We start from the raw sequence: 256,002 nt of genomic DNA on the forward strand, positions 1-256,002 counted from the left end.
GTCCATGGGTGTGTTGAATCATAAATATGAATGCCTAATCACTGAGCAAACACTATTCGGATACAGTGCATAACTCGCTCATTCCCATAAACATCCAGTCATATTTAAGCTCATTCATGCAGCATGAATGTCCATGAGGGTGTATAATTATCAATGAGGACACCTAGTCAATGGGAAAAAGGAAAGACAAACTTCTCTGTTAAAGCTTTCTTATATATGCTGACACCTTGTCTAACTGGATTCCAGTCAAATGGATACAAATGTCACTATAATGTATTTCATAGGTGTCATTATAGGCATAGGATGACTGAAATAATGAGTAACAGCACTTTATTCCCTGTATTTCCATAAATATACTATCAAATTGATGAAAAATAAGGTTTAGTGGAAGTATTTGATTGTGGTGAGTTATCAGTGTGGACACTTAAATACAGTGTCTTATCCCAACAGTCCTAGTTAAATACATTCATGTTAATGCAGACACAGGTTGGATGTTTGTGTATAAAGTGAACTACTATAGGCAAATACAGTCATTCTGATACAGAGACAGCTGCATGCGGGTGAGTGTTGGGTATTACAAGTTTTTATTTATCATAACTTACTTATCAAAAATCCCACTTCCATACTACATACTAACTATGTGTGTATGTATATGTATAGCCAATACTAATTCTCATAGTATACTGTTTAAACAGTATACCAAAAGTCTATGTACTTAAGTTATTTTCTTTGTTATCAACGACAGAGCAGTTCATTTCCTCCTTGTCCGCCATAACGCAGGAATGTTCACCATTTCAACAATGACCGGCTGTAGAGATGGCCTGATTAAATAAAAATTACATTTAAAAAAAGTTGCTGGTCCAATGAACGCTGGAGATTTTTTTCCGAATCAGTACAACATCCAGGTATTTTTGACCTACTGCAGATTTTGCTTTTGTTTGCATAATGCATACAACAGTTCGGTAACAATACAGCTATAGTCTGGCACATAAACCCCCCCTCAAACCACAACTTGTCTTCTTTACGCTTCAGTTTTTGTACAAATTAAGCAAACAAGACATAACTCATTAATTTGCTCCGTTTCCCCTCTATTTCCAGTGCTTTTCCAGTTAAGCTAAGCTAACCGGTTGATGGCTGTCACCTTATATTCAACAAACAGATATGATAGAGGTATCTCTCAGCAAGAAAGCAAACAAGATCCAAATGAGAATTTACATTCCATTCCATTTACATTCACATCAACTTCCATTTAAAACAGACACAAATGGGAGTATAGGAGACTTCTACAGTGGTATTATACCATAATGTTAAAGGTTACGATAAATTCTACTGTCTCCCACTGGAAAAAATTGTCTCAGATTAAGAGAATTGCTGCATCAAAACCAAACATCGCAATAAAACACTGACAAAACAACCAAGCAAATTAGTCACAAAGACATTTACTCTGTTAAAAGCTACATAAATATCTCTAAGCATATACACATAGAACATGAATTACCTTCAAATAAAAAATTTTTTTTAAGCAAGATGTATGGTTGTGTGTTAAAAACAAAACTAAATATATAATAAAAAGCAGTCTGGCATATGAAAGAGAACTTTCTAAGTGCTTCAAAACAAGGGCATCAGTTGTGCTGCAATTACTATTTACTAATTGAGGGACTGATCCCTACATAGTTCCTTGTCATAATCCCCTCAAAGGATTGACATTAGAAGTGAACACGGGAAGCCAAGGGCCTATAGTGATCCCTGCATTCCCATCAGCTTCCACTCACAATAGTGCCAGTCCTGAAATTAAATGTCAGGATTCACCACGTACCGTCTCCACTGAGGTAAAATAGTGGAATGTGCTACACTGTTGCTCTTTAACCTCTGTATAATACTCTGTATTGGTTTGTTAAAGACTTTCTGAAGGCTGATTTTTGATAGCTGATTTTCGTAATTGTGTTATGCACATCTAAATGTGACATTGTTTATTTTCTTTTATTAGTTTATTTGCCAGAAGCGTTGAAATTAACACATTGTGCCCTGAAGTGAATGAAGCACTATTGTTCTTTGTTAAGAGAGTATAACTCCTGTTAGGCTTTGTCTAGAGACTATAACAATTAAAGATTCAAATTTGTCAATGCTTCCTCCAGACTTTATTCCCTGAAGAAGCATTGACACTAGACCTTGATAGTATACAAGAACCGTGTCCCAAATTAGTTTCTTGTTCACTCATTTACTAAGCCATATATATCAGTGGCTCCCAACCTTGGGGTCGGGACTCCATCAACGGGTGCCAAGATAAATCTGAGGGGTCACAAAACCATTAAACTAATGTGAAATACTGAATACTTTAACATCTTCAGACCTTAAATAATCCTTCAAATGAAACCGTCTGAGAAGAAATATTCATTTACTGGTTGAACTACTTAAAACATGTGTCCACACTAATACAATAACCTGTAATGTGGTGTCAGATGTGGGGTCACAAGTGAAATAAGGTCGGGAACCACTGCCCTATACAACAGACACTCAATAATTTAATCTACAGTGAGCAATAAATAGAGATTTTGACACTTATAATGTGGACAAGCTTAGACTGCGAACAAGGTATGACACACTGCTGTCTTCAATCCCAGAGTGTCGTTACTTGTCCTCGATGAATATACACTTAGACAAGTCAAACTCAACAGACTTCCTGATTCAGTCCTTTGATCTAGAACGGGTTCTCAGCTTCCTATCCCACAAAGCTGACAAGGTGCTCCACCTCATTCTTGTCCGAAACTGTGCCGCAGACATCCTAACGATCACACTTTTATACATGTCTGACCACTATTTCGTTCAGTTCACGGTATTCCTATAGGAACAGCCCTCTGTTCCAGCATCTTATGTCTCGCACCGCCACAACCTCTGCAAACTCCGCAACCTCTGCAACCTGTCTTCCACTCACTTTGCCTCAGCGGTAGCATCCGCTCTACCTCCTCTCAACACATTTTCCTCACTCGAGGTCAATGAAGCCACACAGTCTCTGTGCTCCACACTGAACTCATGTCTGGACAGCCTGTGTCCCCTATCCACCAAGCCCACTCGCCAGTCCCACTTGTGGCTGACTGATACCATCCGTGGGCTGCGCACCGATCTCAGAGCCTCTGAAAGAAAATGGTGAGAAACCATACCGACCTTGAAGGCTACGAAATATTCACATCCTTCTTCTCAACCAGCATCAGTACTGCCAAAACTGCGATTTATAATGACAGAATTATAGTGATGACCCACTGACTGAGGGAAATTATTTTCCATTTTTAAATCGCTACTAAATCCTCCGCCGCCTCCACCACCCACCAAGCTGTCTGCCGATACCTTTGCCTCCTTCTTCACAGGCTATGTGGCTGTTATAACTAGCCAGTTCTCTAAATCACTCAGAATCAACCGGTCTACTCCAGCTCCCATTCTGTGAGCATAACATAGGGCAACCTACCATGTAGCAGTCCTTATACATGTCTATCACGGGCAATGGCGCAAAAGGCTCGACACCAAGCCTAAAATGTAGCATTCCTCCACTGAAACGGCTCTGTTGTCTGTGACAGAAGCACTAAGGTCAGCTAAATTTGCAGCCTTGTCCTTGTTTCTTATCCTGCTTGACCTATCAGCTGCCTTTGACACAGTCAATCACAGGATACTATGAGAAGCCGCCTACTTCAAAATTGAACACTTTGCTTGCACATACATACCTACTGTCATGCAAATACATACATACTCACCTTGCACATAAACTACTATATACTGTCATGCATAATTATGTATGTGCGTATGTATGTATGTGCGAGAAAGAGTATGTATATATGTTCGAAGGGTGGGATCCTTAGTACAGTGTTTAACACTCATGCATTTGGTGTGGGAGACCCAGGTTTGAGTCCCACTCCCACTGCATTGCTCTTCATGCAGCAGGTCCGGAGATTAAATCCCTTGTCAGGAAAACTTTTTTTAGTTTTTTGGGGGTATAAAACTGACTGCCAAATGAGTCAATGTACATGGAAGATGAAAGTTCTTGCCCATTTGATAAGTAGGTGAAACGATGTTAGCTATCTAACTATGCTTCTTATTCCTGTGTGATTGTCACAAATTAGGAATGTTGTTCAGTGTCTGGTCACAGGTCGTGCTGTCTGTCAGCCTCTCAGCTCCACAAGAGCTGCTGCTGACAGGCGGCTGCTTCTACAAGCAGTGTTCTCATGACTTCTGTGCAGGATAAAATTGTCTACAAAACTCTGGTTTAGTTTGAAATAAATCCTTAATTCTCTGCATTCTCTGTTATTTTGCTCTTCTCAGACGTGCAGTCACAACAATCAGCTGTTTCCTGATTTTCATGCAGTCCAATAAGTTCTCTATGTATAGTATAGGTTGAACCACACATATTGTATTGCATTGTATTGTCCTGTATACATGTATATATGTGTGTGTGTGTGTGTGTGTGTGTGTGTGTGTGTGTGTGTGCGTGTGTGTGTGTGCGTGTGTGCGCAGAGCAACTGACATGGCTGTCAACTTGGCCCAGGCCCAGGAAGCCACATTCAAACATTCACAGCTGTTGCGACTGTCCTCTGTGGCAATCCTGACATACTTTCATTCTGAAATACACACTCACATTTAATTCGGATTCCATTATGGGCTAACTATCATGTTGGTTATATGGAGGAAGAGCGGGAACTGCTGAATGTTAGAAAGTGTTGGTTCCTCACGTCTCTGTCTCATTACAATTCCTTTGATGAGTTCATCACGTCAGGGTTGGCTAATGAGTTTGAAAGGCAAGTGTCTGCTTTACTCAGGGTTTGCTGACAGCATTAAAAGCCCTGTGAGCCCTCTGCGGTGATGTCTTATATGTGGAGTGGTCTTGTCAAGGTTTGACAGCCCTGCACGATAGAACGATAAAAGTCATGCCAAATACACTTTCTGTTATGAGCTAATCAATATGAAACTGATCAATAATTTAGTTGTCATTTCAGCTGGTCTGAAGGCTTTTTTGAAAACCCCTCTTCTCTTTTGTCCTGTGTGTGTGTCTGGGTACATTATTAATATGTGTAACAATCTCTTTATCCCTGCCACCTGCTATTTGTTGCTCTATTCTTTCATTGCTTTTGTTTGTTTTTTGTCACATCTTTCTGCCCTTTGTTGTTTTCCATGATTGGATGCTCTTGCATGCAACATGTCCTCCACATCCTATTATTATTGGTTATTGGTTATCAAATTATTCACAAAACTTAAGTTGCCATGTATCTTTTTAACATTCTCTACTGACTACAGTCTCATTTGACTAGACATGGTTGATCCTCAATGCATATCTGGAATGTGTTTGTCTTAGTCCAGAGAAGTGGTTAGGTCTCTTTGACACATTGCAATCTAGAGCCCTTGATTGCAGTATACCAAGCAATCCCATGGAAATAATCTAGGATTATCCTGATGCAATGCTTATCCCCAACATCTCTGAAATGGATTTTCCCAAGACATCAACAAGCACATGGCTGCAGACTGCATAGACTGCAAGCCTGTCATCTGTGATGCCATTTTGTCCATATGTGAGAGTGAGATCTCAGAGGATTGCTTTATGCCAATATGGCCCCAGATGATTTCCCCTGTCTTTCATGATCAGAGGGAATGGGCAGTGGCACTGCGCCAGTCACCATGGCATATCATTATGTCCATGTATGAGACCTCAGAGGGTTGTCTGCCAAGGGGCACACGCTGTGGGTAGTGGGTATCTTAATCACAAAGACTTAACACAAATCTAACTTCTGCCAGCTTCCCTCAAATACTGGACCATGTCAGGCATTGCCAGTCAACACATCAGTTGCTAGGCAGGGCTCAAGGAGTGCAATACTTGAATCTGGTGTTTCTGGCTTTATGTTCTCATTGTTTGGGTTTCTACATACCCCACTACTGTGTGTGTAAAGTAATAATGATCAACCATTTTTATTTCTTTCCTTTTCTTCTGATCGTATTTAAGTGATAACCCCTCCATTTGCCAAAAACTTGTCTTGCATACTTGATGAAGGTAAAAATTTATATGGACTATGCATGACTATTGTTTGGCATCATTCTCAAACAAAGAAATGTGCAGTATGTTATCCTACATAGTGACAATACTTATGTGTGGGATCATTTAGGCTCCACAGAGGCCTAACTTTAAATCTCTTTCACAATTAAAATGTAACAGAATAAATAATAGAAATCTAAATTGACATGTGACAGATGAAACATTTAGAAATCCATCATATTTAAACATGCTTTAAAGCCACACAGAAGTAATACATAACTATCTGTAGTGGACTTCTAAAACTTGTCATTAGTACAAAATCATGTTGGGAGAAAAAATATCAAGGTGATAAAACTAGTATCTATGGCAGGAGATGCAGGGCATGTCTGTATTATACAGTATTTGACTGTGTGCATTAAAGCCTGTATCGCTAGAGAATTACAGTAAAGCTTTAACACAGAAATAAGTTTGAGAAGTGAGTGATGAATACACATAAAGAACGTGCAAATTTGCTAAAGCATAGTGCAGCTGGGTGTAAAGTGTGAAGCTGCTTCTGCTTGAGGGATCGTGTACCTCACACAGTCTGTGTTTTACATGAAAAAAAGACACTACCACTCTGAGCTGTATGAAAATCACATTCAATATATACTAGTTACACTCCAGAGAGACTCAAAGTGTTTAAATGAGCCACGGAAATGTCCAATTTTCTTTTGTCCAACTCTTAAGAGAGGTGAAGCAAATCATCTATCTATCTATCTATGTCTAGTACAAGCAGACAGTATGACCAAGTCCATGACATGTCAGAGTTGAGTGACCAGTGGGAACAGATGGACCGGGTTTAGAGGGGGCCCTGAGGAACTCTTGCAGTGTCTCCATCCCTCACAGTGTTACGTTGTCCTGGCAGTCATGTGGGATTTGTTCAGTGTGCGTCATTACTTCCATGCGGAGTAAAGGGGTGTTGATAGGGATGTAAGCCCACCTGATTCCCTACAGTACCAAATGTCTGACCTGTATTGGTTCTGTCAGAGTGATTGGTGTTGTCTGCTACCTCTCACGAACCTGTTTGCGATGGGCCTTTTACAATCACACTGAGAGTATCGGGCCTCTCTGCCTGACACAGATGAGCTCTGGAACCCAGCCCAGGTAGCGGATGATGTAGGCTAGCCACAGGCTATCGATGAGCAGCTCTTACTCCCAGTTCCCTCCTTTCATGCTTTCCATTTTTTCCTCCCTCCCTCTCTCCTACACACTCCTCCCTCCAAGTCTCCTAGGCATTCTGCACCTGTCCCTGCACCAAAAATACCCAGGGATGCCAGCAACCCTGCAATCTGTCACCTCCAGGGCCTTACTGACATTTTTAATCAGAAAGTGATAGGATCACTGGTATAGATTATATTTACCCCCTTAGCAAACACACTCCCCATACTCAAGGCTTACCCAGGAGTGTGATTTGTGGGGATCATTGTTGTGAGAGTAGTACACACTGGTTTTGGAGATAGGTAACAAAAACAGGAGCTGTGTTTCCATCTGAAGGCTTTTTGTCTCTGCACAGTCCGTGGGGTAGACGCAGCTTTGTGGTTACCAAGACAGAAATACATCAAAGGATACATTTGATGAAGTCCAATTATTGCAGTGTCTGGATTAAAAGCCAATATGTAAAACACACTTTGGACTTCCCCACCCTTTCATGCTTTCTTAGTCTCACACCAAGGGGCATAATGATTTCTCCACAACAAAGAGAAGCTGTTTATGGGTAATGCTGTGAACGCAACACAACAAACACAGCATATTAGCACATTTAATAAACATAGATTTTATGCTTAATCAGTCTCCAGCATTGTTCATGTGAATAACTCACTTAGAGTTCCTTATGAAGTCTGATGAGAAATGTTTTGTTCATACCTAACATACTGTATCTAGCTGTGCCAAAAAGTTTGTTACATCCCATTGGCAGTTTTTAAAAATGTGTGCTGAAGGCAAATTTCCCTGGCCCTCACTATAAAACATTTCTTTTGTATCACGGGATGCTGCAGCCTCGGGAAAAATAACAAAGAATCTCTTGAGCAAGGTAGTCTAAATAAATCCCAAATGGAAAATGCATCTTGTTTTTTTTACCTCAGCAATGATAATGGATAATTAATGCAAGAGTGAACAGGAGAAATGTCCTATATAGTCATTGTCAGGACCCAGCTGAGGAGAAGACTCACACACAGGCAGATGTTACCCTTAGGCAAATGATCTACAATAGAATTTTTCTCTCCTCCCCCATCTTACCATGGACAATGGGAGGCAAAATTATAAAATCATCTCTGGATATGTAAAAGGAACAGTGTGCACATTCATTAGTGCAGCTGTGAGCTGTTGAGGCAGGCAGGTGAACAGGGCAAGTAATCAAATAAGAAGTTCAAAAATCCACCAACCCCACCAGAGAGATAAGCTGCGCTCCTCAGTCGAACTTAGCTGCTGTATAATTAAGGGTTATGGAGTGTCTCTCATCTCACTATTTTCTATTGCTCTTTGTCAGAGGCAGCCTATATAGTCTGCTGTGGCTGTGTCCCATTTCCCAGATAAAAAACGCCTGGGTAAGGGAATGGCTGCCATCTCCTCTATGGTTGAATAATGGTGTGATGCCCTTGCTGCGCAGCCCCTTGGGGATTATGTTTCAACAGTAACCTGCCAGAGTAAAGGTTGTGGCAGTAATTAAAACCAAATATTTAAGAGTTGGCCAGCAGTCCGACGTTGAATTTTCAGATCAATGTGGGCCAAGCCCAAGGACCTTGTTGCCTGCCCAGGGCTCCATGTGCCCCACAGAGAAAGTCAAACAGATTGAGTCAGCTCAACTGCTGGCTAACTCACTGATCTGTAAGGCTGCATGCCTGCTGGGACCTCTTGTTACAGAGCTGTATTCTTTTTCTCAATGTTTACTATGAAGAAGAATGGGATGCACTGCTGACAGCTCTGAGTACTGAGCATTTCCACTGCGCTGAGTTAAAAACATCCAGCTAAAGAGCATTGTACTTCAAATGGATTCTTCCCAGCAACATCAGGAGAATTTCCTCATGCATCTCTTAATATACTGTCTAAAAACACTTCTTGTGTTGCATCTAGCCTAAGGCTAAATAGGCCTACATGTTAGAACTATCTTGACTGTCCCTACCTAACCCTGACATTTGGAAAACTGACATTTGACATATCACTTTGTGTTTCATGTGGCAATGTGTGTGTTCTAACCTCATTCATCACTCATTCACACTAGACAAAAAACAAGACACACAAGATCCAGGTCTGCATCTGTAGTTCCATACCTCACTGTGTTTACACATATAAATATCTTAACATGGCAGACAGTGCAGAGGAAATGGTGGAGTTTTATTTGATGTGTCTTTGGTCACATTCTGTAAATGTAATACAGCAACATTTACCGCATGATTACAGTAATTACACAATAGTTTTACAGTAACTGTATATTAATCATAGAGTTATTATTAATGCATGTGTTGTTCCAGCATGAAAAAGTCAGGACCAAAGTAAAGGCCATGGCATGCTCAAAAAGAACTAGTTTGTGTGACAAGTCTAAAGAATTTCATAGCTGTTCCCGAACGGCAACACTCGAAGGCAGGGTGAAAAGAGGGGGGCTGAGATGGGATAATTGTTCAAATATGGGGTCAAAGGCACACAGTCCTTGCTGGAAGGCGTTCATGGTGTTGCACTTGGTTGTTCACATGAAAAGTGAAAGAAAAAGTTGTGTAACAAGAGAGCTTGAGAGAGAAGTTCAAACCCTGGCTCCTTTCTCACTGCCCCGAAGCTGGCAATTGCTGCTAAAATGGACAAGAATGTCGGATTTGGAAAGTTACAGAAATTGTCATAAACAACCCGACCAATTCTGACATCATAAAAATGTAGGGAGAGGAGTTTTTAGGCGCTGTCTGACCATCCGACAAGCACTTCTGTTGTAGTGTGCTGGCATCCAAGGTTTTTTTATGACCGTCAAAATCAGCTATTACCGTGTGTTATCTTGTGTAATGATGAATATTGTGAAAAACAGCCAATGGGAACCTCTGTGTCTGAAAAGTGAAGCCAATGCCCTAAACCTGCATTCTTTCAACCAGCAGGGTGTGGGTACACTGGTTGCAAAAAGAAGTCCAATTTCATTAGATGTAATGGCAAAATGACCCTACTTCCCACAAATCATTACACTGTATGCCACATCTCTCCCTCTCTGACCCCATAGTTCGTCTGCCTCTTCATGGTTGACTGTACAATAAAGGAAAAAATGTCCAAAATAATTTAAAAAAAAAACAGCATCCAATGACACTTCAATACCTTTAGGGTAACACTAATGCAAGTTTGAATTGAATTGGTCTTTTGATTCACTCACCTTACAGTCAAAAATAATTCAGAAACCAAATCACAGGACGACTGCCAAGTCAACTCCCTGGCAGCCTTCTCCTGGAGGCAGTTAGTAGGCTGGTAGATAACATCCTTTGAGGATCATCACATCCTCTCTACTATTTCTTCAAGACTCATCCCTTAGGCCAAAAACTTAAGACAACAACAACTGAATCTTCAGTTCATCTTCAATCATTTATGCCCTCTGCAGTCACAACACCTACAAGTGAAAAATAGTTACAGCAAACCAGAAGTAACACGTTTTGTTGCACATTATTTGTACGACGTAACAAATAATGTTTGTTGTGCTAATTGTGTATGGTTTGTCCACTGGCAACCCATACAGGTTTTTTGATGTCAATTAAACAATTGTTGACAATGTGTTAACAAGATTCTTGATGAAAAAATATTGATTTTTACAACTGAAATGCATGTGGGTAGGGCATGAAAAGAGACTCCTCAAGTGATTGGTTTCCTGCATTTATTTGCTTCTCCAGAAGACAATATAACCCATTAATTGCCTTCTGGTCTTTTTCTGCTCCTTCACTTCCTCAGCAATGCAAAACAGCACTCTTATAATGCATATAGATACATTAATTTGACATTACATTATGTAGCCAGCTCAGTGTGCACGTTACAAGCCGAAATTGACAGTAAAACATTTAACCCACACAGCTCTCCAAAACCATGAAACCAGGAAGTTTAGTAAAGCACATACTAACAAATTTCATACACTTTCAAAAATGCATATGGGGGATGGGGGGGCTATGCCCCAGTAGAGGTGGTATTAACAGTAAGCAATATGCATTAAAGGTTACAACATAAATTGTTAAATTTCCAAAGATAACTATAAAATATCCACATAAATTTGCCACAACGTACCCTCTGTCATGCTCTTGGGTTTTTGTGTGGTATTTTTCTGTTATTTTGTTAATGTCCATTCCTGTTTTACTCTTTGTCTCTGTGTTCTTGCTTAGTTTATCATTGGTTCCTTGTTCTCTGTTGTATTTGGTTTCACATGTTCTTGTGTATTGTCACTAGCTTTACTTCCTGTTCTATTTTGTAGTGTTCAGTTTTGTGTGTTTTTGTCTAGCTTTGTTTCCTGTCTGCTTGATTGCTTATGTGTTCCACGTGTGTTAATTGCCCTGCCTGTGTATATATTGCCCTCAGTTCTATTCAGTCCTTGTGGTGTCATCATCTTATGTTGGGTGTTCTACCTCATGCTCTTTTTTCCTGGATTTTTGGATTATTCCCTTGTGTTGGATTTAACCTGTGTTTAGACTTTGTACTCTGCCTTGTTGGAATTACCCTTTTGTTTGGACTCTCACCTTGAGATAAGTAGTAAGCCTGTTTTGTTTGGTTGAAATAAATCTTTATTTGAACTACAACCTCCTCGTCAGTGCATTTTGGATCCACACTCCTGTTTCCCTGTCGTTATACTCAGCCTACCTGATACCTTCAGCAATCCAAAACGGCATTGCAAGGGGCAGACAGGGCACTACGGAAACTTAAGAGGTACAAAAGAGTTAATCTCTATAAAAAGATTACTGCATCTGAATGCAGAATTTGTAGGCAAGGGGCAAGATTTTGGTATTGGAAGTGTTCTGGTTTCAGTTTGTAGTCCGAGTAGAACTGAAGAATCACGTTTGAGTGGGATTTGGTTGCATGCAGGTAAACAGTCCATGTAGAGAGCAAGAGTCGGCTATTGTCCGACAACGATTTAGCTTTACATAAATTTTGGAAACATCAAATGTATAAAAGGAGTGGATGTAGTCACCATGATGTCAGCCATTGGTTTGTGGACTAACATTTTGAATCCTCGAGGTTGGCATTTTGGCAGTCGCCGTCTTGATTTTATTTTATTTTTTTTTGATTAATTTACTAAATGAACATGATGCTACGTTAAAGAAAACTAACGGTTGAGATCATAAACTCATTAGGAAAGTGTTTAGGGTGGTAATAAATCGAATGGGAAGTAGGGTCATTTTGCCGTTATATCTAATGCAATTGGACTTCTTTTTGCAACCAGTGGACCCACACCCTGCTGGTTGAAAGAATGCAGGTTGCATTGGCTTCACTTTTCAAACACAGAGGTTCCCACTTACATGGAAGTTTGGGTTCCAAGATTGCAGAAGAGGTCATGTGTTGCAAGCTGATTTCCACAGGAAACAATAATAAAACTACAGGTAAAAAAAGATTGAAGAATTGGAAATGATGATAAAGTGCATTTTTTACTCTTTTTCCACAGGAATGTCTGTAGTTTTTGTGTGGAGTCAACATGGATGTGCTGTTAGAAGAACAAATACTGTTGGTCTTGACATCATAAAAATGATTATTTAAAGCTGATGCAGGGAAGCGGGTGTAGGAGTGGATTTGTGGAGAAATTGTAAACAATTACAACTCCTTTGTTGTGGAGTGCCTTTTGATTCTTCTGTGTTCAAAGTCTTCCCACTAAAGGAAATCCATACACATGCTGGCTGGATGTTGAAACACAATGGCCTGTACATATTTGCTTCATAATTAACGTAAACAACAACAGTTACAATTATAGCTTTATGATTTTGCCCAACTAGTCTTTTGATTACAATTCATGTCAATAGCTACAGTAACTGTTTGATCATATCACAGTTCGTTACTCTTTAAGAAAAAACAGATCATACTGTAATTTTTGATTTATTAGCACCAGTGAAAGGTATTAATTACTTTTTTTTATGTTCAAAGCTTTGTGGCTGGTTTTTGCTTCAACTATTTGATGGCTTGCCCTGATGTTAAATATTACAGCCATATGTCATCTGTTTTTCTTCCATTTGGTGTGTTTACCAGAGAGCCAGGATCACAACTCCTGCAATTTCATTCATCTACATTTTGCAGGAGAGAGCCTGCCTAGGAGGTCTGCTCCCCACCTTTGCTGCATACAGTTGTGGCGAAGCACTGCTTTCCCTGAGTCATCTTACTGTTTGCCAAAATTGTTTTGAGGGCAACTAAAGGGCTCTCTCTTTGGCTTCCTACCACACCACAGCTTTTGCTTCTTCTGCCATAGAGGTAGCAGTTCTAAAGACTGAGTGACACTCAGCCCATTTATAAACTTAAAACAGTCCCTTTTTTAAATGCACAAAGGGCAGTCATAATGCTACAGCCAAACACCCACTATCAATTCCTCTGCCAGAGAAGCCCATTCAGCTACTGTTGAATAGGACACACTGAGCAGTTCTCAGTCAAACCATTTCTATAGTCAGTCCAATCAGCAACATTACTATGTTAGCCATAGCATTGAGGACCATGAAGTGAAACAAAAGTAACACTGCTACATCTTTACTTAATGTTATCTGAGATTATTGTAACACCACATTTAGAAAGGTACAATAAATGCAAATCAACATTAGGTATGTGCCGGTCCAGCAAAAATTATGCCGGCTAATGTTTACTCAACTCACTTCTGTGAGACGCAACTCCAGACAGAAACACTTGGCTAGGGAAGGGTTGGTTGCCCTATACTGTGTAGATGTCCATTAGCTGTGATCAGCTGGGAGGAGCCAGACTGACCTGATTTAATTGGAAAAAAAAGGAACATCTTTTCCACAGTTCTAGGGTCAAGGCTCAATTTTGCCCAAAGGTCATATGACAACACCAATAAAGCAAAGCAGAGAGTTCAGCAGTGCACCAGGACTGATCAGAGGGGCACTTAGGGGGGGTACTTACTGGGGAACAAGGGCTGTATACAAAGTGTCACGACCTTGGATTTGAGTGTGGTGTTTTTCTGTTATCTTGTTAAATGTCCTTTCTGTTTTACCCATTGCCTCTGTGTTCTTGTTTAGGTTTTGTTAGTTGAGCATTGCTTCCTTGTTTTCTGTTGCATTTAGTTACATTTTTCCTTGTGTATTGTCTGTAGCTTTACTTCCTGTTTTGATGGTGATGGTGATTGGTGTTTTTGTCTAGCTTTGTTTCCTACGTTGATTCTTAATGCGTCTCACCTGTGTTTAATTGCCCTGTCTGCTTGTGTGTGTGGTGTGCCCCTGTATATATTAGCCTCAGTTGTGTTCAGTCCTTGTGGTGTCATCTTCGTATGTTGAGTGTTCTGCCTCGTGCGCTGTTTCTCTGGATTCTCTTGGCCTTTTGTTGGATTTTACCTGTGTTTGAACTCTATGTGACTGTTAGTATTCCAATAAACATGCAAACTGATCCAGCCTTGTTTAATGTCTGCATTTGATACCACACCTCTGCTTCCCTTCCGTTGCACTCAGCCTTCCTGATAGTATGACACCACCAAAAACTATGGACCAAGCAGATACTGTGGTGAATGAACTGGACCTTTTGCTTTTCGATTTAATGTGGTTAAAGGACGAATGGAGGAATGCTAACTGTGTTAAGTCCTGGCAAGCAGCCCTGTTGAAAGCACACCGGGAGGTAGTCTTCAAGCCCTGGCTGCGGGGTCAATTACCACCCGACACCTTGCCTGTTAGCCTCCAGCCAGTTAGCTACCGGCCAGCTTCCCGGCCTGCTAGCAACCAGCTAATCCAGCACTCCAGCAGCTAGCCACCTGCCTGTTTTCTGCCCGGCCAGCTCCACAATGATCCACCACTCCTATGTCGGAACCAGTCTGGCCATTCAGCCAGGGTCCCTTGGTGGTCACAGGAGTAGACATGGCCATCACGGCTGCCGAGGTCAGCAGCAGCCTCAACCAACCCTTGCCCCAGAGTCTCTACGGCCCAGCCCTACAGTATCACAGTTGGCTAACCCGCAAGAGCAAGAGTATTGCCCGGCGCCAGTGGGGTGGTTCTTATCCAGGCAGATTCTCAGTCAGCGGACCACCCAACACCAGCTCTGTTGGTGGTCCAGCTGACTTCTGCTCCTTGTACCCTGTCGGAGGACTGATCGACATCAGCGTGGGGGGGGTTGTGTCACGACTTTGGATTTGAGTGTGGTGTTTTTCTGTTATTTTGTTAAATGTCCTTTCTGTTTTACCCATTGCCTCTGTGTTCTTGTTTAGGGTTTGTTAACTGAGCATTGCTTCCTTGTTTTCTGTTGCATTTAGTTACATTTATCCTTGTGTATTGTCTGTAGCTTTACTTCCTTTTTTATTTTGTAATTTTGGTTATTGGTGTTTTCGTCTAGCTTTGTTTCCTGTCTACCTTGATTCTTAAAGTGTGTGTGTGTGTGTGTGTGTGTGTGTGTGTGTGTCTCAATTGTGTTCAGTCCTTGTGGTGTCATCTTATGTTGAGGGTTCTGCCTCATGCACTGTTTCTTTAGATTATTCGGATTACCTTGGCCTTTTGTTGGATTTTACCATTGTTTGGACTCGGTACTCTGCCTTTCTTGGACTTTACTCTTGAGTTTGGACTACCTTGCTTTTTGTTTGATCATCTCTGTAAGTGACTAGTAGTTAGTATAAATAATAAATAAAATAAATATAAATATATAAATAAATCTGCAGACTTATCCAGCCTCGTTTAATGTCTGCCTTTGGGTCCACACCTCTGTTTCCCTGCCGTTGCACTCAGCGTTCCTGAAACAAAGGCATTTGAATTGACCAAGGGCAAAAATAAACCATGGAATGCTTTAATTAAACAGGCACTCAAAAGGGTTTTAGCAAATATATAAAAAATACACAGCAGCTTTAAAGTAAGTAGCTTGTTTTCAGAGCATTGTGTACTGCATGAGCCTAATTTTGCTACATGACATTATTAACGTAAAATATAGGGCATTGTCAAAAATATGGGGCAATTAATTGGTTTGATTTTAGGTCTCTGAAAGCAGACCCAGATCTTAAAAAAAAAACAGGATGTATGGCTATTCAATTGGGGCGACACCAAGTAGAAATAATATAACCAAGGTGGTTTGAGATCCTTCAGGCTGCACCCGAGTCTCAGAAGAGCATTTGAAAGGATGATATAACTGTGCATCCATACAGCAAGCAACTTGATAAATTAGTCACTGGAGGTCCATTACTTTTCTATGAAAAGTCAAATCTCCGTACAATGACTGAATGAAAGTGCTGTTTATTTTAAAGAGAAAGGTAGTAAATGTATGATTAGATTGATACACTTTGCCTTTAAATTATACCCTTTGATAAAGACCACTGTAATTTGATAAACATCTTTACCATTCATCATAGTCAATATGCCATTTATATTATCATCCAGTGTTTTTCCACGTATTTAGAATTAGAAATCTGCCAAACCGGTCTATACACCCAATGTGTAAAGCCAGTCCAGGTGACAGTGAAGCATAAAATAATTAATGGGCTGACAAGCAACAAAATCTCTGCATATGTTAAATGTTTGTAGGATAAAGTTGTTCACACCTCTCTGTTATTCGTTGGCATCAATGCTGTTTGCTTGTTTCACAGTGCAGAAACTTTAGAACAATGTTTTAGGCAGCATCCAATTACAAACTAGTACTGCTGCGTATCCTGCAATTGCATGCAATTTAAAACTTGTAATTACAATATTGATTGGCCATTGGCCAGTAGCATGTCAATATTTTTGCTGGTGATGTGATTCAAAGTAGAGGGATGGTGTTGTTGATTCACTTGCTCTTGGTGGGTTTTGTGACCATCATTTTAATTTATGTAATTAATCGCATTCTTATTTGTGGCTAAAATGTTTTCGTACCATACACCAATTTACTTTTTTTGATATGTAACAGTTTATATTTGTGGACAATCAGACTTTTTTTCACATAGTACATATATTAGTATTTATATTTAAGGGATATACCTACAGTTTAGTATTAGAAAAGATTTAATTACTTTATTGTAAGTAGCCATTAGCAGGAGAGCGTTAGTTAGCATAGCAGTACCCAGGTAGTTTGTGCGATATTTCTGTATAATTTGTGTACCATGTAACACTAGAACATAAAATATTTCTAACTTTGCTTTTGGCTGTGTGCAGTCGTATGGCCACAGTACATCCAGTTTCCCAGCAGAATATAGACTGCAACATTAGTACATGCAAATGAAGTGAAAGTTTTATTGCTAATTGCTAACCCTGTTCATGTTGATTATTTCCTCTCTTACTGAACTGATAACCGCTATCTTCTATTAGAAAAATAATAAGGCTAGTGAGTTGTGGGATGGTTCTTGTGAATGCAAAGCCTGCACCAACTACATGTGGATATAAGTCAAGGGAAAGTTTATCGGCAGCTTATGTCACGCATGGTCGGTAATATGAAAACAGCATAATTTTGAAAAAACGCCTGGGACAGGAGCACATAGTGAACACAATAATAGCTTACATTTAAAGGAAAAGGCCTACAACCGCACCCTTTCAGACTTAAAAGCTTTATATAACATCACATGAAGATTACAGCAATAATATAAGACATGGCTACTTCATTTCCCATCAAGCAAGAGAAAATCCTTGTGCTTGATGTTTTTTTATACCCGACCAAAAATCTATCTTTGTAATATCAAATACTCACTATAAGCCGACTTGGAAGGTGGCTTTTAAATCTTCATAGTTTCTTCCTTCATAGAAGGTCATGTGTAATTCAAAATGTATTTCAATGATGACAGGTGTTAATGGCAAAAAAAATTTAACTTGGGAGCATCATGGTGGTCTAGTGGTTAAGATGCATACATTATAAATGTTCCCAATCCAGGTCCTGCTGGGGACATTTGCTGTATGTCATATATTTCTCTCTGACAGTTTCCTGTCTTCATCTCCACTTGTGACCTCTGTAATAATGTCAAACGTCAAAAGAATTGTCTTAAAAAAGTGAGTCCTCATATGACTGTGCCGCACATTTCCGTTTTCTGCTGTCCATATTGTCCACCCATATATTAAATGTGGCTAAATACATTGCTTTTATCTACATGTGCACGTCCAAAAGGCAATTTTTTAAAGAAGTTATTCAAATAAACCTGTCAAATAAGCCTCCTTTTCCTTACTTTCCACAAAAAAATGGTTTGGGCATTTCAATAGAAGCATTGCAAACCCGTGTAGAAATCCTCAAAAATTCTGTATTGTTTGAGGCACCGGGACAAGAGTTTTCTCTGTAGCCTATTGTTAACATACAGTAAACACACAACACAACACTGCTATACATAGTGTTATCATTGCATGAACGTGAAGGTGAAATTATGCTTGGTATTCAGTCAACCATTATTAGTGCTGAGAGCTCAGGACTGCAGCCAGATGATGACTAATGTGTGTTCTTTGACAGGTTGGAGAAAATGATTAATTGGGATTTGGTTTGTTGGCATCCAAGATTATTATGTTAACAAAGTCTGTTCACTGACACAAACTCTATGAAAGAGCAGAAACTCTAGCAGAACATGTGGAAGTACATTTACTATGTGCCTTCAAGAACCTTGCTGTAGTATTTCCAAAACAAAATCCTTGTAAATCAATACTTTTTCAGAGTTAATGATACCAAATGAGAAATCTGAAATATTGAATCATGTGGTCTTCTCATCCCTATAACGGTCAGATAAACACACCAATAAAAACAAATCTGAGATAAAACTCTCAAGGCCAGTTTCAAGAACTACAGCCGCCTCATAATCATCTAACTCCGAGAATAAACAGATATAAAATACTTTTCTGTACAGTACATTTGATTGTCTTGGCAAGACCCGCAATTACTCTCACCTCAGGGTAGCACTGTAGTTGCATTCTGGTCACTACATGCCCAGTCTGGGGGTATCAGGAAACAAGGGCAAATCAGTACCTCAGCCAATGACTCAACAGGAGGGGACATCATGGCCTGATGAGACCCGCTCCCTGGATAACCATTCATTTACTGGGCCATCACAGAAGCCTTGTACCCTTCACTTCCTCCACATTATCCCACGCTAGCAAGAAAACATTCTGAATGCTTTTCTTCTTATTTCCCCTTTTTATTGTGCACTTTGTGTGTGTCTGTTCTGCAACAAATTTAATGGTCGTTAGATTGCAGACTTGAAAGGAAGGGGCAGAGATTTGAGGCCACAGTGATTTTGAATAGAGAGCATGCCAGGAGTGTGTTGTGATTCATCCTAGGAAATCATACAGGCTTTGTGCAAGTGCTTGGCAGATTGGTGTCCCATTGGTCTTTTTTGTCCGATAATTTGCACACATACTGGGCCTAGAGGTGGAGCACAGGAATGATCTGCAGAAAGGACTTGCTTCATACGTGCAGCATGGGGGTACAGCCACTCTTCAGCCACTGATAAGCTCTTTATATCTTTCCAGTTTTATGTCCAACTTGACGTCGTACAATTTCCTGTTGCTGTTCAATGACTGGTGCAAGGCTAGGGTGGGAATAATGACACTTAATATACATCTAGTGATGGTGTGTTTTCAAACTACAACAGACTGTTGTGATGGCTACTGGAGGAACCAGAAATACTAGGATGAAGCAGGTATTTGGTAATTTGGTTTTAGCTCTGTTTTTGGTCTGCACCAACCTCTGACGGAAATAACTGACTCTTAAGCTGCTAAAGGCTCCACTGTGTTCACCAGCTAGTCACTAACTTTGAATGTCTGTCGTTTGGTGCTAGGCAGGTGGTGTATAGTGGGTTTCTCAGAATTTGTTTTGCTGAAAACAGCATTGTCTGGAAACAATGCTCATGAGAGCAGAGAGAATGAAACAATAAACAACAGTAAAGTTGTGGCCGTAAAACCAAAACAACGTATAAAAAGATGCTGAGGAGAGCCACAGAGTTGGAAGATAATTCTCTGTTGGCTCAACAGAGTACTGACAACACTTTACCATAACTGGTTTGTCTGTGTGTAGGGGTGATCAAAGTATCTTAGTTACGGTCAGTCATTAGTAGTGACATAGTAGTGAACATAATGATAAAAGTAAAAATAAAATGTGCACAAATGAATATTATTGTGAGTGTTTGTGCTTGTTTGTCTTGTACCATCACAGTGGTGACAGACATATGGCACTCTTGGAGTGCAGGCCTCATGGGCCCTCAGAGAAGCCTACAGGTCTGACACTGATATTTGAACATATTGTTTATCAGACACATATTGACATACTCAAATCAAATATATAAATACAACTAAACATTTACTTGGAGTAGGTTTTAACATTTTTATTGACGTTAGAACTAACCCAGACTCTTGTAGCCATGAACTAGCTTATCTTACATCTTACAGCTAAAACATTTGCACTAACAACTTGCATGACAGTTATCTACATAGATACACAATAAACATGATTTAAGTTGAAGAGTGAGTTTAACTACAAAGCAGGCAATGCTATTACAAAAATTAAGTTGAAAAAACTTTCTTATCTCAACATTATTGTTTACCTTCTATAATTTGCTATGCCTGCCTCAGGGTGCTACTTTACCCCATGTGGAATAAGGACTAAACAAAACATGTACAGATAACTTGTTCCTGGTTGGAGAAATTGGACATGTTACAACCATTCCTGCTCTCCCCTACATCATTTAAAGGTCCAGTGTGTAATATCTAGTGACAGAAATGCAATATACTATTCATAGCTATGTTTTCAGTGGTGTATATAAAACCGTACATTTAACTATGACCTGGATGACTGAGAACCTTCACAGATAAAGCCTTACATAATGAACCATTATGTTTTTAGTACCTTAGAATGAGCCATTTCTATCTACATCACTGCGGGTCCCCCCTTCCATGCACATGGTCGCCATGTTGCGTTGCCATGTTTCCACAGGAGCCCAAAACAGACAGTCAGCACTACAGAGCGCATTTCATCACTACATTCTTCTTCTTCTTCTTCTTGTAGAATTCTGACAGTGTACAGCACTATATAGCAGGGGTTGGCAGCAGAGCATTTCTTTTTAACCATTAGACGGTGGGTGAGAATATAAGGCATAATACTGGAACTAAATACTATGGTGTTTAGTTAGCTCATTTGGTAAAGTGAAGAACTCTCACCAAGAAGGTTACGTGTTTGATCCCATGTTGGGAGAATTTTATTTTTCTCTCTTCAACAAATTGATCATGAAGTGACTGTTTCACATGCTCACAATAAAGCATGTGTTGTAGTGTATGTGTTCCAGTGTTTGACACTTTTTCATTTCCCTAGTATATCCAGGCAGAGGACATTTAGGGGAATCACGTTTTCTGACGGCTATTTCAAAAGTGTGCAAGCAGGCTAAAGAGTCTCTTAATGCTGTTCAAGTAAAAGCTCTCAATTCAACTCGGAATAAAGCACTGTGGCAAAAAAAGTTCTCACGCTTTTATTTTGCAGGCAACACCACTAAAGAGGAAGTGATTATGTGTTGCTGTAATGACTGAAATCTATTTCAGCACGCTATCAAAGTATTTATTTATTAAAATTTTTTGCCGCTTTCAAAGCACCATAATCTGGCCGCGGGCAAGATAATCTTACTGCCGGGCAGTTTTGGCGAGCGTCCATGATCACAGAGAGAATTAATGTGTTTCCCTTGTAAATGTTTGTACAAACTTCATCTATTATTTGGTTTATAATGGACTGTGGTGCAGAAACAGTGACAATATTACACACTCTCGGCTTACATTTTCCATGTTATCTGTCATTGGCACAATAACATATGGTTTTACTGAATAATTAAATAAATAAAATTTCTTTATATATCTACCTAAAGAAACCTCATTTCTTGACTGGTTACTCTCTGCTGTCTGCTGTCCCTGTGTCAGCCAACGTAGCCATCCTATGGTCTTTGGGGGAGCGGTAGACTAGACAGTTGGTTGCAATTTGCAACCTCACCGCTAGATGCCACTAAATCTTACACACTTAACTTTTAAAGGGGGGTTATGTAGTGGTACTAGCGGTACGCTTTTTAGATTGCAATCAAGTGTGTGCTTGTACACGTGCCTGCCTTGTGATTTTACTCGCTCATGAACTTCACAGAAAGTGCTGGAAACTAATTTAAACTTCCACTGCAATGTTTTTCAGCTATCCGATCCGTGCTAACATTAGCTGCCTGCTCCTGCCTTGCATCACTATACGCTAGTATAAACAAATCCCTCCACATTTGCTTTGTACCGTTACATAATTTCTTGCAAGTTAAAATCAACATTTTGACATAATACCGGTGGTAAACAGGATATATAGGATATATAATATGGGTCGCGTTAGCTGGTGAAGTAATGTGGAAAGCCATACAACTAGTATTTTGCACTGGATAATGTTAGCAACTGCTTGGTGTGACCTGCAGAGCTAACATTGTCTAACTTGAACCAGCTGAAGCCCAACATCACAATATATTCACATGCTTTGCAGTAATGTTAGTTTACCTGTCCAATAGGATGAAAGCCATCTCTCTTTTACCCAAAACAAAGTGGAGGTCTCTCCGTGAATCAAGCCTTCCTGACTGCGGTTTCACCCAAAGTCAATCTGAATCTCACAGACAACCTGACAGAGTCCAGTGCATAAAACTTTGTTGTTGGTTTTTATCCATATGAGGAGTTTGTGTGCTGGGAGCCGGTTGTTTTTTGGTTTTAGCAGACTCCATCTCATTAGCTGCGATGTTGTTGCTGTGTGTACAGCAATGTTATGGCTGCTGCTGGCACCGTGTTTGTTTTGACTGTTCTATGATTTGTGTTAACATGTTAAGTAGTATGTGTGATCCCCCTCTGAGTATTGGCCGAGTTAAGACCACCTTAGTCCTGCCTTCTCCTCCGGTGTTCCTGATTGGAGTGGTGCCCAGCTACAACCGCCAATCCGTAGGCTGTGATCGGGCCCGCCTCCCCTTCAAAAAGCCCATCATCCTGCAGCGAGGGGCAGCTTCTCATCCCCATTGGGTAATTTACCTTTGTGCACCTTGTTGTAGCATGTCATTGATAGTGTGTGTGATTTACCTGTTAGCTTCTGCTAAAACCCACAACGCCTCAATAGCAAATAAGTGGTTTGTTTTGTATAGGCCTGTGGTTCATCTAGAGGAATGGGGCAAGGGACTAGTTCCAACACTGACACCGCTCTAATTCACGTAGTTTGTTCATGTTTAGATTCACTAGGTTCGGGGTGCTGCACTCCCTTTGTTCAGTTTTGATCTTATTTAGACAGAGAGGTTTTACTTTTACTTCTTTTGTTTTGTTACCCAGTAGTTAGTCCCTTGTTTAGGAGGGATCTCTTTTGGTTATATTGTTTTCATTTATTAACCCACCAGCCCATTTTACGTTTGTAGATTCTGTTGAAACTCTCTTCTGTAAATAAACAACTTCCTTTTTACCAAGAACATCTGGCTTATGTGTCTCTTTCCACCACACGAGCTGGGACGTAACAAGCACAGATTCAGAAAGCAAGAGGCTTGGGAACGCACATGCATGTAACAGCCAAGGGAGTTGTAAAATCCAACCTGGAGTCTTCACATAGGATAAGGCATACTGGCCGTCAGAGGTAACAGAAAAATGGATCAATTTTATGTGAGTTTAAAACCCCTTCACATAATAATAATAAAAAAAGTGATTAATTAAAAAGAAATTTAAAACTACATATAGCCCATTTAAGTAAATATATTAAGTTACGTTCTACCATTGCATTAAACAATTGATATCTTGTATATCTCAGTAAATTTAGGATGCTTGAATTACGCACTTGACGTTTTATAAAGTTATCTACATTGAATTGGACCAGCTCTGAATTTGACCAGTATGTGTGACAGTGACAAGAGACAGTAGGGGTCCTATGCTCTCGCCCTTGCTCCCTGCCATCGACTCGACAGAGAGAAGGGGGGCGAGTGAGTTCTGTTGCTAGGATACTGAGCATGGATCTTTAAAGGGAGCAAGAAGAATGCTGTGAAGTGAATGATTCTCCCCACAAACAAACCTGGCTTTCCAGGCATTGCAAATATGTCACTGATCAATGCCACCATCCACTTTAAAATGTGTGTCATCAGTGCTGCTGGTGGCCACGGCATTACCAGGTTCGTCTTAGGCAAGAGGAACAAATGATCCATAGAAATAAAGGAATTAATTTATAATTCAAAAGGCATCAGTGATATTGACACATAGGACCTATCAGAGGCACAATCATTAATTCTCCATTTTGTATTCTTTCATTGAATGCATTAAAAAAGCATTAAAGCATTTGTCTCGGTGCATCAAGCAACACCCTTTGTGCTGCAGCCAGGTGGTTGAAGTTCACGGCACTTTGTTAAAGTGACTTTTTCTTCCCATCAATCAACAGCACTACTGACCCTAAAACCCCACGCCGTAATTGCCTTCAGGATTAAAATGGATTGGAGCCTCCGCTGAAATCCCGCATGCATTTTCCATTAGTTTTCACGAGCAGGAAGTTTGCAGATGCAGGCTGAAAGTAGGGACGCAAGGAAAATCTTGGATTAGTTTTTTTCTCTTTTTCATCTTTATGAATATTCACAATCCTTGTAAGCCAGTGTAAATAAAGTAGTAAATGCGCATATAAGTTTTTTACCATGCAGTGCTTTTTACCATGAGAATATGGTGCAGTTATTTGCTTAGGTAAAAATGTGATTTGTGACAATGCAACATAATTTTTCACATGTATTTAATATTGTAATAGCCCCCTAGTACGAGATATCATCGTTTTAGGCTTTGTGTTGTCTGTGATGAGCAACAGATGTAATTATATCAAACATTAGATTACATATCATTAGATTACAGCTTGGTCCCTATTATGAATACAGAGAAGGTCAAATGACTCACTAGACTGCCTGTAACATGATTACAGTTGAGTCAATGCAGGATAATAATCCATGAAAGAAGAATTATGTTATCAAATACATATCACAAAGGCTGTGAGGTGTCGTTGTGTATGCTGTGAAAGTCAATTTAAGAGATGCACTATGAAAACAAGCAGTATCAAAACACAGTTCATTTGCATATTTATGACACAAAGAACCCTAAGAATATTGTTCACACAGTAATTGGGGCTGAGCTTACTTGGCCATAAATAGAACCGGAAATTACATGCAGCAACTAAACATGTTCCACCCTTATATTAATAAATGTTTACTCCCCTTCCTCAGCCAAGTGCATTGTTTATTTATTTTCTCTCTCTCGCACACGGAGTGTAAAGCAGGTCCTCGTGCAGCACTGGGGAGGCAATGCAACCTGCTCCCATTAGGAGACAATGATGTGCTGGGCTGTGTTCTCCTCCAGTGACTGCTGCAGTTAACCTTGTGTGTGTGTGTGTGTGTGTGTGTGTGTTCATTACAGGGAGGCTTTAGCATGTGCCCTCAATATATAGTTTACTGTGTATTTATCTGCCCTGAATGTAAGCAGCAATGTGTCTCTTACTATCCTGTCCATCTCTCCTCTGTCCTCTCAATCTGACTATTACCATCTCTTTGACTTAGACTACCCCCTCTTTTCTTGACATCTCCTTCAGCCACGCAGGATCGATAGATGTATGGAACAAGAAAGCAGTGCATTTCTACTGAAACGACAGCAAAGTGCATTCAAAAACTGCTTGTTAGTCAGATAACTGTGTGGCAGAATATCCAAGCTCTAAGATCTAAGCTTGATTTCAATACTCTCCACTGTGACTGATATTGCCTGATATTTGTTATTGAAATCAAATGATCACTTACCATGGCATGAGGCTTTCAAATAGACTGCCCTTCATAGGAAAGCATTTGCTTTAATCCCTCTCACCGAGAAGAGAAGATGTTTGATGTGGGTGTTGTGTCCAGCCAATCCTCCCTGGGCCACTGAAGTCATATCTGTAAAAGCTGCTTGATGAATAACGTTTATGTAAAGTCTGTCTGCCAGGCTTAAAACAGCCTGGTTTAGTGACCGGAACATGCATCAGACTTTCTGCACAAACTGCTCCTTGAATCATTCCCCAGTCTGACAGGAAACATGGAAATAAATGTTCTGCCTGTAATCACATAGCTTGGTCTGATTGCACTGTACTGTTATGGTGTGTTTTTGCTATTGTTTGTGCATAGTGGATGGGTGTGGTAAGGTGAAAGGAACAAGCTGAAAGAAGCAATTTGACACCGCTGTCAGTTAGCTTCATGCATATTGCTCCTGTGGGAAAAACTGAAACAATTTGTTTTTGTGTTATTGAGCGGGCGTCTGTAATGCCTCCATTTCTCTACTAGTTTGACAATGAAATTTGTGTGTGGCAGTTCAACAGCGGATTGCTGATCCAAGTTGTTTTCATCCATAAAGCAACATGCAGGACATTTTGAACCCAACAGGGTTTCATAATCAGCATTGTTTTGTTCTGCTATTGACCCTAATTCAGAGTTTCTCCACCTTCGCCTCATGACCCCACATGGGGTCGATTGATATGCAGGTGGGGAACTGGAATATTTCTAAGACTGATATATTGCTATACGACTGATGTACTTGTACTGGCTCTAGTTGTAGCGGTGTTTGTCAGGTGGTCTGTTGATTCACGACTTTGGTTCAGACTGACATACTGTATCTCAACCACTATTGGATGGAATGCCATTAAATTTTGTACAGACATTCATGGTCCCCAGAGGATGAACTGAAATAAATATTCAGCTTTATTTTGTCTTAAGTGGTAATTAGCATCACCGCACAGGTACTGGTACAGGTAAATGTATTTGTTTTAGGTTTAGGGGATTTAATTACCCCTGAGCCTGCTATACCAGCTACTCCAAAAGGCTGGAAAAGCCTTGTGTCAACAGCCATTCATGGTGCTCGATGTCAGCTTCAGTTCATTTAGGTTAACAAATAGATGCTTGACATACACTAACAAAAGTACTAAAAAGGGATGAGGGTCATCATACATGGTCTGTCACGGCATCAATGAAAAGTTGATCCGTGCATTCATCTGCAGCACGCCACTTTCAAGGATCCATATCTCCACTCTCATCCCCTTCCCTGGAAATTTAGACCTTCACATTTCAGTTTCTCTGAGCAATTTACGGACTTCCCACTGGCTTAAAAGTTGAGCTTCAAAGTTTATTTGTGACCTTGGAAACAGTGGTGGACAAAACAATCTCCCCTACAATTGACTGACAACTGGGCAAACTCCATCATTGTGATACAATCAAAATCTCCAGAACAGCTACTAAATGGACCTTGTTGCGAGATTGTTTTGTCATAAACAAACGTCATGTTTTACAGCCTACTGCATATCCCCACTTATTGACTGTGGAATAAGGTTTTGAAAACAAGTACAAGTTTTTATTATACAGTGGAAGTGAATGTTCCTATCAACCACCTGCAAATGCCAAAGATTGTCTCCAAAGTGACTCAAAGTAATGGGCTTTCCTTTCACATTTTGTACAAACAGCAACCAAAACAATGGCTGTGCTCACACCAGTCAATATATCATACAATGACACATAGGCATACTGTATAGGACAGTGCACCTATTAGTGTGTACCTAATGTGTCTAATCTATCATGGTGGACGTTCAATCGTTTCCTTTGCCGCTGTAGACACATCACCTTAGTTAGCCACCTTTTGTTCTCTTTTTTTTCCTTCCAGCTTTGACAGCAGCACGCATCTCTTTCAGTCATATTTGATCACAGTGGAGTTAGTGTGGCAGGTGCCAATTCCTGCTTTCCTAGAAATCCGAAAGGCAGGCAGGCAGCCAGGCAGGCCACAGTTATTTAATTGGAATAATGTATGAAATGAGTCAGAGTCGCAGACAGGGAGTGTTAACTCTCAGCTGTGTCAGCTTCGACAGAGATCAATGCACCTAACCTCAATTCAAGAAAACATTCTTTAATGGATCCCCTCGGGATCTGCGCAGAGCCTCCTCCCTTCCTCTAACTGATTTATTTATTTTAATCTTTTTTTTTTTGCCTTTTCGACTGTGGCACACACTTTTTAATTATCCGCCTGAGGATTACCAGGCCAGTGGGAGAGGATGATTTTTTATTCTGTCACACCAAACAATACAGTTTTTACAACGTTTCTTTTATTCAGGGTGCATACTCTCTTCTTCTTTATAAGGGTTGTATACTTAGTGTTTCACCTGACAGCATGTTAAGGTTACACTTTGATCCTCTGCTGCCTTGACATCATGTTTTAGCATAAAATTAGTGCTGAAAAATCACATGCCTTTTATGAGTAAATTCTAAAGCAATTCAGTACATTCTTGTATGGAGTGTGTGTCTTTAACTTGGAGCAAGGTGATTCCTTATCATGGGTTTCAAAATAACCATCATTGTGCTTTATATTCCATTTTCCTCTCTAACAATCACACACTTGTGCAAAACTGAAACAAAACCATACAACTGCAGCAGCTCTCATTTGGAAAACGAAAATGCTATTGTATTAGGTCTGCTGTTGGTTTAGTGCCTTCCACTTGCACTGAACTTGCAGCTGTTTTTCTCCAAGTTGTTGGTTGCATGGGAAGGCACTTAGGAAAAGGAACATCAGAAAACCTCAAGAGTTGAGTGACAAAATATTTGCAGATATGACACAATCTGATGTTCTGCTCGCTCACAGAGAAAAAATATGAGATAGGAACTGTACATCTCTACTTTTTGTCCTCTTGGGAGTTATTTATTTTTCAGAGGAGTGATTTACTGCCCAGTCAGAGAAAAGATCCCAAACAAATGCCTGGATTTGACAAATCTCCACTCCACATTGCATCAATACTCTTTTTTTTTCTTCTTTTATCTCTGGTGTCTTTGACCATCAACACATTTGAAGTGACAAGCCACAACTGACTGTCCATTCAGGAGCTGGTGTGTTTCTTTTATGCCTTCTTTCATTACCAAAGACACTGCAATGCTTTTAGGAGAGGAAAACAATTACAACACTTTTGACATTTACAACAATTAGATGCCTGTGACTGTCAGAGACTGAATGAAACTATATAATGGTCTGTCACATTTTATAAATTTCTTTGCAGATGTGCATACATTATGTCACCCTATTTGAAACATTGGATTGTAGCAATTCAGTTAATATAATTTGACACTTTAAACACAATATTTATGATGTGTCTTTCAGTTGGGTTGGATGTTTCCATTTAGTGTTTCTCAATAAAAAAACACAGCAAAACCAATCATCTGAATATTTTGAAACCTGTAATATGTACATCTACATTTCTTAAGGCGCAATAACAACAACAGTACAAAAACAAGGATTTTACAAGTTCAGTGCGTGATGCTGTGCAAAGTAGGTCTGTACCAAGTTGGTTGGTTTGTAAACTTGGGTCGAAGTAAAAGTCACATTGTGAGAACTTGTTCCTAAATTTTGATGCAGCCTGCCTTTGTTTGCTAAAGCTCCTAAAGAGTAACTTCGGTATTTTTCAATCTGGACCCTATTTTCCTGCAGTCGGCAGCTGCAAAACAGAACTGCAACATAATCCTTGCAGGCAATTGCGCCTAAAGTGCTTGTTTTTGCCACTGACAGGCACGGATTGTTATTACAAGTGTCTGACAACATTGTGGAAAGTATCCATAAAGAGATATACCTTTTTTTTATATACCTCGTCAAAGCCACCAGACTCCCTTGACAAAAATAGTAATTTTGCCTCTCTGGTCTATTGCTGCCTCAGTCAGTTAGTTTGTGTTATTGTGTGACTTTTGGTGTATGTAACCCTTTAAAAGTACAACACTACAAACAAACAACACAATAAAGAAACACAACAAAGTCACACAATACCACAAATTAACCGGCCGCGGCAGCGGTAGACCATCAACTCTCGTGTTCTGCGAGGTAAATTTACTGTTTTTATTAACATGTTACCGGCGCCAGACCTAGGGGGTATCTGGACCGGCAGCAAAGGTTACACAGGCTAGGAAGCACTGGGGAGCCACTGTGGATTGATAGAGAGAGGACCAAAGTTAGCGTCTTGCTCAGCCAGAGCTCATTTATTTCTGACTACAATAACATACAATCTCAGTCACATTATCTTCAGATTCCTGCTTAAAGTGCATGTTAAACTAATACAAACATTTCACATCATCATCATCATCATCTTACGGAAAAAAAGCTTCATCCTATTATAGCTGAACGATTTGGGAAAAAACTCTAATTGCGATTTTTGTGGAATCAATTACAATTTTTTTTTAATTTTAGCTGAAGTTCAATATGTACTGTCTGTTTTTGACGGAAGCCGCTTCAAGCAGCACAGATGAACCGGGCAGGAAGTCAGACACTGAACGCCAGAGAGAATCTAGTTGATTTTCAAAATGAAATACCCTGTGCAGACTCCCGATCGTATATAAACTATAAACACAGTTAAAACAAACAAAAAGAAAAACAATTTAACTACGTAGCCTACTTACCGATGGTAGAAGCACAAAAATCAAGGACGGCTGAACAAATGAACAAAATCTAAACAAGTCAGCAAAATCAGGCAGGCAAAACGTTATTCTGAAATATGGGACTTGTGTGGGTTTGGCTGGAGCCATGATCCCACGTTATCCTCCAGTTTTGTTTGTTGTTGTAAAATGTACACGCCCTGTGCTCGCTCTGATTGTGGAGTAGGACTGTAACAGGAGGCATATGGCGCTTGTAATTGGTTAGCAAGTCTGTCACTCAAAGATGACAAGGAATGAATTCTGCATGACTGTTTAAAACAGGTCATATGCGCAGTATAATTAACCTACATTTTAATCGCCGTCTTCAAGATTAGTGAATCGCGTTCTTTCACAATCGCAATTTCGATTTGAAAATGATTAATCCTTCAGCCCTAATCAAAATAATTAAAAAATATTCCAAATTGATCATCTCTTTATCATATGCTTTTTTTTGGTTAACTATCTGCTCTCAGTTGTACTGGACATAACTGTAGATAGGTAAAGTATGAGATTAAACACTCTCTCTTTGTTTTTGGTGTTCTTGATTGGTTGTCAGGTCAGAAGCAGTAGGCTTCTCTTGTCAGTCCACTCAGCGGTTGTTTGTTGAAGTGACAGTGTGTCCAGCCTTCTCTGAAGAACATGTGTTTGTGACAGTGAAGGTGTTCCTTCCACACTCAGAGGAAAGTTTGCTGATGCCAGTCTTTTGTGGTATAGGAGGACCAGCAGCATGCCCAGGCAGGAAATTTAGACACTCTTTTCCAGCCTGACAGCTGGACCCTCTGTATAAATCCATTAAACAACATGCTATATGAACATCTATTCTATCATGTTTCACTTCCTTGAATATGTCTGCTTGGTTCCTGTGACATTACCATCATTTAATATTGGAAACATCATCACATTACCACTGTGTTATTGCAAACCACAATGTATGGCTCACATTCATTGTTGCCACACGGTAAATAAATAAATATATAAATAAATATCATACATGATGTGATGTTTTCTATGTATTCATGCTCCAGTGTACAGGCAGTATACATCCTGACAGTTGGGCTGTGAGAAACAGATGTGACAAAGCCTTTCCTAGTTGCTCCTGCATGCATGGATCTCTTCCTGTCACTCCAGTCCCACATCATCCATTGGCCACAACATGCCATGCTGAGATGCACTGATCAAAAGCCTGAGCTGTCAACATAGCTTGACTTATCGTTCCTGTTTCCCCCTCTCATAGTGCCTGGTGAAAAATAAACCCACCCTCCAATCACTCCATCCTACTGCTTTTGTCTAATAATAATAGTAACAATAATAGTAATAACTAGAAAATAGAAAAGCTTCTGCTGTACTTTTGTTTTTTTTATGGTCTGACTTCAACCAAAAATAAATTAATATATTACTGTAATATACTGTTAATATATTACTGTACATAACTGAGAAGGTAGGGCGGCAGCACACCAGTCTCTTTACATTAGCTCAGCTCAGCATTATTAAATTCGAACTACAATACCCATAATTCTATTAGGTAACATCTCATTGCTTAAGTCAGATTCAGCCTATGCAGTACAACGCATAAATGGCTGCTTTGTCCTCAAAAATAGAGGAGTTGAACTTCTCTCACATCTACTGCAACACATGGCTGACTCTATTGTTGCTCTATTTGTGATTTTCTGAATACCTTGATTACACCAATCTTGCCAGCAGAGGTATCTGCCCTCTGCATATCCATATAGGACTTTTATTGTAATGCGACTGCACTTTTATTGTAATGCGACTGCACTTTCAGATTTTCAGCTTTTCTTTCTTCTTCTAACGTTTTTAAATCATACAGTAGGGATGGTTAAAGGAGAATGGAAGTGACATCATTCTGCAAAAAGTGTACAATTATCGCAACAAAATGAATCATTTAAGCAGAAGCCATATTTCAGTCTCTACAAAATACTGAAGTTTTACCTTGTAGCACAGCCCAGTATCCTTATGAATTATGTTCATACCACCTCATGATTTATGTGCAGTGCCAACATTCAGTGCCAAAGTAAGAAGTAGGGTGTCCTTTAGGTGGAAAGTGAGGGTGTGGAGGCGGTGGCCGTTAATCATATATATAGTTGCAATGCACAGATTTTTAAAGATTTTTTTAAACACTAGTATTGAACATTATCAAACAAAGTTGCTGAATGTTATCCAGGGTTTGGCAAAATCATCCAATATTATTCTACTTGTCTGGTGAGAGGGTTTCTGTAGAAAGGCCAAATAAATTGATTTAAGATCACCTCTAGACATGTTTTATGATGTAAAAAATACTCTACTTTGAAAGATAAATTGTGTTCTTTTTTCACAAAAAGTTCAATTACCTTTTTTAAAATGTGCTGTAATCATTACATCTACCCCTTGTCTCGCATTTAAAAATCCAGAATCAATGAATATCCAAATCAGAAGTGTACCTGCTGGACACAGGATGTCTCCTACCTCACTGAAAAGTCCATTTTTAGTGTGCGTACACTGGAGGCTTCGAGTTTCACATCAAATTTGTATAATTTGCATATTGGAGCACTATTGGTTTCCACACTTGTTTTGATTTCACAAACTCCTGCTTGTACATGAAAACCTTAAACTGAGATTTAAGGTGGGCATAGAAGGTGAATGTAAAACAGCCTTCTAGAGTCAAACACATCATTCTGCAATATGAAGGTCAAATATCGAAGTGAATTAACACATTTCTGAGTGGAGGGGCACTTCAGGGTCAGGAATTTAAGGGTACACAAATTTCTGTGTAATTCTTGGGGAAAACAAAAGAGATTGACAAGATAACTTTTTAAAAAAGCACTCAAATGTCTGGTTGTAACACGTTCTCACTCCCGACTCATCACATATTAACGCTTGGTCAAGGCCCTTTGGCATCGCCTTTTAACGACCTAGGTACCCCTTTTGCGTCAATTATTGATGTTTAGGGCTCTGCGGTCAAGGTAGCAACGCTTAGCAACAACAAATATACGACTTCCGGTACAATTAACAACAATAAATATGCAACATTCGGTTAGACTTTCAAAATAAAACGCTAGCATTTCGAAACATTGCCATTTTCAAACGGTACATTATTAAAGTCATGAAACGTTGCAGTTTGGTTAGGTTTAGGCTTCAGTTCAACAGGCAGACAGTTTCTACCCTGTTCCACTCTTACTGAAACCTTACTGTAGGATATAAGCAGTTTAAAGTATGTGCAGCATGGCTATATCCCTTTTAAGCAGTTTCCCATAAATACAAGGGGACTATGTACATTGTTAGCAACAAAGCAGTTGCAGTGTCTTCGTCTTGAAATGACACATTGTGAACATACTCTGTGCACAATGTATCATTTCAGTCATTTCAATGCATGACACATACACAAAAAAATATAGTGTTGTGTATTCATGCATCGAGCAGAAAGATGGACAGCAGTGTGTGCGCTGATACATTTCTGTTTCTGTCAAACATCTATTGCACTGCATGGCTCATTCATTAGGCTGCATTGTTTTGGCTTTCCACTTATATCAGCCTCCACAGAGCAAACCATTATGTATAACTCATTCTGATTATTTACTGTCTGAGGCCCCACGATGAACAAAGAAGCAGAGGCTTAAGAAGCGCCACGGGCCAGCAGATCATTTGTAGCTGTTCCTTCTCCTCTAATTGAAAAGCAATGAGAAGCATGAATAATATACACCCAGGACACCCAGGCACCTCATTGAATAAATTCACTTTACGGAGTTTCATATTAACACGTTTAAATATAGTTTGCATGCTGTAACTGAAGATGGAGAGGGGTTGTGAATAGTTTTGATAGCAGCACAGGAGATAAGTGAGAAGGACGATGCTTCCACAAGAGTCAACCTAAATTGAGATTGAGCACAGTGTTTGCTCTGTTTATTGTTGTGTGAGCAAGGTGAACTCGCACGGGAGGTCTCATCCAATGATGTGCCAAACAAATGCTTGGGCATAAAAGCGTAACAAAAAAACAACAAATACAGAGATCTACGTGAATGTGCTGCCCTTTGAAACACTGCGTGTGTGATGCATTTGGCTTATTAGCAGCATCAGTACCTTGATGCCTCTCATTACAACATCTGGAAAACTTGTCTAGACAGTTGTGCAGGATCATGGGGCAAAATGCCAGACCGTCTAGTCCATTTGTGCGTGCACGTTATTTTCAGTCATACCTAAAAACATTATCTATTGTGCTCTGTGCTTTACACTGGCTGGAGCTAAACCAATTATTATGGGTAACTATGAATTATACTGTCAGTCAGCAGCTTTCTGCCAGGTTCTACAGGTCAGCCCATCCTGGGGTTAAAGTACAGTAGAAGACAGCGAGTGAAAGAGTGTTGAAGTGCGATTAACTGCAAGGTGCTGTGGAGGAGCCGAGGTGAGGCCAAGAGGTCATTATTTTATTCACACATCCACCCTGAAATCATTAATGAGATCCTGACTCGGCAGGCTGTGGAATAACAAATAATAATACAAAGCATAAAATGGGGAGAGCAACAGCAAGCTTGGTGGTAACCGTCCATTTAATTACAGCTATCAGAGGAATAATTATAAGTCTATAAAACTGAAACCCGGTTTCTGCATTACTTATTATTACCGCTTATTACTTGTTATTCTCTATGAAGTTTACTATAAATGTTCCTATCAGAGTGAAGTGACCTGGCAACCATGATGCGAGCTGATCCATGAAGGAAAGGCATTTCATTGCATCAGTCTAACCCAGCACCTTCCTTTATGAAAGGAGTGTAGATATTCCCATGCCACAATGACTTGATCATCTGTCCAGCTGTTTCCTACCTGTTCAGTGAATATGGTAACACCTTATAATGATCAGTTATGCAGTAAATTATCTGGAAACTAATGGTCATTATTTCCTATACTGTATATTTAATAGTAAACTACTGTGGGAGAAATGTTTTGGTATGAAGTAGTGTTTAAGTTATGCAATGACATGATCATTAACCTGAGAGTCCTTCAGACTTGGCATGCTTTAAGCTGTGAGGCTTTGGATGATCACCTTCCTAACAAGCATGGATGAGAATGAGATCTGGCGTTGGCCGTCAGTCACCAACACTGTGTCTACCTCTCCCTTATGGCGTGATTTCTGAATAAAGCTGAGACAAGTGTATGGAGAGTTTTTGGTCAGATTGACGTTAAAATAATAAAAATAATTCTACTCATTAACAAGTCATTTACAGAGTTGTAAATGATCAATGTATTGTTAATATATTTAATTCTGTTGTCATTTATTCATCTGTAATTTTGTATTAATAACAGTCTCAGAGGTACAGTAAGGTCCAGTTGACTCCAGTTAATTTTAAGCTCTGTCACCGTCTACACCATATACCCTTGTTCTTCCGCTTAAGACTCTCGGTTTTGCGTTTCTAAATTATTGTCACAATTGACAGGCAAGACCGTACTATTCAAATGCACTTTGTTATGACTCAATCAGAACTCTGACTGAAAGAAAAAAATATTTTTAGTTCAAGCGTGACTGCAGCCTCACTCTTACACCAGAAAATGACATATTTACATGACATTGTGCTGCTTGAATAGTGTCTGATAAGGTCACATGTTCTGGTACAAGGAACAAGCTTTGTGGCTCATGGAGATAAAAACACTATGGATTATAATTTACTTTTTATTTATAAAGCAAGTCCATAGGAGATCCCAGGCACTTTGGGTGGAGGTGGGGAGTGGATATATATGGAACATTGAAACGACTGTATTATTTGTTTATATGTTTCACATTTGCAAACATACCCAACAAAACATTTGTTAATTATTTAGTCATTATAGATCATTTATGTGCATACACATATTAATAAATGCATAGTTACATGAGCAAAAGGTTATCATATTATTTATGTTTTTACCATTGTATGTAAATCATTTATTTTAATCATAACTGCATTCATTGAGGGAAATAAAAGTCCTTCGTGTTTTCTGAGCTTTGGCAGTACCCAGACTGAATGTACCTTAGTATCTATTGGAATCAAACTCTAAATTTTCCATATAAATGTTTTCACTGCCTGTGCACATAAATGTGGCTCACTACTGCGTCCGAAGAAGCAGAAACTTGAGAAAGATCTTGTAAATGTTTTCTTTCTTTCTTTTCAAATCATTTGAAGAGAAATGTCAAAACATTGTTTCTTTAAATAAACTCAACTAAAAGCTAACAGTGTGACCCTCCATTTCTATAATGAGAAACTCGCTCTGATCTGCCCGAGTTTTCTCCAGCAGGCTACAAGCAGTCGCAGCCCCTGAAGATAATTCCCCCGGTTTCAAACATTGTGCTGTAAACAGGTCCAAGTTTATTTCCTGTTAAGGTATTTGTTAATGTCAGCAGGTGGCAGGAAGTAAACCCTGACTCATGCTGTTTCTTAGCAACAGATATCAGTGAAATGGTCACCGGCAGGGTTTTGACTGATCACATAACGTTAATCCAGAGATCCTGTTTTCAAAATTATCAGGTCCTTCATTTTTACTTACATTATATCACGTTAAAAGCCAAATGATCATATTACTAAATTTATCACCTGACAAAGTAGTTGTCTTGATCTACTTTGGTCTACATGGTCTCCTGAATTTATACTGTAACCTTAATTTCACACCATCCCTGCCCTGTGTGTATATCTACACACAACTGACAATGTAGTTTTAATTTGATCACCCCAGCAGAACCACTTTCACTCAGAGACTTTGGCACTTTGCACTTTGCCATTTTCCATGTGTGGCTCCATGGGGAGCATTTGTCAAGACAGCCAATTTATCAGATAATAAAATAATGATAATGGTAATTAGATTAATTCTCCTGATAATGACCCGTGCACCTTGAATGCCGATTACCATGTAAACACAATCTCTGTGTGATATTCCAGGCTGATAGTGGTGTGCTAAAATCACCGTGCCACACATGTTTCCCAAGGTTTAATGAAATAATAACTTTGGCTGCTCAAGCATAGTCAACTTCTCCTTTTCATGCTATTGCACCACTAACAACAACTCTCCTGCCTGCTACGAAACATTAGCCATCAATTATGTTGTAATTAAGAAATAGCTAAGCATTGGCATCTACGACCACATGACAAATTCTCCACAGCTGACTGATTTCAGTGTTGAAAAGCAAATGCAAAACGGCTTTCAATTTGGAAAAGGGATGTAGGCTAACTGAGCTGACCTTAAAATGTGCGTTTATTCAAAATTAACAACAGAATGTGAAGCAGTGACTGTTTTCGTGAAGAGTTACACTTGCTAAATATGCAGCTATACTTCACCACAACACTGACTTCTGCAATCTAGTCTTAGCACAAACATTTATTTTTCATTTCATGGCAAATAAACAACATGAGTAGACTACAACTGACATAATATTTGTTGCTCTGTCAGCTTTTGTTTGTGTCTCACAGCTCTGGCCTAATACAGCAAAATATCAACCTGAACAATGTCTGTATGCAAATCCACATTAAAACAACACAGATTTCAAGTAGGGTAAGTGTTATAAAAGTTGACAGCAGGTTCACAAATGCACAGCCAGCTTGGGGAGTTGGTTTATCACCACTGGCCGCAGAAACGTCACGCCCTTGATGTCAGAGAGTGTGCTTCATCTGAAGCAAGCAGGTGCAGACCCGCTTCATCTCACACTGAGTTGTACCCTGGTCTAACTGCATTAGCTCAGCTGTTTATGTATTTAACGCCAGCTACACCTATACGCGCAGCAAGCCATGAATCACTGAGAGGACTTTTGGGTGGTATGAATCATTTAGATTGTTAAGCTTTCAAGAGGACAAAGTCATTTATCGTCAGTTCAAGGAAACACAGGCTGCTTAAGACACTTGTCAATGACGTGTTTGGAGAGAGCTCATAACAGGCTGTCAAGTGGAGATGAGATGTACGCCATGTACCAAGATGGTGCTAAAACCAACATCCTTTTGCTTATCTGTGCCATAAAGGGATGCACACACACACACACACACACACACACACACACACACACACACACACACAGATGTAATGGATAGAGATTGTTCCAGCAGTCTGCCCTGCAGCTGCCATTGTAAATTATCACCTGTCATATCTGTGACATGTCAGCAAAGACACTTGATGTGCTGATGCTGGAGATATGAACTTTGTGAGGGGTGGGGGTTGTTCTGGGGGACTTTTGCACACGTAGCCCCCATGCTGGCGTCTTCCATTTCAGGCGTTCCCCGCTGTTATCAGTCTATCTTAAGAAGATAGATCAAAACATGCAAACAGTGGCAGTATGTTGCCTGAACAGAGATCAGAGTTAGGATGGGTTGATTTGTAATTTACCGTGCCTAATCTGCACCAGGCGAGTTGTGTTTGTTGAAAACAGCTCTTGGTGTTGTGAGACATGAGTGCTGTTAACACTACACACAGGCAGTATGGCTACCCATGTGTCCAGGTCCACGCGGGCCTCACATGAGTAATTAAATGACGCTTTATCTTTAAACATATGCCAATGTCAGGAGAAAATAGCCTCAATTCAGACAGCCAATAATGAGATACACCTGTAATTACTTGGAAATGTCAAGTTCTGTGACAAAGTGAGTTAGTGTATGTGTTGGAGATGGCGCAGAGCTACAGCTGGTATAAAAGCTCATGTCTGGAGGTAAACTGCATGGTGAGTCATTTTGCATTGCAGGTTGCTTTTCTGATCGCCTTGTTTTTCTGTTGAAGTTTCTCCTGAAGGAGGGCTGGCCGCGAGTTCTGAGATGGAAACGACAGAGGGGGAGGACACACTATTCCCACGTGGGATTGTTCTGTCTCTGTAGAAGTAGCAGGGAACCTTTCAGCCCACCAGCTCAACACGTTTCCACCGAATCAAATGCTGCCCACAAAATGCCAGTTAGAATCCAGATGAAAGCATTCTGTTTTAACAAAGAGAAACAAAACAGAGCTCATGTGGGGTCTGTGTGTTTGAAAGACACTGAACATCATAATGCGTGGGGATTTTTAAGGCAACACTCACAGGAACATTTAAAAAACAACAATCCATATTGTCCTCAAACTTTGGGTTCTACTTTGCATCGCCTGTGCAACAAGCTGTCATACCACAATGACAAAATAGGGCGCTTGTCAGTGTCTTTTAAAGTGATCCAAATTACTTCTAATCTGCCACCCCTGTGGTTACGTTCTGATTAAAATTAGGGAACTAAAGCTTCTTAGTTAATGTTCACAAACCATTGTCATTAAGGTGAAAAGAAACCAAAGTTCACTGTTGGTACAAGACGGGATGCTTTGTTGAGCCTTAAGAGCTTCTCTGAAAAAAGATCATGTTACTTTGTCCAACTTAAGAGAGACACTCTCGTGGCCACATAAGGTCAGGAAGGTTTAGACATGTCTGGATAATTTTGAGTATTTTTAAGTGTTTTGTAAGTGTTAAAGGACAGGTCCCACATTTTGGGAAATATGCTTATTCACTTTCTGGCAGAGAGTTAGATAAGAAGGTTGATACCACTCTCATGCTTGACAGTAAACATAAGGCTACAGCCAGCAGTCGGTTAGCTTAGCTTAGCATAAAGACTTGGCAACAGGAGAAAACAGCTAGCCTGGGTATGTCCAATGGTAACAAAACCTACCTACCAGCACCTCCAAAGCTCACTAATTAACATGTTATATCTTGTTTGTTCAATTCAATAATTCATAATTTTTTTCAGTCTATGTCTTGGCAGAGAGCAGTAACTTCCTGGAGTCTCAGCTGGTTGCCTGGCAATATCCCGAGAAACAAATAAAGGGATTAAACGTTAATAAATGTGTCAGTTAGTGAGCTTTGGAGGTGCAAGGGTTGAAAGGCTGACTTGCTAGCCTCATATTTACTGTACAGACACGAGAGTGGTATCAAGAAACCAATGAAAGACAGCGCATGAATACTGAAAGTCACCTGCTTTGTTGACCATCCACACCGAGCCTTCACGCTGCTTCCATCTGCCATCCATAAAGGATGGCAAATGAAAGTGTAAACACAGGTCATAAGTGTAACCAAATGATCACTGCTGATTCTCTGTCCAGTCTCATATGTTGGTATTAAAGTGCACATGAAGCTTTAATTTGGTTAAAGTCTGCATTTTACCTGCAAAATACCATGTTTATAATGTATTAGACATGCTGCGTTGGGTTTCGTTTCATGAAAAATAGATCCTGCTCTTGAATCAGACAGATCAATAACTTTTTTTTGTACCCTTTGTCAAATAGTTTTCCTGAATGTTTGGGTATGTCACCAGGATCGCACTTATGCCGAGAGAGCCATTTGTGCTCTTTATCTGATAAAAGCAGGTAATGGATTTGCTCAAGTGCTGGTCTTTCTGATGCTTCAATAAAAATGATCCACACAAAGTTTTGAAGGCCAGTCTGTCTGATCTGTTTTGAAACAAAACACTATAGAGAAAACTCTTAACACTAATAATAAATATAAAATATTAGGTTATAAGGTAGGTTAGGAAACAATATTACAATTATTAAATACTAATAACAATTGAAAACCATGCCCCTGGAAGCTCTGTGGTGAGCAGGCATGTGGAATACCTGGTTGAAATAATTTTGTACATATAATTTTTCCTATATAAGCCAACACATCACTGCTGTCTTGCTATGTACCATCACAGGCTGACTGTGTTAGGATAAACGCGTCGTACTTCCCGGCATCGACCACAACTCTCCAGAAGTGCAGCAATTTTATCCCATTTGCTCCCCAGATCATTACATCCTGGCTATTGCACCTGGACCACTTCTTCTGTCTGTATGATGTGTTTGTTGAGTGCTACGGATGTCATTTCATCTGCGTCAAATAGCGCAATGCTGCATGATACAGCCGGTGTGTGTTGCACTTATTAAGGAGGGATAAAAGGTAACATAAGAATGAAATCCCAGCTCGATTGTTCATCACAAAAGGCCTGTTTTACTGGAGCAGCAAAATGGGTGTCTAAAAATTAACCAACTTCTAGCTAATACAATACTGGTTTTGACAAGTTTGGAAAACAGACACACTGTGAGCAGCATGCTGAGAAGATTGCAAATCTCCATATCTCAAACCTTTGTATGTCTCCATGTTTTTTTTTCCCCTTCCATTGTTTTGCTACTTTGAGCTATTATTTCCACTTTAATAGCATGCCATTCATTTGGGTGCCATTTTCTTGTACTAGAGAGGTGCCTAGTTAACAAAGGGAGAAGAAAAGCCATTAAAATGGATGGCTTTCTAATCAACAGGAAGCTACCAAGGCACGGAGGCGCAAGTTGTTCTCTGAAACCTTCTTAATCATCCAACAAACACAATTATCGGCATCATTTCCCTGTGAGCCGAGCTTGGCCTGTGTTGTTTGACATACAAAGTCACGTTTTTACCAACTTTCATGAATTCATTTAAAGTAGGACACCAGAAGATAAATTTAAACAAAAAGCTTCCAAGATCCGGAGCAGCTCATTTTGATCAATGATAGGATTGTCTCATATGTTTACTTGCATTTATCTGGCTGAAATACAGTCCTGTGGTTGTTTTGTTTTTGCCACTTTGCTGTTGTGAAAGAAGAGGGAAAAAAGCATGACAGAGAAACGTGTGTTATCTCAGCAGGACGTCGTGCAGCAAGCTCCCTCTCTTCGTGTTTGTTCACAGACCAATATGCTCAGTAAATTCCACTTAGTTCATCTTCATTTAGAGATCTGGATGCTTGCTGAAGACGTAGTATGTCTCTGAGCCAGAGTAAGGGTGTTGTTTTATTATCAAATTTTATTTTTTTCTTTCTTAGGTGTTTATGAGAGATCATATATCAATGTCAAACCAGAAATCTGCAGTAGCATATAGCTGGAAGCTGTTGCTAAATGAATGCTTCCATTTTCTCAACGAGCTCTATGAGCGGGGTGCTATGAAGGTGCACAATAGACTAAACATTATTATATATTCAAGATTATAAGAAGCTCTACCAATGCTATTTCAATTTAGGCTCATATTATATGTGCCCATGCAGTGCCAGGATTCATCTAATTACTGCCTCTCATAGGCTGCCAGTTCATGGAGATGTGTGACAGTGTCGACAGTTCTGAAGCTATTCAGAGAAGTCCAACTGCTAGCTGTAGAGGACCAAAACAAGACTTGATTAGCGATGCCTCTGCAGGGATGCTACTCTGTACAGCTGTACAGTTGTACTGACAGCAAGGTTTCAGCCAGATTCAATCCGTCGAGGAAAACAAGAAACATCCAAGAAGAACAGGCATTACAAGCGAACCAGCTCATCTGCACTCTTGTGCAAACAACAGTCCTGCAGCTCCCTTGACAGCTATATTAGTGCTAATGACAGGCTGTGTTACTCTGTGGCAGAGATGCACCTGGGCTGCAGGACTGAGTGACTGCTGGAACAGTGTGAAAGCATGTCGATTCACAATGAAGCCCTTTCATAAGTAAATTATAAGGTAAAAATACATCTGATACAGAATAAAGCATTGCCCGGGTTAGCAATTAACACTTACCTGACCTGTGGGAACCTCAATTGAGTAACCAAGGGTGCTAAATCAACTAAGACTTAAATTTGAAGAATTAGAAATGCTCAAAAATAGGTAAATTTCAACAAACATAATTTCCACCCGCCTATGAAGTTCATGTGACTTGATTGAAAGTTCCAGAACAGCTACTTCACTTGGCATTGTGGCGGGATTATTTTGTCAACTGCTGTTTCCAAGATAAGGAATATTTTGAGGAAGGCATTTCCTCTTGTGCACATACAAGAAGAAGAAGTTTACAAATATATTTATTACAAAAAAGTGAATATATATAAAGATATAGATTCTGTAATTATCATAAAATGCAGTGCATCTAAATATAATAAACACAATATAATAAGAAATTTGTCATGGATAATAATGTTGTTGTGAGCCAAATTATAAAGAACATATCAACTATCAGAAGTTATACAATTACCTATTTGAGAGTGATATTCAAAGGAGAGTAACACAGTTCTTAGAAACACTGAATGTTGGAAATGTATGGATGAAATTAGTAGGCCTACATTAAATGCAAAATATCTGAGACGAAATGACCAAAGTCGATGAGGAGTCCCCCTCAGACAGGTTGAGATCAACTCTCCCTTCCCCACCATTCAGTTATAATCTTTGTTAAAAAAACATGGAATTTACACACACACACAAATAGTTTGTCATTTTCAACCAGTTGTCAAAAATTTTTCATTTTGGTGTTCTGGCCTTGTCATAATCTCTTATTTGTGTTTGGAGCAGACTAGGCTAAATGCCCAGATTTCCCAGGAAACTAGCATTCCTTACTAAACATACAACAAAAACTCCAGGCTGAAATACAGACATTTAAACTTGAGAAGATTACAACCTTACATTTATGACGAAATCTTTACATATACACGCATGTGTTCAAAGTCATGGCTGCACCCAATCTTTACCCTAGATCTTGGCTTACTCTACTGACCCTGTAGCAGGCCTCTCCCTATATAGGATGCTTCAGAAATGATCAGATACATAGGTCTTTTTATATTTATAATTTATAGTACTCAACTATTTAACATTAATTTAAACATAGAACCATATAAGTTAACCTTAAACTTTCTGTCAACTGTGTTAACAATCCTTCAAACGCACACACATCCTCTTTCCACGCACCATGTTTTCAGTACTCTGGTGACTGGCCTTGCTTGATCGCAGTGCTCTTGACTGGAACTGTTTGCCTTATCTGTCAGCCTCTCATGCAAGACGTCTGCAACTTCTCCCAAGTTTCCCCTGTTCTTTCCTGGCTTCTTGCATGATAAACAATGTTCTAATACACAAATCTTTTAGTCTGCTAACAAAGTTCATTTGGAAATCATAATTGAATCATATTAAAACTGTATATGAAGCTATTATTACATTACATTTTAAATGTACAGTGTTTCCCAATGTTTAAATGGCTCAGAGTCACCTCAATTTAAAGGTACAAAAAGTTATAAAAGGTACTAAAATTTGATACTACTATCCATCTGCCGAATTCATAGTATAACAGGGGACAGCATATTACATATTAGGTCATAACTGCTGCTAACTGCTGTTAGCCAGTTAGCTCAGTTAGCCGTGCAGCTAACTTAGCGGTCCACTTAGCTAACTGAGTCCTGAATGGGCACCAGAACCGCTGCCAGGCGAGCAAGCAAGGGAACTGGGCTCGGCAGCCTTCCAGTGATCCTGGCCAGAATGGGACCAAGCACAGGGTACGGTTGTATTTATCTGTTTGGTAATGAAAATAGATGTAAGAATATTTCCTTTTTTGACATTTTTGTTTGACTTTATGTTTGGGTATTTATTAGACAATAAAATCTAAGAGAGGTTGTGTAACACAGAAACTCTCTGATCTCCCAAGTGAAACTTTGTGTTTTTGAGTGTAACTCTCAAAAATTCTGCTACTTCCAATTCTTCTATCAAATGTAGATTTTAGGTGCTGCAGTTGTGATAAACATTTGATACTAAAATAAAATGTGTCATTAATACGTCTTGATGTAGATGTAAATGTATTTAATTAAACTCCAAATGTCACCAACCGAGTATTGGTTTAAAACTGAATTTGGGACTAAACACAGACTTTAGTCGATGGATAGATTAATGAAACACTTTTGTACTGTTGTTGATATGCAGAGTGGGCCAGGGACGGACTGGGAGTAAAAAATGTCCCTGGACTTTTTACCAGACCAGCCCACTAGAACGGTCCACCATATATCCTACTCCACCACGGCCGCCCTGCTAAAGCACGCACATACTAACAGGTCCAGCCTCTCATACAACCACCTAGCAGCATATCAAGTGAATATCAATGAATGGCAACACATTAAAACAGACATTAAATAAAATTAGCTCATTAACATATGTAAATGTCTAAAACATTTATACATGTAGAATGCCAAGACAAAATCAATCAGAAGCAAATTAAAATGCTTATTTTAGCAAGATAAAATTACATGACAGTAAATAACTGATACTGAAGTGATTTATTTCCCACAAAATCCCCACAGGACAGCAAAATGTAGACATTCAGAACTTTACTAACATTAAGCATCAGATTTTAGTTTCTCCACTAGCCTGTTTGAACACACAGTTACTGTACTCTTTACCTTTCTTTCTGGTTCATTTACAAAACAGTAGCTGACCAACAGCATTTGCATTTTACTGAGAGATTTTGATAACATGTTGTATTAACACATTTAGACGCATATGGTTCAGCTACACTATCTCTGGCTTCGCTGTCCTCTCTGTATAATCTTTCACCTGTGAACAGGGCTGTGGCATCTTCCTCTTCCTGGTCTTAGGCCCCATCCACACCACTGCGTTTTCGTTTTAAAACGTAGACCTTTGGCTACATTTGCACCAGACTAAAACGGCGAAAATGAAGACCTATACCGGAGAAGTCTGAAAACGCTGCTGACCCCGTTTTTAATTTTGAAACTTCTTAGGACATTTCGGTGAAGACAGGCAAAAATGGAGGACATTAGACGCTCACATTCACGCTCGGCTCTCTGATTGGGTCTTAAGTCATGCAAAACAGACACACGGTACTACTTTTATTAAAATATTCTGTACCGTGCAAATAACGCATATCTGCCTACACTTGTACTGTGCATGACACTGTTTATTTTGCGATGACTCGCAGTCTATTTTCCGCCGCCACACTCCCATATTACATTCAGTAACAGTCCCAGCTCGTTATTGGTCCATGCAGAAAAAAATCTGGTCTGATTCTTCGTCTACATTACTTATTCTTCCATCTGCTTCATGTTTACACCGGCACGCGCATGCCCAGTGTACGTGAACGGCCACAAAATGTGGGTTTTCAGTCGTTTTAATATAGATGGAGATCAACTCTGATACGCAGTTAAAACGCTGCAGTGGATGGAGATCATATTCGTTTTCATTCTCCGTTTATAGTGTGGATTGGGCCTTAGCGTCTGTGGCCCAGGTACTAGTACTACTACTACGGAACTAGCCTGTTACCTTTTTACATTTACTTGCATTTCAGCAAAGACCTTTGACTCGTTTGTCTCTGAACTTTTCAGCCTTAACGTTTTTAAACTTTGCTTTTCCATTTTCTATTGTAGCTCGTCTTCCAGCTGTCAGTGTTGCTGTGGTGTGTGTGAGTGAGACCGAAGGGGCGGGGTTAAGGGCTGCATAGACGTTCATATGGAATGAACCAACAGGTCTGGGGAGATAGGGGGGTTGGCCCATGTTGCTCAACCTTCTGCAAACATTTTCATTATTAGTAAAAAAGTAAAGGCTAAGGAAGACAGCCCACCGGCCCGGAGGTTGGCCAGCCCACTGGGAATTGTCCCGGTATTCCAGATGGTCAGACCGTCACTGGAGTGAACACAGAATCTGCATCATGTGTAGGCTGCATACTTGATTCATAGCAAGAAATGTCACTCTATTCACACTTTTACAGAAATATAACGTTGTAAATCCCTTTTGTTGGAGGAACAGGTTATGGAGCATTCATATCTATCTATCTAAGTATAAACTTTGTTAAAGGTGGGGTAAGCCATACTAATCCAATACATGTCAAATACAAAATTTAAATTCAGCGAATAGCTCATCACAGTCCGTTAGGTGACAGTTCTGTGTGCTGAAAAAAAAATCTTCGGTAAATGGGAAACAAACAACAATATTTCAGCTATGCTTTGTCAGGTAATGTTTGCCAAGACATGCTGTTGTTGTGATGTTAGCTATAGTAGGAGGAGTTGTGAGTTTCGCTGTCTGGAACTGCTGTGCTGTCTCTGGGTCTGTCTCGTCCTCTCTGCGTGTTAGCTTCGCAGCAGCAGCTGTAGCAACAGTTTGCTAACCCACAACTTGGCTAACATTAGTTACATTACTTAATGTGTCATTGTTTCCTCTGTATCATGGTATTTGTCATGGAATTGTGTTCTTCCAGAATCGCATACCCCACATTTAATACTACAGGAGAGCACAAAAGGAACAATCTTCATCTTAATTAAAATAGTGGACCTGCTGGTAATTTTAAAAGGGGCCTTGCATGTTTCCAGTTATAAATACTGTTGGTTTGTAATGACTGCAGAAATTTACATTGCTTTTTATTAATTTAGGCCTACAGCCATGGTGCTCAGGCATCACTGACAAGAGGCATTCAGAAAAAATGAAAACATTTCTATGAATAACACAATTTATTCTATAAATGATAGGCTGTGAAATATGGTACATACCACTTCGGAGCCATCAAAAGGAAGCTTCAGGGAGAAGCTGCATGAGGAGGCATTATCAGGGTTGTCAGCACGGCCTGTCTAAAATAAATACCATTTGCATCTTTCTTCTATTTATCATCTGTTGCATTATGCCTGCTGTCCTCTCTCGTTGCTGATTAAATTTCCATTAGCCATGCTTACTAGTTGTGCTGGGGAGGGAGCTCCTGAAAAATGCTCTTTGAATGGGATTGCTCTGAGAGAGTCGAGGTTGGGTAATGACATGGTGGCATGATTATTTTTTTGGGGGGGCTATGCACCGTGTGACAGCATGTCTTTTTCCAGGGCATTTCTGGCTTCTGTCTTGCGGCTGGCAGGAGGAGAATGGAAATGCAAAGAAGGAGACTCTATGAGACTGAAGGGGTGGAATAGAGGGAATAGATGGATGTTTCAATCGGAATGACAACATATTTTTGCATTCACCATTCTGGTATTAACATGAGAACCAGGGCTTGAGGGTGTTCAGGAAAAAATTATCTCTCAGGAAGTGTTTAAGAACTAACGCTAAGCCCTGCATCTGAATTTGAACATGAACATTAAATGTACCTAAAAAGTCTCTGTTTAAGTCATGTTTTTTATTAACATGTTAATAGAAATATTGTAGCTGTGTCTTACCTTAGACCCTTGATAAATGAATGATTGTTATATGACAAATAATTCAGCTAATACCCATGTGTTCATAACCTCCTTCCTCCGGTAATGGGTAGTTCTGGGGTTTATTTTTTCAGCTCCAACAATGGTTTGTTTGGAGCTAAATTTAGCCTTAATAGGCTGAAACTGAGGCAGAAAAGTAATCAACAGGAAATGGAAAAACCACAGATGTGGTCTGTGGGATGTGAGGTGTAAAAACACAAAACTAGTGACCGTCTTGTAGAAACAACGGATGACCACTTTCGGAAAGCAGACAAAGGTTTATGGAGGCATAAAGCTGAAACTTTCACTAACTAGCTGTAACCCTCTTTGGTCCCCTTAATGGCTAGCTGGATTGATTAGTGCGGGGAGGATGGGCGGCCGCGTGGCCTGCTGCCTCATTACTCTCAGTTTGCAGGTGTTCTCGATGCTTCGGTGCCCCTGTTGCCTTGGCACAGAGAAGACAGAGGACAGAGACCAGACCTACCTCGTTCATCTTGCACGCTGTGATGGAGGTCATGCAGGAAAGCACTCTTGCTCAGAATAAGTTGCTGGGAGTGACAGATGGAGTTGCAGGAGGGGAGGGGAATCATCTCAGCCTCAAAGTGTTTCATTTGTTTTTCATCTCAGGAAGGCGGCTGCAGGCACACTTTTGATGACGGCACCCGCCAGGCTTACTTTGTGGTTATGTAAGGCACCCTGAATCTGTGTGTTTGAATTTTACTACATTATGATGGAACTTGCGAATGTGTACTGATTGCATGTTTATTGTAGGATTACAACAGTGCAATATGTCTATGCTTTGGACAGTACATCTTGATAAAATGACACGAGTGCGTTATTTTAGCCACATAATGAATGTAAAAAAACGCACTTGTGTCATTTTATAAAGATGTATTAAAATGTATAAGAATGTAAAGTGTACAATGTGCACACATGCTGGAGTCTAGAAATAGGAGTCCAGGAGGTGAAAAAGAGCGGTCTGAGTGAAGAGCTGACCATTCAAGCTAACCCCATCTCCTCGAATTGATATTCATAAACTACTAATTTGTTTTGGCAATTATGTTTTGATGGAAGAAGTATTCTAACGCTGGTTACTCTTAGCATTAACTAGGTCTGTACTTACTGGTATCCATTTTTCATTCGTAAGCTTTCTATACTTTCCTTCCATTGTCTGCTTGTGGTTGGTTGGCTTTGTAACCAGCAAAGAGTATCAATTTTCCTAGTTCTTCAAGGACCAGTGTGTATGATTTAGAGGGATCTATTGGCAGAAATGGAATATAATATTCATAAGTATGATTTCATTAGTGTGTAATCACCTGAAAATAAGAATCACTGTGTTTTTGTTACCTTAGAATAAGTCCTTTATACAGTGGGGGAAATAAGTATTTGACCCCTTGCTGATTTTGCAGGTTTGCCCACTTACAAAGAATGCAACGATCTATAATTTTAATCATATGTACATTCTAACAGTGAAAGACAGAATCCCAAAGAAAATTCCAGAAAATCACATCATATGAATTTATTAAAATTGATAACCATCTGATGAGGAAAAACAAGTATTTGACCCCCTGGACAAACAGCATGTTAATATTTTGTAGAAAAGCCATTATTGGCCAGCACAGATGTCAAACGGTTTTTATAGTTGGTGACAAGGTTTGTGCACATTTCGGCAGGGATGTTGGCCCACTCCTCCCTGCAGACAGCCTCCAAATCATTCAGGTTCCGAGGTTGTCGCCTGGCAACTCGAATTTTAAGCTCCCTCCAAAGATTTTCAATTGGATTCAGGTCTGGAGACTGGCTAGGCCACTCCAGAACCTTGATGTGCTTCTTCTTCAACCACTCTTTTGTTGCTTTGGCGGTGTGCTTAGGGTCGTTGTCGTGCTGAAACACCCATCCTCGACCCATCTTCAGCTCTCTCACTGAGGGAAGGAGATGTTGGTCCAGAATTCCACGATACATGGCCCCGTCCATCCTCCCCTCAATACGATGGAGTTGTCCCGTCCCCTTGGCTGAAAAGCACCCCCAAAGCATGATGTTGCCACCACCATGCTTGACAGTGGGGATGGTGTTCTTTGGGTTGTACTCGGTGTTCTTTGCCCTCCAAACACGACGAGTTGAGTTGAGGCCAAAAAGTTCTATTTTGGTCTCATCTGACCACATCACCTTCTTCCAGGCCTCTTCTGAGTCGTCCAGGTGGTGAATGGCGAATTTCATGCGGGCCTGTACATGTTTCTTCTTGAGCAGGGGGACCTTGCGTGCGCTGCAGGATTTCAATCCATGACGGCGTAGTGTGTTACCAACCGTTTCTTTTGTAACTGTGGTCCCAGCTGCCTTCAGTTGATTCATCAGTTCCCCCCTTGTGGTTTTGGGATGATTCCTCACCGTTCGCATGATCAGGGACACCCCACGAGGCGAGATCTTGTGTGGAGGCCCAGACCGAGGGAGGTTGGCGGTGGTGTGGTACTTCTTCCATTTCCTGATAACTGCACCGACAGTTGATCTTTTCTCTCCAAGTTGCTTTCCGATTCTCTTGTAGCCCATCCCAGCCTTGTGCAGATCAACAATCTTGTCCCTGATGTCCGTAGAAAGCTCTTTGGTCTTGCCCATGGTGGTGATGTTGGATGCTGGTTGTTTGGGTGTTGACAGGTGTCTTTTATACAGGTAACGAGGTGAGGCAGGTGTATTTGATGTAGATAATTGGTTGGGATTGGGGCTGTGTCTTAAAGAAAGACTAACTGGCTTGTAGGAGCCAGAATACTTGCTGTTTGGTAGGGGGTCATATACTTGTTTTTCCTCATCAGATGGTTATCAATTTTTATAAATTCATATGATGTGATTTTCTGGAATTTTCTTTGGGATTCTGTCTTTCACTGTTAGAATGTACATATGATTAAAATTGTAGATTGTTGCATTCTTTGTAAGTGGGCAAACCTGCAAAATCAGCAAGGGGTCAAATACTTATTTCCCCCACTGTATCTACAGAAGAAGCTGGTTGTTACAGTACGTGTAGCTGGGGAGCTACACAGAGTATCAGGGTCTTAGGGCCCTAATGCACTTAAGTGGATTAGATAAGTTTTACGTGATTTATTTGTGAAAAATGGAGTAACTCACAAGTGCTGTGATGGTGGCAGTCCAAACATGTACACAGGGATCCCTCCAAAAACAGAGGTCTTTTGTGTCAACAGAGACGTCTGGCGGGCCGCCATCTTGGTAGGGTCGGCTTAGCTAATAAGTTTCATTTCTGTCATCGGACTGAAGTAGAGAAGAAGAGTTTGGCGGAGGTGGACTTTATTGGCCTCTGCTGGCAACCCGTAGGAGCTACACAGACATGCAGGATATCAATCAATTCGTCTCCTCAATACGAAGAGAGCCCACTTACAGCCCTATAGGATGTTCTATTCTCAAGCTGTGGCCTGTAAAGCATGTGAGTGCTTTTGGTCATAGGAATATTGACTGTTTTTATCAATATTTCAATGTTTTGGAAGCTTTATGTTATTTGGAATGTGGTTGTATGGAGAGAAATAATGTTTTGAAGATAACTACCACATATATGAACATATATGAACATATTTAACAGTAAATATGGCCAAAACATGTACATTTGCCTAGTATATTTTTGAAAGCTTGTGTAATAACTATTTCTTTTCATCAAATTTACAGTTACAGTTGTATTCCAGGTGTATTAGAAGATATGCAGGTGCATTATAATCTATTTTATGATGGTTTCGATGGTTTATTACATTAAAATATAGCTTTTACTAACTCCTTTCACTTTCGCTCTTTGCAGACTCATGTGCTGTGCAGCATAAAGTTACATCATGACTGCTCACATAATTATGGTAGCTGTTGTTTAGCTGCACCAGACTTCTGTAACCTGTAGTATTCATAGTTCCCTTTCGGTCGGTACACTCGGTACAACACATTAGTATGGGGGACTGCATCCTTGCGAGACCAACCTGAAGAAACTTTATCAAAACGCCTGTCAGGGCCAATGAGACTGTTGCAGGCAAGGGGGGTCCCGCCTTCCCCTGGGGCTATGAAAGCCCCCAAAAGCCGCCCATGCCCAAGTGCGTGTGGAAGATACCCATGGCACTTGCCCAGTCTGTCTTGGTATGTTGCATGCCAAAGCTGCACTTACCAGCCTCGGAGTACCGCGGCCAGCACCACCCCCTCGCCAGCAACAAACGCAGCGTCTGTTGCTGGCGAGGGGGTGGTAATTATTTTCTTTCCCAGCAACCTGCAACAGTGAGATTCAAATTGCTGGTCTTCCTGGACTTTACGCTGGAGCTTTCACTGTCCTGGGCAACCCCTAAGGCCCTGCTCTCCCTGCCCTTCTCTCAGTTCCTAGACCCGGAGGGTATGGGGTCAGCCGGACTCACCAACATCCTGCCAATGGATGAGATGCTGGCCACACACCTGGCGCCTAGGTCCAACTCAGCTAGTGGTAAGCCAACACTCCCGAGTAAGTAGTGTAGGTTCGCCTCGCAGCCAGAGAAAATAAACCGTTCCCAAGGCCTGGCTGCGCGTGCGCTCAACATGGCATCCATGCTACCAGCTTACCAGGCAGAGAAACTGAGTGACCTGCAGGAGGCGCTAAAGAGAAATGAGAATGTGGTCGGGTTGCTGGATGAGGTTCACAGAATGGCCGATTTCAACCTCCAACTCTCCAGCACAATGGCTATAGCACTGGGTAAGGGCGTGGCAGACACAGTGGTCGCTCAGCTTCATCTGTGGCAAACGCTGATGGAGCTCCCTGAGACGCAGCGATCTGAGTTCCTTCACCAGGCTGTCGAACCCTCCGGTCTGTTCGGACAGGCTCTGGACAGGATTCAGACTGCGACCAGAGAAAGAAGCAGAAAGAGGCATTACAGATGAGTATGCCTAGATGCTCTTACTCCCAGCAGAAGCCTCTCAGTGAGCCTCTCAGCTTCCATCCCTTCCCCGATGCGCGGCCCAGAAGAGACCCTCTCCAGAGGATTTCTCTCATCGACTCCGCCCGAGCCGTGGCCTCAGTCCCGGTCCCAGCCGAAACAGTCTGCGTGGGCTAGACATCGTTTTGTCCCTAAACAGGCAGTGGCACAAGAGGTGAGAGGAAGAAGGCAGTCATTTGCCTAGCTCTACCGGCCACGGCAGGGGCGCTCACTGTCTCCCCGCGTTTCACGGACTCTCGACCCACAGGGCTAAACTGAGAGATTCCTCATTTCCAGTGTGCTCCAAGGTTAAAGAAGTCTCGGCTAAGCACACAGTTGCACCCAAGCACCATAACTCAAGCCCCCAAAACTCACACAAATCGTGCATGTGCGCTCTGGTCCCGTGGAGGGACTCAGCCAGGTTGAGCATGCGAGCCCCTCTGGGCCAGATCCTTTCTTGCATACTGGTAACCACAGACGCCTCTAGGTGGGGCTGGGGTGGCATTTGCAGGAACTTTCATGTGAACGGGACCTGGACGGACGGGGAGAGAACATGGCACATCAATGTACTGGAACTGTTAGCCGTGTTTCTGTCACTGAGACACACACATCAACAGGCAAGGGGAGACACACTCCCTTCCCCTGCTCTCTCTCCCACAGCCTGCTCTCATGGACCAGCACGCGTCTACTCTCTCTCAGAGCGACGCACTTCCCGGGTGTGCAAAACAGCTGCGCAGATCTGCTCTCCAGAGGGTTTCCCCTGTCGAGGGAGTGGAGACTCCACCCAGATGTGGTGGAGCAGATCTGGGATTGGTTCGGCAAGGTCCTATGTTCTTCTCTCTACAGGCACCACTCGAGTTAGATGTGCTAGCCCATCCGTGGTACGAGGAACAACACAGGTCAGCCCCTCGCCACAGACTAACTCGGTGAAGAGCAGTTTAGATTGAGGAGATGAGACTTTTATAGCTCCAGGGGAAGGCGGGACCCCCTTGCCTGCAACAGTCTCATTGGCCCTGACAGGCATTTTGATAAAGTTTCCTCAGGTTGGTCTTGCGTGGACGCAATCCCCCATACTAATGTGTTTCCCTCCCTCAGGAAACATTGGTTATATTAATACCCTCCAGTTTTCATGTGACATCACATTCCAAGGAAAACGCTCCGATGGAGGGCTAAAAAGACATTATTTTCCGCTGCCTGCCAACCGATAAGCAAGTCATACACTGTTACTTTGAGTTGCTGGAAATGCTGGGTGGCTTTTGTGCTTTCGGACGTACTAATTGAGGAGAAGGCAAGCCTGGGCTGTGTTAGGTGAGGGATTCCCCACAAGGTAAACATAAACATACCGCAGTCGAGCGGCAACAAGGACCTGGCGGTTTCTAACGTTAGAAATGCGGCAGTGGATGCTGTAACTGATTTTATCAGCTTAGTGAAGTCTGAGAGCATTTTCTAGTTAAGTAAGTATGTAGTTTCAGCAATCTGTTCACATTAATATAGGCTAATAAAAACAGGATTTTATGGAAAGTGAAAATATTAAACAATAATATGCTAATCAAGCCTAAATAATTTCTTTTAATTAGAAAGTCCGGCACACACAGTGTCTGCAAATTCTGGCCTTTGAACAAATGTAGTTGATGACCCCTATTTTACAATCTTGGAACAGGATGGTGAGGTGAAGCGTAATTAGTTGGTTGTAATCTGCAACCTCACCACTAGATGCCACTAAATCCTACACACTGGTCCTTTAACATTTGTTACAACAAGGACCATCAGCTGGTACATCTCTTAGTAGAAAGCACATTAAATGTTCTGTTTCGGTTTAGGCAGACCAAGATGCGGGCATAGCACATAACAAGAGTAGTGTAAATAAAAGTGTTAAATGATCAAAGAATGAAGTGACTGGCGGGCTGATGGAGACTGGAGGCAGGCAGCTTGGAGATGAAGTGGTGTGGCTGGTGTTTGAAGAGGTGGCTTGAGGTGAGCAGTGAACAGGGGGCGCAGGCACAGAAAAACCACATGTAAGCAAATAGACACTAGGCAATTATAACACATGGCCGAGAGGAGAGTTACTGTACCACTAAGGAGACGGAACAATCCGGTGATGAGTAGCAGGAGAGCTGGCTTATTTAAACAGGAAGTAGATGAGATGATTGGAATCAGGTGAGTAGATCAGCCAGGTGCCTGGAATGGTAATCTGTGTCCACAACATACACACACACGTGCAAAGACACACAAAGGAGGAGGGGAACACAGAAAAATTGGAATCACAGCCAGAGCTGTGACATTTAAATGGTTTCTCAGCATGTACATCTTCCCAGTACTTTGCTGATTTTGGACAATTACAAAAGAAATGGGTGTGGCCACTAACTTGCCCACAAACTTACCTTTCCAGCGCAATGGTGATGACCCTCTGACGAATGTGGATGTCACTTGTTACTGGGGCTCTAAATTATCTTGTTTTTTTGAGTGATTTTTGAAGACAGAGAGGGATTTCCGTAAATCATTGCACCACAGAGGGACCACACAGAAGAAAAGTTTAGAATGAGGTAATTAACGTTTTGGGTCTTGGCAGATTCATTAGCAGCGTTTCCTCATTATGTGATAAAAACATAATCTGAATCCAAATTAGCAGTATACTTGTAATTTCTAGGAGACAGGGTTGTTAAAGAACCTATTTGAATGCCACAGAAATATTTAAAATAAATGCAAAACTTTTTTTTCAATTTGTCCTTACAAGCTGCCTTGTCATGTGACAAAATCTTATCTAGCTTGTCACAGTCAACCTAATTGCTGTGTTAGAGCAGGGATACGCCTCAGACTCAGGTCTCATTATTCTGACTTTCATTTCATGAATACTTTGCAGATTCTTTCTTCCTGACTTCAACTGCCGTCACTTATTGTTCCGTTTCTGAGCAGAGTAGTTCTGGATCATAAACTCCATCTCCTTACATTTGCATATTCTCTCCAGAGCCACAAAGTCTGCATTTGCCTCAGCTGTCTCCTCAGGTGAAAGGGTAGCACCATCACATAAAAAAAGGAAATGTTTCAGGCAATGGCAGTTGCAAGGACACTGCAATTAAGCATTATGGCCACACCTGTTGTGCAAGGCTCTTGAATTCATGCAGCTTATTGTTGTGCAGTGCATTATCTTGACAATCTCTGTGGGCTTTAATTATTGGAACACTTAAAAGTGTGTTGTAGAGTTCATCAGTGCTGCGTAACACTCAACACAGGGCTGCCAAGAAAGAAACGAGTAGGTGGGCGGGGGGCAATTAGAGTGTAGAGCAGCTTCCACTCAACTCTCGTCCCAGAAGAATTTTGTCCTCACATTGTGGTTCCAGTCGATAATTCAGCCACTGGATTTAACCATTTGTCATCATATCAAACTCCCCATTGCCGCTGTGACTGGCTTTTAGTGGGGCTGGAAAAAAGGGCTGTCAGGGTGGAGCAGTGCATCCAGGTCAGCCTGTAACAAAAGAAACTGCAGGACTTCATGGCCAAAATTTTGTTGAGCAATTGATCATGTCTTCCAGACTTCCTTTCAAAACAGCTACACATGGGAACACATGACCCCTACATGTGAGTGCTGCAATTTGACAACAGTTACAGTTTAACTGACATTGTTAACTGTTGACAGACATCTTTTATTTACTTCCCAAATTCCTGTGTTGGAGCATAGGTACTCTTTGTATTACATCTGTTTTGTGATTGTTGATTTGTGACTTAGTATAATTTAGTTTCCCTGCAACCAGTTCACTGCTAACCAAGCTAACTACTGTACTAGCTGTCTGAGACTAATGTGTTGCTAATGCAACATTCTAGATTGCTGTTGAATTACTGTTTGGCTAAGTGTTAGGCTATGTATTTTACTCTTTACACTTAAACTCTTGTGTATATTTAATATATTTATTAGGGTGTTGTACTTCCTCTGGGGACTTAATGTTAATTGTTCACTTCCAGTTTTCCTTGTTACTGTACTACTGTACTGGGTTGCCAACCATTGGACTATTAAGACAGGGTGTTTGGTATGAGATAGAAGGAAACCCTCCTGCTCTGTTATCCCTCAGTCTGTCTGTCATGTTATGTTGCACTACCCAAACAGAGAATACGAGAATGTGAGTGACAGCGTTGCTATGATACGCCTGACAGCGATATGGATAGGACTTCTTCCCACAATCAAGTATGTCGGCATTTTTATGTCACATCTTTAGATAAGTCCACTAGTGAGGGTAATGCAGATGTAAGACCTGTCGTTTTAGACTAAATTTGCATTATAACATCAGCATTCATTGAATTTATGAATGATTTACTGTCAAAATCAGCAGGGGAAGACGTGTAGAAACAGCTTTTTGAACTTTCTCTCTTGTTGACAGTCCCTTCACTTCCCTGTTTTTCATCTCATTTTCATGAAGCAATGGTAGCAAATCGATTTTAAATTATATTATTCTATATAGTAATATTCTCCAAATCTGCACATAATCTTAAACCCTAGTATTTCATGCCCACTGGAATCCACTTGAACTGGAAAGAACTACCCAAGAAAAAACATGTTGTAGATACAGACATAGCCTCTTATTTATGCTAATTAATCTGATACCCAGGGATTTCTGAAAAGGCCTCACTCTTGTTTAAAACTAAATCCACAGAGTTACCAGAGTCTGATATGAGTAATAAGATATCATCTGCGTACAGAAATAATTTATGTTCACAACCCCCACCCCATCCCCTGTAACGCCTGTGTCCGCTTTTTTCCTGCAGTTAGTGGTTCTTGAAATAAAACAAAAGGCCTAGGACAGAGAGGATCTCCTTGTTTTGAACCCCTCGTCAGGTTTAAGGAGGGGGGCATCATTCCATTAGTTAAAACAGATGCTGTAGGAGATAAATAAATTACCGTAGCCCATTTTATGTGGAAAGTCCCCTTTACCCTATTGAAAGCCCTTTCGGTGTCGAGCAACTGTAACAGTGCATCATCCCTTCTGTAAGATCATTTGATAACAAAAAGCAGTCTATGCTTGAATGTCATTTATGATTGTGTGAGTAAAAGGTATATTTTTTGTCTCTGGGGTTTATCAGTCTCCAGATAAGATCAAGGCCTTGATCCTTAATCAGTAAATGTATAGCCTATCTATCTTTTGGTACATTAGTGGTGGGAGAAGTTTTATCTACAATCCCATCTTGCACCTGGTTGAAATCCCCTGCGATTATTGTATGGTAGGGTGACCACCCGTCCCGCATAACGCATGCGCACAGTGTTTGAAGCCCAATTCATGTGTCCCGCAAATTGAGACCGTTTCACGTATAATCCATGCTTGCTCAAAAAAAAAGTTGGTCACTCTATATCCTCGAGCCCCAGGCACCAAAACGAACATTACTTGACAGTTCAGCACGCTACTGTTGCCACACCCACGTGACCCACCCCTCTGTTGAACTGCTGACTAGGTTGTTGTTAACTTTTTTGTTGTTGTCATGACAGCGCACGCATATGCATACCAGACACTCTGGGAAGGAACCAATTCGAAAAATGGAGAAAGAGACTGAGTCTGAGGCACCGCCATCATCAATTAAAAAGAGAAGGTGTGGGTACAAGAAAGACTGGGAAAATGAATATTTGTGGCTGAAAGGTGTTGAGGGGGATACCGAGAGGGCTTTTTGTGACCTTTGCAAAACGTTCTTCTCAATCGGACATGGAGGGGAATACGATGTCAAACGACAAAGACTCACGGAGACTCACAAGAAACGTGTCCAACAGAAGAGACATCCAAATCTATGGATGCTTTCCTCCGACCTAAAAACGACTTTCTAGCTGAAAAAGTGACTGCTGCAGAGGTGACGAGTGTGTCCAACACGCTACATCATATCGAGCAGGAGATTGTGGCACAAAGCTAGCCCCAAAGATTTATCTGGACTCTGGTCCGGATGAAGGCAGAAGCCATTGTCATGGATGTGCTTGCCCCTGCCTCTGTTGAAGATTGCTTGAAAGTCCTCAGAAAACCACTGAATGAGCAACGAGAGGCAACAACCAAAGGTAAAGTTAAAGTTATGTTCATGGATGTAACATTGTTGTGTGTTAGCTATTTGTCTAACGTTAGCTAGCTAATGTTAGCTAATCACCTTCTTCTACTGGTATGTTAAAAGTCAACTTTTCCTTCAGTTCACTGAAATTGCATTAGTAGCTAACGTTAGCTAACATAATGCTGCTCATCCGTGCCTTCGTGAAATCAGGCTCTGTGTATCCTTACATGATTGTGACAACATTTCACTATTCGTTATCTCCCAAACTAAACAAACAAAAGCAACTCTAATTTTTGAAAAGTTATAAATATTTCTATAGATAATATTTATATAAAATCAATGATCAAAAACAGTAAAGCAGTATCTTGTATTTTTTATACGTTCATTTATAAGTTCATCCCATCTGTGTGTGCCTCCACAGCCCACACGCCATTCTTCTCAGTGGCTTCAGATGCCTCCAGTCATGGGACCACCAAGCTATTCCCACTGTCAGTGCGTTACTGGACGCCAGACTTGGGAGTACAAACGAAGGTCCTTGATTTCTATGATGACAGTGATGAAACATCTGCCGCGATCAACAACCAGATAGTCACCAAGCTGGAGGAAAACGGACTGGGATTAGACATGTTATCTGCATATTCCGCTGACAGTGCTAGTCTGAATTACGGGAGATACAACTCTGTCTTCCAGAAACTAAAAGAGAACAACAATTGCATTTTGAAGGGAAACTGTGTGGCCCACATCGTTCACAACAGTGCAAAACACGCAGGAGATCGGCTAAATATTGACATTGAAAATGTCTTCAACAAGACCTTTAGCCACTTCTCCTCATCTGCCAAACGCATTGAGGAACTTAAGTCAATTCACACCTTTGTGGAGATAGAGTACCAGTCCCTGCTTAGACATGTGCCCACAAGATGGCTGAGCTTGTGGCCTGCTGTGAAGAGGCTTCACGACAGCGGGGCTCCTATCAAGACCTACTTTCTCTCATTGGGAGAGGACCAGTGCCCAAAGTCACTATGGCGGCTGTTCAAGGATGACCAAGATGGTGAAGGCAACCCCCTTGATCTACAGGTAATTAATTTTAATTGCACTCAACTTTTTTTTTTCATCTAAATATTATTACATGAAACAGGGATTAGAGAAATGATGATAATGCAAACAGTGCCAGCACACAGGATGATTGACTCTCCTTACTTCTTTTAGGTTTACCTGTCCTTCCTTCTGCCTTTACTAACATGCAAGTTCACCATCCTTCCTCCCCCTTCTCATTCCGTGAACCTCTGTTCCTGTGGTGTTGAGCAACTACAATTCCTGTTAATCCTATAATTTTATATTATAATTTATTTAAAGTGAATAAATTGTAATGAAAAATGAATAAATAGCTAAAGTAAATCGTAAGTGGAAGTGCATCTGTCAGTTCATTGAATGTTCAAAATATTATGAAACTTTATTTAGAAAAAAAATACACATTGGTTGGCCTATTCATGAGCATACATCAGCAATTACACATGTAATTACAGGGGAATAGGGCATTATTAATATACCATGTAAGGTGGTATGTGCTAGAAATGGGTAAACCACTATCAGTGAGTCTGCCCGTGGGGTGGGGGCACCGCCGCGCCAGGCAGTGTCCCACATTGTCCCTCAGAAACATACCCCTTGTCCCCCATTGGGCTTATTAGCAGGTGGTCACCCTATTGTATGGCCGCCTACTATTTCCCTGATCACTTTGTTCACAATATGGAAGAAATCTGGATCTTCCTTATGAGGACGTACACTCACCGGCCACTTTATTAGGTACACCTTGCTAGTACCGGGTTGGACCCCCTTTTGCCTTCAGAACTGCCTTCATTTTTCGTGGCATACTTTCAACAAGGTCCATATTGACATGATAGCATTATGCAGTTCCTGGAGATTTGTAGGCTGCACATCCATGATGCGAATCTCCCGTTCCACCACATCCTAAAGGTGCTCTATTGGACCATTGGAGAACAGTGAACTCACTGTCCTGTTCAAGAAACCAGTTTGAGATTATTTGAGCTTTGTGACATGGTGGTGCATTGTCCTGCTGGAAGTAGCCATCAAAAGATGTGGTCATAAAGGGATGGACATGGTCAGCAACAATACTGTCACATTAAAACGATGCTCAGTTGGTACTATAAGGCCCAAAGTGTGCCAAGAACATATCCCCCACACCATTACACAACCAACACCAGTCTGAACCGTTGATACTGACTTTACCATCTTTACCAATTCTTTTTGTTATAGTGTACCGAGCACCTGGCCCGTATTCTGAATTCTTATCTGAATTTGCAGAGTTTTTGTCAACTTTAGTCCTTAAAACGGACAAAGTTATTATTGTAGGGGATTTTAATATTCATGTGGATGTTGAGAATGACAGCTTCAGTACTGCGTTTATCTCTTTGTTAGATTCCATCGGCTTCTCTCAGAGTGTTCATGAATCGACTCACTGTTTTAACCACACCCTCGACCTTGTTTTGGTGTATGGTATTGAAATTGAACATTTAGTGGTGTTCCCACAGAATCCCTCTTTATCCGACCACTGTTTGATAACTTTTGAGTTTGTATTGCTGAACTACTCGCCATTGGGCAAAAATTTCTATACAAGATGTCTGTCTGATAGTGCCATAGCTCTAAATACATTATCTAGTCACATAGTAACGGAGGACTCCTATGCTAATTTCAGTCCCTCCCAAATCGATCATCTTGTTGATAGTGCTCGCTGCGAATGACACTCGACTCTGTAGCCCCTCTAAAAAAGAAAATACTAAAACAAAGACGGTTAGCTCCATGGTATAATACTGAAACTCGCAAATTAAAGCAAATATCACGGAAACTTGAGAGGAATTGGCGTTCCACCAAAGTGGAAAATTCTCGTTTAATTTGGCAAGATAGTCTTAAAACTTATAGGAAGGCCCTCCGTAATGCCAGAGCAGCGTACTACTCGTCATTAATAGAGGAAAATAGGAACAACCCCAGATTTCTTTTCAGCACTGTAGCCAGGCTGACAGAGAGTCACAGCTCTATTGAGCCAAGTATTCCCATAGCTCTCAGTAGTTACGATTTCATGAGCTTCTTTAATGATAAAATTCTAGCTATTAGAGACAAAATTCACCAAGACCTGCCCTCAATTGGCACCGACTTATCTCTTAACTCAGGAACCTTAGAAACAGCTGTAGAACCAGATACATGTTTAGACTGTTTTGCTTCCCTCAATCTTTACCAACTAACTTCAATAATTTCTTCATCTAAACCATCAACCTGCCTCTTAGACCCCATCCCGACTAGGCTGCTTAAAGATGTTTTACCCTTAGTCAGCACCTCTATACTAGATATGATCAATCTATCTTCATCAACAGGCTATGTACCACAGTACTTTAAAGTAGCTGTAATTAAACCTCTTCTGAAAAAAACCAAACTTGATCCGGATGTTTTAGCCAACTATAGACCTATATCTAACCTTCCATTTCTCTCTAAGGTTCTGGAGAAAGCAGTTGCTAAACAGCTGTGTGACTTTCTACAGAGCAATAGTTTATTTGAGGATTTTCAGTCAGGATTTAGAGCTCATCATAGCACAGAGACAGCACTGGTGAAAATTACTAATGACCTCCTTATTGCATCAGACAAAGGACTTGTCTCTGTACTGGTTTTATTAGATCTTAGTGCTGCATTTGATACCATTGACCATCAGATCCTATTGCAGAGACTGGAATATTTCATTGGCATTAAAGGAACCGCTCTAAGCTGGTTTAAGTCCTATTTATCAGATCGATTTCAGTTTGTACATGTTAACGATGAGTCCTCCATGCACGCCAAAGTTACTCATGGAGTTCCTCAAGGATCTGTCCTTGGACCAATCCTCTTCACTTTATATATGCTTCCTTTAGGCAATATTATCAGGAAACATTCCATAAGCTTTCATTGTTATGCAGATGATACTCAGTTATATCTATCGATCAAGCCAGATGAAACTCATCAGTTAGCTAAACTTCAAATGTGCCTTCAGGATGTTAAAACCTGGATGACCTGTAATTTTCTCATGTTAAACTCAGATAAAACTGAAGTTATTGCTCTGGGGCCTAAGCACCTCCGTGACGCATTATCTAAAGATATAGTTTCCCTGGATGGCATCGCCTTGGCCTCCAGCACCACTGTGAGGAATCTTGGAGTTATCTTTGATCAGGACATGTCGATTAAGTCTCACATTAAGCAAATTTCAAGGACCGCCTTTTTTCACCTACGTAATATTGCGAAAATCAGGAACATCCTGTCTAAAAATGATGCAGAAAAACTAGTCCATGCATTTGTTACTTCTAGGCTGGATTACTGCAATTCCTTATTATCAGGCTGCTCGAAAAAGTCCATTAAGACTCTTCAGCTGATCCAGAATGCTGCAGCACGTGTTCTGACAGGAACCAGGAAAAGAGATCACATTTCTCCTGTTTTAGCTTCTTTGCACTGGCTTCCAGTAAAATCCAGAATAGAATTTAAAATCATTCTTCTTACCTACAAAGCTCTTAATGGTCAGGCACCATCTTATCTTAAAGAGCTCATAGTACCTTACTACCCCACCAGAGCACTGCGCTCCCAGAATGCAGGGTTACTTGTGGTTCCTAGAGTCTCCAAAAGTAGAATGGGAGCCAGAGTGTTCAGCTATCAAGCTCCTCTCCTGTGGAACCAGGTTCCAGTTTGGGTTCAGGAGGCAGACACCATCTCCACATTTAAGAGTAGGCTTAAGACTTTCCTCTTTGATAAAGCTTATAGTTAGGGCTGGCTCAGGTAGTCCTGAACCATCCCTTAGTTATGCTGCTATAGGCCTAGACTGCCGGGGGATTTCCCATGATGCACTGAGCTCCTCTCTCCTCTACTTTCTCTCCCTCTGTATGCAACCTTATCCCATTATTGCATGTTACTAACACAACTTCTCCCCTTTCTGGTAGTCTTGTGCTTTCTCGTCTCTCTCCTCTCTCCTATCACTTCCTGCAGGTTTTCTGGCTCTGGAGCTGTGGAGTCTGGATCTGTGGCTGCGGGTCACCTGCTGCCCCTGTGTTCCTGCTCGACACCCTCTACTGCAACGACTATTGTTGCTAGTCTTATTGTTATTATTGTTATTATAATCATTAACATTACGATGGTTACCATTAACACTATTATAAATATCTGTACCATTTTTCATTTAGTCTATAGCAACATTACCTTCACTGTCTGTACCTCTGTGTGTATATTGTGTAGGCTGCCTCCCTCCCCTCTCTCTCTCCTTACATCCCTCTCTCTTTCTCTCTCTCTCTCTTTTCTCTCTCTCTCGCTCTCTCTCACCCCAACCGGTCGAGGCAGATGGCTGCCCACCCTGAGCCATGGTTCTGCTCGAGGTTTCTGCCTCTTAAAAGGAAGTTTTTCCTTGCCTCTGTCGCCTAGTGCTTGCTCTTGGTGGGAATTGTTGGGCTTCTGTAAATATCATCACAGAGTATGGTCTAGACCTGCTCTTTTATGAAAAGCGCTGTGAGATAACTGTATATATATGTATTTATATAAATAAAATTGAATTGAATTGAATTGAATGTCACAGCTGTAATTGAGACTCATCAGACAAGGCAACATTTTTTCAGTCTTTTATTGTCCAATTTTGGTGAACCTGTGCAAATTGTAGCCTCAGTTTACTATTCTTAGCTAACAGGAGTGGCACCCAGTGTGGTCTTCTGTTGCTGGAGTCTACAACCCACACAAGTGGCTCAGGTAGTGCAGCTCATCCAGGATGGCACATCAATGCGAGCTGTGGCAAGAAGGTTTGCTGTGTCTGTTAGCGTAGTGTCCAGAGTGTGGAGGCGCTACCAGGAGACAGGCCAGTACATCAGGAGACGTGGCGGAGGCCGTAGGAGGGCAACGACCCAGCAGCAGGTTGCTCCTCCGCCTTTGTGCCAGGAGGAGCAGGAGGAGCTCTGCCAGAGCCCTGCAAAATGACCTCCAGCAGGCCACAAATGTGCATGTGTCTGCTGTCAAACGGTCAGAAATAGACTCCATGAGGGTGGTATGAGGGCCCGAAGTCCACAGGTTTTGCTTACAGCCCAACACCATGCAGGACGTTTGGCATTTGCCATAGAACACCAAGACTGGCAAATTCACCACTGGCGCCCTGTGTTCTTCACAGATGAAAGCAGGTTCATACTGAGCACATGTGACAGACGTGACAGAGTCTGGAGACGCCGTGGGGAACGTTCTGCTGCCTGCAACACTCCAAATCCAGACCTCCATGGGTTGATAAATTTGATTTCCATTGATAATTTTTGTGTGATTTTGTTGTCAGCACATTCAACTATGTAAAGAAAGGAATATTTGATGAGATTATTTCATTCATTCAGATCTAGGATGTGTTATTTAAGTGTTCCCTTTATTTTTTTTAGCAGTGTATGTTTATACAAAGGATACTACTCAACATTATTAAAAACTGAAAAACTTCCATCAAATGTTTACAACTAGTGTTTTTATACACAAGGAGCTATTTTGCGGCTAGTCACGAGCCACTTGAAGGAAATCACAAAATATCTGCTCATTAAATGGATGACTTGGATATTTTTAGTCTGTAACATGTTGATATGAATAAATTATCCTATTCCAGTGTGGCTACTGAGCGAGTATGTTCAGTCAAACACTATCCTCTTGAACAAACATAAAAGCATGCCAGTGTTTTTGAGAGCAAAGAGCCGATGTCGCTGTTGTAAAGGTCACATCAGTTCAACACAAACACAATCTACAATTCCATCATCAACTGCCATTTATTAGTATCAAACCACTGCTACAAAATTACATCAAACATGATGAAAATGGACTTGCATACGTGCTATACACAATGTAAGCTTTAAAGTAATTAAAGTACATGGATTTTTCTTATTTCTGGACAAATATCAATATATTTATATATATTATATAGATATATCAATGCCACTTAAAGCCATATATCATTCCAGTGATCTAGAGCCTATAAATGTACAACTATATCCCTGGTGGCTAGATGACCTTCATACACATTTGAGTAAACATTTCCATTCCAGGTTTCTCATCACATTGTTCAAGATGATGATTTGAAGATTTTAATTAAAGAAACAAATGAAAAAAAGAAAATGTATGAATATTTTTAGGATGTTCCCATCAGCCTTATAATGTCTGTTCCCATTGTTTGTAAAAAGGAAAAAAAGAATAGCATATGTAAATATATTCAATTCACAGAAACAAAACAGAAGAAATGCTGCACCTCATACCTTGAACTCTGACTCTATTTAAACAAATACAACACTGAAGACGCATATGATGAACTGGTGCTACGAGGAACTGATTAGTTGTGTCATTCAATGAATGTAAAACAATGTGTAATCTGCCTTTTGAGGCATGAAAACAAATGCAATTGGATTACATATACTGTCAGTCAGATCATGACACTTTCTCTATGGCAACCCTGTGCAATCCTTCATGAAAACTGACAATTGACTGGGAGCTTCACGTGAAAACACTTCGCAGCTTGTGATTCAGTCATCGACGTCATGGAGAGACCTGGCTTAGATAGCTTGCTTTAAAACCCAGGCTTTATCTCAGGCTCTGCATCATTGCCTGGCAACTTATTTTCCAGTTCAGTGGAAATAATGAGGGACAGGTTGACAAATACTTTATGCAACCTCTTTTTAAAATACCCACCCCAGCCCCACTGTATTTGCAGCTGCCACTATCAGAGGGATTCCAAAGAAAATGGAGTAAGAAATTACTCACTGTTTTTGTACCAATTGAAATGTTTGAGAGAAAAGAAAGAAGGCTATTTCAAAAAAAACCTGAACATTTTCTTTTTCCATTTAGAACTGAATCAAACTTGCCCAGAGGCTGGTTATAGAGAAAGAAATTCAAGTTTTTTTTCTTTCTACCAGGACAGGAGAGGTAGTGTTTGCCTGCTGTGAAACAAACATATCTACCAAACTGAATGCTCGCACTCAAGAAACAGAGTTTTTTTTGATACTGACAATTCAGTATGCTGCTCAGGGAAGTGTGATGGCCACTGCAGGAGCCAGGCAGCAGCTCCAGTGTGTAGTATGACACAATCTCCCAGTTAAAACTGACAAAGGCACAGGAAGGGTTTTATTAACCGCAGGGTCAGGAGGAATCCCTCTCTCACTACTCCTCCACCCTTCTCTCTGTTTACGGTGGCCACAGCCGCCTTTGTGAAGAGCCAAACAACACCATGCCAATCATTTTCCATAACCTACAGTGAATGCTGCCTTAATTCTGCTGCAGGATAACACAGTTTTACATATATTAATTTGCAGAATGAAAACTGCACACGTAAAGCGTGTGCTGAAAACATAGGTTGAATATCTGTATTGGTTGCACTAAAAAATTGTCAGTGTATATGCCACTTGCAATATGTTGCCTCACCTCCCTACATCAGCTTTTATTGGCAACACAGTGTATGTGCTCCTGCTGGTGCACATGGAGTGTCACACCAGTCTCTGGATTTGTCGTGATGTTTCTTACCGTGACATCCAGAGTCACACACATCATCCGCAAAATAAATTCTCGCTGTTTGTTTAAACTTTTCAAGCTGTGTTATTATTATTTTAGATGGTGTCAGGCACAGTACAGTATGTCAATAACAGAAAAGATTAATACACCTTCCTTGCATTTCAAACACATCCCTGCCTATAATAAAGAAGTGAAAACAAACAGTAAGGATACTTTGTCAGTACAGTTTGACCTGATAATATCCAGGATGAAGATGATTTGAACCCTGCTTCTGTTTCTCTGGGAGATAAATTCATATTACTGCATTGAACTTTAACTATGCGTTAATCACAATAAATTTAATTTAACTATGTTTAATTTAATACCTTTTATTTGTATTCTATGCTACTTTGGAGTTACATGTGTCAGAATAACTGTAAACTATGTTTGTGCTGTTTTTCGCTTCTATGCTCACACTGCATGTTTGGTTAATGTTATAACCAATCACCAATGTAATGAAAACTGTTAAGTGAGAAATTATTTTTCACAGCTAAAAGATGCGTACAGGAGCTTTAGCTTGTTGTGGCAACAATGCTCTAAATAAGGGTTAAGTATGAATGATAAAATACTTAAAGGCACATTCAGTAAAGTACTTGTCCCCCTCCGAGAGTTCAAACAGCTGTTGTTTCACAATGCAAAAAATCCAAATCCTAAAATTGTGATAAAGGCATTCAAACAGGACAGTATGATTCTGATCGAGGGTGAGAGGAGGAGGATGCTTTGAAATGGACAATTTAAAAATTCAGGGTGGGGATTGAGGGGGCCATAATAATACGTACTAGCATGAATATTTAGAATCCTCTTATCTTAAATTTAAAAGTGGAGAGATTTCTTTCCTCCCCACCGCTGTCAGCTGGGAGCGCGAGGTGAGGCAGTGATCTCTGCAGGTGTGTGGCGTGGCCTCTTTTCAGCTTGTACATCAACATGACTTTTTCAAGTGAACTTTTTATGGGGTAGGTCACACAACCCGTGGATGTTTTAGTCAAGAATGTATTCAGGTCATAGGACACTCGAAAGCCTGTTTCGGGGGAAAAAGGTATAATAGAGACCCAGGTGCGGTATTGGACAAGAATGAGCAGTGGTTTACATTTGTAAATATCTCCAAATCACATATACTGAGCGACACACTCAAGTCACTGATGATGATGATGATGATGATGCAGTGCAAACAGTGGATAATCCTATGTACTGTTACATCTGGCCATCTGGACTCAGGAGGATTTAAACAGTTTTTGAGGGCAAAAGGGGAGGGGATGAAATACGCATGATACGGCAAAATTAAGAAGACTCAATAACTCAAGCTACACTGTACAAACAGACTGATATGTCCCTCAAGCCTGGAGAACAGTCCAAGTTGTGTTGGAGTCAGGTTTGTCCAGGACAGGCCTGAATATTCAAAGATCCTGATTTATGTGATCAAAATATTAGTGTGTTATATTCTTAAAAGTATAACCGAGGGATTCTGACTGTTATTCACTATGCTTTAGCTTTAGCCGTCAGCCAAAACTCGACTGCTATCCAGCAACAATGTACCGGGCTGGATTTTCATGTATGCAGTCAGGCAACGTAAGATTGTTAACCGACCAACAGACTCTTGACTCAGCTGGTCTTTTTGAACAGCAAAAAGGCATAATCCTTGCTAAGTTATTAAAAAATTGAAATGGTACAGGGCGGGGGTTTTTGCTCTCCAACAAACCATCTTTGGTTTTGCCGAGCGTACATGCACCAGCTTGAGATGCCAAGAGTTAATTTTGTAGTTTAGCTAACTCACTCAATAAACGTTGATACATCTTACAAAATCTAAAAATGAAAAGCGTGCTAACTGGGCGAATGGAGAATATAGTGACAGGAAATTTTATGTTTTAAGGAGGACATTGTCGTCATGGCGCACGCTGGCTCAAACCCTGTCCTGGTGATAATGACAGCCTCTTTGAGTGCTCATTAACTCAGATATGGGTTTATATTGTAACATGAAGACTTTTATTGCAAATAATAGTGATTTGATAAAAGGGAGTTAATAATACCATTATTCAAAATAATCAACATCCAGTACATTTCATATGGATTACTAGCATGATCTTAACTGCTTAGACAAGCAACCAACAATAACTCCAGACTGTCACCAATGTGCCACAATAATCATCATGACTCTGAATAGCAGTTGTTTTAGTTTATCAGCAAAGATTGATTCATATAAATCACAAACAAACATAGCCTAGTGGTCTGTAGGAGGTATGCATTTTTAGACCAGGTTTAAGAACCAAACTTTTGGAAAAAACTGGTTGCATTCATAAAAAGTATGAATATCTGTAAAATGGCCACCTCAAAAACACAGGTTAACTTTGACATGCAGCACAACCATACTCTCTGCACATCATCAAACACGCAAGTGTGTGAAAACTATGACTACACACTGGCTCTAAAGGTATCCTATTTTCTCCAAATATACACACATTGATTCTGTTCTATAATACTGTTATATTGGTTCACACCCTCTCTGTTTCAAAAAGTAGGTAATTTGATTGCAAACATTGTTCTTTTTAATGTACTCCTCTGACGAAAAATCAACAACAGTTATGGCATCTAAATGAACCCCACAACATTATAAACTATGCCATACTGTGCCTCATTCAAATAAATGTCACATATCCAGTTTTACATGTTTCAAATCTATTTTTTATACATTGTTTTCATAAAGGAAGAGAATAAATATACTTTTGACCCATTTTCATTATACCTTAACATTTAAACAAGATCATATGGTGCAGTATTTTCATAATTTGTAAAACAAACTGATAACAATTTCAGTACAAACAAAAAAAAAGGAAAAAAAATGTTTAGCAGACCTTAAATCATCACAAAATGTAAAAGTAAAAACAATGTTTGTGCTTTAAGTCTTTTAACTGCGATGGCTATTTCTCTATAGGTATGCAGTTACAAGTTCATGTGAAAATACTGTGTGAACTAATTCGGGTACTGTTAGACCCTCGATGCTGGGGCAAAATATAAAACAATTCATATCCAAACAAGACCTGCAAACATGTTAACCTGTATGACAAATACTGCATTTTTATCAGATGCAACTGGTTTATTTGAAAATACCTGCGAGTTGAGAAATTGGGGATATAATGCCTAATTTGAAAGATAAGATCAGCTATTGGTTTATGAACATTCAATAATCAGTAATATGTCAAACAAATGAGTTGTATCTTATTGAGAGCTTCTGGAAGTGTCCTTCTAAAGGAGGTTCATTTAATGTCTATGGTACTATTAAGGCATTACAGTACAGTATCTCTGTTTACACCATGGACTGAAGATACTTGAGGATGAATATGACGGTCTCTGCAAGTAAACCTTTACAATAACATTGTTTTTAAGCGTTGATGTGGTTGATTTCAATAAAAAAAAGCCACGTTCTCTCATATTAAACAACCTCATGGTTTAATTTATTCTCTACTCTGCTGGACGTTCTCTGGCCCTGTGGACACTGATCAGCTGTTATGAACAAAATGGACACTCACAGGCCATGTTTGTAGTGATGAAAATGTTCATAGGGTTTATTTTGTGTTCTGTTGCTCATAATTAACACGAGAAGGACTTAGATTGGAGCCAAAACAGGTTTCTTTTTTGAATGTTTTTTGTACTTAACCAAATATGTGGGTGTAAATGCCAGAAATCTTAAGTTACATGGCCTTTGGCTCTCTGGATGTCTTTTATTTGTTAACTGGCACAATGAAGTAGATACTGTATATTTACTGTAAAAAAAAAAACCCACTTGAATATATTTAAGTATTGAATAATCTCTAATGAAAAACAAAGGAAGAAAATACTGTGCTGCAGAATGCTGCTTTCCCAGAATCCATTTTTTAAGTATGGTGCCAAAGGTTGAAGCCAAAAAACTTCAAGCGACCTACAGTGTGCAGCTGTGGGTTTTTCCGTCAGTAGATGATCAGTAGGTACACAACAAATTCAGAGACAAAATGCTCCGCTTAGACGCCCACTGGAAGTGGCATGTTTCAAAGAACTGCATCTTTAAGGGAAAAGCTTAAAACAGTTGAACTTGGGCTCTGCCTTTTCTTCTCAACTGAAACAGTTTGTTGTGACATTCTCACAGGAAAAGAAAGTATGAAGTATATACTGTAGTATTTATATTTTGAAGAAGAATGTAAACATAGGGCAGCGATGTTCCTCCCTTCACACTGTACAAAGTCATGAACTGTTTTACTGTTCTTGGTCGAATGAGAAAAGCTGGTCCCACTTTAAAACAAAGCCTACACTATATTAAAATATAAAGATACAATACAGTATACTTTGCTACTTTGACGGCTGCCTGATCTGTTAGGCAGGCATAGTAACTGAAGGACCCATTTCAGAATACAACAAAGCACACCTTCAACACTGTTCATCCATCTACTGAGTAATCATGACAATACAGGTCCTGGAAAAGCCCTGCCTTTTTTGTTCTTTTGTTTTTTTTTTCTGTTTTTTTCCCTGTTTTTTTTTAAGCGCACTCCATAATCAGAATTTGTATTGTTTGGAATCTAAATGTCTTTCCTTTGTTCGACAACCCCATAATACATTCAATACAACATTGGTATGGTAATTCTGCGTACTGAGAGACTTGGCACAATCGCTTCTTTTTAGCCATGTACAAAAATGGATGAAAATGTAAATTTTGCGCCATTGCCTCACACAGAAAGAGGCATGAAAGTAACTCATTTGGGAAGTTTGGGGGCTTTTGATATGAGTGGAGGTGGAGCGGGGCTGGGGGTGAGCACTGATTCACAAGGTAGTCAATCAATCCCAAAAGAAGAGAAGAAATAATAATAATAATAAAAAAAAACAAACATCATAGTATTTACATGACAGAAATTTCACCAAAAAGCGAAGAAAAGAAAATGAAAAAGAAAGTAACGCTGATTATTTTCCCCTCACGGCTTTTCAACTAACTGTACCAGATTGGAATCCAGCCATCAGCAATGTCAAAAAGGATTCATAAATGCTCTCGACAGTCATTGTGTCTGGGCTGGCCTCTGCTAGTACACGCTGATGAAGGAGGAGAGAGCCAGGACCAGGTATCGGCAGGCCAGCGGGACGTACGCGCTTCCTGTGCTCCCATAGGGTGCAGTGTTGGGCGCTGTGGGCAGGAAACAAGAGAAGCTCTGATTAGTTGTGATTGCACTTTCATTCAGCAGCACCCACCATTTGAAAGCCTGCAGTCAGCTTGGCGTGGTGCTTCCAAATGGGACTGTAAAAACTGCAATTACCGTACAACTGCCGCTGTTTTGAGTTGTTTTCTTGTAAGAGAAACTTCTACTTGACAACACTGATGCTCATGTATATTCTGAACAGTGGTGGAAGAAGTACTCAAATCCTGAAGTTAGATAAAAGTACAAACTGCACAATGTAAAAATACTCCATCCATCCATCCATCCATCCATTATATTCAGCTCAGCGCAATCCGATTACATAAAATACATGCATTTAAAATCCCACTTAAGTAAATGTACAGATGGATCATCAGCAAAATGTAACTTAAGTATCACCGCACCCCTAATAGTGCCTTATTAAATTCTTAATACTATACATCAAAGCGTAAACAGCACTCTACTGTTGTTGCTGGTTGAAGAGGATTTGGCATTAAGTTCTTTATCTACAGTTAGGTAGTTTAGTCCAGCAGTTCCCAGCCTGGGGGTTAAGCCCCCTCCAAGTGGTCACAAGATAAATCTGAGGGGTCATGAGATGATTAATGAAGTCAAGTCAGGTAGAGCAAATTTCTTAATACAGCAAATTTAAGAACTACAACTACACACTTGTAGTCCACTTACGCAGGTGTTGCTTGATTAGACCTCCTCTCAGATCTGACTGAGGGAGCAGACAGTCCAGGCTTGATTGACAGCTCTCCTCTCGTCCTGCTTTTTGTTAAATCACGTAATTCTCACCATAGCTCCACCCAGCCTTAACCTGACTGAAGGGTATAATCAGAGTAACTGAAAACTCCTACGTGGTTGTGCAGGACATTTAATCTGAAAAGTAGATAGAATAATAAGTGACGACATCTCTCAAAAAAAGCGGAGTAAAAAGTAAGAATTTCCCTGTAATGTAGTGGAGTAGTAGTATATAGTAGCATTAAATTATACTTGTGCTTGATTAAATGTTCCTCTTTTCTCTCCATCACAGATTCTAAAATACTTTTCTTCCACCTCATAATTTTCTATTCGGGTGTAAAAACACTTATCCCTGTTTCCCCCTCGTTCATATTAGTGGTACAAAAAAAGCCATCAGTGGAGAGAGGAGAATAGATGAGGCCAACACGAGGTCTTTTCTCCACATTCCTATCGAAAGGCGCCTTTGTTTTGCGCTGTTTGTGTTTCTCTGACCAGCAGACAGCCACAGTAATATGAACGGGCCTCCCTGGAGAGCTGCGTCAGGCGGGACAGAGAGGGAGAGGGCAGTCTTTCATTTGGAGAGGCTACTCTGCCTCCTCAACACAGACACACTCTTTTAGCTTGTAGCTCAATAAAGAACGCCTTGCAGGTTACAAAACATGCTCTCCCTCAGTACTCATACACACACACACACACACACACACACATAGTATGTACCTGCATGTACAGGTCACATGCACACATGCATGTCTACAAACACACACACACACACACACACACACACACACACACACACACACACACACACACACACACTAACAGCATAGCAAGGCAGTCCAAACAGGCTCTGCTCTACCAGGGGAAATCATGTGGTGCACAGCCCATATCAGCAGGGTGCCTCTATTTACACGGCCATGTAATTAGTTCACAATGTAACTCCTATGATGTGGACCTCACGTTGCACAAACACACCGAGCAAGGGGAGAAACTACATACCTACCTACCTACCTACACACACACACACACACAGATACTGCACACACAGATGCAATCATGAACATATAAAGTCCTTTTCTTCGTGCATTTCTGAGGTTAGTCAACGACTTGGAGCTGCACGTTTTGCAAGAGGATTGTTACCCCACTGTGCAGCTGTTATTGTGGACTGTATATTTATTCAATGAGAGCTGGTTGTCATTAGAGTGGCATATGGCTGCTGGTTTGTTAAAATAAATACAGTGAAGCAGAGACTGATCTTTTTTTTTTTAACCAACATAATAGCTTGTTGGTGGCAATTTTCACAGGAGATGCCTGGGAGAGAGACACATATCCCATTATCACCTGACACAGCACTGCTTTTACCTGATATTTTCAAGCATTATTTGTCGGCACTGGAGTTGTTTACCTATTAGAGTGAAAACTATAGCTCCGCTGACAGACGGGAAAATTGGGGAAAAAAGGTAAAAGTAGTGAACAGAGGAGCACAAATGGGTGCAAATTTTGATGATGTGCGCGTTAGATGCATGGTTGGCTTGTGTGAACTGCAGCCCCCCCCCTTTTTTCTCCTTGTTTCTGCTTTTCTATCTTTGTCTCCCTTTTCTACCTCATTCTCTCTCTTTGTAACCCCCCCACCCCCCGCTCTGTCACTTTCTCTCTTCTCCAATCCAAAGTACAGGATAATGACACACTTTTCCTGGGCTATGAGAGAGAGAGAGCGAGCGAGCTGAGAAATGGTAACCATAGCAACAGCTCCTGTCCTGCTCAGCCGGCCCACTGTTGCCGGAGCCTGAGTGCGCTGCATTGTGGTAGCCACGCTAGCAGATTCATTTGTGGGGGTGTGTGTGTGTGTGTGTGTGTGTGTGTGTTTGTTGCGGTGGGTGGGGAATAGGCAGATGTCACTATTTCCCTTCTTCAGTTTCTCATCTCATCAGTGTCAGTGTAGTTTCTGGCTCAGCAAATGCTGCAGTAATCACATTAATATCTCGTAGACAACTGCTTTTCATGCAGCAGTTCAGGGAGCTCACAAGGCAATTACTGGATCTCTGCTATGACTAATGTTGACTGGGCTGGAGAGTGTAACAATAAAGCCCTCAGTACTTCAGGAGGGGAAGTGCAAAGGGAGGTTGGGGTATAGTCAGTGTTAGTGGGTTCCTGCCTCCTCACAGAGTTTGATTTTGGGCTTGTTTAATATCTCCCTGTGTCGCAGCGAAAAGCAGGGGCCTCCGTTGCTTTGACTGTGTGGGTTGTAACTTGCCATTTTAATTAACTCCCCAACCAACAACTGCCTGCAACACCATTACTCTGCTTATTAACATGAAGGGAATAGAAGGGGAAAGAGACAGAGATGGACGCAGAAGAAAGAGAGATGCAGGGGAGAAGAAAGGGGAATCAAAGGAGGAGAGAGCCGGGAAAAAGACAGTGATTGAAAGGGGTGCAAGAGCAAAGCTGCAGCAGCAGCGGACAGGAAAGAGGGAGGGGGGCTATGACTGAGCTCTACCCCTCTTTGGGGTTTGAATTTAATTGCCATGTACATCAGCATCAAGCTACAATGAAGTACCAGAATCCCAGACAATATATCATAGAGAAACCAACAGTGTCGAGATGCGGGAAGACGCTGGGAAGACAAGCGGCGCTCCAAAGGGAGAGGAGCGGAGGAGATAAGTGGAGATGAAAGCGATACGCTTCAATTACTGTTTTGCAACCGAATTGAAATGAAAAACTAGAGCCTCCACAGCAATAGCCAGAGTCATATGAAAATAACAATCCTTGGTTCTCACCTCTGATTCAGGACTGGAGCCATCAGCTTTAAATAGTGTGCTGCAAGTATGAGCCACACACTCTTCTCTCTCATCCTTCTCCCCCATCCCTCCCAAATCTCCATCAACAGCAGTTTTGTCACCCACATATCATATGCACAACAAACGCTAAGGCCCTGAACCTCAGTCACTGTTGACACAGATAATGAATCATACTGAAATATGCAACAGTGACACTCGATGCAGGGTTTGTGTTGAGTACCATCTCGAGTGTTATGCACTGCACTGTAATTCACTGGAACATCATCATTCATTAGGTAATAGCATGAGCTACTTTCCAGTCCTCTTTTCAGCCCTTTAACCATCACACGTTGGTTTGTAAGGTTTTCAGAAATTCAGAAATCCATTCAGAAATTCTCAATCCACTTGCATTAAGTCTCACACATGTTCCACAAAGTACATGTGAAAGCGCAAGAAGAATAGAAAAAAATCTCCCATGTTTGTGTGTTGGATTGAGTCACCAATTCATTCATTTGTCATTTAGCAGATGATTCATCCCCTGAGTTGGTTGTATCGTCCAAGCGGGCTGTCACTAGCGGCGCACACACGGCAGCCAGCCAGGCAGCATCCCAATCCCCCCGTGGACATGGCTTCAGAGTTGGTCTCTTCTGAACAAGGGGGTGGGGGAGGGGTTCAGTGTCCTTGACCATCAATCAGTGGCCTCTGGTCCTCCCCTCTGCAGCTCCCCTGAGAAAGCCCACATGAGACACTCCTGAGCCAGAACTGATCCTGAACACACCATGCTGTAAATCGGGCTAAATCCCTCTACATGCAAGGTTCAGAGCAACCACCAAGGGTGTCTTTAACTCAGTACAGCACACACTAAAAGCAGGTCTTGCGTTAGTCTTTGGTAAAGAGTCTAAACGTAATATCTTGCAACGCTGATGACATTTGATGAGCACTTCTGTGCTTACACACAGACAGTGTGCAAGCACTTTATAGAAGGAGCTAAAGACATTTTCCATGCTTACCTTACCTCAATACACTGACAGTGAAATACACCGGTCCCCTGCGTCATTCATCTTATACCCTCGTGCCTGTAGCAGTTTGCCATATTGAGTTGCCGCACAATTGACTTGCCGACCTGTCAGCTCATTCATCCATTCCTCTCTCTGTTCCTCCTGTTCTTGTACAAGCAAAATGTTCATCATGACCACATATGATGTTCAAAACTCATCACCTTCGTCTCCCGCTATCATCATCACACACACTGCTGCTCCGCAGAGCCCTCATTCACACGGACCTTCAAGCTCATTAGCCCCACCAATCTTTTGCATTAGTGCTAGTAATGAAAAGCCTCCATTAATAAGATGGCCTTCAGAGATCATTTACCCACCTCCGCCTCCCAATACTGCCATATCCTCCCCCCCAACCCTCCCTCCTTCCACATCCTGGTACCTGCCGGTTATCAACACCCTGCAGAATGCTTTTTGGGGCCGGAGCCCGGGCTCTAATAGCTCCTCTCAGCATCAGTATCTAACTGGAGAGTGAATGAGTGAGAGAGACGGGTCACCTGATAGCTTACTGAGTGAGCTGGGGGCTCTCGATTGCAGGCAGGCTTTGGCCTTCAGCTTGACTTAATCAACGCCTCTGTGGGGTATCTGGACACATAAGAGAGCCCTCAGCACAGTGAGAGCCGGAGAAAGGAATCCCGACAGAGAAGACATTTCCGGCATTCTCCACACAGATACTGTTCCCTTTTATTACTGATTGACGTCTCACTTTAACAGTCTCCTCCTCCTACAAACAGAAAGTGTATGCATGTTCCCTTTATTTGAATTGAAAATTGAAGTTATGAGTCTGGCATTCGAGAGGATCCAAAAAAAATTCAGAGTGACCTACACGTATGTTTATTGCACCTATCAATTCAAGGACATGCTTTATGCAGGAAATCAATGAGCTTGCAAATGATGTACTTTATATGCACGCCTGATGGATAAATCTCCATTTTTAAAATGTTTTATGAATTTTCCCTTGTATGTTTTTTTCTCTCTCTAAATTCAGAGGGTAAATCCACATCAGCACATTCTGGGAATAAACAACAGTACAGTGTGGATAGTTGATACTTTAAGCGAGCATTTTTAATCACAGCATTTCCAAAAACATAATTACTCCATGACTTTGGCTGCTCCTGCTAAATTTGTTTAATGTTAGGGGCTTAATAAAATGCACAGGGACGCAAACAAATGGCGTCAGCATGTAGCAAGTTCATGCAGCCCCACATTTCCTTTCTCTCCCTCTCTCTTCCTCTCACTGTCTATAATAATCTCCCTCTCATATTTGGGTCTCTCACTCCCACTATCTCTAATAATTCCCCATTCCCACGTGTCTCTCCCTCACTTTTTAATGCTTATCAGGGTTTTATTTCTGTGCGAGTGCTGCAGGCCCAAGGATTTTGCTGAGTCAGCCGCTGCTCGGCTACTGCGCCCCTGTGATGACAGCGACAATCTGGCCAGTTACGAGGAACGTTGACGACAAAACCCGACGCAACTTGCATCTCCATGAGCTGCTCCATCAGTACAGCCCGATAACATCAGATCTCCAACCGGGAGGCAACCCTCTCTTCCTGTCCTCTCCGTTCTACCCATCTCCTTCGCCTGTAGCCTCCTAAAATAGCAACTCCCAGCTGTTATGTATGTAAGATTATGATAAGACAGCTCTATTTTATCAAATTCCATTTTGGTGCTGATAACACAGCAGGCCTGAACGTGGAGGGTTAAGTGCATTTTCTTCTTGATGGATATAAGATAACTTTATCACTGCAGCCTGCCTGGTTATCACAGTTCACCTGGGGCTAGTCGAACCTGACTGGAATTTGCTCACGCCAAGCATCTCAGCACAAGCACATGAGCTGCGGCCAGATTCTGCTCAGATGGTCATCCTGTATGCAGAGCAATCCATATGTTTTGTTCATATTTACCTACCCTGAGCTGTTAATTGATTTCTCTCAGATCAATTCGGTGGTTTACAGAAATTGTTGGACCAAAAAGGGCCAAATCAATTGCCAAGTGATTAGCATGTGCAGTGGATTATTTCTAGCTGAGGCGCTGGATAAGACTTGAGGCTGCGTGGAGGAGAGGCACAATTCAATGGAGCCACACGCCATATGTTTACGGTAATTATTGCAAGCTCAAAGTCTGCTTTAGATAGTGTACACCCATTGGCTGTGTGAGTGTCACACATGAAATATTCCTTTATTATGCCAAGACAGAACCTGAGGCAGTGAATGCACTCCAGTCTCTACTCCCCACCTTGTTGCTGACTGCCTGCGGGAGGTTCAGATAAAAGCTATAGTGTCCTGAAGTGAGCACCATTGATTCAGAGAGGTATTTTACACAGCAGTTTGAGATAGTACAGGCACTGCCTCTCTTATACCAAACTCTGTCTGGTCCGTGTGTCTGAATACTTTCCTTTCTAATTCACACACTCAGTCAATCTGTTCAGTAGCTAACTGTTCAAGGTCTCAGAGCTTGATATGAACATTCACTGCCTTACATCCCCTACCACCAGGGGTGGAAATTAACTTTTTGGCTCACCTGCCAAAGTGGTTGGTGGATGAAAAAATAATAAATTGCCTTTTGTGTCACATATACATTTGTTTCCGTCCTTTTAACTGAGATATCCCAGAGTGAAATTTGAAGCAAAATTATATTATTGCTACTACATGTACTTAAAACATGTTTTATAAACTTATAAGATGTTATTAATCATTCAACTTAAATCTTATCACTGCTTACTCTTGCTCAACTTAAACCTCCTTGTCAGACTACTCACTTTCTACAATCACCCTCTTCTGTCCTCCTGCTTCTGACAGAGTCTTGGTGCCACAGCATCACATGTTTTGTGGGATCAACATTTTTTATACAGCCTATGGATCAATCTCCTTGATCTCTGGGGAGGACAGCAGGACTATTAGAAGATCTGACAGTGTTTCAGATACCAGACTGGACCGCCAACTACTCTGCATCCATCCATCGTCAACAGCTTATCCTGCGTACAGGGTTGAGGGGGGCTGGAGCCAATCCCAGCTGACATCGGGCGAAAGGCGGGGTACACCCTGGACAGGTCGCCAGTCCCAACTACTCTGCAGAAAGCTAAAAACACTCAGTACAACAGTACAACTTTTGCAATTAGCTCCTAACACTAGCTTTCACACTGCCTTTTTTCACGGGGGTATCTGTCAACTTGCTACACTTAATAATTAGTTATGGAGCAGATTTTATCCGCCTCTGCCTCTGAGCAGGGAAAGTTGGTGACAGACACAAGACAGAAAGACGGAACGTTCTGTTTGTGAAAAGCCATAGCCAACATGCCGCGGCACACCGCTGGTTCCGGTAAAACTGGACACTATGTGAAAGCACACATAATTGCGGGATAAAGGCCTTTTCACATGGGATAAAGCTGTAAACTTTTGTTCAGTATGAAGAAGCGAATGCAACATAAATGCGGATATTCCTTTCGTGCTGATCTCCGTATGAAAGCGGATACACTCTCACTCTCCCCTCCCGACTCCTGTCGCCTGTCCCCTAACGCCCAAATTACGTCAATCACACACAAGTCACATGAAAAGAACATAAACAACAATCAATGAACGCCCCTAATACGTGTGTTACACAATTTTAGATCCCTTGGTACATCAGGGACCAATTTAAGTGTGACACACAACCAGCAAGAACGCCGGTCTGCTGCTAATTACTGTCAAATAGAAATTATATGCTGAATGTGGCGGGTAGCCTTCCAACATTCGTCCGGCAAACAGAAAATCCACCTGTATTTGGCGGGTGTTAATTTCCATCCCTGCCTACCACAATGCCTGCAGCTGCTTCATGTACAATAAAAACAACAAAAAAAGGACACACAAAATGGTGTACTAATGCCACATAAATGACCCTCTTGACACTTGTAGCTTTGGGAGATGACAGTCTGGAATGAAAATGAATCAATTTTTATTCTGAAAGTAGAAAACTAATTGGGGTGCTGTTAATTCATTCTTAATTGCCTCCGTCTGCTGTCCAGGAGATGGGCTACACTAAAAAGGCAAAAAACTAAGTCACTAATGTCAGACGCAGTTAACCAGCAGTGTATTTAAGGCAGAGATTTAGAGTGAACTTGATGTATGTCACACTGTTGCTCTTCATCTGACATTTCTGTGTGCTCACTGCAAAAACACAAAGCATCCAACTTAGTGAAGTTCTGATTTACATTACAATGGGTAGGCCTTCTTTAAATGCTTCTACAAACATCATAAGAAATATAGCGTATATACTTAGGCTGTGGTGGAAGATGATGTTTTTTTGTGGTAAACAGTCCTTGAGTTACATGAAAAGAACTTAAAATAGATGTCTGTGAAGATTCTCAGTTTCTCAGTCATCCAGGTCATAGTTCTCCAAGGTGGATTAAAATCAAGGGTAACTGGGCTGGTTTGAGGTTGCTTGAAGACATTTCGCCTCTCATACAAGAGGCTTTTCAGTTCAGGTCTAGCAACCTCAACCAAGCCCAGTTGCCCTTGATTTTAACCCACACTGGATGCTTGAAATAGAACATATTGTCAGACTGTCATATTAATATGTGGTGTATACTACTGGATTGGTATTAGTGGTGTATTAACATGTAAGCAGTTAGATGGATCTGATTTTAACAATTTAACCTAAAGTAGTGTTTGGCAGTATAATCTATAATGATGTATTGTATTTTATGAGATGATCATATTTTTTTGTATCTAAAAATATTATTCTATAATGTAACCAGTGACTGTAGCTTTCAGACAAAACTCATGACACCTGAAACGAGGGGTCCAAATCAGACACTGTTTTTTGTTCAGCCAAAAAAGTCACTGGTGTAATCTTTAACAATGCATTGTATTTTATAAGCTTACTTTATGTTATTTTATCTAACACTATAGCTGTCAGATAAACGTAGTGGAGTAATAAGTACAATATTGAAATGTAGTGGTGTAGAAGTATTCAGTACATAAAATTGAAATACTAAAACAATTTGTTTACCCTTGTAATCATGGCTAAACCTATCTGCATATGTCTGGGTTGCTTTCTTGAATGCTTCAGAAAATCCAAACAGTTTAACAGTAGACAAGTCAAGGTGGTTTGATGCACCACAAAATGCTGCCAAATAAAATCAGCGGGTGCATTTGAAAGTGAAGAGTGACGCACATCCAATTTGAGTGAGTTCCAGGCTTTGGACTGTGTTTTGGAAGTGCTGAGCTGTGTGCACTCTGTTCAATGACAATAACTATGATGTTATGGCTGTATGAATAAAAGGCAGACAATATCACCTCACACAGAAACAGATCCAAAAAAAAAGCCCTTAACTCTTATCTGCTCCTCAACATTCACTTTAGCCTTTCCTTTGTAGGCTTATCCTCTCTGCCGCACTGACACTATCGATATGCAACTTTCAGGGTTGCATTAATACGAGACCGGATGATGGTGACACCTGCTCTTTCCCTTTAATGTGGGACTGCGCTTAGTGACTGCAAGTGTGTGAGTACCGCTCTCTCCGCCTTTGTGTTCCTGTTTTTCACATGAGGTCAAACATTATTGACTGGCATCACTGAGGGGAATAAGTCTGCGTTTACCGACAAATTGGACTGGTGGATTGATGGCTCAACTCAGCTTGGTAACAGGAGCAGCATATATCAATGCACAGCTCCCTTTGTAGCTGCAAACAGAGCAGATGGATTTCCATTTACATACAGCATTCATCATCAAGTTGACTCACGGCTCTTGTGACAGTGTATGTGAGCATGGGAAATATCAGATCAGTTCTATTGCATCATACCATTAAAGGCAATAATGGCAGAATGTAAAGGGGTCACAAAGTACCTACATAAAAACAGGCTAATGCCATCTGTCTAGAAAGTAATGATCAACGTTCCACCAGCTATTGCAAAAAGTGCTGTTTTATTGGTTAATAAGACCCAGAATCCAATTACTGAGCTCCTCTATTAATCTGTCCTATATATTGTGTGAGGGGAAAAAAGCACAATTGAAAATGCACTTTCTCATCAAGAATAGGCTATTGTGTTGTTAAAATATTATTTCCAAGTAAGGAAGTTATACTACCCAAGCAACATACAGCATACCGAAGAAAAAAATATAGTTTGACAACAGATTGTATAAGGTAACAAATAACCATCGATTTCAACAAGCCCTCCTTTCATGACAACTGTCTTGCTTCAGTCCAACAATATTCAGCAACAGGTGCACTGTAATTTAATAATTTTTCATGTTAAAAACAGAATTAGTCATATCTGGAGCCCTGCAGAGATAACATGTCACATGCAATGATTAGTTTAGTTTAGTGATCCAATTTATAGTTATTTCTTGGTCTTTTCTTTCATGGAATTTGTTGACAGATAAAATATAGACTATAAATAGATTGTTTTGGAAAAAGTGATATTCATAAAAATTACACTTTTCCAAAAAGGTACATGTTGCAATGTTTTATGGAGGCATGTTTGTTGTTAAGTGTATTGAGTGACTATGGGGCTATAATTAGATGAGGAATGATAAATCAATCCTCTTTTGTGTGGTTCAGACTAAATCAAAGTTTGGTCTGATTAGGAACAAAGACGGGGGTTGCTAGTCATCTCAAAACCCATTTCAATCAGTCAAATGTCAACAAACAAAGCAAATTACACACTATTAAAATCTAATTTATAAAAGCAACACACATGAACTATCATGGAAGTAGGGAATATCCCTCTGATTGTGATATGTGCTAGGATGGAGTACTGTTCTGGTGAAATTAATATCACATGAGCCCCTTTTCCAGTAATTTTTTTTCATTTTGGGATGTAGATCTGTGGCTGGAGGCCCACTGGGAGCCACCCACCATCGCTGAGATCTCCCCATGCTAGACGGCATTAGGAATAACAAATGTAAAGCAAAATTCTCTAATATGCTTGTCTTTCAAATGTGCTCAGACAAAAGCGCCTGGGATTCTTCAGTGCTAATTAACAGTGTCAATGGTGACAGGACTCTGGCTTGTGAGTAGCTGAGCCCATTGATTGTTTCAAACACATTACAGTAATTCAGCAGGAAGTGGGGACTTGCATATAAAAGGGGGCGTTTATCACTTCAGGGGTCCATACAGCCTTGGTGTATTGAGTCCTGAGATTATTTTGCCAAAAGGCATCTCAGCGTGTTCACTGACCTTTCTTCATCATTAGTGATTGTAAAGAGGGTGGATCCTTGTCAAAAGCCTTGAATAACTAATCAGCTGCAAGGCCAGAGGAATACTAAAGGGTTAATGCTTTCTGTTGTGGGGGCCTTCGAGGCTTTACCCTTAAGCACTTGCATTTCAATTCTTCTGCTGAATGAGAAGAACTGAGGAGGGGAGCGGAGATAGTGGTGAGCTGTGCAGGATGCATAAAAGTGTTTGTGTGTGAGGCATGAAGAAGTATATCTTTAGCTGTCACCAATAACCCCGCAGCCATCCACCACTAATGCACATATCCATGCACACACACCACCACCACCCAATGGGAACATACTTGCGTGTAAGTGCATATACAGTATGGGTGTTTTGCGTGTGTACGAGCCTGTGCTGCACACTTTATTACCCTCTAGGGGAGTGTATCACACGCGGTAACACCACTCCAACTTGGAGAGCATTTAGCATGAGCGGACAGCGGGCCGCTCTTGAGCAATGCCGAGGATACCAAATGGCTCGGAAATCAAGACGATGGAACTAACCTTATTTAACGGCCAGACATCCAAGCCATTTCCCCAAAGAGAATGCCATGTCTGAATGTCATGACCTTTTCCAATCGCGTTTAAAAACCTCCAAGGTCTTCAAGGTGTGGTTTGTCAATAAAAAAGATTTTGAGGACTTGTGCAGCGGTAAACAGAGAGAAAGGCGATGCAAATGCTCAGCTTTTAAAGGGTGGGTTTATTGTAAATACTGTCATCTGTTGTTGGGCTGATTGAGAGGTTTTTCCTGAGGCTTGTGACAGTGATTGAAGCAGCGTGTGTGTGTGTGTGAGAGAGATGAACTTAAGTGGAAGTCCACACAGGTTTAATAGCATAAACAGAGAAATGAAAAAAGAGAAAATGTTTTAGGGGTACCTGTGTGTGTCAGCACGATTTAATGTGTGTGCTTGTGCATACACAAGTGTATTTGCCATTTAGTGGGTGATGGGCAGTGGGGACTGATTTAAGGGTAGGGGGGAAATTGTCGTGAAGAGCAGCTCTCTCTGTTCAGGCGTCTCAGAGATAATTGTCTGCCAGAGTAAAACAACACTGTGCTGCAGCACTGCTGCACCGAGCCCAGAGTTCATCCTGAGAGGGCGAATGGGCGACACTGAAGACATCACACTTGACAAAAGTAAAGAAGGAATTAAAGAAAAGACAGAGGGGGATGTGTCTGGGGTGTGATTTGAGAAGATGGAGGCCAAGAATCTTTGCTGTGCCATAAGGAAAGCGTGAATGGATCCATGTAATCAATATCAAAATGTTTTTGAAGGTGAAACAAGTACAGGAAGTCCACAGGATTCATTTAGAAATCTCTTTTCATGGACAGAGATAGGAAAGTGTGGAAAACTCAACTTAAGAACAGCACTAGTGAGTCCTCCTATCATGTTTCCTCCAATATGAGCTTGCATATAGTGGAGACCAAATGCGGTTAGAATTGTGCCGTTTGCGGTGAGGTGAGATTGAATTCTGTTTCAACCAAAGCTGGATGATTGCGAAGAATCAAATACAGTAGCCAATACAGTCACATCTCTGATGACCGACAAGGCAATTTTATGCAAGTGTTGTAGGTAGGAGTTCAAGTTCAATAGATGGAGCGAGTGTAGAACACTGGAATTCAACTCAGGTGAGCCCCAAACAAACCTGTTATGCCCACAAGTAATTTTCTTTTTTTTAAGTGAAGCTGCTAAAGCCAGTGCATGTTATCAAGCTGGCTGAACTCAATTTGACACATTTCCTTTTTAAATGTATTTATATTCACTGTTTATATGTGCATAAATGTTGTACGTAGCTATAAGGACATTTTTAAGTGTTTATTAATGGGCAGTATTTATCAACACATATAAGTTGATACAACAGTGTTTCACTATATTTGTCATTCATTATCTGTTTAAACAGCAGCCTCCACTTATGTGTGCCCACAGAGGAGTTATAGCTGCCAATATTAAACTGTGTTATAAACAGCGTTGGATTTGATTACAAGTAAACATATATCAAGAGGGTACTAGGAGTCAATGCACATAACAAGTTCATACAAAATGTAATGTATTTTTGCAATTCAACTGCAATGAAAATAGTTGAATTATTTGAAGTACAAGAAAGTAAATAGAAACCGAGGGTACCTGACAGAGATGGGGACTCGAGTTTGAGACTCGGACTTGAGTGTGACTTATATCGCACACACAGTGACTTCAGACTCGACTTGAGACTTGTCCTCAAAAGATTTCAGACTTGACTCGAACTCGTCTGATGAGCTGGCTGTTATTCCCCTACCTTTGTTACCTATAACCTGCCTGCGTAACACGTAGTAACTGCTGCATGCAGCCACACGTGCGAGAGGGCAACAAACACCGGCAGCTGCTGTGTCATTCATCATAAACTTTGGCTTTAAAACGTCATACAATAAGGCCCAAAGAAAGAAGTGCTGAATGCAAAATAGGTTAGTAACCTGAGGTTAGTCAACGTGTTTAGCTCAGCATTGGCCATCTAACGTTAGCTTGCTTCTTGCTTTAGCTACGACCTACGGGAGGTTATTAACTCCGACTTTCGTTCGTTATAAAAACATGAACGAGCGTTTGTTTGCTTGCCAAACTTGTGGTGTTCGATAAACGTAATCATTTATGTCCCGCTGGCTGCCATCAGGTTAATTATTAACGCTGGGTTCAAACAGGTTACTGGTTTATTGTTGATCATTTAATGTTTTATTCAGTTAATGTTACACTGGTTTGAGAGTCTGGGGAATGTGTTGACTTACAGTAACATTAGTTTATAGTGATTAGTTGCATTGTACTAATGCCATTAGTAGAGGCATTGTACATATAGTCTACATGGTTGTGCTCTGTAAGTGAAAAACAGGTTACAGATTTATTGTTGATCATGTAACGTTACAGTTTTATTTAGTTAACGTTACACTGGGTTTGAGAGTCTGGGGTAAGCTGGCATTAATTGCATTTCACATTAGGCTATATGGTTATACTCTGTAAGTGAAAAACCGGTTACAGTTACAGAATCCCTTATAGCTATGCAGTGTTATAAGCAGCCTGGATTGAACGCAGCAGCAACATTCATTATAACCACGAGTAACTTGAGACTTGACTTGGACTCTAGCTAAAAGACTTGTGAGCATCTCTGGAACCTGACAACTGGGCGGAGTCATATTAGGCTGAGCTGCCTGTATCAAAACAATAAAACAAGGGCCTCACATTACATCATATTTCAACATGCAACCAGGAAACTAGGTTAATGCTTAGATACTTACTTCTACGACATAAAGGCTGTCCTCTGCCATCTTGCTAGCTGAGCTACATATGTGCACTGACACAACAGTAGGATTGGAAATCTTCCTCTAGTACGCAGCTACCCTTCAAGAAGTAGGAAAGAAACAGAAAGAGTGTGAATGTGTTGGGTATTTTTATTTTTATTTTTTTGTGACGACAAAAGGAACAAGGAAATATGGTAAACGGATTGCTTGTTTGACAACAAAAACAACTAAATAAGTAAAGTACTTGAATTGCAGATCTACCATGTTACGTTACTCGTTACAACAAAAAGTAATCTCAGTACTCAACAACACTGGTTATAAACCATTTCAAAATGTGTATACATTAAAGAGGGGGACTTAAAGTAAACTGTTGCCATTGTATAGTTTGAAGGAGAAATAATATTTCACACTTTACAACTGAAGTGGGCAATATGGATAAGATTGGATTTATCACAATGTAATTTTTTTGCCGATATTAATACTTGTCGTAATGCATTTTCAGGAAATTCCATCGTGGTACTCTTTATGGATAAAATCAATTTATGAATGATGGATTTTGGCTAATCTAGTGAAAGATTTTGGGTACTTCATCATACTGATGCAAAAATCTTGCACATCCAAAATAATTTAAAAGAAAAAACACCCACAGTATAAATGGTATAACGAAATGTCTGATGGATGACAAATTTCTATTGTCTTAACATCAAATGACCCTCCGTTAAAACATAGTAATAGTTAATAATATGGTTGAAAAACAAGTTGCTTGCTATATTCGCTTTTTTACATGCATCAAAATATACATAAATTATATAAAAGATATGTATAGACTGTGAATAGTTACAATACAACTCAAAAACTACACAAACATCTGGTTGTGGAATTAAGAAGGGAAGAAAATGATTGAGCAACGGACACTATAACTGCAGCTTAAATGCTTATCATTATCTCTTTATGTTTGATTTATACAAGTGAAACAAATCCTACAATAATCATTTCTGTGCAAATGTGGAAGGCAAGGGTTTAGTAGAGGTTGCTTTAGGAGGCAGTGGGCACAGTATCTTTACTCCTCAGGCGTCTTCCACTGTCGGTGTCACTCAGGGTTTGTTTAGAACGGGCAAACTAATTACTGTGTAATTCCCAACACTTATCATGGAGTGACATATAGGCACCCCGTCCCTCTAAGATTCAGATACATGTGAAGAAGACATGTCATGGGTGGGTAGAATTCCTGCGGTTTAAGTGTTATCAGGATAGCAACAAAGACTCAGCCCCTCGGGCACAATCACATGAAAGACCAGTAATCTGCCGGCAACCAGCTGTCATATATGAATATATATGAAACCCCACGACAAGCTGGCCAGGCCTGACACTCAAAGTCAAAAGTGAAGCTCCCAGGAAATGGTTGGAAATGCGAGTTGCCTGTCATAAATGCTCAGTGTTTCACAGTATTGTGGGGCAGTGTACATTTCTTCAACAAAAACTATGACCCAAAGTATTCATTGTCAGCATTTTTATGCCAGTCGACAACAGGACTAAAGAAGTATAACTAAATGCCATGTCAATTTATGGCAAATAGAAACTTAACTATTATTTCAAAAGGTGATGAATGAACAAATGACTGAACTAACTTCTGTTTCCGTACAAAGTAATGTAACTATCATAACCTGTTTCTGAAAGGAAAAAAGTAACAGATGGATCACATTTATATACAATCCCACTGAAAATGACACAAAATAGTAACAAAACAGCTGAGACCAATGACAAAAACATAAAGGCCAGCACTGACATATCTAAAAAGGTAAGCAAAATGTTAAAGTGTTAATTTCGGGATGTGGAAATTCAGTTGGCTATCTTTCATGTTTAGAAGCAATTGCTATGAATAAGTGCAGGATTTATTTTGGCAGTCAACCATCAAAACTACAGAGATGTTTGCTAAACGAATGTCACTGCATTAACGTTATTGGATGTTTTCACTGCTAGTCTTAAGCTAGACCCAGACTGTGGGTCACTGTTGTAGTGAACATGTGAAAGAATACAATGCATGCAGTGGAGAGCTCAGGTAGCAGCATTAAAAGAGCAGGAATGACAGTGAGTGATTGGTGTTACATTGAAATCTGTGACCCGTGAGATTTGGTGACGGTAGAAGGTCAAGTATAGAAATGACAACTGCATTTACTAAGGAGACTGACTATTGTTTTATGGCAGTGTGACATGGGCACTGTGTGCGCTAACCATTACATTCTGGTATAAACAAATAAACAGCACTCTTTCTGCTAACCTAGTGATAGCAAAACATGTGTAACCATGATAACTGTACACAACAAAGACGACGGCCAGGGGTAGCCTCAGAATTTTAACACATAAACATTAAACGATGAACTAAACTAAAACATCTTTTGTTCTTTTGTTGACTAAAACGAGGAGAAAACTGACAATAATAAAATGACTAAAATGTGAGTTTTTGTTAAAAGACAAAAATTGTTGTGAGGCTGGGTTTTTGCAGGATGATTCACCTTAAACCTGCAGGTCTGACTGAATATGCAGGGTCCAGCTGATGTCAGCTGATGTCTTAATGAAAGCCACTTCCTCAGCTCCTCATCCCTCAAGAGCTGAATACAAAACCTGAGAGTGATGCAGAGAGGAGCCTCCCAACAACCGAGTAAGGCCTGAAGAGTACATTTACTGTATTTCCAAGGGCAATGACAACATGTCCACAGCCTTCTCTCCATTACTACTAAAAGTGTTTCTCTCTTTTCCCTCAAAATTACACCCATTTAACTCTGCTGAAGAGTGCTCTCACCAGAGATGAGAGAGAGGGAAGACCTAAAGCACTGCACAGTGTGAACCCACTGCAATCTACAAGTTGGCCAAAAAGCCATCTTTTCTGATTTACCGTGGCCTCTACTAGAAGTGCGTGGCTTTCTTCAATCATCCTTCTTAATGCACTAACCATTAGAGTCTGTCCAGAAAGAGAATATACCCTGGTGTCTCAATTATACACCAAGACTGAATCTCTACAGCAGCCTTTCGTGGCCATAAAAGGAAATGACTATCCATTTTCTGCTCCAGCTCTCACACAGCAACTGCAGAGTCCTGCCTGTTGTTGGGAGCATCAAAACCCGTCTTTCCAACTGAATTGTCTTATTAATCACCCTGACTGCTGTGGCGAGAGGGCCAATTAAAGTTGGAAAAACATTTGAATTGACAAAAAAAACACTTTCCTTGTCCCTTTAACAGTAACTTCCCTTCTGCGGTCTTTTCTTCTTATTAGCCAAACTTTAGATTCAAGAGTAAGAATGCAGGTTTCGAAAAACAGTTGTAAATACAACATCAAAAATGGGGAAGGATGTCACAGACCTGAAAGCACTACAATGCATAATGTGCTTTGATCTTCCGGGTACAGTGGTAGATGTGTGAGATTTGTTGATCTGCAAACTCTGAGAAGTTACGCTAGAAAAAGAAAATATAAGTGACAGCGACAGGGATAAAAGCGCCGCCTGCAACAAGAGCTCAAATAAGAGGTGGGAATAAACACATAAAAGAAAGAAGATTCTCTGGCACAATTTAAAAACTAGAAAGGCTCTGACAGGTCTCAGTTTTAATACCCACCACCAATATTATTCTCACAAATGGTGAGAAATATCCATGGAAGATCAACAAACGAAAAAGTGAAGTCTGTGAAATAGTTTTCTTGTTCTTCTGGAGACAGTTATTACGGTTTGGGTGTGTGCCACTGTGTTTCTACTGTGTGTGCGTGGGACTGACAGCACGACCAGGTTTGCATTTAATGGCCGACACTCCAGAGGAGATGCGACGTGGGAGAGATAATCAGAGACAGAGAGGAGAGCAGTACATGTGGGAGCAATGGAACGACAGAGCTGGAAACAGAGAGAGACTCAGTGACAGAGATGTGGGGTAAGTAGAATAATCTGCTGACGGGGGGGGGGGGGGGGGGGGGGTTATATCAGACACTGACGAACAGGTGAAAAGCAGTCCTAAAAATTAGGCTTTGCAGAGGTAGGGAGGAACAGCGAAGGCTAAGGCCCATGAAATATGGATACTAATCTAATATAGTTAGGATTTGAGGGAAGAGAGGTAAGTGGACCTTTGTGGGAGTCTAAAATGTTTTCTGAATGCTCTGTGAGAGTCAGTAATCAGAGATATGTCAGGATATTCTGTATTAGTGCTAAAGCAGGAGAGCATTATCCCAATGCTTAAAATAATTTTACATTAACACATATTATAGGATTTATGTGTTCCACCTCATACTGTAAGATGCTTCCTAACCTGATAAGAATATCAATATTGGATTGTTTTATTAACTTCCAGTGTCAACATTTGTAAAATCCTTGCTTTCTTCACTTTCAGTTTTTTTGGTTTAATAAAGAAGTGAATTTGCAGTTACTAGCGCAGAGCCCGTTCATAACGTGCCTGTTTTTGAGGTGTGATATTCAGTTTGGATAATTTGAGTGGTTATATTTGCTCAAAAGATTTGTGCTTATATGAGACATACTTGTTTTGAACTGCTCGTGGGAAGCAGCCTAAAAAGTTGTGTGTCTAATTTGAGCACAAGCCAGAAAAACTTTTATTTATGTGATAGTTACATTGTATGAAGGCAAAACAGTATACAATCAACAATTAGGAGCCAGTGTATTGAAAAACAGTAATTAAAACTGTACACACAGATCATGTTTTTAACACAATTAGCTGATCTGATCAGCCACCATCACTAATCAATACTGTGAGGGACCAAGCAGTAAGGCACAAGAAAATTTCAAAATATAGGGTTTTTATTTCACCCTGCGATGGACTGGCAACCTGTCCAGGGTGTACCCCGCCTTTTGCCCAATGCCAGCTGGGATTGGCTCCAGCCCCCCGCGACCCTGTACACAGGATAAGCGGTTGACGATGGATGGATGGATGGATGGATGAATGGATGGATGGATGGATGAATGGATGGATGGGTTTTTATTTCCCCCCAAAAATCATTACAACAAATAAAGATAAAGTTTGGGCCCATAAAAGAGGTCAAATAAACAGACCGTAACTGAAGCTCTGAACATAACAAACTCAAAAATACAACTGACCTACTACAAGAGAAACAAAGGGGACTTCTATACTGGCTGATCAGACCCGTTTTGATACACAGGGGGAGACTAACAATAACACTACTACATAAACTACAAAACAACAGCAAAACCAACTGAATAATTATTTCAAAATAAAAGAAATCTTACTTAACATTAATCAAACAAAATACTTAATATAATATAAATAAAAACTCAAAATATCTAGGAGAGCATGAAGCTACCCCTTGTTATGTCCCCCCAGACATAACAAGCAGTGGTGGTGCCCAATTGGGCCACCTCCCCTATAATGCTGCTCCCGCTCCAGACGCCACCCTTTAAGCCAGCAGACTGTATGAATACTTCCAGGGTGTGGAATCCCCAACACTGGTAAGCCAGTGGTTATAAAAACAGAAAGACATAAGTAGCTAATTGTGCATGATCCAAAAAAAATACCTTTGTACAGTCAACTAAATAAAGTATATATATATGTGAAACAAACCAAGTGTCCTGTATGTTATTTGTATCTAAATAAATGTTTGCAACAAATGTATGTATAATGTGTCAAAATATAGAAACCAATCCTAAGGAAAAATAACAGCATAAACTAAGGAAAGGCGTAAGTGCAGAAGGTTACCACTTTTAAGCTGGCTGTGTGGCCATGGCTCTGGCAATCACAAATACAAACACACTTTATTAGACTTTAAACCATTAATCAAATCAATAAATAATTGCAGCAAACCTCAGTCAACCTTATGACACTTTAGCAGTTATGTAGTGTTTCTGTAGTGGTGACAAAATGTAAAAAGATATACATATACGGTAGTATTATAAGTTTGACTTAAAAATATTACGCCAAACTCCCTTTAAGAAATAGGAAATTTTAACAATTCCTTATGTGTCCGCAAAAACACATTACTCTAGAAACACAAGATGAAAGGCATACTATGTCGACAATCTTCTTGTCAATTCGGCATCAATATAATCCATAAAACTGTATTTGCTGTATTTGGATGACTGGAGACTTTTCAAAAATATTTCTCACTAAAATACGTCCTAGCTGGTCGATCAGATACACGTCGAATTAAACACAGGCTCACATAACACTGTTTTGAATGGCTGTAACGGTACAGCTCTGATCTCCGCCCTGCTTGTTTATTCATGGTGTAGTAGTATCAACTTGTCACATGTGTGCATGTCAATTGCACTAAATTGGACACTGCACCCCCTGTGGTCAACCATGTGTGAAGTCAATCGGATGAATAGTTCTTGAGATATGCGAACAGAGATTCCTTCCTTTATAGTTTGATTAGACTTTGGTTACCCCTAGTGATCACCTATGGTACTTCATGAAAAATATCAGCCTCAGATGTAAACCAGGAAGAATGCTAGTTAATTCCTGGACCAGGTGGCAAAATAGAACAGTACAAACACAATGGAGATTGGATGCTTTTAACTGAGTCTAGTGTGGAGTTAGTATTTTTGTCTACACCTGAGACACACAAGCAGGACAGTACACTGTGTATCGCAACTACAATGTCCAATGTGCTACGTGAATCCACCACCGATCTTCTCACCCTTCATAATCTGCTTAGGTTCATATAGGACACACTCCTTCCTGAATTGGCACTGAACTCTGCAATTAGAAATAAATTTTGAGGTTTAAATCATCCAAAATGAATGTAATTCTGAGAGATACTGGTCCATACCATGTATCATCAATTGTTTTGTATAAAGTAACAATTGCACAATCAATATTAATTTCTGTGTTACCTTGGATTTTAAAAAAAGTTTTCTTTTTTGAAGCATATCCTAAGTGTTTCATTATTCAATAACCAACGCAAATAAAGAGACATCACTTTGGTTTAGAGCACCCTTCCCAGCATAGTAAAACAGAAAATCTATTTCATTGTTGGCGTTTCCCACATTTAACTAATCAGTATTAGCACTCACAATGTGTTTTAGGGGACTGTAATAAAAAGCTCAGGCAGCCACAGCAGAAGAGAACCTAACCCGTAATGACTAATATCACACAAACGACTGAGTACCAATCAGCCAAATAGCAAAAATAACACTTCCCTTGATTCACACTCATTAAAAGGAATTACAGTGAGAAAACAGAAGATCATAACGCAATCATATTGTGTGCTATTATAATATCAGAAGTAATGTCTTTCATTTCCAGAAAACATATGCTGTTACAGTGTGGTAATGCAAATGTTGTCATATGGAATGAGAATTGTTGATAAATTAAATGAACTCTGGGAACACTGGCACACTTTGATATTTCAGAGGATCATGCTGTAAAGCTCAAGGGTGCTATAAAATGAGATAATTGGTGGTCTTACTACTGTAAGTGCGGGATCTATCCTGTATAATGTAGTGCATTATGAGGAGTTTTGCAGGTGTTTGTTTTCCTACTTTTTATGAGATATTTATGAGATATAATATACGGTTGAGCTAAGAGTAAAATGCCAGTTTTTGTTCCTGAGCAGAGCCTGTGTGCTTTCAAACCAGTTTACTGTAAAAACAGGTTTTCAATGTGAGAAGCTCACAGGCTTCCATTTGGACAGGAAAAAACCCATCGTCGATTTACATTGTCCAGGGATCTAGGGGTCAAGTGTGATAGATGGCATGCCATCTGCTTATCAGGTCCTTCCAGAGATGATTGTAGGAGTTAGCACTCGGTAAAATGAAGGTCAGCATATCACCTCAAAACAAACTGTACAGGACAGGAGTTGGGGTGGCGAGAGGGGGGTGGAGAAGGGGTTTGCACGGCTCTTGATTTCGCCGCCATATAACTGATAAGGCTGGTAGAAAATGCACTGCCAAAAAGGATTATCTGTGGGTAGCTCAGTGTGTCTGACACCAGGCACGCTGGGTAAAGAGAGGCAGGGCCGTTTACTGTAGAGGATTCTTGAGCGGTGTAACTGTAGTCCAGTCCTCTAGGATTTACAGTACCAGTCCACTCACAGACTAGACCCGAACGTAAGCTTATCAGTGGGAGATGTTCTATCCTCTTGAATATTTCATAAGTGCAGTGTATTTATACTGCCATTAGCTGGGGGTGACTCACAAAGCCGAGTAGTCAGTAGTCACAATGGTGACTATATTGTAATTGCCACTTGACGCAACTCAACTCTAGCACTTCTGGCGCATGCTTCAGGCTACAGAAATGTAAAGGAACAGTATACATGAGCATTGGTAACACTGAGGTGTCTTTTGTAGCTGTTGCTTGGTGAAACACGGCCTTTAACAGTTCCCCATGCTGAGGAGTCCTGCGTAGGTCATGATGAAGACTTTATCCATAACATCGGTAAAAAACACACACTGCCTTAGTATGTTTTTTAGTTTATTGCAAGTTCAGGAACTCTGAACTGATTTAGAGGATTTTGAGGGCTGCAGGAGGAAGAAGGTGGTAGAATCTGTGCTGCGTGTGAAGTTAGAGCCATGGGATGGAAAAAAGCAACCATTTATCTGGTACCTATTTTAGTCTCCTAGAGTGTCAGACTTTTTATCTACTATGAAGGAAATGTCTGAAAAGACAACATATGGGATGTGAACCAAGTTTGGTTTGAAAAGAACTGTGTAACAGATAAAGATAGTGTTTCGTAATTGGTGATGTGTACTGACTGACAGTGATTGGTGTGATTGATTGTGCCTGGTGTGAAACAAAGTACAGCCGGATCTATTCAGCTCATTGAACGACATCCAAGGAATCCAATATCAATCTTTAAGTATCAGTGTTCACCAGCACAATGTCAGAAATAATCCTGATGGAAATTAAGGACATGCTGTGGCAGCAAAAACGTATTACTGTCTTAAAGCCAAAGATACCTTTAATATTCTTTTAGTTTTTTTGTCTATGACTATTGTGAATATTTTACTTTTTCCTGGGCCCACCAGTTAATTCAGGATGACCCAATATTTAGATTATCAATAATAATCAGTATTTCAGAGGTCTGTGTCCACTGGAACATGAAGTTTCAGAATATATTGCAAGAATTTAGTATGTACTGCTGCAGGATCCAAGAACACTCTGTTCATTAATTGTTAGTAGTTTCAGTAAAAAAGAATTGTAATGTACATGCTTTTGTGTTTTTAGAGCAACGAGCTACAACATGTGAAACAATTTTCAGTGAGTTAGTGAATATGGGAGTCAGTTTCTCCATTTCACTGGCTCAGATGTTGTGACTTTCATGCTGAAATGCGACTAGAAATAGAACTTTTGTTTGATGTGACACCCTATTGACAACAGTTTCAAACAAAAAGAATTACAGTGAATCTCAAAGTCACATTGCCTTCTTTACAAGTCTATAGCTGATAGCAACCAATATTCAGGCTCTGCAGATTGGCTATTCCTCTCACCCACAATGGAGTGCATCAGTTGAACTGGGTGAACATCTTAAAACTTTTAATTTAAAATGTTACTTCAAACTGTTACTCTCCTTTTCACAATAATTCCCACTGAGGCCAAACATGATAAAAAGTGCTGAAATGATTAAACTTTAATGAACGCAGCTAAAGATGCATTATGTATTAGGGCTAAAGTTCGAAAATGTTGCAAAAGTATTTTGAAAAACAGTCAGCGGCAGATTTAATCACCAAAGTAACATATTGCATGGTTTCAAAGACAGACTAAATGTGCTTCTGAGCTTTTTCCAGTAATAGTTAGTCTAATATTTACAAAGTGATGGCCAAGAGAGAATATTAATTTAGAACTTAAGAGAAAAATGCCAAGTTGTTTATTTATTGAGAAGGCCTCGTGCAAACAAAATGTGCCTTAGGGTCCATCTTGTACTAACATCAGATAAAGTAAAGAATTGAAAAAGGAAAAGCAAAACCTAACGGTGTTTAAAGTAATCTTCCAAAGAAGACATTACCCCAATTTCAGACATAAATTAGCCAGCTATCCTTTGATTAAAGGAGCTTTACATGCTCACTAAAATAATTTGATTAACACAGCTCCCTGAGCCTTGGGGAGCTGAGTGAGTGACTTTTGAATTCTGGACTTTGGAAGAATACTTAATAAGGTAGATTATCTCTTTGATGTTGTGCTCTGGACCTCGAATAAAGAAAGATATATGACCTGCCCTCGCTTTAAATCAATCAGGAAATGCTCTTCATTAAGCTGGTAAGACTTCAAATTTCAAAACATCTACAGTATACTGATTTGACTCTGTTGACTGCTAATATGCATTCAAGTTAAAATGCAGGGTAGCATACTGGATTAATGGTTTACAATTGTTAAAGACTGTTCCATCATGGATCCTCTTATGACCTACTCCACAATATTACCAAGACACAAAAACCTTCATGGACTCATTAATCTCTCTTTCCTATCGCCTCGTACTTTATGCTGTGTCGGAGGGAGGGTCAAGTTAATGCTTCCCATGCCAGGCTTCCAGGATGACAACGTCAGAGTCACCTCGTCTGTAATTAGTTCTGATTATACCAGATAAGGGATAAAAATAAATATAATCACGCATTGTGAAATTTGAGAGCTAAGAACAGGTTTAATAGGGGAGTGATCATCTTCCCTTAGCTACACTCAGGCTGCCACACTTTTGTTTATTTGGGAGTTAACATGACACATGGGAATCAGAGAGTCACACACATTATGTATAATGCATGTAATATTCCTTCAACCAGCAGCACTGTACACTGTGCCGCGCAAAGACAAGAAATGGGACTCAGAACAGTGTTAAGAACATTGTTTTTCTACTGTCAAGTGATTTGTGGGAATAAACAAAAGTGAAAGCCTGTGGGAGCATATGCTGTTATCGCAGATCTACATTTCATTGGGATGACAGGGTGGCATGTAGCCAGCAGCTTTGGAGTACTGGAGCGGTGCCTTATGTTTAAGTAAATACATACAAATCCATATGCCAAAGATAAAACGAGCTTAAGACCTTTATCGTCAAAAAAATGTGGCGTATTGCCATTTTATGTGTAATGCACACGTTTAATGCAGTGTAAACTTCCATGGCACAGTATATAAAAAAATACTGAGTGGCGACGACAGGTTTTTATTTCTATCTGTGGTTCTCTAACAAGAGAGAACAAACTGTATTATGTATGACGTGTATTAGATAAGTTAAGAAAGGAAAGATTTGATTTTTGTGACCACCATTGGTGAAATTCAAGTGTCAGAGGTCAAAAATACAGATATAAGTAAAATCTTGATTTAAAAGCTATATACTGTACACTTCATTATCCTCCAGTTGAATGTTTCCTGAGCTTTCTTGCAGATAATTAGATGAGAAGACTTTTATAATTTTACATATAATTTGAAGCTACTGTCAGTGGTTATCTTAGCTTAGCATAAATATTGGAAACAGGTGGAAACCTGGCTGTGCCCAAAAGTAAAATGTAAAAGTAAAAAAATCTGCCTACCCACACATCAACTTACATTTTAATTACACTTCTGTTTTTGTATGGATTCAACAAATGAGAAACTTGTTAATTAGTAAACTGAGATGAGCTGGCAGATGGATTTCTTTTACCTTCACACAGACCCAGGCTAGCTATTTCCAAATGACAAGATGAGAGCGGTATCAATCTTCTCATCTAACTTTTATCAGGAAAGCAAATAAGAGCGTTTCCTAAAATGTCAAAGTATGCATTTAAAACTATACTAATAACAATAACAACAATTATGAAAATAACAGGTATAGCCATTAATGGCTTATTGATAAACAGATGTAGAAAATAGTCACCACTGAGTCTGGATGTTAGAGCAGTTAGAGATTAGAGAGAGCAGTGAGCGTGACGAGTCTGGCTGAGTGGGAGTGGGTTGGGGGGGGGGGGGCAGCTGGCTTAGGCTGTGGTCACAGTTGATGTTGTGGTGTCTGATGGCAGTGGGCACAAGCGTACCGTCTTGCTCGTTGGTGGCATGAGCTGGTGGCTGATTGTGCTGTCCATCTGCCACAGTTCGTCATCAAGCGGGTGGGAGGGGTTATTCATCGTGTCCGTAATCCTCGTCTCCGCCACTGCCTCCAGACTGTGCAGTTCCAGCCCGATCACAGAGCTGAACTTCCTTAGCAAATTTACTGGCATCACTAGCCTTGATGCCGCCTCCCCAACACTCTACAGCCAAGAACAGTGGACTGGCCACCGCTGACTTTCACCAGCCTGTTGCGCACACTGAATGATCTCTGTTTCCTCATAGGAACTGTCTGCTACGGCCTTTCCTGAAAGCCATTGCCAGTCCATGTTGTTGTTGATTTTAACCCCAGGCTGTCTGTATGAATCCACCATCTCTACTTCTGCCGGGGCAGAGGGTATCAACCATCTACTCTTTAGTTTTGGTGATGAGAGCTTCAAATTGTTGTTTATCACAACTCAAGGCAAACAACTTATTGCATTGTGGTCTATACTGCAGAGCAGTCACGGGTGAAACTCTCAGATCCCACATGCAGCTCAATAGTTAGCTAGCTTTCTGGTTAGCAAACATACAGTATATCTTCCATAATCAGATTATCAGATTTATTTAAAAGGCCATGCTACTGGCATGTTTTAGCAAATCAACTTTAAATAATCTTCTGTTTTACACATTTTTTAATTAAGTTTACTCAAGAAGTAGTATACTGACATACTAAAATCAGTGGTTGCTTTTAACCTTAAAAGCAACCACTGATTGAGTCTTGACACTTGCTTACAATATATAATCAGACTTTTATTATTTAAATGTTACTGTTGTGCAGTAATACAGTTGCAAACTGGGATCATTGTGAAAACTATCCTGGTGGCACAAGGATGTCCACTGTTGTGTCATTGAAAGATCAGTGTCAAAACAATCTAATATCAAGCATGGAAATAGGATCTAATTAACCTATAAATTAACATCTTGGCCCATCTGAACTGATGCTTAGTACTGGCAGAGCAAGATTAGATATAAAAGCATAATGACTGATATTGCTTATTAATGTTGTTTTCTCTTAGTAATTTGAATTGTTTTGTCATTTTCCTTTGATCAATGGGCTGAAACATGTACTGCAAGTGCTGTGGGATGAACAATTTTTCCACTACAGATCTCCGGATTCCCTTACCTTACTCCATATTTTGGGAACACATCTTCCCAAACCCATTCCCATGTGAAATAAAAGCAGATAATAAACTGTTGAAATTAATTATTAAACTTGATTAAACAACGTTTGGGAAAAACAGCCATTTGCAGGGATCTAAAATAATTCCCTTTGCCAAGCCACTTACTGAGGGCACCATCAAAAAATTAACTTCAAATACAACTTGGAACAAAACAAGAACAGTGGGCTGCTGAGTGAGTTTATCTCCACGATTGAAATCACTGGTGTTCCTTTGGACCATGAAATTGTCATTTGTTCTGCAAGCGTTACATCAAATGAGAGTTCAGGGCCATGCCAGGACTGTTCGTTGCCGCTGAGCTTATTTTAACTTGTTATCTGACAGAATCTCCATGGATAATTATATTCAGCTCAGATAGACAGGTAGGGAGTGCAAGCGAGCTCGTGCTAATCCAGGGCTGTGTCTCCATAAAACGCAAGATGAAAACCATGGCTTCTATCCACAGCGCTGGAGGAAAAGTCATAAAAATCTTCAGCAGATTCATCTTACAATATGAATCCTCACGTGTGATTCTGTGTGTACTGTAAGCGCAGGTGCATCTGAGAATGTTTGAATTCTTCAGCATGTTTTCATTTTGTGCCAGTGAAAGGTTTTGTCTGCATGTTTCTGAGTGCGCGAACAGTATTAAGCAAAAATAATGTAACCAGCATGAGAGATTACATTCTGTGACTTGCTTAAAACCATTAGAGAGGGAGAAAAGACGACCAGGCAGACGGGATTACTCTGGGCTGGAATGTGGAAGCGGCAGAATACAGTGTGTGTGTGTGTCTGTGTGTTTGTGTGTGTCTGTGTGTGTCTGTGTGTGTGTGTGGATGGGGGAGCGACATTGACAGTGTAGCGCCGACAATAGCTCTAGCAGGAGATCAGGTTAAAGAGGGTGGCAGAGAGCCAACTGATTGTTCTAGAAAGAGAACAGAACAGAGAGAGAGAGAGAGAGGAGATGGGGGAATATAGGAAGATTAAGACACAGAGAGAGAGAAGAGAGGGAGACAGAAAGAGAGTGATAAAAGTACAAAGACAGCAGAGATTCCATCTTGCAAACAACAAAACAAGGGTCTTTGCCACCAACAGCTTCCTGCCTTTGATGTACACTGCATTTAGGTAGCACTAAGGAGCAGAGGAGAGGTGGTGTCGGTGGTGAGAAAGTGAAGAAGAAGAAGAAGAAGAAGAAGAAGAAGCCATCAGCATTATGAAAAGCATCAGACCCAGAGGCCTATGAAAGAGCCACTTTGATGACACTACTATTTGCTCCACATGGGGGTGGTGGTGGCAGAGGCAGGGTTGTAATGAAAGGAAAGGAGGGTGGGCGTGATGACACAGGCTGCAGGAGGTATACAGTATGTAGCCAGGCTGTAGAAGCCAACCCAAAATTAACAAACAAAAAAAAAAAAAAAAAAAAAGGACAAAATGCAAATAAAATAAACAAAAAGGACATACAATGAAGCTGTACACCCAGCAGGCATTCCAGCCAGCCAATCGACAATAAATCAAGATGGAGGAAAGGATTTCAGCTCAGGTTAGTATGAGGCAGCGGGCCTCTTTGCTGATCTGGTGTACAGCATGGTGACATATACTGACCTGGGCTTGAGACAGCACTAGTGGTGGTGGGTTCAATAATTGCTACAGGGGAGGAGAGGGGGGGAGAGGGAGGGGGAGGGAAAGAGGACATTCATGTATTATTAACAGAATGGAGACGTAAAATAAATAAAAAAATGCATGCAAGGACAAAAGGACAGGGGATGGAGACAAATCCGCTCCATGCATTAAGGACCGGCGTCTCTGTGGCAAGATGCAACCTCCACATGCTCATAAACAACACCTTTAATCCCCCCCCAGTTGCCTCGGATTTGCATGGGTTACTGCTAAAACACAAAATGAGGGGAACCTGGGAGCTGGAGCTGTTCCAAAGCCCTGAGGAGGTTTTGTGATGGACTTTCATCACACTTCTTGTGCGCATAAAAAAAAATAACTGTCTGTTTCTTCATTTCGTGTCCTCCTTTTAGGTTTTATGAAGCGACTGTAGAAGAGAGCAAAAAAAAAAAAAACTATTGGGAACTATTAGTCCGCCTTTGATCCCTCTGAGGGGGGAAATTCAGAGTCCCAATCTGATTACCTTATGAACTCATTTCAGGCTGAGCCACTGGTGGCATTTGGGAGACGGAATAATGTGAAATGCTCAGTCCAGTGTGTGAAACTACTAGAGCTGAGTGTGTCCATAGACGGACGGCAACAAATGCATCTTCTTTACTTTTGAAGTGTGCGTGTAAAATGTCACCCCACACAGATCTTATGTGGCATTTGTGGTAAAGATGTCTCGGCAGATTTAGTTATGGAAGGAACATGTTTAGTTATGAATTCATTCTGTAATATACTGATGCAAAAAGGTGTAGGACATAAAATCAATATGTATGATTTTCTGAATACTAGCATAACAAATTTAGGTTAGGCTATTGATACCAATGACTCAACAATGACTTTCTGACTTCCAAAACTCACAGGAAGCTCATACCCTGCTGTGCAGCATGAATTATTTAATGCTAGTTTGGTATGAGGATATCACTTTAATGTAATCATTACTTCCCATTTGATCTGAAGTTTGAGACAAATAAACAAATACATAAATAACGTGGCTTTCTGTTTGGTAAACAATCACGTAATTCAAGACAAGCTGTGATCAGCTTTGTGCAGTGAGTCACTCTGGGAGCAGAATCCAGGGTGTGTGGCAAAGCAAAGCTGTTCTTTACCATGAGAACTCGAAGTGATGCAGTGGTTGTACGCACATGAGACAGTGCTTCCACTTCCACTTGCAACTAAGAAACTACTCACACTCCTCACAAAAGGTGTAAAACACTGTCTTCCAGAAGGCTTCCTGGCGTAGGAGGAGCTTATTTGTCACAAGGGACACCGTGGCAGCCATGATTATATCTCATACATACTCACACAAAAAAAAGTACACCACTTTATGTTGTTGCAGTGAGCTGCTGTATCTAGGCCATGCAACAGCTCAGGAGCCTATTTAGACTCTCCATTTTAATCCATTTACATGGGAGCTCAATATGGTCATTTCAATTGCGGGGCAAAAGGGTGCACTCTCGTCCACACGATGCTCTCATCTGTAGTTTCTGTGTCGCCTTACTGAAACGCTCTAACAACTGTGTAATGACTGTGCTGCTGTTAACAGGTTACTGTTTGGCCAACAACAGTAACACATTTGCTTTCATTTGATTTCATCATTCTTTTTGATGGGGAAATTGTGCAGGGATCAGTCTTCATAAGTAAAGTGATATGCCTTTTCCCTCGGTATATTGGTGGAGAAATGGTCGAATTCATCTTTTCTTCCACAAATGTTTCCAGTATAAGTACTCCTGGGGGAGCCGATATGTGAAGACAGTCTTTTTTAGTTCTTTCTTCAAACAGGCGGGCGGGTGCTATCTGATTAATACTTGAGCATGAATTCACCAGTGAATCATTTCAGGAGCTCTCAGACACTCGTCCATTACTGTGGAACATATCTTTTGACATGCAATCTCTCCCTCATAGCTCCACACTGACTTGGCCTCTTTCTCTCACTCAGCAGTGCAACGCATCATTTCACGCACTGTATATGGCAGTCAACCTCTTGCATAGCCTGCTCACTTGCAAGATAAAACACATTAGTTTGCACAGCTATTTCATTTCATGGATTGCTATTCTCTTTGTTCTCTGTAGATGGGATAATGCAAGAGATTTAAAGGACATGATTTGTAGCAGCCAGTGCTCATGTGGAGCCCTGCTCAGAGTTTAGGCCATCACCAGCATAATGAGGAGTTAATATTAAAGCTGCACCCTATATTATGACTCTAGATTAAGACAGCTGCTGCACAGTATGTGGACTTCTTGGAACAGTCCTTAACGTGAGGTGTGTTCAGAGTTGCATTTTCACAATAGAAGAAACATGATAGCAAGCTAGTAAAACAAAGATATATGCAACAATCCTATCAAACCCCCACAGATAGAATGTGGCCATTTTTGCACGATAGCGCAGTAGAAATCCTACATAGCACTCCTTAAAGGAATAGTTAGGAAGAGATGTGGATGTTCCAAAGAAGCTTTGCTGTCTGGGCAATCATACCAATCCAATTCATCTTCACCGCTCCACTTGAGTGCATTATCAAGTTATTGTTCTTTCCTTGTGTGAACTGATTCTGTATTCTAAAACATTTTCCTCACTGAACTGACTGAGTAAAAGAGTTAGTTGTTCATTTGTGAGCCAGCTAATTAGCTATTCATCCTATGTCATTTTTATTGCTGCCCAGAGAGTGTATCATCCTGTGAGCATCCACTGGGCTCACTCATCCAGGGATGAACGTTCCTAGCAGTGCTTCTGGCCTCCTACAGGAGTCGCAGAGGGTGGGTGGGGTGTGGGTGGGTAGAAAGTCCATTGCCCGCTGGGCTGCAGGATGGACACTCTGCCACAGCGCCAAACATTTCCTCATCGGAGTGCGACTGGAAAATGTTAATGGATTTTTTGATTGCCTAAATATGGAAATGCAGGCATTCAAATGATAGGTAAATGACGCAACACTGTAAGGGTTCTTTTGGGGAAAATAAAGGACACCGCAACCTCACCAGCATATTTTAGTAGCGAGTATTTGAAAATGAAAACACCTAAAAACTATGTCAAAGCACAAAAAAATGTGTTCACCTTCAAAGTTCGTAACAGCTGAATATTCCCAGGATCCACCTGGTTTTATGACCCCTGTAGACAAATAAATAGAAGAGGAGGAGGAGGAGTAATTTTACACAAAGAACGATGAATACAAACTACTAAAATACACAGCCTTCCATTCCCCACATGGATTCAATATTATTTCCCAGCATTTTAAGCTGTTATCACACACACACCTACATTTCAGGTTTCACCTTTAGCTTTCTTTGCACCATGTCTCAGGTACAATCACATGGTGTGGAAACAACATCATCAACAACAATGGCAGATGAGGAGACATGTCGAAATGACACCTACACATGCGGTGATTGATAAGCGTGACAAACGAACACGACGTTCATTAACCATCTAGCCAGCAATGACTCTCTTGCCTGAGGGAGGCTGAGCAGTGACGGAGAGAGAGAGCGAGTGTAACTCTTTTTGTCCCCCATCAGTCTCTTACGATTACTGGTTGGGGTTGGGGGTGGGGGGAGGAAATGAAGGCAGAGGTATAGGCGGAGAAAATCTCCTCCAGGGCTAAGCCGAGGTGGGCTGAGGGATAAGAGCTTGACCAATTAAGCTGGAGGAGTCCTCAGAAAATTGGAGTGAACAGCCTCAGTCTTTTCATCGAAGTTCACTTCCATCTAGCACATGAAATGGGAAGTTGAAATAGGGATTGGCAGTTTGGTGATTGTTATACCTTAGCTAAAATCATAAAGTGTGTGTGTGTGGGTGTGAGTGTGTGGTGTACACATAGTATATGTGTGTATACGGAAGGAGAGAGTGTCAGAAAGAAAGCCTGCTACGATGCTTTTGTACATTTAAAAATTATATTATATACATTTAGAAAAGCAGGGAGTGCTGTTGTTTTAGCTTGGAGCGTTTTCAGAAGTTAGCCTTAGATATTACCTCGTGCATATTTTAAGAGGTGGTATTATGCTTTTCAGGTTCAAAATCTTATTTAGGGGTTGTACCAGAACAGGTTTACATGGTTTAATTTTCAAAAAACACCATATTTTTTTTCATCATACTGCACATTGCTGCAGCTCCTCTTTTCCCCCTGTGTTGAAGGCTTCGTTTTAGCTATGGAGTGATACATCTTGTCTCTGAATGATCTTTGTTGGGAGTTGCACACTCGCAGTTCCTAGTTAAGGACTACCAGTCAGTCAGAAGCAGAGATGGGCAGGTCAGCGAAAAGTCGGTAATAGCCAATCAGAAGCAGAGAAGGGCGGGTCAGTGAGAAGCAAACACGGCTTTGTTTCACCTGTACATGTTGCCGACCAGTTTGGTTGGAGCAAGAGTTTCAGAGTGATGAGTTATTAATCTGTATCTTTCATCCATAAAGTTTTAACCGAGCTCTATCTCTACATTACAGTAACAACATTATGTCGTATTATTGAGTATCTGGGGGGTAGCTATTGTTTGGAAGGGAGAGGAGAGGTGTGTTTCACAACTTAAAAATATTATAGACTTGTGTAAATGTCATGTAAGTAATCAACTGTGGAGGTTTGTTAAAATGTTTATCCTATTCACCTGTTCTGGCCGGCCTGAAGATCAAATCTGATCTGTTGCTACTGTCGTTTACACAGATGCTCACGTTGCTTAAGCAAATCCAAATTCATACTGATGAGCATGCTATAGTAATTCCCACACAAAAAGTTGCAAAGGCAGCACTAATGGTAAATAAACTTGTGGACATACACTATATGAACAAAACTGTACTGTACATAATAGCAGACATGTTAACTGTAATATCTGGCCACAATAACTAACTATTGGGCACACTGGCAAATGCATGGCATTGATTATAATATCTCAACACACAAATCAGCACATAACCAACTATAGTTGACAAGATACTCTTCCTTTTGTATGAAACTGACATCTTTGTTAGTGTCAGAATAAATCCATCGATCCAGTTCCAGTTTTACCGCTTTGATTTTGATCTTACTATTAGGCTACAATTTTACTCCGAAAGCTGATACCTCATTAATTGCGATTGCTTTTCTGTTGTTAGAGTGAAGCTCTTGCGAGAAAGCCTGTCTTGTGATTAAATCTCACTGATTGAAAATAACAAACTACACCTGTGCAAATTCTGGTTCAGTTGTAATCAATTAAATACGTTTAAGTATTCCATCTGCAAACATGTATACAAGCACATAAAGGCTCCCAAATAATTTATGATTATTTCTATGCCATCATTCAAGCCCATTATTCAGTTCAAATCATTACACCTTTGTAACTTAACAATTGTTTGGAAGTACAGACAATTGTGACGAGTGCTTTTCTACTTTATTATTTGTTCATTCGCTGATGACACTGGATATTGAAAAAAAAAAGATCAGGTATAAAAAGCTTTGTGCGTGCATACACACACACACACACACACCCACACACAGTACTCCAACAAGTAGTGGCAAAGAGGTTGTGTGCTTTCTTTCTGCTCCAAAGAACCCAGTTTATGTTTTACCACAGCTTTAAACACACAGCTTAAAGTGGTACTTAGCTGAAAGAGACCACAATCCCTGACTAATAGTTTAACAGCACAAAACCCTACATGGTCTAACACAACTGGCAGAATTGAATCCCAACCACTACAACAGCATAGTGAGGACACTGCCATCCAACTCATTTCAAAAATGCAGATTGGTCAGAACCTGCCATGAAAACATGTGTACAAAGCCAGGATGCTAATTCAGTTTTTCATTCTTGTTTTATTTGAAACAGAAACCAAAATAGCTGTCTTCCACTGGCTGCTTTGGTTGGAAGGCAACATGTGTTTATTTTCCCTGAGACACAGTTCATCTCATCAGTGATAATGGCAAACCTTTTCCTGGACTGCTTTAAAGTGACTCTGGTAGGTTAAGACAAAAAGGATTTACACTGCTGATGGATAAGGACCTTTCAACTTCAAAATCTTGAAAAGAGACTTATGAAACTGACACATAAATGCTTAATATTTATACTTAGTAGTATCTTTTTCCACAGTGGCTGTATTTCAAGGAGGCTTTCTGAACAGGGATGACCCTTACTTTATCAATTCATACACATTTACTAAACATCTCAGTGTAATGGATACAACCAAAAAAAATACTGTGTATATATACATAAATACTCCATTCCTTCACCGCAAACCACCCACACTGTGCTGCCACTTAAAATTCACCTCAATGTATGATGCTCTATCAAATATGCATGCCCCTTTCCCCTTCCCATCTTGCTCATCAATAGCTATTGACTGGTTCTAAAATAGCAATCCAAAGTCACCCGTGGTGAAATTCAACCTCTGGGTTTTGTTATTTGCGTCAACGTACCGGTGAGAGTGCGCTGTGGCGATTGCTTGCCATTTCTCATTAAGAGCGACAGCAGAATTGGCCTCTCTTCCATTAGAGGAGATCATGAAAGAGAAAGGGAGGGAGAACAGACGCTGTGTGTGTGAGAGAGAAAGAGAGTGATAGAGAAGAAGAATGAGACACAAGAGGGGGAAATAGGACAAAAGAAAGAGAGCAAGAGAGACAAAGAGAGACTGAGATAAGAGAATCAGAGAGACAAAGAACGACAGACAAAGAGATAAAGTGAGGGAATGGAAGAGGGAGAAGTTGGGGGTGGCAGCACAGGAAGCTGCCTCCTCTGACTATTCTGAGGGTTTCTTTGCCGCTCTGCCTTTGAGGCCTCGCTAGTGTCACATTAAGATCATCCATTTGAGGATCTGAGACAAGCCTTTGATGTTCTTTGTGCATACACAAACAGGAGAGTGGAGTGCTCCTTTGACAATTGCCAACTCTACAGAAATATCTTTTTGTATTCTGAGTCTCTGGCCTGCTAGGGACAATGTTATCATCAGAGGCTGCAGTGCAAACTGGTGAATTATTAAATTCACCTGTTCATATTTCATCACTGAATACATTAAATTGAATTTTTTCCACCCATACTCGCTTTAAAATGTTGAGGGAAATGTGTTCTCAGATCCCTTGTTGTTGTTGCTTTTTTTTGCTACTCGGCAGATACAGCAGGCGGACAAAATAACTGAAAAGCTTAACAGTGTAGGAATATAAAACACCTACCAAGAAGAACAGCAGTGGGCTTAGAAAAAGTGGAGGGCACTTGAGCAAGTTTGTGAATGTATGTAGATGGATATTATAACATTCTTCAAGGAGGAATAGTGTCTTGTTCTTTCAGGAATGAAAGTTGTTGAAAGCCACTTCTCACAGAGACTCAAAGATGTGTGTATCCAGCAAGCGGGGCGGCTGTGGACTACAGACTCATCAAACCACTCTTTAAAATGAGTTTGGAGGACTTCCTTTCTCGAAGTATAAAACAATCATGACATATCCCTGTTTGTGAACCAGGATCTAAAAAACCTTATATTCCAGGTCTGTTAATCACCAGTTTCCAGACCTTGGCTGTTGAGCACTACAATGGTAATATGCTTAAGCCTTGGGCATTTTTAAGGCGCTATTATGTTTTTTGATCATGTTAGTGTTTTTATGCGTCCCTGACATAACGCACCTGTTATACTTCAGTCAACCATTGATATCACCAGCCTTGTAATAGACCGATGACTTGTCATGGCCAGTGTATAACCTGCCTCTTGCTGGGCTAGGTTTCAGTCAGTGGACCGTATGATTATGAAAAGACGGCTACAAACAATATATAGTATAAATCTACCACAACAGTGTGTTCAGCAGTTGGCAACATGTACTATTGAATTTGTAAACTCAAACCTTGAAAGGACTGAAAGATGTTTTCATTACACCACACAACAACAGGTCAATGTTCTGATTTCCTCTTAGAAGGGCATGTGCCTTTGTGTGATGGCGTTTTTATCAAGCTTTTTCTGAATGATAGCTCCCATAAATATTAGCTTTGTTGTGGCACATAATGTACAGTTTTTGCTTGGGCTGTGTCACAGAGGTTTTAATTCAGTTTTGTGTTTTTCTCCCATTTTTTCTCCACAACGGGCCAATTTCATTTGTACTGCAGTCGTTATGACTGCTTACTCTATTGTTGGTCTGAGAAGAGAGTCACATGGAGTCTGCCAGACCTCATAAGAAGGGTATAATGCTGTGCAGATACCAGAAAAACTAAAAGAAATTGCCCCACTGACTTCCCACCCATGAACACTGCTACTTGTGTTTGGTGGAATGCACAAAGCTGGAGGTCCTGCTACCTGGGGATTGAACCAGGGTTTCTGCCATGATGGGCAGGTGTTTTGTGCCTGCGCCTGTTTTTGGGTAAACTTTTGTGGCATTACTGTATGCAGAATGCTTCCCTAACCATTTTAAATAATTCTGTAGACTATCAGTGATGCACCAGCACTGATTATTTGGCCTTCCTGGATCTCTATTAGATGCCTTGTAGCTCTTTGAAAGAGCTGACTCTCAGACCTCTTTAAAATCTGAGTCATACTGCTACTTGGCATTCAACTTAGCACGACTGACCTGTGTAGCTGCCTTTGTAATTGTGATGCTGTTACCTCAAAGCTAAATATCTTTTTCTGGTGGTGTTTTTGTCCAATACACATGCAGATGTAGAATTTAAAAGCAGACACACGCCAACACACACACCCACACACATTGCAACTATATTAGACATTCAACATTCAAAACATTGATGACTAGGAAATAAGAAACCGCTTCTAATGGTGATACGCGGGCAACCAGTTGCAGCGCTGGGTTTAGCTTTAGCTTTTATCCTATCTCAATAATGCTGGAGCAAAAATGAAAACAACTCTGAGGGCACACACCCCCACTGACATCCACAACACTCAACCATTTGACTCTTCACCACTCCAGTTAGCCACAAGGAGGTAGAATGACAACTTACGAATGAGAGGCACACTGGCATTAGCCGTCCCCAGCTTGTTGGAGGCGACACATGTGTAGTTCCCATAACGATCCTCTGTCATGTTGGTCACTGTGAGGACTGATCTGGAGCTGAGGCTCTTGATTTCGATTCCCTGACCCTTGATAATCCTGAAAAGAGAAAACAATCACAACAAATGCAGCTTTTATTTCTCACCCAGTTACAAAGTGTTGGGGGAGAGGGGTGGCATGAGTCAAGGACGTTCCACATGTTTGTCATCCTTTAGCGGATCTTCGGATTGTACAGTACTTCATCACCCTCTTCAACAGATCTATTTATCCCTTGGTCTGTTGTCACGTCTGCCTTGGAGAGGCGCTCTGAAGGACTGAGAGTAGAGAGATGTGACCTAGAGGTGAACCAGCTGGGTGCCACTTGACATGTTGTTCATCGTTTTGTTGCAGGTGCAGGGGGATTACAATAAATCCTCTTCCAGTTGCGCCTGGCATCTGTGCTGTGAAACTGACAAATGTTTAATTGTTTACTTTGGTGGTCGTGATGATCTTTAACAGCCTGTAGACATTAAAATTCACTCTATCAAGGCATATGCTGTGCGTCCCGATTGTGAGATTATGGGAGATATTACAGCTGAGTTTGTTTTCATCAGTGTGGTGTCTGTTACTGCTAAAGTCTGACATTTGGCATTATAAACCATAAAAACCTCCAGAGAGGGAGACATGTTTCTATCTTGGCCTTGCCTTGGCTCCCTGTGATCTCTAGCTTGGCTCGAGTTGCCCTGCGAGGCACTCTGAGTTGAGACACTATGTGTGACCTTATGTCCACCAAATATCCGCAAATCTGTTGTTCCCTCTCCCACGGTGACCTCCTCAAATGTTAGCTGAACATTCGCTGATAATCTCGGTGGGCGTCTTGCCCATTCGCTAGTTCAACATCAAGCCAGTCAATGGTCCCCTATTCATAGTGAAAGAAACCCCTCCATCCCTGCCTGCATGCACATAAAACACTCACCCACTTCCATTCAAGTATGAATGCAGTGACATGTCAAGAGAAAGATTTGCTTGTCAAAGCTGTCACCCCACTTCCGATAGAGACAAACTGGCAGCAGCACTACATTGATGGTACACGGAGCCAAACTAAGAAGTGGCCTTTATTTCCCATACACAGGAAATGGGCAATGGAGTAGTCACAGCCAGTGTTGTACAGACGGTACACATGTTCTATGCTTAAGTCCTTATACTAATGTCCTTTTCATGATGAGGAGTAAATTACGAATTCACCATTTAGCCATGTAAGAAGTCACAGAAAGAACAAGTCCTTGAATTAAGTAAAGACTAGAATCATGCCAACTTGCCTCCTTAGCAATTTGAATAAATTGAATCCACCCCATAATTACAATTAGCGCAGTGTGAGTTGATGATTGAAATTGTGCTCACCAGGAGTGGGTAAATGATGGGTAATGGGGGTAATTTGGTTTTTAAATTCAAGAACTTACACTTGAATCTAGACTGATTGATGTATGTGCCACAAATGATTTAAGCCAGTTGCCAGCCAACATTTTATTAGGATGCAAGGTGAGGACAAGGCACAAATGACTTGATTCTTGCTGGAACATTTATATGGGCTCTCCCCAGAGGACAAACAAATGGGACTGTCTCTGGGAAAAAACAAACAAATAAAGACCTTTTTCCTATCACTTGTTTACACTTGTCCACAAACAAGCATGGCCTAATAAGTGTCCCATTGTTAAACTGTATATATGCTTCTAATACAGATTATGTCAACCACAAACAAAATATTTCCAAGATTTGTTAAAATTCACACCACTTATTAGATTGTCAAGTGTGGCAAGACGTGTGCCGCTTCATAATTATATGATCCAAAACAAACACACTTAATTTCACCTGTACAACAAACATAACAAAATCATACTGGTGGACCAACCCTCATGTCTACTGGATGCAGCTGCATCACAGCCTCTGAAGATGATCTCTTGCCACTGCAATCAGACATTGTGCTGATATCTACCTGACGCTTGACCGGAGTGCCTCACTCACAGCTACAACACAGCTCTTTCCTCTCTTCCCCTATATTCATAATGGAAGAGAGGGAGTGGGGATAGGGAAGTGGATAAGACACATGCCTCTGGTGTGGAAGACCCGGCTACGAGCCATCTACCAATGTGTTCCTGAGCAAGACACTTAACCCCTAGTTGTGCCAGATGTGTGCGACCTCTGACATATCAGTTGTAAGTCACTTTGGATAAAAGTGTCAGCTAAATGAATAAATTTATATTTATGAGTTTATGTTTGCCGGAGCAGCTCTTTGAAGTATTGAATTCACTTCTCAATGTACACAAATGCAGATATTTATTGATAATTGACATTAGAATTAATATGTTACAATACAATTTATTACAATTTATTGATAATTTAATTAACAGGTGATGCATTTAATCTGTTATTGACTTTGTCTACTTTCTCTTGTTTGTTTAAGCAAAATATTGCTACAGTACAGTGGCATGTGTGCACAGTAATGCAGCCACATAAGTATACAGTCCCCTCCGAAAGTATTGGAACGGTAAGGCAAATTCCTTTGTTTTTGTTGTTCACTGAAGACATTTGGGTTTAAGATCAAAAGATGAGTATGAGACAAGAGTTCAGATTTTCACCTTTCATTTCCTGGTATTAAACAACTTAGGACATATCACCGTTTGTATTAGACCACAGCATTCTTAGGTGAGCAAAAGTAATTGAACAAATAATCTTAAAGTAAATAACATTTAATATTTGGTGGCATAACACTTGCTTGCAATAACTGCCTCAAGCCTGCGACCCATCAACATCACCAAACTGTTGCATTCTTCATTTGTGATGCTATTCCAGGCTTTTACCGCAGCTTCTTTCAGTTCTTGTTTGTTTCGGGGTGTTTTTCCCTTCAGTCTCCTCTTAAGGAGAATGAAATGCATGCTCTATTGAGTTAAGGTCAGGTGATTGACCTGGCCAGTCTAAAGCCTTCCACTTTTTTACCCTGATGAAGTCCTTTGTTTTGTTGGCTGCATGATAAACCTTCCTCCCGATTAGTTTCAATGCATTTCTCCGTAAATTGGCAGACAAAATGTTTCTGTACACTTCTGAATTCATTCTGCCGCTACCATCATCAGTTACATCATCATTAAATATTAATGAGCCTGTTCCAGAAGCAGTCACTTTGGCAGAGATTAATCTCATCAGTCCATAACATTGTATTCCAGAACTTTTGCGGCTCATCTCTGTACTTCTTTGCAAATTTCAATCTGGCCTTCCGATTGTTACTGCTGATGAGTGGTTTGCATCTTGGCCTCTATATTTCTGCTCTCTGAGTCTTCTTCGAACAGTGGATTGTGATACCTTCACCCCTGCATTGTGGAGGTCATTGGTGATGCCACTTACTGATGTTTTAGGGGGTTTCTTCACAGCTCTCACGATATTTCTGTCATCAACTACTGTTGTTTTCCTTGGCCGACCTGTTCGACGTCTGTTGCTCAGTACACCAGTAGTTCCTTTCTTTTTCAGGACATTACAAATTGTTGTGCTTGCTATGCCCAGTGTTTGTCCAATGGCTCTGGTCGATTTTCCTTCTTTTCTCAGCTTGACAATGGCTTGCTTTTCTCCCATAGACAGCTCTCTGGTCTTCATGTTGGTTCCTCTTTAACAGGAAATGCAGTCTTTATAGGTTTGAACCAAGGATGAAAACTAGTCATTCAGAGCTATTTAATGTTTGGACAATCAACCTAAAAGGCAACACCCGGGCAACAACGAAACATCTGTCAGTCACATGTTCCAATACTTTTGCTCACTTGAAAAATGGGTGGGTTCAAACAAAGGGTGGTATGTCCTGACTTGTTTAACACATCTAGATGTGAGTACCAGGAAATGAAAGCTGAAATTCTGAACTCTTGTCTCATACTCATCTTATGATCTTAAACCCAAATGTTTTCAGTGAACAACAAAAACAAAGGAATTTGCCTTACCGTTCCAATACTTTTGGAGGGGACTGTATGTAAGCAAATTAAAGAATTGTGTTTTCAATATGTTGTAAAAACAAACAAACATTTCAGTAAGTAACTCTTAGCAATATAAAAAATTTGGCTGCTAAAGAACAGACTGCTTTATGACCCTCCACTTCAAAAAACAGTTCCAGTGGACATGGGAACAGCAATTGAGCCGTGCTGAGCCATTTGTTGAACCACCGAAATACAGCACAGCTGCATCCAGTGAACGTCTGGGTGAGGCTGCCAATACACTTTATCAAGACAACTCATGCAGTCAAACTGGGCTCACCTTTTCTCACCCTTGTACCATTCGAATGTCGGGGAAGGCACGGCAGCTGCCTCGCACCTTAGCAGAGCTGTGCGTCCCAGACCAACGCAATGGCTTTTCATCTCATGGATAGCTGGGGCAACTGGAGAAAACAAAAGAGATAAGTAAGCAGGTCACATATAGCGGTCAAAAGAAACAATATAGAGTAAATGATTTAAGTGATAATAAGATAAGGAGCACTGGTGAAGGGTCGTTGAACTTGAAAATGACAACCTCTGACATCTTGGTCAGTGCACACATTACATATTGTAAACTCAACACTCAGAGCCTACAGAGGCGGAGTTGGGGAGGGGAGAGGGCAGCAGTCCCCAATGTTAGGAAAATGAAATGAATTGAATTGCATGGTGATAAATGGCTTAATGGAAGTTCAAAGACTCAATGGGAGAGGCAGGTTCTGTGAATGCAAAATGAGGCTCCTTTCATGTGCTGAAATGTGGTGTAAATCTCTTTGCCAGTGTCATGAAGGCAGCTTTACATATGGACCGTTTCAAAAGCAGACCAGTCCTTTTGTACTTCAAATATTTACTCTGCTTATAGCAACACAGCCTTGAAAGAAATTAAATTAATGAATTGAAGTTATATAGACTTACAATAACGGCATTTTGTTGAATACAGTATGTGGTTGGACAAAACCGGCCAGACAAAGAAAATCCAGCACGCTTCCCATTCCCTTAGTCACATAATGGGAATAAAAATGTTTCACTTGCTACATTTGTAATTATTGGCCATTATCAGAGAAATGCTGAATTCATAAACTATGGAAGGTACACTAAATGAAATGATTGAGAACAAGCAGTGTTTGCTCTAAGTAGCACTGTTCCTCACAGAACTGAATGCATACACCGGGTTCATCATGAACGCTTTCCAGCTCCTCCATTTATCAACAGGGGCAAGGAAACACATGAACCAATCATTAAAAACAGGCCTCAATCTGACATTGTGTATTGTGTAAACTTGGCATAACTCCCCAAAGCCTGTCAAATAATGAAACCGTTCTAAACACACAAACAGAGGCACAGCCATCAGACATACAATACAAGCAAAATGACTTTGTGTCATTCATACAGATTCTGATTAAAAGCCTATGATGCATGGAAAAAGCCCACACTCTTAGGGTCAGTCCTGCAGCTAGCAGCAAATTGCCCGGCCATGTCGGAAAGTGGGATGTGGACTATTTATATTCCCGACAATGAGCCTTTAAGAACGAGCTGTCAATCAGAGCTGTAGCCTATATCCAATGGAAGGGCTTGGCCAAGTGCCTGCAAACCTTTACTTCCAATTGCATTTGGAGATTTTTCTAACGGATGACCTCAGTTTGGACTGATGGACAACAACCCCCAAGGTACTGGCAACAAAACTCCCTGAACTGCAGACAATGACAAATTAATCCAATGAACACATCTGAATAGTGTAATCCTAATGAATAAGGTAGTTCTGAAGTGTATTCCTGGTACATGAAATTAGCAACATGCTTTATTATAGCACATACTGTAAAACTTTGATTAATAGCCCGGGCTTTTATTTTCTAAAATCACTGAGTTGACCCTGCCTATATTTGGGACAGGTGTCCATATGGGACCTTTAATTCCTCTCGCACAAAACTGAAAAAGGTTTACTATGAAACAGTTTATTTATTTCAAACAGAATATTACTTTGAAATTATCACATGATTTTCTGTAATTAATCGCGATTAATCAAAATCAATGATTTAAATGTACTGCTACTGTATATACACAAAAGTGCAATAACATGTGGTTTGCAAACACACAAATCAGGTGCTTTTTACCAGCAGTATTCCCTTTACACAGTAGCAATAAAATATTTCTTATAATAATCTCAACTTAAACATGTAAACATAATCAAATATAAAACCAAAGCTATTTGCCACAGCCAGGGCATTACCTTTTATCTAGCTAGAGTAAAACTAGATGTAGACCTGTCAGTTAAAGTTATGTATAAATTTAACCTAAGTTAAATAGGCTACAGCTTGTCGCTTGTCTCCCTTTCTGATCAAAGAGCAAAGAGCAACCCTGCGGGGACAAGCGACTATGTTGTGATTTTTAAGAATGTTCCTAAGACCGACATCTTCCCCAAAACTAATCAGCATGCGGTGTCTATCCACTTTGCTATGGCATTTGATCGCTTGTCTTGCTTGTGTTTATCTAGCTACTTCTCCCACACGCCGCATCTAGCGCAGCCTCCCTCTACTGCTTGTTTGGGTGGGTGATTTGCAAGCTGATCAACATCCCACCCCTCCTGTGACGCATGTTGACCCATGATTTGACTGTCCGTGTATTCAAAGCCAGTGAGCAAAAATATAATATCAAAATAATAATAAAAAATGCGTTAACGTGCAATAAAAGAATTGGCGGCACTAATTAATTAATGCGTTAACACGATAATAACGCTTTAACGTGCCCAGCCCTAATAAAAATGATCAAATAATATCAAATACACATCCTTCATTTCATCTAGCCCCATGCGCTTTTATTTTGTAGGCAGCAATGTAACGAAAACAAACCCAACAACACGGTGCAGGGTGAAATAAGGTTGGCAGAAAAAGTTAGCAGACAGAGAGCAATGGACTTCTGACAGGATTCACAACTTGAATTAATTTTTATGAAAAGCTTCTTTTGATTCTTTTGATCGATGGACCCTTACAGAATAAAGTAATATATATAATCAAGGAATGGGCACATTTGGACTTAACAAGCGTATGAAAGGTTACGGGAGTCAGCACTTTTTGCTCTCATCTCCTACCATGCTGGTTACACTGTTAAATATATAAGAACCGTTAAATCTATAAGAATTAGACTTTGTGGCTTGTTGTTTTCGTTAAATGAACTGAATGAATGAATTGCGGAGAATCTAACCGATCTAACGATGTGTAGCATGTTCATATCGACATATTGATCATACGTTTAAACATTAATATGTGTATTAATGATCTAAGCAGCTTAGAAGCGGCTAAAGCTGGCGACCCGGCGGGGTTTAAGCGGTTTTATACATCCAAACAAAGACCAGACCAGGCGTTTAATGGAGACCTGCGTTTATTTGTCAAAATGTGTTGCCACACCAGGCCAATAAAAGGGGTAGGCAGCTATTTGGGACTTGGCTATTAATTGAAGTTTTACGCTATTCACATTTTTTGTGACATCAAGATATTGCCAAGGATTCATTTTACTAAATATTGCTGTGTGCATGGCCTCTCTACCAACTTGTGAGAGCCCACATAGATAGATTTGATGGAATGCAAAAGATCTGTGCAAGGTGAAAAAGATACATGTGAGCATTTGTACATGTGGCGTATGATCATGTAGGACTGTTACACCGGGGTGACAGTGTGCTCTGTGATGATAAATGCCCTTTTGCTGCATCTTAATGAGTACATTCGTACGACTAGTGTATGTTGATTTTCTGTCCTTGCATACGTGTGCCAATTATACTGCTATTTTCCCTTTTTTCTATGGCTGGGCTAAATAATCCTGAAGGACTTGAAACAGTGAATCAAGTGATGCTTATGCTTGGGCTTTTACTGTTCATACATCACTGTGTGAAATATTGGATGCCATGCTGGGGGGTATTGGTAGACCTTGACTGGATGTCTGTGCTGTGTGTGTGTGTGTGTGTGTGTGTGTGTGTGTGTGTGTGTGTGTGCATGCTGCGGGTGTGTGTACCCTTGTGTGCATGAAATATCCAAAGTCAAAGTATCACCACTTTTCTGACTCAATCTCGCTTCACAGATCTGTTCTAACGGCTCAGATTGCTTCAGATCTGTATCTATTTTAATCACAACCAGCATTAATAGCAACCACACCATGAAGACATCCTGCAAAAAAGTTTCAGGCCCCATCACATCCCCATCTACAACAACCTGCAGCAAAGGAATAAGAAGGTTAATAAAGCTTGCGATTAAGTAACATCAGAGTGTTTAGCATTTGACAATGTGCACCAGAGAAGAGCTGTACATTGCTTAAAGAAAGGGAAAGGAACAAGGAGAGAAAATTGTACTGTAACAGCGCTCTACAGCACAGAAATATAAGCCAATAACAAGTATGACAAAATCAATGCAGTATACTGACCGACAGAGGCTTAGTGGATCCTCGTAATCCTCCATTGGTGTCATTGTGCGGGGCCATTGATTATCTGAAGCCTCTGAAAGCAGCAGTGTGACCTGGCTGTCGCACTGTACAGTTGTTGGACAGTGGACATGGTGGCCCAGGCAGGTGTGTCAATACTTGAAACTCACACATAGAGCCACTATATTTTATGTTAAAACTGAGTGCACAAAACCACTGCCAAATTGTCTGGCTAAATTTGCTCCTTTCATGTAGATGTTGTATTTTCTTTTTGGAAGAGGGAGCATTTTGAAGTGTTCCCTTTTATTTATTACCAACTGGATCAGTTATGTATGCTTTCTTCATTAGACTCAAAGGGTTTCCTATTTCTGGCTAACTTGGATTACTGTCCTCTTATTAAAAGTTGGTTGAAATCCTGGCAAGCAAAATTAGATTAAAAACAACAAAGGAGTCAGAAAATAATTCTTTATTTATTTTTCTTTTCTTATCTTGCTGATCAACATGCAACATGAGCACTACATGGTAACTAAGGAGAGGCAACTAGCAATATAAATCCAGATTTCTACTCAGACCAGGAAGATGTATCATACGTCATCATCTATCACCTCCGACAAATGTTCACCAGACTATAGTGATAAAATGAGCAGAATTCAAACGTAGTTTGGGCCAAGGTAATTTTCTCTCTCAAGTCATACAACTGTTGCAACATTTTAGAATAGAAAAAAATAGCACCCTTAATTTTGTAGGTGGTCCAAAATGCTCTGATTTTATATGCATCAATAATATGAGGCCTTTCCAATTTAGATCCTGGCACTGAGATCTGTTAAGACAGATCACAGCCATAAAATCCAGTCCAATCCAATAATTCCAATTTTAACTTGCTGGCACGTCCTATATCATCATATATTGCGCAATACACCATCAGGATTTGGAGAGTAATGCAAAGTAGTGCACTAAAAAGCATGAAGGTCCAATAATCCAGGTAATTTAGTGGATAGAGAATGCTGTGGTGGTGCTGTAAATCATGCCTGGAGTAACGGTGACTCCACCAGATGGGAGTAAGGGGTTGGGTCCAGGAATAGCACAGTCAGGCACAGCAGAAAAATGGGTGCTGTAAGGCCCTGCCATCTGACAAATGGCCAGTTGTGGGTCGATCACAAACCGACTTCCATTACATCGGCATTATGCGGAGCTTGTTATCAAAACAAAGATGATGTCTCCAACCGTACATCTCTACAAGGAGCATGAATGCATGCATGTTAAGAATGAATAAAATATTTGACCTCTTCTCTATCTAATATTAATGGACAGGGTTTGTTCAGAAAGCATCGCACCTACATGTACAGGGCTTCACTAAGTCGCTTGCCTTAAGCAACCCTCATGTGACTATTAATGATTAATTGGTGTACTTCAAGACTGAATATGATTTATTTAGCTACAAACTATTGTTTGCCAAGAGAACTCAGAGAAAGCAGAGTTTTTAATTAAAAGATCAATTAATAACCCTACCTCTTCAGCCAGATTTGAAAATGAGTTTTCATTGCAATTAAGAAATGGACTCATCAGTGCATGACTTATCAGCTTACACACAGAGACACTGTTCCCCACTGCCATCTGTGGGCTTCATTGTCCTGTTTTTTTTTTGTCGGTCAGGAATGGTTCTGCTGCCAAGATTTATTAATTAATTAAGATTTCTATTCAGAACAGCTACGGAACATTGTGTTCCTTCTTTTTATACAATGCAAGGCATATAAATAACCGGCTTAGTGTGCAGGACTATGTGGCTTGACAGCACCGGGGATTCATTCTATTGTCTGTTTATACACTAAACGGTTCAAGGTATACAAATCTCCACCTTTTTTTACTAAATTCATGTATGAGATGATGGGGTAGCTATGATGAAGACGACACCACAGCCAGGACACATGAGAATATACTATTGCTACAACACAGTTCAGTTAGTCACCCCCAGCTGTGTAACACAAAACATCCACGTTATTCACGATTTAATGTAAGCCTGCGATGTTAAAGGCAAATGCATTTTGTCAACATCATATTTTGTCCAGTACCACAAAAAAAAGAAAATAAAAGAAAACTGCAGACCAAGCTAAAAGATGAGGTGGCGGTGTGTCAATCTGTTTTGAAGTGTTACTAGCAAGAACATTTATTCTGCAGAAGATCAAGATTCTACTCACTTATTCATGCCTTACATGCAGCAAGGAATCCAAATAGCAATCAAGACGAGAGCTTTGGAGAGATATGGAGAGATGGATTTACATCCAAACAGCTCGAGGGTACTGGCTTTAACTCTACTTAGGATTGGATCAGAATCCAATTCTAGGAAGCCTTCTCTTTTGAATTGTAAGCCACAGTATTTCAATTGATACTACAAACTGTCGACAAATGCTCAACTGAGACTCTGGGTCTGATGTTAAAATACTTCCAGTAATATATTTCATTGAACTGTGGAATGAACATTTATTCTACTTTTGATCCACTAGTGCAATCTACCACTGCACTGAGGCAGATCTGGACACACACACACACACACACACAGTACATGTAGGACATGTATTTTATCAAATGTAAATGTTGTGTAAAGCTATGCAAATGTTATAGTGTCTAATGTATCTTAATAAAAATAAATGCTAATACTGAGCAAACCACGCTCACACTCCACTTACAGTTGTTTACTTTCTTGACATTACTTGACATTGTAGCGTTGGGTGGTCACGAAGACGTGTCCACTGACCACAAGTAAACAAGTTTGGCCTCTTAATTATCGGAGATGGTCATGACTCCCCTAAACAACTCTGTCAGGGGTGTGAGAGGAGCATGTTGTGGGTGAATATACCCGGGGCAGGGCTTGAATCCCAAACAGGCCCAGATGACGGGGCTTTAGAGGGAAAGGCTGGGTTGGAGCAAACAAAAGACAAGGTGATGTAAAGAATTTGAAGCATTCACAGCACGCCCCTGCATTTCAATTATGCACGGAAATCTGTCAATACTATGGCTGTAATTTCTTACACCAGTTCTAATGTGCATGCTCATAATTAAAAATGATCTCAGTTTTGTTGGCCAATTACTGTAAGCAGGAGAGAAAGTGAGGTACTCTTCTTTTTATAAACACGGCCATGGTGAATATGTGAGCAGAATTCACAGCTGCGGGGCACTGGAGGAGGAAGGAGGCGTGCAAATGGCTGGCAAACGCAGAAGCACACAGGGAACAGCTTCATTGTACGAAGCAAGTAAAACCTTGCGATGATAGAAAACAAGTAATGTTGATGAGGGAGAGACGCCTGTGCGGTTTAAACCTGAACCACACATCTAGATAGGCAGGGACGAGATCACAAAGACTCTCCTAGTGAATGATAAAAAGTAAAGACAAAGTTGAATCTAGTGTGTCAGGGGTACCCAATTAAACTTCCAGATGTGTGCCATGCTATTGCAGCGCTTTAAGAAGAGGTGCTAGGAGTCTGAACACAAACTTTCTCAGAAATGTGGCTGTTACATAACCAGTGGCTTCATATGAAAAGAATATTTAAACATTTTAAAAAAGCCTTCCTTCTCCACATCAATAATTCAAACATCTGTGGTGCTCACATGGCATCCACTGATCTGTCTTCTTTACACATTTATTTCCTGCATATTGATTTGTGGCAGCTTTGGGATTATTACATGGACGGAGAGACGATCAGAACATCTGGTGTGGTTAACAAACGGCTTTAGTTGAAGCATCTGAAACAGTGATGATGTAGCACAACGAGACATTTGGTTGTCTGTGTACTTTCCACGTGTGACTAAAATTTGTGCCAACTGTCAAATCCCATATTGCAACATGAGGGTGTTCAAAAATCTGAAGTGTCACTCATTCAATAAGGAGTGAGAGCAGTTCTCTCTAGAGGGGGGAGATCTCTCTAAACTTCAGAAGACGGTCAGGCACCTGTGATTTCTTAGCTTGAAAAAGAAACTGGCTTCTGCTATTGTTTTATCTGTATGTGGTTAGTAATTCTTCTACAACAAGGTAGCTTCATTAATTAATCAACACTGGCTTTTTATCTCAGGCGGAGGTTTTCCACGGTTGTTTCCTTCTCATTCATCCATCTGACTAAGCCACCTAGATGTGATATTTATGCCTTTGAGTCACACTGTGCAGTGAGAATTTCAGCCAATAACGGCACCCACCTGCAGTGAAGATGAATATGTAAATTCGAAAAGTGGGTCAGAGATCAAATTTCATCAGGTAAAATCACTGCTGAAATATCCTTTCACCAAGAAGGGCTTTTCAGCCAATCTGATTCTAGCATGACCTTCTGGATGACTGCCATCATTTCAGGTTCAGCTCATAAAAGTATTCAGTCGCTTGTCTTTTATTAACGGAAGCATAAAGACAAAAGTCACAGGCAGGCCAGTAATTTAATTAATGCTTTCTGATCAGGGTAGTCCTTTGAGCCTTAGAGGAATTCAAGCAGAGGTTGCATGTACTGCACTTAACACTTGGAAATAGCTGCAAAATCATCATATCATAGAAAGCCAAATGGCAGGTTTAGTGTTATGGAAGGCCTTGTGTTATTAAAACTCCAAACATGCTAGAGCTTAATTTTGTTTTCATTAGTTTGGTTTGCTTATTTTAATTACTGGCCTTAATCTGCAATTAGCCCAGAGGTCAACTATACTTAGCATTTAAAAAAAAATGAATTGTTTTCAAAGCAGAGAGAAATTGTTGGGACATTTATTTAATTAGACTGTTAACCCATGAAATGTCAGTGTCACTCACTCCTGTGCAGTCTTACTGAACAATACAAGAGAAATAGTGCGGCCATTACTGATTGATATTTATGACTTAATTTAATTAAGGATACTCTGAGAGGATCAGTGCTGTTACTGTGATAGGGTCACGATAGCCTCTCACATAATTGAACAACAACATCAAATGAAACACGAGTATTTGTATAAAAAAAGATAATTTAGAAGTCTTATTTTTTTTGTTATCATACTGCGTGGTAAATAAAAAAAAAGGTTATTTACCTAAAAACCTTTAAAATGGCTTATTTCACGTCGTTGACTAACACCTGCAGAATCTCCCAGGGGAACCTTTACCAAGTTGAGTGGCTGGTTTTGTCAGCCGAGCAAAACAGCTGTTTGAACATGTGCCCATGCAGTGTAATATTTTTAATAAAGTTCATTTCTTGCTTCTTGCTATGTAATTATCTTCTCTTGTTTGAGTTTCAGTGTCAGTTAACGTCTTTATCTTAATCCAGAAATTGGCACGCTGGGCCCTTATCAATACCCTACGCTCCTGGGCGCCCCCTGAATATAGCTTGATGTGTGACAGTAGAGCATGAATGATAAAGTAGATTGGGATATGGTCCAAATGCTTCTCTTTTTCCCTCACAGAGGGAGAACTGCACCAGGGCGGAGAGGAGGCAGTGAAGAGTGGCCACCAGCTGGCTCAGGCTCTGCCTGCTGTGGCCACATCAGCCTCTCCAAAGGACAACTTTAATTCATTTATTCTGTCCCCTTATCTTTGTAAATGAGCACATCTGACACATATCTCCATGTAGGGAGAAGAGGGACGAGGCAACTTTCATAAAAAATACAAAATGTTTTGAGTATTTAAAGCTACATGACACAAGGTGCTGAATCAGTTTTAAACAGCTACCTCTCTATGCCATTTGAAAGTTTCCAAACCACCAATGTGGATTTGTGCTGCTTTAAAGCAACATTTTGTAATGGTTATTGTGATTTTGTGCTGCTAGCGTTTCAGAGTGTAATTCACTGCTGTCGAAAGTAAGGACAGCTGTACACGTGCATTTGTTATGATTACATTACTTACGCTCAAAAACTAGCAAGTGAACAAGTTTGCTAACACAGCCAAACATCAAGCAAATGCAACAATACAAGACACAGCAATATTACTTTCAAGTCCATCTGTGTACACAGAAATAATGCCAGCTCTGTGTCGCTCTCGCTAACGTCTGGGAGCCTCGTGCTTGATCACTCTCTTTTTCTCTTCTTAACTTCCTCTGTCAACATCCTCTTCGGTCATTTCACCTCTGCTGTTAGCTAATGTTACATTCAAATAGGCTGCTGAGCCCGGTTATGTTGTCCACTTGCCCGGCTCCGGCACAACACCAGCGCCACTCTCCACCAGCAGGATAATGTTGCTTGAAACTTGGGCGGCAAGCTAGACAACAAAGCTACTGACGCAAGAGCAATCTACATTACCAATGTCCGAGTGTGTTATCTAGTAAGTTTGCTAACATCAAATGAAGATTTATAGCTAGCGGCTAAACCCCTGTCTGTGAGACCTCCAAGTGACTTTGCTCAAGACAACTTTGCTAACACAACTAAACATCATAACACACCACGATAAACATATTGAGAATACCGAGCTAGCTTCTTCCAGAGAACTTACATTGGACATTTTATACTTTTTGCTCCAACTTCTAGCTTGCTTGCTGAAGATACGAGCTGCTGTGTGACGTGGTGCCATAAAGCATTACGCCATTGTCATGATAAATTTCCTTCCTGGGATTCCACGCTACATGGTGCAACAACAGTTGCTCCAGGCCTGGAGTGGCAACGACAGAGACACAATTCTCCCTATTACAAGTCAATGCACGAAAATGATTTTGAAGTTGTTATTTTAAGATAAAATTACTACATAATGTTGCTTTAATGTCTGCAACATGATTTGTTTATGCAGGTCTCATATTTGCGCAGCACTTCGAATACTAAACAGGTGCAATAAAACACAGGACCTTTCATGTTTAAGGTGCTTGTGAGGCCAGAATAGTCTGACTCTACTGAGCTACATGTTGGCCATAGCTCAAACAGGGTGTCAGAAATTATGAAATATTTATGTGGGAGGAAGCTCTGAGATTTACACGTTGTGGAGACACAGGCTGCCCCATCAGCTCAGCTAAACTAATTATTGTGAGCAGATTTTGAATAAAGACTTGTCAGAAAGACATGGCATAAGTGTCACAAATAGTTACAGGCGAGATTTCATGTACACTGGAGTCCAACAAATTAACTATATTTTATATATTATAAATCCATAGCATTTCCAAGAAAGGTGTGTTGTAATTAGGGTGCAATAGAGAACCTCAATTTTTGAGTCCAGAAGGCAAAAGTAATGTGTGAAAGATTATAGCTGATACAGTTACCTTCCTTATATTAGCCATTTTTCTATTTCTGAAGTAAAGCAACTGAATCTCTGCTATACATAAAGGATTATGAAAAACAATAATAAGTGCATTTCTGGAAACATTTCGAACAAACAGCACAACACAGTGGATTACCTGCAAAAGCTGGAAATTTGCTCAAAATCCTTAGTCTATCTCTCAAAATCAAATCTTTATGTCATTGAACATGTCAATGCCATCAGAATGACAAGTCCTTGTGTCATTGTTTACAAACAAGACAGTCAAAATGTTTAGTCATGTTATCAATATAACAGTGTACTCTCTAAGTGTTTTCTGATGTACTCTTTGGCTAAGGTTTTGATGACAATGATTGAAAATGTACAAAGCTACACTTTTTCAATCAATCAATTTCAACAGTATAAAGTTATACATTGCGAGAGCTTCGACAGGATTCACAGTTAAGTTTTTTACTGTTTGTACTGTAATTTGTTGACAGACCATGTCATTGTGATGCAGAAAAGAAAAAGAAAGGACTCTTGTACAGCAGTGCATAGTACAACGGAAGAAATTACAAAATTAGAAATGTAAGCATGTGAAACACTCCTTAGGCTGATGTTCCTGTCTGTCAGGTCACAGACTCGTATCCACATCACTACGGATATCTTCATCAATTACAGTAAGGAGATATTTACAAAGAAAATGTCTAATAGACATGTATAGAAAATATCATTGACAGACAATCTATCTCTCTCTCTCCTCTCTGTCTGCGTATATATATATATATATATATGCACTATACTACTACACTGCTCATTGTCTGTATGTTACTGTATGTTACTGTACTGTTACTGTATGGTATTTTGTGTATAGGGTGGGGTGAGCGCTGTGTTGCTACTGTAGTGTTGTGATTTGTTGTTGTCTATTCTTATTTTGTTTATGCACCATGGTCTGTACAAAACAACATTTTCTTCAGCTGTGTACCTGAATGTGAAGAATATGAATAAAGTTTGACTTTATTTAACTTTGATTTTGACAACGTGTTCAGTCTTTTTGCATGTAGTGACTTATGCAATGAACTTGTGCCTAGATGTTTTGGGGGGTAAGACTATTCAACAGAGAACCAATATAATACATTGTGATCAGCATGACACAGCAATTGATAATGTAGGAAACAGCATACAATTGTACATAATCGTTTAATCAATGTTTTAGTAGTTTTGAGAATTTCAATTCTGATCGGAGAAATGTCCTAAAGCAACTGAGAAAAACTGTAAAGAGAAATCATAAACAGTTTACACAATTTATAACAAAACATTCAAAATTATTAAAATTAGTCTACAAAAGATATCTGGCAATTCTCCTCTGTGGTACATGTCAATAATAAAGAATAAGTAAGTGGTCAATGACAGGAATAGCTCTGTAGCTCTGTCATCTTAAGATAACTCTGGGCAGCGGACAAATATTGCACTTGACCAACTATAGCATACTCCCACCCAAAGCATCGCTCCGGTGCTCTGGTGCTCAAGCTGTGGTGACTTTGTCTGACAGCAAAGGAAAGTCTTCCAAATCAATTCACTCTATTTGTATACTGAGCCCAAGCTGTCTTCCTTATAAAACTTGGTGTCTGACTATGACACGCCTTATCAATCATTGGGAATATTTCTTATGTTCTGTAACAAATAGATACTAACAGATGTCAAAGCACTTTTCATTCTTGAACCCATGTCTCAGTAGAGCTACAAATTATTGGTCTCTGAAATCCAACTCAGGCCCAGCTCATTAGAGCCAGGCATTACATAGAAATAATGGCCACAAGACTTTGTCTAATACCAAAGCTAGAATGGAAGCTGCGTTAAGGCAGAGAGGTGGAAATAAAGTACAAGTGTTTTTGGACTCAAAGTTGCGGTAAAATAGCTTTTTTAAAAATGTGTCTGAAATTTCTTAAAACTTGAATTTGAAAACTTAGCATGATTAGCTTTCAGGATATGACTCAGTAACTGGGCTAGGAGGAGCCTTTTTTCTCCCCCCTCCATCTCTATGGCTGACTGCCTGATAAGCTTTGCCAAAAGTGAGATTTAGCACAGGGCATTTTTGCAGAAACCTCCATGAATAACAGTGTAAGTAAAGGAGCACTTTAAAAAAGAGAGGGAATGGCAATAATTGTCAAGCTCCCATTCTTGCTCATACTTACGAGTAGTGATTTCCATGTGACCACAACCAGCTAAAGCCCAGTATCATTCATTAATGCCCCGGCTCCTCATTACTGTCTCCCCACACCTTTGAAAGACTCATTACCTGCATAATGGAATAGTGCTTAGAACAGTCAGACCTTTCCTTAGTGTGAATTAATCACCTACATGCACAGACAAAAAGGGAATTCTCACATTAAATATTAAAAAACGTCAAGCTCTAGCTTTCTACTTTTTCAAACTTTTTGAAGTGTACTTTCTTGAGGTGCATGGTCAGGGACATGACTCTAGTATCATTGAAGACTGCCCGGTGTCTTTCATGTATCTGCAAGGCCAGTGTGAAAAAAAAAAACAAGGAAGAAGAAAGAGATAGACTTACAGTTGACTGTGACTTTTACTGTTTTGGTGTCAGGAGAGGCGATGTCATTTAAAGCGCTGCATTCGTAGTCTCCGGCCTGGTCCCTTGTGATGCCGGTGATGTTAAGATATTCGCCACTGTCATACTTCCTGGCTGGAAATAGAAAGATGCAGGCAAAGTACTTACGCTGTGTCTACAAAGAATACAAACACAGCACACATACACACACACACACACACACACACACACACATCAAATTCATATGTATAGCTCTAGGCTTTCTGTGTATGGTAAGGATGTGAAAAGCCCTCACTTGAAGTAAATAGTTTTCAGGTCTAAGCCTGAGTAGAAGATGCAATGCAATTAAGTATTGGAGTGAACTCCTGATTACCTTCCTTGCCTTCCAAAAAAGCAGCGGATTAGCATTGAATCGATCCATTCATATTGATATGGTGGCAAGAAATGAAATAATGGTGTATTCCCAGTCATCCACTCATCATTTGCTCAACTCAACACCAGTGCAGTTAGAGGTACTTTCTGGAAGACAGACAAATCCGATGGCTCAATGCACATGTCAGTGCTTTACAGTTAGCTAACGGAGCCAAAGGCAGTAGCAGCAAAGCACCATGGCTGACTTATTAGCAAGGGTGAAGTGCAGCTGCAGGAGGGAGCACAAATCCACACAAACATGTCCACTTCAATCAACAAAGAAACATTACCATACTTTAGGTTATCATAGTTAGCGGTGACAGATGATAGATCCTTTGTAAAAGTGTTGTTAGTAAGAACTGAAAGTATGATAAGTGAAAAGGAGCAATAGGTATAAGGACAAAGAAGTATGATTCTCTGAGAATAATCAGGTAAAATCTATCTATCTAAATTAATTTAAGAAAATTATTCCTAATTATTTTATATTTGAAATATGTAAATTAGCTTGTTACAGACTGAAAGGACATGTAATGTATGTGCTAGTGCAAAGCTAGTGCAAAACTAATAACATAGCAGTCCTGTGGCTTTGACACAATTTGATCCAGAACAAGAGAACAGCATGGGTATGCTCATATTATTTAACATTATAGCTGCAATGAATAGTTGATTGATTGATTAGTTGACGGACAGTAAATTATTTACAATTATCTTAATAATGAATGCATTTTTTCAGTTCAAAACGGTAAACATTGCCTGTTCCCAGCTTCTGGGATTGGGAGGATAAATACAAGTAAAGTTAAAGTCATTATCTTTGACTTTTAGAGTGTTCATATGAAACAAGCTATATGAAGTCATGACTTTGTGGGAAATTATCACAGGCATGATAGAACAATGAAAAGTTTTTTCAGCATTGACAAATAATTGTTAGTTACAGCCATATTTAGGCTAGGTGGCACTTGATCACCTGATAGATTAAAATCCAAGTTTTGGTAATGACAGCCAATAAACTGCAGATGATTGTGATCAGTGATCATTGATATTAGGCATATGTATTCATCATATACAACATTTATTAGTTCTTGGTACAGACAGACAGATAGACAGATAGATAGATAGATAGATAGATAGATAGAACGATCATCTGAGACCACTCTCAGCAGGCAGCACTGTGTACGTGTAGAATTAATTTCCAACCCAGTTGTGCTCAGTGTGAAATCTATTTATATACAACTTTTTCAGGGTGGTTTGGGGTGGAAGATACGTCAATGCGTTTGCAAGGCATGGGGATCAAACACAGTGCACAATCAAGCAAAACTGAGCTCAACATACTGTTCAGAAAGCCACAGAGACCCGACACTGACTCAGCACTATCTCATAAAAGGAGGAGTCAGTATCAAGACAATCCATGCTTCAAGAGTGGAAATGCTCCCCTGCAACTGAGCTGAATACTTATATAATGCCACTTCCTTATTCTGCAACCCTGGTGGCTTTTTTATCTGCTAGCTACTTTGTCCAAAAATAAAAACTTGAAACTGAAGGCACTGTCGATAATGAGCTTTCCTGTCTCTTCTCACACTGTTTTGGTGGCGACAATGCAGTCCAAGAGTCTTGGCAAAGATATTAGTGGCTCCACAAACAACGGCAAAGGAAAGAAAAATGTTTGAAAAACTGATCCATAAACAAGCACCGGATGTGTCTGAAAAACAGAACCGCTAATATGCCAAGAGAGCACAGGGACGGAGACATAACAAAAAGGGCTCTATTTTTGTGGCGGTGCATGGCTCATGGCTGGGCTTTGCACCAGTGAAGAAGCAGTTTAAAAAAAAAAAAAAAACTTAATCCCCCTGATGTGGGTGGGGATGTGCAGTACAGAGTGTGTCAGTATAGCGATCAAATAGTGCAGTGCAAGTTTGGTGTCAAAAATAGCAGGGATTTGTGCAGACCGGGTTAAAATGGTGAAATGCACAGTCATTCTTTACCTCGTATGTATGGCTTTACCAAAGTAATGTGTACATAAACAGACGTACCAACGCTTTTTGTGAAAAATATGCTAGGACATTTGAATTAGTATATTTTTTCTGAAGCAGAAAATAAGTAAAAGAGCACAGACTGAGGAATACAGCATGTTAATGTCACATGCAATGTCAGGAATCTCTACAAGGGAATAGGCATCAAGCTCTAACACTAAATTTAATCCGAAATGAATGAATACATTTAAATTTAATTTAACTTAACAGTTTGGTAGATGTGTGAATTGTTCTTGTAGTAGCTTCAGTACAAGTCATTGCCTGTGCAGAAGACCCACTGAGACCTAACGCCTGAGTAATTTACCTAGACTTAAACAAAAGTTAGGACAGATGTAGAGGGTTGGATATTATCTCTTTTACTACATAAATAGGACTTTTGCTGCACTACTTAAAAACATCATATTTTCCTAAATCTTTGCAAAAGAACAGTGAAATGAGAGCTTTTAAGAAAGAATAGACAGAGAAGTATATGTTTATCTTACGGGCCAGCCGCTTTCTCGCGGAACAATACTGCTTAGAAAATAATACTGTGTGAAAACAATGTAATCTCATTGTCATTTGTGCTTGTGAGAAGGAAATCTTTTTTGGTTAAGGAATAATGTGGAATTAAATGCGTGTTTAAAATAAAGAGACACAGTATTGTTTGATAAAAATGAAATGGTTTTATTTATCATCAGCTATTAAACTGTTGATTAGACCCAATTTCAACACCAAGTGCTGTCCATTTTATGACCTCTTAAAAAGCCTTGAGAACGGCACAGAGCGAGGCGCAGCATCAGTTTTCTCTCTACATGGTATTGAAGATTAATGTAATTTTCATTGACATTTAAATTGGCTCTACATTCACATCTCTACAGACTGAAACATACTTGAACGTTATGATATAGGCAAATGGGAGTAAAGTTCAGATTATATCGGTACAGGGTGCAGCCGCACTCAACTACTGATTCCTACAAATACCCAACTGTTTCAAAGCTGTGCTTTGTACCTGTAGCCACAAAATCACCAAAGTTCATTCTCCGGGCCAGGTGTATCTGTGCCATGTGCCACTGTCTTTCGTATTGCACATCTGAAGGAGAGCTGGATGTGTAGATGTACAGTAGCTGGTATGTGTGTCAGAAGGACACTCATGCCCACTGTATACAGCAAACATCAGATATATTCATTTTAATGAATGTCTACATACTACAAATAAAGCCTTTACAGATTTTTGTTTACTGCACACAATGATCAACCCTACAAATCACAGAACCTACACAACAGGGTTATGTCTGTTGTTTTTGTCTTTTATTGTGGGGCACTTTTTGATGTGCATTATAAATTTACTTTATTTATTTATTTTATATATACTTGTGGATTACAAAAACTACACACCTTCACTGTACTTTATGTCTCAGTGCCCTGGGCAGATATGTCCCCCAACACACCAAGTAGTTACCTAACATGGTTGACCTATACACGTCGCATAATGCACAGCCTCAATGTATTTCACTGTAATGGGGAATAAAGACGCCGGAATGTGGAAATCCACTGTGTGCACTTGTGTCTTTTACTAGGGCAATGAAATCAAAAGCACTGACCCATGATGCAATATATGCTTGATGCTTCCAATACCATTTACCAAATGACTGAATCAAATGCAGTGGTTTACACAGAAACAGAAACTTTTTTTGTCACATTCTGGGAAACTCAATGAATCACTTATTTGTCACTGGTTGCACAGGGCATGTTAGAGCAATCAATGGCCAAAAACAATACATTTTAAATATAAATGAAAACTCATATGAAATATATGAGTTATGTTCCATGAGACGGTGGTGTGGTTGGTACAGTTCTCAGTATGGGAACAGAGAAATACTTTCTTCCATTCTGCCTAACAGTGTTGCACAGCCCCCTGGTCTGCAAATATTATTTCTAAGCTTTTATTTTTGTACTCAGTTTGACCTGAAATCAGGGTGTTTCAAGTATAAAGTTGACAGAAGTGCGCACACAGACCAAAATCACAAACTCCTCTCGTGTTCACAGTTGTTTATCTGGTTTTGAGTTGTGTTTTGCCCTTCACTTTGATATAAATTTTCCATTAAAGGATGTATATGGTCCTTTCCTTTCAGTTAATTCAATACCTGTAGCCAGACAACATCTCTAGCGTAAAAGAGTGTGGATACATTAAAGGACTAATTGTATATTTATATATTTTTATCTTCTGACATCGCACACAAGTCTGAACTTTAAAATTTTAAATGGCAGTAACCCAAAGAGGAAATGTTATTCTTGTCAGAAGCACACTACACACTAACTTAACAGTACTGGACATATCTGTTTCACCTGATACTTCCTAATTCAATTGAGTCGGAAGTTATTTCCTCAAGGCAGGCGGTCTGATCCAGTTGTATGGCACCATAGAGCAGACAATGTCTGAGACCTAATTACAAAAACTATCAATTTAATTTAATTTCCTTTTAAAAAACATTTTGGTTTTGCAAAGTGAGAAAATGACAACCCTGCACAAGACAGCTCTATATCACTGAACACTGAAGATGCAGAACAGATTAAAGATACACTCAAGACACCAGGCAATGTGAATGAATGGGGATCATAATGTCAGTTTAAAGTTAACTATAAATCCCGCTGAAACAATACAATTTAACTGTCTGTGCCTTCATTATAGTAGCTGACAGCAAGGATTGAAGTCATACAATATGTGAAGATATACCTAACTTTTTTTAACATGGAAAACACATTCCTCATGGGAACACACACATTGAGTTAATCTACATGGAACCTTTTTTCATTTAAGACAATTTGACAATTTTCATAGCATGTGAACCACAGGTGTAATTAATGCAGTTAATAATTGCTCAGTACGTTTGAGGTATGCCAGTAAGCCTGCATACAAAACACCAGTACCACCTTGAAATGGGTATATATTTCAGCCATTACAAATGTCACCAGTCCTTCCTGTGTTTTTTTGGTCTGCTAGAACAAAATGTCTGCTATGAAAAAGGCCCGCACAGTTTCTTGCACAATTCATCCACTATAAATGCAAGGCTCCATGTAGCTGGCACAATCACGAGTTACAGGTGTGAGTAATAATGACTCCCACATTCAACAGTACCCTTTAGTGGTATCCACAGGTGGCATGCAGGCTTCCAATTAAACTGAGGGAGCTAAATATTACAGTTTGCAAGCGTTCGTGAAGAGAATTGCGGTGCCGTTGTGCTGATGATTCAGAATAAATATACCTTATAATGACATCTTCGAGACGTTAGTCAAGCCCCCAAGATTAGTCAAACCTAATGAGGTAAGGTGGCGTGATAAACACATCATCTTCATTATATCAATTTTGCCAAACCCACAAAATGCCACCGAGCTATGCAACCAGACTTTCCTTGTGCTCTCCACATCCCTGTTCTTATAAATCATCTAAAAATTGTTTTTGATGCTTTTCTCTGCTTTTTCTGAGCTGTGCAGAAGCACATTCCTCCCTTTGAATGTTTTTTTTTTACAGCTTGAACAAGAAATAAAAGTTTTAAATTAACTAACACGTTTGCTGTGACGTTGTTTCACACTAAAAAGGCCTCCAGAACTGTTAATAATAACTGTACAGCGGAAGTCACAATGTTAGTTTCTTCACAGTTCCTGTAGTCCTACTGGTAAGTGCAGTGAAGTTGAAAAGGTAAAATGATTACAATGTGAGACTGTGTATAAGTGCACTTGAGACGTAATCAGAAATAACATAAGGTACTAGCATCAATATCAAGCATAAGTAAATCATCAGTAAATAAGTCAATCAAGCAGAGCACGTTGCAGGCAGGTACAGTGAGGACGTGTCTCCCCGCAGAGCAATTCTGATTATGATTGGAGAGAAAATGGGTAGATATAGCTTAATCCCTGTTTCTGTGTCTATGCTGCCAAATTAATTTTCACACCACAGAAACATTCTGTTGCTAAGCTGTAATAAAGACATCCAGAAGATGGTCCCCATTGCACGAAGTTATAATTGGATACATTTTGTAAGATTAGAAGCAAAAAAAAAAAAAAAAAAAAAGTTTTGACAAGCCCCCAGAATGGAGGCCAAATAAATTGACAATACTACTGTATTAGGCTTAGGAAAGTCAGGGGAAAACAAGTTTACTGGTTGGTGAAAGTGATTTCAGTGAGTTTGAATCAATTTGGTTCTAGAGGGATTGTTGTATTGACCACAAAATATGTATGTATAAATGTGGATTTTGTTGATTGATTTCTGTCAGTGTTGAAGGTTTTATATAAAAAAACTGTGTGAAAAAGTGTGATGAAAAAGTGTGAAAAAAAGGACGCTGGAAGCCACTGGTTCTGGTTCTTGGGAGGCCTTCATAGAAACTGTTTGACAGCCTGACACATGTACAAGCCATATAGTAAAATGATTCGCCTGTGCTTTAACTCTGATGGCCTGTGTTTTAAGACTGATAAACTGTTTTGCAAAAGTACAAAGTTAAAGTAAGAAAGATGTTTTGTTTGAAATACTGTTTTATATTTTAATGTGTCTCTGTAGTCTCTTGTGCCCTGACCTTTGCTCGGCCTCCAGAGGCCTATGGTTGTACATGATCAGATTTCAGATTAGATGTTGATTTCCAGTAAAGAGGAAGCGAAAGTCTGCAATTGAAAGCAGAAGTCTGCACTTGCTGGCTACTCGACCCTTTAGATAAATAAAGAAGGCCTCCCTAAGGGCACATGTGCGTGGATCTCGCTCACATGAAAAGAGGTGTGAAAATAAGAAGTGGATCAACAGTTTTCATCTTTTAAATCTGTATTATTTTTGAGTTTATAATATTCTTTAATACATTTTGAAATTTTTGAGATAACATTCTCTATATGTATCCCCTGCTGATGTCAAAATAATTGTTCTGATCAGCGAAGGGGCATTTTTTGCTAATGTAAGTTATGAAAGACAAGCACCTTCATTTTGATTATTATAGGAGCAGGACGAGGCCTTTCTCTCCTTTTGAAGTCAGAAAGAGATGAGGAGAATAGAGTGAGTGTTGGCCAGAATTGATTTAATGTATTCTGCATTTCGAGTGATGCATTTAAAACGGATTTTTCATTTGTGCATGCATTTAGGATTATATAAGAGAAGGGATGTTCATTTGTTTTGTTTAAGAAGCGTGGCCTACTATATTTGGCCTCTTATGCGTTGAACATTTAAAAGATTATACTAACATGAGTTATAGAGACCTGCATGATATGTTTTATTACCATATTTGGAGAAACATTTGTGAACCAAGGCAAAGGAGTATTGCAACTACTGGACAGAAGGACCATCTACGCATAAAAGGGAAAAGTAATGTAAAAACCAATCAATGTGATCATCAAGTTCTGATAGCCAATGATTGTTTGAAAAAAGCGTGGGGTCCTCCCTGTCTATTTCTTTATTTAGGTTGCTGACTATAGAGCTCTGCATAAACTTTTTGGGGCTTACTGAAAATAAATAAGTTTCTCTTTGGGTGGGCGCCTTAAAAAAACTAGTGTTTTTGTCTATTTTTTGTCTTCACTTCTTCCCCCTCTTCTGGACTGGCGAGTTAGTATTTACTCACTTTAAAATCCACACTGCATACATTAACACACCTCATTACAGATGACCAGCAAACTGGCCCTTTAAGGAGCTCATTCCAGTTTATGTGTTCAGTGCCCTACTCTCTGGAATCTAAAGTGAGAGAGGACAAGGGGTTAACTAGGAAACTTTTGAATTTGGAGTTAGAACGGTCAGGCCAGTACCTAGTATTGAAACTAGCTTGTTATCAGAGGTCGCGCTTTTTCCTAAGTGGTGACACAAGAGAGCAGGGTTCCTTGTGGTGGGCCACTTGTCGCCACAAAACACAACCAATCAGTTCTATGCTGCCATCGATGTTTATTGCAAACAAAATATATATTATTTGTGGCTGGTGACTATGTACTGTACAAAAAGTCAAATACTTCCCTGCAATATAGTGAAAAAAAGTGAATATATATATTTTTTTGATTGTTTTTCATTTCTAAATATATTATGAAATATATTTAAAAAATGCCGCAAACCATAGGAAATTATTTTGTGTCCATATCATCTACATCTAAACTGAAGTATTAGGTGTGGCATATTTATGACAAATAATGCAAGACGTACTGCGTTGCAAGTTTTATACTATAACATCTATCTCATGATCTCACATTTGAACAATCCACAAATATAGATAATTCGGAAACAAATGGACAAATTTCCATTTGAAAAAATCTAATTAGGCTCAAGTCTTCCTTGATAAATGAAAGCCAATTTAGTTTTTTCATGCAAGATCTAGTTGCATCATTCTGCCCTGGCTGCAAATCGTATTCCCATCGATTACAGCAGGAAGGGGGCTTTGCAAAGGTCATAGAAGCCATTAAATGAGAATTGTATCCTTGATATATACTTTGAAGAACATTATATGTTTAGTGCTCAACCTTGACATCAGAGTAAACAAAAGCATTATGTATCCTGAAAAAAAAAGTAGTATAAAAGATGAAAGAAAATAACCTGCACTGTGCAAGCAATGTAAAACCACCAAGGCGGATAACATGAGTTGTCTGCGAATGCATGCTGAGAGATATTTGAGAGACCCCTCTCACCTGAAGCAGATGTCACTCCAAGCAAATTAAAGAAATCATAGCAAGGTTAATTTCACATTCAGTGCCAATGCTGGCTAAGTCCCGTTGCAGTAAGCAATTTCCCACATTGTGTAGGGGAGCTGTGAGTACACTTCCTTCAGGGCTGCAATACACAGATAGGGCAGACATCGCTGAAGAATCCATTATAGCATAGAGCAGCATTTTCTACATCAATTTATCCTTTTAACTCCCGAAAATGGAGAACAACCCACGCTGCTACATTGTGTGCTGCTGCCTTCTGGCCCTAACTCAAGGTGTGGGCCCGAACTAGGGGTAGAATCACACACTGTGCAGGGTCTGCCTGAAAAACAGGTTGTTAGTTCGCCTTGATACATAACCCCTACCCTGCTCACTGGCTGTCAATCTGAGGCCGCCAAAAATCCAGAGAGTGGAACTGGGCCAAAGGAGCTTTAAGTCATGTCTGATTGCATGTGCTGCCACCTGAGTGACCTGTAGAATTACCTCACTGTTACTTTCTGTGCTGACATATTTAGCAAAACATTTTCAGCTGCAGGGTCTAGCTGGGCTAACAGATCTATGTAATTGTGTGATTATAGAAATAGCTTGGACACAGCAAAGAGTAGCATACATCACATTGCAAATATGGATACTAAGTAGCTTAAGAGGAAGAAAAAGCAATTAATGTGACCAAGAAAAAAGCTTTTTATTTGTTATATGCATTAGAATTGATGCAAAATATATCATTCGTCAACATTATTGAGAGATTTAATTTGCTTGCTTAAAAACTGTGTGGTAGAGTAATAAATGTCCGTGCGAAACTTTGTGCTATATAGTTATGTGGATTAAACGAAGCATCGATGTAAAGAATTTAATCGATGAATCGTTCCAGCCTTAGAAATATGCATTTGATAAGAATTAAATAGGCACTGGTAAAAGAATGCTTCTATTTCAAAGGATTTGAGTTGAAATATGAAATACTTTTTTACTTTACCATTACATTGGAACATCCTGTAGTGTGTAACAACTGAACAAAAAGTTGACTCCATACCCCAGCTCAACTGTTCTTATTTTTTAATTAACTGTCTTGGCTGCCACAGTGCGTGGAATTGAATCAATCTGTCGACCTTGGCCAATGCATGAATACTAAACACACTGCAATAAGTGAATAGAAGAACAGAAAATGGAGATTATACATATACGATACTACCATATTTCACTTCTGTATTCTGAATGTGTGGATTTGACAACATTTGTAACAAGAATAGAAAAGGTGCTGAAACAAATGTAGATATATGTTTTTATACATATCTTCTAGGTTAGTAATATAGAGATATGTATGAATTTATCCAACTATTGTCTTTTGACTTGATTTGGTCAGTTTAAAAAAGGTAATCCAATGTTTAAACAATGCAGATTAAAGCATAACTAAAACCTAAAAAATACAATGTCTCCCTACCTTTAAACAGATCCGGCAGCCTAACAATGTAATACTATTCGTCTATAGTGTCAAAATCCTCTGGTTTGGTGACTCTCTCTTTGGGTTTTAAACTGAACAAAACAATAACATATGTAAACATCCCCTTTGGCACTGGGTATTTATAATGGGCATTTTATAAATTTTAAATACAAAGGAATAATTTGGAAATTGTGAAAGATTTTAACAGACTAAATGGCTACAGCTATTTAGCTTCACAATTTCTCATTCACCCATCCACACACATCCTTACGCACTGATGGCAGCGAGCTACTATGCAAGATGCTGGCCTGACCATGGGGAGCCATTTGGGTTTCAGAGTCTTGCCCAAATGAGCCACAGATGCCCAGATTAATCAATAATGAAATAATTAGTTCTAGCTCTAAAATCCTTGACAACAATGCTGGCCAAATTCATCAAAAAGGTCTAACAATCAAAAATAGATCCTTTCTTTTAGAGGAACCGAAAGTTTTATAGGTGTGAAAGAGTTAAAAGCCTGGAAGGAGATCATCTGACTGCCAACTGCCATTAAATATGTGTAGTGTGGCAGTTACTCAATATCACATTCAGTTAAAAAAGGTCTACTATTCATCACGTTGCAGACACTCCAATAAAGCGTGTGCCCATTGAGCACCTCCTTAGTGCGCAATATTCCGCTCAACAGCTGAATGGGGAAGTGTTAGGCACGGCTCCTGCTGTTGATATCTGAAATGTGAAATGCAGCGCCTAACTCTTTATCTTTCACCTCCCATCGTGTTTAAAGCATGCTCAAGTGTCAGCCCTTGAACTGTGCATCAGTTCATTGCAAACTATGAGAAAAAGGAACCCGGTGGCGAATGAGAGATCCCCGGTGAACAGACCGCCAAAAACTTGCTTAGCATCTCTCAAGGAGCTGCCAGATTCCAGCGACATAGCAAGCACAACACAAGGTATGTAGCAGTGATATAAAGTCAAGTTTGAATAATTCATTGCACCATTCACACAGAAACCCACTGAGCTACTGTACTTATGCACTTGCTGTAACCACTTAGTTCAGGACCAAGCAAGTTCTGCTGGATCCAGCTTTAAGTACGCTACAGTACAAAAGCTCAGTACAAATACTGGAGTTAGTATGGTGCTGTCTGTTTCCTGAGGGAATGTTTTGGTGAAAGATATGCCTCATGCACTGAAATGAGAAGGCAAAACAAAACATATACAGTGGGGAGAACAAGTATTTGACACATAGGTACACTTCAACTGTGAGAGACAGAATCTAAAACAAAAATCCAGAAAATCACATTGTATGATTTTTAAATAATTAATTTGCATTTTATTTCATGACAGAAGTATTCTCTACATGCTTTGTAAGTAGGAAAACCTGCAAAATCAGCAGTGTATCAAATACTTGTTCTCCCCACTGTGTGTATATATATATATATATATATATATATATATATATATATATATATATACACACACACACATACAACTACATACACACACAGTTGTATGCAAAAATTTAGGCACCTCAATGGACAATTTCCATGATTTTCATTTATAAATAATTGGGTGTTTGGAAAAGCAATTTAATTTTGAGCTATCAAATAACTGAAAGACACAGTAATATTTCAGTAGTGAAATGAGGTTTATTTGATGAACAGAAAATGTGCAAAATGCATCAAAACGAAAGTAGACAGGTGCATAAATTTGGGCACCCCAACAGAAAAATCACATCAATATTTAGTTGAGCCCGCTTTAGCAGAAATAACGGCCTCCTCCTTGCAAAACATCTCCAGTTCAGTTAGGTTTGATGGTTGACGAGCATGAACAGCCCGCTTCAAATCACCCCACAGATTTTCAATGATGTTCCGGTCTGGGGAACATTGTACTTGTTCCTCCGCATAAATGCCAGAGTAGATTTTGAGCAGTGTTTTGGGTCGTTGTCTTGTTGAAATATCCACCCCCGGCGTAATTTCAACTTTGTGACTGATTCCTCTACATTATTCTTAAGTATCTGCTGATATTGAGTGGAATCCATGCGACCCTCAACTTTAACAAGACTCCCAGTACCAGCACTGGCCACACAGCCCCACAGCATGATGGAAGCTCCACCAAATCTTACTGTGGGTAGCAAGTGTTTGTCTTAGAACACTGTGTTCTTTTGCCGCCATGCATAACGCCCCTTGTTATGACCAAATAACTCCATCTTTGTTTCATCAGTCCACAGCACCTTTTCCAAAATGAAGTTGGCTTGTCCAAATGTGCGTTTGCATACCTCAAGCGACTCGTTTGTGGCGTGTGTGCAGAAAAGGCTTCTTCCGCATCACTGTCCCATACAGCTTCTCCTTGTGCGAAGTGCGCTGAATTGTTGAACGACGCACTGTGACACCATATGCAGCAAGATGATGTTGTAGGTCTTTGGAGATGGTCAGTGGGTTGTTTTTGACCGTTCTCACCATCATTCGCCTTTGGCTCTCCGATATTTTACCACTTTTGGCCTTAACAAGAACTGTGCCTGTGATCTTCGATTTCCTCACTATGTTCCTCACAGTGGACAGTGACAGCTTAAACCTCTGCGATAGCTTTTTCTAGCCTTCCCCTAAACCATAATGTTGAACAATCTTTGTTTCCAGGTCATTTGAGAGTTGTTTTGAGGCCCCCATGTCGCCACTCTTCAGAGGAGAGTCAAAGAGAACAACAACTTGCAATTTGCCACCTTAAATACCTTTTCTCATGATTGGATGACCGGTCTATGAAGTTAAAGGCTTAATGAGCTCACCAAACAAATTGTGTGTTCCAATTAATCAGTGCTAGGTAGTCACAGGCATTCAAATCAACAAAATGACAAGCGTGCCCAAATTTCTGCACCTGTCTAATTTCTTTTTGATACATATTGCACATTATCTGTTCATCTAATCAACCTCATTTCACTACTGAAATATTACTGTGTCTTTCAGTTATTTGATAGCTTAAAATGAAATTGCTGATCCAAACACCCAATTCTTTATAAATAAAAATCATGGAAATATTCAGGGGTGCCTAAACTTTTGCATATATATATATATATATATATACACATACACATACACACACGTGTGTGTGTGTGTGTACAGTAGCTTCTTGGAAAGACAGAGGGAAAAATGTGTCCCAGCTGAGTCCTATCACAGGAAACAATCAAATATGTATTCTAGTATTCTAGTCAGCCTTTTCAAAGGTCACGCTTCAATCCCACGGATTCAAATCTCAATGGAAAAAGCTTATCAAAGCAATTTTGCCCAGCCATCCACCCAACCAAACTGGACTGAAACAGACTATGCCCCTCCTCCCCCACCTATGACCTATGAAAGAGTGGTGAAGAACTGCAGCACAGTACTCCACGCGTAGGCAATACCCTGAAAGGCTGACATGTCACCCAAGCTATTGTATGCTCTAGAGTAAAGTAAGTAGCTATGTCAAGAGCTAAATTAATAATGACTGAGTAGCTTCTGAGAGTATTATCAATGTACTTACTTGTGATGGTATTCCTTCTTTAAATTCAGCCTTTATTTAACCATACATGTTGCTTAAGTATATGTTTTAATGACAACAAAGGCCTGGGGAGGAGCTGCAGGGTAGAGAATGATCACACCGATGCACACAAACTAGGCAGTTTACCATTAATTCCTTTCAACTGGTGAGTGAGCTGCAGCAAGGGAACAGTGGGGGGGGGTACAATCTTTGCTCAACGGTAAGGAGAGCACTAAATATTCACTTTGCACATGCGGATTTCGCCAACTGATAAGGGGACTTATCATGCAGCAGTCATACCAAACTCAGACTTCACTGTCAAGCAAATTTTAAAATGGGCAATTAAACAGCAGCGATTCTTGAAGCACATTAAGCTTCAGACATATGCTGGCTCCATTCTCTCTCCTAGTAAAATGTCAACAAAAGATTATCTGTGTGTTACAAGTACTTGCTTCAGTTTGCATCTCTCTAATTGAGGAATATGCATCGACTTTACACACACACATACTGGGCCAAATTATCATCTCAATAAACAGTTTATGGCCACACTTCACTGGACGCACAAAGTTTATTATTAGCTGGCAGTTTGCTGGTTGGCGGAAGGGGAGAAAAGGAAAAAAATGCAAACACAAAACAGTCAGAGTGGGAATAGGAACTTGACAGTAAGTCAGGGCAATTTATCATTCTGTCAAACTTCACTGTCTGCTGCAGCAGAACTATCTACAGAGCGAAAAATCCCCACCCACACCCCAAAATGGCTGAGTGTTGAAGAGTGAGGCTGGCAAATAAAACATTCCATGTAGACACATTTGTCACTTTACAGCCATTTCACCTGCTTGACCTAATGATTACGTGTGAACTTGTTTGAACCAACAGTCTCCAAATTATAGTTGGCCCCAGACACTCGTTTCCAAACCCATTGTAATGAATGACATAACTGTTTTAGCACTGATACTGTATACCAACATCTTTTTTACAAAATCCCCATCTGTAAAAAAATACAATTCTAGTTAGATTTTATAACTTCTTTAATAAGACTGGAGTATGACTGTAATTATTCCCTGCAATTAATGACCTGTTACCAATTTTTAAAACCTAAAATCATTTACATTTTAAAAAATTTTTTGTTTTGTATTGATGTAAAACTCAAGTTCAGTTGTTGGCTGCATGTCTGCTTTTATCTGATAAATATTTCCACATGCTGTGACTGCACATTCAGGTTGCCTATGCATTTGTTGGACTGCTCTGCATATCCAACAGATTTAATGGAATTCCATCGATAGATAATTAGCCTATTACAACCTTTCGGTTGTACCACGTCCTTTGGACAAATCGGCCCTTACTATAATAACCAACTCAAAGATCCCATGGCAAATGGATTCTTTTCTGATCTGCTGGGAGACAGTCTGTGATTACATTTAGTCCCGGGCTCTTTCATTTGACCAGCATATCATTTATTCTTTGGTATACTTCAAAGTGTGGCCACTTCAAAGTAGAATGACTGACTGCCACTCGGACTCTGAGGATGGCTCTTTTGATCATCTTCTGAAAACTCCCCAAACGCAATCGGGGCAAGCACCAGCAATGAGGATTTGACAGCCATAAGATAAATGCACTCACCCTCACAGCTATCAGATAAGCACAGCATGCTCTAATCCATTAATATGAAAATGAGGGAGGACTAGACGTAGCTGGGTGGGGGCTTGGCAGCAACAGTCACATGCTTTGGAATGTGATTTCAAAAGGAGGATTCAATATTCAAAGCACTTAATGAGGTATGTGTGCCCTGACTAGCAGTCACCTAAATAAATTCTAATAATAAAAATATTCTTCAACAAAGCACTTTAAATCAGAGGTCCCTGTGCAGTGATGAGAGCTGCAATTTTTATACCAGAAATCCTAAAATTCTTGTAACGTCACAGTTTGCCCCTCAGTCCATCTCTTCAGCCAAAAACTCTCTTCTCCACCTCCCTGCAAGTGTCCTGTCCCACAGGCCATGTTCTTTACCTCAACTCTCCAGACCTGCTGTCCTCAAGCTGTCCACCAGATGTCCTTGGACTTTCACTCCTTTCCTCGTCACCTGACCGCCCCACCCATCTACACACCTGTTCGCACTCATCTCATCAGCCCTGCAGTTACATTCAGCCCAGAAAAAACATAGGAAAAATTTATTTGAACAGAAACGGCGGTACCTTGAACACCCTGTTGTGTACGCAAGCGCACTGCACTTCACTGCTTTTTTAATATTCAAGTGTTTATATAGACCTCGCTGCTGATTGGTAACACCTGTGACACACCCACCAAATGAGAGAAAACATACCTCAGAGCTTGATGCACGCAGTTGCATTCCATTTCAAGGAAACGTGTCATTGAACACAGAGACCGTAGCAAACTGCTCACCTGAGCAGTGTGCATTCCTAATCAGCCACTCACCCTTTATACAAGTTCACTTCCATTGTTCATAGTCAAGTTCATCAAATTTCCGTATCGGCCGTGTTCCTAGGTGCTTGCTGGCGTTTTGCATTATCATTATCTGGGCTTATATCTGCCTGCCTAAATGTTTGTTGCGCCTGTCTGCCTACATGAACCTGCATGCAAGCTCATTTTGCACTAAATCATTGAACTGCATCAATATGCCTGTTTCGTCTGGGTTTTGGATCCAGTCTCCGTTGCACCTGCTAGCCCACCCTGACAGATCAAAATGTTTGATTTTGTAATAGAATGAGCTCTGGTAAGACATTAACTGCCGCACTGAGCAAAATCTGTAGTTAACTGTTTCAGTATCATTTCAAAATGGAAAGTGCAGAACTAGCAACATTTTAGGAGATGTTTATTTCTGGAATACTGATAACCTACAGCATATGGATAATTTTTTTTTTTTTTTTACAGGATACTGTATTTTAAAATGGGATTTCTTTTTCTTCTGCTGATTTCACCCAGTCACAGCTCCACAGAGCTCATGGGTTTTTTCCTTTTATTTGATTTTTAATGGATGGCTTAAATTGTTTTATAATATACATTTTTCAAAATACATTCCTTAAGATACTGCATATGTATTTGTTAAAAAACATGTGGTGCAATGATTCGGGAAATGTAGGCTAGGGGAGAGCTGGGACGATTGAAACGTGGGACGAATGAAACACAGCGATTTTCTCGGAGCCCATACAAGTTTGATATGCCAAACTACCCTAGCACATACAGTCCACAGTACTTAACAGAACCGGGAAAAATCAGGTGGATACGTCACACTTTCACGGAGTTAAGAAGCGGTTTTCAATCACGGAAAGTAAATTAACTTAAGTGATCATCAGTTGTGTTGATTGTTTCTTGTGCCATGGTCATGATCACATGAAAGATTAGTTAGTACTTCCACATCCTGAAGTTTTAAATGTCAAAGTTTTATAGTTTAGAAGCTAGTGAACTTTAAATGTCAGGAGTCACTGTCGGGACGATTGAAACACCTGTTGCCATGCTACCTTATTTAGATACGGCGGGCGGGGGGCAGAGTCCACTAGGCTGCAGGCTGGACCACCAGGATACTCACAGACAAATAACAGGGTCCTCACAGTAGACCAGGAAAACAGGCTGCAGATGTACACAAAAAGGGCAACCAATATCTAATCCAAATGTTCCTTAGCTGTTGGATATTCTAGTTAGCTAGCTAAGTTATATTTATACTATTTTTATTAAGAAAAAGGACATAATGAGTTTGCAGTTACATATTAAGAAGGGCAGTGACAAGCTTTCTAAATAAAAACAACATTTAAATATATATCGTTGTGTTTCTTCCGTCCCACCCCTGTGTTTCATCTGTCCCGCACAGTAGGGACGAATGATGGAACAATGCGCACCTTTCCTTCAAAGTATAATTATACTGAAGTCGTTCCATATTTTAACAAGATAACACCTGGAACCGATAGAACACACACGTGAGTTGTTGATGACAACAACAAATGACTTCTGTCTGTAACGTAACGTAAAATGACGTATATCTGAAAAGTGTTTCAATCGTCCCGGCTCTCCCCTACTATTAAAATTACTTAATTAATTTCCATTTAAATTCATTGCACACAAATTGGTTCATATCCTCTTTACGCAAGTGCAACTGTGTCATTAGCTAGACAGGCCTCACTATGCAGGATGGACTAGTCTATGGATGAATCTGAACTATTATTTAATAGTGAAGCTAGATCTTGACACCCCCAAAGCTGAGCTGAGGTTGGATGGGGATACATGTTGGTTATGGCATGTAAACAAGCACTGCCCTTATCTTACTGTTGTATCTCTCCAGCAGTTTCAAACTAAGGTGAGACTGCTGGTCAGTGGGTCAAAACTTTCCCAGAAAAACAATGAATTGCAATTGTTTCTGCCCTTAAATACTCGATTCGAGATGAAAATGTTGCAGGAGCTCAAGTGTACTCACTCTCCATAATACTGTATGTTCACTTGAAATATATTATTACATGTATCCATTCCTCCTCCCTCCTCGTGTCATGAATCCATCCAACCTGATCTTTCTCTTGCTGCATCCCCTCCCCTTCCATCTCTTCATCTGCAACATAACTACCAGTCCTCCCTTGTCCTCAGTCTATCACCTATTGATTCTGTCCAAGCTTCCTCGTTTCCTCTCTCTATTTATCCCTCCCTCCCTTCCATCCATCCTTTATCCATCCATCCAGCCAATCATTAGCATAGGTATGTGAGAGGTGAAGTGAACTCACCTAATGGGGTTATGTGTCTCCAGGAAATGGTTGGCTCAGGTTTCCCACTGGCTGTGCAGATGAGCAACACATTGCTGCCCTCGTTTACCGTGATGTCAGAGGAAATGTCATATATCTTGGGAGGAACTAGGAAAAAAAGAAGTAAAGAAAATACAGAAACAAGATTAGCATTTCAAATGTGCAACCTGTGGTTCATTCGCCAATAGCATCTATACATAATATTACATTAGAGAGTAAAGGAAGGTATGATGGGTATTTTAACTGGCCATTGTTCCAGTTTTGACGAAGGGGATCCAGTACATGTTAAACTTTAATGACCCCTCACTTTAAGTCTAGTTCACACTTCACGATTTTAAGCCCGATTTGCCGGTCAGCAAGCTCAGTGACCGTCAGGCTGTGATCAGGGGTATATAAGTGATCGATCGGTGGTCGCCAGTCTTGAACTACTCAAGGATGCGTCAAAATGGCTCTACGACATATTTCTTCCAGATATCTAGCATGTCAGATATCTGGAAGAGTCGGCCGACTCAACATCTACATCCAGTGAATGAGAGCAGGCAGCTGGCAGAACAGGCAGCTACTTTTTCACTGCAAAACACTTTTTACTCACCTCCAACTCTCTCTGTAGCACAGAGAATCCCAGCTACCTGCGTGTGCTAATCCATTCTTTCAATCATATTTTTTGTCTTTATAATTGGTCTTCTGGTAACAACAGCTATTTGGTGTGTAGGTTCGCGTCATTTCCCATTTCCCATGTGTTTACTGGACAAAATGTGGTTTGGAGACCAGCGTCGGGTGACAGAGTCGTTGTCAGCTCACGCAGTGTGTGACCCCCTGGCACCGATCAGTGTGAATGCCACAACGACTTCAGACCCCCGTCAAGACGCCAAGTTGTGTAATGTGAACGGCACGGCCATCGGCCGACACTGAAAATCATGTAGTCTGCACGAGCCTTAAGGTAAAATCCTGCTCACTTATATTTAGACTCCATGATTCAGTCTGACATTGCCAATGTATTAAATGTTCTCTGTAGGGGGGAGTATTTAATTTTCTTCTGGCCAATCACAGGTTTCCAGTCATTTAAACTGTATAGTTTGTGTAAGTCAAGCAAGATAAATTTGTTTATAAAAAAACAAACAACACAAGCAAAGGTGTCTTGAAAATGGAAACTAACAGACAAGGCCTTGGTTTTTCTAGGAACTGTTATGGCATGAATACTAAAACAAAACTAAACAAAGGTGTTTCAATAAACAAAAAACAATTATTTGTTACATTTTCGCATACATATATTAACATGCTGGTTAGGCAGGCAAGCTAACTAGCTAAATTATCAGAAATACAGCCCTGCTTGTACTCCACATTCAAATATTTTCTCATGTCACTATAGTTTTCTCATAAGGAACACTTATCTTGAGATTTGTCATGATAATAAGAGGAAAAACCACATAAATTGGACAGAAGCGGGTCTCTAGTGGTTGCTAACATGTAAGCTAAACGTAGCTTGCTAGCCATGTTAGTCAGTCACCGAAGTCAGGCATGTGTTCAGTAGTATGTCTTGTTTACAGTGCACGATAAACACACCTCTCTTTTAAAACAATGAGATCATCACGGACATGATTCATTTGTGTTTATTCTATAGTTAGATCAATATATAAATATATCATGAGGGGGGATTAAGCTGCTGACCGCAACTATGTTATGTATATTTCCTGACAAAGGTCGGCACAGTCAGTTAGTCATTTAGTCCCACCCGCAAAGGCTTTGACTGACTCAGTTGTTTCTCAAACAGCTATTCACAAGAACAAAACCAGACCTTTTTTGAATCACGCAACAAAATTGAAATGTGGGCAGTGATTCATAGCTCTGGAAGCAGGCTACACTTTAGGTAGTTTGGAAGCTGTGTATCATAAATCCATAAGTCCCTAAAAAGCATATTTTCGAAAAAGAAAAGTTCTTTTCTATTGAGGGCAGCTCATCAACAGTCCCTGCTGGACATCACTTACTATCATAATTTACAAGTTTCTGGGCACTTAAATCCTCTTGGAGCTTTGATGTTAAAAGCTTCGGTATTTAGGCTGCTCAAAACACACAGACACATACAGCCACCCACAAAGGCATTTAAACACATTCAGCTAAGTACACATGCACATGGACACAGACACAGACACACACACACACACACACACACACACACACACACACACACACACACAGGCTTATGAGACTCTATTTTAATCGGCAAGATTTGAATCTCTGAGGGAGCTTTTCTGCAGTGGACTGTGCTATATAGTAATGGCTTCTCAGTCATCTGGGGCTTCAAACTATTCTACCCTCTGATCCCTCCTGATGCCTGCTAAAAAACTAACAAAAGAAAAGTTGATTCAACAATTTCCTTCTTTAGACCCACCAACACTTTTTAGAGTCACATGGTCTCTTTTGTCATTGAGCTCCGTCCAGTTTAGCTGTGGCCACCCTCACTTACTCCTCTTCACTCTATTGTGAGCAACAATACAGAGGATGTTGCTAAGAACATATAATATGAACAATGACCATAACTACCATATGTTTAATTAGTTTTAGATTTAATTAGATTTATCTTACTGCCCTTGGCTTCCCTTGTAAATTATTCTTTAATCGAGTAAAGAAGTAAATAATAAAAACTTTTACTGAACCCCGCAATATGCACCTCTATAAAACTGAATCGATCGTCATCAATAAGCCCATAAACACTGCACTACAACCCGAATGTACTTTATGTATGTGCACTAATTGTATATTAAGGGCAAATAGCCTACAGTCTAATGCTGCATGGTGCCATCATTAAAAGCATCAATACTAGAACCATGGCTCAAGGACAAACAGATCTCTGATTCACAATTGGTGCCACCCCAGTCTGACCTGACCCAGCCTCACACGACACGAGTGACTGCTCAGGAAAACATTCTCATCACTGCAGTTTTCTGTTTTGTGGGGGGATAGGAGTCATTTTGATCAACAGATCTGGATCTAAATGAGATGAAAGAGGCGGACCTTTAGTGGGAGAGGACCGGAGGCGATGTTGAATCTAGGTTATTGCTTGTCAGACTCCTGTGTTTACTTGCTGCAGGACCCCACTGTTGACACATCTCCTCAGTGTCTGATAGCACAAAATTGAAAATGTTGAGGTTGTCTACTGATCCTATCTCTCTCTGGCAGGGACTGAGAGGTTTTCAAAGGTTCAGATGAAGAGCCCTCAGTTTTTCAGCTCAGAGACACTACAGCTGACTTGCTTTACTGTATAACACTGTTTGCCCGGCAGAGAATAACAACTAAGTCTGGGAAACAGAATAAAAGATCAATAGACCACACTCAAACTTAAGATGTGGCAAACTTTTATCATCTATGGAATATGGACGTCTGTGAAGAACTAACTGCACAGTAATTTATTCACCAGACAATAACCCATGCTTTTGTTCCATATCTTTAAAAACTATTGTAGTTAGACACCATCAGACCGCAACTTTATTTGAGGCGCAACAAACATATGGAATTCTATTCAAATCAATATTAAATTATTAAAGTATATGAATAAAAAAAATGCCTGAAATAAATAAATGAGGCACTGAATATATAAATACATATAAATTTATAATAAGAATATAAATTAGTCAATATAGTTATAAATAGGTTTTTATTTAATTAATTTGTTTTTCAAAATCCACATTTATTTATTTATAATGTGGCATTATGAAATAAAAGTCCCCTGAAATGAATAAATGTGGAATTATAAAATGAAAGTCCTCTGAAATAAATAATAGCAGTCCTTTGAAAACCTATTTATTTATTGAACTATTTTGCCTCATTTTCAGGATTTATTTCATAAGCATATTTATTTATTTAACACTGATCTAAATGGCATTCCATACAAACATATTTCTACATTTAAATCGTCAAGTTTAAGGAATTCCATCAATAAAACATATCTATTGTCCATTGGATGTTAACAATGTTTAGCTAAAGTTACTACAATAAAAGCTGTTGCAGTTAGACTACACTACTACTCTCAGTTATGGTGCAAAAGAATGACGATTCACTGTTAAGTATGAACCATTTATTATAATATGGGGAACCGTGAATATATGATAAAGGGACTTTTGACACAGCTAATGCATAAACAAAACATGATTCGGATCTGTTGTTTCTTCTCTAAAAAAACAACAACATCATAAACAAGATCTTATATAAGTGTGGGTCTCGTTGCTAGGTTACAGTGCTGAGACATTGCAAGCACTGTTGCTGAGGGGCCATAGGAGGAACATTTGATGTTGAGGGCTGAAGGAGGTTTCCATTTGGCAAATAGAAACTTAAATCTATTTGAAATTCCACACCCACTAATAAGAAAATCAAGATACCAGGTAGCTGCAAACATTAAAGTGTATAGTTTATGTCTACTTCTTAGTGTTGGCTGTTAATGGTGAAACTGATAACTGGGTAATTTCAAACTTAATTATAATTGTTGATTTCACACACTAATTATTCATATGAATGTGTGTGTCTGTAATTGGTGGTGTGAATAGCATTGTTCAGTAGCAATGTTAAAAGCCAACACAGCGGAAAGTCTTAACCTTGCAGTGAGGATAATGACGGTGAATGGGGTTTAAGGTGGCAGCATTAAAGCTGTTTCACACCAGTCTGATGCAGAAACTGTGAAAATGTGCATACAGAATTACAGAATTTAACCTTTGGTCACACCGGCTCTGATAATTTTCTGCATTTTTGTGTTACAAATCACACCAAAATAAGAAAAAAAAGCACCTGAATTGGATGGTGGTGTCAGCGATGACAATGTTGCTCCTTGAGCTAAAATGATATCATGGATTCTTTAGGCAGTGTATCCGAATGTCAGTGGCAATTTAATGCCTTTGTGTAAACGTTAGTCCCACACCTCAGAAGGCAACACAGTTAATACCTTGACCCACTCAGTGTGTGTCAGTGTGCTTCAGATGTATATTTTCATCTAATATTTTATTTGAATCATTGACAGACTATAGTATAACACAGCTGAAGTGGGATCAGACCTAATGGCTCATTCTGCTTTCTGCAAAGAGTTTAAGGTAATCAGCTTTTACCACAAGGTACAAGGATGTTTGCAGTAAAAACAGCGAGTAATCACTGTGCTCAAAAACTATGGCTTGAGTTTTGATTTGTTCAAATACTTTCTTCAACAGAATAGTTCCACATCTAGACAGATACATTTATATGCTTTCTAATGGAAAATGACAGATGTACATTCCTGTCCATTCAATATGAAGCTAAAGCTAGCGGCCATTTAGCTTAGCTTAACATAAAGACTGGAAACAGGGAAAGAGCTAGTCTGTCCCTTGATCTTCTCAGCTAACTCTCTGCCAGAAAGAAAATAAGCATATTTCTCAAAATGTCAAACCCTTTCTTAGAAAATGTCCAGAAATTCCTCTAAATCAGGTTGTGCATTTTTACTGAATTGGTGCAACCATCGGTTACCATTTCCAAGTCGAGCAACTAAACCAGTGGTTCTCAAACCTTTTCACATCAGGGACCCCTAAACTAATAGAAATTAGACCACGGACCCCCATTTGATAAGATTTTGTTGCAGGGTCCCCCATCTGATTTTTTTTGTTACAGAAAGTATATGAAACCTATGACCAAAATAGTCAGACATTCTGTCACTGTGCTACTTACGGATAGAATTATAATCAAAATAAAGTATTCCCCTTTTTGCTGGAGACCCCCTGGAACCACCTCAAGGACCCCTGGGGGTCTCCGGACCCCACTTTGAGAACCACTGAACTAAACTACCTGGTTAATGTAAAGGTAAGATTGTGGGCAGTTCCAATCCATTATAGTTAAGGTACAGTTAATTTAAATTGACTGCATGGAGAAAGATTTTGGTCATGTCTGAGGGGCAAATTATTCACATGGCTGTTCCTCCCTGCTGTGAAAAGCCTTTTAAACGCTGTTGTGAGAATCCTCGCTAGCAAATTTCTTGGTTGACACATTACCTTGAAAGCCTGCAAAGTCCATTACTATAATTTTTTTCTAGGCTGCTTCTCTCTGAGTGCCTTCTATTATTCCGGTTATACCTCCTCTTGAAACAGCAAAGACAGTCGTGACTGGGTTGCCCCTTAAACAACAGAACACCACCCATCCCTCACTACCTACACACACAGCTTGTTGTTTTCTTTACGTGCTAATTCAGTAACTATGCTATGATTGTCGTGTTTGCCCACTTCGCTCTAATTTCCCCTTCTCCAGCCCTGCAGGAGGTGCTGAGAGCGAGCTGCCACAGCTGATCTGGGCGGTGTCATCTCCCTCCTGGCAGACACCTCGGGTGAATAAATAAGCCTCTAATGACGCCACCTTGAATTACGAAAATGCTTACAGCTGCACTATTAAAATGCAGGGGTTTTCTTCTGGAGCTGCAAAGTGGGACGCACACAACTGGGCTCTTCTATGAATTCTGACAGGCCTCTCCAGGATTACTTCTTCTACCAAATTGCAGGACCCCATTACTGGCTAAACCTACTGCCATCCAGCTTTCCAATTAGAGCACAGAGGGGAAGCCCGGCCACTTGTTGTAACAGTCGGCACCATGGGAGCTGGGAGTCAGGGAGAGCTGAGAAGTAGGGAGAGAGTCAGGGAGAGCTGAGAGGGAGGAAGGAAGGGAGAAAAACAGAGAAATTCCCGCCTCATTTTCTATAATTCAAATCCTTAATTTGTCCATCATCATCCTACACACCGGAAAAATGGTTGAAGGTGCTGTAACTGCCACAAACATATTACTTGTCCAAACACAATACGATGTAATGGTCTTATTAAAACGTAGGTGTTGACTGATCTGAGGACAGATCTCCCTTAATCAATGACATGCAGCACTTTGAAATTGGATTAGGGACAGATTGTAGTTTAACTTTTCAGCTTGGCTTGATAAAGTGGATAAATCCTGAGGAGATCTTTGAATGCCTCTGTGCAGTTCTGAAATTACCTACTCCAAAGCTTCCAAACAACTGCAGGCTGTTAGAGATGACACTGATACAGATGGATTATAATATATACCTGTAAAATATACCTGTGTTTGTAGGGCGTAATATACACCTCAGTAATGAGACAGTTCCCACACAGCTATTCCTAAAGGTTTTCAATTCCCTTTCCTCACTGCAGGCAGCAAAAAAGAACCAACTTCCAGTCCGTTAATTAGGTGTCAGACACGGAAACTAAACATAAACAGTGACAGATTATATTACTCAAAGGGATTACCTCCATTTGCGGTGTCATAAAGCAGGCACTGATAATTTGTAGTACTTAACTTTGGGAAAAGTTCATCCAAGTAGAAAGAGAAGTCTGTCATTATGGGCAAGGTTTTTCACTGCTTGTGATAAAAATCCATGGCCTTCCAATTTAGCAATTTCTATTTTTCACTTGTCTGTCACCCCATCATTTCATTGCCCTCAGGCTCCGACAGTTGACTCATGTATCATGCAAGAAATGTTCAGAAATATTTGTGATACTTAACTACTACTACTGCATACTTTTTAGGATATAAAATAGGGACACATGCTAACAGGGACACTGCCAGCCATGTGTGTTTGTGTCTTATGTGCTGTGCATCTTTGGCTGGCATGCTCATGTGCGTTCAATGTGTGCTTTCAGACCATTAACATACAGTACTTGACTCTGAGCCCATAAACTTTGAAAGTCACTCTAGGTCTACCTCCAATATCACCTTCTGCTCTCTCATAGCGTTATTAGACATATCAATCTCTATCATTTTCAACGGAAAAACACACACAACCATACACCAATAATAAAAAGCAATAAAAGTATTCAGAAAAAAAGGGATGTTTTCTTTTTCTTTCCATTTATTTGAGCCCAGCAGCAATAGAGGAGGTGGACTAAGTGCTGGAATGGCAGGGCCAAGACATAAAACCTCATCAGCCCTTATTGTGTGTCTGTTTTTGGCATCTCTTCATATTCTAAGATCTCCTTGTGGCTTAGCAGTTGGGTAGGTTAATAAAGAATTGAGATCTGAAGAGTTGTAGCAGACAGCAAATGGCTAAAGACACAAATAGATTCCCGGCAAGTGCACATTAGCTGATGAAGATTATTCCATAATGGTATCATTAAATATGATGAATCTAGTGATTTACCCTATTAATGTACTGCAGGGATATGCCGGAGGGTCCAATGATAGTGTGTGATAGTGTGGGAACAGTACAGTAAGATGATATTCTGTATGACAGCAGCTGCACAAGCTTGAACTGCAACAGATCGGAGATAGGTGTTTTTTATGTTCAATTTTATAGTGCAATTGCAAACGTCTTTATTTAGCAGCTTTTTTTGTGTAGGTGTGACCTAGTTTGCATTTGTTTTGCTGTGTCTCAATGAGCCTCATCTCATTGTATCACTGTAAATACACCTGGCATACATTCTTACAGTAAATACCTATGCCCATTACTTTATGTGTAACCCTCAAGCTATATTCTTCTCTCAATTTATTTCAGTGGCCCACTTTTTTGGCTTCAAGGCAGCATTCCTGTCTCTGACTGAAACAGGAATGACCCCAATACTGTGGTAACAATAATGTACTACAGAGGTGATGATAGCCTTGGACAAAGAGAAAACACGGACGCTGCCAGAGTCTAGAGTGAAACAGTTTTCTCAGAAGTTCTTGGTTATTTGGTGTAAAAACAAATAACAGCATTATTAAAGTGTGCAGGTGTAGGCTTTTTCAGTATATGTCTATATTGGTCATACTCATTGTCTGTAAGTAATTATATTAATATGATGATAGATGAGAAAAATTAACAAAATATTTCACTATTGAACATGCTGGACACAAGTTTTGCTCCTTGCAGAAATTTGAGGAAACTATGAACGCTATTTTTGTTCAACTTGTAATTAACCATTAGTTTATAATAATATTCCTGTCATGACCTAATGGTGCAAAAATAACATGCTTCCGCAAATGTCACAACCGATACATATGATGAGTAATTGCCAATGAGGTTAACGATGCAGAAAGCGTGATTATGGAGAGCTTGTTACCAATTTCATGCACTTCTGGGGAATTCATGAATTAAGGGAAATCAATTGATGAAAATGAACTTTTCGAAATACCTTGTGAGAGGCAATTAATCTTGAATGGGAGAGCTGCACTGGGCATGTAATTCAAAGATAAGCTATCACCCACTTATTGAAATAGTTTCTAATTTATTCATGCTAATCAGTGTCTTTCAGCCTCAGCATCTTGCTTATGATAAACAAAATGTCTCTGCATGGGCCACTCGGCTTTCGCTCTCAAGGATGATCACTGGTTTTTCAATTAGCTGCATGGCTACAAAGTATCTTTTACCGCTGCCACGCACAAGGCTTATTTCAAATAGTTTATTGTCAAAATGAAACACTGAGACTGTCAGAGGGCACACTTTGCCTTCCAACAACGAAATATCAGCCGGTGACCAAACGACCGTTGCTATGGGTGATCCAGCTTACAGCCAATGTGAGGAGAGTTTCTGTGTGTGTGTGTGTGTGTGAAATGGATGAGCTGATGTAAAGACACAAGCTCTGTCTCCATCTGTCACTGGGCCTTGATGCAGCGCTAAAGGTCAAAGTTCAAACTTTAGAACTCAGGTCGTGATTAATGGGGAGAGAGCAGTTGGCAGCTAGCAGACTCACAACACACCCAGTCACAGACTGGGAAGGAGCTCGGCTCAGCGGGTGGTTGGCTCTCTGCTCATCAGTTTGCCATACTCCGAATATGTACTGAGTCAAGACAGATGAAAGGCTTTTGGTGTCACTGTAGTCAGGTTCACATGCTATCATTATCTATCACAATTCAAGACCTAAAAAACACAGCCGATAAATTTAATCATAGTCCGACTCCAGAACAAGGCAGTATATATTGACGTTTTTATCTATAGCCTAATCCATCTTAGACATTTGATCATCCATATAAAAAAACATTTTATTGAAAAGCTAATGTGAAAAGCCTTTTTGGGGACAGAAACTGTCAAGTGTCATACTTCTCAAAGTGGCCTTGATAGTTATGACGAGTGGCTTCTAAAATATCCTAGTTTGGGCTTCTTGAGGACCCATCATCATCAGAGCAATGTGCAATGCCCCGTCTTTGTTCATCTATTTGTAATGACATTAAGCCATTACCTTGAAATATTAATCTGTTTCTCTGATTGGGCCATCCGGTAGAGAAGAAGCCTGAATTTTCCGGAAGAGTGTTGAATTGGCCGTGAACAAAGATGTTTTGTGAAATGACGTTGTGAACACATTCATGCATTGTTTGTCTCTGTCTCTCTCTGTCCTGATTTATTTCTCTCATTGGTGAATCAAAGTACATGATAAATAGCACCGGCTTCCAAACAATTCAAGGTTCAAGTGCTGAAGGGGATTAGTGATTATTCGCAGAGCGCATGTGTGTATATGCATGTGTGTGGTATGGGCATTTGTGCACGCCCACACTGTGTGTGCATACAACATGTGTATTGTGGTTTGTGTGTGTGTGTCAGCTGCCACATCCTCTGACAGTGCCCAGTATCGACTGCTTTTCTTCACAATCCACCCCGCGGGCTGGTAGGAGAAGATTTTGGACTCAACAACACGAAGGTAATACAGGGCGATTTGTACCCACTGAGAGCTTTGGGAAAGGCCAAAGTCATTACTATTCAATAAATTGCTCATTATTAAAAACCCTGAGCTTGTACTTGTGCAGAATACTGATGTCAGTTATTGCTATTTGTTTACAGTGTTACTCTAGAGCGCCAATTGTTTAAAATAAAGAAGTGCGTAAAGAACATCAGTGACTCTGATCATTCTTTCTTTTTTGCCTGGTTTGTGTGTTTGACAATACATCCTCTCCCACGCCGGCCTATAAATAAAGATGATCACTTAGTTCCCTGACAAAGCATAAGGGCTTCTGCAAGTGGATCGTAACACTGCTACAAGTCAAGGAAGCAGACTGATGGAGGAAATCTCTCACTGCTTTTTAATTGTACATTGGGCACCAGATGAATTTCAGGGATGAGACAGGCGAGCAGCTCCCCACTGCTGGTGGTCAGTCTGCATTCAGGGTGATGTATGCAACAGTGCTGTAGGGCCAGGGAGCGCAGCCTGTGATATTTATCTGCCCAATTAAGGCCAGTGTATCTCTGAGATGCCTGCCAATGCTTCACCCGCAGCAAATGTTTTTTCACAGCAGTTGTACTGTTGTTGAAGGTTGCATTGTATGATAAACACTGCCTAGAGGGCCATGCTTGGATCCACATAGAAGTGAGAGAACCCATGTCGCTGTTGTGATTTACACCTCTGAGAACCAACTGCTTAGCACCACAAAAGCCATGGCCTAACACCACTTTTGGATGAAAAGTCTGAATTTATATTGTTCTCGCTCTCAATTTGGCTGTCTCATCTTCCATGATGTTTCTGGAGTGACATACATTCAACATAAATCATCTTAGGGGGCTGCTTTTTGTCCACTCGCCTTCCCCAGAATTTCACTGGCACTTTTCAGTTCGGTTTTCAGTTGACTGACACCCACACACACACTTTAATTCTTATTACGTTCTTAAAACGTGACTATTATAATGTAAATTATATAAAATTATCCCGTGATAGAAGATTTTGACCATATCGCCCAACCCTAAAGTAGAGGCAAGGAAACAGCAAAGCTGGATGATCGCCAATTTGGCCAGAGTAGAGAAACAGCATCAGAAAAATATGAATTCAACAATAATGGATCACTGTGTTTAAAAAGGGAAGTCTGTACATTTCATTGGTTTGGTATCACTTGTAAGGTTATTATCATTAAAAAACATTGTCATTAACTGAAATAAAAATAAAAACGAGGCTTTAAAAAAAATGATAACTAAACCTAAAATAACTAAAACTGTATTGAAGCTTTACAAAACCAACTAAAATGAAAGAGTCCTTAGTTTACGTTTTTTATTTATTTTATAGGACCTAATAAGCCTACATTTCGAGTGGATATGAAGCCGGGGGAACTCACGTTGCGGGACAGTTGGTCTTGCCAGATCTATGGGCCGGACCAGCAGTTCAGCGGTGCACGCAGTGATTAGCCAAAAGGCACCTGTTGGTGAGCTGCGGGTGTGTTATGCTTTTGTCCTCCACATGAAGAGCTGGTGCGCTGCGTGTCTGTCTTGTCTTGTTTTGTTCTGTTCTGTTCTGATGGTCTGGCTTAGTGTTCATCCTGCCTGTGGGATAAACTTGCCCCCTTTGTGCTGGGTTAACGTATCTGCTGATCATTATATTTACTGCATGTCAGCTAGTGTGTGTTTTATGGGGTCATTGATATACCAGCCAACCTGTCTCTTTGTGCTTCACATTGTTTTAGCACCGATTTTTTGATTAATAAAGGTTAAGATTTTAATATAACGGTTTTCCAGTCATACTTGCTTTCAGGGTGCTAGGGACCTGTTGTCTGTGGCTCCAAGGGGTGCCTATTTCTTCGCTATCCATCAATTGTATTTCACTTCCATTTATTGTATTTCACTGATGTAATTAATTTCTTGGGACCACTGGATAGTAGGATTAGGTTAGTTTAGCTCTTAGGGTTTTCTTTATGTAGGTTAGAAATTATACTGTAAATTGAATGTGCTTCATTTATTTTTAGTATTTATTTAGACAATGTGTTAGTAAAACTAAAAAACTAAATTAAAACTAAGCATTTTCAAACAATAAAAACTAACAAACCCACATTAAAAACTAATTCAAACTAAACAGAAATTGAAAACATAAAGTCAAAACAAAATAAAAATAAAAATCAATGAAAAATCCAAAACTATGTGGTTTGACTTACAGTCCCCTCCAAAAGTATTGGAACAGTAAGGCAAATATCTTTATTTTTGTTGTTCACTGAAGACATTTGGGTTTAAGATCAAAAGATGAGTATGAGACAAGAGTTCAGAATTTCACCTTTCATTTCCTGGTATTCACATCTAGATGTGTTAAACAACTTAGGACATATCACCATTTGCATTAGACCACAGCATTCTTAGGTGAGCAAAAGTAAAGGAACAAATAATCTTAAAGTAAGTAACATTTAATATTTGGTGGCATAACACTTGCTTGCAATAACTGCCTCAAGCCTGCGACCCATCGACATCACCAAACTGTTGCATTCTTCATTTGTGATGCTATTCCAGGCTTTTACCGCAGCTTCTTTCAGTTCTTGTTTGTTTCGGGGTGTTTTTCCCTTCAGTCTCCTCTTAAGGAGAATGAAATGCATGCTCTATTGAGTTAAGGTCAGGTGATTGACCTGGCCAGTCTAAAACCTTCCACTTTTTTACCCTGATGAAGTCCTTTGTTTTGTTGGCAGTGTGCTTTGGGTCATTGTCCTGCTGCATGATAAACTTCCTCCCGATTAGTTTCAATGCATTTCTACGTAAATTGGCAGACAAAATGTTTCTGTACACTTCTGAATTCATTCTGCCGCTACCATCATCAGTTACATCATCATTAAATATTAATGAGCCTGTTCCAGAAGCAGCCATGCACGCCCAAGCCATGACATTACCTCCACCATGCTTCACAGATGAGCTTGTATGCTTCAGATCATAAGCAGTTCCTTTCTTTATCCACACTTTGGCCTTTCCATCACTTTGGTAGAGATTAATTCTTACTAGTAGTACTTCTTTGCAAATTTCAATCTGGCCTTCCGATTGTTACTGCTGATGAGTGGTTTGCATCTTGGCCTCTATATTTCTGCTCTCTGAGTCTTCTTCAAACAGTGGATTGTGATACCTTCACCCCTGCATTGTGGAGGTCATTGGTGATGCCACTTACTGATGTTTTGGGGGGTTTCTTCACAGCTCTGATGATATTTCTGTCATCAACTACTGTTGTTTTCCTTGGCCGACCTGTTCGACGTCTGTTGCTCAGTACACCAGTAGTTCCTTTCTTTTTCAGGACATTACAAATTGTTGTGCTTGCTATGCCCAGTGTTTGTCCAATGGCTCTGGTCGATTTTCCTTCTTTTCTCAGCTTGACAATGGCTTGCTTTTCTCCCATAGACAGCTCTCTGGTCTTCATGTTGGTTCCTCTTTAACAGGAAATGCAGTCTTTATAGGTTTGAAATAAGGATGAAAACTTAGACTAGTCACACAGAGCTATTTAATGTTTGGACAATCAACCTAAAAGGCAACACCTGGGCAACAAGAAACATGTCAAACAGTGATATGTCCTGAGTTGTTTAAGACATCTAGATGTGAATACCATGAAATGAAAGCTGAAATTCTGAACTCTTGTCTCATACTTATCTTTTGATCTTAAACCCAAATGTCTTCAGTGAACAACAAAAACGAAGGAATTTGCCTTACCGTTCCAATATTTTTGGAGGGGACTGAAAGACTATAGGTTGTGCCAACATTGGTCCGTGTTTATGTTCATGTGAAATATCTGCAGGGAGTGTAATAGAAGAGATAAAGAAAAACAATCAAACAGCACAGTGATTTGAATTAATTAGTGATTGAGAACTACTGTTTTTTCAAAAAAGAGTGAGCAAGCGTGGTGAGTAGCAGCATTTGCCTCTGAATTGCAGTCACGTCTTAAAACGATTCAAGGTCTGGTGTTGTGCTCAGTGACTGCTGTTTCCCCTGTTGAAAAAAGACCAATCAAACGTTGTAGGTGGGAATAAGAATGTGCCAAAGTGACAAAAGCTCTAGATCAAGCAAAATGACAAAACGCGGAACACTAGAATAAAAACCTCGTAATAGTCTGTTTTAAATAAACGGCAGGTTACAATACTTCATGATTCTCGAGTGATTGTTTTAAATTAAATTACTGACTAGTAAAGTTTTTCATCATACAAAATAATTTTCTTTGATGTTGAAGCTTTACCAGTTATTAGCCATCTGTGTATGCTGACACCTGTAATGTAGAATGGGCCATTGGTGTAATTATTTGACTATCATCACAATTAAAAACCTCTGGCTTTATCACTATTGGTGGTGATGTTGTAGTGGATGACACATGCCTTTGGTGTGAGAGAACTGGGTTCAGTACCACTGTGACACATCCACCAATGTGTCCCCTTAGCAAGACCCCTAACCCCGAGTTGCTCCAGAGGTGTGTGACCTCTGACATGTCTGATTTTTGTGCACCATGACTATTTTGTTATCCATAAGTACGGGCATGTAGAGAATACTTTGGAAACGGACGGATAATTGAAGTGGGACAGCACTCAAGATAATTCTCAGGGAGTGAGTCTGCTTTGGAACAAACGCATTACTCTAACCCGCATCTAATGTACAATTGTAAACACGCATTTCAAAGTATAAAGAGTACAAAAAACATCACTCTGCTATTCACTGTGAGTAAAGTAGGCCATGCAGAGAGCAATCAAGCTTTCCATAATAGATCACTCTGAATCTGAGATTAAGAAAACTGACATTTTGAGCTAACACAGGTTAAAGCAAATATGGTAGAATCAATATGCAGCGGTGACATTGTGCAAGTTCACCTTCATCTTGTTTCACCTGTGAAGACCATCCCAAGCTCCCCACTTCTGTTGCATCTATTCCCTCTCTAGGGAAGAGAGACGTGAGAACTGAGTGGCTGACCTTTGTCCTTACTCATTTTAATTAACCGTAGCTAATATCAGCTATTTCGTTGATGAGGCCTCACATTAGTGCATGTGCACAGACACACAATCACCTACACACACATGCATGAAGATGCACAAATATAACGCTGCATGCACATGCAAACACATAACAGAGTACAGAAATGTACAAGGGCTAAGAGAGGGATTCACAAACTCACATTCAGACATACACACACATACACAAATGACAATGATTAGTGGCTAACTAAATGTCAGGGGCCATAATGGCAAATCTGTTCCTTTAGACACACTATATTCTCTCAACACTTTCCCTGAAATATCAGTTGCAGGCCGCGTTGTATTAATGCATTATTATTCCACTAAGACTCTTCATACACAGATATTCCAGCCAGGAACAGTAACAGCAATTCACTATCCTCTTCTCACAGCACTCAAACATCATACATCCAGTCTTGAGGAATTATTGCATTAGGGTTGTTGCAGTCTGTTTTAGTTTTTTTAATTTGATACCATACACAAAAATTACAGTATTTCTTAATTTAATACAAAACTAGACCTCAACATCATGATCTATTCATATTTACATTAAAAAGTAACACATGTAGCAGAGCTAAAATTTAGTTATGCAATTTAATAAATTTATGAGAATTGATACCCAATTATGAATTTTTAAGATTCATAAAATCAGTGTTCCTCGTTAAGGGCACTCCCCCAGTTGTTATAATCCGAGAGTCTCCGAACCTCTAGGTAGTTTTGAATAATTATACAACTATTACTAGTGATCAGTTAGTTAATAATCGCTCAATTATCTTAAATCAGTCAGTCAGTCTCATATCTAAAGGGTCAATTCTCTTGGCAGGAACTAGAAATAGACAACACACACAGCTCCTGGCTTTTTGCTAGGGATTCTCCGGGGTTCTCCGTGTCTGATTGAAAACGCCTCCTCCGTCTAGCAATTCGGCTGTTTTCAGGTTTCCTTCATTGTAGCTGGCGAGACCGCGTGGCTTGGTCTGACCTCGGTGAAGTTGTCGCGGCACTTCAGGTGTGTAGCTTCAGGCGAACAAAAGGCCTGTCTTGCTGGCCGGGTCTGGGCGTTGCCTGGCGAGGCACGCCACACGCGTGCCGAAGCGTCCAGCGAGCAGAGCAGAGTGGAAGAGAGCCAACAGCGAAGAGAAGAGCGCGAGAGGTCGCGAGTTGCTCTTTTGTTGCCTGGGGCGTGGTTCCCCAGGGGACGTCTCAGGTTTCCCATGGGACTGCCTTTCTAATCTTAATGTCTAAAAAGAAATCTATTTGCACGTCTTATAATCAAATATTTTCCACAATCGAACCTCAATGGTTGAACGGTTGGTACTGTTCTAGGCATTGGGTAACAGGAAACAATTGTCACATTATTGGTCAGGATATTTATACATTTAACGGCATTTCCGACGAGGGCATGTAATACTTATTTCGTCCACTTGGGGAAGCTCAGGTTACATGAGGAAAGCTTGGATTACATTAGATGAAGGAGTGTCTTGCTGAAAATAAAAACACTGCACAAGTTACTTTCTTTTCAGCACTAATATCAACAACGGATAGCAACAACAGTTAACATAACTACTCAAATAGAGGCAAACGTAATCAGGTAACTAAAGATTTAATTAAACTTAATTAAATGCTTTGAGTCTTTGGAGACTGCAGTCCTTTTACATTCAAAGTTCGGCTGTCCTGGATTGTGTCACACCTAGGTGAGACAAGGAGTATCCCTTTGATGTGGTAATAAAACAAAGAATAAGGTCAGTTGCCACGGAAACATGTGTGGGGGGCCAGTTTTGATAAGCTGTTCAGGGAGAGGCCAATGGCTGGTCCGTGTCCCTTTGTCAGTTTAACAGTCAGGCCCCGCGTTATCAGCTTCGGAATCAAAAAGGTGCCAGTTTTATGGCCGGGCTAGCAACTTTGACCCCTCCCCCTTCTTCTCTGGGGAGGAGAAAGGAATTTAGAGTAGCTCCAAATTTATTCAATATAAAATGCACAAATCCACACCGCTGTTCACTACACACATTAAACAAGTAAGTAAAAATAGTTATAATTGTAGCCATAATGCTAGAAAATTTCTGCCACCTTGTTTTACATATTTCTTTGAGACCATGTAGAGAGCCTAACCATGGGATCCTACTTCGGACAAAATATGTATGGTAGTCAATGGCAAGAGACAACTAATTTTTTGATCCTGTTTAAATTGTGCGCTGAATTACACAAATGATGATGGTCAATTGAAAATATACATTTCAAAGTCAAGAAAGTCACAGCTTGATGCAAAACTGTTTAAGTATGAAAATGCATAATTACAAATTTCTCATTTCATTTCTCTCAATGACAGAAGCTAACATTACTGAACCTAACATCAAAGAACTTATATGAGAGGATGATGTGATAAAAGGACCGAGTCGTTGGATTTAACACATCAGATGAGATATATTGCTGTGCGGAACATAGTGAAGTTCTCTAGCTAGTAGCAACCAAGCAATGAACGTTAGCTAGCATTACCGCGTTCATTGAAAGGTTTTCACATAAAACGAAATGTAAATTTACTGATGTATGACAAACTGCAACTTTCTTGACGGACAAAATAATCTTTTAAATTGACAAACATCATCTGTGTAATTCAGGGCACAGTTCAAACAGGATCAAAAATAAGTTGTCTCTCGCTATTGATTACTTCTGAAGTAAGGTCCCATGGGCCGGAAGCGGAAGTGAGTGACTTGGCCTCTCTATTCTGTACATGTAAGCCTTTTGCGAGAGGGGATCAACCAGGGGGTTCAATCATTAACACTCAGCTGTCATTAACACTAAAATGCATGGATTGCATATGTGTAACAAAAGGCTAAAGTAAATTTCTAGTTAAGGGGTTCAAGCACAGAACTCTGAGAGAACTAAAATAACCACTTTCCATACATGTAAAGAAATAAATTCTGCATACCTGTGGGTGGCACCTGACTTTACTGAAATGACTATAAATGTTGATTGCCTCATGTCTTTGTCCATTTTGACTCTGTTAAAGAAACAGTAGTGTTGAAACATTTGCACAATTAAAGGCTGCAAATCAATCACTGTGCTCCCGTCTCTGTTTTTCCCTTGGGAGTTTGACATCCTCCAACTGAGAAGCACCTGATTCAGCTGCTTATTGATTTAAGAAGTGCACAGTCTGTTTCTTACCAAAATGGCTACTCAGGTAGGAGAATGGCTTATTCAGTGGTTCATTTTTTATACCACTTATAGGCTATTATAGTAAATTGCCAGTCTACTAGCAGTATTCAATTTCACCTTTGGGTGAGACAGAGAGACTATTGACAAAATGTCCTGCTATGTCTCAGTTTCGAAAAAATAAGGAGAACTTATCATTAAACTGTATAAGTTCAAATTTAAATGGGAAATAGTTTCACCAACATGTTCACGTGGTGCAATCTATTTTTAATTGAATAAAGAGCAAGGTAGAGCTAGGTTGCACTAGTGCTTAGAGTTAACTAATTCTCAAGAGGAATTCACACCAGTAAATGAGAGAAAAATGTCATTGAGATGGTGCTCATTCTCTGGATTAACTCAGAGTTACGTTAAACTGTAGTTGACAGGACTGTACTGTCTTACTCAGGTCATGAGAAAGTTAAAACTATTTCAAATGCACCCAGCAATTAATGAGTGACAGAATCATAACATATTGAGAAGAAACTGTGATTAGCTGGGCCTTTTTTTAATGCCATACTCTGTGATTATACTCTATCTCTGTCCTGACATCAAAGAGAGGAGCGACGACCTGGAGATTTAACCTGCCATTTCACTTCGTGCTGAGAAACACTCTCCCCAGACAGACTCACTCCATGGGCGTGGGCGATGAGTTTTCACTGTAGATCCGCTCTGATCCATATTAATGTCCAAAGCATTTTCATCACATACAGGATTATGCCTCAAATTTTTTGAAAATGTTAACCCTATGAAGTACTACATCACACACTGCGGGATCATGTGAAGTCTTATATAAAATCCTTATACTGCATCTACTGTATGCCGTTCATTTCTATGGCGCATGATTCTGTGATAGTTCGGTATTAGATGCATGCTGACACTTAGTATTTATAAAAAACTTATTCACACTGTATGACTATGTAGCAGCATGATTCCTCTGAATGAACTGTTAAACTCAACACCTTACAGTTTTGGGTTTACAGTGATGGAAGCTTGGCAGTTACTGGTGAAGAGAAATTTGCCTCTTTCTCCCACTTCGCTGCGACACGATATTCTCGGATGAGAGGTCCTGTGCATATTTAATATATTATCACATCTACAATCTTAATTAACAGACAGGAAGGAAAAAGAATGGTGGCTGAGGATGAGGTTAGTCATGTGGTGTGTAGAACGGCGGGCCTGATACCAATCTCTCATTCCTCTGTATCCTGCATCAGATAGTGGTCACAGTAGACTGTAAATAGGTCAGCGTGTGCAAGGTGGAGATGAGGATAGGCAGATGAAGACCAGGGGTACAGCAAGGTAGTTGAACACGAAGAGCTGGCCTTATGTGGACCAGGAGTCTGTAATAGTCGCAGTTCATAGGGTTGTGAGTGATGTCACTGATATTGCAGTTTTACTCAATAATCAGTGCATAGCCACAAGGCAGAACCCATTCAGTTTAATCTTGTTAAGTCAAGTATTTAAAGGGAGGGTTTAACTGCTCAGCAGTTACCTGTGCCAAATGTACCTGCCGGAAAACATGGGCCCTTTTAGTAATTCAGCAGACCCTGATGGCCCTGATGAGTATTGATTTACCTGAGATTATGTGAGAGACCCATTTAGGCGGTGGTAGATATGGAGTATTACATTGTGATAAACATTTTCACTCTCCAAATTATTGGTGTGATGCTGCAACAACTTTTGCGGTAGCCATTGCTAAAACATTAGTGTAACTCCACCTTTGCATCACTGTAAAGAACATTATGTTCTCATGTTCTCATAGGTTTCTCACGGAGTGGAGCAGAGCAGTGGCCTGTACCACGAAGAAGGATTTGAGTTTATCCAGATAACTTCGGGGTTAACCCTGGGTTTTCCAGGATGGTGGTTCCCTTCTTACAGGGGTAGATTGCCATGGTAACTTATGCTGAACAGCTAGCCTGATAAGAGATCAACTCTATAAAAACGCTGCCTACTATCAGCTCTCTTGGAAAATGACATCACCATCTGTATGAGATCCCACAGACTGTTTCATTGGCTGCTTTTATGTTTGCTGCGGTAATGTCAAAAAACTTTTGTATGCTATAGCGATGTCATCCTACAGAGACTGATTGAAAGCCTTAGGATATTATACAGTTTTTTACTGCTTTGAAATGTGTTACATATTTTTTATTTGCTCCCAGTCCGTTTCCCACAGTCTGTCACAGCCGTTAAAATAATGGGTTTCACTTTTCTTGTGTAAGGTTGAATATTATGAGCAGTTTGGTAAGGATATTGAAATAAATTTTAATATGAACGGCTATTTATTTTAGGTTAGTAGCTTTCTTATAGGACTACTCCAGAGACTGGTCATGTTCGCCCCACCTTTTGCGATGTGGGTGCATGTAATGAGGTGAGTTTTTAGTAGCCCAAATGTAGAGATTTAGTCTTTCAAACATTTTTTGAGCACATTTTATGACATTAATGGATTTTCATTTCATTGCTTTATGAAGTAAATTTAGAACAAAGTTTGGAACACTTTTGAGTGTTAAATAAATTAGTCTCATTTATGAAGTGACGACAAGTTCTTTAAAGTTAGGTGGAAGACCACTTATTCAGTGCCCGAGTCTTTTAATGTGGAAACGCCAACGCACAGTCGAGCTGAAAGAATAAGGCTGATATTTTCATACTCATATGAATGCATCAAATCAACGCATTAGCCTATTATAGACTAGGCTACACCTGTTCATTTAGGTATTCACACTGTCTACGATTTTCTGTCTCCCTGCATGTGTCACCTGCAGCCGTGCTACTTAGACCATGCCGTATTTCTGTAGTGTTACAGTTTGCTTGTCGTGGTTAGGCTGAGTGAAGCGGCAGGGAACTGAGGAGTGTGGACCCAAATGCAGACAACGGCAAGGTGAGAGAGGGATGCAGTTCAACATAAAGTGTATTCGAAAAAAACTAAACAGGCTTACGTGGAAGCTCGGGGCATAAAGTCCAAACAAAGCAGAATCCGAAACACAGATAAATCCAACAAAGAGTAAATCCAAGGGACACAGGGAAATCCAAAAACTGGGAACACAAGCAAAGCGGAACACTCGACATCAGACGACAAGGACGTAACATAGACAAAACTGAACTGAGGGATTAAATGCACAGGCAAACAATCAGGGAGGGCGTGCACAGGTGAGACTCATGAGGAACTAATTAGGCACACAGACGTGGGCCCAATCCCAATGTCCCTCCTCACAGACTTACAGACTTTGAGGCGCGTTCCCGGGAAGTCCGTGGCTGTCCCACTGTCAAATCGTCAAGTGCGCGAGGGCTCTCTCGCGGACATTTTGAGCCCTTTATAGTCCTTTTCTTAAGTCCGCATTTCTGCAGACTTTGGCTGAGGGAACTGCCCACAGTTCATAGCGGTATGACGTAAAATACAGGGGTTACCCATAGACTGTATTGGGTTACCAGGGGAAGCCCGGAAGTGAGAGAAATATCACGGCAAATCCGCGTATTAAGAGAAGAAGAAAACAGTAAACAAACAAGCATCGACACCAATGCTGATGTCACAATGGTTGAAAGTTTTCTTTACTTAAGATGCTGCATATGACACATTAAGTCAGAGGAATGCAATAACCTTATGACATACTTAGTTTATTCAATTATTTATTTAAGTTTTTGCTTGATGATGCTATTTAACCAACAATAGTGTATTGATAAATTACAAAATTGACATTTAGGCTACCTCTCCTCCACTCTGTAGGACAAGAGCCTGCAGGACTTAAAAATAAATAAGGCAAAAACATAAAATTAAAAGTGTGCAACGTGTTTCAGCGTCGTCGAGGTAACATGATAAAGTGGCAAAGGGCTGCCCCATTCCTGTTTACAGCATTTTGAGCCCTCACAGCCTCTTGCACTCAATCACTTTCCAAGTGACGTCAGTAAAGTCTGTGAGGGTTCAGGGCTTAGGGTTTAGGGGGGACATTGGGATTGGGCCAGACACAGGGCCTTTCTCAATCTGTGTTCTTGTCTGTACTTGTGTTCTTGTGTACTTGTGAAACGTCATCTTTTGTGGCCCAAGTACTGTCCCAATACACTTTTTGGCAAGAACGGTTAAAATTCCTGGAAGTGTTCTTGACACGCCCATTTTACCGAGGATGCATCGGTTGGTAACTTGTGTGAACTTGACGGCACAGATATCCCAGCATTCATTTCGGCATTCAAGCAAGTAGCGGCAAGAAGCTGAGAGAGGCCGACAACAGAACGTTTATTACTATTTTCGTTAGTTATTTTAAATACACTTCTGAGAAGTTTTGAGGCGACAAATCAATTGTGTAGATGTCGAATATTGGCAGTTTTTCTAAAATTTATGGCGAAGTAAAGACCCACAGTTGAAACATAGTTTTAACGTTCGTACCGCCGTTATTCTGCCATTACATTCAGAGTATTATAATATAATATAATTTTGTAAGGTTTTAACTTAAATCAAGAGACACCTGGATGATGTACAGAAAAATCTGGTCTTGCGAAACTTCGGAAAAAATAAACAGAAACAGAATGAAAGTGGACTGTCTTTGCTTTATTATTATTATTATTATTATTATTATATTAGCCATTACACTGTTAGTGTTAGCATTGTGGTCACAGTATTTGCCTTTTATTTGCTTTTATTTTATATAATTTTTATGTAAAAGCGTACAATTAACCTGATTCTGAGCTTTTTGTTTTGGGGGATAAAGCCTGGCTGTTATAATAATTAGAGCGATTTAGAGCAATGCAGGCGACCTCTGCGCTTGGGGTATTGCGCAATACCAGCAAGAACGCATCGTCTCAAACTGGCGTTTTGTGTGCTTGTGACATTGCACGTTCATTCTTCCAAGAACGACTAGCAAGAACATTCTCCCCTAGAACACAAGTCCATTCTTTGCATTCTTGGTTTTGAGAAACACCCACAGTGAAACAGGGCAGAGTGAAACAGATAGGCGAGACAGGCCATGAAACCAAAACGGAACCAACCAGAATAAAGAATAAAACAAAAACACAAGCAGACAGATCCATAGGCAAAAGTACAAAAAACAGGTAGAGGTTATAAACTGAATATTGAATGAACAAGACTAAAATAAACTAACAAAACAAGAACAAAGATAGACGAGAACACCAGACACTGATGATAGCATAATAAAACAGGAAGTAAAGCATGCGACAATACTCAAGGATGGACAAGACATAAATAACTAAGGACAAGGAACAAGAGAAACAGAGCCAAATAGAAAGACACACAAAACAATGGCAAAAACCAGAAACACACAGGGAAAAATACAACTCAAACATAACCCAAAACTACACTTATAACATTGCTCTTTGGTTGGAAAATGACACTCTGATGCCAGTGGACTTGTTCCTGTCTGTGATCGGTCATCTGCTGCTAACACTCTCTTTTATGTGAACACGCTCACGGCTGGATTGGGAAACCCTGGGTTGAGTTACCAAATTGATAGCCAGCTTCGTGGTACCACTTATCCAGATCATAATTGTTAGGGTTAGTGAAGCCAGATAACAAAAAGAGATCCTGGGTATGTTGAACTTGCTTCATGGTACAGGCCTCAGGTGACAGGCAAACTACCCGAATTGATGACAACTCATTACGTTACATAACGCTGAAATTCAACAGTGGTGTTCTGTCAGGAGATACAGTTACTTAAACCAACAGTGAGTAAGACAAGTATAAATCTGGTAATACATTAGAAGATTAGGACACTGTGGATATTTTACAAGTACAGACCAGGTAAAGCAAGACTTAACACACCTGGTTTAAATAAGTATAAGTATAAATAATATTTAAATTGTTAAGCTATGAGTAGAGTAAAAGCTGTTAGCCGCTAGGCTAATTTATGCAGTGTAAAATGCCGTAGCCTTAAGCTAATAACAGCAAGTTGTAGTGGTTACAACCCCCATCATCTTGGCTCGTGCTGAAGTAAACATCACAGCCTGGCTGAGAGGGAGTTTAGGACTTTAAGCAGGAGCGGATGGGACGCCGCTGTAAAGGAAAGGGTGCTATGGATTTTTAACACGAACAGGACGAAACATTGTCACAACAGTGTCATTGCAAAATGGCAGAATAATCGTTTTATCTCGAATAACGTGTTTTTAGAATTGTTTTGCTGGAAGAAATTTGCCAAAATCAAAATTGTGATTAAAATTTGATTAATTGCACAGCTACTCTCAGCTACTGTGTTACTGTGACTTATTTTTCACTATCAACATACGGAGCTTCATATTGTTCTTGTTGGAAATGAAAGCAAAGAGCAAAAATACAGAGTTCTGTTTGTGCCCTTTACTTCATGTTACCCAGTGCAATAGTGTGTTTTGAATTCCACAATTTTCTCACTTCTCATGGGCGCTGTTTAATGGCAATGAAGCTACGGGGGATAGTCACAGATGCAAACGTCTAATTTGTTGAGGTGACACAAGGTCTCGGAGGGGATAAATGTCATGCAGAGATTAAATCATTCTGAGAGATGAGTGTGCAGTCACAGCCATATCTAACTTCCTGCCACTAATGCAGCAGCATGTGATTTGTGTGTTAAGAAGTGTGTCGATAACTACAGATTCCTGTTGCTGTTGTAATGTTCAGGTAGGGGTAAACCCCATGGGTTGCGATTAAAAAGAAATTTGTGTCTCCAATGGCAAAATAAATGTCAGTTTCTCGTCGCCATTAACAGTTTACAGATTTTTGCTGATACAGATAAAGAGGACAAAATAAAAGAAACAACAAATGGAAAGAGATTTTAAGTACCACAATTACACAATTACACAAAAAAAGCTACAAGTGTAGCTTTTTTTTGTCAATGGTAAGAACTTTTAGTTGGGTCTCAAATCACTAAGTCACCACTGATCAGGAATTTTATGATTTTAGGGATTTATGAAACAAAGAGGTAAGTATATTTCCATGCCCATCATCAGTTAGAGAAATGGTGGCAATTTCCAGCTGTAATTCCACCTTTTAGCATTTTTCTATCCTGTCCATGCCCCAAACACTGGTAACAATATTCAAATAAATGTGTTGACAGAACTGTAATGACATGACCAAATATAAAGAAATCCATCCAGCACTGTTGTCATAGATATACATTTCAGATAAGCATAATAATAAAAGGATCAGCCAGTCAAGGACCCTATCATGCACCTGAAATGGCTTCAGACCATTGAATATTCCCATTCCTATAAAGTAATCCCTTCTTGTTCCTATTCCTCATGGTGCACTGTTGAGCAAAGCAAAAGTTCCCAAATCCTTTTACTTCAACTGTAACATTCGTGTTGCAGCATTAATAAATGCTGCATGCTTGGACTGAAAAGCCCAGATTAAAGTGTCTGTTTTTTTTCTTAGCAAGTCTTCCCTTTCCTTTCAGCAGATGAAAAAACAGCATGCTCCCAGAAGCCTCATGACAACATGACAGAGCTGCTCTCCTGCTACATCTCATCTGTAAAGAAATCCCTCTGTTCTCCATGAGTGAGCTTAGGCACGTGTACACAAGTATCGCACAGTGACAGGTAATATTCACAACACACAGAGTGTTGACAAGTAAATAAACAAACATACAACATGGTGTTAAGTTATAGTAATGCCATAATGGCACACATATGTGTATGTTGTTGCTGTACATGAGTAAAGAAATGTGAGTGGCTGGCAATACACTGTTTGCAGAATTATTAGGCAAGTGAGTATTTTGACCATATCATCATTTTTATGCATTTTTTCCAACTCCAAGCTGTATAAACTTGAATGCTTATTGGATTTAAGCATTTCAGGTGATGTGTTTTTGTGTAATGAGGGAGGGTGTGGCCTAAGGAGAAAAAACACCCTATATCAGGTGTGCATAATTATTAGGCAGCTTCTTTTCCTCAGGCAAAATGGGCCAAAAAAGAGATTTAACTGACTCAGAAAAGTCAAAAATTGTAAAAAGTCTTTCAGAGGGATGCAGTACTCTAGAAATTGCTAAGATATTGGGGTGTGATCACAGAACCATCAAACGTTTTTTAGCAAAACCTCAACAGAGTCGCAAGAAACGTGTTGAGAAAAAAAAAAGCAAATTAACTTCCAAAGATTTGAGAAGAATCAAACGTGAAGTGACCAGGAACCCATTATCCTCCAGTGCTGTCATATTCCAGAACTGCAACCTACCTGGAGTGCCCAGAAGTACAAGGTGTTCAGTGCTCAGAGACATGGCCAAGGTAAGGAAATCCGACCACCACTGAACAAGAAACATAAGTTGAAACGTCAAGACTGGGCCAGGAAAGGTTTTATGGACTGATGAGATGAGAGTGACTCTAGACGGACCAGATGGATGGGCCCGTGGCTGGATCAGTAATGGGCACAGAGCTCCACTTCGACTCAGACGACAGCAAGGTGGAGGTGGGGTAATGGTATGGGCTGGTATTATTAAAGATGAGCTAGTTGGACCTTTTCGGGTTGAAGATGGACTCAAAATGAACTCCCAAACCTACTGACAGTTTTTAGAAGATACTTTCTTCAAGCAGTGGTACAGGAAAAAGTCTACATCTTTCAAGAAGTCCATGATTTTTATGCAGGACAATGCTCCATCGCATGCATCGAAGTACTGATGAAAGAGATGAAAGAATTATGATATGGCCCCCTTCGTCACCTGATTTAAACCCTATTGAGAACTTGTGGGCCCTTCTTAAACGGGAGATTTACGGTGAAGGAAAACAGTACACCTCTCTGAACAGTGTATGGGAGGCTGTGGTGGCTGCTGCACAAAAAGTTGATCATCAACAGATCAAGAAACTGACTTGGAATGGAAGGCTTATAACTGTTATTGAAAAGACGGTGGCTATATTGGTCACTGATCTTTTTTTTTAAATGTCAGAAATGTTTATTTGTAAACTGAGTTGTTTGTCTCTGTAATTCTCACTTTAACAGATTAAAATAAACTGTCGTTTATTTAAAAAAAAAGTGAGATGGGAAAATTTTCATTTTGCTGCGTAATACTTCTGCACACTAAGAGTTGCCTAATAATTGTGCACACATATATTATCCTAAGAAAGCCAAAACCTCACTTTTGCTTTCTTAAATATTCAGGATTGAGGGTTTATTAACATTTTGGATTGACTGAGAGCACGGTATTTGTTCAATAATAAAATTAATCCTCAAAAATACAACTTGCCTAATAATTTTGCACACAGTGCATAATGAACCAAATTGTAACTACCTTGAGTACCATGTCAGAGACACGACCGTAGACATTTATCAGAAGGAGTGATTCATCTGTATTTTGACTTCCTTCCTGCTGCAGCTCACACTTGGATACACAGCTCTGTCTCAACGGCAGGCAACCCATTTGCCTGATGACTCAACATTAGCCGATTTAGCTGCTGCTGCACAATCATAATGCCATCAAACTTCACTAATAGCCGATAACACAACAGTCTCTGATTTCCGTTGCTTGGCCAACATGAATCCCATTTTGTCCAGACCGGAACTTTAGTAGCAGCCTTAAATCCAAGCTGGGCCAACATGGCTCCTATCCCGGCTTTCTTTACTCTCCTCTGAACAATCACTGCACACACTGTGGTGCCTGGTCCAGTTCATCTGTCTGGTAGATGTCTAAGGTCAGCTGCTCTTTAATCCTAAACCCGGTTTTCTTTTTCCAATGATTGATGAATATTTCTCATAATAATGTAATACATATTTCGGAAGTAAAGCCGGAAAACAAAAGTCTAGCGGAGTTTGAAGGAGCTACTGGCTGCAGCATCTAGATGTGCTAGTGGTATTAAATGAATGACAATAAAGTTTTAAACTTAGTTTTCTCTGCTGTACCAAAAATTAACTGAGAATTGCACCGTTAGACCCCTACTGATCACATCTCTTTCTGTCACTTTATGATATTTCGGTTTTAGTGTATATGTGTTATGGAAGCTGTAAGTATTCTGTTGGCCAGGTGGTACAAAGTGTTATTTAAGCTTTCTTTAACCAAACAAGGTCAAGTCAAACAAGTCTCAGACTGTAAGTGATAGACATCTCTGAATGAAATGACCAGCGTGTTAAACTGTTGTGAACTGTAGAACAACATTTGGTATTTGTAGGTCAAACCGCTGCCAAATCTTAGCCACTAGGTCACATCCATCAGGAATTCTGGGCATTGCGAAGCATATTATAGAGCTGACAGCTGGCACATTAGCTTGGGTTTGATTGTGGCCATATGGCCAGCGGTGAGGAGCTGCCATGACCCAAAACACCCCTGGTAAGATTCCCATTACAGAATGTTCTTCAGAAAGCCAACATCTACAAAAACATGATGTTCCTGTAGTGAACATTAATGCTTGCCAAGTGGCTGACTTCGGTGTGTCACACGTTGATATTGAGAGGCATGGTGCACCTGTAAAATGTCAGCTTAAGCCAATGTCATTAATTGTAACTCCACAATTCACTCACTCTCGGGACTGTACATCAGGAACATTGGACAATGGAGCCATGGCATCTCATGATTAATACTCTGTTTTTACCAGACATCCTTATTTATTGATCTTTGTTAAATGTGATGAAAATGGATTTATCATGAAGCACATGCAGGATGTGATGAGTAGCAGCAATAACTTAACACATTAAATTTAGCTCTTCACAGCAAAAGAGATATTTAAATATTTACTGCGGATCGGTCACATCTGGCCGATACCCGATCAACTGGATAAAGTCAGAATCAAGGCCAATACTACTTGGATGGATAAATCAAGGTCTAAAATTCACATTTTTTCACTGCCTGCCATTGTGGCTGCCAGTGAACAGTTCAAAAGGAAGGGTTGCTTTCTTGAGGGAATTTTAACAAGCCGTAAGGCTGTTGATGGACACATTGGCAGTGTCAGAGATTGCCCCTGCGACCTTTCAGCTATGGGACAGTCACTGTAACTGCAAAGCAGTGCTGACAGATCATGGCATGTGTATTGTAGGCATTGAACTAATGTGTATGTACATCAACAAGCAATAACTAAGCAAGTAGGCTTGTTAGCCATTTCTAAGGGGAGTGAGGTGAGTTGCACTCTTACCATAAGCCATGCGCCTGCCAGTTTAATAGACAGCCACATTAACAACAACAATAATACCAAAGGCACTCAGGGCATGTTCAAACCAACTACGGCGCCACCCAACTCAGTTTTATAAGTGCAGTGCAAGAAGATGGATGTTGAGCTGCTGGCTATCATATGATAGCCAGCAGCTTGAAAAGATCTAGAATAACAAAATGAGCTGAGAGCACACTGCCTTCTAGGTTATTGCTCACAGTGTGCTATGTGTTGATGTTTTCTTAAAAGGTATGAACACCTGAGAAGGTAAATGCTGATATGCTTTGACTATTCTGTTCATCCTCAGTGAAATATACAACAGTTTAGCAAAACACTGTCCAGGCTGTGAATTAATGTCACTTTTTTATCTTTTATCTTTTCCTTTTTTAAAAAACAATCTCCAGTGCTTCTGTGTCAGGATAAAGATGAAACAGATACTTTCAATTATGGTTTAGACCGAACAAAACAAACTGCAGGTATGATCACACCCAATAATTTTCCTAAGCTCACTCCATATGTTGTAACAGCAATGCCAGCTGGGGAGCTGTTTCCACTTGCACATCTCATAGCTCACACTGAAAGCAGTGTGTCCAACGCTTAACTCTTCTATTGTAACTATGCTGTCAGTGTGGAAGTATGCATACTCCAACATTCTGTTCCTTTGAATTGAATCCTAACCTTGGCTTGAAAACAGAATAATTTGGTATGCACTTGTGATATACCTGATTCCTGCTCAGGGATACACCAAGGGCATTAAAAATGGGCAATGGATTCAGGCCATCATACTATGTTGTGAAAGAAAAGCTGAAATTAAAAAAGTTAGAAAAGTGAGTTTTCAGTTGACATAACACCATATCCTCATTAATATTCCAACCTAAACATATGGACCATACTTGCTGTAAGTCTTTGAACAGCCTATTAAAGAAATGGAACATGGCTTTTGGAAGATGGGTTTTCAGCGGGGCTGTTTACTTGTTGCTAATCCTCAGTCTGAAGTATAAGCATACAAAAATACCCCAACAAGAATTATTAGGATATGTTGTCAAGGAGGCTTGATTAAAGCGACATAGTCTTCCAATCAAAAAACCAACAAGCTTCCGCTTTGTATGCTATGCTATGGGCACAAGATGTACACTATAATGTCAGCTTGCCTCCACAGAACAAATTTCTCTGCTGAAGAGATTTTATTATTTTACACAAAGCAGAATCGCTCAAGCACTTGGTCTTTCTCCGAGTATAAGATAATGACAGACATTTTTGCAGCACAGATGGTGCCAGATACACCTGTGACCAGTACACGGACCAACACAAGAATATTGCCGGCTTCGCTGTGGAAATTATGTAGGCTAAATGATCCGTGTAATAAGTAACAAACAAGATGTTAGATTAAAAAATGGCAGAGGAGGACAGAAATCAGGCATAAAAGTACAAAGCAATTATCCTTCAAAATAGCGTACCCAGCCGATCAAATTTGAGGGGATGAGCAACTGACATCCATCAGTAACTACTCATGGAAATAAGGTACATTTTTACAATTATTTAATACTGGTTATATACATATATACATACAAAAAAAAGCACACAACACACGCACCTGTACAGAACAACAAACACCACCAATACGCACCTTTTACAATAAGGTTGAGGAGCTTTGGCCGCGGGTTGCGCTCACTCTGAATGGAGCACGTGTATTGGCCGTCGTCAGTTACATCCACTTTCTGTATCTGAAGGCTGTACTCATGTTTGTCTCCGACGCTGGACACGATGGACACACGCGGGTCCACAGACCACTTGTCGTTCCCTGCGAATATGATGCTCGAGCGGTTCAGCCAGGCTCCTTTAGAGATCCCATCCAACAGGTAGCACCTACAGTGACAAGAGACACGTGTTAGATCTGGAGAAATGCTTGACTGACTCGGAAAGACAACTGAATCAAGTAAATGTTTTTGAAGTCATCTTGTTTGCCGTTATCTGCCTCGCTACTAAATAACCTCTCCCTCTCTAGCAGGCAATTTTAGCTGTTAGCGCAGAAGTTCTGTGGTTTGAATGTATACAAACAGAGCTCCTGAAAATGTTTGCCTGATATTGATTTTTTTTGTGCAAGACCAGAGAGCATGTGGACCAAAGGAAGTATCAGATTTTACTTATAGGCATGAATGGGTAATGTGCCAGAAAGTGAGTCATAAAGACAACTCAACCTGTTATAGAAGACTGAAATAGCCACAGCCATGAGTAATAGTTGAGCTTGAAGATTGCTCCTCTGTTGTTGTTGGACCTTCTAAATGGGCAAAGACAAAGACAAGTTAAAGTGCACTTCTTTGTCATTCTTTTCACTGACAAGTCAAAGGCCTGGTTTAGCAGATGTTTCCCATTAATTAACGACACCATGGCGGCCCGCCATAGTCTAATTTGTTCCGCCATAGTTTCAAAATGAACCGAAAAATATTTTTACATCTGATAATATATTACAGACCTCTAACGTTGTGTTTTGTGGGCACTGCTCCGCGCTACTGTAAGCTCGCATGCTCAGACACTTTGACTCGAGACAACCACTTTTCTTTTGAGGTTTTGAGGTACAGTAACGTTAACGGCCTGTTTCTGTCACTCATTTGTGAGAATGCGATTAAGCTAGCCACGGCTACATTTGGAGTGCACACGTACTTCATGGTAAATCAACTGTAACGGACCAGTGCAAGCTGACAGGCAGGGTAGCGACTTTACCCTGTCAGTTTCTCTCTTTACCAAGACATGTGTTGCAGTATGAGAGTCTGACCTGATGCCTCAAATTTGGACCATAGACTGTATGGTTTGGACTCTGGTTGGACTTAATGAATTTAGCGCGAGGATACACACAACGCCCGGTTTTCAAAATAAGGTGTAAAACTCATAGCCCGGGCTTTTATTTGCTAAAATCACTGAATTGACCCTGCCTTTACTTGGGATGGGCGTCCATATGGGACAGGCTGTTAATTCCTTTTGCACAAAACTGAAAATAGTACGAAACAGTTTATTTATGTCAAACACAATTATACTTGTATAAAAATTATCAAATAATATCAAATACACGTCATTCATTTCATCTAGCTCCGACAGACAGCTTATGCGCTTTTATTTTGAAGGCAGCAACTTAACGAAAACAACAACAGGGTGCACGATGAGAGAAGTTAGCAGACAGAGAGCGATGGACTTCACATGACAGTATTCACAACTTGGATAAATTTTTATGAGAAGCTGTTTCAATTCTTTTGATCGGTGGACCCTTAAAGACTAAAGGAATATAAATAATCAAGGAACAGACACATTCGGACTTAACAAACATCTTTCCTTTTCCTCTCTTGTACCATGCAGGTTACATCAGTAAATCTATAAGAATTAGACTTTGGGTCTTGTTGTTTCCATTAAATGAACTGAACTGTTGTATTGTGGAGAATCTAACGATGAGCAGCATGTCCATATTGACATACTGATAATACGTTTAAATGATCTAAGCATCTTAGAAGCAGTTATAGCAGGCGACCCCGCAGGGTTTTATACGTCCAAAGAACTTCTATAAAAAGTAGACCAGGCGTTTAATTGAGGCAGGCGTTTATTTGTCAAAATAAAGGCCAGTAAAGGAGGTAGGCGGCTATTTGGGACTCGGCTATTAATTGAATTTTTACGGAATACAGCATGGAAATAAGATTAATTGGATTATATTCACAGAAAGTATAAAACATATTACATGGGTCCAATAAAAGTAAAAAACAACAACAATAAAATGTTGGGGAAATTACTTATTCTGACTTCTATTCTTTGATTCAGGGTTTTAGGGAAAAATTTAAATAAAGTTGTTGACTTTTGTTGCTGTTTCATCACCATTTATAGCTATACAATGGGTTTATGATCAAATAGTTTATTAGAGCACAAGCGTACCAAGTACCAACGTACCAAGGAGAGGGTTCAAGGACCACCCACCATAGTCTCTTAAAGTCTTGTGGGAAGCACTGCAGACGTATAGTATTTTATATTCAAGCAGATAATTAAGAGTATATGTACCTACATTTATGGCCTCACACAATGTTTGAGATTTACATATAAAATAAGATTTTTGTCTTATTCCTTTCTTGCATCCGACAGCGGCCACTGCAATGTACTTTAAGAAACAACTTTGAAAGAAAATATCTAGCTCTACTAGTACCATGTTGTAATAGGGATGTTCACCTTTCACAGCCCTGAGAAAGTTTATATGAAGACCTTCGACCTGCGACATACAATACACAAAGTCTGCTAAAAGGTGTAGAATGCACGGTGAGTACCCTGGCCACTCAAAAATACTTATGCAGTGTACAGGATGGACAGAAAAATGGCACAAAAGATGGAATCGGAGCAAAGGTGTAATGAAATGAAATACAGTATATGAGCCTATAGACTGACTGTAAAAAATATGGTACAAATAGTAGTGTGTTGTTTGTTTTCCTTCACAATTACAACTGCTGGCTGCATTTGCACAATGTGATCATCAATGGAAAAGCAAACATCTGGTGAACAAAGTCTAGGCCTTCAGTCACAAATAATCACACATTCCTTGCTCTGAATAGGCTGTATTCTAGGACCATACACATTCCTGTGTGACCATTACCAAGGCAACGCAATTTACTCTTGAAAGCTAATTGCGCAGAGTCAACAGGTCAGTGAATTGTACAACATGATGAGGTTGGGGTCACCACTGTCAGACGACAGTTGTTTTCCTTGTCATTCCAGCGCCGTTTGGACTTACGGAATCGCATCATATTCTGTGACAAATACTGTAATAATGAGTAGGGAAAGAGGCAATAAAGTTGGGCTCTTTAGCTGTTGTCAACATGCCACGCAGAATGCCAGCACCAGTAGTAAAGCCACCGAGGAAATCAGTTTGGCACTAACCACAAAGCTCTTTACCCTGGATGCCAAGAAAGTGTCTGTCAGGAAAGCTGGTAGAGGACAATGTTCTAGTCCAGGCTGGTCTCCCCTTAGAGAAGCCACTTCCCTAGAAATATTGTGCCAAATAAGGGGCAAACAATGGAGAAAGGATTATAATAAAAAACAACACAAGACAGAAACCCAGGTCCTTCGGAAAGCCCACATGGACCAGTAAGTTAGTTGGCCCATTGACCACCTGAGCTGTGATGTTGCTGGCCCTAAGGCAATATTTACTGAAGGAGCCTCAAGGCAAGTTTCACTCGTTTTCTTGTCAACAAATAAAGGAACACACTTGACCTTAAAAAAAGTTAAGAATGCAGATTATTCATCTGTTATTGTCAGATGATGGTATATGTTAAATGCATTCTCTGCCTTTGAGTGAAACAGCTTTAAAGTGCAGCACAGCTTGCTATCTACCTCTATGGGCTCTTCAGTGACTAATAATGTAACACACTTTTGTAGGTCCGCGGAGAGAGCTGGCTTAAGGCCTGAACATGCACAATGCACAATGCACCTGTGTCCAGCCCACAACCACTGATGTGAACAACTTGCTGGGCTTTCATCATTACATCCGTGTAAAACAGGGTAACCATAAAAAATGTTTTCTCCAGTGTAGTTGCTATTGATTTCTCTGTTTTCTCACCCAAAACTGTCCTTTCAGATAAGTTTTACTGGCTTGAAAAATTATCAAAAAGGTTTCCAACCACTCCTGCAGCATGACCTGCTTCTGTCCTGTCTATTTATATCACTCACAGTCTTGATATCATATGTTTATACAAAGTGCTGACCACAGTGGCTGTTGTCTGTTAAGAAGGAAACTACAAACTTTTAACGTTTGGATTAAGTATTGCAAAGCTGCAGTGCCAGAAGTCTGGCTGGACGACACTTCACCTGGCCAGGAGCTGGACTCTTGACATTTGTCTTCATCTTGATGAACCGGTCCTTGAGGTTCTTTTACTGTTTTTGCAGATTTCTTATCAGTGTCGGGTGTGTTTTCACTCTCCCTCCAGAAATGATTATAGTTATCTCACTGTCTCTGTAATCTCACACCAAGGACTCATAGATGCAGATGTCTGTATCTATGTGACAAAAAAGACCATTTTTACATTAGCACATTGTCTCAGGTGTTGTTGTTTACTTTGGAAGCTTCCGCTGCTAATGTCTTGAATAAGAACTACACGGGAACTCGTCATTTGACAATCCGGTGAGGCGGATTTAGGCTGCTGTTAGACCAAGCCATTTTAGCTGCCTGTGATAACAAGTTCACAACAGTGCTAAAAACTGGCATGTTTACGGTATACTTGAGTATGTTCCCTGCTGATTTTTTGCAGAACAAAATTTTATTCCACTGTAAATCATTGCTCATCGTGCTTGTTTTTACTAGATGGAGAGGTGTCATTGCTGAGATAATTTAACTGGACTGTTTACCTGCTTATTATCTTTACAGATAAATGTAAGCAAGAATAGATCCTGCCAGTGATAATACTTTGTTTTGAATGATATTTTAAAGTAGTTTGCTTTAGTTTGTTTGACTTGTCTTGTACTTTTCGTTCCTCGCTAAACACTTTCTGTCCAAAGTCATCTTGGAATACACCATGAAAAAAAAAGAGACACCCACAGACATTAAAAACACGCTACAACATGTACCAAACCAGTATTAACTGGAAACCACAGCAAAGTCATGTTCTCAGCTGCCACATTTCCCATGTTCATCCCCTCAGTCAGGCAGAGGAGCCACTAAAGGCTAAGGTAGGCTTCGCTTTCATCTAGCCCGTTTCTCTAGGAGCCCACCAGGATACAGACTTCCCATGGTTTATACAAAGCTCAGGTAATTATTCCGCAGACCTCAGAGCATCCACTATGAAGCAGCTTTGACACTTAAAAGATGCTTTAATTGACACTTTTATTTATCCCTTCTTCTGACAACTGACTGCAGAGGAACCAGGCTCATTATAAGCATTTTCATTTTGTGTTTTGGCTCACAAATAGTTCAACTCAAACCCCAGTGATTATGTGCAATGTGCAAAAAAAAGGAAAGTGATAAGCTGGTGTTTGAGCACCTCACATGAATGGAGGGTGATGACAAATCATTAATTACAGTATGGCAGCTGGTAAGAGAAGCAGATTGTAATCCGTTTAGCCAAACTCATTCAAGCTCTTTGATCGGATGCCATAATTAACACTAGGCCATCATTCTGACCCAGATTCTTATTTGCTTTAAAATGTTTTCTAGGTTTCTCTACTGCAAATATTTTTCCCTGGCATCAACTCCACAGATCTCATCTTGCAAACATATTTCAGCGTTTCACAGTCTTGTAGTTCACATTCAGCAGTTTGGCAGAAGAAATGAATACACTTCTGGATGGGTCCCTCTGTAGTCTGAGATTTCTTGTTATGTAACAGTTACGTAATAAACACACAGGGCATTTAAACTTTAAGCCACGCAGACACTATGTAAGCTCACTATTCTCTATGTTCTTCCAGACTCAAATTGAAACAGCACAATGGCAGCCTTACACCTTCACCTATTTTCTCCAAAAATACAGCAGGTGAGATGTAGTCTATTTATGTCAAGTGTCAAGTGAAATGCTGAATAAGGAATGTGGTTTCTTGTTTTTCCTCCCTCTATAGTTCACATTTTTGGAAATTAATTTATGTTAAAGAAGCAATAAGAACATGTTTCTCCAACTGAAGAGTCAGGTGATAATATAATAGTTATAATATATATAAGTTTGTCATTACAAGCGACCACTTTCACATTACACACACTCATTGGATCCATTGTTAATGTAAAAATTTAGTGCAGCTTTAACTTCGGCACATGACTTGGTCACTTTTAGCAAAAGAGAACAGATTATAGGTACATTTAACTGGCATATTAAGCATACCAAATGACGATGTATTCTTCCCTTCCTAAGCTCGCAAGCGGTAATACCTGTAAGGCCTAAATAAGCAAAGTTTCCCCACACCTGTTCTTTACTTGAGTGGACCACCAAAGTATATGTGGCAACCCATTTTAGAACTTTGCAGAGAAACACAGAGAGAGAGAGATGTTATCTGGTATTATGCTGGAAGACTGTGGATATTTTACGAGCATGGAGCCAGGTAAAGCAACAGTGAACACACCAGTGCCGATGTCATGCTGGTGCTAATGAGGATCCTAATTAGAAGTATAAGTTAAGTTAGTATAAGTTATGAATAGATTTCAACATATATGAAGACTATGGATCATGGAGGACGTCGAGCAACTTAATGTGTCATCAAACAGATAGGACCTGAGCCACACAACCTCCTCTCCCCAGAGACAGCATACTGTAGCAACCACAGGTCAAGTCCAGCTAATGTTTTTGCAAAAGAAATAATAAGCTGAAACACTGCATAATTTGGAGTAAGGCTGTTGCAATAACCGCAAAATTTAAATACAGCGCTATTGGTCAAGCCTACCGCGGAGGATGTAGTGTTGTGTCGTTCAAAGAACGTTTCGTTCATTTGACCTAATCTTGTATGTGACTCAGGAGGAACGACTTGTCTCAGTGAGTAATTCGTTCATTTTCACGCATATGTGAATAGTCTTGGACTCCTCGTTCACTCGTCACACGGCAGCTGCATGGGCTCCGTCAGCACAGGAAACAGTATTGATTAGTTTACGACTCTCAACTATGGGTGTCTGGGTTTGAGTCGTTCATTTTTCACGTGACATCTCGGCTACTGTGGAGCAGGACTGAACTAATCGTTCACCACTCACATGGGTCCTCGGAGTCTGTCTTCACTCGGCAGGCTGATTAACTGCCAGCAACGACTGATATCTATTGTGATAATTTTCTGACATTTAACAAAGCATAATGTTATTACAGAGCAGTGATGTTGTGCCATAGTTTTAACACAGCCGTCCCATAACTTTAGTCCTGCTAGTGTTTACAGCTAACTGATGACAGTTGTTCTGGGTCCCCTCCACTTCAGAGCCCTGACAGGGTTCTACCGGGAGCCGAATTACCACAGAGGTTGTCTCCTCACCAAAACAAACGGACCCAGTCTTTTAAACATTAAAAGACAGCCACATAGCAACGGTAGCGTTAGCCCTGTGGTTTGTTTACAAGTAACAGCTGATCCAGTCCGCCAGGGAACGCAACCTAACTTTTCCTTTTTATTTATCAACAGAGCCCTGCTGTTGTTTCACAGCTCTTGACTGGTGAACAACCTGGCAGTGTTTGAGATTATTATTAAATTTGTTAAATTTTAATAAGAGTGTGTTTTATTCATCTAGTGTGTCAAGCTTATTACTTCAATATATTCCCCGCAATGTTAATATATAGATTTTACCCATAGATAGGTATGTTAGGCTGCTGTATGAATGAGTACTTTAGAGATATAAAGATAGTAATTATAATTATATACACTGCTCAAAAAAATAAAGGGAACCCTAAAATAACACATCTTAGCTCTGAATGAATGAAATAATCTCATTAAATACTCCTTTCTTTACATAATTGAATGTGCTGACAACAAAATCACACAAAAATTATCAATGGAAATCAAATTTATCAACCCATGGAGGTCTGGATTTGGAGTCACACTCAAAATCAAAGTGGAAAACCACACTACAGGCAGATCCAACTTTGATGTAATGTCCTTAACACAAGTCAAAATGAGGCTCAATAGTGTGTGTGGCCTCCACGTGCCTGTATGACCTCCCTACAACACCTGGACATGCTCCTGATGAGGTGGCGGATGGTCTCCTGAGGGATCTCCTCCCAGACCTGGACTAAAGCATCCGCCAACTCCTGGACAGTCTGTGGTGCAACTTAGCGTTGGTGGATGGAGCGAGACATGATGTCCCAGATGTGCTCAGTTGGATTCAGGTCTGGGGAACGGGCGGCCAGTCCATAGCATCAATGCCTTCCTCTTGCAGGAACTGCTGACACACTCCAGCCACATGAGGTCTAGCATTGTCTTGCATTAGGAGAAACCCAGGGCCAACCGCACCAGCATATGGTTTCACAAGGGGTCTGAGGATCTCATCTCGGTACCTAATGGCAGTCAGGCTACCTCTGGCGAGCACATGGAGGGCTGTGCGGCCCCCCAAAGAAATGCCACCCCATACCATTACTGACCCACCGCCAAACCGGTCATGCTGGAGGACGTTGCAGGCAGCAGAACGTTCTCCACGGCGTCTCCAGACTCTGTCACGTCTGTCACATGTGCTCAGTGTGAACCCGCTTTCATCTGTGAAGAACACAGGGCGCCAGTGGCGAATTTGCCAATCTTGGTGTTCTATGGCAAATGCCAAATGTCCTGCACGGTGTTGGGCTGTAAGCACAACCCCCACCTGTGGATGTCGGGCCCTCATACCACCCTCATGGAGTCTATTTCTGACCGTTTGAGCAGACACATGCACATTTGTGGCCTGCTGGAGGTCATTTTGCAGGGCTCTGGCAGTGCTTCTCCTGCTCCTCCTTGCCCAAAGGCAGAGGTAGCGTTCCTGCTGCTGGGTTGTTGCCCTCCTACAGCCTCCGCCACGTCTCCTGATGTACTGGCCTGTCTCCTGGTAGCGCCTCCATGCTCTGGACACTACGCTGACAGACACAGCAAACCTTCTTGCCACAGCTCGCATTGATGTGCCATCCTGGATGAGCTGCACTACCTGAGCCACCTGTGTGGGTTGTAGACTCCGTCTCGTAATACCACTAGAGTGAAAGCACCGCCAGCATTCAAAAGTGACCAAAACATCAGCCAGGAAGCATAGGAACTGAGAAGTGGTCTGTAGTCACCACCTGCAGAACCACTCCTTTATTGGGGGTGTCTTGCTAATTGCCTATAATTTGAATTTGTTTGGCTGGTGTGTTTCGGGTCCCCCAAGGCTGGGCTCCCCGCTTCTAAACACACGATCAGCAACTGGATCGTTCAGACTATTTCCCTGGCCCATCAGGTGCGCGGGTTACCTTCACCTATGGCCGTAAGGGCGCACTCTACTCGAGGCATGGCGGCCTCTCTAGGGCCCTCGTCGTAGTGGCTGGGCCACTCCTCACACTTTCATCAGGTTTTACAGTCTGGACCTTCCTTCTACACCCGGCACCCGTGCTCTCTCCTCCTAGTCATGCCTACAGGTTGCTGCACGCTGGGGGGGCAGGCGGAGGCTTCGGCGTGGAATAGTGGGTATTTTCGTTCCCATGGTGTCGTCACCGACACAGTTCGAGTTCCCTCGAAGGGGAACGTCTCGGGTTACGTATGTAACCCTTGTTCCCCGAGAAGGGGAACGAGACACTGCGTCGGTCCGCCACACCTCGCCCCACCTGGAGTGCCTTGCCTCATAGCAAAGAGCTAATGTGTCCGGTGTGCCAGCGTGCTTATATATGCCTCCAGTTACGCCGTCACACGCTACCGTTCTAGCAACGCCAATAGGATTGGAGTAGTTTCATTCATGATTTCAGCCCTGCCACGCCCAGAGTCGTTCCCATAGTGTCGTCACCGACGCAGTGTCTCGTTCCCCTTCTCGGGGAACAAGGGTTACATACGTAACCCGAGACATTCCCTTGGCAATGTTGCTGACTAGCACCCAGCAGCTAGCTTGCTCTGACCATAAAGCTGCTGTTAGTGGCTCGATATGCACTGAGTTGAGATCCACTGACACACTTACTATGCTATATAGCACCAAATTAGTTCACTAATGAACAATGCGATAATACCGCATACCATGCTGTTGAGTCCCAACATATTACCGTGGGGGAAATTACTTTACCGTGACAGCCCTAATTTGGAGGTAAACAAGGTGGCTGGTTTATTTCCTTCCAGGGAGTTACATGAAAAATCTGAACAATTCCACAGCTTGTCTACCACATATGATCACATCTGTGATCATTCAAAAAAAAGCAATTTTTGAGCTGAAATTGATCAAAACAGCTCTGTTCTGTGAATGTCACTTAATAACTGAAATATAAAGCAAGCTTCAGCCACTGTCAGAAGTAAGTCAGAAAATTAGTGGTGCACAGTATCATTCCAGTGGAACATCTGCTTAAAGACAATACTTTTTGTGTTTCTGTTAAAAGCAGCACCCGCTTAACCGGCTTGGATGAAATAAGTGTTTTGAAGAGTATAATGAGAGGGTATGATACAGTGATAAAAATGCATTAAGTCAGAGGCAGATGTTTCATTCCATTTTAGCCGTTTCACACATAATGAGAGAGACTCTGTTGTGACTGTACCTGCACCGTAAGCTCTACGACGGCTCACTGCCCTCCACAGAGCTCACCTGTCCAATGAATCCTCAAATGACGGATGTTGAAGCACAAGTGAAAGGAGGCTGGGTGTGATCAGTGTGAGAAAGTCTGAGGTCCTATTGGCTGTGAAATCTTTAGATTGCTATGGTACAATTAACTGTAATCAACTAAATTTCTCTATTATATATGCATTGATTACTTTCGCTAGTTAGTAAAACCAGCATGCCTTCACATTTAAGAAGCTGAAAGCAGTGGGGGAAAAAATTATTCTGAATAAAAATTGCAGATTAATTTCTGTCACTCAATCAATGAATCAACAAATGATAAAATGATGATATTACCAGATGATAAGATATTACCAGATATAGAAATACTGGAATGATATCAAAAATATAAAACAAACTTCTAAATGTACATTCCCCCGTCCCACACACACACACACCATCTGCCTCTGGCTGCAGATCTGTGTGTTCACGTGTTTCTCCGCACCCCTCAGACAACAACATGACTTACTGGTGAAGCCCATTTGTAATTTGTGATTGGCACAGCTGTTTCAGAACGATATGAACAGTGATGTGAGTGGCTGAGAGGATATGTATCAATCATCACAGTCTCCGACTTATATTCACCTTCACCCAGCTGTTTTGCACTTTGCACTGTTGCACCTAAAAGAACCAAAGGAGCAGGTGTGCTTGGAGACGCCCACACAGTCCGTGCACCCAGTATCTACCACTGTGCGTTTGTTGATGATAAAAATAGGGCTCAGTACATTTTGTACCAAGAGAAAGTAAAAAAAATCTTTCTTAATGCCCCTGTCCCACTTAATTGGGTACCATGTGTATGTGATAGAAGATAAACACACATTATTTTTTAAATTACAAAATGAATGACAAATCTACTGCGCTAAACACCTTTAACACATTTTGGAGCTGACTAGTTGATTATTAAATTTGTCGATTGACAGAAAATTACTTAAAAATACTTGAATAAATACTTAAATATCATATAAAAAATATATATATAAAATAAAATAAATTAAAAAAGCCCTTGAGCATAGGTGCGATAGGGTCTGGTTGTTAGAGGTTGGGTGTTTTGGGGATGGGGTGTTGAGTTGTTGAGGAGAATAAGGGAGAATGAGGACATACTGTAGTGCTGTGCAACCAAGGTACAGAGCATCGAGCTCTTAATCCCTGAAATAATCCTCTCGACTGTGGCCGGTGGGACACATCTGAAGCCTTCTAGCTATAATCCACACAGGCCCAATGCTGAAACTAACACCTAACATCACAGACAAAAACAACAGTATAAAAACTGTCTCTTAGCCATAAGAAACTCACGTCAACTGTAGAGACGTTGATCCATTCTGATTTTTATTTTTATTTTTTTCATTACAGCATCATTTTTGTCTGAGGGATGGTGAGCTGGAGCTTGTGACTGAGGGAGCAGCAAGATTTTGTCACACACCCCTCACTACATATAAAATCAATTCCCCACGACAGTTACCACAACAGTTATTACAACAAACTCTGTTCCCCTTAAGGTGCACCTACCCTCCTCCCTGCCAGTGAATACAAATGAAGTGACCCGTGTTTGATTGGCTTTGGTTGAATGGTTTTGTCTTGTTTCACGTACGTGGAAGCAACTGAGTCAATGCCATCCACAATATGTAAGTAGGAAAAAGTCATGTGTGAACAATAGTGAAAGGCTACGTTTGTGCTGTCGCTCCTCTTTACCCTTGTTTTCACCCCTCACAAGATTTCACAAGCTGTTTTCTTCAATTTGAAAAAAGCAACAGTGGTCTTTCCACTACAACTAATTTGTGTACATAAAATCGTTCAAAGCTCTACATCAGTAATCTCTGGATTAATTCACATTATTGATTCTTTCTCAAGAATTGACATTGACTGAATGAATTCAACTTAGAGGGAATAAAAATGAATGGGGCTTACAAATTAGTGGTTGAATAAAAATTGAGAGCTGGAATTCTGAGAGGATAAAGAGTAGCCTTTGCTGGGGCATAATGGGTGAGCATTTATTTCCAGCCCAGACAATTCCTCCTTATAAATATGTGAATGAGCTCTGCAAAATACATTCACATCAAAGCTGAGTCCACTGCACACGCAGACCCTGTTAAATGTCACATTCAGAACCCCAGCTAGACGAAGCATGATCAAACACTTAAGCAGTCAACTGTGCCATTATCTGTTAAACAAACAGTATATTGTCTAGGAATCTATTTCCTAAAGCAAACTCTACAGTTATTCAATTCCACTGTTAGATAGCACTAACACACCACAAAGTCAGTAGCACTGATTCACAACCACTACATAAAGATAACCATATGGCCATTGGGATTGCTACACTCCAAACAGCGTTTATTTCTTACATTCAGCCATGTTGAAAAAAAAAAAGATCCAAACAAAGGCCAGTAACACACCGCCTGAACAGATTTACTGGCAAACAGTTCTCATTTGAACTTCCAGTAGCAATGACTCACAGTGGTAAACACTTAAGAGATGAATGAGTCTGCATTTCTTTCACAAAACTGAAGCATGCTGCAGGCTTAAAGACACATTTTAAATCACCTCAGCTATTTCAATTCGCTCCGAGCCTCCCGCAGTGCAAAGCAGGCACAATTTGGCTTCTTGGACAATACAGCACATGTCATTGTACCAAGCATTTTTAATTTCAGAAAGGAACTTATATATATATATAATATATATATATTTTTTTTACTGACTCAAAAATTCATCTGACAGTATCTGCTGCATCTCTGCTCCTAAGTGAGAGTGAGCTTAGCGATGTGATCCACTATGCGATCAATGGCCTTCAAAAGCGTCTTTTCAGATCATCCTTCTTCCACTAATAATATCGCACTCCCATCATTTACAAAGGCCAACACTGCCTTGAAGTACCACATAGGAGAGCTTTTACTGAAAAGAGAGTAAACAGACCTTTACCCCTGCGATTAACAGGACTTTAAGACTTTAACCTTGTGTTTGACTTTTAACGCAGCCTTAAGGACTCCTGGTGGCGTGCTCTGTGGATATAGCCTTCATGTGTCACTAATATGACAGAAGGCTATAGAATAGTTAACTAAAAAGCCCACTGTTTTGTCCCGTTAGGTACCTTTCAGGTGACTGTAATTACATGTGGCTGTAGAGACCACCTACAATGTATCTCCCAAATCAAATTACCCTGTCCTTCAAAACTGATGGTTCGACACCGCACATGGCCACCTCCCTGTGCTTCCAGCACGAAGACGGACTGACAATTTAGCAAATGCTTTCCAGAAAAAGTTGTAAAAAATATTTGACGTGTCATGTTTGAAACTCAACTGCTGTCCACCAAAGAACAGTAAGAGGCTTTCACAGCTGTACGTTTTTTGCCATTTCTTATTAATGCACCAATTGTGAGCTATGTAATGACTGACTGGCATTTGACATTCACCATGAATACAAGTCTGTGTAATTCCCCCCTATGGAAATAAGGGAAGGGAGATTATATTCAATAGCAGATGGGAAGGAGAGGAGAATACAAATAAGGCAGATGACTGCCTTTCTGCTGTGTATTAAATACCCAGAGATCAAACTGAGGCAAGCAGTGGGCGGTTAACAAACCCCAGACATGCACACATGGAGTTCAGGGTGTTATAATATTGCCTGGGCCTAAAGGCTCCCAAGCCTTTTAATTATGCTTCATTTCATTTCAAATATGAGTATAACGTGTTGACAGAAAACACCACATAACTTGTTTTGGGTTTTCTCTCCTCGTTGACTGGGCCCATTCATCTAGGACTCCAACTAATCATTATTTTCGTTATAACTTTTCTAGATTAATCAACAAATTGTTTGGTCACTAAAATGTAGTATAAATAGTAACAAACAAAAAAATCACATATTTTCTAAAGCCAATTTCCTAAAGCTCAAGATTGCATCTTTAGCATTTGAGTTGCCTAACAAACTGTCAAATTGTCAAACACTAATATCAAGATAAAGAAAAGTGGCAAGCTGTCACAATTCAGATGCTGAAGTTACTTATCAAAATTGGTTACCAATTCATTTTCCATCTATCAATTAATCAATGAATGGATTATTCATCTCTAATTTCATCAATGCACAAGAGATCATCATTGGCACCGTGGCATGTCATCCATACAGTGAGAAGAATATCCACCAAATAGGAATTTTATCTACGGTTTTTAATTTAAATGTCAAACTGACATTACAATGTGTGAAAGTAGCTTTATCCACACACCACTAAACTGATAAAAAATAAACAAAAATCAAATTGTGACAGATTTGTGATTTAGGCCACGATATCATCAAGACATGATTACATTAACACAAGACAATGATATATCAGAAACCTTTATTTGGTAGTTTGCCCCTCTGACCCCTGTCCAAACAAGGGCTGTTCAGTACACAAGCTAACAGAAAGTGTAAAGCAAGATGAACAAGTATGGTACGAAACCATAACATTTGAAGGGGAAAACAATCAATCACAACAACCACTAATGTATAGCCAGAAGGAGTAGACCATATAACCACCAACAGCAGCTTAACAAGCTTGTCAGATTATAAAGGCCGCCTCATTGTGTTGACTGAACGTGACTGATTGAAAAGAGAGTTGATACAGACCAGCTGGCCACATCTTTAGAACTCTGCTACAACTAACAAAATGTTTCTGTGCCACTGTGTCATTACAACCAGTATAAGCTTATAAACCCTTTCCCTTTCCAAAAAACAGTGCTTCAAATGGAAATAAGTGCATGTACTCCACTTATTCACATGTTGGCATGTGTAGCACGTCAACTTTTTTTAATGTCCCACCCCATCCTGACTTTATGTTGAAAGGTTGAACATGTTTCAACAAAACACACCCAATAAGGTTGCCCTTAGCTCCTTGCATTCCTGGCTCTCTACTTTTAGTACGTTTATTGTCACACAAACGATCACATTGCTTTTGTCATTCTGTTGTATTCCGACTCTGTTCATCTTCTCTTTGTGCCCTTTTGGAGTCGGCCTTTGTAACGTTTATGTACTGTTACTTAGACTAGCCGCCGACAGAGAAAAGCAGGCAGGTAAGAATGCAGTTTATTTCTGGCCATTATGAATCACCTAGCGAACCTTATATGGAAGGGGGGCAAAAAAGAGCACCAGCAGCTTGTTAGAGTGCTGGTCCGCACGAAAAAGTCACAGTACACCAAAGAGTAAAATATAGAAGAGCCAGTCCACTTCAGGTACTGGGGAAAACCCAATTTCTACTGTATGTTTTGCGGAACTGTAAGAAGCCATAATTCCAAACCATCAATTGACAAAACAAATGCTGTTTTTTTATTGTTAGTGAAATGTTGAATTGCTTGAAAGACAAACACAAAAATTCAGTCAAGGCGACTAAATCCATTTTTTGTGTGTGAATGTTTTGGTGGATTTAAAACTTTCACACAGTTCTTAAGAGGGTTGCTGTGTTCCTGTGTTGTAGTTGTTCTAGTGACATTTCTGAGTATGGAACGTATTTTTTAGCATCTGCTTTCCCAAATCTAGCCACCCGTTCTGAGGTAGCCCATTTGCTCTGTGTACTTCTGTTACCGTTTCTGAGCTGGCAGGGACTACCCTGAACAGCTCAGCAGGGACATCTGCCTCCATAGCCATCTGTGCACAGGTCCTCCTAATCCCCCTCTCTTTGTCAACCTTTCTCTTGCTTCACTTTCCTAGCCTTCTCTCTCTAGCTTGTACATTTACTGCTTCCGACACATGCGTACATGCATGTGTATAGTACATACCCACACCATACACACAGTGGAAAGACTTCCTTTAGGCCACGATCTATGATCACACAGCTACGGAGTTTCACATCAGTTATAAATGAAAGTGCAAACATGCTGTGGCTTTTCAACAGTGTGATGTTTTATAGAAGTTAGAACAAGATGTGTATTAGGTTAACTGTAAGAAATTCAAACTAGTATGTAACAAAAAGAGCAAGAAAGATTTTGTAAATAAAAAACATTTGAATATCTGATTAATGTCACATTTTAAAAAGAATATTTTTGCAATGGCTAATCCCTATTCCAGTCGAATCCTCTACCTCGTTTGTTGTGCTTTGAAGAGTGTGTGTGTGTGTGAGGTGATTCCTTTCATCAGTATATGCCTGGTAGTGTATTCTGCTGCCGAAGAGTTTACCCACACCACTCACCGCCCAAGTGACAGGTCAGGCTTGGCAGTGAGCCAGAGAGAGCAAGGGAAGTGGAGTCACAGGGATAGGTCAAGGCTGGATGTGGGGTAGAGTCACTCACCGCCTGTTTGCCTTGGACCGCTAACGTTTACAGATGAATTTACAGTGCTCAATAACAGATCTTAAACTCCAAGTTAGATCAGACAAACTCCAAACAAACGTGTTTGGGTACTGTCTAGACTGTCTTAGGACTCGGGACAAGGAAGGCTATACTTGCTGTGTCTTTAAATCTCACTGCAAATGCCTGCCAGTTTGGGGTTTCGTCCTGTTAGCTGGCAATTACTGTACCTCAAAACTTTGAATTGACCTTAGATCTCATGAACAACCTCACTGCAGAGGCAACAGTATTAGAAATAAATAACAGCTGAGGTGAAACAGTGTCAAAGACTTTTTAAGCACACAGGCAAACATCAACATTGATGACATGATTTATGAGTGCAAAACATGAAAGAGTTCAAATGTCTATCGGAAAAGAAGGAAATTATACCTTTTATGCAGTAATCTGTATTATTGATAATATACTGATATGTGTGTGTATATATATATATATATATTAGTAAAATATTTGATTTACTATATTATATTAGTAAAATGCACCATGTTGGCAAATATATTTTTGGATGCTGTCAGGGGTGGGCTTGCCAAGGAAATAGAGATTGGACCCAAACACAGACAAAACAGGCTGATAAGGTTCAGTTCAAGGATTTTTTTGTCCATAAATGAGCTTATATGTAGGTAAGGCCTACATGTAGGTAGACCAGTAGGCAGGCATGTACACAGGCTGGCAAGCAACAAACAGACGGCAGGCAGGCAGCAACAGCAAATGGCAAACCAAGCAAACATGATGAACCGACAATGAGAAACAGACGTGAACAGCTATATATGCGTGGCTGATGAGGGAATTAGTTGCAGTTGAGGAGTGGGCGGAGGAGGCCAGGGAGCTGCAGGGCTGATTAGTGAAGAGAGAACAGGTGTGGCAGTCAGGTGACAGTAAAAGGAGGGAAAGTCTGAGGGCATCTGGTGGAGAGTTAGAGGATGGCAGGTGTGGGGCGCCAGAGAAAGGGACAGAGAGCAATGCATAAGGCCGGGGGTGAAACAGTGTGGTTGAAGAGAGGGACTGAGGAGCAAACTGTGACAGGATGCTATGTTTTGTCAGTATGATCGGAAAACTCACTCTCATTCATTCTGTTCCATTTGTATATATATATATATAAAATGTGATTATTTCATATGAAGAGGTTCAGTCTTCTAGGAAACTAAATAAAACTAAACATATTTTAGGTGCCATAGTTTTGGTTACAGAACGGTGGTGTTTATACTGACATCAGTTATTCGCTACATCCCTTGTTGACATGGCTCATATTAACTGAACATGGATAGATAAAAGATATTTGCGTGTCCATCGAGGCAAATGTCAGGTGATGTCAGTTCTTCAATGTATGCACATGACATGGTAAATGTCATGCATTAAAATCTGTCTGTCATAAACAATAACAGTAACAAGGGAGTGTTTGTTATTGCTTTCCTGCAGGGCTTTATCCCCCCTTTTTTGATGTGCTCTGTCCATGGCACAAATGGACAATCCTTCATTGTCAGAGGACATTGGAACCCCTGCACAGTGCGATAGGTGCGACCACATTCATCATCCTGACAAAGGGAAATAAGCAATTGCCACAGCACTTAACTGCTTTCAGTCATCTGCAAATATTGGAATAAATACATTGAGAAAAAGAGAGGCCCCGCTGGGCATAGTCATATTTTACATGCCCTATTTGTGTGCCTACTAGCTTGCTTTAGGGACAGTCCTTTTTCTATCTGTCTTGTGGTGTTACATGCATACATGCAGCACAAGTGCATGTATGCATTAGAGTGTGGATGAAAGAACTGGGTTGTAGAACATGAACAGTCTGAGCAACCTGCTTGCACCATGAAACATTAGGAAACACTTCATCCAAAAACTCTACTAATGTCAGAGATGTAGAGCATAGACGTGAGGTGTTTGAGGGAATGCCTGAAGCCTCTAGCGTGAGTCTGTACCTTAATTATGATGAAAGAATTCAGCAGATTTCTTAATGCCAGGCCAGAGTACTGCATTGTATCAAACTTTCCTATATATTACTCAAAAACAGTGTCGTGAATACTGAAAAATGTTCAGCATCAAATTTTCAGCATTCATATTTTCGTCGTGTATGTATATGCATGCATGTCAGCCTGTTTGTATGCGAGGAGGCGGCAGAAGGTTGGATGAATACAGAAATTCAATGAATGCTCCTCTGCTTAAAATGCAGAGCCAGTGTGTTGGCAGGGACCAAAAAGTCCTTAGTTAAGCTAATCGCCAGTCCATTTGGCAAGGATTATGCTAGGCTTAGGGTTCGTCCCACGAACAGGGTCTCTGATTCATAACAGAGATTTAAGTAAGTAATTTTATTGATAGAGCAAATACTCCATTCTGAGATTGCCTTAATCAGTCTAAAGTCTCCATAGGAATACATCAATAAGAGTAAAATACTATTACAGCAATTTAAGATATCAATATGCCACCAGAGTGTGTGTATGTTCTAGCTGGATTGAGGTAAGGACACTGTTAAAGGAATAAGTCAGATAGGAGTCAGCAAACCTAGAGTCTAAACATTACTTCCTGATGACAGCCAACAGGGGGCACAACATGGGTTGGAGAGGCACTTATTTACCTCGCTCCACCTAGGCTCAGAGACTGTTGCACTTAACTCAGTGAAGTGGTGGTCAGCAGGGTGAAAAACAATCTAATTCCTCCAGGAGTGTCAACACTGGTATACAGTGTTCAAGAGGCAGTCAAACAATCCAAAGCTCTGGCTGGTGCGTGCAAGGTAAGCTGGACCAGACAATTTGAGTTAAATGATGAACAGAGAGTTTTTAAGTTCCCTGCTTCCTCGTCGAGTTTTTCTTCTTGTTTACTTTCCAAACAAAATTTACTTCAATGAGAGTTGAGGTCAAAAAAGTACCATGTAGCCCAGGAATCTGCAGGTTTCTGTGAGGAATTTTTCTAGTTAGATTCTCCTCTTGTTCAATGAAATCACTGGGGCCTCTCAACAAGGGAGATTAGAAGGTTACCAAGCTTAACTTTGGCTTTTCTGCATGTTCTAATTGGTGGGTCCTCATCAAATTGACAGTTATGATTGTACAGTATGTACCATGTGTTTGCATTTGGGAGGTCATTTGCAAATTCTTATTATTATATGTACAGTATGTCTGGGATTTCAAGAAACTCAGCCAGTGACTGCCCAGTGCAAGATGTAGGTAGGAATGACAATTACATCAATTACAATTAACACTACAATAATCTAACATTACACATGCTTCAGCAGTCACAATTAAATTGAAAAAATAATATGTTTTGTTTTTGGTCTACTATTGTGTTAAAATGTGTCTCAATACATAAACTCCAGTATCATGTAACAATTTCAAAAAGTTCTAGGTAAACTTGGACATTTCCAACGGACTCACTCATGAGCTCTGGCTTGATTCTACTGGCACACATTATAAAGATAGAGAAAAGTAACAAAAATGAATTAGGCAGTAACAGCTAGGAGCCTTGAGTCTGGCATTTTCTCTATAGAGGAAGTTACTAGTGTGAAGCAGCAATTTAAAATAATTTTGAGACGTGTTGATAATGTTGACAACAGATTGACGCACAAAAAAACACAACAGCGAAGGAAAAGCAAAGTTATACAACTTCAGTCTAAATTACATAATTGCATTGAATGACAGCATGGGCTTTAACCAAAACCTCCATTGTCATTTTTGTGACAGTCCCCTTTTACCAAATGACCTTGTTAAGTATAATTAGTTCCAGCTAAATGAGGGTACAGCTGTGTTGAACAAGAAATTGCTCTTATTGTCTGGAAATATTCTCCAGACATGCCCCGGTGTCTGGATTGAGAAAAAAAAATGGCAGTGAGTAGGAAACCAAATTATACAATAAGTTTTGCATTAGTGACAATAATCTTCCAATATATTAAAACACAAAAAAATCATCGAAGTGCAGCACACACACATCACAATTTGGTTTAATTCAATAACGTACCAGAGTCCGGATCAATTGTTATTCTTCCCCTTAATCTCCCTAATGATAAAACCAATCAAAAATCACGGAGAAAATTGCCCCTCTTGCTTAGCACATCCAATCAATTGCATTATTCATTGGAATATGTGCAGGGGCAACGGCACAGCTCCAAAAGCAACACCAGATTGGCACAAAGACATATTAACCAACAAAATGTTGTTATCTAAAGCCTATTAAATGATGTTGGGATGGGTTTGGGCCAACGTACCAGTAGTGAAGGGGGATAGCAGGAGAATGCGTGTCTAAGTGAACAGGTTCATTAGGTCCATGTAAATTGCTGCAGCATCCGGGACTTTAGCATCTTGGCAACCAGGATAATAATGGTAAAAGAGAAACACAGAGCAGAGAATCCATCTCATCCCTTCCTTGGGCATTATTATGCCTCACCAGCTCTGGCTGCTCATTACCGACATTGCACACATTAAAATGAGTCAATGGCAAATGAGCATGCACAAACACACAACACTGTACTCTGTGGGGTTTGAGGGGATGGGTGATGATGATTCACAAGATACAAAAACTCACCTCATCAAACACTGACAAGAAACATAGCACTAAAGTGATTCTGTGGTTCAAATTCATTCCTTTCATCATGCATTTGACTGCGATCACAGCGCTGGATTGTCTTGTATACATCAGATCTAGCCCTCCCAAACTAGTTTATAGAGTATGCAATTTCAGCTGAAGGTAAAATGGCTGATAAGAAGTAAAGTCAGCTAAGCTCCTAAATTGGATGGTTACAGAAGTGTAGGAATCAAAATAAGATGTATGGGCTGCAGCCTGTAACCTGTGTGATTTTTCCTTATCAGTTTATGAAACATGCAATTAGTTGAAGATGGCCGCAAGGTTTACTGAATAACCCCATTAAAGAGAACAGTGTTAAATAGGAAAGTGCCTAAAGGCAAATGTAATGGGTTTTTCCACTGACATGCTTTCTTTTTGAATGCGTTCCTTGCTCTTAATTCGAGCCTTGGACACCTTGAGATGGATGGGAGGTATTTATTCTATAATTCATGAATTTAACACAAACATAAATGCTAAAACACAATTCAACTTCTGCACATTATTCATTTAACTGTAAACATCGGAAAGCAAGTGTGTCTTAAGAGCCTGGAGGCAATCGTGCTAGCCTCCTTTTTCAGGGTGCGATTGGAGAAAACATTTAGCTGGACTTATTGCAAGCACTCACCCTATACATTGGGAAGAAAATCATATCAGCACTGTGAAAATCAAGGCTTAATGGAATCTATTTTTAAACACAGCTTAGCATAGCATGGCTGAACAGGGCTCTGGTTGCTTTTTGCTTCCATCATCCGGGGGTTTAGTTACGTTGTGAATGAGCCAGGACCTTCACTGCACACGTGTCTTTCCAGTGACTGTTTTTAGAGGTGCACTGACTGTTGACACTGTTGATACAGTGCAGAACATATATGATAACAATTATATAAGATGTCTAGCCTCTACAAGGTATTTGAATCCTCCACTTCCCAGTGTAACAAGGCCATGCATCCCCCCTACATGTATTCCAAAAATAGCCTGCTCATCTTCAAAGACACTCATTGATTGCATTACAGCTCAGAAGGAACCCCTGATTTCTGCTCCAGCTCACAATGCAGAAACATTAAATACATGGGTTTGGAAGGTTACTACATCACTGCAGTACTACAGCACATAATAATACACACTGTGTGATTGAGCTCATTACTGCTTTTTTCTCTTATGTCAAGCAAGCGCCCAAATTTTTTCTAGAACAATCAGGCAACATTAATAGTAGCAAACTCAGCGTTTTCTCTGCTTTATTTATTTATGTTACAGTGGGTTGTTGTAGCAAACATTACACTTCCTGCCACGGCTTCATGATTCAAGCTTTCCACTAACTTACAGTATTTTTGTTTACTTTTTGGGGGTTTCTGATAGTGGATACACTTGTAGAAAGGAGAGGAGAAACACTTCAGGATGTAAACACTGGTTATCTGCGTAACCACTGGGGTGCATTCTTGGAGGTATTAAGGGGGATACGGCGCAGCCAGTTACCCTTGCTGCCAATTTGCCCCAGTGCCCAACCCTGGCACTCCATCTAAAAATCCTCTGTGGCCCAAAAAGCATTTTTTACCCATAGATGCCATTTTAAAAGAGATATCTTTAAAGCTATTGACAGGGCACTTTGAATTGCAAACAACATCAGTACTGCTCTTTGTATTATATGTTTTAAACCATAAATGTTTTACATTATAAAAGTTTCTTAGAGCTTAAAAAAAAAGATTTTTGCATGAAGATCTTCCTCCCAATGTGTTTATGGGCCGAGCTGGACTGAGCAGGTGCAACCAAGGATACAAATACTAATGCACGTGAGCAGTGGGCCATCCAACGCACACGCAAACCAGGAAGCAAGAAACCTTTATGGGATTATGTGCTCAGTGAGCAATTGTCATTCAGATTAATAGGTGCCATTTTGGAGTCCGGTATTCAGGTCCTATAAGTACATGCATGGGTGCACTGTCATACCACCACGGTAATAGGAAAACAATACTGCCAAATCCCTCATACCTGCATTCCTGATGTACACCTAAGACCATTTTCAGCCAGAATCAGTGGTTATTAAGTGACTGTTGTAATGTCCAATTTGTTTGGTATGGCAACGGAGGGGTGTGGCACAGGTGTAGAAAAGGTGACCTGAAGATTTGTATTTTATATAATCTTTTCATTTCCTGGCAACGGAACGCAAAGCCATGGATAAAACAATGCACCTGAGTATGATAGTTGTGCGCAAAATTGCTCTGGCATAGCAGAGCCATGACTTGTAGGACAGCCTGAAAGTGAAAACAATAGAAACTGCTGAATTATGGACAGTAATCTTACTGGCCCCTGAGATTCAAAGTAGCTGTAGCAGCTCCTCCGGAAGACAATCAACCAAAATTGCAATCAGCAGGTTAGCTGTGAAAATTCAAACTTTGCAGAACTGTTTAAAAAAAGAGAGAAAAAAAGCTTGGTCTGTGAGAACAAGCCCGCAGAGGTATTAAAAAAGCAAAGTAAGACAAAAATACTTCTAGATTATTTTAATGCACTTTTGCACTGAGCAAGTTCAGAAAATAAGCATGTATTATCTGCAAATATTATATTATATGCAAAAAGCATTTATTATCTCTCTGTGTCCGACTAAATGCAGGCTAATGTCTTGATGAAGCTTTTGATGAGTGATTACTCTGCTCATAATGCGGCAATGGAATAAGTGGATTTTGCAGTCAAAGCTATATGCTCATTTCTGGTAAGGCTATTTTAGTATTAAAGCCTGCAATCTGTTATCAACTCCCCATGGACTAATGGGAGAGGCTAATTCCCAAGCTCAATATTAGTCCCAATCAAGCCATAACCAAGCTGTCGTTTGACTGGCGTGCACACACACACAAACACTTCTGTCTTTTGTAATGCATCCGCACCCACTGGGCCACATTATTTCTGAATAAGGAAACAAATCTATTGATCATCATAACATTAAGGAAATGTTGGCAGCAACTATTACCATACTTTTGTCCAATGGTGGCTTCCTCATGGGTCTGTTCTAAGACAGTGGCCTTTCTGAATCTGACATTTGACGTGATGGATGTTCGATGGAATATAGGTTGTGTTTCAGTAAGCTCACTGGGTTGCCACTCTCTTATAAGCCTAGTAACCATTGACCTTGACAACAAGATAGGACAGCCCCCATCCTGAAGGCGAGATTCTGATAACCAGGTCATCCATCATAGTGGCACTGAACCAAACACACAGGTCAGAAACCTCATGGTGGAAGTGAATCCTCACCTACACATAGTGTATAGTGGACACACACAGGCTTATAAAAGAAAAAGCTGGCAGGATGGTCTTTTAGCACTCAAAGGATACAGCAGAATGTTCATTTTTGTCAGCGATTAATGATGTATGGAGCTCCATAGTGTTGTGGGAGATAGGGCTGTCAGTCAACCCCTCCCACTGTCTCTCTCACACGTACACACACACACACACACACACACACACATACAGTCACTGATACACACATACACAGACGATTGCACATTCATGTACACTCTAGCCAACAAACATATTACACAATCATACATGTGCCCAGCTGAACACATGAGCTTGATAGTGTTTGGCCCCTTCTCACAGAGCATGCTCATTCTATTTCTCTCGCTCTTATTTTTTTTCTCCTTGGGCTTTGCTGAGATAGTCTGCAGCTTCAACGTATCACCTCCTGACAGAAAAGACCTCAATTCCCCACCAGTACACACTAACAAGAGAGCGAGAATCCTCCTTACAGCATGTAGGTCAGCTCTGCCTTTCATGACTGTCGGCTAAAAGAAGAGGTTATTACCAGTAGATCCGAGCTCTTCTCTCCCACAGACGCTTTTTGTCTAAAGCAGCATGCTTCTCCCACCTGAGTTTGATGGTTTATGAAGAGCACATGCTGCTATGAAGTCATGTTCTCTGAACACAGCCACATAAACTGATCTCTGACCTTAAAGGCATAAAAAATAAACTGGCAAGCCTCAGTGATATCATCGTGTCATAAAATTTGCTTTTCTCTAATCAAGAGAAATCTCCATTGGTGCAATAACATTTTATACCCCTGCCAGTGCGGTGAGAGTGGTACAGTCATCACGAATGCCATATGGACATTAGCACAAGATAATATTGTCGAGGATAATTTGTGAGTGATGAAATATTGCTCTAATGGAGGGACAAAAACTTAATTACACAATTCAGTTAATGTTGATGACTGTTTTATGAAGGTGGGATGTCAGGCAGTTGGACAGTAAGCCACAGGCCACATCATGTTTGCAAACCTGGTCCTGATTTTACAGTCCAAAATTAGCAATTTGAGCATGCAGATTTTTTTTGAAAGGTTGAATTAAGCCATAACCGCAAATGCATAATCATGTAGCCAAATTCTCTCTATCACAGCCCTTGTCTCACTGCTCCATGAGAGGGCAGCTTCTGTTATATCCTGTATTATATTACTCTAAACCTCCCTAAAGAGAGATTATCTTAAAGCATTTTCCACATGGACATTCTCTGCTATAGAGCTGAGGGCATAAAAGGAACAAAAGGACTCACGCCAGGAAATATAACCATAATTTTAATTTGAAAGTATGGGGCTTATAGAAGTTTCGTACATGATAAAAACACCTCAGAGATAATATTCAGAGAAGATTTTTTAAAGCTTTCATTAGCTGGTACTGACACTGTCAAGACTGTGACAAAGCAGTGAGAGGAGTCACTAAGTGAGAGGCATTTTATATGATGATGAACTTTCATTATCATTATACCCTCCATACAGAGCTAAGTACCCATTTTTGGAAACGTTACAAATCTCTGAGTCAGTATCACACAACGTGTCAGTGTTAAGCCAAGGAGGAACAGTAGGTTTGTACATGCTGACACGAGAGGGAATGGAGGCAGTGTAAACATTTGACAGGTTGAATGTACAATATTTGACAGTCAAGATGCATGATGTTGCATACTGGCAGTGTTTGTTGATGGCAATCAATGACCACACACAGACACAGACACAGAGTACACAATTAGTGATGGTCCAATATCTGCCAAATATAATTAATTTTCAGAGCCAGTTAAACCGCTTTGGTAGTCATAAAACTCACAGGTTACAGATATATTGCCCAATTAATCTTTATAAATAGGTTTATTTTTAAACCTACTTATTTTTTCATGTATGTTTATGTAGAACATAAAGAATGCGGTGGGCGATATTCTATATTTTTTGTTACTGTCAACAAATCCCATCAAAAGATCAAAACCAACAATTTGTTGGTCTGTCGCTTGATAATTTCCAGGTTCCCCAGCCTGTTTGTGGATCTTAGCCCAAAGCCCCTTAATTCCCACTCAAGAATTAATCTTTAAAAATGGGTCATGTAAATACACTTTCATTTTTGCATTCATATCAAAAGGCACTTTTCAATTTGTCTCTCATTCACACTGATGGCCTACCATGTTAGGCATGGAAAAACCATCGGGAGCCACCTGGCATTCAGGGTCTTGGTATACCATGCTTTGACATGGTATACCACACGCCAGGGATCGATCTGCCAACCCTGTGGTTAGTGGGTAACTGACTCTACCTGCTGATCCACACCTGTTATGGATAAATAACTTCCTAAAACATGTGGGCACTGTAGTTTGGGGCAAACGATACACAGTGAGTAGTGCTTTTCTGGGGGGCTATTTTCAACAAGGGGTTTGGTGAGCTCATGAGTAGCCTATTTACAACAGGTGTATCTGTGATTGAACCATGCACTGTGTATAAAGATACACAACATCACAGCTCCCCAAAGGTGAAACCAAAACATCTCAATTGCCCCCCTGGTGGCTGTGAGCAGTATAGTCATAACCCCCCCCCCCCCCTCCATGTTAGCGGACATGGGCCAAACTAAAAAAATTAAGTACACATCAGATACATTTTTCCCAAAGATAGTTTTTACCATTTTAGGTAGTTCATATCACAATGATTTCTGTACAAGTGTTCATTTTTCTGATAAGTTTAATTTAGTTATTTGCGGCTATAAAGGGGTTTTTATCTCATGATTGACAGCTGAGCCCTGGTCACGATTGAGTCAGCCGGGTGTATGGGCAGGACCTTGATATAATCGCTCCAACCCCAATTACTATTGCACAGATCTTTAAACTTTTTTAAGTTTGGCCCATATCCGCTATAATGTATCCTTTAACATACGCATATTAAAAAATAAAATAATAATAACAAAAATGATCAAAAGAAATAATTACCCTTTATTGATGCCCAGAGCTATGCTTTAATGCAGTGCGTTCTAGTGAAGTCTGTTGTCATTCCTGGAATTGGCTGGCCACTGCCATTCTCTCCTCTCCTATTTTCTCCTTCTGCCAGATAGGGAAAAGGGTTGGAACAAGCCTGGAGCTGGAGTGATGATTGATGACACGCCTCCTCTGGTGCACACTTCCCTGCTGACGCACTGCTACACTTTTCAGCACTAATTGGGCAACCCTGCAAACTCCCCTCCCAATGTATGTGGGGCCTGGGTCTAAGCAAACCACCCACTCAGAAGTCTGTGAGCTATACTGTTCTGATTAAGCAATGCCCACAAGCCCCCTGGCATGTCAGCAACACACCGTGGTCCTGTTTCCTGTGAGTGCACATTTGCCAGATACTAAGGTGGTCACCACAAGCCATAAATATTGACAGAAGATGAGAACCTATGAGAAACCCTTTAAAACTATTTATATCTAACTAAAAGCGCCCCTGTGCATGTACAGAATACATTATGATAGGGTCTCAAAACAATGACAAAGCAATGCAATCCAGACAACAGCTACTTGATATTCTCCGGGACTGTGTCGTGGGCTAAGGTGCTATCTGGGGCTCACATTGTTTGTTTCTCCTGACTTCATCGAGGGTGACTTACATAACCTATGATATGTGTATAATGCATTTATGAAGATGGATATTAACTGACACAATTTTAGATTAAGTGCCTCGCTCAAGGACACATCAGCAGTACCCTCAGCGCCTGCGTATGAACTGACAACCCCAGGATCATTAATCCATTTAGGGCTCGGAGGGTTACAGCAGAGTAAACAGAAGGCCGGTGTCCTTTAAAAGGGTTTGCTAAACATCACGGCATGTTCAGGTCATGAATTCATCCACAATGTTCTGTAATGCAGGTGCAGGCAATTACTAAGCTTGCAAACCATATGGTTGGGAAGACATCTAATAACAGTCTGCTGTATGTTCTCTGGTTTTCAATGAAGGACAAAGGTTCAGCTTATGGGGTTGAGAAATGGTTCATGTGCACTGAGGCATGACTGATCTGTGCAATTGGTGAGCATAAAGAGCATTATGTAAAAAACCTTCCTGAATAAATATACATGATGTGCCTCTAAATCTGATTACGATGTCGAAACAAGTCGAAAGAACCATTACTGTCATTTTGCTCTCCACAAACTAAATGCCCGCTTTATCAGCAAACCCTACAACATGTTTTTTAAAATCCCTTTTCTGTTTCATTTTCTCTCTTGCCTTTTTTTTCCTTCTCGTTATTCTCCTCCTTTTATCTGCCGCTTTTATTCCTTCCTAATTGTTAATGTTTAAGTGTCTCTTGCCCCAGAGACTGTATAATTAGGACCTGTCACTTCATCAGTGAGTAAACCAGGAGAGGCTTCGGCGTGTGACGTCCAGGAGAAAATCATAAGAATTTAGATCGAGGAGGAGGTAGAGATAATATGGATAGAAGCCTTTGAATTTATTATCTGGCTGGCTTGCATCTTGGCTTAAACAGGCACTTCTGAGGACGAACTCGGAACTTTAGGTAGCTGCCTTGGCTTAAACAGGCTTGCTAGTTGATTAGCTGTTTCTAAAACCATTTGTGTAAGCTTAGAGAGTGAATTATTCTTATTCCATTTTTAATCTCTACAAAGTAATGCCTGCATGAATTATTCATGCAGCTGTATACAGTATCCCCCCTATTATTAACTGTGAGTTAAAAAATATATCTATCTGTGGAATAATTTAGTCGGCAAAGCAGCAGCTGAGTTCATACACAAGAAGTGCACATTTGAGCTGATCCCAGGGAATAAAAATCAATTTGGAGGAACTGGCAAGTGTCCATATGAAGTGCTGTGAACATTCACTCACAGTGAAGGTTGCCTTACTGTCAGATGTTGTACAGTGAATTGTCTACTTCAGCTATGCCTGCAGCATGTCACTATACCGCTACTACAGAACTACTACAACTACATGGTATAAACAAATGCACACACCAGTATATAGTCAGGTGCAGTATTCAAGATGTTATGACACTCATAGTTGTTTTATACTGTTGCCCAATTTATTTTATATTTTTGTAGAAGCTTTCACTTTATTTGTTCATTACCGTGGCAGCTGGAAAACCAAATCTGACACAGCATGTAAATAAATACTTCCCGCAGTCAACAGACAATACATCCTGTCAACCCGAATTTTGCGTCAAGTGTCAGGGCTTAGGGCAAGATTAAACCTCATGGAATGCAAGAGACGTGTATCAGTTAATGTGCTGCCCACTCCTTAGATAAGTCAGACAACCTTATTGATATAGATTTGTTTAAAATGTCTAGTGCATCACATGGATTGCTATTTAGATAAGCAATTATTCTTTCTAAAGAGTTCTAAGTCAGAGCGTATTTGACTCCTGTGCAAAATGTTTGTAGTGAATACATATTCCCTGGGCAAAGTCTGACTGCTTTAGGGGAAATAGTTTCCTTACTGACAGCATGTAACTGTCATGTAATTCTCAACACATAAACACAAAATGATGCATATATTAAACCAGTTTGCTGGATGTTTACAGGGCCGAAATGTTTTAATTTTGTATACAGGCCAAAGTGAGTTGTAGCAAGTCATTTTATTCCCCCAACTCTTCACATACTACTGTTGTAGGTAAAGGAATATGCTGGGTACTCAGAGTAGGGCTGAACGATTAATTGTACTTGCGATATTATCGTGATATGATAAAAAAAGATTTTCTAATCGCAAAGGCTGCGATTACACTCTGGTCACATGACACGCGAGAGTAAAGCAGTCTGCAGAGGAAGCATCAACTTCGCACGTTACGCTGTACCTTGACTTGTTGTGTAATGGCCTTAAGCTTGACAGAAGCTGACACTACAGAAACTTTAGTGTGACACAGGGAATGAAAGTAACACCCGCCACCCGCGGGTAACTTGGTGGTGGGTGAAATCTTCGGGCTATCCACCGCTTTGACGGAAAGGAAAAATGCACAACAGAAAGACATGTGTAGTAAGGTAACCGTATTGTGGCGATCTGCGTCACACACACACAGCCACCAGTCAGCTCAGGAAATATCTGTGAAACGGTGTTTCAAACCAAACGCACAAGTCCAAAAGAGGCCCAGTCTGTCCCGATTTACAGCCAGTGCACTGCTTACCAGCATCGGAGGCTGCGGGGGTGGGGGACTCCCGTGTTGTCAGAGAATTGCTAAGATTGTCTATTAAACACGACCTCACTTGGTTTTACTTGACTCTCAAATTATCTTTCTCATATTATTATAATTTGATATTGCTTCTCCACCATTTCTCATAATAATAATAAATGCAATTGATGCATCAACTAATTTCAACATAACACAAATCTGGCCTACAAGAAAGAAAGAACATTGTTTAATCTATCTGATTTTGTGTTGGTCATACTATATGCTAGATTTATTGCGTTTTAAATAATACAGGAGGTAAAGAGCTTGAAAATTTATCGCATATTAAATCGTAATCACAATATTGGTAAAAAATATCGCAATTGGATTATTTTCCAAAATCGTTCATCCCTAACTCAGAGCGACACACCTGATCATATCTAGGCGAGTTAGAGGAAACACTACGATCTCCTTTCGCTCACACATTAATGTCAGAGGTATCCTTACTGTAGGTTGCACTGAGAAATTACTGCCCTGAACTTGAGCCAAAATGAATGTCATTAAGATAGCTGATATTATGTGTCTAACAGCATCATCTTTTCTGTTCAAGATCCCTTAGACATATTATTAATGTTCCCTGTTATGATACACTATTTATCCACAACATTTTGTTTGCAACTCTCGTGCAGTGTCTCTGTAGGTTTTTCCACCGTCATCAACACTTAAGATGTTCACAACAGCTTCAGTTTTTCTGATACATTCAAGTAAAAACCTGGCTCACTTATCTTGTAGCCCATTATATTCTAATACTGATGCACCCATTCTAAAATGTGAACAACTCTTTGTGTGTCATAAAATACCTCATAAGTGTTACTATCTCCTTGTCTCAGACCTTCACATTTCTTTCAGTCAGTGTCACTATTCTTGTCATATACTGGGACAAGCGAGGAAGTCTTGGGTTTGCTTCGCTGTAAACACTTCGGATTGTAGAGCTTCTTTGTAACAATCAGTACTACACTACGTGAATATTTCTTCATCACAGGAATGCATAAGATGCTCTTCTCCCACAGTCCTTACAATCAAATCAAACACTGCCGCTCCCTTGAGTCATTTTGTTCCCAAGAAGAAGTGCCCAGCCAATACTCTAGAGTGGAAATCAGAAAATCAGTGGCATCTGCAGAGACTGTGAATTTAATAATCTTTGAATGGCCACATTGGCATGTCAAGGAGAATATGGCTGTTTATGAGGTGGCTGTTTTATATGTCAACATTTGATGGCAAAATTGGAAAACAAGCCAAAATTCATTGTGAAAGCAGTAATTTCCAGGAACACAACTGTTTCAAAAACCACCTCCCACCTCTTCACTTTTGTGTTGTGGCGCACAGGCATCAGTATTAACACAACATAATAAAGCATCTGGCTTGGATATTCCCTTAAGTGACCCAGTACATGCCACTGAAGTCATTCAGCACAGCACCTGTTTCCACATGTAGCTCTGCCTGTGATGGAAGATATGGAACACAACAGCGAGCCTCACAAACGCTGCATTGCAGATTTTTTTTCTTTTGAACTTGTTGAATGGCCCTGAGGTGGCCAGGAAAACAAAGATGACAGAATTATCCTCGCCAGGCTTTGAAAAGACTACCCATTAGCACATGCTCTGGCAAAAACAAGGGTGAATATACGAAAATGAAAGTGACACTCACACAGTGCAGAGAGGAAGGCAGTGGGGGCATTGTGTTGGAATCAAAGACAGTGCCTGGATTGAGGTTTAAGGAAGAAAGACGTGGCCTACACACTTCCACTGAAGACAACTGGCTGTTTTAGAGATTGCCGAATGTACTGTAGAAGCTGGAAACTGATTGCATGCCTCAGGGAAGTTCTATTGTGGAACCTGACTGTGTCTCTCAAAATACAGTAAAATGAAAAAGTGTGAGTTAAATCCAACAACTGGCACGTACATTTTAACATGACAGAGGTATGGTAGCTACATACACTATTATCTACAAACACATTTCATTTGTAGCTTCTAGGGCTGGATGCTAATTAGCTGGGAGCTGTAATCCCCCTTTTCATAAAGCCCGACTTCACTAAAGAGAACGCAGCTGAGGTTAAATCCATGTTGTTCTGTAAAGCTTGCATGTAAGTTTGATGGAGTTAAAGAGGATAGTAAAAAACATCTCCTTTGAGAAATACTATCCATTTTTCTGTTCAAAAGCTTCTGAATTGGGGTGGTGATGGTGCAGAGGATAAGACGCATGCCTTTGGTGTGAGAGACCCGGGTTCAACTCCCCACTGTGACTGAGCAAGACACTTAACCCCTAGTTGCTCAAGAGGCGTGCGATCTCTGACATAAATAGCAATTGTAAGTCTTTGGATAAAACAACTGGCACGTACATGAATAAATGTAAATTAATTAGTAGCATAGGCTAGCTGTTAATGCTGACACCAGTAGAAGAAGAACAATGTAGTTCATTCTACTACAGCACTACAGCCTATATTAGGGGTGGGAATCTCTGGGCTAGGACTGGACGATATGGCCAAAAATGTCATCACGACAAAAAGTGTCATATCTTTCGATATCAATAATTATCACGATAAGTGACGATAATTGAGGTTTAAACCCTCCTTATGGTCAACACTTGAGGCCAAACAGTGGATCACTTAACAAATTTGAGGTAGAACATTAAAAACAATTATGATAAAATCTTTTGCAACTAATACACATGAGTAAAATTAAGTAAAAAAAAAAAAAGCTTTTTTCAGTCCTTTTTCCTCAACAAAATGAACATCTTAAAAAAAATAATTAAGTCCTAATTCATTTATGATTCAAGTGAATAAAATCAAACATTTACAGAACATTTATTGAACATTTGTTATAATGTTATAGAAAAATTTTTTATCACGATAATTATTGTTATTATTTTATTGTCCAGCTCTACTCGGGGCTTGATGCATAATTTTTTTTTCTATAGAGGATCTCTGGATAATTACTAAGCATTTAATTTGCAAATTAAAATCCAAAAGAAACATCTCCTAATTAGCTTAAAAGGATTAGTTTGCATCCCTAATTTACTTCATTAACCTCAGCTCCATGGCCCCTCATTTCTTCAACACCCAGTTGTTAGACTCCTCTGAAAACTGAAGTGTAAAGTTAATTATCAGGATGTACAGTATGTATACAGGACAGAGCTGTACACCAGTTTATTCTAAGCTTGTACCTGATGTTCTCAACCATGGACATGTAGGTAAGTTAGTAATGACAATTAATATTACTTCTTTACTAATTTAGCAAATGTTACATAACCGCCAAAAAACATAGGAGATGTTAGCTAGCGCTAACCGCCTTCACTTTTCCAGCTGACTTTTATTAACGGACACACTGTGACCTACACTGCACCGTTACTGACAAAAACTTACTGCTAATATTTTCCTCCGCTAACTTTCACAGTCATGTTCTACCACTCGCTCTCTCTCATTCGCTCAGCCTCACACACAGGAAACAGAGAGCTCGTCAAGCGTTGAGTATTAATGATTGTGTGACATTTTCTTAGTTTAGTTATTCATTCTGCAGCGGTGGTGTGCCAAATACATGGGGGAACACTGGTTTTTGCATTGTAAAAAATGCATCAAACATAATCAGACCATAAATGACGATGTAAGCCAAAGCAACCCCTCACCAAGAGATCTATGAATGGCTTGATATACATCCATTTAATGAAAAGCACAAGATCCACTAGTTTTGGGGTAGAAAAATTTGTGTTGCCATAAAGTTGGATCATTCCATGAAAACACACAAACATGGTGATATCAAAATTCATTGTAAAGGGAATATTCATTAATAATTGGGTTACATCATACACATAATTGATATTGAAATAATCATGTCAAAAAAAATAGGATCTTTGTTACATTTTTTTTAAATCACTTTTTATTTGTCTTAACCAAGCACCCACTAATCACCATCAGCAATCAGGTAACATTACTAGCAGCAAAAATCGACTCCACTCTGACCTAATGGAAACTAACAGCATCATCTTTTTAATTAATGCAAACCTGATGGCTTTTCAGTGGCCAAACATTGTAGGGATTTTATTTTGAAATAGCTACGGCTTCCTGTACTTAAGTCAACAGCATTCACGCCTGCTAACTGCTTTCTACACCTTTTTGTGTCAAAGTTTTAAGTTTTGAGCTTTGTTAAAAGAAGGAACCGCCACAGTGAGCTCAACAACAACATGAAGAGGTGTGTGCAAAAGGCACTCCTGCATGGCACCAACACCTTTTGCCAGGTATTTTGCCTAGAGGCTCTGATTTTGGACTGTAAAAGATGACAAGAAATACCTACAGTACCCCTGGTCAACATGGCTGCTGTACAGTTGTTTAATATATATAGGTATATAATGGCACTTTTCCATTACCAGTACCAGCTCAACTTGCCTCGACTTGACTCTACTCGACTCGGTTTGGCCGTGCTCCGTTTTCCATTGCAGATAGTACCCAGAGATAGTACTACACAATGTAGCTGGTCGTCATAGCGACGCCACACACAACTGCCGTGATGTAATGTTCAATGCGACACTCACACCAGCAATCCACACAGCTTTCTCTTTACTTAAGTTAAAACGTTTCGACCTTACTCAGAATGTAAAGACAGATAAGCGGTATGAAAACCTTACAGCTGTGCTGCTTTTTCTCTGCCGTTGTTGCTGCAGCGGTCTGTGTGACGGTGGGAGCAGAGGGCTCTGTGAGCGGGCAGATGGCCGGTGTTGTGCCGAATTCTGCCTGTCTGCTCATTGATCAAACGCGGATATCACCACATATATTTACTGAATGTCAAGGAATGATAGTTCTACTAAGTGTATTAAAATATTACAGTTCATAAAATATATACTTCCAATCATTTATCACCATTGATGAACCCCACAAAGAATTTTATTAAAAGCAGTATTTGGAGGTGGATGCAACACCTGCCTCGGGTGCTCCTCCCGCGGGTTGGCACAGGCTTCCCCTGCCTCATCTCCAAAAACATTCAAGCACATTTTTGTTCTGCCATCACTTCTCGTAAAACTGTCAATATTCGAAATCTACACAGTTGATTTATCACCTCAAAACTTCTCAGAAGTGGATTTAGTGATGAAATTACATACGAAAACTGTAAAATATAAAACTTTCTATTGCTGGCCTCTGTCTGGCGCGCGCAATGATGATAATAGTGAATAGTGACAATTCTCTCTGACCAATCAGCCGTCTGCTGTGTTTTCACGTCACATTTTAGTATCGCTTCAGCTCGCTTGGAACCTCAAAAAAAAAGTACCTGGAAGCAGGTACAGGTACAACTTTTCCGCAATGGAAAACCAAACAAAGGCGAGTCGAGCTGAGTCGAGCTGGTACTACGCAGTGGAAAGGGGGCTTAAATGAAATGATTTATAAATTTGTTGTGCCAAGTTGTAAAGCTGGTGTTTTTATTTGTACATCTCTATTGTAATTGTAATATGTGATCAGGCTGTCTAAAAGCCTCAAGCCTCTGCCTCAAACAGGATAATTGATAATTTGATCACTGATAGGGCCCTAGGCTGCAGTTTATTCTTGTTATTTTCCAGCCCCTGATTTATTGTGATTCCTTTGATTAAGCCCACTGAGTTGCCTGCTGAATTTCATACAGAACAGAACGTGGCTATGCTAACATGCTGTAAATGAGCAGACCAAATACTGAAGACACAGAGCGAACTCTGGAGTGTTAGACAGAATAGCAGACAGCTCATCCATTACTAGGTAGTAACTGATCCCGACTACATTTGCCATGGCTGCTTACCTTTAGATGCAATTAAGGACCAGATAGTTGCAGAGAGAAAGATAGGTAGAGATAAGGTGAAACAGGGAAAGAAGGGGGTTAGAGACAGAAAAGAGTGGAGAAATAAAAGTCCCATTATGAACCGAAAAGCACCCTCTCAACCCCCCAAGTCTAAAATTAGAATCCTAATGAGTGGCAGTCTCACAGATCAGTTGATGAATTCGCTGTTTAACATTAGCACAGATTGAGTCAATCTCCCTGCCATGCTGTGGCTGGGACAAAGCTTGAAGCCTATTAATGTCAGTTTTCCCTTGTGGTTCCCTCTTTTTTTCAGGAGCTTTGTGGTCTGTCATGGCCAAAATTTCAGTATTATTTATTTATTATCACATCACTAAACATACTATTAAACAATGGAGGTCGGGGCGCCTTCAATTCAACACAACACCAAACTCTGACTGACATAGTGTTCTGTGTTTCCCATATAAGTCAAGTACTGAGGGGACTGTTTTAAATTACACTTGAGAAACACCAGATTTTGTTCCGTTTAATTGGATCACTGTGCAGTAACAAACCACTTGTGCCATCTGTGCAAAATACCAAAAAGTTAATACAATGTCATGAATATACAATTAAGCTGTAAGTATGCAATAGGGGTTCAATTTGTCAAAGCTGACTTTCATCAACCACAAAATGAAAAGATTTTTAGTACAAAATGTTTCAGTATTTCATCAGTACTGCAACACCACATAGGGGCGAGACTTACTGTACATAAAGTCTGAACAATATTAATGTATCAGTTTCACAAATAAGGCTTTTATTCATCTCCGTGCAGCACGACACTCCTCTTACCTTAACTCCTGACCCCACTAGAAACAAAAGGTAGCACTATTCTCAGTGATATTGATTTTCTCCACTGCTTCTTTCTCCATTTACTAATAATTACCAATGCAGACTCTCCAATTACTTGGCTCCAACAAACATTTACAGCAGTCTGAAATCCACACACTCATTATGCAGATGACAGAGAGAGAGAGAGAGAGAGAGAGAGAGAGAGAGAGAGAAAACAAAACCCAGAACCTGCTCAGAGCAACTCCAATTAAAATTCTTTAGCCATGCCAACATGGAGCCAAATGAATTATGACAATACGTACCTCCTTTAGCTGCTGGAGTTTCTAATCAATTGTGAGAGACCAGCCATCGTGAACATATGAGTGAGCTAACTGAAGTGCTAAAATAGAGATTACAGTCAATATCTTTCTTAATTTGAGGAATTTTCATGATTGTCTGTTGAAAACACTGACATAATTATAAGTCTTAGGAAATCTGAGTAGAGAAAAATGTGAGACACATAAGACACACTGATATTTGTCACATCAGAGGAACAATGGGACCCAGAAAATATTAGGAAATTCTTCTTGTCTTTAAGAATACAACTTTACTACATTTCATATATTAGTTGGATTGTGAAAGCATTAACAGTTACAAAAGTTTTAGTCTGAAGGGGATGTGAGGTCACACATATCATATCCACCGTGTAGTGGAAAGCAGGCAAGCCAGCTTTACTGTTCCTAACTCTTAAATCATGGTTCAGAACAAATAAAACCCCAAGACACAAGACTAATGTTGAATTTCATTAAAGGACAAGAAAATACCCTCTACAAGAGCTGAAATCCCTCTGGATTGTTTTAATTCACTGAAGGCCATCGCTAAGGTAACCATATGTCAACACTTCTGATATATTATTCCCACGGGATCAAACTAATGCTTACCTGTAGTCCCTCCAGCCTCAAACCATGCTCACACATAAAGATCTTGCATTGAAGATAATGACATCAACCACTCTATCCTAAGGGAATATCTCCCATGGTGATAATTCAGTCTCACTTCTGCAACTCAACACTCATTGGACTTGGGCTTAAATCATTCCAAAACAGATTGCCTTGGTGAGATATATGGAGATTTTGATCAATCAAACATGGCATTGCATGACAGACTGGACTGAACAGAGCTGAATTCAGGGATATATGATTATGCCTACTGCAGAGATTTCTGAGCAGGAAATGTCCCGATTCCCAGAAGCTTACTAAAGGTTGAGGTGTTTTCCATGCTCAGCATACCAAGCAAAGTGTACCACCCCTACGTCTGCACTCTTTGTTTCAAAGCTTCACCATCATTCAGGCTTCAAACTGTGATGTCAGCGGGTTTTGTCTATAACCTGCTGACATGGGGGGCATACCAAGACGTGCTGGTATATAACTAGGCTCAACTGAGGAGGCACAGACGAGATTAGGCAATGCTGTCAGAATTGCACAACTAATTATCATGAAACACAAGAGATGCTAACTGATTGATTAAGGACTTTAATTGAAGGGGCTCTGAGGAATCGTTTCAGCTCTCTGTGATGAAAGACTGGAAGTGTTGGCATATGATTTGGAGCAGAAAAGGCTGTACACTGTTCCACAAAAGAGCTGGTAAAAAGAAATTTACTCTGAAATTGCTGTCAGAGAGAATAGCTTAATCTTCTACACAAAAAGACTATATATATCCACAAAAACATGAACAGAAACTGTTAGTTCTGATACAGCCTATTGAAAATCAATGTGCATGTCGACTATCTGCTTAAGCAGTCTGTAAAAACACTTGATTGAAAGTACTCACACTCATGTAATGAAGACACTTGTAGCAAGTGGACAAATCACAGCCCTATGCAATCTAAAGTGTAAACTTTCCAAGCCAAACCTGATGTGAAAGTCTCCCAACAGAGTAGACATGTTCTTCTGAAAAATTCAGTTTCAAGTAACTTTAAAATTGCCCAAAAGATAACCTGTGATTGCCTCTCTAGTCACTCTGTCAAGTTTAATTTTGAGGCTTATAGCTTTCTAACAACACAGAAACACTGCTCAGAGATTTTCCTGTAGAATTATTGCAATTATGTGGATGCTTACAGCTGGGGAACGGGTAAAAGCTCCATTTTCCATCCCAAATCATTTTCCCTATCCCCTATAATTGTAGTGATTATAAGAGTATTAGAAAGATGCTTTAAAACCTAGCATAGCATCTATTTCCCTCGAAGGATTTACCTTGAGAAAGCATTTCCATTTAGGCTTTAATTTACCGAGGCACTCAATCACTTTAGTGCTAATTGAAATATATTAGAAATAGAAATGCTTAATTTTTAGAAAGTACAATGGATTGACTTGCATGACAAATAATGACTATAAACGTAATCCAATTTCAAAACGGTTTACAGTGTGCAAATGTGGCTGTTAATATATGTTACCCCACGACATGAGGCCATAGATCATGACATGTAACTATCTATGTACCTTTTCGCCTTACCTTCCAGCACTATTTTGGATTTTCTGTATATCTCTTTAAAAAGAGATGAGTGCACTTCAACACACGCATCTGAACGGCTAACCTGGGCTAAATTGTACATCTACATAGCAATTTATCTCATGAACAGTGTACTTCTACACTGACTTTATAAAAAAAATACTAAAAGGTACACATATTTGAGATAATTCCTCCACACTGGGTGATGAATAAGTATCATTTTCAGAGGAATGTTTATTACCAAAAGTCTTGATATTAAAACTGGCTACACGGTCGTTCTGGGTAGTACTTATTTTTATAGATTGCTTTGCAACTTTATAAATTTTCATCTAAAGGAGATTAGGCTGCTTTTAGGAACAAGCTGAATGCGGACTGGCGGAGGTTAACTGGAGGTCTTGAAAGAGGCAGCTGCGATGAAAGCCTTCTTAGCCACTGCTCTAGCATGTCACCTTTTTGCTGATTTTCATTTGTACTAAAGCACATCTATTACAAATGGATGCCAGAGTAATGAATCTGATGAATACTTTAGTATAGCAAGGTTCCCTTGGGCAAGAGGAGACAGACTCTCGCGCTAGCAATATGTTTGCCTTCTACTGTTTAAAAGGAAAGGTCAGATTTTTGGACATAATACAGTATGAGTTTCTGACCGTTAGTAATTTCTATGCCTGGATGGCTCCATCTGGAAGCCCCTCCCCAATGGCAGCCCTTCCCCCACACCTAATGTTTTGCGTCATGATAGTGTCTATTCACTTGTCAATAAATGAGGTCAAATGACTTGCTTTACGCTTAGTCCTTGAGGTCCTTGAGACCATGATGAGCATAAGGACTGTGAAAGAGAGCAACACACATCGCATTAAACATGTGGTGCAGCAAACAGGAGAGAGGATTTGGGCGTTTAATCAACAGTGACAGACTCAGGTGTGGCCACAGATGTGTCATATGAGGTAAACCAGTTTTTTCCCCCAAATGAGTGCATGAAACTGCAGATATTTGGCAGCTAAGTGATGTGTTCAGAGCACACTATATGTGCTATATCTCCAACCAAGCTGTTGGAGATAAAGTAGCCTTGCTTATACTTTTTTTTTTAACAGAACTGGCTGTGGCCTAATTAAAAAAAGTGATGAAATGCAGAAAGTGAGGAGGGTGCTTCTCAGTCATGGTTAGGGTCTGTGTTAAGGAGACAGTCAACAATTCCTCCTTTAAATTGTGTCCTGTGGAGTTTGAACAGTCATTTAATGTTCCTCTTTTCCATCTTATGTTGATGGCATCTGCGCTGAGGTGGGGACACCAAGCCATTTAAACTAGATGTTGTCTCTGGCACAAGTGCTTATAGTAAATGTCAAGACCTTTCAGAGCCATAATAATGACACAGTTGAGGAAAATGATACATGGCATCGTTTTTGTCCTGGATAAGGCTAGAAAACACAGCCCCAGTACAATCATGTACAGCCAGAAAATATTTGGTTGGTTGACATGAGGCAATGATTTTAGATTTATACAAATTCCAGACTTTCAAACTAGTGACAGGTCAATTTTGCACCATTACGGAGACTAAGGCCTGTGGTGCAGGTCTTATTTTGTGGCTGAGGGCCAAGTGTCAAACAAAATAACAAAAATAAGCAAGGATCATTGTCTTACCGTCTGTACACCCTCGCTCCCGTTTATTTGCCTCGTTCCTATTGGCTGCCTTCGTAGAACTTAAAATGTAGCTTTTAAAGCACAATCAGTGTATCTTTTGCCTAGCACTCATACCCCAAGTCATACCTCAGTCATACCAAATATTTTCAGTGGGAAAATAGAAATATAGCTGATGGGCAAAGCACAGATCACCAAGATAGAACCACAGACATACTTTAAGAATAGTACTGCAAATTGTAAATGTATGGTAGCAGCCTATGCTTAAGATTTCAGTCTACTATTTCTGTACTCGTAGTAGACTAAATTTACAGACACTCGCTCTTTGCTGTTGATTACAGCTGCTTATCCGTGTGGAAGAGGCTGCCACTGATATTCTGTGTTTCCTGACAGCACAAGAAACTGTTCTTTCATCTAGCTGTCCCCCTACAATTCATAGCCATATGAGTGATTTACTGGGAAGAGTCAAGCTTTATTCAAGTGAATCCAAATGACATGTAAAAGGATGGGGAAGAAAGGGATGAGCAGCTCCTCTAAACAGCATGTTCCCTATGGAAGCTCCCAGTATATTACAAAATGCAGCATATGTGCATAACTTGAATGCACTCATGTAGAAGCAGCAGCACGACTCATTCCAAATACAAGGGCCTTTTGTTAGAGGCTGAAAATGGCATTTAGGTAATCAAAAGATTGAAAGGGTGATGATACACATGTGGACCGTTCCTCATCTTGAAGAGGCTCAAATCATTTAATTGATGTGGACCCACTGTCCAATGTGAATCAGGGCAGCAGTAATGCAGCGCTAAGAATTGAAAAGGTGGGGGGAATGAACATGTGACAGCAGACGCACCTCTCGGGAGCTACTCCATAATCCAGGGGCAGTGACTAATTGCGTGCTTCTGGGTTTGTCAGTATTTGAGAACACTCACATTTTTTAGCCAGCAATCAGCTTTGGGGCACAGCAAAATTGCTCTCTAATAGTCAGGGGCCTTAACAATAGAGAAACTCAACAAGCAAGCACTGTTTTCTGCACTGAGTTCTTATAAGAAATAGTTCATGATTTGATGCCCGGCTCTCAAGACCACTGAAAATTGCGGGGGGGGGGGGCTGGACAGACAGAGCCATGGTTCCTTGTGGTTTGAGAAAATGACTGTGCCAAGACAAAGCAGGCCTTTGTCATCGCTTCACAACAAAGTTTTGCAATGAGATGCAGCGAAGACAGGCAAGTAGAGCAGTTTAAGAGGTTTACAATCTCTATTAGGTCAACAGGTGCGAGGCACAGCAAATCGAGAACTTCACAGTGGTGGCATTCACATGATTGGAGAGAAGCCAAAGAATGGTTACAGCCAGTGTTGAATAACCCATTAATTAACAGTAAGGACCTGGCAATGAAAGCATCTTGAAAATGTTTTCCCTTATCCATTTCCTAGATTTCTAGATGGCATTTACTGAGGCGATGACCCGCTTGTTGAGAGTGTTGCCTTGTCCAGGGGGTGGGAGGCAACTTGTTTATTGAGCTGATTCATAGCATAGGGATAATCTCTGGTCCAATAAACCATTAGGATTGAGGCAAAGCTTCTGCCACTGATCACAGCCAAACCAGATTGACACCAGGGAATTAGACGCCCTGTCTAAAGAGACAGAGGCGTAAGTCAGGGAGGCAACACACTAAAAACAATCAGTACTTAGCTTTTGCCAAGGTAACTCTGGGATGTGCATCATCACACATTTTAACCATCCACATAGTAAGACATTCATCTCCACACAGGCATTGATGATGACCTGATGCCTCAGAAACATGTCCCAATCACGTATGAGACAATAATGACTAAAAGCCCACCTGAGTGGAACTCAGTCAGTCAGCTGCTCTGTATGCGGATCCACACGAAGCATCTCTCAGAGTTAACATCTACAGAATTCATATTGAAATGGGGCAGGCCTGCCCCCTCAGCATTTCCTCAAAGCATCAAAGCGGATATTTGATATTGGTAGAACAAGATATTATCACAGTCCTCCAAAGATTTTGCATCTTTTATTTCTGTGTTTTGTGTCAACCAAAGAGTTTTGAATTTTGAACAGACCACAAAGGCATTTTTGTAATTACAGCCAAAACAAAGCTGCAAGAGTGGTATATTGCAACTTGTGAATTAAATGATCTTTTGAAATGTACTATCATTGTGTTACTATTTTGAAAATGTTTTTGCTGAAATTAAGAATATTTTGACACAAACTCCTTAAAGCACTGGTCCAAACCACGCCCGTGCCTGTTAATTCAGTCCTTACTGGCCAGCTACCTGCGCAGCTGGCATCGTAGCGTACGTGATGGAGGGAGGATGGAGGGAGCGTCATTGCCATAACTCGACTCTGATCAACAGCGACCATAAACACACTCTAAAGCCTCGTTTTCAAACTGCGACATCACATTGCACATTCAGCAAAAACTGACAGAGTAATGTCAGCACTCACGATAAAAGCACGCTAGGCTCCATTTTGCACCTTTTAGCACTCGCAGCGTTTGAAACTGAATGAATGAACGAGCACAATGTCATCAAATAACGTAAGCGATAGGCAGTGGGGTAATGCTAATGTTGGTGATTCGGGCGATATCTGTCTCACCTACGAGCAGCTGTACAATCAAACGCACCACAAAATAACCCATCTTCTCTGTTAAACGATGCACACGAGGGGAAAGTATCTTGGCAAACTTTAGTAACCAGCCGAGCTGAAGAGCAGCGTCCTGCGTAGCTGCTCTGACCGCCCCGCGGTCAGGCGAAAACAAGGAGGGCATGGAGGGAAAACGGCCTGTTGTGTGTTTATCTGGGCGATAACCCGGTCTATAAAAGTAGTTCACAGACATCTTCAAAACGAAGAACTGGTGTTAAGAGTGTGTGCGGTTTGAGGCTTTAGCTCTGAGTGAGTGAGAGCGGGAGAAAGTGAAGTTGCGTTAGCTTGTTTTACCTCAGTAGAGCTGTGTCGCCTTGTCTGCTGACCACACTTTCAACCGAGGAATAGTCCACAGTTTGTCCAGCGGGCAAACAGGACGGCAGAAAGCAGCACAGGCTGAGAATAATCGCAGTAAGCCACTGACCAGAGACACAAGCATCCTGCACCGCAATCATTATGTCCATCACAGCTGTATTTTGTTGCCGCTTTTCCCAAGTATTCTTGTTGCAAATAAAAAATTAATAAAAGAAGCGTGGGGTTGGCTTTTTAAAAAAAGAAAACCTTGACGCGAACGACGCGTTATTTCCACACTTCTCCTCCTCGGAGCCCCGTAAAGAAATGATCCGCTGTATAGTTTCCCAGGTTTGTTTTGCTGGATGTAGAGCCCACTGCACGGGGAAGTGTTACTCTCCAGTGGCTTGCACACCATCTAGTGAGGAAACGCGATGTAAAATGGGAGCAGACCTAGAAGCAGACAACCCCCAGGCTCTGATCCTGTTGCCATGCGGCCGTTTCCCGGGCAACCCGTTCCCAGTGGCTCGTGATGGAGCAATAAAACCGGTAGGTGTCGATACAACCCAGGATCAATTAAAGATATCGACTGGAGAACCACCTCCTATTTATTCCCCATAAGGAAATTAACAATCTGAGCATTTGGTAGTGACGCAGGTCAATCCCATAGGAAAACCCTGGAAAAGATTTTGAGACTGATAATATAACAATGTCACAGACAATACTGTAAAACTTTAACTTTTAATAGCCTGGGCTTTTATTTTCTTAAAGGTTCAGTATTTCAGTAGTAGCCTACACGCTGTCTTGCCTCATATTTTGGCTGTCAGTCACCAGCCTTAGCATCATCAAATTGTAGTAGGATAGTTCAGTGTTTAGTTATTGCTAACTTTTCAGAAATTGAAGCGAAAAACAACTAAATACTTTTAAAAAGTTATATTTGTAGTTGACGAATTTTGGCTTGTTTGTCCACCATTTTGTCCATTTTAAAGTGTACATTGGACATAAAGAAGTAGGCTATACAAAACTTTGATTTGTGCAAAATCACAGATCCCATATACATATTTTTATAACATGTAATTTTTTAATATTATAAAGGTTAGCTTACTGTCCATGTAGAGTGAACTAGATGTCTGCGTGTTGTTTATATGCTCTCATAATGCTAATCCAACACATCTTTGAAGTAGTGTCCTCCATCTAGTGTCCATAAAAAATTTTGTGCTCATTGTTTCTATAAATAAACTAAACAATTGAATTGTGGAGAATCTAACCGATCCAATGATGTGTATCATGTCCATATTGACAAACGTTTAAACCTTTATATTGTTATGTAGGGTGTATGCAGCTTAGAACCAGCTCAAGCAAGGGACCCAGTGGGCTTCAAGAGGTTCTTATACATCAAGAACTTCTATAAAAACCAGACCAGCCTTCTAATTGAGACCTGCGTTAATATGTCAAAACTTGGAGCCACACCAGGCCAGTTGGGACTATGCTTTTAATTGAAGTTTTATGGTATTCAATTAATTTAGGCTCTGGAATTGTTAATGCATTGTATAAATGTGTCATTTTATATGAAATGGTAAAAAAAAGTCCCTTTTGGAGATGTTAGAAATATTAGAGTGATATTTCATTAAGCAAAAACTGCAACAAGCATGTGGGAGCTCACACACACACAGGCCACAGAGAGAGAGAGAGGGAGGGAACATAGCCCTCTGCATTGTTGTGCGCTAAGCCTTTTGAGTTAACTTACATAATACTTAACAGACTGTATATCTGTATCCATGGAAATTACATACATTTCTATGAGGTGACATATTGGCATGGTCCCACTGGGTAATTGCAGATGACATAAGACTTGTTATGAACATAACAGCAATAAAAGGCACTAAATCTACCATGTAGTATGAGAGCGTGTTTTTAAAATTGACTCAGTTTAAGATGTTACAAATTTACTCCTAATTTAACACTAATTTGGTACTGTAACTAGTATCCATGTAAAGTCTTTAAGTTACAGCTGTTATATCTGTTAATCCATAATGTAAGATGTCCCATTATTATTTTTCACCCATGCCACAATTTAATGGTGTTGTTTCAGCTTTTTTTATTTGTTGTTTTCCAGTTTTGAGTTTATTTCCCACATAAAAAGTATCCACTTATTTCCCCCTGAATTTTATATAACTCTTTCCCCAAGTGTTCTTTTAATGTCCCCAAGAGGATCAATATTGTTTCATGATATCTTATCTTAAAATCTTATCTCACAGGCCACAGAGCCAAGATTGCTGTCTGTGATGTTATCAAGATGCACTGTCTGGAGCCGCTCCATTGAAATTAAATGGGGTGAGTTGCTGTGAACTCCTCAACGGTTTGCTTCAATTTTTACACTAAAATAAGCTTTAAGGCTATTGCCTTTAGTTTAAAATAAAAAAAGGAGCCTTGCATTCTCCGTAAATTCATTCTGGGTGTTGTGAGAGTTGCCTTTCCATCGTTGATTGTTATTTATCTGAGGAGATACAATGTTTATTGTGGTGGTATGAGTGTAGGAGTTGGGACACATTTCTATTTGCAGGCTGAGACAGAGAGCCAGGAAGCTGGTTTCCAGAGGTTACAAGGGACATTTCATTGTGTTGGAAACGAGTCAACAGCCAATGTTCCATGACAAGCAGCATTAAAAGAGGGGGTGTGAAAAGTTCATCTTGTCACAAACACAATTCTGATTTGCATAACTGAAGCTCCCTCTACTGTTAATAGCTGTGATAATACCATTAATACCAACACTTATACTCTGGTTTTGTGACAGAGCTGTTTTGGGCTGAAACAGGAAGATATTTTCCATCTTTCTCTTATCAGTCACAAAGTTGAATTTTTTTTCTCTGTGAGCCCTTCAAGTTACCTCAGAAAATGAACCTTCCCATGCATGAAAGCTATAATTACAGTGACTCCATTTAGTGTTAGTGCACTGTGCAGAGGTTGGAGAAGACTGGCAGCCTCTAATATTCAACTCATAATAACCTCAGAAATTATGAGCAAGATGAAAGAGATCAGGCACTGGACTATCACAACGTCTGAGCTGTTTTTATGAGGAATGGATACCTCAGATGTAGTTTTCATAACCATCTGTCTTTTAAAAAGCCAAAATGAAATCAGTGTATGCATTTGCTTTAATAGGTAGTAAAACAACTGACAAGAAACTGACCATTTTTCTCAGGACGACTTGTTTGCCTAAAAGGTTTAAATGTACTTCCTCAAGTATTAATCCAAAATTAATTGCCTTGTTTGTCTGTTTTAGAGGTTATGGAGAATATCTGCTGCATTAAAACTGTGGTTAATGCCTTAACTGTATGTTAATATGCTGCATATCCTGCCTTATTTTGACCATTCTGAGTAAATGATGAGCTTGGACCAAAAAGCTAATAAAAAAGAAATCTTTATTGTTGTCTGATTATTTTGTTCAGGTATGTTTGGCTTTACACACAATATCAAGCTCAGTTTATGGGACAAATTTAACACAAGTAATACAACATATTGAAAGCTATTGTTTCCTGAAGTTGGCAAGTGCATGGTCATTTTTCTGTAATAGTGATTTGTTTGGCTATTATGAAAATGGATGAAATCCTACAGGGAAGTGTGCCAATCAATCCCAACACACACCGACAGCAAAATGCAGTTCTATTAAATGCATCCCCGCAGCCTGCAGGTTTACAGGACATAAGAAAGATCCTAAATAATAAATAAATAATTATAAAGCTTCATGTAGAACCGCATCCCCATCTCCAGTTTTAAATTGAGATTGTCTTATTTATTACATAGCAAATGGGCAATACTGACTGAGTGCATAATGAACAAATACATGTATTCTCAGTAAATTCACTAACCATATGAATTATTCATTCAGATTTCCATTGACATCCTCTGGGACAAGACAGCAAATCAGTATTTCTAAGTGGATATCTACTTTTCTAGTCTTCCACCAAACACATTAACAAATAATATCAACATTTCCTCACAGATGTGAAACAGAGGTTACTGAAACTCTCCTGCAACTTCTTATCTGCAACTATCCCTGGTCACGAGATTGCAGCGCAGTGACTCCCTTCAAGCACTGATGCCTCAGAAAATGAAGTGGGGCCACGTTCTTTTAAAAGAAAAATTAATATCGCCAAACAATGTCATGCACAGAAGAGACGTTAATTATTTTTTACTGACATTTCAATAAAAGAGAACAAAATATGTCAAAGTGTAAGAATTTACCTGCAACAAGACAGTGGTTTGATTAACCTTTGATAGTCTACACCGTGAGGTGTGATAGATTTGGAGCTTTCTGGCAGATGGCAGAGGATTACAGCAAAAAGTAGACTAGCAAATTCAGAAACTACATCATCTCAGCTATGACATTCAGCTTTCAAAAAAGGCTGACCTGACTTTCTAGGAAACACAAAACAAGGAAACCTTAATGCCTTTTCTTTTGCCCTGAGTTCTTCACCTAAGAAATTCCATTACAGTATGGCATAGTTCAACAACTGCCACTTGTCTGAGTAGAGAGCAATGTATTACATTTCTCAAACTGTGCCTTACTGTCAAAGTCCAAATGCACATTTATAACATAGATATAGTGGACAAAACACATTTTAAATGAACTATAGAGTTTGATATATGTAGCCCTGCAGCAGTGATTTATTTTGAGCCTGTCCTTTCTTTACTTTTCCTGCACTGCCTGTGTGGGACAAAACCTACAGCACTCATGAGTCAAAACTGATTTGTTCTTTCAGACGGCACCTACCACATTTCATACATGGTAGATAGTTCAAAAAGCTCTCCTGAGTCATTAAATATAGCAAGAAGCTGATCTTTCATCCCCAAGAGTGCCGTTCACTATGAACTTTCGATCAGCATGTGCAGAAAAGCCATACAAGTAAAATTAAAAGAGGGCGGGAGAGAAAAGTTCATCTTGTCCCAAAATATGTTGAGAATATGCAGCACTGGGGAATTACAGACATCTTTATAGTTTTTTGTTAACTCTCATCGCTTAAATGTGGAGCAGCTGTCTGAAACAGTTGAGTGCCCAGTTGGCTGGATGCAGAGTGGTCCGTGGTGTATCAAGTGTGCTTTAGGCTACATAATAATGAGACTCTGGGAGCCAACAGTGGATGAAGCTACAGATGAAACCACCATAAAACTAAACTGATAATTTACTGATCATAAGCACCCAAACATGTTATACAGCACAACAATTTGTACTTGCACTTGTAATTTCATTAGTCCCACATAAACAAGAATTACTTTTTAATATACAACTTTAAGGCAGATAAAAATCGTAGACTAGATCAGATAAGTATGCCGTAAGATAAATGTGTCAAAATGTGGCCCCCTGTGTGGAACTTGTGCCAAGGGGTTCTTTCATTTATTTATTTCAAGATGTCACTAACACTGGTCAAGCAACCTTGAGGGGCAGGGTCAACCGTAATGATTGATTGTTCCAGATATTTAGACCAAAGCCATTGATTCAGACCATAGACTGAATGCAAAGTTGGGTCATTTACTGTTGGGTTAGTCAGAAGCTTTGGAGCAAAATTACGGTGGCATTGATTTGGAATCCTGTTTTTTGGCCACCTGGTCCTTCTAGTTCAGTTTTTATTCTACACCAACTCCTTAGAAACTCCTTAGAAAAATATCTGTTTTTTATTTGCAGCTAAATACTCCTTCATGTTCACCTGATACGTCATTAACTTTGTCCATCTGCCCTTTGGTGCTGGGCAGGTAGCATACAGTGGTTTGTCAGGTTTTCTTTTTTCTTTTGCTTGTTTCCAGCTGCCTGCTAGAGCTGGAAACAAGGTTGATGAGAGTGGACTTGGGTCCAAAATAGACTGAAAGCATCCTTTGAGCTGATTGAAATTGGGTGGTAAGTCTTTGAAGGTTCGCCACTACAAGCGGCCCCACATTACACATACTGTAGTAATTTGATCCACTGTTACTATAAAAGATATTAATTAGGGCAGCTTTAAAATTGGGCGTATGGCTTTGACTGATGACGTCATTCCTAAATGTTACCTTTACTCTTTAGTAGATGTGTGTTTAGTGTGTTGTTTAGTCATTACTGTCGTACTGAATTTTTAGTAATGGACAAAGTAGCTTTTTTGCATAGCAGTGTAAACCATCTAAGAACTTCACTGTGTGGGAAAGAAAGTGTAACATTGCCTCCCTGCTCCCTAGGTTTTCTTTCCTGTGTTCCGTTCAAACACGAGCCACAGGCAAAGCAGCAGCTCCTGTTTGTTTTCTTTGATTGTGTGAACTAGCATGGCAAAGCCCCCCCTCTGTACCAAAATTACATTGCATAAATGTTTAGCGTCTTTACCAAGATTAAACACTTTGAATCATCCCTGTTTCTTTCAAGAAACCTTCTTCGGTACAGAGAACATAAAAGACAAGCTTTTTGCAGTACATTTTTGGACTGATGAATGAAGGTGCCACCACTGGGTGTCTGGAAGAAGTTTGATCTTGAATGTCAACTAAACACTTAACAATACTAGATATCTAGATGTGACCATGAAAATCATGGATAGGCTCAAGCAAAAGTTAGCATAAGCCCCATTTAATACCAAACTGTTCCCTTGTTATGCATTATTCCTTGCAGCTGAGATAGTTATACATGCAAGGGTGATCTGTCCACTGGAGCTGATTGACACTCACCAGGTTTTAATCTTCATCATCATCTCTTCATTCTTACACTTGTCTGTGAGCATAACATAAAACATCATAATCACCTTCATTGAAGCATTTGGCTCCAGCAGAGGTTTCTTTGACTACAGCCTGTCAAGCCTCGAGGCAGCGTTAATATTGCATGTAGCAAACCTAGCGGCAGTTGATTCTTTTAGGGAAAGTTTTTTTTCTGGTCAAAACAGTCTTCGTCTCTTCATTGCTACCTTGATAGTTCTGCTTGCCTTCCAATGCTTTGCCTTCACTCAAAGTTCTTGATGCAGTATGAGCCTTAAGTTAAATGAGAATGAAATTAAATTGTTATTTTATTGCAACAAGGGTGTCTTTCAAAGTAAACTTATTTTTAAATAATAAATGTGCTTACTGTACCTCTGCCCCTCTTTAATGTCACAACTGTCAATAAAAGAGAACTTTGGGATGGATTTTTATTTAGAATTTCAGATTTTTGTCACAAACGTATGACTTTATATGACTGTATATTGGTACAATTTCTGAATATTACCCCCTCCTCCGTAATCTTTTTTTTAATCTCCCATGGTCCTAAAACACCGTTCTTCTGAAGGTTTCTTTCAAAATAAATATAGGCATCATCAAATAACTACATACATCAATTCTCTGTGAAGAAACTTGATTGCAATGGTAAATGCTAACATCAATATAGCCATTTTCTACAATGTACCTTAACCTGTAAACCCCATGAATTAAAAACAGTGCAAATTGTGTTATTACCTTTAAACATTACAAAAACATGTCTTAAATTAATGTGTCCTAAATAACATCTTGTGCGATCAAATAGCTTAAATGTCACCAGCAAATTTAATTAGTTGGGAATTAATCAGAATATCTGAATAGATGTGACCTTTTAAGGTATTCCTAACAACAACCAAGGTCATTAAAGATAATCACTTGATAATGAGCCCTTTTTTAAGGGAGTGTCAAGTTTAAGGTGGAGTCACTGACCGGCTAAGGCTGAAGCTCTTGTCTTAAGCTCTTGGATATCATTTTTACATAGATAATGTTATTACAATGAAAAGGACTAAATATATACTTTTAAAAATATCAGACAAAATAGCATTCATAGTATTAATAATGCCAATGGATGGTTGGTTTTATCTGTGATTATTCTAGTGAAAAATGACAGTGATAAGAGAGGCTAAGTTTGAATACAGCATGTGTCTGAGGGAAATGAGGGAGAGAAAATATTATCACCAAGGGGGGATTTTTCTCATTCAATACCAGACAGCAAAAGATATCTCTTTCATAATAGAGCTCAGGGTGAATCTGGTGATGTAGAATGCATTGTACTGATATTCATATTTTTAAAAGAGATGTCATTTTATGTTAAATTCAAAACTTTTGCAGTAGCTTGAACTAGATCTAATGCCTGATGATGACATGCAAATGTATGCTGCCAGTTGACTGGTTTCACTATTCACTACACTTTTTTTGGCTTCAGACTCACCCCTTTCAATGCGGACCTCGCAAAATGCATTGGCTACAATGAGAGGGCGTCGAGCGGCTGTTCTCTTTGGTACAAAAGCATGACCTTCACACCAGAAGATGGGAAGTTAATTTTACATCTCATTGAGAGTTCAGTTTTAGAGCTGTGCGGCTCCCCTGCAGACAGCTGTCATAGTAATGTTGGATCTTCATTGCAGGGTTTAATCTGTCTGACCTTCTGGCACAGAGAAATAGATTACCTACCACACCTCCAGAGCTTCCACTCTAACTACCTGCATCACCTTATGCATACCAAAAAGGACATCAGACTGGCTGCCCATTAGTAGCCTTGTGTACATCATTAGGCGTATTCTGTATTTCGTCAATATGACAAACAATGAGGTCCATCTGTGTTCTTCAGAAACAAGTCCATTTGATTATTGGAATGGCTTGTGCGCATCTGAATTTGATTGCGAATCATATCAAAATAAGCAGAAGAGCTCCTCTGTGTGTTCTCTTGAAAAAAGGGGGTACACACAGCACACAGATGTTCACCGTGTGGGTTTATCTCCTGCTTTTATTACACATTTCATCAACAGAAAAGATTTTCCTCTCAAAAAATGTGTGGACATTTATTTATTACATCTCCATCAAATATCTATACAGGCACCAAATAATATTTCAGTGGGATTATAACAGACAGCTACTAAAAACATGTGAATAAACAACCAAATATTCTGTCCAATGTGATAAGAGTCTATAATTGAATAAAAAAAGCTATCACCTTCTGTACCCAGAGTGACAAAGGACTATCAGCTTCCTGCTCATTAACAGATGAATGAATGTTGAGTGGAAGAACAAATGGTGTAAATAAATAGCTCAGGAAACGACATCTAATGCTTTGCCTTTTTTCCCCTCTCCTGCCAGTGTACCTTGCAAATTCAACCTCAGGAGAACAACGGATGTGTCGTATTGTACCTTGAATTGGCTAGATTGGAAGATTCAGCAAGAAATAATGAGAAGTGATATGCCAAAGCTTTGCCGGAGATGAAAAGCCTGAGGGTATCATGAATGCTCTAAAAAGTGCAGAGTAGTCTCCAGATTGGATGAGCCTTATTTTCATGGCAAGCATATAAAATCCAATTTATTTGACTGCTACCAGCCCCCATGTGTGCTTTATTGGAAGGCTGACCCTGCCTTGACCAAAGACAAACAAAGCTACAGTATATTGTTCACCCCTTGCATCTAAAAACGAAGGGGAATGAAACAAGCCATTACAGTTTTATTCTGTCTATATAGCAAAATCTGTCTTTTTATACCCCCTGTGTTTACCCTTTACTTGAGGGTGATATAATTCCTCAGGCTATCTTGAAGGAAAACAGAGTGAGATAGAATATGGACATTGGATACAACAACATGAATAACTTTCCCAACTGGAGAGATCCGAACGATTTTGTTACCAGCTTTGCTCTGTGGTCACAAATGTAGTTTTCACGTTGTTTTAACTCTGGCAAAAGCTTGAGCTCCTTTTTCATTTCCCCATGGTTGACAACCCAAGCAACCCTCAGCGGGATGGGGGTGAATATGTCAGTGTGAAATGAAATGCTCTCTATCTCCTGAGGGAGGTCCCTGCTCTATCTGACCCGCCACTCAAGGAGAAATAACATTGCAGTGTACGTGGATTTGTGAGGCAACCTGTGTGAAAACACGGACATTTGACTGTGAAGTGAAACTGTGTCAGTGCACTGGGAAAAGATCGGTGAAAACCTATTCAAGTGCAGTTAACTAATCGTTCCATCTGTCTTTGTGTGTGATTGAACACCAGATTAGATCGCTAATCCCTGATCACTGATAGTAGATGAGGCCTAATCCATGAAGAATGTGATTGAGGTATCCTGTGTGAACATATTCGCTGGATACAATGCTTGACAGGCTTCTAAAAATGAATGTCAAGCTCCACGAGAGGAGACGGTGAGATTTAATGTGGTTCTGAAATGATTGAAATCATCGCTCCAGGTGAAACAAACTTTAATAGGTTTCTTTTTCATCAGATACACCAAAGCTTTCCCCACACGACACTTGGAATATTCAAGATCACAGCTTCAAGATATTTTTATTCACTGAGTCACAGATGCTTCATAAAAACATTCTCATACCTAAACAACAGAATAGGTCATTTGCCAATGACTCCCATGACCACTGGTATCTATAGATATAGATATAGATAATTGACACTTCGCTAAGCCACGCCTACCTTTAAGACTTTTAGCATGGCGCTGCCGCAGTCTATTGCTGCTCTCCCTGGAGAAATATTGTTTAATTTTTGGGAAAGAAGCAGACAGAAAGGTTTGCATTATACATTTGAAGGTTATATTCAGGCTGTCAAACTGACTTAAAAAATTAAAGATAGAAGCTAAAGCAAACTGATCTCAAAAGTCAACCACCGCATTACTTGACGAGACGAAGGACCAACACTGTTCCTGTGCAGCTGGGTAAGTCTCTGTTCACTATTACAATCATTAAAAAGCAAAAGCAGTAGGTCTATATAATGTTATATTCAGTAGTAAGTTAGGTCGCGTTAGCTAAGCAACATTACATTAGAAACAATCCACAGCCTACATTTTTCTGGATTTGTTTTAGGTTTTGGAAAGTGAATAAATCGTACTTCTCCTTTCAGCTTCTCTGGGTAGCAATTGTCACTATTACAAGTGCCCCAGGAACAGTGTTTGACTATATCTTGGAAAAAGTCAGCAAAAAAAACCAAAAGGTAGAAAACGACTCTTTTTGAATACGGGTCAATGGAGCACAGGCATGAAAGTTTCGGACCTCAGTTAGAGCCAGTTCCATACTGTGCTATGATTGGCCAGCTTGCGTATTTGGGGCGTGGTCGCAGTCACAGAGGCATCTCTCTCATTCTCCGGGGAGAACTCCAACACACAGCGGCACTCAGCTGAGGTCTTGTGGGTATCGGATGGATGTAAATTTCTAAGCCACGACAAAGGCCAAAATGTTGCCTGCAATAGACTAGAGGCCTTTCTCATTTCCCAGTGTGTACATCCTCATTTCCTTTTCTCACCTCCTCGCTTTGCATCTTAGTCCCTACTACCCGAAATGCGAGAGGAGTATGCGAGAAAGAGACACGAGGAGAGAGGAGACGAGGCAACGAGGCAACAGGGATGAGTCTTACTTTAGACGTCACTTGTAGACAACCTGTAGCACAGTTGAATCTGTCAATAGCTTTGTTTTACTACAGCTGTGTCTGTGAAGATCAAGGAAGTTTAAAATCAAGGGCAATTGGACTTGGTTGAAGATGTTTTTCCAAGAAGCTTTTCTAGTTCTGATTGACTGGCAGGGAATCACAGCTATTTAATCCTTGTGGAGTTGTTATCAAGGTGATGGATACCGCTTGGTTCGTTAGTGATCCTTGAAGTCGTTATGGTCATTGGAGTCCTGCTAAATATGCGGGGCCCGTAGTGAGCGTAAAGGACAGTCTGGCTCACTTTGTGACAAGTAACTTTTTGATTGTGTTGTATTTGTGCCCATCTCTGACAGTAACTCATCTTTTGTGTGTTGTGTTCAAGGTTTCATGCTGAAGTTACTCTGTATTCTGAGAACAGTCAAGAGCCCCAATTTTCTACCTCAACTGGACATTTACAGTTTTGCAGTCAGAACCACACACTGCTAAAATGAGGAGCCTCCTTATCTGAATGCTCACGCTGTTTCTTTGTACTATTATTTCAAGTCTTTCCCTCCTTACCGTTGCCTAAGGCAATTATATCTTTAATTGAACCTGCTCAGTGTTTAATTGAACACCTTTTCCTCATCATATAGTATTATTCGCAATTTAAAAAATATTTTTGAACTCTGTCAGGCACATAAAGACACCTTCAAAATTACCCTAAAAGGAGTAGAATCTAGAAATCCATTCAGACAAAGCCATTTGATTGCTCCATTCAGAATCAGTCAGTATCATTTAATATGCAGCAATAATATGGAACAGCCTGATCCACCATTGGGCAAATAATGTAGAGATTATTGATTTGTTTCCAGTTCACAGAAAGGTCAGAGTTCAGCTCACCTACAGAATAGCACCTATGGAAGAGACTTGAAGCTTTTGTCACCTCACTCACCACAAAACCGCCCCAAGATATGTGCCATTTATTACTGGAACTATGAGTTTAAATCCCTCTTTGACCTTTGTTAAGTACCCCCTCTCTTTTTCTCCTCTTTCTGCTTCATTCTCCTGTGTCCTGTCCATAAATGACATAAACATCATCTTTCAATTGAAGTTTTTAAAAAATGACCCCTGTTTTATGTTTGAACTGAGCTGGATTCATGTGCTGCCTGTTATTACAATAAGTGACTGAGAACTGTGAGTGCAAATTACAAGCCTGAAGTGTGGGAGCAAGTAAATACTTTCATTAGCTACAGTGATGTTTTTAACCACATGCGCTTTGTTAATTTACTTTTATTATAAAAGAAAAACAAAGTTGTGGCAGCTTTGTTTCAAGCAAAAGAAAAATCTTAATTTGATTTTCAGTCAAAAACCTAACAACATTAAATCACTGATATTAGATAGAGCTTAAAACAAAATGCTAGAATAATTTACAGTATGTATACGTGTCAGTTTGTTTCCGCTGGTCAACATGTTGTATTTATGTTCCAAACTGAAAATCTATGAACTGTATAAAAGCTAGATATTTATCCTCTCTATACAAGCAAAACATGGTTTCCGATGATGAATTATTCAACGATTTCTTCTTCAAGATCAAGTTATGCTTCAGTGTAATTACTTCAAAAGGAAAAGCTTTCACTGAGCCATGCTTGGGCCTTGACAGTTTATGAATTCAAAGTAGTCTGTCATCAGATTCCCACATCTCTGTTGCTATTTGGCAGTTCATAAGGTCGTAAGGTTAAGTTTTTAATGAGTGTCACATCAATAAACACTCCAAATCTATAAAGAATATATTAGCTCACATTGAACATTGGACTACATTGGACTCTTACATTGAAATACACCTTTTGATAACTCCAGAGAAAAGCTGTGCAAGCGCATGCATGAGATTTTCAATACTAAATAAAGTCAGAATTGAAGTATTTGGAAAAAAGAAATTGTGATATGGCGGCCTGATGATGGTCAAATCAAATTCAAAATGTGTATGATAACTGCAAAAATATTGGCACCTGATATTGATATATTTATATGTTTAAAAGTCATCCTTTGTATTTAGGAGATAGCTACCATAACATACTCATGTAGGATATCTTACCTTGGAGAATTTGATTCTAGTGTATTTATTTGTACTTAAAGCCAAAGGTATACAAAGGCTACAACTCAAACATCAAAAGGGGATCTTCTCTCATCAGAACCACATATTGTTTATTCTTGACAAACAGCAACTTGAACCAAGTTCACACCTAATAAATTATTGTGGAGTGGCATGTGCTGGGGCTATATCCCAAAAATATGAAGGCAATTTGTAGTAGAGGGATTCATGACAGGAAAATCAATAAAAAAGGCAGCGCATAATGACAGAGCTCCTAAAAACTCTTACATTACACCGCTGTCTCTTCTGACTGTGTGAGACCCTGACACATGAAATGAAAAGCTCCATTTGTATTCTGCACAGTGATCCTGGTACAGGAAAGACAATGATTTGTCCTCTCACCTTTTCCAAATCACTGTGGATTATAATCATGATTAATGTCATATCTGGTCACAACATACTTATTTTAGTTCTACCCCCAAAAATGACAAATTGCGGGCTTTTCTGTTTTGGTGTGTGTGTGTGTGTGTGTGTGTGTGTTGTTTGTATGCATGGTTTCATCTGGGTTATGTATCCAGGGCAGCTCTGACCGATGTTCTCTTGTAAACCAGGGAATAGGTGCAATTTATCTGCCTCTGTATGATTCTCACAACTGCTATTTTTCTGCTCGGAGATGATTTGGCAGCGAGGGAAGACAGATGTGGAACCAGAATGGGCTTAGACACACATGCAGTACATGAATGCTTATATGTAAATGCTTACTGTGATTTTACCAATATGGACTTGTTGTTTTTTGAGTACTGTAGCTTATAGCTGATGTTTTTGGGAGGAATACTAAATTATTTTTTGGGGACTATACTTAAGAGGAAAAGCCTTTCAAATTGTGCTCAGAGTTAAGGGAATTTCTACAATACATTATATTTTATATACTTAAATGAGTAAATTAGTTTAATAAAATCAATAAATGCAATGTACAAAGGAAATAAAATGTACAAAGGAAATAAAATGAGGCAAAATATAATTTGATTGAACAAATACATAAATCAAATTGCAATGAATACATTAAATGCACAAATGAAATAAAATCAAATTTGGCTCAAAGAGCAATTGAGCAACTATTTCAAGATGGACAGACATGCAATAGTGTGTAGAAAAAGTTACAGTACTAGATTGATAGATTATTATTATTAAATCTGCATGGAATACAATTCTGCATATTCACATTGCTTCCTCATTTTCCCCCTACATCCATGAATCTCTAGTGGTAGAACCATGTGTGTTGTGTGTCACCTGTTGAAGTGTGCTCATGTGGCAGCTTGCATCTCCCCTCCCTTGGTGCAATGTTTGCCACACATCCAACTAGCAAACGGAGGGGAGAGCTGGGCCAGGGGAGGAGAAGATGGAGTGCGGCTCCTCCCTTTCTGTCTCAGGGTGACAAGGCTTCTCCTCCACACCTTCACGTTCGCCTAATGAGGTGATAAAGTGAATGAATGAGGCATGAAAGGAGACACGCTGCTGAGGCCAGTGTGTTCCCAAGATGCCACTCCCCACCCCGCAACCTTTTGCTTCTCTGTATTTTTGCGGTTGAGGACAGTAGGAGAAACGGCTCACAGGAGGATGAGGCAATTTCTGCAATGTGTCTGCAACATATTTATCAGTCCTGGGTGCCATGTATGCACCTACATGCTGTATATATACTTGTTACAATTGGGCTGTGGAATGGGGTGAGGATTGTTGGGGAGGATAGACTGACTGTGACTGAGACTGTGACTTTACCTCAGTCCAATATTTCCCTCATTGTGGTAGGTAAGCTACTTTGAGTTAAATCACTACAAAAAGCGATTGCTTGTGCTTCACAGTCCAACCCCAAAAAAGTATTGTTCGCCCGACTTAACTCAGTATAAGTTCATACAATGAACTTGGTGAATAATGCCAAGAAACTAAAGAGCCCCTTTCACTTTGACTATTCAGTCATGTAAATGGTTCAGATTTGGCCAATTCTTTGTCATGCAAAGGAACACACTCAAAGCTCTTTTCTCGACAAGCATGTGCAATCACTCTGAGAGATACCGGCGGAGTATGCCAAGCAGATTTATTAGGCAAAGTTTAATTCAGACGAGTTATTTAAAGGAACACGACGAGCCCAAATGACTCCATACAAAAGAAAAAACTGAAGCAACACATTTTAAAACTCGGGATATTTTTCTGTAGATCATTGTTGAGTTTTCAGACAGCTTATCTTGCTGACACAGAGGAAATTTCAAAATTAGTGAATTCATAATGTTTTCACATTCAAGATTTTAAAATGTTTAATTAGCATTATAATATTCTAACAAACTCAGCATTAAAGCATGTTGGAAAAGAAAAATTGTGATATGATTTGATGATCAGTTGTTAAAGCATTAAAAATCAGATGTAGCCCATGGCTCATCAGCACTCGCCAGCAAAAAGACAGGAGGTATTAATGAGCAATATAGTTACCTGAGTCATGCTCTTCCAGATGTGATTCACAAGGTGAATTCTGAAACAATATCTTGTGGCTGGAGGGTAAGTAAAGGTCTCATTTTAGGACAGCTACTGCAGATTAGTGCGCTTTCTGGAAATAATGACTTTCTGCTAACAAGCTAATCTGTCAGTCCAAACTGGGTAAAGCTCTCACATCCCAGTGCACAGATTTGGCCGATTGTCTGTAGCCAAGACAGATCACATCCTTGTGCTGCCACCAGAGAGCTACTGTGGAGCTCAGGCGTATAACCATATCCTCATATTAACGCAAACTAACCAGGAATCATCAGGCACAAGACAATCTCGATCACAAGACTCTGGTTCATAGTTTGTTCCCCTCTGAGTTGCAAATACAGAGCTCTGATAAAAAGACCTACGGTGTATGCGCAGTGTCTGCTTAAATGGTGAATGAATAACACCCACTGAACCTCAACTTGAAGATAACACTCTACCCAGGGAGCAGAAGTGAAGTGCTTAGCTAGGAGGCAGGCCTGGGAGCAGGATGGCAGGAGAGCTCAATTGGTATTCCTGCTTGAGTTGCATCCCAGAAGGCCAGCCCTCACAAATAATATGATAATGCTATATTTCCAGTGCTGCTGAGGTTAGCTGTATGGCAGGGGAGGAACAAAGCACAGTGCTACAGCATGAGAGTGACCCCAGCAGAGTAGCAGGGATCAGCAGCAGCGGGTGCATCCTGGGGGTGATTGCGTTCGGAGACGAGAAGTGTTGGCAAGTTTAATCAAACTGTGTCAAGCTTGACAAGTGCAAGATTGGGACTGTAAAAATGACTGACAGGGGCCCATATTTATGCAGAAAGCACAGCTCATTTACACGGGGTTTGGGATCTGTCTGAAGATCGCCCAGGCCCTCTTGTTTAAGCAGAGGGAATCTTAAGCTGCTACTGTCTTGACCCAATCTTTCAAAACAAACCCTGCTCCTGCCTGACAGGGTGTAAGAGTGGAAACATCGAATTTAACACTGCCACGGGGTGCATAGATGGGAAAATACAGGTTCAGTTTCTTCTTGCAGCTGCAGCATAAAGAGGTGACTGCACCCTGAAATCAACAGACACAGAGGCATTTGAGGAGAGTGTACCTGCTCAAATGACAATTTCTGCAGCAGCATATTTTGACATCTGTATATTTATGCAGAACAGATTTATACCATATTTGGGGTTCACTCTAAGAATAATATGGATGTTCACAATGTATGTACAGTTATTTTGCCAGAGACAGTTGTTTTGTTATCTCCCTGTTTTTCTGTGTCTGTCCTTCTCTCGTCCTCTCTTCTTCAGATCTGTCTCTCTTCTATTCTAATCTCACATTCAGTGATATTTCCAGCTCAAGTGTTTGCATTCCTTGTCAATGCAAAGGATCCCAGCACACTATAGCATGTATCTTGGAACAACTTAAATGTAAGCAATATTTGCCAACTGAGATGGAATATGTAAACTGTAATTTGATATAGTGCAGAGTGTCATTTAGTGTAAATGTTTACTTCAATGCAATAAGTATACCGTGGAGACATCTTTGCACTTACATTGGGCTGCATACTATTTCACATTATTGTGCTTGGAGGCTGAGGCTCTGATATGAATGTTGTGGTGCACTCTTACAGACTTATTTTTCCCATACAACAAGCCCAACACATTTTTACGATAGCTGAGACTGCATTATCTGCATCACCCCATGATCACTCAAACTATTTTCAGGTCTTCAGAGCCTACATTTCAAAGCTGAGAAGGTACATCTCCACATTAACATATCACTATCCACTTTTCTTCCCAAGGATATTGATGTGTTTTTGTTTTCTGTCCCAGAAGAGCATTTGCAAAATCCTTCCGCAAAAACAAGTTCCCTTATGAGAAGCCTGACCACATTTTCAGGGCTATATAATACTCAGCAGAGTCACACATTAGACTATATATCTGGCTTATGTGGTTTTGTTTATTTGAACATGATTCTTACATTATTTGTTTTGAGTATATTACAAAAGCACAGTTGATATATCCTATTTTCTAAACTCTATTGATTCTGAATATTAATAGTATTCTGAAATTATTATTAATTATAGATTCATGTTATTTTCACTACATCATCTACTGCACGAGGCGGCATCAAAACCTTCTTATCCCTCCACATGACAGTGGTACTGTATATTAGCATTAGCATTCACCTCTGTCTCCTCCTTACGCAGACTTCTACCTCACCTGAGTCCCTCCTTCCTCCGTTCTAATGATTACTGCCACTAGAGGTCGTCACCTAACAATAAACGCATATATGGGTCGTTATAAAATGCTTGCACAGATGACCTCTAGCGCTGTATTTTTGAGGACAGCCTCAAATTCAACTTGCCAGACCACAGCTATGTTTGATTTTGTCTTTTGGCCAGCTCACAGAATTAATGTCTATAGAGCTAATACAGTGGATTACATTTGCTTTTATTCTTGTCTTTTCAGCTGATGGTTTCAGTTGCAGTTTTATCAAATATGACAAAAACAAAAACAAGCCAGTGGACTGAAGGAAATGACTGTAAATCATCATTAAATTCATGCTAAAAGAAGCTTAATGCTACGTTTAAGTTCATTTATTGCTTTGACATTATCTTGCCTTTAATTTACCATGTCAGATAAGCATGCAGAATGTTTTTTTCATGGGCAAAACTATCAATAATTTGAATGATCGATAATATTGATAAATCAGTAGTTGGTCCCTGCCCTAGTTGTAACCCTACATTTTGTAGCATTACAGTAAAACCACTGGCTTGTTGCTGGACAAACCAACCTGCTGTGTCTTTTTCTATAATATGATGGCCCAGTGATTCAAAAGCTTTTGTTTGTCTGCCACACACATTTGTGGGGAGCAGAGCCAGTGCTGGAGCCACAGTGTGTCAGAGTTGATTTCAGCCTGCGGTGAGGGCAACACTCAAACCGCTCGATTGACAAAGTCTGCCTGGAGGCTCCATTTTGAGACTTCCCCAAAAGAGTAGGACTTTATCTCACAGTGAGGACATGATGGAGAATTTACCTTTGCAGCGGGTAAAACACCATGAAATTCATGGCAGAGTTAATATTGATCTGCTACAAAAGCCATTCTTTTCTTGCCCTTGGAGACAGAAACAAAGAAATCGGTTTCCTCCATTTACCCACCCACACAGGCTATGTATATATATATATATATATATATAAATATAAACAGTTTGTAGTCCAGTCGTTTCCCTTTCAGAAAGCTAAATGTGCCTCATATAACGCTCGCCAAGCGGCTGCTCCGACACGCCCTCAAAAACACCAGTGGAAAAACCCTGAGCTGCAGCACACCTCTCCTCTCCCTTCCAAACACTAGCTACCCTCCAGGCAGTCAATGGACATAAAGTTGTTACTGTGATGTAGAGATAGAGCTCGGTTATAACTTTATGGATGTAAGATACTTTTGTTACAAATTAATAACTCACCTCTCTGAAACTCTTGCTCCAGTCCATGTTGCTAAGCTGGTAAGGGGATATACAGCTGAACCGAAGCCGTGTTTACCGGCTTCTCACGACCCACCCTTCTCTGCTTCTGATTGGCTAGTAGTCCTTAATTGGGAACTGCACATGTGCAACTCCCAACAAAGATCATGTAGAAGCAAGATGTATCACTCCACAGCTAAAACGAAGCGTTCAACACACAGGGTGAAAAGAGGAGCTGCAGTAATGTGCAGTATTTTTTGAAAAATTAAACCATGTAAACCTGTTCTGGTACAACCCCTAAATAAGATTTTGAACCTGAAAATGAGCATAATACCACCTCTTTAAGACCCACTTTTACCTGTGATGTGATTCTAATCCAATACACATCTGTCTGTCAAATTCATTGAATATTTCCTCACGGTCGGCTAGCTGTACATTCTGTGCACGCTGAAAAATAATCTGGTGGTTGCATGGGGAATCCACACCTAACTAATAAAAATTCATTGTTCTCCAAATGTCTTTGATCTGCTGCTCACAGCTATAATAACTGAATTAGTAGTTGCATAAAGGCCTCCAGCTAACCTGGCTTAAACCCACAGGTAAACGACATGAGTAGCAAGAGTAATCATTTTGCTATTAGATTTAAAAGAAACAGTAAATATGCATTATAAACACCAAACATTATCTCAGAACACATTCTTCACAAAACTTTTTTTGCTAGAGCCTAATCAACTGAATACAATCACAGAGTACACATTAACACTGGAGAAAATCAAGTTCAATACACACGTTATATACATGGTGAACCAAGCTAGCTTAACATGTCAAGCAGCATTAGCATCCCCAACTACGTTATATTCACGGCACTTAAAAATAACAAAGTAGAGGCTCCGATAAACAGAGCACAAGGCAATAAAATGTACATTATACTTAAACATTTTTAACGCCCACGGATATTTTAACACTTACTAACCTGTAGATAACAGGGGAAAAGTGCGCTTCTCTTCCTCGCTTCTGTCATACTGAAGAAGAGGGTTGGCTGCTAGCCACACCAAGCTGTCTCGCTAGGTAGGTGAGGCCCCCTTGTGGCAAAAATCTGTAATACGTTCCTAACATAAATGTACATCAAATAAACTAAATTAGGCTCTGCTACAACAATAAACACATAGAAATTACGCAGACTTTTGACAATACAATCACATAATGTGACCACACATTCCTGTGTGTGACACAAACAAAGTGACTCAGACTGACTGAGCCACACAACAGTACTCCAGCTATTCCAGCCACAATTTTGCTGCGTTAAATTACTTGCCCATGGACATTCAGCTTACTTTCTAGTTTACCAAGACATTAGTGATGTTAGCTATATAGGAGAGTTGAGTATTGCTGTCTGGAGCCAGCTCTGGGACCATCTTGACTCATTAGCTTCACAGAAGCAACTGTAGTGACAGTTTGCTAACCCACAACTTAGCTAATGCTAGTTACATTACTTGCTGGGTCATTGTTCGCTCCATCTCATGTTATTTGGCATGGTATTGGATTTATCCAGAATAGCATTAACGTTTCATGGTTTGATTGTGGCAGCTCATAGCAGGGAGTGTAGTCTTGCTTAAATAATGGAAATGTCTTTGGGGACATGAAACAGGACGTCAGTATTTAACCAAAAATATTAACCAATGTGTTTTTTTGCCTAAACCTAAAGCAAGGGTAGGTAACATTGGTGAAACTAGAAAGAGACAGCTAGATTTTGAAAGTATCCAACTGAAAAAAAACCCCACCCTCTCCCATAAGGCGTCCCTCCAAATCCACTCCCCCAAAACAAATTTTCAGGAGCAATGAGTGCACGGGCAGAGTGGACGCGGGTAGGCAGGTAGTAGTTCAGGTGATATGTGAAAATTATGTTCACTTTTTCATAAAAGCATGAAACTGTGTGCTAACTTTTGTTGAATGTATTATTTGCTAGCTAGCATTACATTTAGCTGACACTTTTATCCAAAGCAACTTACATTTGCTATTCATGTCAGAGGTCGCACGCCTCTGGAGCAATGAGGGGTTAAGTGTCTTGCTCAGGGACACAATGGTGGATGGGTCACAATGGGGGATTGAACCTGGGTTTCTAACACCAAAGGCAGGTGTCTTATTCATTGCGCCATCACCACCCAACTAAAAAATCCATATTATGGCTAATAATTCAACTGTCACAAGGTTGCAATTGAATTAAATGCTTCCCCATTGTGGACACTAACATAGACCGTTCTGGCTTCAGAGATTGATTGTAAATTAAAGATTACATGAACTATCCTTGAAATGTCATTCTGCTTCTTCTTAGTTACTGCGATTTCATTGTAATCTTTCTCACAACATCACCAAATTCATCGATCACTATTCACCTAACCATTTTATGATGTTGTATATGGTATCATTGCAGGCTGAAAGTAAAATGGCTGCCACGAGGTATTTTTGCAAACTGTACAAGTGTGCAAAGTTTCATGCTTTCATGAAAAAGTGAACACACCACCTCAATTTGGACATTTGGTCCAAATTAAATGGTTGGCCATGCTTGCAGTTCTGCAACAGCCACAGTTACTGGATGTTTTTCATTTTTGTGTCGGAGCATTTGATTTACTGATTGTAAATCAGTAAATCCAACTGGGCAGTGCCCAGGAGGTGAACCTCTCCAGTCCAAGCCCCACAACTCTGGTCCGAGCTGGATTCGAAACAGCGACCCTCCGGTTCCCAGCCTAATCCTTACGGACAGACAAGTTCTGACCTGGAAATTACATTGACAGTGAACATAATCCATGCATTAATTACATTTCCACCAAAACATATTAGGCAAAACCATTACGCAGCATATAGGAGCCAGGGTTAGTTAAGTCACAGGTTACATAATGTCCCTTTTACTGTTATACTGTAAAATAACCATTCAAAGCAGTGATTGGGTTCCTTTGAGGATTTCATGTGGCTGTAGAGCATGACAAGGCTATGATGTGCTGAATTGTGACAGCATTGGTCACATTGTCAGGTGCTCTAGTCTCAATTCAGGTCAGTGCCAATGCGGGACGCCGTGGAGGCATTGGTGCGAGAACACTTGAATGTCCGTCAATATGCTTCACTCACTAGAGAGACATGTTGAAATCCCCTGTAGAACCAGAGAAAAGGGGAGAAGGGAGAATGAAATGTGTTATCGCAGAGGAAAAAAAGCCCACTGTGTGAATGACATGCCTCAGAGAGACACGAGGACATTGCATTGCCACGGTGACATTCACTTTCTGGTAGGGAGCTTACTGCCAAAGATATGGCAAACCCTGTGGTGCTTTCACAGGGAGTAGCTAACACACACACATTGGTGGGCTTCAAAGCTCCTGTCAAGCCACTTTAACCTCACCCTCTCCACACACAACCCTTAACCCTCACTTTTGTTTTGCTCCCAGAGTTTCCAAGCATCCTGTGCCAACCAGGTATTTCTTATTTGCCTCTGTGCCCTTTGGACTTGAGGAACTGCCATGCGCTGGCTGTGAACCGTAGGTGTGACATGGCAGATGGAAGGAGCGGTGGGAGACTAGGTGAATCTTTCAGTCCTATGGGGAGTCCCCTGGGCTGCAAGTGGAAAGTGGCTGCAGTAATTAATCCATTTTCACCACTTTTTTATCCTCCAAACATTGAACCTCACGGGAAGAGTGTTCACTGAAGGACACAAGTACACCAAATTTCATTTCAGCCTCTCTTTTTCCTCTCTCTTGAAGTGGTGGGGGAAGGTAGGAGTGAGGTTATGTAAGGGCTGGAAAATAATGTATGGTAACTGCATAGATCCATGTTAAATGGAGGTCATGGTAGTAACATTCCCGTGGAATAAACTGAGAGAAATCCAAACATTTTAATGCATTGCTCAGTTTTATGTAGATGTTCCTCATGTATCAATCAAGTCACACTGTAATGCATAAAAGATTCCAAGGGACCGGAAAGGATAATCTTCTTAGAGAAAGTATTTGAATATTGAATGTATTTGATGGATGTAGCCTTATGCATCAGTCTTCAACTAGGCTTCAACCTTTTGTTGCATTAACTGTCATGCAGTTGAAATGCAAATCAAGTTTGCTGCCCACAGTTCCTCATTTATTGTACCCACAAGCAGTTCTACATACCATCGCAGAGAAACCCAGAAATTGGTCGAAATAATCACTTTTTTCTCCCCCTCCTGGCGATTCCCCTTATGAAATCTTTTCAGATCTCAGAGGTTGCACAGAAATTTCCATGTTGCATCATCATGAAAACATTACATCAAAGGAAGGAACTTTAAAATCTGTCTCGATAGATTAACATTGTAATGGCACGTATTAATTCACAGAGAACAAAGGGGTGGTGTGCTGTACAATGTGTACAAGACAGAATTAAGCTTGTAGAAGGCCATGTGCACAGCAAAGAAACTCAGTAACATAAAGATGGAAAATACATTGAGATCTTTTAAATTTTTAGCAGCGGCTAGCAAAGAATCAAATGAGATTCAGCATATGGCCTTGATCAGTGTTATCATCCCTTGAAAGGAAGTGACCTCATGGGGCACAACAGTGCAAAGGTTAAGGCAGTAAACAAGAAATGTCCAGGGGGCTGTGAAATTTTACCAAACAGATGTCTTCTCTTGATGGAATTTCTCCTTTGACTTAAGGTTAATCTATTTATTGCCTTATGAAGAATTTGACCCGAATGTGAAAACGTATTGAGGTCACTCAAGGCTGTGCCTAAGCATGTTCCACTGACATTAGAGGTTAACTCCTGTGAAAAACACACTCTTATGAGGGTATTTGCATTCCTGTCAAATAATGAATATATTCTAGGAAGGACAGAACAGCTAACATTATGAAATTAACTGTCAAATAATAATAATAAATAAGTGAATCAAGGAACGCATGTTGTTACTAATTTGTGCGTTCACCGGCTGGAGTTAATCAGGAAGGACCCATCCAGAAAGTGTTCAATATGATCACAGACAGTCATGAACTAATCATTACCTAATGATTCATTAGGATCTCCCAGTCTGTTCTTTAGTAACTAATCATTAATTAGCATATAGTCCTCCATTAAGAATGATTAGGGAAGTACTTAACTATATAAATGATTCATCAATAATCAAGTTGTTCTTGGTTCGTTCCTCACTCGTTCAGTAATGATTAGTTACTGAAGAGTAACTAATCATTACTGAACGAGCTACTAGCTAGTTACTACTACTAGGAGTTAGTCATTAACTAATGGTTTACTGGCAGTTAGTTCCTCATACGTTCCTCATTTGTTTCCTGGTAACTATTTAAAATTGGGAGTCCCTTATTGTAGTGTGTTAACCATTTAACTAATTTTTATACCCCACTCCATCACTTTTAAGTATTTTAACCTTTATGTATCCAGGTCAGTCCTATAAAAATCTCTTTAGGGGCACACCTTTCAAAGAAAGCAACATGAAAACAAACTCACAGCTTTTACACAATGATTCAACAATGTACAAGGTGCAAGGTTAGCTTGCAGCTAAGAGGGAGCATGATAAATGTAAATGTATAAAATCAGAAAGAAAGTATCTTACTGTCCGGTACTTCAATGTCAAGGTCCATTGGATCAATATAAAACAGCAGCAAAGCCTATTGACCACTGTCGTTGGTTTATCTGTTCTCATTTCAAACTAACAAAAAGCATTTTTACAGTCATTTTACACTTTTTATTCCATTTCAGTGCTAAATTTAATTATGTATGTATAACAAAAGCAACTAAACATGATGAACTCGGATCTTTTGAACTGGGTTCAAGTTTGAACTGAAATAGGTGCCACTTCTAGAGCCTTAAAAGCTGCTTAGAACGTTCTGAAGGCATCAGCATCATTAGCAACACCAAATAACTTCATCACCAGTTGTCAAAGATTAACATTTGGCACATTTTGACATAGATCAACAATATAAATGGTTAAAAGAAGAGATCCAGGCACAGAGCCCTAGAGCTCCTTTGATGTACAGATAGAAATCTATGAAGCTAAAACATCAAACTGAGTCTGTCATCATTTACAAACCACAGCTTGGGCTGACAACTCAGTGCGAAGTAATCTCTGTCAGAATAGTGTGATTAACAGTATTAAAAGGCCTGGAAAGATCTATAAATAGGCAGCAATAATTACCTCGGAATTCAGTAAATGTCAGTCTACCTGTTTCCTGACAGGCAGGCTTTGTCATACTTGCAGCAGGTGCAGAGTACAAGTATCATAACGTACAGAGGTAAGAAATAAGTTCATATTTAAGATCAGGCCAAATTATTGTCACAGAAATTGTTTGACAGCAACTAAAAATTTAGGTTATGAAGGCTAAACTGTGTTTTTATTTAAAAAAATACTTTTCAGTGATCACAAACCTCATCCACCTGACAGAGGTTTTTAAAAAACTAACTTTGAGTAGGGTTTTGAATAAATATTTGTCTGGACACAAAATGTACTGCTAATTTATATGGACTTAAATGTACAACACAGTAAAAATATTATGTTATTATGCTTACATTGGTGACAGAATTTGCTGTACTGTCTATAGCAGAAAACAAATACAAAACTGAGCATGTGTGTGCTTCATTAAAGTATCATGGAAGATATGGCTATGTCTTTTTGATTCGATGTGAACCGCATGGTGGCGCTAGAGGAAAAGTAAAATAGTTAAGAGAGATATTTTGGTCTGGACTAAATTGGCGGACTGATTGACCAACTGACAGATTTTGCCATCAAGTGCTTCTTGATACAAACACTAAACAAAGTGACCGGATGTGATTTCTAGTGCTCATTTCACTTTCATCTTTTTTTTCATCCTCTAACTGAAAAAAACATTAATGAAGAATCTGCAAACATAACAGATCCATTTATATCAAACATCAAGAGCACAGGATTGGAATACTGGGTTAGAAGGTAAACATTCAATTATTCAGTTAAGGTTTGCATACACACATTACTTGTAAGATTATACAGAATTCAGTGCATGCATATTATGTTTGTTTTAAGGAATCATAAATCAAGACAAGCAGAGAAGCTTGTCTTGTATTGTTAAGCTTGTCTATTAGTAACAAACCCATTAATCCAGAACATTAATGCACAACATAATTATAGCCATTTAGTGACTTTTATATCTTTCTTTTGTTCTGTTTTTGTGATATACAACACTGTGGCTTTCAACTATTTGTGGTAACTGGAGGCTTAAGACTGGTCAGGTGAGACTTTTCTTTGAAAGCGGTTTGGCAAGTAAGTCCCATTAATGATGTTTGGTTTGTTGGTATAATTTTCTCTGTCCTGTGTGGACACATTAATCCATTGTAATCCATCCAACCAAATGTTTTTGTTTGTATGTTTACTTGTTTGGCAAAGAGCTGAGAAGCTCCTTGTCACCAGTGACTTGAAATGTTGCGTGTGTGTTTCACTTTGTGTGCATTTGTGGCAACTTTTGAAAATAAACCCCCTCAAAGGTGAAAGACTGCAGCTATGCTAGTGGCTCTGTGAAGCTGTACTTATGCACATCATAATGATAATAATAAAATGCTAATGTCCAGCCTGTATAATGTTTACCATGATGATCTTAGTTTATCTGTTAGCATGCAAACATTAGCTAATTAGCACAAAACAATGTACAGCTGTGGCTGATGGGAATGTCATTAGTTTTGTAGGTATTTGGTCACAGACCAAAGTACTAGACACAGTGAAATTTTGACTTGATGATGGGGCCTGATGTTAGGGAATCACCAAAGTTACTAGAGTTCATCCTGTTGGGCACATGAATGTCTGAACATCCAATAGCTGCCAAGAAATTTCAATCACAACCACAAAAAAAAGCTCATGCAATCACTAAAGTAATTATGAGACATTGTCTGGGAACCACGGATGTTGGTAAAAACGTTTTTGCAAATCTATCAAGCAGATGTTGAGATAGCTCACTAGTTAAGTAAAAACTTTGATGTTGGTGTCAGTGGGGGTTTATTCTCTGCGCACCGTCAATGTCTGTACCAAATATAATTGCAATAACTGGACCGACCTTCATTGGCATCTATAGAGCCACGCACCATGTGTGGCCAGAATTGCCACAACTAGTTGGATTTACAGTACTACAGTAAATGAATGCAGAAATACACATTTACAGATTACTCTGTCATTGTGATAACAGGTGTCGCTGATAGATGATAGGTGTTCTGTGAATCCATGGCAGTCGTATAAAACGGTTGGCTGTTTGGCTTAGTCACTTCAGAGAACCTTGGTGTAAAATACGTAAGGTGAGAAAAACAGCCTGTTGGCAGGAATCAGAGAGCAACTGCACGCTCGACCACGAAAAATAGTCTCTGGCACCTGATATTTGCACATTTTGCCTGTGTCATTGTAAAGTCTGTCATGGTAACTGTAGCGGAGTATGGTATGAATGTCTGTAATAGAGTGCTCGTGTGAGCCTTGTGTTTAAACAGACATCCTGGTGTGTGTTTTTCAGATTATACCTATTTATGTCTGAGGCAGTACAGCCACAGTCAACTTGTCACGTTGTTGTGTTAAGTGTTACTTTGCTGCTGCTTTAATCATTCTGCTTCACTGAGAGCAGACATGGCAGCAGACCTGCAGTAAATGCCAAGCACAGTGCAGATAAGGCACATCTTTCAGGGTGTCTAAAAATGTTTGGTAGTTGCAAAATTGAAATTCTCTCATTTATTTTACATGGTGACACAATAATTTATTATGCTACTTCTCATTAACGGTGTGTCAAATGAAGTTGACTGGTACAGCACATTTGTAGCTTCATCATATCACAATATTGTGTCTGGCTTGTCACAATGTATAAATGGCAAACACATTGTATCATGCCTGCTCAATTTACATTTGAAATATTTATTGAATCTATTAAGGTGATACAACCTGTAGCCAGTCAACATTAGCCACCAATGGCGCAACATAGTGCAAATACTCAAAAGGGGTGTTACCTATCAATGACTTATCTCTGACAAAGAATATAATAGCTCATATTATCAAAGAGACAGCAACAAACAAGTTTTAAACATTTTTAGACCCTCTAATGGGCCTAAAAACACTGTAATTTTTGGCCATTATCTCAAATTGAACATGCCATTCTATGGATGTGGGGAGATCAAAAGCAAGAGTGCACTCCACTTTAGCTCAGTTTCCTATTATAGGTAATTGATGCAAGACTGAGTAACAAGAAAGGAAAATGCCATTTGGTCTAAAAACCTTTTAGGAAAGAAGGTAACTACTTCACACAGGTTTCAAAATACATTCCTGACCGTTTTCTGAGCTAAAATCTTGCCACATTAGTGAGCCGAGCTCCTCAATTACTGCAAGATGAACTCAGGTGTCACACAGAGTGTACCTGTCATGACTGTTCTGCCTTTTTGCTATTTGTTTATTATTCTATTGCAGGTTATCTTAACCTAAGGGGACCAGGCCTCCAAAATCGGGGGCTGTCCCGGAAATGTCCCTGTTTTAACTGTGTGTTAATCATAGACTGTATAAGGTGTTAACAGACCTGAAATCAGATTTTATGTGGCCAGAAAGACTGGACAGCAGAACGGAGTGGTGTTGTGCCAAAAAGTGATCGTCTACCGAAAAGTGATCGTCTACCGAAAAGTGATCCGCTGGAGAGCGCGCAGCATGTTAAAGCTGTATCGCCCAGTCTCTTTACGACTATGTCCGTGGTAATAGTGAAGGTATGTCTTTGTGATACTTTAATGTTTCTTTTAACAGGAATAATCACAATTGTAGCCAAATAGATGTTTGCAGTTTATAACGTAACCAGGCATGACATTTACATGATTATAGACAATAGATCTATAGTATAGACTAATAGTCTGTTGTTGCTGATGGAATATTTGTTTGGTATGTCTAATTTCCTTGTTTATATTTGGAAAAAGGACTTTAGCCTATAATTACATGACTTACTGCTGAGTTATGTATAAAAAAGACATGATCTCTTTTGTGACTATCGTTATGACATTATTTAACTTTCTGTGTACCAACCAATCCAGCCCTTTTTACCTGTTAAAATACCTTTAAATGGCAAAACCACCACATGAAATGCAGCATTCTACTTACTAACTGAAAGGTAGTTTCTGCCTCAAAATGACTTGATTTTATTCAGAAGAGTTATATTTGACAGATTATAAAACCGAAATTGCCCCCCATTTTTATTTCACATATAGGCCAATAACATTTTATTTTTTAATGACATACAGTTTTCATTTCAGAAATCTGGTCACCTTATCTTAACCCCCTTACCAGTCACCATATGTGAGAAACAGAAGTGGGTATATATTGTAATAAATATTTCTCATTAAAATTTTAAGGCAGCTGCCACCACCTTTGTTTACACGGTCTAGTCTGGCATCAGAGGCAGAGAACAGAAACACAGAGAGTAATGTAGTACAAAATATGATCTTTATTAGAAATAAAAATTCATCTAAAATGTGAGCCCTCACAAAGGTCAACCCCTAATGGTCACCGAGGCTGCCCTACTACCCTATAACACAGCACTGCAAGGGAACTTTGCACACACTCTAAGAGAACCACTACAAAACGCACAGCAACCTGTACACTGCAAACTACTAAGACACCATATAAGAAAGCACCACATTTAATGAGGACCACTCCAAACCACAAGCTGGCCAGAACCACTTCTACCAATAGGGGGAGGCAGAGGGCCCCCTTTGTCACCAGCGAGGGATTGGCTGTTGTGACAAGGGACCCCTCTAACAGGTGTCAATTTACTAAAACCTATTTAAGATAACTGTAAGACTAAGACACAAAACTATTGACAAGACAACATATGACATTATAAATGTGTAAGCTTAAAACTTATCTGCCCCGGGTCTGACGACAAGAAAAAAACACTGCCACGAACGCAAACAGTTCAGTCTCTCTCTCAGGCCCCGTCTGCCCATTCAACACACCCCTTTATCCCCATCTGATCCTCCCCACCCCCTAACTCAGGTGAGAGTAATCAGTCATCACTACAAGAATCTTTTCATTCAAGTGTCAACAAGGCAATGGAGAGTCTCCCCACATTTATTCATTACAATATATACATTACTAGGTAAAGAAGCAGGTGCTGAAATAATATGACTGAAATGTGAAGTAGGCTTTGGTTAGCAATGTAACCTCACAGCAAGAAGGTCTTGGGTCATCCCAGGCCTTTCTGTGTGGAGTTTCCATGTTCTCCCTGTGTCTGTGTGGGTTATCTCTGTCTTCCTCCCACCATCCAAAGACATGCAGGCTAGCTTATTTGGCGACTTTAAATTGTCCGTAGGTGTGAGTGGTTGTTTGTAAATGCGTAGTGCTGCGATGGACTGGCGATCAGTGTACCGCCAGTGTTCGCCCGATGTCAGCTGGGATTGGCTCCAGCCCCTGTACACAAGTGGCTGACGATGAGTAAGTCAAAAGTAGCATCTTGTGGGAAGCTGTGCGAGCGTTAACAAGCTTAGCTAAGTTGCTTAAGTCGCAGCAAGCATAGACTAAAAAATGGACGTAGTCATCGTGATGTCACCTGTTGGTTTGTGGACTGCCGTTTTGAAGCCTCGAGTTTGGCCGATGTTGAGTTTTTGCAACCAGGAAGTGCCCAGAAGTGACCATATTTGGATGAGACGGCGGAGCTAACGGCCGTGTGCGGAGCTAGCTAGCTTGCTTAGCTAGGTGCTGTGGGTACGAGTCGGCTCTAGCTTGATTGACTGGTCGCCATGGTAAAGACTTGTAGATAATCCCGCCTTGAAGCGTACTCTGCTTTATGGTCTGTTTTAAAATAAATGGGACCAAAAATGAACATCATTTTGTATTGAAGAAGACATAAAACTAGCAATTGAGACCATAAACTCATCAGGAAAGTGTTAACTGAGGTAATTATTCAGGTGAGAAGTAGGGTCATTTTGCCATTATTTCTAATGGAGCCGGACATTTTTTTGCAACCAGAAGAGTTGCCCCCTGCTGGCCGTTTAATAAAATG

At 40.1% G+C, this 256,002-nt stretch overlaps 2 protein-coding genes across 4 annotated transcripts; one reads left to right on the plus strand and one right to left on the minus strand.

Moving 5' to 3' along the window:
* The first annotated feature begins 59,244 nt into the window (after positions 1-59,244).
* LOC119901351 lies at positions 59,245-60,705 on the plus strand. The gene is made up of 3 exons (XM_038716982.1): positions 59,245-59,353; positions 59,762-60,414; positions 60,547-60,705. Exons 1-3 carry the CDS (start codon positions 59,245-59,247, stop codon positions 60,667-60,669), a joined length of 885 nt encoding a protein of 294 aa, XP_038572910.1. The 3' UTR covers positions 60,670-60,705.
* Positions 60,706-69,859: 9,154 nt separating this feature from the next.
* Positions 69,860-225,157, minus strand: negr1 (neuronal growth regulator 1). Of its 3 annotated transcripts, XM_038715718.1 has the most exons (9): positions 224,646-225,157; positions 180,132-180,370; positions 148,645-148,770; positions 129,914-130,045; positions 116,077-116,197; positions 111,761-111,909; positions 105,932-105,985; positions 102,826-102,867; positions 69,860-73,039 (listed from the first exon to the last, which is right to left on the minus strand). In XM_038715718.1, exons 1-9 carry the CDS (start codon positions 224,813-224,815, stop codon positions 72,939-72,941), a joined length of 1,134 nt encoding a protein of 377 aa, XP_038571646.1. In that variant the 5' UTR covers positions 224,816-225,157; the 3' UTR covers positions 69,860-72,938. The 3 variants fall into 3 exon arrangements, with proteins under 3 accessions (XP_038571646.1, XP_038571647.1, XP_038571648.1); XM_038715719.1 differs by lacking the exon at positions 105,932-105,985 and having other exon boundaries at positions 224,646-225,155; XM_038715720.1 differs by lacking the exons at positions 102,826-102,867; positions 105,932-105,985 and having other exon boundaries at positions 224,646-225,151.
* Between the last annotated feature and the right edge of the window lie 30,845 nt (positions 225,158-256,002).

This window comes from Micropterus salmoides, unplaced genomic scaffold (assembly GCF_014851395.1).
Source record: "Micropterus salmoides isolate LMB-PRFRI ecotype aquatic unplaced genomic scaffold, ASM1485139v1 Ms_hic_scaffold_13, whole genome shotgun sequence".
Lineage (NCBI taxonomy): Eukaryota > Metazoa > Chordata > Actinopteri > Centrarchiformes > Centrarchidae > Micropterus > Micropterus salmoides.

Excerpts from the sequence above, each read along its gene's own strand:
- LOC119901351 (XM_038716982.1), top strand. The coding sequence starts at position 59,245 with ATGAAGGCAGAAGCCATTGTCATGGATGTGCTTGCCCCTGCCTCTGTT. Across the intron at positions 59,354-59,761 it reads ACGAGAGGCAACAACCAAAG|CCCACACGCCATTCTTCTCA; the intron begins GTAAAGTTAAAG and ends GTGCCTCCACAG. Across the intron at positions 60,415-60,546 it reads GCAACCCCCTTGATCTACAG|GTTTACCTGTCCTTCCTTCT; the intron begins GTAATTAATTTT and ends TACTTCTTTTAG.
- negr1 (XM_038715718.1), bottom strand. The coding sequence starts at position 224,815 with ATGGACATAATGATTGCGGTGCAGGATGCTTGTGTCTCTGGTCAGTGG. Across the intron at positions 180,371-224,645 it reads GGCGACACAGCTCTACTGAG|GTGCTACCTGTTGGATGGGA; the intron begins GTAAAACAAGCT and ends TTGTCACTGTAG. Across the intron at positions 73,040-102,825 it reads TAGTGCTGTCTCAAGCCCAG|CGCCCAACACTGCACCCTAT; the intron begins GTCAGTATATGT and ends TCCTGCCCACAG.